The sequence below is a fragment of the Balaenoptera borealis genome (genome assembly GCF_965194805.1).
Source record: "Balaenoptera borealis genome assembly, chromosome: 1".
NCBI lineage: Eukaryota > Metazoa > Chordata > Mammalia > Artiodactyla > Balaenopteridae > Balaenoptera > Balaenoptera borealis.
The window spans coordinates 36,651,020-36,939,377 of NC_138860.1; the positions used below are offsets into that span (position 1 = coordinate 36,651,020).

Here is a 288,358-nt window from a genome sequence, read left to right on the forward strand (position 1 = left end):
GTCCATCCATGTTGTTGAAAATGGCATTATTTCATGCTTTTTTTATGTCTGAGTAGTATTCCATTGTATACATATACAGTATCTTTATCCATTCATCTGTCAATGGATATTTCAGTTGCTAACATGTCCTGGCTATTGTGAATAGTGCTGCTACGAACATAGTGGTGCATGTATCTTTTTGATTTATTGTTTTATCCAGATATATGCGCAGGAGTGGGATTGCTGGATCATAGGATAACTCTATTTCTAGTTTTTTGAGGAACCTCCATACTGTCTTCCATAGTGGCTGAACCAATTTACATTCCCACCCACAGTGTAGGAGGGTTCCCTTTTCTCCACACCCTCTCCAGCATTTGTTATTTGTAGACTTTTTAATGGTGGCCATTCTGACTGGTGTGTGGTAGTACCTCATTGGAGTTTTGATTTGCATTTCTCTGATAATTAGCAATGTTGAGCATCTTTTCATGTGCTTCCTGGTCAACTTTATGTCTTCTTTGAAGAAATGTCTATTTAGGTCTTCTGCCCATTTTTCGATTGTGTTGTTTGTTTGGTTTTTTTGTTATTGAGTTGTATGAGCTGTTTGTATATATTGGAAATTAAGCCCTTGTTGGTCACATCATTTGCAAATATTTTCTCCCAGTCTGTAGGTTGTCTTTTTGTTTTGTTTATGGTTTCCTTTGTTGTGCAAAAGCTTGTAATTTTGATTAGGTCCCATTTGTTTATTTTTGTTTTTATTTATATTGCCTTGGGAGACTGGCCTAAGAAAACATTAGTACAATTTATGTCAGAGAATGTTTTGCCTATGTTCTCCTCTAGGAGTTTTAGGTGTCATGTCTTATGGTTAAGTCATTAAGCAATTTTTGAGTTTATTTTTGTGTATGGTGTGAGGGTGTGTTCTAACTTCATTGATTTAAATGCAGCTGTCCAACTTTCCCAAAACCACTTGCAGAAGAGACTGCCTTCTCTCCATTGTATATTTTTGTCTCGTTTGTTGAAAATTAATTGACTGTAGATATGTGGATTTATTTCTGGGCTCTCTGTTCTGTTCTGTTGATCCATATGTCTGTTTTTGTGTTAATACCATGCTGTTTTGATTACTATAACTTTGTAGTATTGTCTGAAGTATGGGAGGGTTATGCCCGCAGCTTTGTTCTTTTTCCTCATGATTGCTTTGGAAATTCTGGGTCTTTTATGGTTCCATATAAATTTTAGGATTATTTGTTCTAGTTCTGTGAAAAATGTCATGGGTAATATGATAGGGATCATATTAAATCTGTAGATTGCTTTGGCTAGTATGAGCATTTTAACAATAGTAATTCTTCCAGTCCAAGAGCATGGGATATCTTTCCATTTCTTTGAATCATCTTCAGTTTCCTTTATTAATGTTTTATAGTTCTCAGCATATAAGTCTTTCACCTCCTTGGTCAGGTTCATTCCTCAGTATTTTATTTTATATGTTGATGTGATTTTAAAAGGGACTGCTTTTTACATTCCCTTTCTGATATTTCATTGTTAGTGTAAAGAATGCAACTGATTTCTGTATGTTAATCTTGTATCCTGCTACCTTGCTGAATTGTTTATCAGTTCTAGTAGTTTTTGTGTGGAGTCTTTAGGATTTTCTATATGTAGTATCATGTCATCTTCATATAATGACAATTTTACCTCTTTCCTTCCAATTTGGATAAATTTTATTCCTTTTTCTTGTCTGATTGCTGTGGCTAAATCTTCCAATACTGTGTTGAATAAAAGTGGTGAGAGTGGGCATCCTTGTCTTGTTCCAGATTTGGGCAGCAAGCCTTTCAGCTTTTCATCATTAAGTATTATATTAGTTGTGGCTTTGTCATAAATAGCTTTTATTATATTAAGATATGTTCCCTCTATACCCACTTTGGTAAGAGTTTTTATCATGAATCGATGTTGAATTTTACTAAATGCTTTTTCTGCATCAACTGAGATGATCATGTGTATTTTGTCTTTTCTTTTGTTGATGTGGTGTATCACATTGATTGATTTGCATATGTTGAACCATCCTTGCGACCCTGGGATGAATCCAACTTGGTTGTGGTGTATCATCCTTTTTATGTGTTGTTGGATTCAGTTTGCTAATATTTTGTTGAGAATTTTTACATCTATAATCATCAAAGATATTGACCTGTAGTTTTCTTTTTTGGTAGCGTCTTTGTCTGGTTTTGGTATCAGGGTGATGGTGGCTTCATAGAATGTCTTTGGAAGTATTCCCTTCTCTTCGATCTTCTGGAAGAGTTTGAGAGGATTGATATAAGTTCTTCTTTGTATGTTTGGTAGAATTTTCCTGTGAAGCATTTGGTCCTGGACTTTTGTTTGTAAGCAGTTGTTGCTTTTTTTTTTTTTTTACAGATTCTATTTCACTTCTAGTGATCGGCCTGTTCAAATTACCTATTTCTTCTTGATTCCGTTTTGGTGGGCTGTATATTTCTAGAAACTTGTCCATTTCTTCTAGGTTGTCAAATTAGTTGGCATATAGTTCATAGTATTCTCTTATGGTTTTTCGTATTTCTGTGGTATCAGTTGTTATTTCTCCTATTTCATTTCTTATTTTGTTTATTTGGGTCTTCTCTTTTTTTCTTGGTGAGCCTGGCCAGAGGTTTGTGGATTTCGTTTACCCTTTCAAAGAACCAGCTCTTTGTTGGTGTTTTGCTATTTTTTTTAATCTCTATTTTATTTATTTATTTTCTGATCTTTATTATTTCCTTCCTTCTGCTGATTTTATGTTTTGTTTGTTCTTCTTTTTCTAATACTTTTAGGTGGTGGATTAGATTGTTTATTTGAGATTTTTCTTGTTTTTTGAGGAAGGCCTGTATTGCTATGAACTTCCCTCTAGGAACTTCTTTTGCTACATTCCATAGATTCTGTATGGTTGTGTTTTCATTCTCATTTGTCTCCAGGTATTATTTAATTTCCTCTTTGATTTCATCATTGACCCATTTGTTTTTTAGTAGAATGTTATTTAGTCTCCATGTAATCATTTTTTTTTCTCGTTTCTTTTTCTGTGGTTGATTTCTAGTTTCATGCCACTGTGCTCAGAAAATGGGCTTGAAATAATTTCTAGATTCTTAAATTTGTTGAGGCTTGTTTTGCGCCCTAGTATGTGGTCAATCCTAGAGAATGTTCCATATGCACTTGGAAAGACTGGGTATTCTGGGTTTTTTGGTCTTAAAATTTTTCTGGTCTTAAAATTATCAATTAAGTGTAACAGTTTATTATATCATTTAGGATCTCTGTTGCCATATTGATTTTCGGTCTAGAAGATCCACCCATTGATGTGAGTGGGGTGATAAAGTCTCCCATTATTATTGTATTCCTATCAATTTTTCCCTTTATGTCTGTTAGTATTTGTTTTATGTATTTGGGTGCTCCTATACTGGGTGTGCATACACTGACGAGTATCCTCTTCTTGCATTGTTCATTTTATCATTATATAGTGCCCTTCTTTATCTTTCCTTATGGCCTTTGTTTTAAAGTCTATTTTGTCTGATATGCATAATGTGATCCCCACTTTCTTGTCATTTCTGTTTGCATAAAATATCTTTTTTCATCCCATCACTTTCAATCTATGTGTGTCCTTTGTTATGGTGGGCCCTGCCCTTCCCTCCGCTTGCACTCATTAACAGTGAGGTTTCAATGCCTGCAGAACACCCACTCTGAACACACCAAGAGTCAGGTTGTTATGCGGACCCTGCCCTTCCCTGCATGTGACCCTTAACAATGGCACTTCACTTCTATGGCAGGCCTGGGTTTCTTCTGTATACACCCCCAGGTTATGGCCATACCACACTTCAGCCCCTTCAGACTGTCTCTGCACAGCCAACCTCAGTCCTCCCCCTGGCTCTGTCCTCTAAAGCCAAGTTTCATCACCCAGGTCCCATGCGAACCGGTGGATGCACATCTCAGGCTGGGGAGTGCAGCGTGGTGGCATGGACCATCTGTGCAGGTTTCTCTCTGTTCTGCCTGCAGCAAACTGGTTGGTGCCCTCTCCTCCAAGTGTTTGAAGCTCCCTTTCTGTCCCAGCCAATCTCCCCACCAGTGAGGGGGCTTCCCAGGGTGCAGGAACATTTCCTCTTTCAAAGCTCCCTCCCAGGGTTGCCCTTTTTTTTCTTTCATTCTACATAGTTACATGGAGATATTTTTTGCACTTTTAAGTGTCTGAGATTTTCTTCCAGCATTTTAAGTAGGTATTCTGTGAGAATTGTTCCAAATGTAGATGTATTTGATGTATTTGAGGGAGGAGGTGAGCTCCACGTCCTTCTATTCCACCATCTTGATTGGAGCCCCTTATTTGTTATAACTTAAAACTACTTTAATGTTATATTAATAATGACTAATCCAGAAGCCTTGTAATTTTTAAGCTGTCTGTTTTAATAAATCTTCTTAAAATTTTTTTGGATTTAATAAATCCAGTTCAGGTGCTGGGAGTATAAGCCATGCAGCAAAAACTTGAAGGATCAAATTAATTGGAACATTTTTCTACCTGGCACACTCTTCTGGAGCATTCAACAAACTCTTCAAAAAATTTTAGACAGAAACTAGTAAGCAACAAAGATTTTTTGATTAGTTGAGAGAGCACATGTACAAAATTTAGATCTATTCCAGGAAAATGAAAGGTTATATAATAAGTTGTACAGAGATCTTCCCTCAGGTGAAAGCAATTGTGCCACAAGAAGAAACTGTCTTCAATGCAAAACATCCATCTGAAAATATATGATGTCATAAAATCGATTTCTGAGACAATATTACATGGAATTAATACATGGTCTGTGTATTGCCTCAAATTCTAGGGTGCTAAAGGCCAGGACAATTTCTCCTCAAACAATCTCATTGTTTGAGGAGAGTTTAGATTATTCACTTGAGGCTAAGTGCTTTCAGGGGTAAACAGATTGCACACAAATTTAGAATCTGCTTATCTGCTGGATGATCTATAAGACTTCAAAGGTAAAGTAGCTTCTTGCACCAAATTCCTGTTTCAAGTTCCTAATGAGAATCAGGAGAGCCATAATTTATGAACCTAATTGTCAGCTTACTTCCCTTCTCCTCTACTATTGATTTTATCCCATTTTTATGCCACTCTTGCTTCCTTTTGGTTTGACATCACTATTTTATTCAGGCCTTTTCCCTTCCTCTGTTCAGAATATACCTAACTGGTTAGAGCCACAGGCAAGTATATTTTATTTCTCTCTGAGAAGAGATGAGAGAAAAGTTTGCTTTTATCATTAAAAGGTATCTGCTTTCTGTTGCATTTCTCTTCAGAGATGTCCTTTCTTCTGAAAAATATTCAATGAATATTTAGATATCAGTAATCTGAGCTAAGGTAAGTGGGCAGTAGACATACAAGAGGACACTTGGATTTCTGTCCCCTTTGCTAGATTATTGATATTTCCTCATACCTTCCCTGTTTTAATGTAAAATAATGTGCATTGACAGGCTCTTGCTTTGATATAGGTGACAACAGAGTAATGTCCCCCACGTCCTTTTGTCAGACTGTCTAGCTCCTCTACCTTCTAGCAGCTATGAATCCAAAACATGGGGGAAATTTCTGGCCCAATGAGAAATAATCACAGAATCTGTTCATTTTAAGTTCAGAGAGGAAAATTGTTCTTTGATACAGCCAAAATACATTTTACTGAAGTTTTTAAAGAAATTCACTTTCAACTTGTAAATATTAAGTCTGTAAAGGCATCTATCTGTTTCCCTGACCAGGATATTTTTAGCATATAAAAGAGATACCACCACCAAACAAAAAATCCTCAGATTTTGGAAAATCATGAAGTGCACTGCTTTAAGCCATTTAACACCTTCTACCTTCTGTCTCTGAATGAAATGAATTGGAATTTCATCTTTTGTGCCAGAATGTGTGTCTGCAAAGCTGGGAAGAGGAGATATGTTTCCCACCACTTATAATGTGAGGTACTACCCTAGGTTACAGTCACAAGTTTGGGAGCAGATTCTACAACGGCCAATAAGAAGGGCAATTTCTTAGTAAAAACAAAGTGGTGACTTTGATCACAGGGGCAAAGGGGAAGACAAAACATACCAACTAGAATGGTAGTGTGGGCCTACCCAGCCCTAGGTATCTCCTTGGTTCTCTTAGGATTCCTTTGAGTCTAAAGCCAACCAGGAAAGTAGTTTTCAGATGGGCCATGAGGTTCAAGTTGTCTATAAATACTTGAAGTTAACTTAATGAATGCTGAAGGTAATATCACATAGATGTAATTAGTAATTCACTTTCACATTTTAATCATCTTCAAATAGCTTCGTTTTTATATCAAATGAGTTGTTTCCTTAAGTTTATATTAAAGCTTATTTATCTTTGTCAAACATTGGATTTCTATTTAAAATTCTACTTAAAGAAAAGCGTTTCACTACTACAGAAAAAAATAAGTATTGCTCCAAAAAATAGAAAAATATAGTGGTCTTGGAGGATTCAGTGACAGGCCTAAATATTGAATCACTCTCCGCAGTATTCTTGAGGAAACTGCTATATAACAAATATTGTGCTGTGACAGTGCTGGTTCATCGTGACGCCTCCCCCACCAAGAGAAATATTAATCTCCAAGATTAACACGGTTAGCTCTTTCATGGGGTAGGTACCCCGAAGTGTTTGCTGGGGCAGGCATACTGTAAACAACCGACTGGTCCATATTTGGTTGTAGTCTGTCTATTGTAGTCAGTTTCCTAAGCAGGGACTGGAACTGCATTATCCAGCTCCAGAGTCAGTAGCCCTGAGTGGCTGCTGAGGATGTCAAAAGTGGATCATGCTACGTAAGATGAGCTTGAGTGCACACTACACACCAGATTCAATGCCTTAGTGCAAAGAAATGTACAATCCGTGGATACTGGATTAAGTAAAAATATTAAAACTAATTTTCCTGCTTCTTTTCCTTTTTTTGATGTGGCTTCTAGAAAATTCAAAATTACCTGTGTGACTCGCATTATATTTCTATGGACAACGCTGGACTTGAATAATAGGTTTTAGAAAGCTGCCTGTTGTTACAAAAAAAAGTGTGATGTGAGTTTCAGTTATTTAGGAGACTCTAACCAGAACACATGATTTCCTTGACAGTGAGGGGCAAATGAGGCATTACTTAACTTGAACACTCTTGGAATCATTACCTTTTTAAAGGTTTCATCTCAGAGCCACATTTTAAATTGCAGTATTAGGAAGACATGTGTTTCTCTCTAGTCTTTCTCATTGGCCCTAAATTAAGGGAATATTTACTAAGTATATGCGACTGCTCTATTTCTTGTTTTGGAGGTTATCATAAATACAACACAAGGATAGAAAAAGGTTTCTGGAGTGAGACTGGTTGAGCATTTGAAATTGCTTAAAAAGGGTTCTTTGTTTCCTAGTTCAGTGACTCTTACTACTATAAATGCAGTTTTTTTAATTGTCCATTTTCTAACTGAGCTCCTGGAATTTAATTTATGTACTTAATTATGTTCATCTCTGATGCTATCTTTTTACCTTACCTTGTAGGGAAACAGAGGTTAGTGCTGCATCCACCACCTACCAGAATAAATCACCCACTCCAGCAGAGCAGACACACTAAATGGTTTCCATAAATCCGTGTATCTGTTTATCTTTTGATTCTGTTAAAATGTTAAGATCTACAGTAAATTTGTACAGCTACTATGAAAAACAATATGGAGGTTCCTCAAAAAATTAAAAATAGATCCACCTTATGATCCAGCAGTTCCATCTGGGTATATATTTGAAGGAAACGAAACCACCATGTGGAAGAGATAACTGCACCTCCCTGTGTGCTGCAGCATTATTTACAATCACCAAGACAAGGAAACAAACTAAGTGTCCATTGATGGGTGAATGGACAAAGATGTGGTTTATATAAACAGTGCAATACTATTCAGCCATGAAAAATAAGGAAATCCTGCCATTTTTGACAACACTAATGGACCTTGAGGGCATTATGCTAAGTGAATAAGTCACACAGAAAGAGACAAATATTGTATGGTCTCACTTATATGTGGAATCCGAAAATCCACATTCATAGAAAAAGAAAGCAGATTTTTGGTTGCAAGAGGTGGGGGTTGGGAGGTGGTGGAGGAATTGGGTGAAAGGAGTGAAAAGGTACAAAATTCCAGATATAAGATAAACAAGTACTAGGATATAATGTACAGCATGGTGACTATAATTAGTAATGCTGTATTGTATACAGTTGACACTCTGTATCCAACGGCTCTGCATCAGCATCCTTGGATACAGAGGGCCAGTGTTGTTATGCCATATTATATAAGAGACTTGAGCATTTGGATTTTTAATTGCAGGGGAAGGAGGTGGGGATTGGGAACCAATCCTCCTCGGATATCTGACTGCATTGGCAATTTGCTAAGGGAGTAGGTCTTAAATGTTCTGATCACAAGGAAGAAAAAAAAATTTTTGGTGACTACGTGAGGTAATAGATGTTAAAAAAATTTATCATTTCACAATGTATACATTATCAAATTATGCTATACACCTTAAACTTATTCAGTGTTATACAGGCATAACTTGTTGTCTTGTTCTTCACTTTGTTGCACTTTGCAGATATTGCATTTTTTACAAATTGAAGGTTTGTGGCAACCCTGAATCGAGCAAGTCTATTGGTGCCATTGTTCCAACAGCATTTGTTCATTTCAGGTCTCTTTGTCACATTTTGGTAATTCTTGCAATAATTCAAACTTTTAAAATTATTATTCTATTTGTTATGGTGATCTGTGTTCACTTATCCTTGATGTCACTACTATGACTCACTGAAGGCTCAGGTGATGTTCAGCATTTTAGCAATAAAGTAATTTTTAATTAAGCTATGTAGATTGTTTTTTAGACATAATGCTTTTGCATTCTTAATGGACTACAGGATAGTGTAAACAGAACTTTTATATGCACTGGAAAAACCAAATAATTCATTTGACTCACCTTATTGAGATAAATCGCTTTAATGCAGTGTTCTAGAACCAAACCCACAATGTCTCCGAGGTATGCCTGTATGTCAATTATGTCTCAGTGAAACCAGAAGGAAAAAAATGATCTACAAAAGTTATTCTCTGTTTTCTGTCACTCTCATGTATGCAAATGTTAAGTAACAATACTAACATTTTACTGTGGCTTAAATGTAGTCATCATCCTTTATGCTTCTCTGAAACATGTAGGAATTTGGAATTGAACATCTTGCTTATTTTCCTTTAAATAACACTTGTATTTATAGGGCAGGTCAACACAGTATCCCTGGTAGTATTAAAGTGAGAAAATGTGGTTTTTAAATAAAATCTCCAGACTCAGAGAAATATAATTCAAAATGAAATTAATTAATTAAAATTCATTTGTAAAGAAAGTGATTTTGAAATCTTTTCTATTCAAAGATTAAAGCCAACTCTTAAGATGCATTCCTCAACAACCACAAAATGTGTTTATATATTGTTTATTATAAGAAGCTTTACAAATGTATGTACACTACTTCAGCCCTTAGGCATTAAAAACAAGAACACTGAATATTGGGAATTTGAACAAGCTTGACTTCCTTCACTAAGAATATCACTGGAAAATACCCTTACAGTTTAGTAGGTTAAAATACTATTTTAAAAAATGTGTAACGTCTTGGTGATTTAGAGAAGCTATGCAGTCTATGTCTGGCATTTGTTCTTCACCCCTTTTAATAACAATTAGCCAGTCTAAAAAATCAAGAAGAATTAAGCATCAGTTGCATGCTTCTGTACAAAGTTAGAGGGCTCTAACACCCATAGCAGGAATGCCAGCCTGGGGAAAGTGAACACTGTGGGCTTGTAGTTTTCTTAAAAAGAATTCCACTCTTTAAGAGAGTTAGAGTCTGCTCTAAATTCTGGCTATAGGTGGTTTTCTCTCCCCACTTGAATCTTTACTCAAGTTGCATCAGAATCTGAGTCTTTGAGGGCTCCTCACCTCATCTGTAAAGGGCAGAGTAAAAATGAAGCCCCTTATTTCAGAAAAGCGAACTTAACTTTGTGGATTTGCTGTAGGTCATGCAAAGGGACGGAAAGAAGAAAGAGCTCAGTAGCTCTTGACGCTCAGGTGGGACAGATCTTAGCCCTCTTCTCTGTCCTCACATCAGGCAGCGCCTCCTTCAAAAGAGCCAGCGGCCAAAGAGGACGGACTGCTGCTCTAACTCAAATTTACATTTTTACATGTTTTGCTTCACACTTTTTTAGTTACAGCACAAATTGGACCAAAGAAACGTTGCCTCGAGAAGGATATGAATGAGGAATCAAGGGTGGACCAGAGTAAATATTGCTTTACTCCCTAAGGACATGTTTGTAAAGCCCTGTAAGTGGTCTTTCTCTTTGTAATCTCGGGCAAGTCACCTTAGGAAGATAATTCTGAACAGAATAAATTCAGGAGTTCTGAAATAAATATAGAGTAGAAGTTTTGCTGTACCCACTTTCACATGCTTTTCAAGAATGCAGCACTTGCTTAGAAACAAGGGGTGGCTGTAAGTACTTATTTTTTAGAAACCCTCAAGGAGGTATTTTTCAACCAGAGATTATTATGCTTACCAAAATTATTTGACTTTCGTGGTAGTTTCCACTTCAAATTTAGTTTTTCCAATTTAATGTATTTATATGTGAGATTGAAATATGTGTGCAAATATAAATTATGTTCTCTTTGTCAAATATTAATTTGTCAATTACTTAAATATATGGGGAAACCATTTTTTCTCTAGAAATGTTTGTTTAAATGAGAGAGGGAAAAGTGTATTTGAATTTAAAGCTTTCTTAAAACTGCAAGAATGTATCCCCAGTGAAATGAGAAGTCTCATGTCTGTATTGTTCATTTTTTGAGAATTGGTCGTTCAAATGTATTAAAAAAATAAAATGTCATTATGGAGAAATTTCATTTGTGATAATGCATTTATTTCCAGTGTATTTTATCTCAAATAGGAGTACGCTTCTAATCGGGGCCCACCTTCTGTAAGAATTCCCCTCCAACAATCACCACTCCTGCCCCTCCCATCTCAGAGCCTTAACTTAAACACATCCAGGCTTCTCCCCTCCCCAGCGGTCACATGCCTCCCCTACTCAAAGGTGCTCAGTCCTACCTCCGTTACCCACAGCATAAAGTCCATTTCATGAAGATACTTGAAAGCTTTCTACAGTTAATTCCCAACTTTTCTTCCCAAGCCTTCTCTTTCTGCAACACTTCAGAAAACCTGCTCTCAGTCAAGCCAGACCATCCGTCCTGTGCTCTCTGCTGTATTCCTGGTTCACTATTGGCTGAAGCGCCTCTGGTCTTGTCTGATCCTGGGCATCTTCCAGGGCCCAGCTCACAGAGCCCATTCTGTGCAGCACTTCCTGATTTCTGCCCAGCTCTCAGTCTTTGTTATTTCCTGGCCTTGAGTTAACCACGTTCAAGTATCTATACCCGCGTGTGGGAGAAGACATATCTTCCACATCACGTTAGTGCATGGGTGTGGCTGAGTAATTAAAAACCCAAGTCCCAACCATGAAAGCATCACATGTTTCTGAACCATGGCTGCACACTGGAATCCCCTGGGGACTTTTACTGATGCCTGGGTCCCACGCCCCAGAGATTTGTCATGTTGTTGACCTGGGGTGCGGCCTGGCCATCAGGCTTCTGTAAAGCTTCCTAACTGATTCTAATATTCAGCTAAGCGTGAGAACCTCTGCATTAGTGGTTCTCAAGGCTGAGAGTCCACTTCTACATGTGAACTTATAAAGACAAGTGCTTATTTTTACAAAAGAAAATTGTGGTTTTGTAATTCAGCCTATTAAAGAAGTCAGAAAATGACTAAGACTTGAATTAAAATCTTGTTGCCTGGCTAAGCAAAGGAAGCTATCTGTAGTTTAAAAAAAAAAAAAAAAAGAAGCAATCTTTGTAATACCATCACTGAGTGAAAGTTAGGGTTGCCTATAAAGAAAGAAAACATTTTGTCAAATGTCATCTGCCTATAACTTGAGACTACTGTATTTTTTTAATTGTCATAAAATATACAGGGAGAGCTTTTAAGGTGAAAATCAAAGTCTTCTGTAAGAATGCTAAAGAGACCTGAGATAGGCAGGAAGTTGAATTTTCATTGTTAAAGTACATTCTAGGGTTTAAGGAAAATAGGCAACTCTGGTGCTGCATTCTAAAAGTCAGTAGTGCCTGACAGCTAGCATTTTAACGAAAAATGAACTTTTATGCATATTTTTTAAGACTTGCATATTTGTACTCACGGGCAACATTTAACATAAAGAGTCTACTGACTTCCAGAAATGATACAAAATTGATCTTTACACAAAGATGTGTAAGCTGCATTGCTTTCATCATTTCCAGGCTCATCTGGAAAAGGTTACCCTAGAATGAAGTGGTCAGCCTTTATAATCTTAGCACTGCTGCCCTCCTGTGGACTGTTAGGGCATTTGACAGTCCCTTTCTTAGTTGTTCAAACTTTGTCATTCCTCAGACGTTTCAGTCATTGCTGTGATATCTAGAAGTCATTTTCAATTATATTTTAATTAACTAACCCTTTTCTACTTACCTTCTAGGAAATTAACTTTTTAAAAACGGCTAACCTCTGTCCTTTATGGCATACAAATGGGAGAAGCATGATATAGGGGTCTGCAGTCAATAAACTATTTTCCTTCCCTCTGACTTACATACAAGCAAAAGGTGACCAAATTGCTTTAAGTATGGATCACATTAAGAAAGCTACCCACCCTGATTCTTCACTTGCTAGCCGGAGAAAATCTGTATGGGGTGGTAAATAGGTGGTAAAACTTAGGGAAGCAGGACCCATGCCTGACAAAGCCTTCTCTGCCTAAGTGGAAAGCATGGTCTCGAAAACCAGACTCAAGATGTCTCCAAAAGAAACATTCTGCTTAGCAATTTATTAGCAAAAACCACCTTGGAATGCTAATTTTAGGTTAAGAGCTGTCAACCTCCAGATGCATAAAGAAAAATAATCCTGCTGAGTGGTCCTTCAGTTACAAGTAGGGGACATGCATTTTGCTTCTCATGACACATCCATGAGCACTGTTTAAAATCAAGCATTCATGGGAACACCAGAAACTACTTTTATGGAAAAGATATCCCAAGTCATTGTTTTTGTGTTTTCATGTTAAACTCAATCATCTAGCACTTTCTTCTTTGGGGACTGGAATCACAGCAACCTGCTGGCAGAATCCATGAGTTATTTGTTTTATTTGGAATACATAGGCTGGAGCTAGGGACACAGTAGGTGAATCAAAAGTTGTTCAGTTTGTTACAGTTGACCCAAAGCTGTTATGCCCATAGGTCTATTGTAGCTACCTCAGCAGAAAGGTGAATAAAACAATTCAGAGTCTTAACTGGTCCCGCTACCGCATCCTGGGGATTAGAACATGAATTCTCCAGTCAACAGCCTGAAACATCACTGCAGCTGCAGTGAAAGGGTGCATTCCATTCACGGGGAAGTTTTCCCAACAGATGCTTCACCTGTCCCACCTCCACCCGATTGGGCAGGGCAGCCAGCTGGGGGAGGACAGGCAGGAGGTGGACTTAGAAAGGCTTCCCAGGTGGTTGAGATGCCACCACTTATGGAGAACCACTGGCGTGAAATGAAAGTCCTGCAAGTAGGTCAGAGCTGGCGTTGCATCTCCTGTGCAAAAAGGTCAATCAAGGAGACACAGCCCTCCTACCTAAAGAGTCCCCAAGTTTAATCCCCTGTGAAGTCAAATGTGGCTCATCTCTGAATACCTTTACAGAACTGGTTCACTCTGTCTACAAAGGTTGATAGAAACGAAGAACCAAAAGTAGCAATACTCCTGAATCTCTTATAACGCAGCTGAATTCATCAGTGCTTCTCCCTCTAAGGGCCATGTGAGTACAGGCTCAGTTATGCCAATGTTTCTGAGGGAACACTGACTGCAGAGGCTCCAGGGCTGCAGCCCACTGGGAACCGAGATCAGTTTCCTATTCAATAAGTAGCATCTCTTCTGTAATCTTTTTTCTCATTTTATTTCTTGGCTCATAGAATTTTATTCTTTTCTTCATAGGCTACATTTTTAATATCTGTCTGCTGTAACAGACGTCAAATTCTTTATGAAGTAGGCAAGATCTGCACAGCAAATTAACTTTTCAGGACCCCACTTCTCATCATCATACAATTAGGAATGAAAAATAAAAGATAGAAAACAAAGATATGATAAATTGAATATAGTAAAACATTTACTAAGGTCAGGACACATGAACAGAAAGATAATTCAACAGCAACCAATTTATAGTTTATAGAACTACCGTATTTCAGCAAACTGAGGACATCAGATAAATTTTAGTGATTTGCTTCTAAAAATCCATTTACTGATCTATTATCCATGCATAAAGTATTGTAGTTGTAGTTAAAGAAGCTAGTAAGAAAGGGCATAACCTTCCTCCCCCTCTCTCTGCCCATCCATCTTCCAGGAAGCCGCAGGCTGTTGCTGACCAGACTTGGCATGAGGCCTCGAGGCTGCTGCTTTTCCCCCTACATCATAACCGATTTCAAATGGTGCTAGACAAAAACAGACTCTGAACACCAGGAGAAACCGATCAGCCTGTGTAAGAGATGGGTCCAGTGGTGCTGGATGGGGTGGGGCACCTTGGCAGTGCAGGTGGCAAGTCTGATTTCAGCTGCTCGGCAACTGTTGCTGAATGCTCCATGGCATCTAGGAGCAGGTGGACGGTGCTGAAGTGATGAGATAGTCCTCCTGGGACACAGCCCTCCCCTTGCCTATTGCAATCAAGTACCCAACCCAGCATTGCCCAAGCATGTGCTCAAAGGCCCTACCAACAGGCTACTGCTGGTGGCTGCCGCTCCCTGTCAACAGAAAGACTATCACAACCTCTGGCTCTGCTCAAGCCTCTGAGTTTCTACTGAACACAACCTCATCCCTGCCCTGTCCCCCTCCACAACCCAACACACTCAAGAGTGTACTTTGCTTCTCAAGTTCTTCCTTTCTTGAACCGGCTCAGGTGGCAGGAGGAGGGAAGCTGATCCCACCAACGGCAGCTCCTCTGCGGTTGGCCTTTTGCTGTGCTGCAATTCTTACTCCTAAAACACTGATTTCAAATGGTGCTAGATACAAAGATGGAAAAATCTAAGCCACCATGTGAAACCAGCTTCCAGAAGAAGAGGATCTCACTGAAGAAAGAAGGGAGATGCGATCGGAAGACCCAGCCTCTGCCCCGAGCAGAGGTGTCTTCTTGCAGTTCCACTTGTGACAGGACATAATATATGGATCCATTAGAAAGGCACAGAGAAGAGTTACAAAGTGATGCTCAAAGAACATGAAAGTCAAAGCTGATAATTTACATAGACAATTGCAATTCACAACTCATGAATTCTAGGTTAGTTTATTTAATTCCATAACCAGTCCCTACCTATTATTATATATATGACAAAATAAAATAGCCAAAGCTGTTACTAAACTGGGTTAATATTTACATTAGTATTGCCCTGCTTTGTAAACTATTTCACAGTATGCAAAGCATTTTCCGATATTATCTCACGTCATCAAGAAGCAAGCACCCTTTCTACCTGTGAGGCTCTAGCCACTACACAAAGTTGGGTTTCACCTGAGCCAGGGCAACTCTTCCATGTGCCCTAGTCACGTAGATCATGGGTTCCTCCTTCCCAGCCATAGGTGAGTGGTCAGGACATTCAAATATGACCCCATTAATTGCCAGTTTTATTCTCTACTGTGACACAAAAAAATTAGTGTCCTATAATTGTATTAAGTAGGTAATCCTCTAATAAAAGAAAGGAGTTTTGTGTTGTGTTGTTTTCAAATTTTGCCTGAAAATTAGGTTTGCAAATGGTGTTCAAATTAAATTTCCCATCTCCTAATTGCACCATCTCTTTTGGTTGTTTGAAGCTAAGAAAATATGTCTGTATTTCCTCTGATACCATAACCAAGAAAAAGAAGAGACATAAAATCTGTATCTCTCAGGCTCCCTACCAATTCTTCAGGACTCTAGATGAACCCTTATATTTTTATGCCTCCTAGAAATAGCATCATGTGCTGCTCTAGGGAAGAGAAGGAAATAAAATTTGAACACCAAGTTGTGCTCTTGAATTCTCACAACAGTCTTGTGAAGTAGGTATTATTCCCTTTCTTGCAGGAGAAGAAACTGATCCTCAGTGTGGTTCAAACACTTGTCCACAGTCCCATGACTAGTGAATGGTGTCGATTCCAGGTGTGACTCCAGAGTCTGTGCTCCTACCCCTCTACCCATTGCTGCCTGCTTTGTAGTTTGACTATCGTCTCATTCGGTTCTTGAACTTAATTATGAGCAAAATTGAGGGTGAGGGTAGTCCTAGGCAATATTTCTGCATAGATGGGGGGGTATTACTGACTGTACATGTTAAACTTGGTTGGAGACAAGAGCACGCCTTTGGTTCTGCAAGGAGCCAGTGCTTCGATACTTGCTTTGTTCTCCAGCACCCTGGTGCCTCTGTGGTCTCCACTGCACGGCTGTGGGAGGGGAAGACGCTGGGGATGAACTGCCCTGCAGTTCCTGTGCTGGACGCCTGAGAGATCCTGATAGCAGCACTAGGCTCTGCAGCCCGTGGGATGAGATAACAATTCTTTAGCCATGAATGACCTTTGTTGTAAGATGCAGGGTAATCTTTTTCAAAGCTGTGCTCTGTATCTGCTTGATTCTGAGGTTGTATGGGGTTTCCTCAAAGTGGTCAATTCTGTGGAACAATCAGAAGTATACAGGCCATTCAGTATACACTCCAGTCTGAATCTTAAAAACAAATGTAAATTGAACTGTACACCTCATCCCGAATTCTGCTGCTTTTCTGTAAGAAAATCATGTGGAAAACCTCCAGAACTCTTCAGTGGCATGGTGCAAATAAACACAGATGCGCAGCTCAGATTAACAGTTAAAAATCCTTGTAATGAAGGGTGAGTTGTGAGCACTATCTGTGGAATGTGAGTTCCAGAACAGCAGTGCCAACCTCCCACCCAGTCTTAGATATGCAAACCAGAATATAGATATCTGTACTTCGGTAAGTAAGCAATAGGACTTCTGGGTCGAGATGGTAGTTTGAGCAGAGGCATATGACCAAGGAATATAAAAAAGAAGGAGTAATCCGTACCTGTATAATAAACTAGGGGAGGGCACCATGGTCCTGTTGCAGGTAGTACATGAGAAACCTAGCAAGATATTCACTGGATAAAAAGAATCAGACTGCCAAATAAGTTAAAGGAAAAATGCTTGTTGAACCATGCAAACATCTTTAACTGAGATCCGGGGATATAGATGATTAGAGGATCCTGGGGCAGGGTTTAGAAGGGTAATCTTAAATGTTGCAGCAGCTTTAGGAAAGGTAAGTGTTAAAGTGCACACAGTGTGGAGACCTTAACGGAGTTCTTGCCCTTGACTTTTCCCTGGGCTGGGGAAACATGCTAGAAACCATTCCCTCAACTTAAAGGGAGCAATTAAAGAATGTGTACTAATTTGCAGCTGTTGCCACAATAAAGTCAAAGGAAAAACGACATCTATATTAAATCTTCCTGTGAAAATTGTCCCTAGTCCTCAGCCCCATCCTATTCAACCCAAGCTATTGTGCCTATGATCCAGCAAGTGTAAACTAAGGTAAATCAATATTTGTCTCTTCTCATTTTGTCTGAGCCTGGGAGATTTTAAAGCTTTCCATACAATCTCATCATCAATCCCTTCTCACCTCCCATTTGAATAAGCCTAAAGCTCTCTCTGTGGTGAGCAAACAAAGCATCACTAAACATAAAGGAAGATACTGCAACTGAAAATAAAAGAGACCAATCTGAGAAATCAGAGACAGTATTCTTCTACAAATCAATGTACTGCAATAAACAAGGGAATAACAAGTCCAAAACATGATATTAGAAATCTCTCATATGTTTTTGTAACAGAATTCATAAAACAATGAGGCATTTGTAAGATATAATGACTTGATATCAAGAAATTTTACATATGAATAAAACATAAGAGAGTCTGAAAACAGCAATAATCAATAGATTATTGAATCCAGAAAAAAACCCCAAAGAGATCATGAGAAAACCGGATTAAATTCTCCAGAATTAACCATGGACAAAACTGTAAATTATATATACACACATGCACTCACATGTGTACACAGATCTAGATATGAGAAAAATAAAAGAAAGAAAGAAGAGGTGAAGCATTAATTAGCAAATAATGAAGATAGTTTCCCAGACTAGGAAGAAAAAGACTACATTGTTTGAATCTTTAAAGCTTACTAAACAAATGCAAGTTTGATGATAAGAGGCCCTGCCCTGCATGGAGAAAATTTATGAAATTCAGATATTAAAAAATATTGTAACTATGCAGAGATTTTAAAAAAATACAGAAAAAGAAGAAATTCATATTGGTATCAAATGTCTTTTTCATATACTAAATAACAGAAATTAGTGTTTTGAGAGAAAATATTATGGCATAAAATTTGTGTACTCATGCAAGCTACCATTTATCTATAAGGCACAGATAAATAGTCTTATGTGAGCAAGAATCCAAAACATACACCAATTAGATATACTTCCTAAAAAAATAGAATAATTCTTACAAACCCATGGGGAATTTTTAAAGAAGAAATCAAAGAAATAGTAATGAGGCACCAAACTAGTTAAATAGTGTTTTTTAATATGGATCTGAAACTAGATATAATGGCAGGACTAATTCTTGAAAGAGAACTCATGGACCATGAAAAGAAGAATAATAAACTTGACATAAAATAATAGATTTTGTCACTACAACTAGGAAGTTGGGATGAAGTAAAGAAAAAAACTATACTTAACTTGTAATACATAGGGGATAAGTAGAAAACACATATTCTTGACATGATAAAGAGAAAATGGTATTCCATACTAGTATAAAATCGAAAAATGCAACTTCAAAATCACAAGGGCAATCAAAACAGCAAAACCACTTGGTTCATGTAACAAAAGAGGGATGAGAAAAGGAAGAGCAAAGAAGCTTTCTATCTCTCTTGCTGGAAACAGCATCAGCAGAGCAAGAATGGAGCTAGTCTTGTACAGTGTTGAGTTCCAGCCCTTGGAATTATTAAATAAATAAAAGGGAAAGAACACTACAAGCAAGATCAAACACATCAGTTACAACAGTACATGTGAACAGCTTAAATTCCCCTTTTGAAGGACAATGCTTTCTAAATACAGTCAATGAAAGCTTCAAACTACATAATATTTGAAGACACATTCCTAAAATAAAATGACACAGAAAAATTCTGTTATAATAACATCAAAAAGAATAACATTTTTAGACATATATTTGACCAAGGAGACAGAGACATACACTGAAAACTATAAATTGTTGCTGAAAGAAATTAAAGATCTAAATAAATAGAAAAACATCCATATTCAGGGATTGGAAGATGTGATATTCTTAAGATGAATATACTGCCCAAAGTGATATACAGATTTGATTCAATCCCTATCAAAATCCCAACAGTACTTTTTGAGGGACAGAAAAAACATCCTAAAATTCATTTGGAATTTCAAGGGACCCAGAATAGTCAAACAATCTTGAAAAGAACAAAGCTGGAGGACTCACACTTCCTGATTTCAAACTTACTACAAAGCTACTGTCATTAAAACACGGTGTTACTAGCATAAGGTTAGACATACTGAACAAGGGAATAGAGTGATAGCCTAAAAATAAACCTGTATATTTATGGTCAATTGATTTTCAACAAGAGTGCCAAGACCATTCACTCGAGAATGAACAGTCATTCAACAAATGGTCACGGGAAAACTGGATATCCACATGCAAGAGAATAAAATTAGACCTTTACCTTATACCATATACAAAAATTAACTCAAAATGGATCACAGACATGAATTTAAGATCTAAAATTATAAAATTCTTAGAGGAAAACTATAGGGGCAAATCTTCCCAATCTTGGATTTGGCAATGGTTTCTTAAATATGACACCAAAAGCATAAGCAACAAAAGAAGACATAGATAAATTGGGCTTACTAAAATTAAAAATCTTTGTGCATCAAAACACTGTCTAGTCTGTTTGGGCTGCTATGACAATATATCACAAACTAAACAGCTTATAAACAACAGAACTTTACTTCTTATTCATTTAGAGGCTAAAACTCTGAGATCAGGGTATCAGCATGATCAGTGAGGTTCTTCTTCCAGGTTGCACATGTCTTGTCATGTCCTCACATGGTAGAGGAACTAGGAGCTCTGTGTGGTCTCTTTTATAAGAGTACTAATCCCATTCATGAGGGCTCCATCCTCATGTCCTAATAACCTTCCAAAGACCCCATCTACTAATGCCATCACTGTTGTAGGTTAGGATTTCAACATATGAATTTTGGGAAGATAAAAACACTGAAACCATAGAAGACACCATCAAGAGAGTGGAAAGACAATCTACAGAATGAGAAAAAAAATTTGCAAATCATGTATCTGACAAAGGTTATATATCCAGAATATATAAAGAACTCTGTAATCCAACAATAAAAAGACAAACAATCCAATTTTGAAATGGGCAAAAAACTTGAATAGACACTTCTCCAGAGAAGATATACAAATGGGCAATAAACACATGAAAAGATACTAAACAGCATTAGTCATTTGGGAAATGCAAACAAACCCACTTCACACTTCCTAGGATGGCTTTGATAATAATTTGTTTTAAACTGAAAATAAAAAGTGTTAGTGAGAATGTGGAGAAATTGGAACACTTACACATTGCTGGTTGGAACATAAAATGGTGCAAGCACTGTGGAAATTGTAAGATATCTATACTATGAACTATTTTGCATCAATGAAAAAGACTTCATTAGATCCTGTATTCAGTGACCATGATGTGATATTAATTGAGAAAACAATTTGCAGAGCGTCATGTAGAGTTTGTTCTCAATTTAGAAAAAATAATGACAATTTTGGAGGAGATGCTCTATATGTATATGTCTGTTTGAATGCTCTTGAAAAAGTGGGGTTATTGAGACAGGGTGAGACTGACAAAACTACATGCTATTCTAAGCAAATACATATATTGTAAAATTTTGTTGTCACATTACTGAAAAGAAATAAACTTAAATAAGCGAATAACCAAGGAGCAGATGCTAACCTGGACAAATGAAACATAGATTGCTTTGACAAAAGGATGACAAACTTTTTCTGTGAAGAGCCAGATAGTAAATATTTTCAGCTTTGTGGGCCTTAAAATCTGTGTTGTAACTACTCACCTCTGTAGTTGCAGTGGGACAGCAGCCCTAGACAATACATGAATGAATCTGTGGTTGAGTTCCAATAATACTCAATTTACAAATACAGGCTGCAGCATACATGGGGCCCATGGGACTTAGTTTGCCATCCCCTGGATAGATGAAGGGATTGTCAACATTATTTTTCCTCAATTCCTGTGTTGATCAAAATCAGAGAAGTTTTACAAAGAAGTAAAAAGATAAATTTTAAAATAATAATAATAGTTGAAAACTTCATATTGGGTAAGCAAAGGTACAAAAAATAAGACATTAATGGATGAGGCTGCTTTGGTACATGTGTGTTGAATTTTGTACCTTACAGAGAATGCAAACTCTTTCTAGGAACCATTTATAAGAGTTGATAGCATATCACTCCACAGGGTGTACCTCAATAAATTTGAACATAGGAGAAAGTTAAACAGCTATATACTCTTATTATAATAAAAATAACCCTAGGAATTAATGACAAAAGAATAAATAAAAATTCAAGTTGTGGTAAACAATCCACCTTAAAATGCAGGTGACACAGGTTAAATCTCTGGTCAGGGAACTAAGATCCCACATGCTGCGGGGCAACTAAACCCGCACGCCACAACTGCAGAGCTCACACGCCTCAACTAGAGAGCCTTCATGCCACAAACTACAGAGCCCACGTGCCCTGGAGCTTGCGCGCCACAAATGGAGAGAGAAAACCCACATGCCACAACTAGAGAGAAGCCCACCACAAAGAAGAGCCCATGCGCCACAACAAAAGATCCTGCATGCCTTAACGAAGATCCTGCGTGCTGCCCCTAAGACCTGACACAGCCAAAAATAAAGTAAATGAATAATAAATAAATCTTAAAAGAAAAGAAATTAATAACTAGAAAATAGAAACAACAGAAACGATAAGTAAATCTAAGAGTAGGTTCTCTAAAGTGGTCAATTAAACAGAATTTAGCCAGTTGTAATTTCACAAAATAACAAATCTACAAATACCCATGAATTAGAAAGAAGATATCACTATAGATGTTGAAGAGATTCAATACTTTTTAAAAATAGAATATCCTCTGTATCCTAATGAAATTGAAAACATCCATGAAATATGTCATTTTGTAGGAAAAATACAATTTATCAGATGGTACGTAAAAACAGGTAAATCAGATGATTTATCCATCTCTGTGAGTCTCTTTTTTCAATCCTTTCTGATATATAGTTAGGACTGGAATTGCTGGGTAATATGGTAATTCTATGTTTAATTTTTGAGGAATCACCAAACTGTTTTCCACAGTGGCTTTTATATCCTATCAATGTTCAAGGGTTCCATTTTCTCTACATTCTCACCAACATTTTATTTTCCATTAAAAAATTATTATTATAGCCATCCTACATGGTGCGAAGTGGGCCTGATTTGCATTTCCCTAACTAATGATGTTTAGTATCTTTTTATGTTTTTTTTAAAATAGATCTTTATTGGAGTATAATTGCTTCACAGTACTGTGTTAGTTTCTGTTGCACAACAAAGCGAATCAGCCATATGCATACACATGTCCCCATATCCCCTCCCTCTTGAGCCTCCCTCCCATCCTCCCTATCCCACCCCTCTAGGTCATCGCAAAGCACCGAGCCGATTTCCCTGTGCTATGCTGCTGCTTCCCCCCAGCCAACTATTTTACATTCCGTAGTGTATATATGTTGATGCTACTCTCACTTCGCCCCAGCTTCGCCCTCCCACCCCATGCCCTCAAGTCCATTTTCTATGTCTACCTTTTTATTCCTGCCCTGCAACTTCCTTGGATAATGTCTATTCAAGACTTTTGCCCAAGGCTTCCCTGGTGGCGCAGTGGTTGAGAATTTGCCAGCTGATACAGGGGACATGGGTTCGAGCCCTGGTCTGGGAAGATCCCACATGCCACGGAACAACTAGGCCCATGAGCCACAACTACTGAGCATGCGCGTCTGGAGCCTGTGCTCCGCAACAAGAGAAGTCACGATAGTGAGAGGCCCGCACACCGCGATGAAGAGTGGCCTCCACTTGCCACAACTGGAGAAAGCCCTCACACAGAAACGAAGACCCAACACAGCCAAAAATAAATAAATAAATAAAAATTTAAAAAAAAGACTAAATCTCAATTTGCTGTAAAATTACAATTAAAAAAAAAATTTTTGTCTTTTTGCTACTGAGTTGCAGGAGTTCTTTCCAGATTCTGTATATTAAACCCTGACCAGATATTTAATTTGCAAATATTTTCTCCCATCCAGTGGGTTGTCTTCTCACTCTCTTGATAGTGTCATTCATGTTGACTGGGACTATAGTCATCTAAAGGTTTGACAGGATTGGAGGATCAACTTCCAAGAAGGCTCACTCACATGGTTATTAGCAGGAGACTTCAGTTCCTCATCTCATGGACCTCTCCTAAGGGCAGCTGGCTTCTTCTAGAATGAGCAATCTGAAAGACAGAGGAAGACTTCATAGTGCCTTTTCTGACCTGGTTTCCAAAGTTGCTCACTATCCCTTATGCTTTTATTTTATTCATTAGAATCACATCACTAAGCCCAGCCTGTACTAAAAGGAGAGGAATTAGGCTCCACCACTTGAAGGGAGATGCATCAAAGAATTTGTGGGGATATTTAAAACCACCACAAAGAAAAGTGCCTTCAAAAATATATTTCTGGTTCATTTCCTAATATAAATGTTAAAATCTTAAATCAAATGTTAGATAAATATAATATAAAAAGAATCATGCAAAGTGAACAAGTAGGACTATTCCAGAAATGGTTCAAAACTAGAAATCCATAAATTTATTTCATAATAGTATAGAAAAATATATTGTTCCTTTCATATAAATATACTATATGATACCCTCCCCCAAAAAAACAACATAACAAAAGGAAAAGATAAAAATGACACCATCCTAGCCCTTGATTCTCCCATCCCTGACATTACTTAATGGGCTCTCCAATGCCTCAGCATGCTTCTCCACAGTGTATAAGATGCTTACAAGGAAAGGAATCTCATAACTCCTCTTGAACAACAGTTTAGATTCAGATTCATGGCTACACAAATTTCTAATGCCCAGGGGAGCTAAGTGGGCTCCAATAAAAGAACTTCACAGAGATGGGAAATCAGGTCAGGAAAAATTACAACATAATCACTACTGGGTCTTAAAATACATGAAAAAATATTCACTGGTTTTGGGCTTCCCTGGTAGCGCAGTGGTTAAGAATCCACCTGCCAATGCAGGGGACACGGGTTCGAGCCCTGGTCCGGGAAGATCCCACATGCTGCAGAGCAACTAAGCCTGTGCACCGTAACTACTGAGCCTGTGCTCTAGAGCCCATGAGCCACAACTACTGAGCCTGCATGCCACAACTACTGAAGCCCGCGTGCCTAGAGCCCATGCTCCACAACAAGAGAAGCCACTGCAATGAGAAGCCCGTGCACCGCAATGAACTGTAGCCCCTGGTCGCCGCAACTAGAGAAAGCCCAGGCACAGCAACGAAGACCCAATGCAGCCAAAAATAAATAAATAAATAAATAAAATTTAAAAAAATATTCACTGGTTTTTATAGCCATACAGAGGCTGGAACTTGCTTCACATTTTTACTCCAAGGCTCTAGCTTAGTCATAGTGAGCACATTAAGAGCAGCGTTAATTAGGTCAAAAGTCAGAGGATACCCATGACCCTGTGCACCTAAGGCCACTTTTAAATGTGTGATAGGAGACGGGCAGAAGGAAACACACATGTAGTAGAGGGATTATTCTTTCCTTACTCAAGTGGTTCTCAAAATGTTTGTTTGCAGAAATTTTGAAGATTAAATATTTGTTGGCACACTTAAAACATTTTACAAGACAGCCAATAAAAAACAAGTTAATACTAAGTAAAATTCAATCACTACCTAAATATAAAAGTGACTCACTGTGTCTACAAAAATATTCACTGTCATTGCTGTACTCACATTGTTCCCATCATTTTTATATGTCACTGTTTCAGGAAGTGCTGATATATCTGTTAAGATTATATTAAGCTGTAAAAGACAGGGAAAAAAATAACGGGAGTTTAAACAAGATAGCAGTTGACTTCTCTGTCAGGTTAAGAATCATGGTCGGCCCAGGGCTCAAACGGTGGCTCCATTATCCGCAGAAACTTGGGATCCTTCCATTAGAGAATCCATCTCAACTCATGGTCCAAACTCCATTCAGCAGAGGAAGAATGGAGGAAGGGAACACTTATCCCTGTACAGACACTTTCTAGACACTCCACTTACATCTCTCTAGCCAGAATATGGTCACATGGCAGTAAGGGAAGCTGAGAAATGAAGCCTTTAGGAAGGTGGCCAATGGCCCAGTTAAAAATACAGGGTCCTGTTACTAATGAAGAAGAGGAAACTGGATACTGGAGATTCCAGCAGTCTCTGCTACAAAAGGGTACTGCCCTGATCATGTCTTAGGTAATCAAGAGGCAAAGTTCTTAGCTGTTCCAGTAACTGCCTCACTGTTATATGACATTGCATTACACCCCTTACCTTTCACTTTATCAACTTTAGCCCTCCTGTACATTGGAACACATGAAGAGCTTGGCTGAGTACCTTTTGTGACATTTCTCACAGTAATAGTACTGAGATACTTAATACATGAAAAATATATAATGAAATGTTCCAAATTTGGGGGCCTGCTCTAAATGATTTTATGACACAGTGAATAAGTACCCCTGTCTTTTACATTTAAAGTGTTAAGATGGTTAGCTATTTCCTCTGGCTCTCACTTAGTGAGTCTTCAGGGTAAAGACACCGCTCTTTACTTCAACAAATATTTTTGAGCACCCCAAGCTTAACAGTCTTTAGGCTAGGTGTGGGAGAGTGCACATATTTCAATAAGGCGTCTTCTCTGTCATCAAGGAGCTTATAATTCCCTGGATGGAAGTACACACGAATAAAATAACTCTGTGAAGTTCCCTAAAGACAAGTACAAAAATGTCCCATGATGAGTAAGAAAAATACTGCATTAAGTTGTGAGGAGACCAGGAACGAATATAAATTAAAGAGGTAAGAATTTAAGCTTCTCCTTAGAAATAAAGGACTAATTTGCAGATGGAGATGATCCTTCTTCTTCGAGGTCTCCCGTGCGTAGTAATTTGTAACATCCTCCTGCTATTATGTGTAGAGTATAATCATTTTTCATTCTTCACTTCTAGGTGTTGAATGATTGGTTCCCCTTCTGCTGCTTGTCTCCTCTCAGGCAATGATGTCATTTGGGATAAGGAGGCACCTATCTGTGAGTCATTAAATTTTTTCCCATAATTCCCTCCACATGATCCTGATTTGTTTCCAGAGTTGCAAAGAAAATCTCTAATCCTTCTTGCACGGAGTAGTCTCTAAGATATTTGAAAATTGGAGTCATGTGCTGCGTGGTCCTCCTAGATTTTCTTTACTTTAGGAGGAAATTTATCTGAAACTGTGGGCTTAAACTCAGGCAAAATTGCCCTACTTTCCTACTCTGATAGTAAACTCTTTCCAGTATAAAGATCCTTCTCCTTAGTGACTAAACTTAAAAGACATTAGAGAAAATTAAATCTGTCTGTGCTACTTCTTAAAATAACATTACAATCACAGGAAGTATATGTCTCCCTTCCTCATTATTCTTCTCTGAACAATGAAGAATTTCCCCAAGCCTCTGGTCATTCCACACTTTTCTTCATCCTTCATATTCTTATTTGGGCTTCTGAGGGCTCCTTCCCTTAGCTGCATTTGTTGTTAACTAGTAGACAGTCCCTCTTGTCCTTTTATTTTTTATTGAAGTATATTAATTTACAATGTTACTACTTTCGGGTGTACAACATAGTGATTCTATTTTATACATTATTTTTATAATTTATAAATTATATACATTATGAAACAATCAACATGATGTCTAGTTATCATCTGTCACCATACAAATTTATTACAATATTATGGACTATATTCCCTATGCTGTACATTATATCACTGTGACTTCTTTTATTACTGAAAGTTTGTACCTCCTAATCCCCTTCACCTATTTTGCTCATCCCCTCCACCCTCTCCCCTCTGGCAACCCTGAGGTTTCTCTGTATCTATGAGTCTGTTTCTGTTTTGTTTTGTTTTTTAGATTCCACACATAAGTGAAATCATATGGTATGTGTCTTTCTCTGACTAACATTTCACTTAGCATTATCCCTTTTAGGTCCATCCATTTGTCACAAATGGCAAGATTTCATTTTTTTATGGCTGAGTAATATTCCATTGTGTACCTATAACACTTCCTCTTTATCCATTCATCTATTGATGGACACTTAAGTCACTTCCATATCTTGGCTAATGTAAATAATGCTGCAATGAACGTAGGGTGCATATATCTTTTCTAGTGTTCTTAGTTTTTTCCAGTAAATATCTATAAGTAGAATTCCTGGATCATATGGTAGTTGTATTTTTTTATGTTTTGAAGATCAGCCATACTATTTTCCACAGTAGCTACACCAATTTACATTCCCACCAACAGTGAATGAGGTATCCTTTTTCTCCACATTCTCACCAACCATATTTTTTGTCTTTTTGATAATAGCCATTCTGACAAGTGTGAAGTATATCTTGTAGTGGTTTTGATTTGCATTTCCCTGATGATTAGTGATGTTGACCATTTTTTCATGTTGGCTGTTTATCTTCTTTGGAAGAATGTTCAAGTTCTCTGCCCATTTTTAAATCAGATTGTTTGTTCTTTTGATATTAAGTTGTATGCATTCTTTATATAGTCCGGATATTAAGCCCTTATTGGATATATATGATTTGCAAATATCTTCTTGCATTCAGTAGGTTGCCTTTTCATTTTGTTGCTGGTTTCCTTCACTGCATAAAAGCTTTTTTAGTTTGATGTAGTACCATTTGTTGACTGCTGTTTCTGTTGCCTTTGCCTGAGGAGATATCAAAAAAAATATTGCTAAGACTGATGTCAAAGAGCATAGTGCTTGAATTTTATTCTAGGAGGTTTGTGATTTCAGTTCTTACCTTTATGTCTTTAATCCATTTTGAGCTTTTTTTTTAATATGTTGTAAAAATGTTGTCTAGTTTCATTCTTTTACATGTGGCTGTCCAGTTTCCCTGGCACCACTTATTGAAGAGGCTGTATTTTCCCCATTGTATATTCTTGTCTCCTCTGTTGTAGATTAGTTTACCATATAAGTGTGGTATTGTTTGTGGGCTCTCTATTCTGTTCCACTGATCAATGTGTCTGTTTTTGTGCCAGTGCCCTACTGCTTTGATGACTATAGCTTTGTAGTATGGTTTGCAATCAGGGAGTGTGATACCTCCAGCTTTGTCCTTCTCTTTCAGAATGTTTTGTTTTTTGGGGGGTCCTTTGTGGTTCCATACCAATTTTAGGATTATTTGTTCTCACTCTGTGAAAAACGCCATGGGAATTGTATTAAATCTGTATATTGCTTTGGGTAATAGGAACATTTTAACAATATTCATTTTTCCAATACATGAGCACATTATATCTTTCCATTTATTCGTGTCATCTTCAATTTCTTTCATCAGTGTCTTGTAGCTTTTTGAGTACAGGTCTTTCATCTCCCTTGGTTAAGTTTATTTCTAAGTATTTCATTCTTTTTGATGCAATTGTAAATGGGATTGTTCTCTTAAATTCTTTTTCTGATAGTTCGTTAATTAGCATATAGAAATGCAATGGATTTCTTTATATTAAATTTGTATCATGCAACTTCACTGAATTCATTTACTAGTTCTAATAGTTTTTAGTGGATTCCTTACAGTTTATTGTATCTTGTGATCTGCAAATAGTAACAGTTTACTTCTTCCTTTCCAATATGGATGCCTCTTATTTCTTTTTCTTTTTTAATTGCTGTGGTTACAACCTCCAATTCTACGTTGACTGAAAGTGAGGAGAGGAGGTATCCTTGTCTCTTTCCTGATCTTAGAGGAAAAGCTTTCAGGTTTTCATCATTGAGTATGATGTTAAATGTGGGTTTGTCACATAGGCCTTTACTATGTAGCAGTACGTTTCCTCTATACTCACTTTACTGAGAGTTTTTAATCATAAATTGGTATTGAATTTTGTCAAAAGATTTTTCTGCATATTGAGATGATCATATGAGTTTTCTCCTTTTTCTTGTTAATGTGGTATATGGCTGGGATTAACCAAGATGGCGGAGTAGGACGTGCTCTCACTCCCTCTTGCGAGAGCACCAGAATCACAACTGGCTGTTGGACAATCATCAACAGGAAGACACTGGACTTCACCAAGGAGGATACCCCACGTCAAGGACAGAGGAGAAGCCACAGTGAGACGGTAGGAGGGGCACAATCAGAGTGAAATCAAATCCCATAACTGCTAGGTGGGTGACTCACAGACTGGTGAACACTTATGCCACAGAAGTCCACCTACTGGAGTGAAGGTTCTGAGCCCCACGTCAGGCTTCCCAACCTGGGGGTCTGGCAACGGGAGGAGGAATTCATAGAGAATCACACTTTGAAGCCTAGTAGGAATTGATTGCAGGACTTTGACAGGACTGGGGGAAACACAGGCCCCATTCTTGGAGGGCGCACATGGAATAGTGTGCACATCGGGACCCGGGGGAAGGAGCAGTGACCCTGGGGGAGACTGAACCAGACCTACCTGCTAGTGTTGGAGGGTCTCCTGCAGAGGCAGGGGCTGGCTCTATTTCACCGTGGGGACAAGGACACTGGCAGTGGAGGTTCTGGGAAGTACTCCTTGGCGTGAGCCTTCCCGGAGTCTGGCATTAGCCCCACTGAAGAGCCCAGGTAGGCTCCAGTGTTGGGTTGCCTCAGGCAAAACAACCAACAGGGAGGGAACCCAGCCCCACCCATCAACAGTCAAGTGGATTAAAGTTTTATGGAGCTCTGACCGCCACAGCAACAGTCAGCTCTACCCACCACCAGAGCCTCCCATCAAGCCTCTTAGATAGCCTCAACCACCAGAGGGCAGACAGCAGAAGCAAGAATAACTACAATCCTGCAGCCAGTGGAACAAAAACCACATTTACAGAAAGAGAGACAAGATTAAAAGGCAGAGGGCTATATACCAGATGAAGGAACAAGAAAAAACCCCAGAAAAACAACTAAATGAAGTGGAGATAGGCAACCTTCCAGAAAAAGAATTCAGAATAATGATAGTGAAGATGATCCAGGACCTCAGAATAAGAATGGAGGCAAAGATTGAGAAGATGCAAAAAATGATTAACAAAGACCTAGAAGAATTAAAGAACAAACAAACAGAGATGACCAATAAAATAACTGAAATGAAAACTACACTGGAAGGAATCAATAGCAGAATAACTGAGGCAGAAGAACGGAGAAGTGACCTGGAACACAGAATGGTGGAATTCACTGCTGCAGAACAGAATAAAGAAAAAAGAATGAAAAGAAATGAAGACAGCCTAAGAGACCACTGGGACAACATTAAATGCAGCAACATTCAAATTATAGGGGTCCCAGAAGGAGAAGAGAGAGAGAAAGGACCAGAGAAAATATTTGAAGAGATTATAGTTGAAAACTTCCCTAACATGGGAAAGGAAATAGCCACCCAAGTCCAGGAAGCACAGAGAGTCCTGTACAGGATAAACCCAAGGAGAAACATGCCGAGACACATAGTAATCAAAGTGGCAAAAATTAGATAAAGAAAAATTATTGAAAGCAACAAGGGAAAAACGACAAATAACATACAAGGGAACTCCCATAAGGTTAACAGGTCATTTCTGAGCAGAAACTCTACAAGCCAGAAGGGAGTGGCATAATATACTTAAAGTGATGAAAGGGAAGAACCTACAACCAAGATAACTCTACCCGGCAAGGATCTCATTTAGATTTGATGGAGAAATCAAAAGCTGTACAGACAAGCAAAAGCTAAGAGAATTCAGCACCACCAAACCAGCACTATAACAAAAGCTAAAGGAACTTCTCTAAGTGGGAAACACAAGAGAAGAAAAGGACCTACAAAAACAAACAGAAAACAATTAAGAAAATGGGAATAGGAACATACATATCAATAATTACCTAAACGTGAATGGATTAAATGCTCCAACCAAAAGACACAGGCTTGCTGAATGAATACAAAAACAAGACCCATATATATGCTGTCGACAAGAGACCCACTTTAGACCTAGGGACACATACAGACTGAAAGTGAGGGGATGGAAAATGATAGTCCATGCAAATGGAAATCAAAAGAAAGCTGGAGTAGCTATACTCATATCAGATAAAATAGACTTTAAAATAAAGAATGTTACAAGAGACAAGGAAGGACACTACATAATGATCAAGGGATCAATCCAAGAAGAAGATATAACAATTATAAATATATATGCACCCAACATAGGAGCACCTCAATACATAAGGCAACTGCTAACAGCTATAAAAGAGGAAATTGACAGTAACACAATCATAGTGGGGGACTTTAACACCTCACTTACACCAATGGACAGATCATCCAAAATGAAAATGAATAAGGAAACAGAAGCTTTAAATGACACAATAGATCAGATAGATTTAATTGATATTTATAGGACATTCTATCCAAAAACAGCAGATTACACATTCTTCTCAAGTGCGCACGGAACATTCTCCAGGATAGATCACATCTTGGGTCACAAATCAAGCCTCAGTAAATTTAAGAAAATTGAAATCATATCAAGCATCTTTTCTGACCACAACACTATGCGATTAGAAATCAATTACAGGGAAAAAAATGTAAAAAATACAAACACATGGAGGCTAAACAATACGTTACTAAATAACCAAGAGATCACTGAAGAAATCAAAGAGGCAATCAAAAAATACCTAGAGACAAATGACAATGAAAACACGATGACCCAAAACCTATGGGATGCAGCAAAAGCAGTTCTAAGAGGGAAGTTTATAGCTATACAAGCCTACCTAAAGAAACAAGAAAAATCTCAAGTAAACAATCTAACCTAACACATAAAGAAACTAGAGAAAGAAGAACAAACAAAACCCAAAGTTAGCAGAAGGAAAGAAATCATAAAGATCAGAGTGGAAATAAATGAAATAGAAACAAAGAAAACAATAGCAAAGATCCATAAAACTAAAAGCTGGTTCTTTGAGAAGATAAACAAAATTGATAAGCCATTAGCCAGACTCATCAAGAAAAAGAGAGAGAAGACTCAAATCAATAAAATCAGAAATGAAAAAGGAGAAGTTACAACAGACACTGCAGAAATACAAAGCATCCTAAGAGACTACTACAAGCAACTTTATGCCAATAAAATGGACAACCTGGAAGAAATGGACAAATTCTTAGAAAAGTATAACCTTCCAAGATTGAACCAGGAAGAAACAGAAAATATGAACAGACCAATCACAACTAATGAAATTGAAACTGTGATTAAAAATCTTCCAACAAACAAAAGTCCAGGACCAGATGGCTTCACAGGTGAATTCTATCAAACATTTAGAGAAGAGCTAACAACTATCCTTCTCAAACTCTTCCAAAAAATTGCAGAGGAAGGAACACTCCCAAACTCATTCTATGAGGCCACCATCACCCTGATACCAAAACCAGACAAAGACACTACAAAAAAAGAAAATTACAGACCAATATCACTGATGAATATAGATGCAAAAATCTTCAACAAAATACTAGCAAACAGAATCCAACAACACATTAAAACGATCATACACCACGATCAAGTGGGGTTTACCCCAGGGATGCAAGGATTCTTCAATATACACAAATCAATCAATGTGATACACCATATTAACAAATTGAAGAATAAAAACCATATGATCTGGGCTTCCCTGGTGGCGCAGTGGTTGAGAATCTGCCTGCCAATGCAGGGGACACGGGTTCGAACCCTGGTCTGGGAAGATCCCACATGCCGCGGAGCCACTAGGCCCGTGAGCCACAATTGCTGAGCCTGCGCGTCTGGAGCCTGTGCTCCGCAACGAGAGAGGCCGCGATAGTGAGAGGCCCGCGCACCGCGATGAAGAGTGGCTCCCACTTGCCACAACTAGAGAAAGCCCTCGCACAGAAACGAAGACCCAACACAGCCAAAAGTAAATAAATAAATAATTCTTTTAAAAAAAAAAAAAAAAACAAAAAAAACAAAAAACAAAACAAACAAAAAAAAAAACCATATGATCATCTCAATAGATGCAGAAAAAGCTTTTGACAAAATTCAACACCCATTTGTGATAAAAACTCTCCAGAAAGTGGCCATAGAGGGAAACTACCTCAACATAATAAAGGACATATATGACAAACCCACAGCAAACATCATTCTCAACAGTGAAAAACTGAAAGCATTTCCTCTAAGATCAGGAACGAGACAAGGATGTCCACTGTCACCACTATTATTCAACATAGTTTTGGAAGTCCTAGACACAGCAATCAGAGAAGAAAAAGAAATAAAAGGAATACAAATTGGAAAAGAAGAAGTAAAATTGTCACTGTTTGCAGATGACATGTTACTATACATAGAGAATCCTAAAACTGCCACCAGAAAACTGCTAGAGCTAATTTATGAATATGGTAAAGTTGCAGGTACAAAATTAATGCACAGAAATCTCTTGCATTCCTATACACTAATGATGAAAAATCTGAAAGAGAAATTATGGAAACACTCCCATTTACCATTGCAACAAAAAGAATAAAATACCTAGGAATAAACCTACCTAGGGAGACAAAAGACCTGTATGCAGAAAACTATAAGACAGTGATGAAAGAAATTAAAGATGATATCAACAGATGGAGAGATATACCATGTTCTTGGATTGGAAGAATCAACATTGTGAAAATGACTCTACTACCCAAAGCAATCTACAGATTCAATGCAATCCCTATCAAATTACCAATGGCATTTTTTATGGAACTAGAACAAATCATCTTAAAATTTGTATGGAGACACAAAAGACCCCGAATAGCCAAAGCAGTCTTGAGGGAAAAAAACGGAGCTGGAGGAATCAGACTCCCTGACTTCATACTATACTACAAAGCTACAGTAATCAAGACAATATGGTACTGGCACAAAAACAGAAACATAAATCAATGGAACAAGATAGAAATCCCAGAGATAAACCCATGCACCTATGGTCAACCAATCTATGACAAAGGAGGCAAAGATATACAATGGAGAAAAGACAGTCTCTTCAATAAGTGGTGCTGGGAAAACTGGATAGCTACATGTAAAAGAATGAAATTAGAATACTCCCTAACACCATACACAAAAATAAACTCAAAATGGATTAGAGACCTAAATGTAAGAATGGACACTATAAAACTCTTAGAGGAAAACATAGGAAGAACACTCTTTGACATAACTCACAGCAAGATCTTTTTTGATCCACTCCCTAGAGTAATGGAAATAAAAACAAAAATAAACAAATGGGACCTAATGAAACTTCAAAGCTTTTGTACAGCAAAGGAAACCATAAACAAGATGAAAAGACAACCCTCAGAATGGGAGAAAATATTTGCAAATGAATCAACGGACAAAGGATTACTCTCCAAAATATATAAACAGCTTATTCAGCTCAATATTAAAGAAAGAAACAACCCAATCCAAAAATGGGCAGAAGACCTAAATAGACATTTCTCCAAAGAAGACATACAGACGGCCACAAAGCACATGAAAGGATGCTCAACATCACTAATTATTAGAGAAATGCAAATCAAAACTACAATGAGGTATCACCTCTCACCAGTTAGAATGGGCATCATCAGAAAATCTACAAACAACAAATGCTGGAGAGGGTGTGGAGAAAAGGGAACCCTCTTGCACTGTTGGTGGGAATGTAAATTGACACAGCCACTATGGAGAACAGTATGGAGGTTCCTTAAAAAACTAAAAATAGAATTACCATATGACCCAGCAATCCCACTACTAGGCATATACCCAGAGAAAACCGTAATTCTAAAAGACACATGCACCTGAATGTTCATTGCAGCATGATTTACAATAGCCAGGTCATGGAAGCAACTTAATGCCCATCAACAGACGAATGGATAAAGAAGTTGTGGTACATATATACAATGGAATATTACTCAGCCTTAAAAAGGAACGAAATTGAGTCATTTATTGAGACGTGGATGGATCTAGAGACTGTCATACAGAGTGAAGTAAGTCAGAAAGAGAAAAACAAATATTGTATATTAACGCATGTATGTGGAACCTAGAAAAATGGTACAGATGAGCAGGTTTGCAGGGCAGAAGTTGAGTCACAGATGTAGATAACAGACATATGGACACCAAGGGGGGAAAACTGCGGTGGGGTGGGGATGGTGGTGTGCTGAATTGGGCGATTGGGATTGACATGTATACACTGATGTGTATAAAATTGATGACTAATAAGAACCTGCAGTATAAAAAAACAAACAAAACAAGTAATACTAAACTTTCATTGGGTTATTTGTTTGGAAATATGTTAATATAAATGTTTCAGACATTACATGAAATTTCTAAAAATCTTATATGTTCTGATATAACGTTATAAGTCATAATCCTAGTTATTACTTTAAAATGTATATCTCAAAAATAACTAATTTTCTTGTCAACTGCATTATTATGAACTTTCATCAAATCTTTAACTATGGTCATTTTTAAGTCTTTTGTCATTTACAGACAGTTCTGGGTGTACTCTGATGCTTTTGCAAATATGTTCCTATAAAAGGGTTTCATCTTCAAGAAATTCATGGAAAAGACTCTGACAAGTACAGGTTTCTGGTAACTGACTGTACTGCTGAACTGAATGAATAAGCATTTTCAGAACTCTAATGAAAAATTGACGAACTCATAAAAGTGCTAACAAAACATCAAGATAAAAAAAAAATTAATTAAATGGGACTGAGTGAACTGATGAGGATGAGTATAATTTTTGTGACTTTCTCTTTGAATTAAAAAAAAAATCCCACAAGGACTCAGAGGCAAAGAATATACAAATCAGTTTTCACTGCAAAGTAAAGGAGCTGTTACAGTGGAGGATTACTGGACTGAATGTCAATATTATGACATAGTATGAGTGTGTTTCATGTGTGCTAATTGCAATCATTGTTGCTTTTGTTGTGGTCATCCATGTACAATGCTTGGTGTCAGTCTATTTATCTCTTGTAAAAATAAAATACAGTGTGTGTGTGTGGAAAAAAAATGTGGTATATGATGTTGATTGATTTGCAGATCTAGAACTATCCCTGAATCCCTGAAATAAGGTCCACTTGATCATGGTGTGTGATTCTTTTAATGTATTGTTGGATTTGATTTGCTAATATTTAGTTGAGGATTTTTGCAGACTAGATTTTCAATTGGATATTTTAAAGTTAACCTCCAGAACTTTAAGAAACATGGAAGAATGACTCACTGCAATTTCATAAAGTATTAATTAAGATTGTGAAGAAATCAGTGTCACACAGAGCTGATGGCAGTAAAAGTGGGCACAAACTACTGGAAGGCTAATAAACAATATTTACAAAAGCCTTAATGCAAATACCCTTTGATGTGGCAATTCCATTTTTCAGAATTTATCCCAAGAGAAAAACCATGAGATTATCCTATGATTTTCGTTCAAAGACACTTAATGCAACAGTATTTAGGATGGCAAAAAATCTGAAAATTCTAAATGTTCAGTATGGTTTGTAAATAGCTAATGGAAGAAATGAGGTTTATTAAAAATGGCTATGATGAGCTTTTAAGGGAGATATAACATGTACCATGAGGTATTAGAGATTGAGATGCCTCGTCTTAGTGGAAAGAGATAGTATATCTAAATATTTACATGCCACCAAATATGATTTCCTAGAAAATATATCCATAGACATACATGCATGTGCACACACACATATTTGAAAAAATACACATTGAATTGTTAAGAATAGTTATTTTGGGATCACTATCATTTTCCTCTTTTTGTTCGTCCATATTTTTAAAATTTTCTAACATAAGTGTTAATTGTGTTTACAAGTACAAAAAGAAAATAATGCTGACATTAAAGATTAAAAAAAATGAAGGAGAAGTCATAAAAGGTGCTGCTCTTATCTACCAGAGATTTAAAATTGTCTGAAAAAAAATCAAATTAGGAAGGTATTATCAGTTTACTATAAAAAAAATGTCTAGGTCTGGCAACTTTTGTAAGCAGTTATCTTCAAAGAAAATTGTTTCCACCTCTGTTATATTTATAGGTCAATAAACATTTAATTGAGTCAATATTAGTTACATATTTTCTTTTTTTGCATTTTATTTTTTATATACAGCAGGTTCTTATTACTTACCTTTTTAATATATATTAGTGTACATATGTCAATCCCAAAATCCCAATTCATACCACCACCACCCCACCCCACCGCCACTTTCCCCGCTGATGTCCATGAGTTTGTTCTCCACATCTGTGTCTCTATTTCTGCCTTGCAAACCGGTTCATCTGTAAAAATTTTCTAGATTCCACATATATGCATTAATATTCGATATTTGTTTTTCTCTTTCTGACTTACTTCACTCTATATGAAAGTCTCTAGGTCCATCCACATCTCTACAAATGACCCAATTTCGTTCCTTTTCATGGCTGAGTAATATTCCATTGTATATATGTACCACAACTTCTTTATCCATTCGTCTGTCAGTGGGCATTTAGGTTGCTTCCATGAGCTGGATATTGTAAGCAGTGCTGCAAGGAACATTGGGGTGCATTTGTCTTTTTGAATTAGGGTTTGATCTGGCTATATGCCCAGTAGTGGGATTGCTGTGTCATATGGTAATTCTATTTTTAGTTTTTAAAGGAACCTCCATACTGTTCTCCATAGTGGCTGTACCAATTTACATTCCCAACAACTGTGCAAGAGGATTCCCTTTTCTTCACACCCTCTCCAGCATTTGATGTTTGTAGATTTTGTGATGATGCCCATTCTAACTGGTGTGAGGTGATACCTCATTGTAGTTTTGATTTGCATTTCTCAAATACTTAGTGATGTTGAGCAGCTTTTCATGTGCTTCTTGGCCATCTGTGTGTCTTCTTTGGAGAAATGTCTATTTAGGTCTTCTGCCCATTTTTGGATTGGGTTGTTTTTTTTTAATATTTTGCTGCATGTGCAGTTTATATATTGAGGAGATTAATCCTTTGTCAGTTGTTTCATCTGCAAATATTTTCTCCCATTCTGAGGGTTGTCTTTTCATCTTGTTTATAGTTTCCTTTGCTTTGCAAAAGCTTTTAAGTTTCATTAGGTCCCATTTGTTTATGTTAGTTTTTATTTCCATTACTCTAGGAGGTGGATCAAAAAAGATCTTGCCATGATTTATGTCAAAGTGTGTTCTTCCTATGTTTTCCTCTAAGAGTTTTATAGTGTCCAGTCTTACATTTAGGTCTCTAATCCATTTTGAGTTTATTATTGCGTATGGTGTTAGGGAGTGTTCTAATTTCATTCTTTTACATGTAGCTGTCCAGCTTTCCCAGGACCATTTATTAAACAGACTGTCTTTATTGTATATCCTTGCCTCCTTTGTCATAGATTAGCTGACCATAGGTGCGTGGGTTTATCTCCGGGTTTTACATCCTGTTCCATTGATCTATATTTCTGTTTTTGTGCCAGAACCATATTTTCTTCATTACTGTAGCTTTGTAGTATAGTCTGAAGTCAGGGAGTCTGATTCTTCCAGCTCCGTTTTTTCTCTCAAGACCGCTTTGGCTATTCGGGGTCTTTTGTGTCTCCATACAAATTTTAAGATTTTTTGTTTTAGTTCTTTAAAACATGCCATTGGTAATTTGATAGGGATTGCATTGAATCTGTAGATTCCTTTGGTTAGTACAGTCATTTTCACAATATTGATTTTTGCAGTCCTAGAACATGGTATATCTCTCCATCTGTTTGTGTCATCATTGATTTCTTTCATCAGTGTCCTATAGTTTTCTGAGTACAAGCCTTTTATGTCCTCAGGTAGATTTATTCCTGGGTATTTTATTCTTTTTGTTGCAATGGTAAATGGGAGTGCTTCCTTAATTTCCCTTTCAGATTTTTCATCATTAGTGTATAGGAATGCAAGAGATTTCTGTGCATTAATTTTGTAACCTGCAACTTTACCAACTTCATTGATTAGCACTAGTAGTTTTCTGGTGGCATCTTTAGGATTCTCTATGTATAGTATGTCATCTGCAAACAGTGACAGTTTTACTTCTATTGTTCCAATTTGTATTCCTTTTTTTTCTTTTTCTTCTCTGATTGCCATGGCCAGGACTTCCAAAACTATGTTGAATAATAGTGGTGAGAGTGGACATCCTTGTCTTCTTCTTGATCTTAGAGGAAGTGTTTTCAGTTTTTCACCATTGAGAACGATGTTTCCTCTGAGTTTGTCGTATATGGCCCTTATTATATGAGGTAGGTTCCCTCTATGCCCACTTTCTGTAGAGTTTTTATCATAAATGGGGGTTGAATTTTTCATTTATTTCTGATCTGATCTTTATGATTTCTTTCCTTCTGCTAACTTTGGAGTTTTTTTTGTTCTTCTTTCTCTAATTGCTCTAGGTGTAAGGATAGGTTGTTTATTTGAGATGTTTCTTGTTTCCTAAGGTAGGCTTGTATAGCTATAAACTTCCCTCTTACAACTGCTTTTGCTGCATCCCATAGGTTTTGTGTTGTTGTGTTTTCATTGTCATTTGTTTCTAGGTATTTTTTGATTTCCTATTTGATTTCTTCATTGATCTCTTGGTTATTAAGTAGTGTGTTGTTTAGCATCCATGTGTTTGTATTTCGTACAGATTTTTTTCCTCTAATTGATATCTAGTCTTGTAGCATTGTGGTCAGAAAAGATACTTGATACGATTTCAATTTTCTTAAATTTACCAAGGCTTGATCTGTGACCCAAGATGTGATCTATCCTGGAGAATGTTCCGTGCGCAATTGAGAAGAAAGTGTAATCTGCTGGTTTTGGATGGAATGTCCTATAAATATCAATTAAATCTATCTGGTCTAGTGTGTCATTTATAGCTTGTGTTTCCTTATTAATTTTCTGTCTGGATGATCTGTCCATTGGTGTTAGTGAGGTGTTAAAGTCCCCTACTATTATTGTATTACTGGCTATTTCCTCTTTTAGAGCTGTTAGCAGTTGCCTTATGTATTGAGGTGCTCCTATGTTGGGTGCATATATATTTATAATTGTTCTATCTTCTTCTTGGATTGATCCCTTCATCATTATGTAGTGTCCTTCCTTGTCTCTTGTAACATTCTTTATTTTAAAGTGTGTTTTATCTGATATGAGTATTGCTACTCCAGCTTTCTTTTGATTCCCATTTGCATGGAATATCTTTTCCCATCCCCTCACTTTCAGTGTGTATGTGTCCCTAGGTCTGAAGTGTGTCTCTTGTAGACAGCATATATATGGATCTTGTTTTTGTATCCATTCAGTGAGCCTGTGTCTTTTGGTTGGAGCATTTAATCCATTCACGTTTAGGTAATTATCGATATGTATGTTCCTATGACCATTTACTTAATTGTTTTGTGTTTGTTTTTGTAGGTCCTTTTCTTCTCTTGTGTTTCCCACTTAGAGAAGTTCCTTTAGCATTTGTTATAGTGCTGGTTTGGTGGTGCTGAATTCTCTTAGCTTTTGCTTGTCTGTACAGCTTTTGATTTCTCCATCGAATCTGAATTGAGATCCTTGCCGGGTAGAGAAATCTTGGTTGTAGGTTGTTCCCTTTAATCACTTTAAATAAGCCATGTCACTCCCTTCTGGCTTGTAGAGTTTCTGCTGAGAAATGACCTGTTAACCTATGGGAGTTCCCTTGTATGTTATTTGTCATTTTTCCCTTGCTGTTTTAAGTAATTTTTCTTTGGCTTTAATTTTTGCCACTTTGATTACTATGTGTCTCAGTGTGTTTCTCCTTGGGTTTATCCTGTATGGGACTCTCTGTGCTTCCTGGACTTGGGTGGCTATTTCCTTTCCCATGTTAGGGAAGTTTTCAACTATACTCTCTTCAAATATTTTCTCGGGACCTTTCTCTCTCTCTTCTCCTTCTGGGACCCCTATAATTTGAATGTTGTTGCGTTTACTGTTGTCCCAGAAGTCTCTTAGGCTGTCTTCATTTCTTTTCATTCTTTTTTCTTTATTCTGTTCTGCAGCAGTGAATTCCACCATTCTGTGTTCCAGGTCACTTCTCCGTTCTTCTGCCTCAGTTATTCTGCTATTGATTCCTTCTAGTGTAGTTTTCATTTCAGTTATTGTATTGTTCATCTCTGTTTGTCCGTTCTTTAGTTCTTCTTGATCTTTGTTATACATTTCTTGCATCTTCTCGCTCTTTGCCTCCATTCTTTTTCCAAAGTCCTGTATCATCTTCACTATCATTATCCTGAATTCTTTTTCAGGAAGGTTGCCTATCTCCACTTCATTTAGTTGTTCTTCTGGGGTTTTATCTTGTTCCTTCATCTGGTACATAGCCAGCCTTTTCATCTGGTCTATCTTTCTGTGAATGTAGCCTTTGTTCCACAGGCTGCAGGATAGTAGTTCTTCTTGCTTCTGCTGTCTGCCCTCTGGTGGATGAGGTTATCTAAGAGGCTTGTGCAAGTTTCCTGATGGGAGGGACTGGTGGTGGGCAGAGCTGGCTGTTGCTCTGGTGGGCAGAGCTCAGTAAAACTTTAATCTGCTTTTCTGCTGATGAATGGGGCTCGGTTCCCTCCCCATTGGTTGTTTGCCCTGAGGCGACCCAACACTGGAGTCTACCCTGGTTCTTTGGTGGGGCTAATGGAGGACGCTGGGAGGTCTCACTCCAAGGAGTACTTCCCGGAACTTCTGTTGCCAGTGTCCTTGTCCTCACAGTGAGACACAGCCACCCCCCGCCTCTGCAGGAGACCCTCCAACACTAGCAGGTAGGTCTGCATCAGTCTCCTATGGAGTCACTGCTCCTTGCCCTGGGTCCCAATGTGCACACTACTTTGTGTGTGCCCTCCAAGAGTGGAGTCTCTGTTTCCCCCAGTCCTGTCAAAGTCCTGAAATAAAATCTCACTAGCTTTCAAAGTCTGATTCTCTAGGAATTACTCCTCCCATTGCCGGACCCCCAGGTTGGTAAGCCTGACCTGTCACTCAGAACCTTCACTCCAGTGGGTGGACTTCTGTGGTATAAGTGTTCTCCAGTTTGTGAATCACCCACCCAGCAGTTATGGGATTTGATTTTATTGTGATTGTGCCCATCCTACTGTCTCACTGTGGCTTCTCTTTTGTCTTTGGATGAGGGGTATCTTTTTTGGTGAGATCCAGTGTCTCCCTGTTGATGATTGTTCAGCAGTTAGTTGTGCTTCCAGTGCTCTCAAAAGAGGGAGTGAGAGCACGTCCTTCTATTCCATCATCTTGAACCAGTCTCTGCATGTGTCTTTTTGAATTATGGTTTTCTCTGGGTATATGCCCAGTAGTGGGATTGCTGGGTCAAATGGTAATTCTATTTTTAGTTTTTTAAGGAACCTACATTCTGTTCTCCATAATGGCTATATCAATTTACTTTCCCACCAACAGTGCCAGAGGGTTCCCTTTTCTCCCCACCCTCTCCAGAATTTGTTGTTTGTAGATTTTCTCATGATTCCCATTCTGACTGGTGTGAGGTGATACCTCATTGCAGTTTTGATTTGCATTTCTGTAATAATGAGTGATGTTGAGCAGCTTTTCATGTGCCTTTTGTCCATCTGTATGTCTTCTTTGGAGAAATGTCTATTTAGGTATCCTGTCCATTTTTTGATTGGGTTTTTTGTTTTTTTAATATTGAGCTGCATGAGTTGTTTATATACTTGGGGGATTAATCATTTGTCCGTTGATTCATCTGCAGCTATTTCCTTCATTCTGAGGGTTGTCTTTTTGTCTTTTTTATAGTTTCCTTTGTTGTGCAAAAGTTTTTAACTTTCATTAAGTCCTATTTGTTTATTTTTGGTTTTAATGCCTTTACTCTATGAGGTGAGTCAAAAAAGATCTTGCTGTGATTTATGTCAAAGAGTGTTCTTCCTATGTTTTCCTCTAAGAGTTTTATAGTGTCTGGTCTTACATTTAGGTCTTTAATCCATTTTGAGTGTATTTTTGTGTATTGTGTTAGGGAGTGTTCTAATTTCATTCTTTAACATGTAGCTGTCCAGTTTTCCCAGCACCATTTATTAAACAGACTGTCTTTTCTCCATTGTATATCCTTGCCTCCTTTGTCATAGATTAGTTGACCGTATGTGTGTGGGCATATCTCTGAGTTTCTATCCTGTTGCATTGATCTATATTTCTGTTTTTGTGCCAGTACCATACTGTCTTGATTACTCTAGCTTTGTAGTATAGTCTGAAGTCAGGGAGTCTAATTCCTCCAGCTCCGTTTTTTTCCCTGAAGATTGCTTTGGCTATTCGGGGTCTTTTGTATCTTGATACAAATTTTAAGATTTTTTATTTTAGTTCTGTATAAAACGCCATTGGTAATTTGATAGGGGTTTCATTGAATCTGTAGATTGCTCTGGGTAGTATAGTCATTTTCACAATATTGATTCTTCCAGTCCAACAACATGGTATATCTCTCCATCTGTTTGTGTCATCTTTGATTTCTTTCATCATTGTCTTATAGTTTTCTGAGTACAAGTCTTTTACCTCCTTAGGTAGATTTATTCCTAGGTATTTTATTCTTTTTGTTGCAATGGTAAATGAGAGTATTTCCTTAATTCCTCTTTTTGATGTTTCGTTGTTAATGTATAAGAATGCTAGAGATTTTTGTGCATTAATTTTGTATCCTGCAACTTTACAAATTCATTGATTAGCTCTAGTAATTTTCTGGTGGCATCTTTAGGATTATCTATGTATAGCATCATGTCATCTGCAAACAGTGACAGTTTTACTTCTTCTGTTCCAATTTGTATTGCTTTTATTTTTTTTCTTTTCTGATTGCCTTGGTAAGACTTCCAAAACTATGTTGAACAATAGTGGTGAGAGTGGACATCCTTGTGTTGTTCCTGATCTTAGAGGAAATGCTTTCAGTTTTTCACCATTGAGAATGATGTTTGTTTTGGGTTTGTCTTATATGGCCTTCATTATGTTGAGGTAGGTTCCTTCTATTTCCACTTTCTGGAGAGTTTTTATCATAATAGGGTGTTGAATTTTGTCAAAAGCTTTTTCTGCATCTATTGAGATGATCATACGCTTTTTATCCTTCAGTTTGTTAATATGGTGTATCACATTCATTCATTTGTGTATATTGAAGAATCCTTGCATACCTGGGATAAATCCCACTTGCTCATGGTGAATGATCCTTTTAATGTGTTGTTGGATTCTGCTTGCTAGTACTTTGTTGAGGTATTTGCATCTATATTCATCAGTGATATTAGTCTGTAATTTTCTCTTTTTTTTGTAGTATCTTTGTCTGGTTTTGGTTTCGGGGTGATGGTGGCCTCACAGAATGAGTTTGGGAGTATTCCTTCCTCTGCATTTTTTTGGAATAGTTTGAGAAAGATGGGTGTTAACTCTTCTCTAAATATTTGATAGAATTCACCCTGTGAAGCCATCTGGTCCTGGACTTTTGTTTGTTGGAAGATTTTTAAACCCAGTTTCAATTTCATTACTTGTGAATGGTCAGTTCATATTTTCTATTCCTTCCTGGTTCATTCTTGGAAGGTTATACTTTTCTAAGAATTTGTCCATTTCTTCCAGGTTGTCCATTTTATTGGCATAGAGTTGCTTGTAGAAGTCTCTTATGATGTTTTGTATTTCTGCAGTGTCCGTTGTAACTTCTCCTTTTTCATTTCTGATTTTATTGATTTGAGTTTTCTCTCTCTTTTTCTTGATGAGTCTGGCCAAAGGTTTATCAATTTTGTTTATCTTCTCAAATAACCCGCTTTTAATTTCATTGATCTTTGCTATTGTTTTCTTTGTTTCTATTTCATTTATTTCTGCTCTGATATTTATGATTTCTTTTCTTCTACTAACTTTCGGTTGTGTTTGTTCTTCTTTCTCTAGTTTCTTGAGGTGTAAGGGTAGATTGTTTATTTGAGATTTTTCTTATTTCTTGAAGTAGGATTGTATTCCTATAAACTTCGCTCTTAGAACTGTTTTTGCTACATCCCATAAGTTTTGGATCGTCGTGTTTTCATTGTCATTTGTCTCTAGGTATTTTTTGATTTCCTCTTCGATTTCTTCAGTGATCTCTTGGTTATTTAGTAATGTATTATTTAGCTTCCATGTATTTGGGTTTTTTTATGTTTTTTCCATGCAATTTATTTCTAATCTCATAATGTTGTGGTGAGAAAAGATGCTTGATATGATTTCAATTTTCGTAAATTTACTGAGGCTTGATTTGTGACCCAAGATGTGATCTATCCTGGAGAATGTTCCGTGCACACTTGAGAAGTGAGTGTAATCTGCTGGTTTTGGATGGAATGTCCTATAAATATCAATTAAATCTATCTGGTCAGTTGTGTCATTTAAAGCTTGTGTTTCCTGATTAATTTTCTTTCTGGATGATCTGTCCATTGGTGTAAGTGTGGTGTTAAAATCTCCCACGATTTTTGTTTACTTTCGATTTCCTCTTTTATAGCTGTTAGCATTTGCCTTATGTATTGTGGAGCTCCTATGTTGTGTGAATATATATTTATAATTGTTCTATCTTCTTCTTGGATTGATCCCTTGATCATTATGTAGTGTCCTTCCTTGTCTCTTGTAACATTCTTTATTTTAAAGTGTGTTTTATCTGATATGAGTATTGCTACTCCAGCTTTCTTTTGATTCCCATTTGCATGGAATATCTTTTTCCATCCCCTCACTTTCAGTGTGTATGTGTCCCTATGTCTGAAGTGGGTTTCTTGTAGACAGCATATAGATGGGTCTTGTTCTTGTATCCATTCAATGAGCCTGTGTCTTTTGGTTGGAGCATATAATCCATTCACGTTTGAGGTAATTTTTGATATGTATGTTCCTATTACCATTTTCTTAATTGTTTTGGGTTTGTTTTTGTAGGTTCTTTTCTTCTCTTGTGTTTCCCACTTAGAGAAGTTCCTTTGCATTTTTTGTAGAGCTGGTTGCATGGTGCTGCATTGTCTTAGCTTTTGCTTGTATGTAAAACTTTTGATTTCTCTGTCGAATCTGAATGAGACCCTTGGCGGGTAGAGTAATCTTGGTTTTAGGTTCTTCCCTTTCTGCACTTTAAATATATCATACCACTCCCTTCTGTCTTGTAGAGGTTCTGCTGAGAAATCAGATGTTAACCTTTTGGGAGTTCCCTTGTATTTTATTTGTCATTTTTCTCTTGTTGCTTTTAATAATTTTTCTTTGTCTTTAATTTTTGTGAATTTGATTGCTATGTGTCTCAGCATGTTTCTCCTTGGGATCCTGCTTGGGACTCTCTGCACTTCCTGGACTTGGGTGGCTATTTCCTTTCCCATGTTATGGAAGTTTTTGACTATAATCTCTTCAAATATTCTCTCGGGTCCTTGCTCTCTCTTCTCCTTCTGGGACCCCTGTTATGTGAATGTTGTTGCGTTTAATATTGTCCCAGAGTTCTCTTAGGCTGTCTTCATTTTTTTTCATTCTTTTTCTTTTTCTGTTCTGCAGCAGTGAATTCCACCATTCTGTCTTCCAGGTCACTTATCCATACTTCTGCTTCAGTTATTCTGGTATTGATTCCTTCTCATACATTTTTCATTTCAGTTATTGTATTGTTCATCTCTGTTTGTTTTTTCTTTAATTCTTCTAGGTCTTTGTTAAACACTTCTTGCATCTTCTCGATCTTTGACTCCATTCATTTTCCGAGGTCCTGGATCATCTCCACTCTCATTATTCTGAATTGTTTTTCTGGAAGATTGCCTATCTCCAGTTCATTTAGTTGTTCTTCTGGGGTTTTATCTTTTCCTTCATCTGGTACATAGCCCTCTGCATTTTCATTTTGTCTATCTTTCTGTGAATGTGGTTTTGGTTCCACAGGCTGCAGAATTGTAGTTCTTCTTGCTTCAGCTGTCTGCCGTCTGTTGGATGAGGTTATCTAAGAGGCTTGTGCAAGCTTCCTGTTGGGAGGGACTGGTGGTTGGTAGAGCTGGGTGTTGCTCTGTTGGGCAGAGCTCAGTAAAACTTTAATCCACTTGTCTGCTGTTGGGTGGGGCTAAGTTCCCTTCCTGTTGGTTGTTTGGCCTGAGGGGACCCAGCACTGGAGCCTACAGGCTCTCTGGTCAGGCTAATTGCAGACTCTGGGAGGGCTCATGACCAGGTGTACTTCCCAGAACTTCTGCTGCCCGTGTCCTTGTCCCTGCAGTGAGTCACAGCCACCCCCCCCGTCTCTGCAGGAGATGCTCCACCACTAGTAGGTAGGTCTGGTTCAGTCTCCTATGGGGTCACTGCTCCTTCCCCCTGGGTCCTGATGAGCATACTACTCTGTGTGTGCCCTCCAAGAGTGGATTCTCTGTTTCCCCTAGTCCTGTCAAAGTCCTGCAATCAAATCCCACTAGCATTCAAAGTCTGATTCTCTGGGGATTCCTCCTCCTGTTGCCGGACCCCCAAGTTGTGAAGCCTTACGTGGGGCTCAGAAACTTCACTGCAGTCACCGGACTTCTGTGGTATAATTGTTCTCCAGTTTGTGAGTCACCAACCCAGTGGTTATGGGATTTGATTTTATTGTGATTATGCCCCTCCTACCATCTCATTTTGCCTTCTCCTTTGTCTTTGGATGCGGGGTATCTTTTTTGGTGAGTTCCAGTGTCTTCCTGTCGATAATTGTTCAGCAGTTATTTGTGATTCCAGTGCTTTCACAAGAGGGAGTGACTTCATATCCTTCTACTCTGCCATCTTGAACCCATCTCCTTGGTTGCATATGTTCAGGTGAACATACATGTAGTAAGTTATACCAATATTTAAATTTATTATGTTATGATAGAAAAGTTTTCATTATAATTTTATTACCCCTGATTCTGATTATTTCATTTCTCATGGCTTCTCTTTTAAATTTTTTTCTGTTTTCTTGATGAGTAGTGCCAGAGGTAGTATATTTATCCTGCTGTTAGTAAATAATCAATAGAAAAATATAGTCCAGCAGTAATAATAATCTATGGTAAAATCTCAGAGATCATCCACTTAAAATCACAAACATGTAAACCATAGTAATACATAGATATTTTTACACAAAATAATTATTATGTACAGAACCCAATCACACACAACTAAGTTTCAAGTATGTAAACAACATGTCTTATTACTATCAAATATTACAAGAACAGTATTTTAATTAGCTGTATTTTAGGAAGTCTTTGATTCTTTTTATTTGTTATTTAAATTCATAGTAAAATCATTCATAGTTAAAAAAATAATTCTAGAAAAGGCAAAACTATGGAGACGATAAAAACATCAGTGATTGCCAGGGGTTGGGTAGGAGGTGGGATTAATATGCAGAGCACTGAGAAATTTTAGGGAAATGAAAGTACTCTGCATGATACCATAATGATGGGTACATGTCATTATATATTTGTGAAAACCCATAAAATTTGCAAACCAAGAGTGAACCCTCATGTAAACTATAACTGAGTGATTATGATGTGTCATTGCAGGTTCATCAATTATAACAAATGTAACTCCCTGGTAAGGGATATTGATAATTGGGGAGACTATGCTTTTATAGGGGCAGCAGGTATATGAGGAATCTCTGAACATTCCCTTCAATTTTGCTCTGAGCCTACACTGCTCTAAAAAACTTATCTTAAAAAAATTTTTAAATTAAGCTATTGTTTACCACTCTCTCTTTTATCCCAGGTATATCTTTCTTTGTGGTTTGATGAATTTCTTTGTGGTATCCTTAAATTTCCTCTCTATCTTTTGTGTATTTACTATAGGTGTTTGTTTTGTGGTTACCATGAAGCTTATGTATAACAACTTATATCTGTAACAGTTTATTTTAAGCTGATAACAACTTAAGTTTGATCCCATTGTTAAACTCAGCATTTTTACTCTCTCCTCCCACAATTTATGTTTTTGATGGCACATTTTACATCTTCTTATCTTGAGTATTCTTTGAGTAATTGTTGTAATCATAGTTGTTTTTACTAATTTTATCTCTTAAACTTCATACAAGATTTGTAAGTGATTAACTCACTACCTTTACTATTTACCTTTCCCATGAGATTTATCCTTTCATGCATGTTCTTATTACTAATTAGCTCCCTTTCTTTCAGCTTGAAGAAGTCCTTTCAACATTTCTTGTAAGACTGATCTGGTGGCTTTTGCTTGTCTGGGAAACTTTCTCTCTCCTTCATTTCTGAGTGATAACATTACTGGGTAGAATATTATTGGTTGGAAGTTTTTTCCTTTCATCACTTGAATATATTGTGCCATCCCCTTTTGGTCTGCAAAGTTTCTGCTGAAAAACCTGCTGCTGGTCTTATGGAGTTCTCTTATATGTAATAAGTCCCCACCCTCCAGGTGTGTTAATATTCTCTCATCTTTAAATTTTGACATTTAATTACAATGTGTATTGGTGTGGGTGTCTTTGGGTTCCTCTTATTTGGAACTCTCTGAGCTCCATGGATCTGGATGTCTGTTTCCTTCCCCAGGTTAAGGAAGTTTTCAGGCATTATACTTTCTAATAATATTTCTGTCCCTTTCTCTCTTTCTTCTCCTTCTGGGAGCCCTATGATGTGAATGTTATTCTGCTTGATATGGTCCCATTGGTCCCTTAAGCTATTGTTGTAATCATAGTTATTTTTACTAATTTTATCTCTTAAACTTCATACAAGATTTATGAGCAATTAACTCACTACCTTTACTATATGTTTACCTTTCCAATGACATTTATCCTTTCATGTGTGTTCTTGTTACTAATTAGCTCCCTTTCTTTCAGCTTGAAGAAGTCCTATTAACATTTCTTGTAAGACTAAAAGAAAAGCATTTTAGAATGCTTTTTTCTTTTTGTTGCACTGTTTTAGTGAGTTCCACTGCCCTGTGTTCCAACACACTGATTCTTTCTTTGCTTCATCTAGTCTGTGGTTGAGTCCTTCTATTGTAGTTTTCAGATCAGTTATTCTATTCTTTAGCTCTGTGGCTTCTATTTTGTACTTTCTTGTATTTTCCATCTCTTTGTTGGTGTTCTCAATAGGTTCATCCATTCTTCTCCCCAGTTTGGTGAGCATCTTTATGACCATTACTTTGAATTCTTTATCAGGTAAACAACTTACCTCAATTTCATTATTTCCTGAGGTTTCCTCTTGTTCTTTCATTTGAATGCATTCCACTGTTTCTTCATTTTGTTTGACTCTCGGTTTTGATTCTTTACAGCAGATGAAACAACCACCTCTCTCAGTATTGAAGGAGTAGTTTCATGTTGGAAATAAACTTTGTTCAACTCTGCCTCAGCTCCTCATTGTCTCTCAAACCTCTGTGCTTGGCCAGAATATCTATTGTATTTTGAATAGTTCTCAGTAGTTAAGGATGTACCAAGACATGCCAGTGACCCAAAGGGAAGGATCTCAGCACCTAGATTCAGGCTGACTGGAAGCCAGACTGTCAGGCATCAGCTTTTAAGAGTATGCAAATACATACAGTCCTATGGTACCACAAGCATAAGTTCCACTGTTCACCAGTGCCAGGCCAACTGGAGGTGTCCCCTGAGTAGCTGTCACAGAAATTGGTGCTCCAGATGAATGTATAAACTCTGTTCTGGGTGATACCAGCAAGCTGAAGCAAGGCAGAAGGGGAGCACCAAGATGATGTATACTGCCTATATTCCCTGAGAGCAGCTCCATAGGCCACTAGATGTGTGCCGAACCTGAAGACTGTTCCTCAGACCAGAGCTCCAGGACAGGCACAGAGGGCTTCTTCACAGGAAGTCTGGGGAGAGTGCCCCAATCCACTGTCTGTGCAGTGCCTTGGGAGTAGTAGCCTGCCAGAACCGTCTCTCCAGTTGCCACAGTGCTGTGGGACCCAGGATGCAAGACCCCCAGCCATCAGAGCCAGGTCTTCAAGGGGCATCCCCTGGGAAGCAGCCACAAAAACTGGGCCTCTAGACAAAAAGCACGGCACCAGTCACACATAAAGCTTCCCTCCAGGAGACACTGGTGCACTGGAGCGTGGCAGAAGGTGACCCTAAAGCTAGTGTCCACCCTCTAAATTCTCTGGAAAGGATTACAATAAGCCCCAAGATCCTGCCTAATCAGAAGCCCACCCCTCGGGCTGCAGTCAGGATGATCAGTTAAAAAACCTTCACAGAAAAACCAAGCTCCTGAGCCTGTTTCCTCTTGCCATGCCCAGGGGATGGTAGCTGTTTAAAACTCTCTCTCCATTGGTTACAGTCATGTGATACCTACAAGTGTAAGTCCCACTGGTCCCCAGAGCCAGGTGATGTAGAAGTGGCCCCTGGCAGCAGTCTAAAAAATTGGGGCACCAGAGAGTGGTATAAGACCCTTTCTGGGTGACACCAATTTTTAAAGAATCATGGGAACAGGAATACAAGATCCCCTGGTATCCAGAGCCATGGATGAAGAGGTGTCCACTAGGAAGAAGCCACAAAAAGTTGGGGCACTAGACACATGCAGAAGTTCCCCTCCAGGAGACAACAGTGCTCTGAAGCATGACAATAGAGGAGTGTGAAGATGGCATGCACCAGTCTATGTCCCCAAGTGTTTGAGCAGGCTCCAAATGTGTGTTAAATAAGATGCTTCCCCCTCAGGCCAAGGCTTTAATCTAAGCAGATGAGCCTCTTTCACTTTATGTCTGAGCACTACTGGCTGCCTCTGAGCTGGGCCCTGGGGTGGGCAAGTCTGAGCAGGAGCCCTTTAAGAGTGGTCTCTCAGATCGCTATCATCTTGTGGGTCTTGGGAAGTGATCCCATTGGTTTTCAAGGCCAGATGTTTAGGGGTTTCTCTCTCAAGTGTACGTCCCCAAAGTTCGAATGTCTGGTGTGGGGTCTGAAACCCTTGCTCTTCAGGGAGAATCTCTGGATTCAGAGTTCCCTCCTAGTTGTGGGACATCATGGTGGGATAGGGTTTATGGCGAGATAGTTTCCCAGGTTCTGCTACCCACCTTGATGTCATTTACATCTTGTTTGGACAATGTGCAGTTCTCACTCAGCCAGGCTTTCAAACGTTTTAAGAGGAAATTGTTCCATACGTAGCTGTAGATTCAAGTGTGTCCATGGGAAGAGGTGAGTTCAGGACTTTGTATGTTTCCATCTTGAAATAGAACCTACTTCTTATTCATTTTTAATACATTGTATATCGTTCAGATTGAGGCTCAAATGTGTTCTGATGCCCTGAGAACACACCAATTGGGCTGTGAATGGAGGCAGCCAAAATCTGAGTCACAATATGCTCTACACAATATATTCTCTAAGTCTATACCTTTTACTTTTATGGGATTTTGTTCTTGATGGTTTCTCTTGTCTTCTTATGCTGAAATGGCTGGCTTAGCAGTGGAATGGGAAGAATCCAGGCTGGCAGATAGGGACCAAGCAGAGGCTTATAGTTCTGGAGGAGGAGTTGGGAGAAAAGATGAAGGGGGATGGGTGACTAACTGTACTGTAAGCTAGGTGAGGGGTCTGTTGGATGACACTTGGGCAAAGGTATTCCTTGTTGAAGCCAGAAAGGATAGCTTTCTAGGAAGCGTAAGAGTGCAACAGTCCACCAGCACTCACAGCCCTGTACTGGATGGCCAGTCCTGGAAAGCAAAGGAACATTCTGCTTGTAGTCTTAGGAATGTTTTAGTAGAAAAAACACAGACAAGGTGTTGAAGAAACGTTTATTCTACTCACAGCTCTGCCCTGTGGCCTTAGTTTGCTTACCAGTAAAACGTGGGTACTGAACTAGCACATCTTTTAAAATCCACACTCTCTTCAGTAGGATTTTTAAGCTCCCTGGCAAGCACAGGATATAGCAGAAGATATTTCCTCCTAACCGACAGGTACTTTGCTGTTTTTTCCTCAGTATGTCAACCACCTCCAGAAATCCTGCATGGTAAGCATGCCCCAAGCCACAAGGATGACTTTTCCGCTGGGCAGGAAGTGTTCTACAGCTGTGAGCCCATATATGATCTCAGAGGGGCTTGTTTCCCTGCCCTGTACACCCGAGGGAGACTGGAGCCTGGCAGCTCCCAGATGTGCAGGTGCCTATATTCTTATCTGGTCTGAGGATCAATTTCTTTGTCCCTCACATGGACATCTAACTCCTGTGATTTTTTTCCTAGTGAAATCATGTGCTGACTTCCTGAACCCACTCCCTAATGGACATGTGCTCTTTCCACTTAATTTCCAACTTGCGATAAAAGCATCCTTTTTTGTGATGAGGGACTGAGGGACCCTAGAAGAGAGACCAGGGACTCTGTGATGGATAGTGACTCCCTTGGTTTCAGGGGTTAATCCACAAAGGGAAGCTGACCTATGGAATAGAAGTACCCAGAGAGACTAACTGCTGGGCAGTTTTGAAATAAGTGCCACGACTCGGGAGCACCACTATCAAGGAGATGAAGAAAATGGCATATGTAATTCAGTGTCAAATACAAACATAAATATAGACAGTGATCTTGAATTCATGGTTAGAACTTGAAGTAAATGGGTAAATAGTTGTTTGGAGGCAGGAAAATGTAACTTTCTAGGGAAATCTGCTAGTAAAAGGCTTGACATATAAGACAAAAATTGTTGGCAATGTGATAGATCAGGCAAAGGTTGTTTCAGGAAAGTAAAAACCAATCAAGAGTGGAATTTGTAATACTGTATGGATAAGAATTAATTCAATCATATATCTTTGCATCTGTAATATCTTGGTCTTTGGGATCATAATGGCCAATGTTATTGTTTCAGGAAGTATTATTAATGGTTCATGTGGATCTAGTACTCTCAGTAGAATGCACTGTCTGTGGGAGGTAACAAGACTGGGTAATATAGTAGTTACTTTAAACAATTTCCAAGGAATCTTTGATGTTTACAAAGTCTGCCACCCAATAATGATGAGCAGATTTCATAAGGACCATAGGATCTAACAATAATCTGGGCATTTCAGTGGCAGAGACCTCTGTGAGCCTCTTCTGGCCATTACAGCTCTGGTGGCAAGAAGAACAATGTCGGTTCTATTTCCAGATGTTCCCTGCTTTGATTCCCCAAGTCAGGAGCCGATCTTGCTCAGGACCTACTAATTAGGATAAGAGGAATGTCAGAGGACTGTCAGTGAGAAATGCTGAATGGGTCTAGGGCACTGGGGAGAGTCCAGCTCTGTGTTCAGGGACTTCTGAGGTGACACTGGGCTATGATGTCTGTTTGACTATTAAGTGTACAAGTTCTGATTGCTTTGTCTGTCACAGGACACCGCGATACTTTAGAATAATTTGGCTTCTGAATTTCTGCCAGCTACTGAATGCAAATCCTTAATGAAATGAGACTTCTGGCTTGTTCTGAACCTAAGGAACAAATGGTATTTAGGCTGAAGTGAAAAAGCTGAGCATCTATCAATGAAGAGATGAAGGGAGAAATGGGAATTGCTCACCTATTTGCTACCCTTTTTTCCCTTAGGTTCTGATTAAAAGACAGCTCTGCTAGTCATTGTGTCTTAGTTGGAATGAAAACCCCTTGAAGAGCAGTATTACTGTGTGTGAACGTGAGTACAAATAATTCTGCAGCCTGGATATATCCCCTTATTTTTTTCCTAGTGTGTTTCACCTCAATGAATCACCTGTTGTCTGGATCTTTATTTAACTAAATTACTGGTAAAATACTTCTTTGTTGTAAGAATTTTTACAAGGTCTGGCAGGACTTATACATCATGTGTTCACGTTACTAATCTGTAAGTAATTAGTTTAATGTTGGTGTTGAATTTTGTGGGGAATATGTGGGGAGAAAGTAGATGACATAAAAGTATGCCAAAATTTATTTATTCATTTACTTTTTAAGTTTCACCACTGAGGACTAACCTCTCTTAAATTTGTATGTGCTTTTATCCCTCACATAGGTGAACTATTTTTTCAGCCTCTCATTTAGTCCATAGTATTTACGAGGAAGGCTTCCCATGTGCCAGGACTTTCCATGTAAGGGGGGTGCTAAATAGGAAAGCCTTATCCCTGCTCTCATGGAGTTCATTTTCTATTTGGGGTGGCAGACAATAAACAGGAAAATAAGTCAGTAAACAAATTAAAAATAGAATATATAAAATAGTATGTTAAAAAGTGATGTGCCATGGGACTTCCCAGGTGGCGCAGTGGTTAACAATCCACCTGCCAATGCAGGGGACACGGGTTCGAGCCCTGGTCCGGGAAGATCCCATGTGCTGTGGAGCAACTAAGCCCGTGTGCCACAACTACTGAGCCTGCGCTCTAGAGCCTACAAGTCACAACTACTGAGCCCGCAAGCCGCAACTACTGAAGCCCACGCGCCTAGAGCCCTTCCTCTGCAACAAGAGAAGCCACTGCAATGAGAAGCCCGTGCACCACATCGAAGAGTAGCCCCCACTCACCACAACTAGAGAAAGCCTGCATGCAGCAACAAAGACCCAACACAGCCAAAAAAACAAAAAGGGATGTGCTATAGAGAACAAAAACAGATTTATATGATAAATTAGTATGGTTCAGGGAGGTGAGTCAATATTTGAAATGTTGAGCTGAAGTGCCTTAAATTTCCAAACGACCTGTTTAAACAAAACATACCAAAGACTCAGAAATTAATAAATAGGTAAAAATATTTTATATACCAAGACATTACTGATGTATCCTACTCTGTTTACTAAAACAAGGCAAGATTTTTTAAATCCCTTCTTGATGATTAGAAAATGTTTTGTTTTGGATTTCATTAAAGTACTTTGCTCGAAATCTATTTGGACATCTTATGGGATTATGATGGAACTTTTAAGAACACTGGATACATATAAAATTCATATATACAACAAACAACCTTCCTGAAACACAAAAAGCTGAAAATAAGTTAGGTAAGCTTTAGAGAAACATAAACACACAGTTAAGAGTCCAGATACGAGGAGTCAATCATTGTTTGATGCACTGAGGCCCTCATCTGGAGACATTCCCTATGGAAAAGAAGTACAGTGGACCAACTGTATCTACAGGTCCTGCATCCATGGATTTAATCAACTGAGGATTCAACTAACTTTTTTTACTGAAAAGTAAAACTTGACTTTCCCCCATGCTAGCAACTATTTACATGGTATTTACATTGTATTAGCTATTATAAGTAATCTAGAGATGACTTAAAGTATACAGGAGGGGGTACTTAGGTTATATGCAAATACTATGTTAAGCCATTTTATATAAGGGACTTGAGCATCCATGGACTTTGGAATCCATGAGGATTCTGGAACCAATCCCATGTGGATACTGAGGGCAACTTTATCTTACAAATGTGACCTCCCCCTCCAAGACAGAGAGATGACCTTCAGCCTCACTGGGGACAGCACCACCCACTGCACAAGTGACAGTAAAGGGACGGGGTTTGGAGCAGCGCCGCCCCTCACTGTGAACTTTCTGGTCCAACTGGTCAGTGCACATTTCCCCATGATCCAGAAGGATCAGTGTATCTAGATGAAACCTCCATGTTTCTATAGTGACAATCGTTTTTGCTTGTGATATAGCTCTGTTATGAATGTCAGAGGCAGAATTACCTGCAAGATGAATAACAGATGTTTTAGATGTGCTACAATCTGTCCCAGTTGGTGGTATTCTGATGACCCTTCCCTCTGGAGTGAGGAGTATGGGATGGTGAGGAGAGGTGGGAGTAGAGAGAATAAGTAAAGGCCAGATTTTATAGGGAATATTTTCAAAGCACTGAAAACAAATGCCAAAGAAATACTCTGTTATGCCATCTCTACTGAGTTGTCCTTATACTAGATAGATGGGTGCGCAGAGCAAAAAGCACACGTTGATGTCAGTAATTTACTTCAGAACTGATGATGTTACTGAGTATAGGAGATGGCAGAGTAGGAAGACCCTGAGCTTACCTCCTCTCACGGGACATCAAAATTATAACTATTTACAGAGAAACTAATTGATGAGGATGACCAGAACCTACTAGAAAAGAGCTTCTACAACTAAAGATATAAAGAAGGAATCACAACAAGATGGCTAGGAGGGGCAGAGTCAAGGTAAATCGAAGACCCATACCCCTGGGTGGTGACTCCCACAAATGGAAGAGTAACTACAATTACACAGGTTCTCTCCAAGGAGTGAGGGGTCTGAGCCCCACATTGGGCTCCCCAGCCTGGGGGTCCTGTGCCAGGAGAGTGAGCACCCAGAATGTTTGGCTTTGAAGGCCACTGGGACTCTAGGAAATAGAGACTCCACTCTTAAAGGGTGCACACAAAATCTCACATGCTCCAGGACCCAGAGCAGAAGCAGTAATTTGAAAGGAGCCTGGGTGACCCATGTACTGATCTTGGAGAGTCTCCCAGAGAGGTAGGAAGCAACTGGAGCTCATCCTGAGGACAAAGACATTGGCGGCAGCCATTTTGGGGAGCTCCTTCTATCATGTGGATATTGGTGCTGGCAAGTGCCATTTTGGAATCCCCCCATTAGCTTTTTAGCCTCAGGACCCAGGCCTGCATCTACCCACCAGCCTGTAGGTACCAGTACTGAGCACAGCTCTACCCACCAGCAGGCTGCCTTAAGACCTCCTATATCCAAAGATACCCCTGGACACAGCCCTGTATGGCAGAGGGCCCAAGACCTAGCACCACACAGGGTGTAGTCACTAGACTTGGGACTCCCAGGGTCCTTGTGGCCAGAGACCCTAGGACCCAGCTTCACCCACCAGTGGGTGGACACCAGCCCTATAACAACTGTAGGTCCACAGCCTGCCATGTCAGGACACAGCCTACCCATCAACAGGCTGGCACCAGTCCCAGGAACCACTGGGCTCCAGGCCCACCCACCAGCAGGCCAGCATCAGCTCTGAAACACTTTGAGCCTCTCAGCCATCCTCAGTGGATCTGGCTCCACTCACCAGCTAGTCAACACAAGCTTCAGGACAACCCAGACCCCAAAGGCAGCTGTGTCAGGACCTGGCCCCACCTACCAGCAGTTCGACACCAGCTCTGGGACCACAGTCAGAGACCATAGATCCCAGTTCTGCACACCAGTAGGCTGGCACTAACCCCAGGACCTGGTTTCATCTACGGGACCTACTGGTGGGCAGGTACCAGTTCCAGGATCTCCTGGGCCCCACCCCCACCCACCAGACACTGGTCCCAGGACCACCACAGCCCACAGCCTGCTTTGTAAGGACCCAGCCAATGTACCAGCAGGCTAGCAACAGTCCCAAAACTGCCCAGGCTCTAGCTCAGCCCAGCAGCAGGCCAACTCCAGCTCAGGGACACTATGTGACCCTCAGGCAATGTCCCTGGATTCTAGCCCTATGCACCAGCGAGCTATAACAAGCTTCAGGATTCCCAGAGTGCTCTAGCCAGAGTCCCCAGGAAATGGGTCCACTCACCAGTGAGCCAGCACTAGTCCTGGGAACCCATGGGCCCTGGACCCACCCATCATCATGGCATCAGCAGTTATGAGACACCTTAGTCATTTTAACCAGCCACCCCAGGATCCAGCCCCACTCACCAGTGGGCCAGCACTAGCTTTCAGACACCACAGGACCTGCAGCCAGCCATGTCAGGAATCAGTCCCACCCACCAGAAGCCCAACACTAGATCCAGGAACCCCAACCCTGCAACCACCCACCCTGGAACCCAGCCAACTCTGCCAGTTCTACCAGTGAGCCAGCACTAGACCTGGGACCCACTGCAAAGCCAGCCAAATCATAACCTAGCCCCACAAACCAGTGGCTAACAGCCTCCACACATGGCAGGGCCTGGCAACAAACTGAACTGGGGGCCAGCCATGACTACCAGGCCACCCACAGTAGTCAGTCCACCACAAAAGAAGGACTCATGCAACTCACATAAGGGGCGGCCCTAGAGCATATACGCTCTGGTGACCAGAGGGGAGTGTGCTACAGGAACACATAGGATGTCTCCAATAAAAGGCCACTTCTCCAATATCAGGAAACTTAAACAACCTACCAGATACATAGAAATAAAGACAGCAAATTAGGCAAAAATGAGGCTAGAGAGGCATGTGTCCCACACAAAGAAACAAGATAAAACCCCAGGAAAAGAACTAAATGAAGTGGAGATAGGCGATCTACCCAAGAAAGAGTTCAAAGTAATGACTGTAACAATGATCAAAGAACTCCAGAGAAGAATGGATAAATAGCACAAGAAGTTAGATGCTTTTAACAAAGAGGTATAAAATAGGAAGAACCAGACATGAAAAACACAATAACTGAAATGAAAATTACACTAGAAGGAATCAATAGTAGATTAAATGATACAGAGGAATGGACCAGTGAAATGAAAGACAGACTAGTGGAAATCACTAATGCTGAACAGAAAAAAGGAAGAAGAGTAAAAAGAAATGAGGACAGTTTAGGACACCTCTGGGACAACATAAAACATACTAATATTCACTTATAGAGGTCCCAAAAAGAGAAGAGAGAGAGAAAGGGGCAGTAAACATATTTGAACTCATAATAGCTGAAAACTTCCCTAACCTGAGAACAGAAATAGACATCCAAATCCAGGGAGCATAGGGAGTCCGAAGCAGGACTGACCCAAAGAAGACCACACCAAGAAGCACTGTAATTAAAATGGCAAAAATTAGAGATAAAGAGAGATTAAAAACAGCAAGTAAAAAGCAACAAGTTGAGTGCAAGGAACTCCCATAAGACTATCAGCTGGCTTTTCAGCAGAAACTCTGCAGGCCAGAAGGGAGAGTCATGATATATTTAGAGTGATGAAAGGGAAAAACCTACAACCAGGAATACTCAACCTGGGAAGGGTTTCATTGAGATTTGATGGAGAGATCAAAAGTTTTACAGATAAGTTAAAGCTTTAGTACCAACAAACCTGGTTTACAAAAATATTAAAAAGACTTCTCCAAGTGAAAAGGAAGAGGTCACAACTAGAAACATGAAAATTATGAAAGGAAAAAGCTCATTGGTAAAGGCGAATATACAGTAAGGGAAATAAATTAACCACATACAAAACTAGTAGGAAAGTTAAAAGACAAAAAGGAGTAAAATTATCTGTATCTACAATAATCAGTTAAGGGCTACACAAAACAAGTAGATGTAAAATACAAGGTCAAAACCAGTAATGATAAGAGGAGGAAAATACAAATGCAAGGTTGTTAAAATGCATCAGCAACTTTAAATAATCATGTAAATATATACAGATTGCTATATATAAATCATATGGTAACCACAAACCAAAAATAGATACACACACAAAAAAGAGAAAGGAATCCAAACATAACACCAAAGACAGTCATCAAATCACAAGAGAAGAGAGCAAAGAAAAAGGAATGAAAAAGAACTACAATAACAACCCCAAAACAATTAATAAAATGGTAATAAGTACATACCTATCCATAACTACTTTAAATGTAAATGGCTTAAATGCTCCAGTCAAATGTTATAGACTGGTTGAATGGATACAAAAACAAGACCCATATATATGTTGCCTACAAAAGACTCACTTCAGATCTAAAGATTCACAGAGACTGAAAGTTAGGATATGGAAAAATGTATTCCATCCAAATGGAAATCAAAAGAAAGTCAGGGTAGTAATGCTTATATCAGACAAAATAGACTTTAAAACAAAGAGATAAAGAAGGACTTTACATAAAGATCAAGGGGTCAATCTAAGAAGATATAACAACTGTAAATATATATGCATCCAACGTAGATTTAGGAGCACCTAAATACATAAAGCAAATATTAACAGACATAAAAGGAGAAATCAACAGCAACACAATAATAATAGGGGATTTTAACACCCCGCTTACATCAATGGACAGATCATCCAGACAGAAAATCAATAAGGAAACACTGGTCTAAGTGATCCATTATACCAGGTGGACTTAATAATATATACAGAATATTCCATCCAAAAAGCAGAATACACATTCTTTTCAAGTGCACATGGAACAGTCTCCAGGATAGATCACATGCTAGACTGCAAAACAAACCATGGTAAATTTAAGAAAAGTGAAATCAAATCAAGCATCATTTCCAACAATAATGCTATGAGACCGGAAATCAACTACAACAGAAAAACTGCAAAAACACAAACAAAAGGAGGCTAAACAATATGCCACTAAACAACCAATGGATCACTGAAGAAATCAAAGAAGAAATTTAAAAAATATTTGGGGACAAATGAAAATAAAAACACAACAATCTAAAATTTGTGGGACACAGCAAAAGTAGTTGTAGGAGGGAAGTATAGTAATATGAACTTACCTCAGGAAGCAAGAAAAATTTCAAATAAGCAACCTAATCTTACACCTAAATAGCAAGAAAAAGAACAGAACAAAACCCAAAGTTAGGAGAAGGAAAGAAATCATAAAGATCAGAGGAGAAATAAATGAAAGAAAAACTAAAAAGACAACAGAAAACATCAATGAAACAAAGAGCTGGTTCTCTGAAAAGATAAACAAAATTGATAAACCTTTAGCAAGACTCATCAAGAAAAAAAGGGAGAGGGCCCAAATCAATAAAATCAGAAATGAAAAAGGAGAAGTTAGAACTGACATCACAGAAATACAAAGGATAATAAGAGACTACTACAAACAACTACATGCCAATAAAGTGGACAACCTAGAAGAAATGGACAAATTCCTAGAAATGTACAATCTCCCAAGACTGAACCTTGAAGAAATAGAAAATATGAACAGACTAATTACCAGTGATGAAATTGAATCAGTAATTTAAATTAAAAAACTCCCAACAAACAAAGGCCAGGACCAGATGGCTTCACATGTAAATTCTACCAAACGTTTAACTGTGCTGTCTCCAAAACTAACAGCATAGTATTGCTTGACAGCTAAATAAATTCAACTCCAGAAATAATGTAAAAACTAAGAGACAACTTTATTGGAATCTCTCAAAGAGGCTCAAAGAAAGATTACACTATGTGATGCTCATAAAAATGTCCTAAAATCCACTTTACCCATTTATGTCCCCCAGGGTTCCATTCCTTAAAGCAACTGCTTTCCTAAAACCTATTTTCTCTCTCTTCCACTCAGACTCTCTCTCAAAAGCACCAGCTAAAGTTGGCTTATCTGTCTTCTACTACGCCCTTACCATCTGAATCTTCTAGTTCATCAAACTCTCCATGACATTTCTAAGGTAAATTGTGTTTCTTCTCTACAGCTCAACAAAACACAACACTGAAAGGGGTGCAGGGAAGTGCAGAAAATATCTTAGAATGTGGGGTTGGGAGAAAGGATGCAAATATATGTTTATGCTGGCACATAAATATCGGGAAACTGTTTAACCTCACTAAAACTGAAAGAACTGCAAAAGAAAAGAACAAGGTACCATTTCTTTGCCCATTAACTTGTCAACAACAAAAGGTTCTTATGTGACCCCCAATAAAAAGCAAAATGTGATGAAACTGATATCCTCATATGTTGAAGGTACAATTATAATTGTAAAAACCCTACGAAAAACAAGTATGCAATGTATGTAGACAGTAACACAAATACTCATGCCAATTAGCCCTCCTAGAAATCCGATCTAATGAAATAATGTAAAATACAAAAATATTTCGTGCATTTTTATCAAGGATTTCATTACAACTAAAACTTGAAACAGCTTAACTCTACAATAGAAATCTTGGACTACACTATGATACATTCACTAGAAAAGTTTATGTTACTTTGCCTCTGTCATAATATTCATTCCTATTGTATAACTATGTAAACTTTAAATGCATGGAAAAATTTACCGGAAAGGAATGTACCACAACATTTCAGGGTAGTAGGATTATGGATGATACTTTTCTTTTGCTCTGTTTTATAAATCTTCTGCTGTAGTTATATTATTTTTATGACAAACAATATTACATTAAAAAGAAAAAAACAGACTTCTCTGAGTACACAAAATGAGATTGTGTGAGTAAAACCAATGGCTTTTTATATCATAAAAAGCTTTTTATATCAGAAAATACTAAGACTATGTACTGAAAAAACATCAGGATGAATTATAACTGACTGAGAGTTCCTGTTTGATCATATTGTGTGCCAGACTGACTTTTTTTGTGGCTTTTGCTTCCTTTTAGACACAAGTGATAATCTCATAGCTGGTAAGTTTTATGAAGAGTTTCAAGGAAACCTAGCATCATTAACAGTAAGTGTCCACTTATAATAAATGAAATGTAAAAAGAGAGACCAAAATATCCTAGACTGCAATTTTAATTAGAAAGAAAAGAATAATGAACTCAGGCCATAGTGTAGCAAAACTAGTATCCTTATATGCATGTAGGGTGAGTGTCCTTTATCAAAGTTTCTATACTATCTTTGAACCATTATAAAAAAGAATCGTTCTTCCTATTTTAATGTGTCTGGAGAAGACAACTTGCTCTTTGGTTTATAACCTAGGAATAGTCTTCAGGATGGTAGTCATGCCCATTTGCACAAATTGAAAGCCACAAAGACCAATTTTCTAAGCCCATTTCTGTGATCTGCCTATGTGAGAGGAATAGTTTTGTGGTAGAATTTCAAGAGAGTCAGTAGAGTCTGCTGCATAGAGTAACTCGCGCCTTGTGCCTCACACAAGAGATGTGTGCAGGGTCATGGCGAGCTGAGCAGAGGTGCTCCAGTGCTTGTTCTCACCCACTTGTTGAAAGGCTGCTGTTGGACAAAGGTCACAAACTGCTCTCTCACAGCTTATCTGTAACCCTGTGGTAATAAGACTAATATGCTAGATTAAACCGGGAGCAGAGGGGAGTTCTTAAAGATAAGTCTGTGCGGGGTGTTTTTAGTAGCAGAATTTGCAGTTACATTTTTTTTTAAACATCTTTATTGGAGTATAATTGCTTTACAATGGTGTGTTATGAAGTTACATTTAAAAAATTCATTGGCAATCTCTAGTGGGACTAGATATTAAGATAGAGTTTAAAACCTGCAGGTTAGGGACTTCCCTGGTGGCACAGTGGTTGAGAGTCCGCCTGCCAGTGCAGGGAATGTGGGTTCAAGCCCTGGTCCAGGAAGATCCCACATGCTGCAGAGCAACTAAGCCCGTGCGCCACAACTACTGGGCCTGTGCTCTGGAGCCCTTGGGCCACAACTGCTGAGCCTGTGTGCTGCAACTGCTGAGGCCCATGCGCCTGGAGCCCATGCTCTGCAGCAAGAGAGGCCACTGCAATGAGAGGCCCATGCACTGCGATGGGGACTGGCCCCTGCTTGCTGAAACTAGAGGGAGCCTACACGCAACGACATAGACCCAATGCAGCCAAAACAAAAACAAAAACAAAAACAAAAATACTCCTGCAGGTTAAAATATAAGCCATGACCCCTAAAACTCCTATAAGAGTACATCGGCAAAACATTCTCTGACATAAATCGCACTAATGTTTTCTTAGGCCAGCTCCTAAGGCAATGGAAATAAAAGCCAAAATAAACAAATGGGACCTAATCAAACTTATAAGCTTTTGTACAGCAAAGGAAACCATAAACAAAACAAAAAGACAACCTATAGACTAGGAGAAAATATTTGCAAATGATGCGACCAACAAGGGCTTAATTTCCAAAATATACAAACAGCTCATACAACTCAACATCAAAAAAGCAAACAACTCAATCGAAAAATGGGCAGAAGACCTAAATAGACATTTCTCCAAAGAAGACATACAGATAGCCAATAGGCACATGAAAAGATCCTCAAGCATTGCTAATTATTAGAGAAATGCAAATCAAAACTCCAGTGAGGTACCACCTCACACCAGTCAGAATGGCCATCATTAAAAAGTCTACAAATAACAAATGCTGGAGAGAGTGTGGAGAAAAGGGAACCCTCCTACACTGTTAATGGGAATGTATATTGGTGCAGCCACTATGGAGAACACTATGGAGGTTCCTCAAAAAACTAAAAATAGAGTTACTATATGATCCAACCATCCCACTCCTGGGCATATACCCAGATGAAACTATAATTCAAAAAGATACACGCACCCCCTATGTTCATAGCAGCACTATTTACAATAGCCAAGACATGGAAACAACCTAAATGTCATCAACAGATGAATGGATAAAGAAGATGTGGTATACATATACAATGGAATATTACTCAGCCATAAAAAAGAATAATGCCATTTGCAGCAACATGGATGCAACTAGAGATTATCATACTAAGTAAGTCAGAAAGAAAAAGATAAATACTATATGATATCACTTATATCACTTAAAATATGACATAAATGAACTTATCTACGAACCAGAAACAGAGTCACAGACATAGAGAACAGACTTGTGTTTGCCAAGGCGGAGTGGGGGTGGAGGAATGTTGGATTGGGAGTTTGGGACTAGCAGACACAAACTATTATATAGAGAATGGATAAACAACAAGGTCCTACTGTGTAGCACAGGGAACTCTATTCAATATCCTGTAATAAACCATAACAGAAAAGAATAAGAAAAAAATATATATATATGTGTGTGTGTGTGTATGTATGTATATGTGTGTGTGTGTATATATATATATATATATATATATATATATATATATATATATATATATATATATATATAACTGAATCCCTTTGCTGTACACCAGAAAGAAATACAACATTATAAATCAACTATACTCCAATTAAGAAAAAAACCATTTGGAGCCACAGAGGAGAGCGCAGCAACAGGGGTGCGGAGGGCAAAGCGGAGAGATTCCCGCACAGAGGCTCAGCGCCGAGCAGCACTCACCAGCCCGAGAGGCTTGTCTGCTCACCTGCCAGGGCAGGTGGGGGCTGGGAGCTGAGGCTCGGGCTTCGGTCGGATCGCAGGGAGAGGACTGGGGTCAGCGGCGTGAACACAGCCTGAAGGGGTTAGTGCACCACAGCTGGCTGGGAGGGAGACCAGGAAAAAGTCTGCAGCTGCTGAAGAGGCAAGAGACTTTATCTTGCTTCTTTGTTTCGCGGCGCGCAAGGAGAGGGGATTCAGAGCGCCGCCTAAATGAAATTCAGAGACAGGCGCGAGCCACGGGGATCAGCGTGGGCCCCAGAGACAGTCGTGAGACACTAAGGCTGCTGCTGCTGCCACCAAGAAGCCTGTGTGCGAGCACAAGTCACTCTCCACACCGCCCCTCCCGGGAGCCTGTGCAGCCCGCCACTGCCAGGGTCCCGGGATCCAGGGACAACTTCCCCGGGAGAACGCACAGCACGCCTCAGGCTGGTGCAACGTCACGCTGGCCTCTGTCGCTGCAGGGTCACCCCGCCTCCTACGTACTGCTCCCTCCCCCCAGCCTGAGTGAGCTAGAGCCCCCGAAGCAGCTGCTCCTTTAACCCCGTTCTGTCTGGGCGGGGAACAGAAGCCCTCAGGCGACCTACACGCAGAGGCGGGTCCAAATCCAAAGCTGAACCCCGGGAACTGTGCGAACAAAGAAGAGAAAGGGAAATCTCTCCCAACAGCCTCAGAAGCAATGGATTAAAACTCCACAAACAACTTGATGTGCCTGCATCTGTTGAATACCTGAATAGACAACGAATCATCCCAAATTCAGGAGGTGGACTTTGGGAGCAGGATATATTAATTTTTCCCCTTTTCCTTTTTTTGTGAGAAGTATATGTATATGCTTCTGGGTGAGATTTTGTCTGTATAGCTTTGCTTTATAATAGCTTTATTTTACTTCACTATATTATATCCTCTTTCTTTCGTTCTTTCTATACTTTCTCCCTTTTACTCTGAGCTGTGTGGATGAAAGACTCTTGGTGCTCCAGCCAGGCATCAGGGCCATGCCTCTGAGGTGGGAGAGCCAACTTCAGGACACTGGTCCATAAGAGACCTCCCAGCTCCATGTAATACCAAACGGCAAAAATCTCTCAGAGATCTATATCTCAACATCAAGACCCAGCTTCACTCAACGACCAGCAAGCTACAGTGCTGGACACCCTATGCCAAACAACTAGCAAGACAGGAACACAGCCCCATCCATTAGCAAAGAGGCTGCCTAAAATCATAATAAGGCCACAGACACCCCAAAATACATCACCAGATGTGGACGTGCCCACCAGAAAGACAAGATCCAGCCTCATCCACCAGAACTCAGGCACTAGTTCCCTCCACCAGGAAGCCTACACAACCCACTGAACCAACCTTACCCACTGGGGACAGATACCAAAAACAACGGGAGCTACGAACCTGCAGCCTGTGAAAAGGAGACCACAAACACAGTAAGATAAGCAAAATGAGACGACAGAAAAACACACAGCAGATGAAGGAGCAGGGTCAAAACACACCAGACCTAACAAATGAAGAGGAAATAGGTAGTCTACCTGAAAAAGAATTCAGAATAATGATAGTAAGGATGATCCAAAATCTTGGAAATAGAATAGACAAAATGCAAGAAACATTTAACAAGAACGTAGAAGAACTAAAGAGGAACCAAGCAATGATGAAAAACACAATAAATGAAATTAAAAATACTCTAGATGGGATCAATAGCAGAATAACTGAGGCAGAAGAACGGATAAGTGACCTGGAAGATAAAATGGTGGAAATAACTACTGCAGAGCAGGATAAAGAAAAAAGAATGAAAAGAACTGAGGACAGTCTCAGAGACCTCTGGGACAACATTAAACGCACCAACATTCAAATTATAGGGGTCCCAGAAGAAGAAGAGAAAAAGAAAGGGACTGAGAAAATATTTAAAGAGATTATAGTTGAAAACTTCCCTAATATGGGAAAGGAAATAGTTAATCAAGTCCTGGAAGCACAGAGAGTCCTATACAGGATAAACCCAAGGAGAAACATGCCAAGACACATATTAATCAAACTGTTAAAAATTAAATATAAAGAAAACATATTAAAAGCAGCAAGGGCAAAACAACAAATAACACACAAGGGAATCCCCATAAGGTTAACATCTGATCTTTCAGCAGAAACTCTGCAAGCCAGAAGGGAGTGGCAGGATATACTTAAAGTCATGAAGGAGAAAAACCTACAGCCAAGATTACTCTATCCAGCAAGGATCTCATTCAGATGTGATGGAGAAATTAAAACCTTTACAGACAAGCAAAAGCTGAGAGAGTTCAGCACCACCAAACCAGCTTTACAACAAATGCTAAAGGAACTTCTCTAGGCAAGAAACACAAGAGAAGGAAAACACCTACAATAACAAACCCAAAACATTTAAGAAAATGGGAATAGGAACATACATATCGATAATTACCTTGAATGTAAATGGATTAAATGCTCCCACCAAAAGACACAGGCTGGCTGAATGGATACAAAAACAAGACCCATATATATGCTGTCTACAAGAGACCCACTTCAGACCTAGAGACACATACAGACTGAAAGTGAGGGGATGGAAAAAGATATTCCATGCAAATGGAAATCAAAAGAAAGCTGGAGTAGCAATTCTCATATCAGACAAAATAGACTTTAAAATAAAGACTATTACAAGAGACAAAGAAGGACACTATATAATGATCAAGGGATCGATCCAAGAGGAAGGTATAACAATTGTAAATATTTATGCACCCAACATAGGAGCACCTCAATACATAAGGCAAATACTAACAGCCATAAAAGGGGAAATCGACAGCAACACAATCATAGTAGGGGACTTTAACACCCCACTTTCACCAATGGACAGATCATCCAAAATGAAAATAAATAAGGAAACACAAGCTTTAAATGATACATTAAACAAGATGGACTTAATTGATATTTATAGGACATTCCACCCAAAAACAACAGAATACACATTTTTCTCAAGTGCTCATGGAACATTCTCCAGGATAGATCATATCTTGGGTCACAAATCAAGCCTTGGTAAATTTAAGAAAATTGAAATCGTATCAAGTATCTTTTCCAACCACAACGCTATGAGACTAGATATCAATTACAGGAAAAGATCTGTAAAAAATACAAACAAATGGAGGCTACACAATACACTACTTAATAACGAAGTGATCACTGAAGAAATCAAAGGGGAAATCAAAAAATACCTAGAAACAAATGTCAATGGAGACACGACGACCCAAAACCTATGGGACGCAGCAAAAGCAGTGCTAAGAGGGATAAACCCAAGGAGATTGTATTGTATAGCAATACAAGCGTACCTCAAGAAACAGGAAACATCTCGAATAAACAACCTAACCTTGCACCTAAAGCAATTAGAGAAAGAAGAACAAAAAAAACCCCAAAGCTAGCAGAAGGAAAGAAATCATAAAGATCAGGTCAGAAATAAATGAAAAAGAAATGAAGGAAACAATAGCAAAAATCAATGAAACTAAAAGCTGGTTCTTTGAAAAGATAAACAAAATTGATAAACCATTAGCTAGACTCATCAAGAGAAAAAGGGAGAAGACTCAAATCAATAGAATTAGAAATGAAAAAGGAGAAGTAACCACTGACACTGAAGAAATACAAAAGATCATGAGAGATTACTACAAGCAACTCTATGCCAATAAAATGGACAACCTGGAAGAAATGGACAGATTCTTAGAAATGCACAACCTGCCGAGACTGAACCAGGAAGAAATAGAAAATATGAACAGACCAATCACAAGCACTGAAATTGAAACTGTGATTAAAAACCTTCCAACAAACAAAAGCCCAGGACCAGATGGCTTCACAGGTGAATTCTATCAAACATTTAGAGAAGAGCTAACACCTATCCTTCTCAAACTCTTCCAAAATATTGCAGAGGGAGGAACACTCCCCAACTCATTCTACGAGGCCACCATCACCCTGATACCAAAACCAGACAAAGATGTCACAAAGAAAGAAAACTACAGGCCAATATCACTGATGAACATAGATGCAAAAATCCTCAACAAAATACTAGCAAACAGAATCCAACAGCACATTAAAAGGATCATACACCATGATCAAGTGGGGTTTATCCCAGGAATGCAAGGATTCTTCAATATACGCAAATCAATCAATGTGATACACCATATTAACAAATTGAAGGAGAAAAACCATATGATCATCTCAATAGATGCAGAGAAAGCTTTTGACAAAATTCAACACCCATTTATGATAAAAGCCCTGCAGAAAGTAGGCATAGAGGGAACTTTCCTCAACATAATAAAGGCCATATATGACAAACCGACAGCCAACATTGTCCTCAATGGTGAAAAACTGAAACCATTTCCACTAAGATCAGGAACAAGACAAGTTTACCCACTCTCACCACTATTATTCAGCATAGTTTTGGAAGTGTTAGCCAAAGCAATTAGAGAAGACAAAGAAATAAAAGGAATCCAAATCGGAAAAGAAGAGGTAAAGCTGTCACTGTTTGCAGATGACATGATACTATACATAGAGAATCCTGAAGATGTTACCAGAAAACTCCTAGAGCTAATCAATGAATTTGGTAAAGTAGCAGGATACAAAATTAATGCACAGAAATCTCTTGCATTTCTATACACTAATGACGAAAAATCTGAAAGTGAAATTAAGAAAACACTCCCGTTTACCATTGCAACAAAAAGAATAAAATATCTAGGAATAAACCTACCTAAGGAGACAAAAGACCTGTATGCAGAAAATTATAAGACACTGATGAAAGAAATTAAAGATGATACAAAGAGATGAAGAGATATACCATGTACTTGGATTGGAAGAATCAACATTGTGAAAATGACTCTACTACCCAAAGCAATCTACAGATTCAATGCAATCCCTATCAAACTACCACTGGCATTTTTCATAGAACTAGAACAAAAAATTTCACAATTTGTATGGAAACACAAAAGACCCCGAATAGCCAAAGCAATCTTGAGAACGAAAAATGGAGCTGGGGGAATCAGGCTCCCTGACTTCAGACTATATTACAAAGCTACAGTAATCAAGACAGTTTGGTACTGGCACAAAAACAGAAATATAGATCAATGGAACAGGATAGAAAGCCCAGAGATAAACCCACGCACATATGGTCACCTTATCTTTGATAAAAGGAGGCAAGCATATACAGTGGAGAAAAGACAGCCTCTTCAATAAGTGGTGCTGGGAAAATTGGACAGATACATGTAAAAGTATGAAATTAGAACACTCCCTGACACCATGCACAAAAATAAACTCAAAATGGATTAAAGACCTAAGTGTAAGGCCAGACACTATCAAACTCTTAGAGGAAAACATAGGCAGAACACTCTATGACATACATCACAGCAAGATTCTTTTTGACCCAGCTCCTAGAGAAATGGAAATAAGAACACAAATAAACAAATGGGACCTAATGAAACTTAAAAGCTTTTGCACAGCAAAGGAAACCATAAACAAGACCAAAAGACAACCATCAGAATGGGAGAAAATATTTGCCAATGAAGCAACTGACAAAGGATTAATCTCCAAGATTTACAAGCAGCTCATGCAGCTCAATAACAAAAAAACGAACAACCCAATCCAAAAATGGGCAGAAGACCTAAATAGACATTTCTCCAAAGAAGATATACAGATTGCCAACGGACACATGAAAGAATGCTCAGCATCATTAATCATTAGAGAAATGCAAATCAAAACTACAATGAGATATCATCTCACACCGGTCAGAATGGCCATCATCAAAAAATCTAGAAACAATAAATGCTGGAGAGGGTGTGGAGGAAAGGGAACCCTCTTGCACTGTTGGTGGGAATGTAAATTGATACAGCCACTATGGAGAACAGTATGGAGGTTCCTTAAAAAACGAAAAATAGAACTACCATACGACCCAGCAATCCCACTACTGGGCATATACCCTGAGAAAACCATAGTTCAAAAAGAGTCATGTACCAAAATGTTCATTGCAGCTCTATTTACAATAGCCAGGACATGGAAGCAACCTAAATGTCCATCGACAGATGAATGGATAAAGAAGATGTGGCACATATATACAATGGAATATTACTCAGCCATAAAAAGAAATGAAATGGAGGTATTTGTAATGAGGTGGATGGAGTTAGAGTCTGTCATACAGAGTGAAGTAAGTCAGAAAGAGAAAAACAAATACACTATGCTAACACATATATATGGAATCTAAGGGGAAAAAAAAAAAAAGGCCATGAAGAACCTAGTGGCAAGATGGGAATAAAGACACAGACCTACTAGAGAATGGACTTGAGGATATGGGGAGGGAGAGGGGTGAGATGTGACAGGGTGAGAGAGTGTCATGGACATATATACACTACCAAATGTAAAATAGATAGCTAGTGGGAAGCAGCCGCATAGCACAGGGAGATCAGCTCGGTGCTTTGTGACCACCTAGAGGGGTGGGATGGGGAGGGTGGGAGGGAGGGAGATGCAAGAGGGAAGGGATATGGGAACATATGTATGTGTATAACTGATTCATTTTGTTATAAAGCAGAAACTAACACACCATTGTAAAGCAATTATACTTCAATAAAGATGTTTAAAAAAAAAAGAAAAAAAAAAAAAAAGAAAAAAATCCTGCGGGTTATATTTTCCATGCATTCAGTTACCTCTTTTGCTGCCTAGGCATGTTCTTTGTTATGATCTTCTTTATTTTGCCCATCATTGTTTCCTGTTGCATAATTCTAAAGCACAAAAAAAAAGGGTAAGTACAGCCATAATCTCCGAGAAAATGTTTAAAACTGTACTTGCCTCTTCTTGTGAGCCAAAGAGAGGTAAGAGAAAGCCTCAAAACAAAAACAAAAACAAAAACCTACATAAACAGACACAGTCATTCTTATAAAGAAGACCTTTGACACACATTGTGGATAGAGAAGTATTTACATTAAAATAAATATGTATGACATTAAGAATACTTTTTTAAAAAAAGTTTAGAATTTTAAGGACTCGAGTTTTACAAAAGAAAAAGGACGTGTAAGGGATTTTTCCAAAGGTGTTGACGAGAACGTTGGTATCTCAGTCTTACTGAGACACTTCAGTCTCTGACCTCTGTACAAAGACCCGATCAGGGCACTAGAAGTTAGATCGTGTGTCTCACTGACATATATACCCAGGCTGCCAGTGTGAAATAGTTGATGTTTTGCTTTGGGTATTAAATAAATAATAAACCTTTTATAAACACCATTTACTAAATAAACATTTTCACTGGGAAGAGAACATATATAAGCTTTTGTACTAGTTGATTTAATTATAACGAAATCAGTGAGGTCAAAGTCAATGAGATCAATTTTATAAGCTTGATGGGCAAACTCTATAACCATGAGAAAGTTTTTAACTTCAAATTAACAGTTTTCTATAGCAAACATGCTCAGCACATGCAGTCTCCTAGGGAAGCTTTACAGAAATTGAAGTTTTGATATTTCACAGAGGATGCCAATATAAACTTTTAATAAGGAATATCACAGCAGGACTTCTTACAAACAATCTAGTCAGGAACTCAATTTCAAGATAGAATAATTAGTAGAGATTTAAATTTAAGTTAAATCTTTATCCTTCCTTGTGGTGGCTCCCAAGCTGTAAGCTTATTCAGCTTTCTGCTTTCCGGAGAACTGCTTGTCTCTTTCTTGGTATGCACTCCTGACGCTGCGGTATTGAGCGTAAAAAAGGAAAATGGCTTGTGGCCAGTTTCTTTCCAGGTGCCTGCTCTGGATCTAAGAGCCCCTGGTTGTTCCCCAGAAGAAGGACGTGCTGCCCTGAGGGGGAAGTCTGTATCTCCAAAGAACGGCCCATAAGGCATGCTGACGCATAGATAGTGGTGCATAGATAGTGGTGCATAGATAGTGGTGCATAGATAATGGCGCATAGATAGTGGCGCATAGATAGTGGCGACAGAATTATGTGGAAATACAAGGTTTACTGATTTGTTGCCTAGTGTTCGTTCCGTGCTGAACCTATATATACATTCATGCTCTTTGAATAAACTTGCCTTGCAACCATCAGTTGTCTTGGCCCTTCTGACCCCATACTGGTGCTTTTCAGTTCCTTACCCCTCACCGCCAGGAACTTCTAGCTTTCTGCAGCCGGTCTGCGGCACTTCCTAACTAACATCCTCTATATTCTGGCTTGATATGTAAATATACTTTGCTGTTCTTCACTACAAAAAGAAAGTGAAAGTAGCCCGATGCTTTACATTAGCAAAAGTCCTTGTGCCAATAAGCTTTTCCCCTTAAAGTTCCTCATTTAATACCACTATAATTAATGAGATTTTAAAAATTTTAGGCTTTAGAAAAACTAAGGCTGAATTAAAGTAGTTGAGACTTTTAACTTTCTATTTCTGTACCAGTCTGAAGTTAATACAATCTAGGGCAAATGATTCTCTCTTTCTCTTAGAGATAAATGATCCTCTCACCTCCTCCCTTCCAACTACTTCATTCCTCATCCCTATACCTTACTCATCAACTGGAGGGTCAAATTCCCAAGTCTAACTATTGATTTGTTTCACCCAGGTAACTTAAGATCATATGCTCATATTAGTCATCCACAAGCATAAATAAGATTCAATAACCATTTCATAAAAAAACATTTCTTTAGAAATCATTATCTTGTCTAATCTAAACAATCTTAGATCACACACCATTTCTTCGTGTATTCCATCTCTTAAAACCTGCCTGCTGTTTTTCTTCCACGTTCCATAAATGTGTAATGTCCATGGCAGGAGCATTCTCTCTCTGACCAATGGCAAACCAGATGGTGGCAGGGGAAAAGATCATGGTCCTCTTTAATCTTAAAGGTCAGGGAGCAAACCTCCCAAACACGTAAGCAACTCATAATAAAACCTATTGTGTGTAATTTATCAAAATTTCAAAACATTTTAAAAACGTGTATTTTTTGCTTGATTCACTTCTTGGAATAACAAGCTACTCACAATGAAACCTATTAGGTGTAATTTATGAAAATTTCAAAACATTTTAAAAACTTTTATTTTTGGCCTGATTCACACCTTGGGATAACAAAATGCCATTTATTTTCATCTTAGAAATAATGTATAACTATAATTAGAAAAGGAAGTTCTAAGCTTAAGTAATCAGAATGCAGAAGTCCCTTCTCTGCCTGGAAGGAATTTGCATTCTAGTGGAGGAAGAGACGATGATAAACCAGACACTCAATGAATTACAGGGGATAAAGGCTATGATTTTCTTTGCCCATTTCTGAATCTGATATTGTGTCACTGAAATTCCGTATCCGGAACTGTATAGTACAAAGCTGAAATAATTCCTTTTTTTCTTTCAATATTCCTTTTTTTCTTCCCTCTATTTTATTGGATTTGTATTAGCTTTCTGGTAGATTGAACCAGTGTCTTTCTGGAGAACAGTATGCAATCTTTCCTCTTTCACTCTATTCTGAGTTATTAGCCTATAAGAAAATTACAGTATTTCTATAAGGGTATCTGTCCATATTAAGGTTTTGTGAAAACTTTCCTGTTTGTTTGCACAGACTTGCAAATTCTTTGTGATTTAACCTCACTGGCTTGACATTTCACTAGTGAAAAAAATACTATTATCAGCACATTTGATATTTTACTGTGTATTTACTACATCAATAATTTGTGACAAATGTTAAACAAGATAAGTCATGCACTGATCACTGAGAAACAATATTGTTAGACTGCTCCACAGAGCCCATTTATCCCTGCCTCTCTGTTTCTGTCTCTAATCCACTCCCGTTTCTATACAAAAAACCTTCTTGTCCACAGTCAGATAAAGCCTTAAGTTTTCATTAGTATTATGCGTAGTTCAAAACTATTAAGGCCGCTCTCTGGAAAGGCTTGCTGCATTACCCTGTATTCACATTAGCCACCATCAACCACCTGCACAGCCATTCTTTGAACACATACTCACTAAGATTGTACCCTCTCACGCCCCATGTACCACTCAGCATCCAAGACCACTTTCAGGCCATTACTCACCTAACCACCTAGTCACTGCTCCTTGGACGCCCATCCAGCGTGGCTGCCCAGCCCTCTAGGCTTCCTCATGCATGAATCTCAAGTTGCCCTTCCTCATCCTGTGGACACTTTGCTCCTGACTCACAGTCTCCTCTTTGTCTCAAGTGGTGCCATCATCTAACCTCCATGAGAGGGTAAAGAGGACCTGAATAATGAGGAAGTACTGGGAAGTGGTGGAGTGACTGAACTCTTTGTGCTTCCATTCTTAAATCCCTAATACCAACCTAGACTTGAAATCTAAAGGTAATGGTATTGTATGATTCATCATTTCATTTATGTAAAGTGAAGTGCTTATTAAATGACCCACAAAGAGGCAAAGGAGCATATCCAGTAAGACCCTGGGCTTTGCAATGGGTAAGACCTGTGTTCACACTCACTTACTACTATGAGATCCTCAACAAGATACTTTTCCTGTCTAAACTGTACTTTCCTTCCCTGTAAAATAGGGAAAATAAGAGTTTCTACCTCACTTAACACAGTGCCTCACTTATGATGAATGCCAGAAAATTTTAATGATTGTTATATATGCATGATTATTATTACTGACATTTAAAAGTCATTAAATACTTCTATTTACTGTCAGTTCTCATATACCTTCATGACAACTACCGCTGCTCTCCTAACTGTGGGTATTAATTGTACAGAAAACAGAACTTATATCTTCACTACAGGGGAAGAAGGAAGTCTTGCATAAGATTGCAGTGCAAAGACATTCACATTGTGAAGCCTAAATGTCACAATGTTGTGGTGAACAGTATTCAGTAATCAAAATTACTTTGGGAATGGTGAAATGTGTTGTTTTAAGGCATGGGCCCTTGTCTAATAGGCAATTTAGATTCTTCTGACATGATGGATAGGATGGTTTTATTATTATTTCCTAATAAGTTTTTACTTAGTCTTGAAAGTTGGGATTTAGTTATGTTTTTCCTTTTAGATACCTTGCAAATATTTCAAAAACTTGAGGCAAATTATGCTCTAAATTTCAAAATTAAAGCAACTAGTTTCTTTCAATACTGAAACATATAACTGAGATACTTTCCCTATTTTTTCCCCATTGCCAATTAGCAATAATACAGATGAAAAATCTAAAAAAGTGATTATCCATTTATATTCCCAAGAAGGCAATGGTGTTCATCCTCAAAATCTGCACACAAATCAAGAAAATAGCAAGTACCTAATACACATACTGAATTAAAATTTTTTTCAACAACTCAAATGTTGAAAGTGGAAAAAGAATTTGAGTATGGTACTTCACTAGTTGGATCACTGGTACAAAAGAAGTTGGAATGTACTTCAGGAGGTGGAAACACCTTTGTTGTTGTTGTTGTTTTTGGATTATTGTTGCTTCTAGTGATTTGGGGTGATGACTCTGTCAGGGCTGTGCACAGGCACTGTCTTTTTCAAAGCAAAGACTAAGGCTTCTCCCAGAAGAAGGAATTGAGCCCCAAGACTGCAACATAGAAACCTTGCCTATTTTCCAGCCTGTGTGTCTTGCCCAGTGGAGTTCAGACTCAAGACTGCAATATCATCTCTAACCTGAATCCCCAGCCTTCTGTTCTGCCCCGAAGATTTCAGACTTGTCTGCCCAACAACCTCATGAGCCAATTGCTTAAAATAAATCTCTCTCTCTATATGTAGATATCCTATTGCTTCTGTTTTCTCTGGAGAACCCTAATAGAGTTGCCATTGGTCAAAATAAATAAATAAAGTAGTCTTACCCAAGCTGTTGTATAATAAACGTGTAGCTGTTTGCATAAGGTTTGGGGTGAAAAGGAAAATTATGCTACAGCCAAAAGTGGCACACGACCTAGACTGAATAGTAGAAGTCACTGAAGCAAACATAACTGTTTCGTAAATAGTTATACTGGAACACAGGCACACCCATTCCTTACATAATGTCTATGGCTCTTTCATATTACAACAGCACACTTGAGTGCATGCCACAGAGACCCAGAGACTGCATGGCACACAAAGCCAAATATTTACTACTGGCCCATTAAAGGACGAGTTTGCTGACCCCTGAACTACATCAGACTGTGAGGATTTTCTCACAGGCTGGTCCCCCTTTAAGTTTTGCTTTCCACCCTTTTCTCAGGCCTCTCTCCCATTAGACACTCAACCCTTCAAATCTTTACTGCAATCTCAGGGTGCCTCATTTCAACTCAGGGTTTTCTTGCAAATTCAAAACTTCAGTTTTTCGTACAAAGTCATTCACCTGGTCCTTGCTTACTCTGGCTATGTCCAGGAGTCCTAAAATTTCCTATCCATAATATCCTTAGGGCATTTTCAGAAACACCACCACCAAAAGCACTAGAAAGTTATTAGGCCATTCCTGTAGAAGCAGAAGCAAAATCATCACATTTTTTAGAAAATTTCTTTTGTTTCTGACCTATCTCTTTCCCTTATCAATGTGCATTAATCTAAATCTGGCATTTTATATCTACATACATGTCAGAAGTTACAAATTTAATAGCGAACAGTGGAAGGGGCCACAGGAAAAGGTAAGGAAGTGGGAGAGGCATTTTATAGTTAATTAAGTTATATGCAATTCAAATTTTTCTAAACAAAAATATACAGGATAAGGTCAATTTTCTCCTAAATAGAAATGAATTTGCAAAGCCCTATGTTTATTATCTGGCTTCTACTTACTTTGCTTCTGTCAAACAGCTTGTTTTTCATGACTGTTAATGGAAGCAAATGAAATGTGCATTGCTTTTTAAAAATTCAGAATTGGTAATTTATTTTTTGAAGCTTTAATGATCATCTAGCCTGATGCTTCTCCAATGGGCATTTGCATATGCCCTGGGGATACTTGGCTGGTATATCAATAGGATATAGAAGTCATGAGATAAAAATAGCAAGGCTTCCTAGGAGAACATTTTTCCTAATGTTATTCCAATAGTTCAAATGGAAAATAGCATTATATTAACACAAATACATATGTAAGAGAACAGAAGACAAATAAGGCAGGATATTTTAAGATGAATGAGACAGAGAATATTGTACTTTCAGGGATGCTTTAAGGCCTCCAAGGCTCATGGGTGATGCATACTTTTTCTTTGCTATTGGGGTACTGGGATGGAAAAGTTGTGAAAAAACTGTTCCATAGCCAGCCATGTTGCCTCCAAATATAAACAGCAGACACAATGGTTGTTTTTTCAAGAGTTCATTTAAAACATAGTCCATAAGAGTGCTTAAAATATCATTTTATTTGGTCTCATTCCTGCCAGGTTACCTGTCTAAAACACGTTTCACCTTTCTTCCCATCTAAGGTGCATTAACCTAGCTCAGAATTCACTCACCCAACAAGCTCTCCCAAACAACTCCAATCCAAAGTGATGTTTTTCTTTGGAACTCCAGCACTTCCTTTCTATACTGTTTTAAAATAATCTAGTTTCTTTAAAAGTAATGTGTGTTCACTATTGAAAACATATAAAACACAGAAAAATATAAAGAATATTAAAATTGCCTATAAGAGCCTCCACCCAGTGGTTAGTGTTTTTAAGTTTCTTTCATAATATTTTACATTTGCAAGGTTATACCTTGAGATTATATTGATGGTATACTATTTTTTTTCACCAAATGACAACCATTTCTCCCATCATTTCCCCCAAGCTTTATCTAAACACATCCCATAGTATTAGACATTTCATGTCTTGTTTTTTACCTATTAACTCTATTACAGTCATTCACTTGCTCATGCATTCATTCTTGTAACACTCAGTAGTCAACTATAATGTACAAAACTTTGTGCTTACATGTTTTCTTTCCCATACTAAATTAACTTATGGATAATGACCACTTTTTAAATTGTCCCCATATTTCTGAGTATAGATTTAATCAAATGAGAAGTATACAGTAAGTATTTGAGAATGAGCTTACCAAAATTTCATTTATCCTCAACTTTTTGGAAACATTCTTTTACATCAAGGTGCATCTCAAATTGTGCATGTTGACTACTGACCACCTTTTAATAAAAAGGTAGGAAGTCCTTAAAGAATTGTCTCAAATGTTTCCTTTTAAGCTTGCAATTTAAAAAAAAAATACATTTATTTATTTATTTTTGGCTGCGTTGGGTCTTTGTTGCTGCATGCGGGCTTTCTCTAGTTGCGGTGAGCGGGGGCTACTATTTGTTGTGGTGCGCGGGCTTCTCATTGTGGTGGCTTCTCTTGCTGCGGAGCACAGGCTCTAGGCATGCAGGCTTCAGTAGTTGTGGCACGTGGGCTCAGTTGTTGTGGCTCGCAGGCTCTAAAGCACAGGCTCAGTAGTTGTGGCGCACGGGCTTAGTTGCTCCGTGGCATGTGGGATCTTCCTAGACCAGAGATGGAACCCACGTCTCCTGCTAAGAATCCGGGAAGCAGATTCTTAACCACTGTGCCACCAGGGAAGTCCCTAAGCTTGCAATTTTGATCACTGTCTATCAAAGGATCAAGGTTAATCATTTGTGGCAACATATGGTAGACAAGGAGTCAAAGTCTGTACCAAACTTAACACCTGTGCACCCAGGCCAGGTGCAGGAGCAGAGAGGGCAATAAAATTAATGAAGTAGACTCCAAAGAAACCGCTGTGTTTTGAAGGCCATGACAATCTTCAAAGATTATGCAGGTAACACATGATGTTGGGAAATCTTGTGAGGTAGAAGGAGAACAACGATGAGGAATCAGTAGTAACTGGGGGTGTCAGGTAAACTGACAGGCCTCATCAGGGATTTGTCCACTGGTGGAAGGACAGTGTTCCTGGCCTTATGAAACAGGAGAGGCTTCAGCATGGCCAAGGGAACATTCTGATATCTTGTATTATACAATAACTTCTTTCAATCCTGACTATGAGTAGGGGAGGAGGACGTGCTATCTGAAGCTGACCCTCCTCCAAACTACCAGCTCTTGTTTATTTCCTCTAACAAAATCATCGTTCAGAAAAAAGAGACTCAGGAAATATTTTTTGTATTAAGAGGGGCCTGTATGTGTTCTGGAATGGGGCTCTTTTTATTTAGTTGCTCAACTCTGAGAACAAAAGGAGCAATGTGAAAAGGTCAAGTTACTCATTACCCTCTCTTATCTACTCAGTGTCTCAATTTATGCCATACTTTCTTGTGCCCAAAATAGCAACCACCACAGAAGGCAATAAGCACTTCCTTTGAACTTGTAATTTATGTGTAATGCTTGCGTCATGATTATCAGCATATAAATTCTGGGTAGTCCAGTTGTCGACCATGCTGTCATCTAAATAAAAATATTTTGTTATTTCAGTGTCCTTCCTTGACAAAGTACTATAAAGCTAGAGAACACCTCAAATTAAAATGTTGATTGGAAAAGAGCCAATTCATTTCAACAGAATAAGATCTGAGACTCATAAAATCTTTTAAGTGACTTCACAGAGATGCAGACATGTGCACTTGAAGATGCTGAAGCTCTCCCAGTACCTAGTGAAGCACCCTCTTCTTAGCTTGGATTACGGTCACCCCCTCACTCTCCTCTCTTTTGCTGAAAGCACACATTACCTAGTCAGGGGAAAACTACACTTAGGATTTATAAGTAGTCTCAATTACTTAAAGAAAGAAATGTCACCCAGGATTTCTGTTTACATTTTTGTTATTTTTCTTTCTTATTATCAAATGTATATAATATGGAATAGGCTCATTGAGGAGAATTTGGAAAATGCAGGAGGAAGATATGAAAAACTGATCAGTCACATAAAAATATATTACCTAGTGATAATCACTGTTAATATTTCAATTCATTTTCTGCTAATCTTTCTTCAAGTATATTTCTTTATACACACAGATAGCTTTCTTTTTTAAATACCTTCTTTTGCTTTTATAGAGCAGAACCAAATCCTTATAGATAGACTGCGGTAAAATGTATGCTATACCAGTTTTCACTTTCTCTAGAAAAAAATTAATTTCTGTTTAGTAAAAAGGCATTAAATGATTACAGAGAGAGGGGTCAAGGGAAATATCTGGAACAAAATAAGGAAATTAATATTTCCTAACCTCTAGTTCAAAAGTACTTTGTACTATGTTCTATATAAAAAACACTAAAATTTAAATAAAAGAATAATTTTTATTACAAAAGTAGCTAGATTATTTTTTATGGATTCAGAATAAACTAAATTCACTAAGAAAGCATGACTTTTAAGAATTTATCAAATTAATAAACATGTATTGATACTTTCTAAATAAGTGGCCCTGGAGTCTCAACTGGTCCACATCTTTATAGATCAAAAATTTATTTGGGGCACTTCCCTGGTAGTCCAGTGGTAAAGAATCCACCTTACAATGCAGGGGATGCAGGTTCAATCCCTGTTAAGGGAACTAAGATCCCACATGCTGCAGGGCAACTAAGCCTATGCCCAACAACTACTGAGCTCATGCACCTCAACTAGAGAGCCTGCATGCCATAAACTACAGAGCCCATGGGCCCTGGAGACTGCGCACCACAACTAGAGAAGAGAAAACCTGCACGCCACAGCTAGTGAAAAGCCCACATACCACAACTAACACCTGACGCAGCCAAAATAAATAAAATTAAATAAATAAATAAATAAATAATAAATAAATCTTTAAAAAATTTGTTATGATATTATGAGCCTTGCTAATGATCTCTAGAAAACATCAGGATATTTCTGAATATTTAATAATAGATTCGCATATGACTACTGCTAACTTCTGTGTAATTATGGGTTTTAATAGTTGCTTTTAGAGTGTATTCTGCCATATATACTTTGATAAATATAAAGAGTGAGCTGGACATCAACCTGAATTTCAATTTAAAATTACTCAATACAGAAAAACAAAAAAACAGCATAAGCAAAGTCAACTGACAAACTGTGACAAAAAAATTGCAACTTCTATCACAAATGAAGGGTAACTGGCTTCTTTAGAGAGTTAAAAATTCAAAGACCAACCCTCCCCCAACTTCCCAAAGTATGGGTAAAGGACATACACCCAGGTCACCCAAAAAAGAAAAGCAAATAGTCCACAGATATATGAAAAGATGCTCAATGGCTTTGCTTAGTTGAACCTCTATTATTATTTGCATTATTTCTTGGGTTTCTGGAGAAGAAACTTTTAAAGGAAAAGACCCCGAATAGCCAAAGCAATCTTGAGAAAGAAAAACGGAGCTGGAGGAATCAGGTTCCCTAACTTCAGACTATACTACAAAGCTACAATAATCAAGGCAGTATGGTACTGGCACAAAAACAGAAATATAGCTCAGTGGAACAGGATAGAAAGCCCAGAGATAAACTGATGCACTTATGGTCACCTAATCCATGACAAAGGAGGCAAGAATATACAATGGGGAAAAGACAGTCTCTTCAATAAGTGGTGCTGGGAAAACTGAAAAGCTACTTGTAAAAGAATCAAATCAGAACACTCCCTAACACCATACACAAAAATAAACTCAAAATGGATTAAAGATCTAAATGTAAGACTGGACACTATAAAACTCTTAGAGGAAAACATAGGCAGAACACCCTTTGACATAAATCAGAGCAAGATTTTTTTTTTGACCCACCCCCTAGCGTAATGAAAATAAAAACAAAAATAAACAAATGGGACCAGTTAAACTTAAAAGCTTTTGCACAGCAAAGAAAACCATAAACAAGACGAAAAGACAACCCTCAGAATGGGAAAAAATACTTGCAAATGAAGCAACTTACAAGGGATTAATCTCCAAAACATACAAACAGCTCATGCAACTCAATATCAAAAAAACAAACAACCCAATCAAAAACTGGGCAGGAGACCTAAACAGACATTTCTCCAAAGAAGACATACAGATGGCCAAGAGGTACATGAAAAGATGCTCAACATCACTAATTATTAGAGAAATGCAAATCAAAACTACAATGAGCTATCACCTCACACCCATCAGAGTGGCCATCATCAGAAAATCTACAAACAATAAATGCTGGAGAGGGTGTGGAGAAAAGGGAACTCGCTTGCACTGTTGGTGGGAATGTAAATTGAAACAGCCACTATGGAGAACAGTATGGAGGTTCCTTATAAAACTAAAAATAGAATTACCATATGACCCAGCAATCCCACTACTGGGCATATACCTTGAGAAAACCAAAATTCAAAAAGAGTCATGTACCACAATGTTCACTGCAGCACTATTTACAATAGCCAGGACATGGAAGCAACCTAAATGCCCATCGGCAGATGAATAGATAAAGAGGATGTGGTAAATATATACAATAGAATATTACTCAGCCATAAAAAGGAACAAAACTGGGTCATTTGTAGAGACATGGGTGGACCTAGAGTCTGTCATACAGAGTGAAGGAAGTCAGAAACAGAAAAACAAATATCATGTATTAACACATATATGTGGAATCTAGAAAAATGGTACAGATGAACCTATTTGCAGGGCAGGAATAGAAATGCAGTCGTAGAGAACGGACGTGTGGACACAGTTGGTGGAAGAGAGGATGGGATGAATTGGGAGATTGGGATTGACACATATACACTACCATGTGTAAAACAGACAGCTAGTGGGAACGTGCTGTATAGTGCAGGGAGCTCAGCTCGGTGCTCTGGGGTGATCTAGATGGGTGGGATGGGGCGGGGTGGGAGGGAGGCCCAAGGGGGAGGCGATATATGTATACATATAGCTGATTCACTTCGTTGTACAGCAGAAACTAACACAACATTGTAAAGCAACTATACCCCAATTAAAAAAAAAAAAAGGAAGTAGAAATTAAATGCTTGGAAATAGGTCTTTCTTAGAATTAAAATTCTCCATCACAAGAAAAAATGTGTTTTTTTTCCGGTAATGGAGTTGGTAGGTCACTGAGCAATATGATTAACAAATATCTGATGCCTGTGACTTTTTAATTACAAGAAATCTGTGAGATTTTTTTCTATCACATCAGTTATCTATGGGAAATAGTGTATATATTAATGATGTCTAAAACATTATATAGCCTAACTTGTATTATTGAGCAATTCTTTTCACCCCTGGCCTTACATTTTTCAGCTGAAAAGCAGGGACTGGAACAACTGGTCTCCAAAGCTATTCCTAGTGCTAACATTCCAATTTTGTTTTGTTTTGTTTGACTTTCTGTACAGTTAAGTGTGAGATGTAAGTTAGTTTAAGTCTGTGATGTTTAAATGTACTGTCTCCACCATTATAATGAAAGGAATAAAAAATTTTATCTTTGCAAATGTACTTATGGAATATGGTTTGTAATATATTTACTTTTTAAAGTCTTGAAAAGCCAGGAGGAAACAAAATGAATATGTGATCCTTATGAGAAATGCCCTCCTTTCTGTACCTGACTGGGTTCAGAATACCTGTGTTGGATGTGGCACCACAGTAATGCTCTTGAGGTTAACAGCCAAGTAAGAAGGTCAATTTGCTGGCAGGTGCCCACCAGGTGCAAGTAGAGGTGGCAGAGCTCCCAGGACCAGCATCAAAAAGGTGGCTTAACTATCCTCTGTTTAGCCATTCTCTTTCAGGTTTTCACAAATAACTAACCTGTAAAGCAGCATGACAGGGGAAAGCCTCTTCTGAGAGCATTCACAGGCCCCTTCATGCTGCTGCCCTCACCTCTGAAAAGCAAAATGTAAATATACCAATTTAGGAGGCAAAGGATCATCTAACATTGTTTTATTTAATGAAGTCTCCCTTGGGTTAATGACATCCACAGACACCTCCCTCCACCTTACCGCCATTCCTAAAGCTTACAGGAGAGCTACTACATAGCTCAAAACCTGGTCTGCAGTCATATTCTCCATTCTCTCCCTATTTTCCTGTTGGCAGTTTTACAAAATCTTTAGGGGGAGTTGGAGGAACCACTAGGGTTTAAGCCCCTACTTCACTCAAAGCCTCGACTCTTGAGTTCTATTCCTCTCAGCACCTTAGGAAGTTCACGGTCAATACTCTCCATTTGAACTCAGTCACTAAAATGATCTCAAGGCTAAGGGTTAGACAGTAGATCCACTTCATAGGTTAGCTTGCCATGCCTGATTTAGGAAAGTTTTCTTGGCATACAGTTGTAGGTCATTCCTTTCAGAGACAAATTCTGCTTTCTCCCAGTGCCTAACATTACTAAAATCAAAATTTCTCAGAACTTTTCCAGCATTTGGTACATCCATGCTGGGGAGGATTGGCAGAGACACGTTAAATGCACTTGACAGCAATGCCCATTTATTTCATTCAGTATTTAATGGGTATTTGTTATGCACCTGGTATAGGTCTAGAACTGTTTCAGCACTGGAGATACAGCAAGAAAACTATCTCTGCCCCATGGAGCTAGTCCAGAAGAATAGGGAATAAGGCTCAAAACCTTTCAAATGGAGCCTCAGTTGGGTCGAATCAAAGTAAGTTAAAGAAATCTATGTGAAAGTCTTCAATTATATTAAGAATGGCTTGATAAAGCACAGGTATAGAAATTTCACTGATTGAAATAAAATTCCAGTAAAGCCCCAGTTCTTGAATCTAATCTAGCATTTGTAACTAGGAAACCAAACGCTAGTCATATTTTTTTCCCTTTTAAATGTTCTCATGAGAAATAAAAACTTACTTCCAAGACTAGAAATAGATGGGAGAGATTTTTTCAACTTTATTCAGATATAACTGACATATAACATCATGTACCAATAGTTACAGAGAACATAAATAGATCCGTTTTAAGTGCCAACATTGAACCACAGAACATTTCTGTTATATCACTGTTTTACAACTATAAGAAATAACAGAAATGATAAGTCTCCCTCATTGAGTTTTCTATTCACTGTCTCCTTAATTGTACCTCCTTTAATTGTCATCATGGAGTGTCTGGATTTCATAATCCAAGACACTAAGGTGTTTATTTTATACATCACCTCCACACTTAGTCTCTTGTATGCTAGATACAAGAATCCAAACATTGTGTCGGTCTGGGAGGAAACGGAAATTCCATAGTTTGTTGAACCCAGAAAATCTTTAGTACATCTCAGATATAAAGTTGTTTAAATATATATAAAGTTCTATAATTACAGAAGATGCATTTGAGATTTACATGAAGAGCTTCCATTTCCTTACCATCCTCTCATACCTTAACCCTATGTGATACAGGTTCTATTCCCACCATTCTATGAACAAAAGAGCAGGTAATATACAAGCTGGCTTTTTATTTTTATTTTTATTTATTTAAACACTATTTTATTTATTTATGGCTGTGTTGGGTCTTCGTTTCTGTGCGAGGGCTTTCTCTAGTTGTGGCAAGTGGGGGCCACTCTTCATCGCGGTGCGCGGGGCCTCTCATTATCGCAGCCTCTCCAGAGGCGCAGGCTCAGTAATTGTGGCTCACGGGCCTAGTTGCTCCGCGGCATGTGGGATCCTCCCAGACCAGGGCTTGAACCCGTGTCCCCTGCATTGGCAGGCAGATTCTCAACCACTGCGCCACCAGGGAAGCCCCAAGCTGGCTTGTTAAAAAAATGTTTCTTTACCTGATTCCAAATGTAACAAAGGTCAATACAGAAAAAAAAAAAAAAGCACACAAAAATGAAATATAGATAAGATAACTGTTAGTTAATTTTGACTTATTTCCAACTAATCTGTTTTTAAGTGTATCAATATACTATTTTAATAAAAGTAATGACAAAAGGCACACACCGATTTGGAGTTTGCTTTTTCTACTTACGAATATACCATAGTTTCTCATATTTTTTTTACACTGCTTGCTGCATAGAAATTCATTCCATAAAGCTGCCTATCAAAAACTCTTATACTTCTGCTAGACATTTAAGAGTTTATATTTTGTCCAAAATTATACATCTTTGCTCACAGCTCTGATGATATCTTTGGGATAAACTCTAAATGAAACTAGTGGTTTAAAAGTCATGTCCATTTAAAATTGTAACGCATGAAAAAGTCATGTAAACTAAAACTTTGAGGGTGCTGCCCCCCACCCCACCCTGTCCCCAATATGTTTACACACTGGTTGATGTGTTTATTCTTTGCCAGCTAATACGAAGAGAATGTCAGCTCCTTTGTTTGCTGTGTAATACCGATCATGTTACTTTTCTTTCCTTTTACTAGTCATACAGGTTTACTCACAACTCTACAAATAAATCTTACTCATTCTTAATTTTCCAGCATTGAGAGATTGGTTCACCAGAAAAGTTGTCACTCATCAATTCCTACCCATCCCAACTCTAACGACATTCATTGCTTCCAGAAATATGGCACTTAATGCACCCTTGTCCTTACCCTTTTCATGCATGTATATGTCATCTTCAAGAAAACATTTAGTCGTTCGAAGGCAAGGCCGTAGAGTTGAGGCCCAACATGCTAATGGCCCGGTGTTGTTTAATAATTTACCTTCCCAGGGGTGCTCTCCTGGGAATACAGGTGACACTAATTGACTTTAGCAGTTGGGAGAGCAACAGCCAAACCTTCCATGTTTTTGAAATCTATCAAGCCATGAGAGGCTTCAGTAGCAGAGGCTCAACCACGGAAATCTCAACTATTGTCCCGAATTATGCCTGACTAATGCCAAAGACTGAGCAAGGGCCCAGGTATCCGGACAGTCTGGAGTGCCCCAGGTCCAGACTGGAGTCCTGAGGGGTGTCTGCCCAACAGTGACCCACTGCCTGGGCTCTAGGTTTCTATCTTCAGCTCGATGCGTTTTATTCTTTAATCTAGCGTTCCGGAAAACTGACAATGCTGACCTCGCCAACCCTTGCTTCCTTTCCACCCTTCCTGCATAGGGTGGTAACAGTCTTTACGAACAGGCGGTGAACAAGCCGTTTCTCGCAAACCGCAGCTGTGCTTCCGTGTAGGTCTGCGGAAGGAGGAGCCAGCTACAGCCAGGGTCCAAGAGTGAGGCGTAAAGCGGCCCGCGCACAGGGACTGTTAGACCCTGGCAAGCGCCACGCCCCGCCTCTCCAGGCCTAAGGGCCACCCCCAACACCGAGGCCCCGCCTTACAGCCCGCCTATTGGCTCGGCAGGCCCCGTCCAAAGAGTCACTTCCGCCCTGGGCACGGCCCAGGCCATGCCCAGCTGCGTGACCGCGGTTGACGGTTTGTGAGTGTGCGGATTCTTATCTCTGGTAACTGGACTCAGGAAGATCTCTGCTGAGCTGTTTCAGGTTTCTCGCTGATCTCCCGAAAATGACGGCGTCTTGCTCCTGTCGCAAGGCACCCCGCTACCGCTGCGAGAGTCCCTTTTCTTCTAGGTGCTTCTTTGGGATTCTTTTGGTGGCGCTACTGCTCCTGCTTCCCATATCTTCCGGTAGGAGCCTGGAGAGGGTGTCCGCACAGGCGGCGAACTGGAGCGGGTGAGGGGGGGGCAGGCCGGGTCGGGGGGCAGGCCCACTGGAGCCGAGGGTCGGGGGAGCTTTGCTTGGTGGCTCGGGGCGGAGGCGCGGGGCTGAGTCCACCCGGGGTCGTAAGGAGTTAGGGTAGAAGGCGTGGCCAGAGTGTCCCCGGCTCGTACCGTGAGGGGACCCCGGGGGGTGGGGAACACGTAGTGACCGCGGGGGGTGGGGAGCACGTAGTGGCCGCAGAGAAGTCTTGCTTGGTGGCGTGGCTGGAGTTTACCCGGGGCCAAGCTGGGTCTCTAGCAAAAGCTTGCAGGGTGTTTCCGGGACTGATCAAGTCGATAAGGGAGCGCCAACCCGGGGCTGGTGGTGACGGCTTGCTCTTGAGTTGCCCGGGTGCCTGGGGATGTTGCTAGGCTGGTGCTGTGCTCGTGGGGAGAGTTTGCCCTGTGTTCCCTGGGCGGGATGATGCCTTGTGCCCTGCTGGGCGTGGTTAGGGGAGCCCAGGCCAGGTGTACGCAAATGTGTGCTTTGAGGAAATGGCCAGCGCAGCCGAGCCGAGTGTGGGACAGGGAAGCTTACTACTTGCTTTAAGTGGGCCTGCGGAGCAGATGTTGTGCCTGTAGCACTCCGGTGAGAGCAGGCTCTGGGAGCCTGGGGTTTAGAGGGTTTGGAAGCGGACAAGGTGCTTTTTGTAAATAAAGTTAACAGGAAACTTGGTACTGGAGATCATATTGATATTGATTTGCAGGTTCTTCTTCTTCTTTTTTTTTTTTTTTTTTTTTTTTTTGCAAAAAAGTTATCTTCCTGTTCTCATCCAATAGACAGTATTCAGTTCTATTACCGAATGGCTTTTTGGCATTGCTTTCCTTCTTTCTGAAGGTTGGGTCATGTTTGAGGGGATATCCGAAGCAACCTAAAAAACACTGGTAGCCAAATCTACCGAAAAATGAGTATCCTAAGAAATGAACCAGAAATGGTGGTAATCTGGTTTTCTCCTATAGCTCATAAACTAAACCTGAAGGCCCAACCACTAAGTTTGTTTCATGTTTCACAGAAAGCACTTTGAAGTACATATATTCTAAAAAAGGCATGCTTATTGTATAAAACTTAGGACAACCATTTTTAATACTTTGGTAGATTTCCTTTTGTCTTTATATGTACATATGTTTTCATGCCCAAGTTAATTTTAGGATCCTATTACATATATGGTTTCATTAGCAGCATTCATTCAACAAATACTTGCCTTCTATATGCCAGGTCCTGTACTGGTCCTGAGGATGCACTGGTGAGCAATAACACACCATTCCTATTTTCATGATCGTTATTTCACTATTTGTCTGTCTGCCTACACACCTGAGTATATGCAGGGACTGTGTGTTGCTCACTGTTATACCCCCAGTGCCAGGCACACATCAGGAAATCAAATATTTGCTACAATTTATTGGGAGTGGTAGACAGTAGCCAAAACATAATACTAATGAATATGTTATAACCCAAGAGAAGTACCCAGGAGGAAAGGAGCATGATTCTCTGACAGCGTTTAACAAATGACTGGTGGAAGGGAAGACTTTTCTGCTCATCAAACAGGCCAAACTCTGCCACTTTGCCTTCTGTACTTGCTGTTCCCTTGGCCTTGGGACATTCTCCTGCCTCTAGCATAGTTGGCTCCTTCTTATTCTTCAAATTCACTTGTGATATTACCTTCTCAGAGGGACCTTCTCTGATCCACGATTTCCAGTAGACACACATGTTCCAGCTCAATTCCCCCCCTAACTGGTAGTCACTCTCCCAAACTGTTTTCTGTTCTCTCCTCATTAGAATGCAGAGATCCTGGCTGTCTTGTCACACTTGTGGTTCCAAGTGCCCAATTTTTTGCCTAAGTGTCAACACTCTTGTATAACTCTCAAGTACCAGAAAATTAAAGGTAACATTCTGCTGGGGCTCAGAGCCCAGGAAAAACTTCTCTTGCTTCCAGGAGGAAGCAAGAGAGCCATGCTTAGGATGGCCTTTCTTTGGTGCCTAAAACAGCTAAGTCAGGAGCAGCTGGGGGTCAATCTATCTTCTCCTGATAGTAGACTCCTCAGGTCTCACCATACTCGTCTTGCTTATTACGGATCATTTTAAGAGTTTATTTCTGTGCCGGAGAGGTGTGGGGAATGGAACAGCAGTGCTAACAAGAAATTAAAAGGAATTTTTTAAAAGAATAATAATGTTTACAATAGGCTTAAAGCTAGAAGTTGAAGGATATGATGAGAACTATTTAAAATAGAGGAAAATAGAGGGACTTCCCTGGTGGTGCAATGGTTAAGAATCTGGGACATGGGTTCAATCCCTGGTCTGGGAAGATCCCACATGCCACAGAGCAACTAAGCCCGTGAGCCACAACTACTGAGCCCGTGTGCCACAACTACTGAAGTGCGTGCACCTAGAGCCTGTGCTCCTCAGCAAGAGAAGCCACCGCAATGAGAAGCCCACACACTGCAATGAAGAGTAGCTTCTGCTCGCTGCAACTAGAGAAAGGCTGTGCGCAGCAACGAAGACCCAGTGCAACCAAAAATAAACGAAAATAAAATAAAATTTTAAAAAATAAAATAGAGGAAAATAGATAAATAAAATGAATAGGACGTATTGTGGAAGGTAACAAAACTAGAAATGGAGGAAAAACAAGGTGACGTTTAAGGCTGAAAGGTAAAATCAGTATAGGTGGGAAACATAGATGAGGTACAAATGAGAACTTACTATACTGGGCAGGGAAAGTATGTGGATAAAATAAATATTTCACTGAAGCAGCTCATGAGGAGAAGGTTTTGTAAGTGGGCAGTGTGTGCTTGGGAGGCTTGCCATCTCAGAGGTAGTTGCCAAATGGTAGGGGATCACAGAAGGGACCAGTCTCATTCCTCCAGAATGGGTCTGCTTTTTGGAACAAAACCTACAATTTCCTTTTATGGGTGGTCTCTTCTGCCTGTTTTAGGTCTTTTCTTTGTTCCTAATGAAAGAAGCCAAGATCAATAAGTGTTTACACAGTAGTTTCTTAGTTTCTTACTCTACATATTACAGTGCAGGGAGAACAGTCTTTATCTGGTCAGTTGCTAGGTTACATATACTGGGAGATATGAGACAAAAGAAATTAGGTGGTCAAATATTTCTCCAGTGCATAATGCTTTAAGATGATTATTTTCAATATTAGATTCATTATACTATATTCTTTACCATTGGTTTGTTTGACAGCAGTGGTTCTTTGAGAACCAAAGTTTTTTGAATAGCAGCTATGAGGGACATACTGTGTGAGGTGTTGTGGCCACATGGATGGCTGGAGTCCACTGGTGAGCTTAGAGATCCATGCAGAGGAGAGTCCAAGAGAAGGAGACTGGTCACTGCCTCCCCAGGAGAAGCAGAAAGTACTTCCCAGAGGAGATGTTGAGTGGATTAAGTCAAGGAAGACAAGAGTTGAACAGGAGTTGCTCCTGAGCAGGAGGAAGGGTGTTCAGAGCAGAGGGAGCATTGTGAGCAAAGGCTCAGAGATGTGGCACGGCTCAGGGCAGTCATGGACTGCCTAGTTACCCTGTGTGGCAGCAGTAGAGCAAAGGAGGCAAGAGGAAGGCAGCGGTGTAGATCACAGAGTGAATCATTGTGAAAAGAACAGGATAGGTAGCAATGAACAACCATCATAATAAAAATCACCTGTTGTTTTTGGGCACCTTGACTTGACTTAGCAGAATGCAAATCTAAACTAGGGTTGCTTTAATTTCCCTAGGCTCAGTATAAGACCATTTCTTGAGGACTAAATTGCAGACAGAGTGTATTGGTGTAACCATGCAAGGGTTCCAGGTTAGAGACAGTGATGGGAAATGGTGTTGGCAGTAGAACTAGGCTGCCTGGCTTCACTCCTGGGTCTGGTACTTTCTGGGAATGTATTCTTAAGCAAGTTACTTCATGGCTCAGATTGCTCATCTTAAAGAGGGTGAAATAGTACCTAACTCATAGGATGTTTATGAAAAGTAAGTTAGTTAAAAAGGACTTAAAATATAGTTGGTACAGGTAGTGCTTAAATGTGCTATTTCCAAAATAATTAATATCATCTCTTTTGTTGTTAGAAACAAGTTCTGGGATCTTTCATACCATACTTTAGGAAAAAAATGTAACCCACAGTATTTGGAGTTCTCCTTTGAGAATATTAAAATGCCATTTCTAGTCATAGCAGTAGTGGAGAATGGGTTCAAATAAATAAACCACAAATATTTTGACTTAAAAAAAAACTCTGATAAAGGGAAACATCTGTAACTAAACCAATGGAAAAAATTTGAGGAAAGGCATACAAAAGCAAAGAAAAATGATGATTTGCAGATATCTCTGGAACAGGTTGGCTGAACAGTACAAAGAGTTTGAATTTTGATCCAAGAGTTTATGGAACTGATAACAGTGCTCCTTCAGCTCTGGCACTAGGAACTAGAAATGCAGTGAAGAATGAGACATGGTCCTTACGGTTACAGTCTCCTAGGGAGTGTAAACAATGAACAATCACAGTATGAAAATTGCTACGAAAGAAGTAAATTGGGGCTCATGAGGACACTTAACTGAATTTTTTGGGTGAGAGATGTTAAGAGCCTCCAGGAAGAAGTGGAATCTGAGATAAAACTGAAGGATGAGTGGGTGGGAGGAATGGCAGGGTCTCTGGTCAAAGCTGAAGTAATATGATGCATGGAGGTCTAGAGCGCTACAGTAAGTTGAGTAATTTAATGGGCACTACTAGTGGAATTGAATGTGGCTTAGAAGAGTGTGCAAGAGTGAGCAGATATTAAAGCTCTGTTAGCCATGTCATGGAGCCTTAGACATTATCATGAGGGAAACAGGGAGCCATTGAAACGTATCTGACTTGGAAGGGCCTTGGTCCTAGTATCATATCAGTATTACTCTGGTGGCAATGTGAAAATGAACCGAATGAAAGGTGGCAAGACCAGTAAGGAGACCTATTCAGAAACTCTTGTAGCAATCCAGATAAGAAATGATAGTGGCTTGAATTAGAAGTAAAGGTGGAAACAGAGCGAGGGAACAGGCATTTCAGTTGTGGAAACCACGTATCTTGTTTGCTGGCTTCATTATGTTATTTGAGATAGGGTGACACATTCCAAGTGGAGCTGTGGGGAGGAAATTGAACACATAGACTTGGCACCCCAGCTAAGATCTAGGATGGAGAGAGGGATTTGGGAGGCAGCTCTCATCAGTTGTAATGATGTCATGAGAGTATACATTCTGACCCAGGGGGATTTGCAGAATGAAAATAAGGAGAGCTTGTAGAATAACCCATGAGGAACGTCACATTATGCAATCAGACAGAGAAGGAAGAGCAGCCAGAGGACAGGCTGAAAACCACGCTGGTTTGCTACCTGGAAACCAAGGAAAAGAGCCTTTTAGGTACAAAAGAGCAAAGAGAGAATGATCAATAGCTCCAGATGTTATAGACAGGGTAATTAAAATTACTGAGGGAGAGAGTGTCAGGATGAATTTACTTAGAAGGAGGCTACTTAATTACTTCGAACATGATTTATGTGATTTTTTTATAGGCCTAGAAATGAGTGGAACGTGAGAAATAAAATTGACAGGTATAGATATTAGAGCCTCCATTTTGAGGAAGCAAAGAAAATTTAAAAATAGGTTCTGTAGAGTGAGAAAAGGGGAAGATTCGTCAGGTTTCACTGAGGTTCCGGTTTGGGTCCATGATTTTCTAAAGGTACCACCTGGGCAGGGGTGTGGGTGTGTGCTTACGTCAGAGAGTTATTTTTAATTTTTGCAAGCAGGTAGAGAGTGCTTGCATAATTTTTGTAAGTGTAGAGAAGGTGAACAGTTTTCTTGATCCATATTAGAGACTATTTCACCTTCCTGAATCTCATCTGGAAAATGGGAATTTTCTGAATGCAGCCTATCATATGATATAATGGCATCTGATATTAAAGTATAGCATTGCAGCCTAATAATAATTACATTGTAAACTCTCTAGAAAAAAACTCAGTCCAGATACTATTTTTCTGATGCTGGGAATGTTTAGTTTGAAAATCCTCATAGGAAAAAAGAATTCAGTATTCTGAGCAAGAGAAGAAGATATTTGATTATAAAACAAGTGTTATATTGGACCCAGTTATTACAGTATATAAAGCTTGTAATCAACTAATTTCCAAAGCAAATGTTCTAAACTGCACATTGTTGAAGGCATGTATTTCGTGATGCATGTTATTGGGAAGAAATACTTCAAGTTAGTTGAATAGATTGAACCATCCAGTTGACATTTCTTTTTCATACACAGCACTGTATGTGAGAGTCATATTAGGAATTCTCTCTTCTTTTTATGCCTTCAAGATAGTTACTGAGGGCTTCCCTGGTGGTGCAGTGGTTAAGAATCCGCCTGCCATTGCAGGGGACGTGGGTTCGAGCCCTGGTCCAGGAAGATCCCACGTGCCGTGGAGCAACTAAGCCCCTGCGCCACAACTACTGAACCTGCGCTCTAGAGCCCATGAACCACAGCTACTGAGCCCACGTGCCACAACTACTGAAGCCAGCACACTTAGAGCCTGTGGTCTGCAACAAGAGAAGCGACCGCAATGAGAAGCCTGTGCACTGCAACAAAGAGTAGCCCCCACTCACTGCAACTAGAGAAAGCCTGCGCGCAGCCATGAAGACCCAAAACAGCCAAAAATAAAAATAATAAATAAAGTAAATAAATTTATTAAAAAAAAAGACAGTTACTGAATTTGAATGCATAAAACAGAGAACACTTGTATAATTTAATCACATGCATGCTGTTACTTGATTTCTTTCTTGGTGCTTCCAGGATATTCTAGAATAATATGTGTTTTTATCTAAAATGGAATTATATAGCATTTCTAGCCCATTTTTTTCCTAATGTAAAATGAGAATGTATGGCTCAGGGTATTCAGTAAATTTAATGTTATTAATAAAATTCAACTCTTTACTAATCTTCTTAAAAATGCTTTTAATAACTATGGCTTTTTGTTTGTTTTTTGCTTTTGCCTTGTTTTGGGCAGTTGACTGAGGAGCATTCAGGTAACAAGATCAGCATAGTGGAAATGTTCAAAACATTTGCTAAATGCTGAAACAATTTCAGCACATGATGTAAATGAAATTTTGGACAGTGTATTGAGACAGGAGTTTAGAATTTAGAATAAGATGTAAAATATTTCACTTGTTTAGATTTCTCTCTTGACCAGTCTCAATCTGAAGACCAAGATCCAGGGAGTGAGAAAGAAAAAGTTCCTCAGGGACCAGAATAAGTCTCTCTCCTTTCTCCTTAGGTTCTTCTTATTTTTTATTTTTTTAACAACTTTATTAGAGTATAATTGCTTTACAATGGTGTGTTACTTTCTGCTTTATAACAAAGTGAATCAGCTGTACATATACATATATCCCCATATCTCCTCCCTCTTGCGTCTCTCTCCCACCCTCCCTATCCCACCCCTATAGATGGTCACAAAGCACCGAGCTAATCTCCCTGTGCTATGCGGCTGCTTCCCACTAGCTATCTATTTTACATTTGGTAGTGTATATATGTCCATGCCACTCTCTCACTTCGTCCCAGCTTACCCTTCCCCCTCCCCGTGTCCTCAAAGCCATTCTCTACATCTGCGTCTTTATTCCTGTCCTGCCCCTAGGTTCTTCAGAACCATTTTTTTCCTCTAGATTCCATATATATGTGTTAGCATACGGTATTTGTTTTTCTCTTTCTGACTTACTTCACTCTGTATGACAGTCTCTAGGTCCATCCAGCTCAGTACAAGTAACTCAATTTTGTTTCTTTTTATGGCTGAGTAATATTCCATTGTATATATGTGCCACATCTTTTTTATCCATTCATCTGTCAATGGGCACTTAGGTTGCTTCCATGTCCTGGCTATTGTAAATAGTGCTGCAATGAACATGTGGTATATGACTCTTTTTGAATTATGGTTTTCTCAGGGTATATGCCCAGTAGTGGGATTGCTGGGTTGTATGGTAGTTCTATTTTTAGTTTTTTAAGGAACCTCCATACTGTTCTCCATAGTGGCTGTATCAATTTACATTCCCACCAACAGTGCAAGAGGGTTCCCTTTTCTCCACACCCTCTCCAGCATTTATTGTTTGTAGATTTTTTGTTGATGGCCATTCTGACTGGTGTGAGGTGTAGTTTTGATTTGCATTTCTCTAATGATTAGTGACGTTGAGCATCCTTTCATGTGTTTGTTGGCAATCTGTATATCTTCTTTGGGGAAATGTGTATTTAGGTCTTCTGCCCATTTTTGGATTGGGTTGTTTGTTTTTTTTATATTGAGCTGCATGAGCTGCTTGTAAATTTTGTAGATTAATCCTTTGTCAGTTGCTTCATTTGCAAATATTTTCTCCCATTCTTAGGGTTGTCTTTTCGTCTTCTTTATGGTTTCCTTTGCTGTGGAAAAGCTTTTAAGTTTAATTAGGTCCCATTTGTTTATTTTTGTTTTTATTTCCTTACTCTAGGGGGTGGGTCAGAAAGGATCTTGCTGTGATTTATGTCATAGAGTGTTCTGCCTATGTTTTCCTCTAAGAGTTTGATAGTGTGTGGCCTTACATTTAGGTCTTTAATCCATTTTGTGTTTATTTTTGTGTATGGTGTTAGCGAGTGATCTAATTTCATTCTTTTCCATGTAGTGGTCCAGTTTTCCCAGCACGACTTATTGAAGAGGGTGTCTTTCCTCCATTGTTTAGTCTTGCCTCCTTTATCAAAGATAAGGTGACCATATGTGCATGGGTTTATCTCTGGGCTTTCTATCCTGTTCCATTGATCTATATTTCTGTTTTTGTGCCAGTACCATACTGTCTTGATTACTGTAGCTTTGTAGTATAGTCTGAAGTCAGGGAGACTGATTCCTCCGGCTCCATTTTTCGTTCTCAAGATTGCTTTGGCTATTCGGGGTCTTTTGTGTTTCCATACAAATTGTGAATTTTTTTGTTCTAGTTCTGTGAAAAATGCCAGTGGTAGTTTGATAGGGATTGCATTAAATCTGTAGATTGCTTTGGGTAGTAGAGTCATTTTCACAATGTTGATTCTTCCAATCCAAGAACATGGTATATCTCTCCATCTGTTTGTATCATCTTTAATTTCTTTCATCAGTATCTTATAATTTTCTGCATACAGGTCTTTTATCTCCTTAGTTAGGTTTATTCCTAGATATTTTATTCTTTTTGTTGGAATGGTAAATGGGAGTGTTTTCTTAATTTCACTTTCAGATTTTTCATCATTAGTGTATAGGAATGCCAGAGATTTCTGTGCATTAATTTTATATCCTGCAACTTTACCAAATTCATTGATTAGCTCTAGTACTTTTCTGGTCGCATCTTTAGGATTCTCTGTGTTTAGTATCATGTCATCTGCAAACAGTGACAGCTTTACTTCTTCTTTTTCAATTTGGATTCCTTTTATTTCTTTTTCTTCTCTGATTGCTGTGGCTAAAACTTCCAAAACTATGTTGAATAATAGTGGTGAGAGTGGGCATCCTTGTCTTGTTCCTGATCTTAGTGGAAATGGTTTCAGTATTTCGCTATTGAGGATGATGTTGACTGTGGGTTTGTCTTATATGGCCTTTATTATGTTGAGGAAAGTTCTGTCTATGCTTACTTTCTGCAGGGTTTTTATCATAAATGGGTGCTGAATTTTGTCGAAAGCTTTCTTTGCATCGTTTGAGATGATCATATGGTTTTTCTCCTTCAATTTGTTAATATGGTGTATCACGTTGATTGATTTGCATATATTGAAGAATCTTTGCATTCCTGGAATAAACTCCACTTGATCATGGTGTATGATCCTTTTAATGTGCTGTTGGATTCTGTTTGCTAGTATTTTGTTGAGGATTTTTGCATCTATGTTCATCAGTGATATTGGCCTGTAGTTTTCTTTCTTTGTGACATCTTTGTCTGATTTTGGTATCAGGGTGATGGTGGCCTCATAGAATGAGTTTGGGAGTGTTCCTCCTGCTGCTATATTTTGGAAGAGTTTGAGAAGGATAGGTGTTAGCTCTTCTCTAAATGTTTGATAGAATTCACCTGTGAAGCCATGTGGTCCTGGGCTTTTGTTTGTTGGAAGGTTTTTAATCACAGTTTGAATTTCAGTGCTTGTGATTGGTCTGTTCATATTTTCGATTTCTTCCTGGTTTAGTCTCAGCAGGTTGTGCATTTCTAAGAATTTGTGCATTTCTTCCAGGTGGTCCATTTTATTGGCATAGAGTTGTTTGTAGTAATCTCTCATGATTCTTTGTATTTCTCCAGTGTCAGTTGTTACTTCTCCTTTTTCATTTCTAATTCTATTGATTTGAGTCTTCTCCCTTTTTTTCTTGATGAGTATGTCTAATGGTTTATCAATTTTTTTTATCTTCTCAAAGAACCAGCTTTTAGTTTTATTGATCTTTGCTATTGTTTCCTTCATTTCTTTTTCATCTATTTCTGATCTGATCTTTATGATTTCTTTCCTTCTGCTAACTTTGGGGTTTTTATGTTCTTCTTTCTCTAATTGCTTTAGGTGTAAGGTGAGGTTGTTTATTTGAGATGTTTCTTGTTTCTTGAGGTCGGATTGTATTGCTATAAACTTCTCTCAGCTCTGCTTTTGCTGCATCCCATAGGTTTTGGGTCGTCGTGTTTTCATTGTGATTTTTTTCTAAGTATTTTTTGATTTCCTCTTTGATTTCTTCAGTGATCTCTTGGTTAGTTAGTAGTATATTGTTTAGCCACCATGTGTTTGTATTTTTTACAGATTTTTTTACTGTAATTGATATCTAGTCTCATAGCATTGTGGTCAGAAAAGATACTTGATACGATTTCAATTTTCTTAAATTTACCAAGGCTTGATTTGTGACCCAAGATATGATGTATCCTGGAGAATGTTCCAGGAGCACTTGAGAAGAAAGTGTATTTTGTTGTTTTTGGATGGAATGTCCAATAAATATCAACGAAGTCCATCTTGTTTAATGTATCATTTAAAGCTTGTGTTTCCTTATTTATTTTCATTTTGGATGCTCTGTCCATTGGTAAAGTGGGATGTTAAAGTCCCCTACTATGATTGTGTTACTCTCGATTTCCCCATTTACGGCTGTTAGCATTTGCCTTATATACTGAGGTGCTCCTCTGTTGGGTGCATAAATATTTACAATTGTTATATCTTCTTGGATTGATCCCTTGATCATTATGTAGTGTCCGTCCTTGTCTCTTATAACATTCTTTATTTTAAAGTCTATTTTGTCTGACATGAGAATTGCTACTCCAGCTTTCTTTGGATATCCATTTGCATGGAATATCTTTTTCCATCCCCTCACTTTCAGTCTGTATGTGTCCCTAGGTCTGAAGTGGGTCTCTTGTAGACAGCATGTATATGGGTCTTGTTTTTGTATCCATTCAGCGAGCCTGTGTCTTTTGGTTGGAGCATTTAATCCATTCACATTTAGGTAATTATCGATATGTATGTTCCTATTACCATTTTCTTAATTGTTTTCATTTGTTATTGTAGTTCTTTGCCTTCTCTTGTGTTTCCTGCCTAGAGAAGTTCCTTTAGCATTTGTTGTAAAGCTGATTTGGTGGTGCTGAATTCTCGTAGCTTTTGCTTGTCTGTAAAGGTTTTAATTTCTCCATTGAACCTGAATGAGATCCTTGCTGGACTGAATAATCTTGGTTGTAGGTTCTTCCCTTTAATCACTTTAAATATGTCCTGCCACTCCCTTCTGGCTTGTAGAGTTTCTGCTGAAAGATCAGCTTTTACCCTTATGGGGATTCCTTGTATGTTATTTGTTGTTTTTCACTTGCTGCTTTTAATATTTTTTCCTTGTATGTAACTTTTGATAGTTTGATTAATATGTGTCTTGGCATCTTTCTCCTTGGATTTATCATGTATGCGACTCTCTGCGCTTCCTGGACTTGATTGACCATTTCCTTTCCTACATTAGGGAAGTTTTCAACTATAATCTCTTCAAATATTTTCTCAGTCCCTTTCTTTCTCTCTTCTTCTTCTGGGACCCCTATAATTCAAATGTTTGTGCGTTTAATGTTGTCCCAGAGGTCTCTGAGACTGTCCTCAACTCTTTTCATTCTTTTTTCTTTATTCTGCTCTGTAGTAGTTATTTCCACTATTTTATCTTCCAGGTCAATTACCCGTTCTTCTGCCTCAGTTATTCAGCTAATGTTTCCTTCTAGAGAATTTTTAATTTCATTTATTGTGTTGTTCATCATTGTCTGTTTGCTCTTTAGTTCTTCTAGGTCCTTGTTAAACGTTTCTTGTATTTTCTCCATTCTATTTCCAAGATTTTGGATCATCTTTACTATCATTACTCTGAATTCTTTTCCAGGTAGACTGCGTATTTCCTCTTCATTTGTTTGGTCTGATGGGTCTTTACCTTGCTCCTTCATCTGCTGTGTTTCTCTGTTTTCTCATTTTGCTTAACTTACTGTGTTTTGGGTCTCCTTTTCACAGGCTGCAGGTTCGTAGTTCCCATTGTTTTTGGTGTCTGACCCCAGTGGGTGAGGTTGGTTCAGTGGGTTGTGTAGGCTTCCTGGTGGAGGGGACTAGTGCCTGTGTTTTGGTTGATGAGGCTGGATCTTGTCTTTCTGGTGGGCAGGACCGCATCCAGTGGTGTGTTTTGGGGTGTCTGTTGCCTTATTATTATTTTAGGCAGCCTCTGTGCTAATGGGTGGGGTTGTGTTGCTGTCTTGCTAGTTGTTTGGCATATGGTGTCCAGCACTGTAGCTTGCTGGTGATTGAGTGGAGCTGGGTCTTAGGGTTGAGGTGGACATCTCTGGGAGAGCTTTCACTGTTTGATATTACGTGGCACTGGGAGGTCTCTGGTAGACCAATGTCCTGAACTCGGCTCTCCCACCGTAGAGGCACAGGCCTGACACCTGGCCGGAACACCAAGACCCTGTCAGCCACACGGCTCAGAAGAAAAGGGACAAAATAAATAAATAAATAAATAAAATAAAATAAAGTTATTAAAATAAAAAAAAATTTATTAAAAATTTAAAAAATTTTAAAGTAATAAAAGAAAGAAAAAAAAGAGAAAGAAAGAAAGAAGAGAGCAACCAAACCAAAAAACTAATCCACCAATGATAACAAGTGCTATAAACTATACTAAAAAAAAAAAAAAAAAATGGACAAACACAACCCTAGGATAAATTGTAAAAGCAAAGCTATATAGACAAAATCACACAAAGAAGCATACACATACACACTCAGAAAAAGATAAAAAGGAGGAAAAAATATATATATTTTTTTATAAAAAAAGGGAAGAGAGCAACCAAATGTATAAACAAATCTACCAATGATAATAAACCCTAAATACTAAACTAAGATAAACATGAAACCAGAAACAAATCAGATGCAGAAAGCAAACCCCAAGTCTACAGTTGCTCCCAAAGTCCACCGCCTTAATTTTGGTATGATTCGTTGTCTATTCAGGTATTTCAGAGATACAGGGTACATCAAGTTGATTGTGGAGATTTAATCTGCTGTTCCTGAGGCTGCTGGGAGAAATGTCCCTTTCTCTTCTTTGTTCAAACCGCTCGTGGGGTTCAGCTTTGGATTTGGCCCCGCCTCTGCATGTAGGTCGCCTGAGGGCATCTGTTCTTTGCTCAGCCAGGACGGGGTTAAAGTAGCAGCTGATTCGGGGGCTCTTGCTCGCTCAGGCTGGTGTGGGGAGAGGAAGGGGTATGGAATGTGGGGCAAGACTGTGGCGGTAGAGGCCAGCGTGACATGGCAACAGCCTGAGGTGTGCCGTGTGTTCTCCCCGGGAAGTTGTCCCTGGATCTCAGGACCCTGGCAGTGGTGGGCTGCACAGGCTCCCAGGAGGGGAGGTGTGGATAGTGACCTGTGCTTGCACACAGGCTTCCTGGTGGTGGCAGCAGCAGCCTTAGCATTTCATGCCCCTCTCTGCTCTCTGCACTGATAACCGTAGCTCACACTCATCACCTCCTTAGGTTCTTAACTTTATAAGAGAGGCCTCTGAATTCCTTTAGTCCTTTAGGACTTAATATGTCTCCCTCACATTATTTTACATAATTTTTCTAACAGATTTGTTAGATTATCAAAGTGCCCAGATAGTTAAAAGCAAGAGGACTTGCTGAGGTAGAAATGACATTATTCTAGGGAGTAAAAAACTCCTTCCCTCAACACCCCCCAAAAAAATCCCAGAAGTAAAAAATTCTAAAAGCATAGCAATATAATAGCTTTACTGTTGGGATATATTGGATAAACAACCCAAACAGCTACCTCAGGGAGCTTCTGAGGAATGAGCAATCCATTGATCTGTGAAGGAAAGTTAAATTTTATTTAAAGTAATGTCAAAGACAGCAAGTTGTTTTTTCATGTAATGCTTTTCAGATAGTACATTTTGATATTTACATGGTGTCTATTCATCACTTTTAAAATGCTCAATTCACTAATAGGAAACAAATGAAACGAAGTATTATTTTTTGAAATACTTCGGTCCATAATTATTTTGATTTATGAATCCCACAAGGCACATTTTATATTCATCTCTTACCATAGCATGTCTTGAGTATCAACTGAGTATAGAGTGTAGTAGAAAAAGAAGGCATATGATCCCTGCCCTCTAGGACCTTGCCTTCTGAGAGGAAACAGCCTGAAATGACAAGTGATCATATGCTTGTGTTTCAAACTATGGAAGAGTAATCTGAGCAGAGTGCTGTATACTGTAGGAGACTTCTTAGAGGAGAGGTGAGTTTTGAAATGAATTTAGAAAAAAATGGGGAAGGATACATACCTAAAATGTATTTATATTTCAAAACTAAAAACATTGATGCTATCTCTTCAATTTACTGTTGAATAAAAATTCATCTTATTCCCTAACAAACCAAAAGCTAATAGGTTGTTATTTAATGTAAGTGAGGCACATACTCCACTACTACCACCAGTTGGGTAAAAGCATGGCACAGTCTTTTAAAATCTTGCTAAGAACCTTTCCATTTATTCTGTACTACCTACCTGATACCAGGCCATAGTCCCTGGCTGGTGAATGAGATAAAATATTTTTATGCTCTTATTCTCTTATACCTAGATGCCTGTGGTGAGCCACCAAGGTTTGAAACTATGCAGCTCCAGGATGTTCCTAAACCCAGTTATAACCCTGGGGACAGGATAGATTATGAGTGTCGCCCAGGTTACCAGCCCAAGCATCCTTCTCTTCCCACCTCTGCTGTTTGTCAGGCTGATAATATGTGGTCACTTCTCCAGGAGGCCTGTACAAGTAAGTAAACAAAACTTTTTTTTTTTAATTCAAAAAACTTTTTTATTGCTCTAGAGATTTTTCACACATTTTAGGGTTCATATTTTACAACTGAAATGATGGTTTTCTCATGTGAGTGTAGGTTTTAGATAGCAGTGCATTCAGGCTTTGAAAAATCTCCAGGGAACCTTTATTTTCACAATTGGTTGCCTGGGTAAATGTGAATCTTCTTGGATGTTATAATAGTTAAAGAAAGAAAATAATAAAAGATAATAATATTCCCATGAATTCAAGTGAGCAATGTAGAATTTTGAATTTGATTCAAATCGGTTTTGATACTGGTATAAAACAACGAATTTGAAATTTTCCTTTTAGGAAAACAGTGTCCTAACCTAGGGGATCCCACAAATGGCCAAGTACAGTACCCAAATGGAAGTATTCTGTTTGGCTCACAGGTTCACTATGTTTGTAATGATGGGTAAGTAGGATGCTCCTTAGAGGAAATAATGTTATATGTTACTAAATCCGTTTTCATTTTGCCTCTCTTCTTAAGCATTCCCACAAAGTTGATTTCATTTTGCTTTCTGTGTGACAAGTCATACTGTAGCCAAATAACTCTTGGGCTTTTTATGGAGACTGAAAAGATGTGTAACTAGTAGAAAGAAATTTAAATTGAAGGGAAGTAAAATTGTATAATACTTAGTATATGTATTAATAAACCTCTCATAAGCATTAAAAATGTGTTAATCATGGTGACTTTATCCTTGACAACACAATGCACCCTATTTAAAATGCCCAATTCTCAGAGGTGAAATAGGTTTATGGAACTGGGAGGTAGAGTTGCCAACTGGAGATATTCTTATATCAAAGTAATCTGTAAGATGTCACGAGACCAAAAGTGACCTGGTAAGCTTAGACAATAATATTGATCAAGATCTCTTAGTTGGAAAACCTTATTTTTGAAACTACTACAAAGGAGTGAAGCATCTCAAAAAGAGGTACTGAGGATTTAATAATAGCCTTTGTTTTACAGGGCTCTTTTAATAGCATATGTTAGGGATACTGAGCATTTATAAAAAATGTGAATTTAAAAGGTAAATGTAATATGCTATGGAAACACAACTGGTTTTTTAATATTGTCTACGTATCCTGGTAGTTTACTGAGTTTATTTATTAGTTCTTACATTGTGTGTGTGTGTGTGTGTGTGTGTGTGTGTGTGTATGTGTGTAATCTTTAGGGTTTTTTGTGTAGAAGATCATATCCTCTGCAAACTGTGATAATTTTACTTCTTTCTTTCCAAGTTAGAAATATATTTCTTTTTCTTGCTTAATTACTCTGACTAGAACTTCTAGTACCATGTTGAATAAAAGTGGTAAAAGCAGTTGTTCATGCCTGTTCTGATCTTAGAGGAAAACTTCCAGATTTTCACCATTGAGCATGATGTTTGCTGTTGGATTTTCATGTATGGAGTTTATTATCTTAAGGCAGTTTCCTTCTGTTTCTAGTTTGTTAAGTATTTTTATTATGAAAAGTATTGAATTTTATCAAATGCTTTTTCTGCCTCAATTGAGGTGACCATGTGCTTTTTTTTTCCTTTCATTCTTTTGATGTTGCATATTACGTTGATTGATTTTTATGTGTTGAGCCATCTCTTGCATTCTAGGAATAATTCCCACTTGGTCATGATGTTTAATCCTTTTAAAATGCTGCTAAATTGTTTGCTAGTATTGTGTTGAGGTTGTTTGCATCAGTGTTCTTAAGGGATAGTGGTCTCTAGCTTTCTTTTCTTGTAGTACCTTTATTGAATTTTGCCATCATGGTAATGTTTGTCTCATAGAATGAGTTTGGAAGACTTCCCTCCTTTTCAGTTTTTTGGAAAAGTTTGAGAAGGATTGGTATTACTCCTTTAAATGTTGGGTAGAAATCACCAGTGAAACCATCAGATCCAGGATTTTTCTTAATTGGGAGAATTTTGATTACTGATTCAATCTCCTTACTAGTTACAGATCTATTCAGATTATCTGTTTTTGTGATTAAGTCTTGGTAGGTTTTTGTGTTTCTAGGAATTTGTCCATTATATCTAGTTTATCGATTTGTGGCATAAAATTGTTCATAGTACTCTCCTCATAGTTTTTATTTCTGTCAAATCTATAGTGATGTTCCTGCTTTCATTTCTGATTTTAGTAATTCGAGTCTAATCTCTTTGTTTTAGTCAATCTAAGGGTTTGTCAATTTTGTCACGTTTTTTGAAGAACCAACTTTTAGTTTCATTGATATTCTCTCTTGTTTTGCTCTTTTTGTTGTTGTTGTTTATCTCTGTTCTAATCTTTATTATTTGCTTCCTTCTGCTAACTTTGGGTTTGTCTTTTTCTGGTTCCTTAAACTGTAAGCTTAGTTTGTTTTTTCAGAGCTATCGTTTCTTAATGTAAACATTTATAGCTATAAATTTCCCCCTTAGCACTGCTTTTGCTGAATCCCATAAGTTTTAGTATGTTATGTTTTCATTTCCATTCATGTCAAAGTACGTTCTAATTGCCCTGATTTCTTCTTTGAGCCATTGGTTGTTTAAAAGCATATTGTTTAATTTTCACAATTTTTTGAATTTTCCAGTTTTCCTTTTGATGTTGATTTTTAAATTCATCCTATTGTGGTCAGAGAATATACTTTTTATGATATCTGTCTTTTAAAATCTGTTTATTAACATTAATTTGTGGCATAAAACAATTATATTATTAATTATTTATTAAATAATTAATTATGTTTTGAGTAACATTAATTTGTTTTCTAATTTGTCACCTAACATATGGTCTATCCTGGAAAATGTCCCACATGCTCTTGAAAAGACTGTGTATTCTGTTGTTGTTGGGTAGAGTGCTTTGTATATATCTGTGAGATCAGGTTGTTTTACTGTGCTGTTGAAGTCCTCTGTTTCCTTATTTATCTTCTGTCTAGTTGTTCTATCCATTATTGTGAGTGAGGTATTGCAGTCTCCAACTATTATGCAGAAATGAATATTATGTAGAAATGCATATTTCTCCCTTCAATTCTGTCATTCTTTGCTTCATATATTTTGATAGCCTGTCATTAGGTGCATAAATGTTTATCACTGTTATATCTTTAGTACTGAATCCTTATTAATATAAAATTTCCTTTTTTGTTCCTTGTAACCTTTTTCATTTAAAGTCTATTTTGTCAGATTTTAGTATAGCTACTCTACTGTCTTTTGGTTACTATTTGTGTGAAATATCTTTTTCCAGCCTTTCATTTTCACCCCATTTGTGTCTTTGAATGTCAAGTGAGTCTCTTGTAGACAACATATAGTTGGACCATGTGTTTTTATCCATTCTGCCAATCTCTGTCTTTTGATTGGAGAGTTTATTCCGTCTACACTTAATATAATTATTGACGAGGAGGGATTTATATCTATCATTGTGCTACTTGTTTTCTATATGCTTTATAGCTTTTTTCTAGTCCCTCATTTCCTGCATTACTGTTTTCTTTTGTGTGTAGTTGATTTTTGTAGTGAAATGTTTAAATTCCTTTCTCATTTCCTTTTGTGTATATTCTATAGTTATATTGTTTGTGGTTACCATGGGAATTATTATACATTTAACATTGTACATGGGAATTCCCTGGCGGTCCAGTGGTTAGGACTCTGCGCTTCTACTGTAGGGGGCACGGGTTCAGTCCCTGGTTGGGGAACTAAGATCCCACAAGCCTCACAGGGAGGCCAAAAAAAACAAAACAAAACCAACAAACAAAATTGTACAGTTATAACACTCCAGTTTAAATTTATACCAGCTTAAATTCAATAAATTACAAAAACAGTCCTTTACAGCTCCATCCTCATGCCTTTTGGTTGTTGATATCATACTACCCTCTACACAAATAATTGCATACTAGCTTCTACTTTAATAATTTATTTATTTATTTTAAAATTTAGTCTTTTAAATCACATATAGAAAACAAAAATTGTAGTTGCAAACCACTGTTTCAGTAATGCTAGCTTTTATCATTGCCTTTGTATTTACTTTTACTGAGATATTTATTTATACATAGGGCTTTGAGTCCCTTCATTCCTTTTTCATTACTCCCTTGAGTATTTCTTCTTGAGAAGCATAGTGGTCACAGACTTGCTAAGCTTTTAATTCTGGGATTCTGGGAATGTCTTAATTTCTCCCTCACTTTTGACGCTCAGTTTTGCTGGGATAGAGGATTTTTGGTTGACAGTTTTTTTGTTTTTGTTTTTTTTCTTTTAGCACTTTGACTATATCAATCCACGGTCTTCTGGTCTCTGAGTTTCTAATGACAAATCTTAATTAGTATCCCTTGTATGTGATGATTCACTTCTGTCATGCAGCTTTCAGCATTCTTTGCCTTTTGGAAGTCTGATTATCATGTATCTTAGTAAGATGAATACAAAGAGACCCGCACTTAGAATTTTGAGCTTTTGGCATATTTGTTTCTTTTATCAAATTTGGGAAGTTTTCAGCCATTATTTCTTCAAGTATTCTATCTGTCCCTTTCGCTCTATCTTCTCTTTCTAAGAGTCCAACAGTGTATATGTTGGTCTGCTTGTTGGTGTCCCACAGATCCCTTAGGCTTTGTTCACTTTTCTTCAATCTTTTTTCTTTCTGTTTCTTAGAGTCAATAATTTCCATTACCCTATCTCAATTTCACTAATTCTTTTTTCTTCTCAAATATGCCTTTCATTCTTCCAGTGACTTTTTCATTTCCATTAATGTACTTTTCAACTCCAGCATTTACTTTTGGATTCTTTTTAGATTTTCTAGCTCCTACTGATATTTCCATTTTGTTCACATATTGTTCTCTTGACTTTCTACATTTTTTCCTTTAGTTCTTTGTGCATCTTTATCCAGTTATTTCTTTCAAATTTTACTGAGGCTCCAGGGTTGGGCTTAGGTAGGGGGCAACCCTGTGGGCAGAAGAAGAGCCAGTGGAGAGGATGTATCTGACCTTCTTGGGGCACAGTTTGATGGTTTGGCCACACTTCTTCTTGTGGCAGTTGACAGCACTGGTGTGCAGGTGAGCATAACACTTGCAGCAGATCATTTTGTCACAGTTGTACTTCTGGGAAAGCTGGCAGTGGGAAGACTTGATGATACCACCCTGCAGGTGAAGCACCAAGTGTAGAGTGGATTCTTTCTGGATATTATAGTCTGAGAGAGTACGGCCAACCTCAGCTGTTTGTCTGCAAAATTCAGACTCTGTTGGTGAGGCAGGATGTCCTCAGTGTCTTTGATTTGGCTTTGACATTCTCAATGGTGACACTGAGCTTGACCTCAAGAGTGACGGTCTTGCCCATCAGGGTCTTCACAAAGATCTGCATCTCTGTGTCTGCTGTTTGGCTGCTTCATTGAAGAAAAATGGGGTGGCAGAACTGGCATCCATTAATTTCCATTGAGAGTGCCTTCACAAGACCTTTATTTTAAAGTCTTTGTTTGCTAGATTTGTCATGAGGTCTCCTTCAGAAAAAAATTCTGTTCATGTATTTTTCCACTGTATGAGCCATACTTTTCCTTTCCCGTTTCTTTGTATGTCTTACAACTTTTTTGTTGAATCAATATTTGAATCTAATAATGTGTTAACTCTGGAAATCAGATTCTGCCCCCTACCTAGAGCTTACTGTTTTATGGGTTTTTTTGTTTTGGTTTGGTTTTTTGATTGTTGTATGGTGTCTCTGTGCTGAGGAGCAGCCTGACATATAAACTTGAAGGTCGTCTCAGTTTTTTCCTGAGCCTTTCTCTTGGCAGGCGGAATCATTTTCTAATTTTTTTCCACATAGCAGTTATTTTTGAATGTCCTAGTGTTTAATGTCTGGCTCCTGTTAGTGGAAAAAAGTAAAAGTGAAGGAGAGGGGCAAAGGATGCTGGATTTTAAATCCCTTGGATATCATTTGTCCAGTGTTGAAGGAGCTTGAAAAAGTTGGGGGAGGTGTGACAACAAAGGCTGCCCACCTCTTTTTCTGCTTCTCTGTGATCAGAAGCAGCAGTGATAAGAGCACAAATCCCTGATACTTGGAGGGCAGATTCCTTTTTGCCCACCCTAGCTGCCACAGGCTACTTATAAGCTGCTCTAGCAACACGTGTACAGATGCCAGCTGGGGTGGGGGGATAGGTAGCTGCCACTGTGCTAAGAGCTAAAATTGACTGAAATCAAGCTAATTTACCTAAGTCTTCTCCTGGTAATTGCAAGCCATGAACAGATTCTAGACTTCCAAAATAGTGATATCAGGCAGATTCTGTCAGTGTCGTCATGAAGGTGGGGAGACAGATTCCTGTTGCCACTTATTTTGCCATCATCCCAGAATCCTCTCCTAACGCATTATAATCTAGAATCAATGAATTAGCCTTTGGGGAAAAGTCCTCTGGAAGGGGGAAAGGCAGTTACACTGAGTATTTTTTAACTTGATCAAGTAAAAATAGCGGAATATCCAGTGAATGTTCCACTGGAACATATAGAAGAGGCTATTAGGCACCAAACATTTAAGATGTAGAGTCAAGGAAGTTGTAGCCCTCTTTGAGAAACACAGTATATATAGAAAGGCATCAGAGTAAAATAGTAAATGAAAAGTACCAAATAGATAGAATCATTCATGATCATTACAATGAGAGTCCAGAAGGAGAAGAGTGTATTATGAATTTAAATCATTGGAGAATATTTCATCGTGTAGTATTCCTGAACTACTACTAGAAAGGTACAGGCATACCTTGGAGATATCACAGGTTCATTTGCAGACCACTGCAATAAAGCAAATCAAATGAGTTTTTTACATACATTTCTACTATACTGTAGTCTGCTAAGTGTGCAATAGAATTATGTCTAAAAAAAATGTGTATACCTTAATTTAAAAATACTATATTACCAAAAATTGCTAACCATAATCTGAGCCTCAGAGTCATAGTAGTAACATTAAAGACATTGATCACAGATCACCATAACAAGTATAATAATAGTAATAAAGTTTGAAATATGTGAAATTTACCAAAATGTGACACAGAGACATGAAGTGAGCAAACATTTTTGGGAAAATGGCACAAATAGACTTGTTTGATGCAGGGTTGCCATACACCTTCAATTTGTTAAAAACTCAATAAAGTGAAGAGCAGTAAGATGAGGTATGCGTGTATTCTGAATATTAATAAAGAATCTAAAGAATGTTAAAAAAAGCTACAACTTACCTAGTACTCACTACATGCCAGATGCTAACTCATCCAATCCTCAAAACAGTCCCATGAGGTATGTACTGTTACCCCCCTTTTCATAGATGAGGACACTGAGCAAGAGAACCTTGCGTAAGGGGCTTGCCCAAGCTCAAATAAGTCAGTCTTAGAGCTGGAACTTGAATCCAGGCAGGCAAGCTCTAGGCCCTGATCTCTCTGCTCAGTCCTTACTGAGCAGAATGGTGTGAGCAAAAGGGTAGAGAAGTGAACGTGTGATGCATTTGCCAGAGATAGCAGAGGGGCTACACTGACAACATGACAGAGTAATTTAGACATTTTGCTGTGGGCCAATGTGTGCTCACATGCAGAAACTCTATTTAATTAAGTTGCATATTTAGTTAGCACTTACATTATATTTTGTTTAAGGAACTTCTCCTTCAAATTACTATAGTGCAGGAAAACAACCATATAAAATTGTTTTCATTATTATGTCCATCTTGTAACTACTAAGGAACATAGTAACTTTTCTTTTCTCATTTAGTTATTTCTTAATTGGACCAAGTATTCTATACTGTGAGATTTCTGGAAGTACTGTGAACTGGAGTGATAATCCTCCAATATGTGAAAGTAAGTGTATTCTCTCTTTAGAATATAGAGCAGCAGTTCTCAAACTTTGGGCCTCAGGACCCCTTTATGCTTTTAAATTAACATAGACACCAATGGACTTTTCTTTATGTGGGTTATGTCTATTGCTATTATTATATTGGAATTAAAACTGAACAGTTTTTAAAATAGTTATTATTCATTTTTAAGAAGAGTAAGCACAATACCTGTTAGTATATACAACATACTTTTATGAAAAATCAAAAATTTCCGAAACAAATAGTGGCATTGTTTTACAATTTTGCAAATTTCTTCCATATCTGGCTTAAAGGAAGACATCTGGATTCAGTCTCTTGCAAAATCACACAATTTATATAGCCTCTGGAAAATTTCACCATACACTTGTAAGGATGAAAGTGAAAAATGACGATAATACTTGGTATTAATGTGAAGAACTGATTTAGTGAATAGATATATTTATAAATTATGAAGTGTTTCTCAACCAGCACTGAGTTCTGTTTTTAATCATAATTATATTATACCATTAAATTGTCATCATCTCTTATGATGAGAACAAAACTTAGTATGGCCTTGCAGATAAATAAATGTGTTTCATATAGATTTTTAATGTCGTTATTTAAGAAAATTAGTTTTATTTTAAATAATTCACTTCTAAATTAATAGTTTGAATTTAGGATAATACTCTTTCTCATAGAAACCTTCTAAATGGATATTGGGTTCACAACTAGCTTGTAGAAATCATATGTTAATGAATTTATTGAAGGCAATTCATAGACCTTTACTGATTGGTGTTTAATCTTTTACCTTTCCTTTTGCCTTTTATGTCTTCTTTTTTTTCCCTTTCTAAGAAATTTTGTGTAAACCACCTGAAAAAATTCTAAATGGAAAATACACAAATAGCCACAAGGATGTATTTGAATACAATGAAGTAGTAACTTATAGTTGTGATGCTTCAAATGGAACAGATCCATATTCACTTGTTGGAGAGAGCAAGCTTGTTTGTATTGGAAATGACAAATGGAGTCGTGACCCTCCTCAATGTAAAGGTAATAATATTTCCATTTATTTCCTTCTTAATGTGTAAATACTGTAGAAACGCTTTGTAAATTGTTTTATATACAAGTAAAAACAGCCATATGTGCTTGATCCTCCTGTTAAATTGGTTTCTAATTTAATTTAATATCGGTCAAATCAAGTAAAAAATACTTCTACTTGTAGAGCTTCCCCCCTCTCACCCCACAGGTTCTTGGCATTCCAATTTATATATTGTGAACTACTGTGTATATGCATGAGTTAGGACTTTTTTCCATGAAAAGCATCAAAAAATTCAACACACACTTTCTTAAACATAAGAAAGTGTTATCTTGTATTACAAGAAGTCTGACAGTTTTGGCTACAGGAAATCATAGTGTACATTGTAAAAGATTAATTGTCTTACAGATATGATTTATAAACTCTGGGCAAATCTTACTTAAAAACAATGTTTAAGGCATTAGAGCATGATCAAAAGCAGGGAGACACTGGAGGGATTTTTTCTCTTGAAAGAAAGGGTCCACTGAATAATGGCAAAATATTTACTCTTCTCAAGTGAACATGGAACATTCTCTAATACCATATTCTAGGCAATAAGATAATTTTTAACAAATTTCACATAATTGAAATCATTCAGAGTACATTATCTGATTAAACTGAGATGAATGTAGAAATCAAAACATAAATCTAGAATATCCCCAAATATTTGAAAATTATGCAGACACTTACAACTAATAAATGAATCAAAGACAAAGTATTAACAAGGGAAATTAGAAAGTGCTTCGAATATAATAAAAATGAAACACAGCATATCAAAATATCAGAACTTGTGGGATACAGCAAAAGCATTGCTTAGAAGGATATTTAAACCATGAAATACTTATATTGGAAAAAGAAAAGTCTCAAATCAATAATTGAACTTCTACCATAAGGAACTAAAAAAAAAGAGCAACTTAAACCCCAATAGGAAATAATAAAGACAGAGAAAAAAAACCAATGAAATTGAAAAGAGAAATAACATAGAGAGAATCAAATCAACATCTGCTTCTTGGAGAAGATTGATAAAATGGATAAACCTATAGGTAGTTTGACAGGAAAACAGAAGATACAAATTACCAGTATCAAGAGTGAAAAAGAGGGCTTCCCTGGTGGTGCAGTGGTTGAGAATCTGCCTGCTAATGCAGGGGACACGGGTTCGAGCCCTGGTCTGGGAAGATCCCACATGCTGCAGAGCAGCTAGGCCCGTGAGCCACAACTACTGAGCCTGCGCGTCTGGAGCCTGTGCTCCACAACAAGAGAGGCAGCGATAGTGAGAGGCCCATGCACCGCGATGAAGAGTGGCCCCCGCTTGCCACAACTACAGAAAGCCCTCACACAGAAACGAAGGCCCAACACAGCCAAAAAAAAAAAAAAGAGTGAAAAAAAGGAGATCACTAAATATACTGCAGACATTTAAAGAACAGTAAGGGAATAAAACAAACAGCTTTATGCCTGTAAATTTGACAACTTAAATCTTCTTGCATGTAGATTTTGTCTTTCCTTTTGTTATTGTGGTGTATCACATTGATTGATTTCCATATGTTGAACCATCCTTGTGCAGAAGGAAATTTTGTCAAATGCATAAATAGCATTTGACAAAATTCAACATCCATTCATGATAAAAACCCTCATGAAGGTGGGTATAGCAGGAACATTATCTCAACATAATAAAGGTGATTTATGACAAACCCACAGCTAACATAATACTCAAAGGTGAGAAGCTGAAAGCCTTCCTGAAATTCAGGAACAAGACAAGGATGCCCACTCTCACGACTTCTATTCAACATAGTATTGGAAGTCAGAAAAGAAAAAGAAATAAAAGCTATCCAAAATAAAAAGGAATAAGTAAAACTGTCACTATTTACAGATGACATAATTCTCTATATAGAGAATGCACTCTATACAAAAACTATTGGAACTAATATATGAATTCATCAAGGTAGGAGGATACACGATGAATATACAGAAATCTGTTGTGTTTCTTTACCCTAATAATGAAAGTTCAGGAAAAGTAAGTTAAAAAAACAATTCCATTTAAAATTGCGTCTAAAAACAAACAAAAAAACCCTAGGGATAGACTTAACCAATGAAGTGAAAGACCTATACACTGAAAACTATAAAACATTGGTAAAGGAATCTGAACGTGATTCAAAGAAATGGAAAAATATACTGTGCCCTTGGATTGGAAGAATTACTATTGTTAAAATGGCCATACTACCCAAAGCAATCTACAGATTTAATGCAATCCCTATAAAAATACCTGTGACATTGCTCACAGAACTAGAACAAATAATCCTAAAATTTATATGGAACCATAAAAGACCCAGAATTGCCAAAGCAATACTGAGAAAAAAGAAGAAAGCTGAAGGTATAACCCTTCTTTGACTTTAGACTATACTACAAAGGTACAGTAATCAAAGCAGCATGGTATTGGCACAAAAACAGACATGTAGATCAATGGAGTAGAGCACATACTCCATTGTAGTTCAATGGAACAGAGTAGAGAACCCAGAAATAAACCCATGCACCTATGGTCAATTAATCTACAACAAAGGAGGCAAGAATATACAATGGAGAAAAGACAGTCTCTTCAACAAATGGTCCTATGAAAGCTGGACAGCTGCATGTAATACAATGAAATTAGAACATTCCCTCACACCATATACAAAAATAAACTCAAATTGTGTAAAGGCCTAAATGTAAGACATGACACCATAAAACATAGGCAAAACACTCTGACAAAAGTTGTAGCAATATTTTCTTAGGTCAGTGTCCCAAGGCAAAAGAAACAAAAGCAAAAATAAACAAATGGGACCTAATCAAACTTAAAAGCTTTTGCACAGCAAAGGAAACCATCAAAAAACCAAAAGACAACCTACAGAATGAGAGAAAATATTTGCAAATGATGCAAATGACAAGAGGTTAATATCCAGAGTACACAAAGAGCTCATACAACTCAATATTAAAAAAAATGAACAACACAATCAAAAAATGGGCAGAAGACCTACATAGATGTTTCTCTAAAGAAGACATACAGATTGCCTACGTGTATATGAAAAGATGCTCAACATCACTAATTATTAGAGAAATGCAAATCACAACCACAAGGTGTTGCCACTGGTCAGAATGGCTGTCATCAAAAAGTCTATAAATAATAAACGTTGGAGAGGGTGTGGAGAAAAGGGCACCCTCTTGCACTGTTGGTGGGAATGTAAAGTGATGCAGCCAGTAAAGAAGACAGTCTGGAGGTTACTTTAAAAACTAAAAATAGAGCTATGATCCAGTAATCACACTCCTGGGTGTATGTCTGGAAAAAGTGAAAACTCTAATTCAAAAAGGTACATGCACTCCCAGTGTTCATAGCAACACTATTTACAATAGCCAAGACATAGAAGTAACCCATGTGCCCATCAACAGGTGATTGGATTAAGAAGATGTTTTGTGTGTGTGTCTGTGTGTGTCTGTGTGTCTGTATGTGTGTGTATTGGCATATTACTTAGCGTTAAAAAAGAATAAAATAGTTACATTGTAGCAACATGGATGGACTTAGAGAATATTATGCTTAGTGAAGTAAGTAAGTCAGAAAGACAAATACTATATGATATCAGCTGTATGTGGAGTCAAAAAAATAATACAAATGATTCTATATACAAAACAGAAACAGACTCACAGATGTAGAAAACAAACTTATGATTACCAAAGGAAAAAGGGAGGGGGGCAACAAATTAGGGGCATGGGATTAACAGATACAAACTACTATACGTAAAATAAAAAAGCAACAAATATTTGCTATATAGCACAAGGAATTATATCTAATATCTTGTAATAAACTGTAATGGAATATAATCTAAAGAAAAACCAAACAACAAATCACTATGCTGTACACCTGAAACTAACACAATATTGTAAATCACCTATACTTCAATAAAAAATTATAAAAAACCTTCTCATGAAGCGTACTGCAGGCCCCATGTCCTCACTGGGGAATTATACCAAACGTTTAAGGAATAAATAGTATTAACCCTACACAAAGTTTTCAAGAAAACTAAAGAGATAGGAATACTTCTTAACTCATTTCATGAGGACAGCACTGCTCTGATACCAAAAACAGACAGAAACATTGCAAGAAAATTACAGACAATATCCAAAATGGGCATAGAACTAAAACTTCTTAACAAAATATTAAGAAATCAAATCCTCGCCTATAAAAAAATAAGAATACATCATAATTAAGTAGGATTTATTCCATGAATGCATGGATGATTCAAATTTAAAAATTAATCAGTGCAATTTACCATATCAAGAAACTTTGAAGAAGAAAAAAAAAAAACACTCTTGCATTCCTATACACTAACAACAAAAGATCAGAAAGAGAAATTAAGGAAACAATCCCATTCACAAATGCAACAAAAAGAATAAAATAACTAGGAATAAACCTACCTAAGGAGGTAAAAGACCTGTACTCAGAAAACTATAAGACACTGATGAAAGAAATCAAAGATGACACAGATGGAGAGATACACCATGTTCTTGGATTGGAAGAATCAAATTGTGAAAATTACTATACTACCCAAAGCCATCTACAGATTCAATGCAATCCCTATCAAATTACCAATGACATTTTTTACAGAACTAGAACAAAAAATCTTAAAATTTGTATGGAGACACAAAAGTCCCCGAATAGCCAAAGCAATCTTGAGGGAAAAAAATGGACCTGGAGGAATCAGACTCCCTGACTTCAGACTATACTACAAAGCTACAGTAATCAAGACAATATGGTACTGGCAAAAAACCCAGAAATATAGATCAATGGAACAGGATAAAAAGCCCTGAGATAAACTCACACATCTATGGTCAACTAATCTATGACAAAGGAGGCAAGGATATAAAATGGAGAAAAGACAGTCTCTTCAATAAGTTGTGCTAGGAAAACTGGCCACCTACATGTAAAAGAATGAAATTAGAGCACTCCCTAACACGTACACAAAATAAACTCAAAATGGATTAAAGACCTAAATGTATGACCAGGCACTATAAAACTCTTAGAGGAAAACATAGGAAGAACACTCTTTGACATAAATCATAGCAAGATCTTTTTTGACCACCTCCTAGGGAAATGGAAATAAAACCAAAAATAAACAAATGGGACCTAATGAAACTTAAAAGCTTTTTGCACAGCAAAGGAAACTATAAACAGATGAAAAGACAACCCTCAGAATAGGAGAAAGTATTTGCAAATGAATCAACGGACAAAGGGTTAAGCTCCAAAATATATACACAGCTCATGCAGCTCAATATTAAAAAAACAAACAACCCAATCAAAAAATGGGCAGAAGACCTAAATAGACATTTCTCCAGAGAGGACATACAGATGGCCAAGAAGCATATGAAAAGATGCTCAACATTACTAATTATTAGAGAAATGCAAATCAAAACTACAATGAGATATCACCTCACACCAGTTAGAATGGGCATCATCAGAAAATCTACAAACAACAAATGCTGGAGAGGGTGTGGAGAAAAGGGAACCCTCTTGCACTGTTGGTGGGAATGTAAATTGATACAGCCACTATGGAGAACAGTATGGAGGTTCCTTAAAAAGCTAAAAATAGAATTACCATATGACCCAGCAATCCCACTACTGGACATGTACCCAGAGAAAACCATAATTCAAAAAGACGCATGCACCCCAATGTTCATTGCAGCACTATTTACAATAGCCAGGTCATGGAAGCAACCTAAATGCCCATCGATAGACGAATGGATAAAGAAGTTGTGGTACATATATACAATGGAATATTACTCAGCCATAAAAAGGAATGAAATTGAGTTACTTGTAGTGAGCTGGATGGACCTAGAGTCTGTCATACAGAGTGGAGTAAGTCAGAAAGAGACAAACAAATATCATATATTAACGCATATATGTGGAATCTAGAAAAATGGTACAGATGAACTGGTTTGCAAGGCAGAAATAGAGACAGATGTAGAGAACAAAAGTATGGACCCAAAAGGGGGAAAGTGGGGGGGAGGCGGGCGGTGTGGTGTGATGAATTGGGAGATTGGGATTGACATGTGTACACTAATATGTATAAAATAGTAAGTAATAAGAACCTGCTGTATAAAAAATATATATATAATTTAAAAAAACGAGAGAGAACTAATGAGAGCTTAGAGTATGCTGCATATCCTCCCTTATTTGAGCCCAGAGCCATTTGCTTAGACAAACCTTCCCTTGAATATATTGGACAATTCTGTCTCCACTTCTCATTAGCTCTGTAAGTTGTTTAACTTCTTTGAATGTCAGTTTCTGCTGCAAATAGAATGCCTAATGTAATGTTTATTTTAAAGATTACATCGTCTATCATGTGCCAAAAAAACAAAAATAAAATAAAACCACACATGATCACCTTAATAGATGTAAAAAAAAAAGAGTGTATGACAGAATTTATCATCTTTTCATTATAAAACTCAGCAAATAAGGATATAAGGGAACTACCTGAAGCTGACAAAAGGTACCTATAAAAATTCCCCAGCTAACATTATACTTAATAGTAAAAGAATAGTTTATTTTTACTTAAAATGGAACAAGACAAGGATGTCTACTGTTAACCATGCTGTTCGGCATTGTATTGGAGTTCCTAGACTGTACAATAAGGCATACATATTGGAGAGTAAAAAATAAAATAGACTTCATTCACTTATGATGATTGTTTTTGTAGAAAACTTGAATGGCTGAAGTTTTAGCAAGGTTGCAAGATACAAGATCAACATACAGAAATCAACTGTATATCTATATACTACTAAAACACCATTAGAAATTGAAATTTTTCAAGTACTGTTTATACCAGCTCCAAAACATGAAATACTTGCATATAAATCTAGCCACGTATGTGAAATATTTAAATGGTAAAAACAACTAAACACTTATAAAAGAAATTAAAGAAAACCTTAATAAATAGAGAAAATTCAGTGGTCATGGATTGGAAGACACAATATAATAAAGATGTCAGTAATTGATCTGTAAATTCAGCACAATCCCATAAAATCCCAGCAGAACTTGACAAATAGGTTCTACAATTTATTTAGAAAGATAAAAGAACTAGAATAGTCAATATAAATTTGAAAAAAAAATTATAGACGTTTCATTCTACCTGATGTCAAGACTTCTTATAAACCATGCTCTAAGGAATATAATCAAGACAGTGTGGTATTGGTGAAAGGATAGCCATGTAGAGCAGTGGAACAGAATAGTGTCCAGAAATAGACCCTTTCAAATATGTGCACTTGATTTCATCACAGATATACAAACAATTCATTGGAAAAATGGTAAAATTACAGGCTCAATTTGATATACATTATGCACAGAAAGAAGAAAGCACCTCAACCTATGTTAGCACCATAGACAAACATTTACTCACAATGAACCAAAGACTTAAATGTAAAACCTAAAACCTAAAACCATAAGGCTTTTACTAGAAAACGTAGAAAATATTTCTGCCTTAGCCAAAGATTTCTTAAATCAATGCTAAAAGCATGATCCTTCTTCTTTAAAGAAAAAATATTAATTGGACTTATTAAAAACTCAAAACTTCTGCTTCAATTACACTGTTCAAAGAATGAATAAAATGAGCCACAGACTGGGAGAAAATGTTTGCAAAATACATATCTGCTAATGGACTTGTATACAATATATAAATAACTCTCAAAACACAATAAGAAAAGAACCCAATTTTTTTTTAGATGGGCAACATATTTGAATAGATCTATTTCACCAAAGAAGACATATGTATGCCAAAAAAGTACATGAAAAGTTGCTTGATATCATTAGTATTACAGAATGGAATTTAATACCATAGTGAGGTATCACTAAACAGCTATTAGAATGGCTGAAATTAAAAAAAAAAAAACCTAAAAACTAACAATACCATTAACTGGCAACTATATGGAGCAATTGGAGCTCTAATACATTGCTCGTAAGAATGCAAAGTGGTATGAACATTATGGAACACAGTTTGGCAATTCCTTATAAGGTTAAATATACATTTACCATACAACTCAGCAACATAAATAAAAAGGTATGTTTATATAGAAAGCTGCATGAGAATATTCACAGCAGCATTAGTCATAATCGTTCCACACTGGAATTAGTCCACATGTCCTTCATCTGGTAATGGATGAACAGCCTATACCACATCCATACAATAGAGTAATACTCTGCAATAAAAAGAAATGAACTCCTGAATCATGCAACAGCAGGAATGAATCTCAAATGCATTATGCTAAGTGAAATAAGCCATACTCAGAGGCTGTGATCCCATTATGACATTCTGGAAAAGCAATGTTATAGGAACAGAAAACAGATTAGTGGTTGGCTGGTTGGATAAGGTGGTCGAGAGGTGGGGAGGGTTGATTACAAAGTGGCATGAGGAAGTATTTGGAGATAATGGAACTTTTGTTATTGTGCAGGTAATTACATGATTATTTGAATTGATCAAAACTAATACAGCTGTACACTTAAAAGGGTGAGATTTACTGTATGTACTTTGTTATCTAGTAAACCTAACTTAGAAGAAAATCATTAGGTACAATTAAGAGCATATTGGCCCAACAGTGAAAAATATCAGTGACAGAGCAATAGAAATCCACCATGATTTGAAAAGAAAGATTAAAATAAGAAACAGAGAGAAAGACCTTTGGGAGAAAAAGCAAAGAGTCAAACATACATGTAACTGGAGTTTCAGAAGAGAGGAGAGAGAAAAATGTAGAAAATCATTTCAGTAAATACTGGCCAAAAATTATCTAAATTTGATCCAAAACAACAACCCCACAGGTCTGGGAAATTCACTGACCCTAGCAGAATAAATTTCAAAAATTTACCAAGAAACCCCCACTAAACTAAACACAACATGGTAAAACTACTGAGAACAAAAGAAAAAGTAGCCAGTGAGAGGGAAAAACAAAAAACAAAACACAAACATATTACATCCTCCCTCTCCTCACCCAAAGTAAGAATGACATGACAGCTGACTTTTGTTAAGGAACTGTTGAAACTACAAGGCAATAATTTCTGCTAATGTGCTGAAAGAAAAAACAGCCTAGAATTCTCTGTCAAAGAGAAATCTTTCAGAACTGAAGGTGAAATAAAAACAGTTTCAGATAAACAAAAGCTAAGAGAATTTGTCATTAGCCAACCTGGACTATAAGAATTGATAAGGAAGTTCTCCTGGCTGAAGAGAAATAATACCTGATGGAAATTCAGACCCAAAAGAAAGGAGAAAGGACACTCTTCTGGTTTAAAAGGCAGTGTATTATCTGGCCCTCATCTATTACTCAGATTTAATCTCATAAGATATTCTCTTGAACTCACTGCCCAGCCCAGTGTTTCTTGATTTTGTTTTTTCCTAAATTCTGCCAAACCCATTAGGATCTAGGATCCTGAATCCTAGAGGGTCAGGATGAGTATTTTACTTTTTAAGAAGTAGAGTAGAATGGGAAATATCAGAGTACACTGGTCTGAGGGCTAAGTAGTAATTTTTAACGTTATCTCAGGCCTGCTTGTTTATATACTGGTTTACAATGTAAAATGTATTTCTTTTTTTTTTTAATTTTTAAAAATTTTTTATTTATATATATATATATATATTTTTTTTTTTTTGGCTGTGTTTCTGTGCGAGGGCTTTCTCTAGTTGCGGCAAGCGGGGGCCACTCTTCATCGCGGTGCGCGGGCCTCTCACTGTCGCGGCCTCTCTTGTTGCAGAGCACAAGCTCCAGACGCGCAGGCTCAGTAGTTGTGGCTCACGGGCCTAGTTGCTCCGCGGCATGTGGGATCTTCCCAGACCAGGGCCCGAACCTGTGTCCCCTGCATTGGCAGGCAGATTCTCAACCTCTGTGCCACCAGGGAAGCCCAAAATGTATTTCTTGATCTCTGGGTTACAGTCCAGAATGTTTGGAAAACACTGCCCTAACTCCACTGGCCTTTGTACTTCTTGAACATCCCAGTTCCTGTGTGTTGTTGTCACCTGAGAACATTCTTTTTCATATCTTGGCATGGCTAGCTTCTTTTCAACTTTTAAATTTGAGCTCAAATATTACCTTCTAAGAAAAGTTTTTGCTGCCTTTCTAAAAGAGCAGGGTACCGCAGTTAGTGTCAGCATGATCTTAAAAAAATCCTAGAGCTAAAGAGCATTGAAAGTTTCTTTTGAACTTACCCTGAATTTGTGTCTGGTACTCAGACCTTTCTCAAAACTTGTCAATAATGGAAAGAAAATGTAGGAAAGCAAATAAACTATAATGACAGCCTGTTTTAGGTGGGAAAAGGTTATTAGATTTCTCCAGATCTGTTCACCTGGAATTCAAATGCACAAAGTCTTTTTTTTTTTTTTTTCAATAAACATCTTTTCATTCCTCTTTCTTTCCACTGGAAATTATTACTTTGCACTAGTTTTTCTGGTCCTATGTGAAAGCAGCTTTCCATTAATTCTGGAATTTCTCCGTTTTTCAGTGGTCAAATGTGTATATCCATATGTTGAAAATGGAGTGATAGTCTCAGGACTTCGACCAAAATTTTACTACAAAGCGACGATTGTATATAGATGCAACGAGGGTTTTAAGCTTAATGGCAGCAACAAAATTGTCTGTAGTGCGAACAGTACTTGGGAGCCTGAGATACCAACATGTATTAAAGGTATAAATATTGTCGTTTTCCTTTGTTTTTTTTTTCTTTAAATATCATTGACATTAAATATCAATGATAGAGAATAATAAAAAAGAAACAATTTTCGTATTTAACTGTCTTGTATTCATTTCTATGATAGTTGTACGACTTCACATTCACAAAGAAATCTGCTGTTGCAATTTTGGATGTCTTTATAGGGTCTTAGCATTTCATGTACATCACACACATATATAAATTTCTCTTGTTTGGCATTTTTTACATGTAAAAATGAATAGCAATCGTTTTTCAGAGTAAATTGAAGCATAGAAAGTTTTACCTAAATAAGAGTGAAAGGCATAATTCATATTAATGAAAAGAAAATAATAATGCCCAAGTTTTTTATTCAGTCTACATTATTTTGTTTTCCAGAGTCAACTACTCCTAGTACCCAGCCTCCAATTTCCAGTGCCTCAGGTTTAGTAACTACCTGCATATATTTTTTCAAAAGTCTTTTAAATTCCTGGTGAAAATGCCAGCAGTAACTCCCAAGTGTTTGATCCAATCTACATTTTTTTTGTTTTCCAGTGTCAACTCCTCCCAGTTCCCAACCTCCAATTCCCAGTGTCTCAGGTCTAGTAACTTCCTGCTTATATATTTCAAAATCGTTTACATTCCTTGTGATTTTTTTCAAAATCTTTTAAATTCCTATGATTTACACTCATCAATTTTAGGAATGAAAGGAAGAAGACCATATTAACAGCCATTTTAGTTGTTACGTTTAGTGACTTTAAAATTATTTGCAGTAGTCTGCAGATGTAAGCAGGTGGCAAGTTAAGTAAACTTTAAACATGTTTACTTACATGTAAAATGATTAAAAGATGGTTTTTTTGGTGGATGATTTAAAACCTTCCTTACTGAGTGATAGTAAATTTAAAATGGGATCCATTTAAAGCACTTAGCACAGTGCCTGGTATCTAGAAAGCTCTTAAAGGTAGCTTGTATGCATTACAGCATAACTCAAATTAATATTAATGCAGAGGAAGGTCCATGGCATCTGTTTTTTAACATGTATGTTTTCTGTGTCATCGACATTGATAATTTATTCATTTTAAAAGTGATCTGTTGACACCTTTACAGGGTATCTTCTGGGTCTAGGACTATGTTTCTTTTCCCAGACCGTGACCAGTTTGGTTCTGCAGGGACTACTGATTAGCTGCTCTGCCTAAGACTTGAGAGACTATTTTGATATGGTGGAAGGAATTATCTTCCTGATTTCAGGGCTGCTATCTCTGGCTTCTTCTCTTTGGTTGCAGCAGAAGCAAGAGACAAGAGGAAGAGAGGAAGAGCATTAGCCTGGGCAGACTTCACTCAGGGTCCCAGTGTGGCTCTGCTCACTAAAGTAACATCATTTCTATAGGTTCCAGTGTCCCATTGTTTAATGACTCAAACAAATGTCATCTACTGGCTTTTAATTTGTTTACTTCCTATTGTCCTAATATTTTAAGGACTGAGGGTAATTTTTCATGTTAACATGGTAATTAGAACACCTTTTTATAATTCCTGTAAACCTGGTATCCAGTAATCTCCTTGAGTACCTTGGTGAGGGCTGTGAAGTTTTGGGGGGGGAAAAGATGTTTTTTTTGGTGGATGATATTGACCCATCCTTGTTTACTCACATGGTCCTATTGGGACTATGCACTGTGGTATACTATGTTTGTTGATAGGCTCTTTTGAAAGAATTGACCATAAGCATTTTATAAAGGATTTATAAAACACTGATACAGTTTAGTGTTTGAAGAAGAGAGAATTGTGAGGACAAATTTATAAAGAAGGTAAACTACAGGGAGTTTTTTTTAAATATCAAAAATCCAAATTCCTCATGAGACTGTCAATCATTTTTTATCATCAGTTAGAGAGTATGAAAAGGATCATTAGTGACATATAATGGTGATAAGGTAGATCTGATTATGCAAATATGAAAAAATGTGGGCAAAATACTAAGTGGAAAAGAAAAGGATACAAATTATGTAATAGGATACTATGTGGATGGTATTTTTTTAAAGATTCATATCTTTATTCTGAACACATATTTTTATGGTTTATTATTAGTTAACTTCTAGGATTTCCATTATATAATACAAAGCCATAGTGAACATCCCATAGTGAACATTCTTATGGATACATTCGTATGTACTTGTGTAAATATATATTTTAGGTTAACTTCACAGAAGCAGAATTGCAAATTTTAGGAAGTATGTGTATTTTTCATTTTGAGAAATAATTCAATTTGAGAAATAATCTTTTTAAAAAATCAAAAGTAAATCCATAATTTTGTATTGATAAGTCTGGAGAATTGAATCAAATTTCTTTTTCCAGATTCCAAGCCTACTCATCCAACTACGACTCTGGGATCAAGTCATCCAGGTTCAGCAGTTCTTTATTCTACATATATTGCTTAGAACTTTTTAGGGTGATGAGTGAAAAATGATGTCACATATTAATTTGCATTTATTTAATTATCAGTGAAGCTGAGCTTTTTTCATCTACAGTTATTTATTCATGTCCTTTTTTCATTTTTCTATTTGGTTTCTAAAATATTTCTTGTTGATTTGTCAGAACTCATCAAAGCCTGTTTAAAATGAACTTTTTTTTCTAGGTTCTTTTTTTTTTTTGCCTTATATTTACTAGTCAGTTTTCTTTTAAAATTTTATATTATTGGGTATATATATTGCTTTTTATAACTTTTAATTACATAAATAGTATATGAATATGAATTTGTAAAATTTCAAACATTATGAAAGCATACAGAGTAAAAGATTACTTCTCCTCCTCTTTCTCTAGTCCATTTCCTGAATCATCACTTAATAGTTTAGGGTATCTTTTATTATTTATTTATTTATATTTATGGCTGTGTTGGGTCTTCGTTTCTGTGCGAGGGCTTTCTCCAGTTGCGGCAAGTGGGGGCCACTCTTCATCGCGGTGCGCGGGCCTCTCACTGTCGCGGCCTCTCTTGTTGCAGAGCACAGGCTCCAGACGAGAGCACAGGCTCCAGACGTGCAGGCTCAGCAATTGTGGCTCACGGGCCTAGTTGCTCCGCGGCATGTGGGATCTTCCCAGACCAGGGCTCGAACCCGTGTCCCCTGCATTGGCAGGCAGATTCTCAACCACTGCGCCACCAGGGAAGCCTAGGGTATCTTTTTATTTCTGTACATCAACATCTTTATATGTGTACTTATACATATTTTGGCATTTTTTTTTTTGTAACCAAAAATGGCATTAGGCTGCTCATATTTTTCTGAAACTTTCACTTTTTCCATTTAATGTCTTGAATTGGGGTTGTTTTTAGATTTACTCCCATCCTTTTTAATGATGACTTTAATATATACCATATTTGACTATTCTCCTATTTTCTCATTTACATGTGCATTTTACATTGATAGGTAGCTAGCTGGGCGTACTGATCTTTTCCCTAATGGCTATGACTCTGTATCCTTCTTATAAAAGCTTCAGGACTTCCCCATGCTGAAATTATATGAACATCTTAACCATACATCCTGATTGCATTATTTGCATTACATCGTTGTTTTATCTGAAATTCATTGTGGTATGTGGAATGAGATTAGGTTCATCTCCATTCCACCCACCCCATCTAATGGCTAAGTAGAACTATTTGTTGAATAAGTTGTCTTCTCTACAGCTGTTTTGAAGTGCCAATTTTTATCATACATTAAGTAAAGTCATAGGTGTTCTAGTCTTCTCTCTGTTCCCTTGATCTCTGTCCATTCCTGTGCCCCCACTAAGTCGATTTTTTGATGGCGGTACTATGATATGTTTTAATATCTGGCAGAAGACATCCTTTTCAGAAATGTTCAGACTATTTTCTATGTTAATTTTTCTAGATAAAATTTTTTTTTGACTATTTCAGCCATTTTAAGTGTACATTTCAGTGGCATTAAGTACATCACTACTAGCTATCATCACAACTCTTTCATCATCTCAAAATGAAAGATTATATCCATTTAATAATAACCCTCCATTCTCCCTCCCCTCAGCCCTGGTAACCAATATTCTACTTTCTATCTCTATGGATTTGACTATTCTAGGTCAAGAAGTAGTATCACTTCTGACTTATTTCACTTAGCATGATGTTTTCAAGGTTTGTCCCTCTTGTAACATGTAGCAGAACTGTATTCCCTTTTATGGCTGAATAATATTGCATTATTTGTATATACCATATTTTGTTTATCCATTCACTTGTTGATAGCCACTTGGGTTGTTTCCACCTTTTGGCTATTCTGAATAACACATTGGCTTATATGGTAATTCTGTGTTTCCCTTTTTGAGGAACAAACTTAGTGTCTTCCTCAGTGGCTGCACCATTTTACATTCTAACCAGTGATACACATAGGTTCTAATTTCTCCACATCTTTGTCAACACTTATTTTTCTGTTTTTTGATAATAGCCATCCTTATACATGTAAAGTAGTATCTCATTGTGGTTTTCTTTTTTTTTAATTTCCCTAATGATTAGTAATTGATCATCTTTTCATGTGCTTATTGGTCTCTTATAGATCTTCTTTGGAGAAATGTCTGCTCAAGTCCGTTGCCTATTTTTGAATTGGTTTTTTGTTGTTGTTGAGTTTTAGGAGTTCATTATGTATTTTGGATATTAATCTCTTATCAGATACATTATTTGAAGATGTTTTCTCCCATTCTGTGTATTGCCTTTTCACTCTGTTGGTAGTGTCATTTGAAGCACAAAGGTTTTTAATTTTGGTAAAGTCCAATTTATCTATTTGTTCTTTTGTTGCCTGTGTTTTTGGTGTGACATCCAAGAAATCATTGCCAGATCCAATATCATGAAGATTGTCCTCTATGTTTTCTTCTAAGCATCTTACAGTTTTAGCTCTTAAGTTTAGTTCTATGATCCTTTTTGAATTAATTTTTGTATATGATGTAAGTGTCCAGCTTCACTATTTTGCATGTGGATATCAGTTTTCCAAGAACCATTTGTTGAAGAGATTGTCCTTTCCCCATTTTTCCCCATTGAATGTTCTTAGCACCCTGTTGACAGTCATTTAACTATATAAGCAAGGGTTTATTTCTGGGCTTTCTACTCTATTCCATTAGTCTGTGTGTTTGTTTCTATGCCAGTACCACTCTGTTTTGATTATTGTAGCTTTTTAGTATGTTTTGGAACCAGGAAGTATGAGCCCTCTCAACTTTGCTCTTATTTTTCAAGATTTTTCTTGGCTATTGCTAGTCCCTTGATTCTATATGAATTATAGGTTTGATTTTTCTATTTCTGCAAAATGGATTCTCAAGATGGTGATGGGGTTGCATTTAATATGTAGATTGCTTTGTGTAGTGTTAACATCTTAATAATATTAAGTCTTCCAATCCATGAACACAGGATGTCTTTCCATTTATTTATGTCTTTAATTTCTTTTCAGCAATGTTTTGTAGTTTTCACTGTATGAATGTTGCACTTCCTTGGTTAGTTTATTCCCAAGTATTTTATTCTTTTTGATACTATTGTAAATGGAATTGTTTCCTTAATTTCCTTTTTGGATTGTTCATTGCTCATGTATAGAAATGCAACTGATTCTTGTTTGTTGATTTTGTAACCTGCAGCCAACTTTGCTGAATTCTTTTATTCTATCAGGTGTGTGTGTGTGTGTGTTTATGTGTGTGTGTGTGTGTGTATGTGTGTGTAATGTTTAGAGTTGTCCTTTTATAAGATCATGTCATCTGGAACAGAGATCATTTATTTCTTCTTACCCAATTTGGACGCTTTTTATTTCTTTTACTTGCCTAATTGCTCTGTCTAGAACTTCCAGTGTTATGTTGAATAGAAATGGCAAATGCAGGCATCCTGGGTTGTTTCTTATCTTAAGGGAAAAACTTACAGTTTTTCACCATTGAATATGATGTTAGCTCTGAATTTTTTATAAATGGTCTTTATTATGTTAAAGTTTCCTTCTATTACAAATCAGATTCTAAATTGTTTTTAAGCCCTCCTGTACCTTTTAGTTTTTTTGTTCTGTTGAGATATAACTGACATAGGGCACTGTATAAAGTTTACATTTTACATCATAATGATTTGGCTTGCATACATCATGAAATGATTACCACAGTAAGTTCAGTGAACATCTGTCATCTTATATAATACAAAATTGAGGAAATAGAAAAAAAAATTTTTCCTTGTGATGAGAACTCGTAGAGTTTACTCTCTTAACAACTTTCTTACATAACATACAACAGTGTTATATTTATCATGTTGTACATTACATCCCTAGTACTTATTTATCTTATAACTAGAAGATTGCACCTTTTGACTGCCTTCATGCAATTCCCCTTTCCTCCCACCCTCTGACTCTCTTAACCACAAATCTGATCTCTTTCTATGAGTTTGTTTGTTTGTTTTTGAAGTATAATTGATCTACAGCACTATGTTAGTTCCTGGTATACAACATAATTAATATTTTCATACATTTCAAAATGATCACCATGGTAAGTCTAGTTACCATCTGTCACCATACAAAGATATTACATAACTATTGACTATATTCCCCATACCTTACATTTCATACCCATGACTCATTTATTCAGTAACTGAAAGTTTTTACCTCCTAATCTCCCTCATCTATTTCTCTCCTCCCTGTACCTCGAATCCTCTCCTCCTGGCAGCCACCTGTTTGTTCTATGTATGACTCTCTTTCTGTTTAGTTATGTTTATTTGTTTTGTTAGATTCCACATATGAGTGAAATCATATAATATTTGTCTTTCTCTGTCTGACTTGCTTCACTTAGCATAATACCCTCTAGGTCTATCCATGTTGTCGCAGTTGGCAAGATTTCATTCTTTTTTTATTCCATTGTATGTGTGAATGTGTGTGTGTATATATATATATTTATGGATAAAGAAGATGTAGTGCGTGTGTACAGGAGGGCTTAAAACCAACTTAGGATCCAATTTGTAATAGAAGGAAACTTTAACAAAGTAACATTCATCTATGGATGGGCACTTAGTTTGCTTCCATATCTTGGCTATTGTAAATAATGTGCCAGTGAACATAGGGGTGCATATGCTTTTCGAATAAGTGTTTTCATTTTCTTAGGGTAAATACCCAGTGTTGGCTTGTATGGTAGTTCCATTTTTAATTTTTTGAGGAATCTCCATACTGTTTTCAATAGTGGCTGCACCAATTTACATTCCCACTACCAGTACACGGGGGTTCCCTTTTCTCTACATCCCTACTGGTATTTGTTATTTGTTGTCTTTTTGATGATAGCCATTCTGACAGGTGTGAGGTGATATATCATTGTGCTTTTGATTTGTACTTCCTGATGAGTAGTGATGTTGAGCATCTTTCATGTGCCTGTTGGCAATCTGTATGACTTCTTTGGAAAAATGTCTATTCAGGTCTTCTACCTATTTTTAAACTGGGTTCTTTGTTTTTTTTTGATGTTGAGTTGTATGTGTTCTTTGTATATTTTGGATATTAACCCCTTGTCAGATATATTGTTTGCAAATATCTTCTCCTATTCATAGGTAGCCTTTCTTTTTGTTGATAGTTTTCTTTGCTGTGTAAAAGTTTTTTAGCTTGATGTAGTCCCATTTGGTTTTTTTACTTTTGTTTCCCTTGCCTGAGGAGACATCCAAAAAAATATTGCTAAGGCTAAAGTAAAAAAAGGGTATTTGCTATGTTTTCTTCTACAAGTTTTATGGTTTCAGGTCTTAAATTTAAATCTTTAATCCATTTTGAGTTTATTTTTGTATATTTTGTGAGCAAGTAGTTCAGTTTGATTCTTTTTCATGTTGCTGTACAATTTTCCCAACACCATTTATTGAAGAGGCTGTCTCTTCCCCATTATGTTTTCTTGTCTCCTTTGTTGTAGATAATTTTCCATATAGGTGTGGGTTTACTTCTGTGCTCTCTCTTCTGTTCCATTGTTCTATGTGTCTGTTTTTGTGCTAGGACCATACTGTTTTGATTATTTTAGCTTTGTAGCATAGTTTTAAGTCAGGATGTGTGATACCTCTAGCTTTGTTATTCTTTCTTAAGATTGTTTTGGCTATTCGGGGTCTTTTTGTTTCCATACAAATTTTAGAATTATTTTTTCTGGTATTTTGATAGGGATTGCATTGGATATGTAGATTACCTTGGGGTGTATGGTCATTTTAACAATATTAATTCTTCCAGTCCAAGCACAGTATATCTTTCCATCTGTGTTGTCTTCAATTTCTTTCATCAGTGTCTTATAGTTTTCTGAATATAGGTCTTTTACCTACTTATTTCTTGGTATTTTGTTCTTTTTGATTTGATTGTAAATGGGATTGTTCTCTCTTTTTTTTTTTTTTCTTTTCTTTTTTTTTAATAATCAGTAGGATGTTACCACAGGATAATGGTTCTTTTTTTTTTTTTTTGGTTTATTTATTTATTTATTTTTGGCTGTGTTGGGTCTTCGTTTCTGTGCGAGGGCTTTCTCTAGTTGCGGCAAGTGGGGGCTACTCTTCATCGCGGTGCACGGGCCTCTCACTATCGTGGCCTCTCTTGTTGTGGAGCACAGGCTCCAGACGTGCAGGCTCAGTAGTTGTGGCTCACGGGCCTAGTTGCTCCGCGGCATGTGGGATCTTCCCAGACCAGGGCTCAAACCCGTGTCCCCTGCATTAGCAGGCAGATTCTCAACCACTGCGCCACCAGGGAAGCCCAGGGATTGTTTTCTTAATTTTAGTTTTAAGTATAATCACATTGAATCCATAGGATAATTCTGACAACGCACTAATGATTAATTTGTTTGCTGTACCACAGAATATTGTCCCAGGAAATGTTACTGGACAGGAAGAAGAATGCTTTGATACTGAATATAAATTTATAATATTTTGATACTACTTTTAATGAGAAACGTTAATATAGTTTACATAAGGAAAATGAAATTATAAGGGTTTTTGTACAAAGTCAAAAAAAATCAAAACCTATGAATTTAGAGGACTTTAAGCTTTATTGTTTTTTCTCCTTCTTTTTTTTACTTCCATTTTTTTCTTTTTTTCTAGGATATCCCAGTCCCAGTGATGAAACACCACCTAAAGATGCTGAGAGTTTAGGTATTATTTTGGTTGTTAATAACCCTGCATCATGAGGCCCTAGTTTTCAACATGGAAATATTACCGTTATCTGTAGTTAGAAAAGAGACAACATGTCACAAATTGGTGATAATTGTTCAATGTGTAATTGTAAAATTGTACATTTTAAGTAATTTTAAAGGTGAAGATACCATGACAAATATAAGGTACTATGTATAGGTACATGTGGGTAATACAGTTTTTAAGAGGTTCCCCAATTTAGGCTTCCTAGCATGATAAGTTTACTTTCTTAAATAATACAGTTATATGTAGTTTAATATATATAAAACATAGCTTGTTTTCCATGTGATAGTGTTACTATGTAATGGCAATTTTTAGATAAATTTTCCTTCTACTGGTACCTTGTATGTACAAGCCTTAAAGTACTACTAGTTGGGTTAGTTTTTCTATATCAAGCTGGGGTAGCACACTTAATGTTGGCTCACATAGTTCACACATATGTGTTAAAGAACTTGATGAAGTATAGTTGTGACAGTTAAATGAAATATAAAGATTTACTGATAAGGAAATGAAGAAAAATAGCTATTACTTTACTTTAGACTAGTAAGGTTAATCTTTTTATAAAATGTACTTTAGGCTTGTTATGTTTTCCCTCTGAAAACTGGTCAAATTGCCACTGTGTCAAGTGGATCCAGTACCATCTCAAGATGCTTACACTTGATAATATTTATGAAATAAAAAGAACAGAGCTGAACATGACATTTTATGCTATGAGTTATAGATAATAAAAGTAATGGCAGTTTAGAAGCAGAGGTACTACTGACAAACATTTCTAAGAATTAAGATTTGGTAGTATTATTTATTGCTCTCTGGATAGTCAAAAATGCATGTTTACGTTTCTGTGCATAGGTTTTATCCATGTGCCCTGGTGTTCCCTTTACATTCTTAGAGCAAATCTCCTTGTAGTCTTAATCTGGGGGGAAAGGGGAATAGGAGCTGTGATGATACAATGATGTATTGTTTGTGAAGACTCTGCAAATAACGTCTATATGATAGATTAATAGCACTCTATTTATGACTTATTCTACAGACCCACTTAGGGAAAAAATATATATGTTAAATTTCTAACAAAATCATAAGTAATAAAAGACTGAATGTTGAACTAAACGAACTATAGTGGGCTACTACATTTCTAAAGTGATTTTCCTCTAAACTAGTAAATTCTAATTGTCTTAGTTACCTTTACTAAATAACCTGGTGTGGTATAGCTACAGCATACAACAATGAAAAGTGAAGTTCCTGTTAGGAGTTTCACAAGGTGTGTCCTAACCCTGGAATGTGATTAGAAGGGTTCTGTGATGAAAATAACCTGGAAGCACTAGCAGTCATGCTAAAACTAGATTGATAATTTTTTCTTTGTAGTTATAGATGATCTGATCAAATTAAAATGCAGCTGCTACCTGGAGACCCCTAGGTACTTATCTCCCAAACTGTTTTCATTTTTTCTCAGGTGCAGGAATCATTGTTGCAATTGTCATTGGTGCACGTACGTATCCCAAACTTTGATACCAATTAAATCAAGACATTACTCTGAAGAAGTGCAATCATTTTTTAAAAGATTTTTCAATTTCTGTGGCTTTATACCTTGAAATTAAGTAAAACAGGAAAAACCTGACCTTTTAGATAATACACTACCTTGTATTAGTGTTTGTCTATTCCTTTGTATTCTACATGTCCAGTTACTAACAAACCTTAAATAATACAAGTTGTTTCAAGATCATTGCTCATATGAGTTTGCATCCCAAATATGCTTTGGGTAATTTTCTCAATTAATCAAGGACTCTTCTCTGACTTACTCTGTACTGTTTAATGCGAAGAACTGGATTGATACTGAAGAGTCCAGAGGGAATGTAAATGTATATGTGCTTAAATAAGATAACATTTTCTAGCCATGGAAATCTGACCATCATTTATTTCTTCTGCTAGATTTTGAATCTTGGCAATGATTTTTCACAGTTACATATCATTTGTTTCCTGATTTCTTGTAGTTTTTGGCGTTGGAGTAGTTGTCTGCGGCATCTGCTTCTGTTTTTGCAAAAAGAAGAAAGGGTAAATTAAACCATGTTTTTTAATTTATTGGTCCTTCTCACAGTTGACATAGTTTTGTGCAGTTTTTGTTTGTAGTCTGTATTGCATGTTGTTTTTTCAAAAAATGCACCTGCATGAGTGTGTTGTCTGAATTACATTTCTTTACTAAAAATGTTTTCAGCTGCTTTCAATATCATTGCAACAAGAGTAATCTGTGCAGGTTGCTTCAGCTAATTATGATGTAAGAAAAATTTCTGTGGGATTTGAGGTTTAAGTGCTGTAGTAAATCATGGACTGTTTTGGGGCTTTCTCTATCCTAGGTGTACCCAACTTCCTAGATTGGACTAATGGCCAAGATTAAATATTATAAAATGGTTCACTGTGGAGACTTTGACAGCTGTAGCCACTGTAATTTTTATGGTGAAAGTTTTCAGTTGTCTGTATAACTTAGGTAGTAGTAAGAAGCTACATAGATGGCTCATTCAGATACCCAGTTTGCTTTCTTTTAGATTTGTTATTTATACAAGTTAAACTGGGGAATTTTAAGCAACACTATTTGATTTCCCTCTTATGTTCTCTTAATTTACTAGGTCGCGGTAAAACTGATTGGGTTAAACTAAAAGTTGCTGAGAGGGTAAGATTTATAAGGCACTTTATGAACTCTGTCTTTTTATCTATAAAAATGAAATAAGGGGGGGACTTAAAATTGAAAAAAAAGGTACAAATACATATCTTCTAAGGAGAATAGAGTTTTTAAACATCATCTTAAATTTTAATGAAATAATTTAAAATCTAATGAAAGACTTAGAATAAAACTGGAGCATAGAGCAAGATTAGGTGCTTTGATATTTCTGACTTTTAGTGATTTTTTTCCCCCTATTACTTTGGAAATAGCTTTGAAATCAAACTAATAATTAAAAACAATTGGTATTCATGGCTTTATGATATATATTCCTTTTATATTAATCACTGGGTTTGGACTACATAATAAAAGTACATTCGTCACTCATAAAGAGCTAAAACTTTTTTTATATTTCTTGGTTATCTTTTAAAAATATCCACAGTGCCTTCATTTGAATCTTAAATCTTATATTTGTAGAACACATAGTATGCATATTTGATTTCTCTATCAGCAGTATATTTTTTAAATTACATGTATACAGCAATCTGAGAAGGAAGTACTATCAGTGAAATATTTGACAAGTCTAAAAGGTTTATCTAGAAATAACCTCTAAAGAAGCAAAACAAAATAGCTTTCTGCTCCTCACTCTCCTTCTTTGTTTAAAACATCACTACACCAAAATAAGGTTCCCTAACAAGTATTAACCAAAAACTCTCTCTAGCTACCAGTTAATGAGTCTTTTAAAGCCAAACAATTATCTGAGCATCGTATCCCCCAGCTTAAAGTTTCAGTAGCGTTAGAGATCTGAGATCCCATTTCTAATGCGTTCCCAAGTGATGATGCTGCTGGGCCTGGACTACACTTTGAGAAACCAGGGTGTAGACCATTCCTGATGTGCCCGTGCTCTTTAACTTGAAGAAACACCATCAAGCTTATTGGGAAGTGTTTTACCTGTTTAAGATTATTGGATTTTTTAAAGACTCCTCATTTATGTGTATGCGTCTTTAAAAGAATGTGAAGTAATACCTAGCTTTAGTTTGCCTTTCTTTTAAAAAGGTAAATATTTTTATTATATTCTTTGCATTGTTTAATGTCCATATTTTCCCCCCCAAATTGCTTTTGTTGCTTTAGAAACTCCTTTACAAGACTGTAAAGTATATGCAGTTGCTTCTCTATTCCTAGGGATAACTCTGGAAGCAGGATACCAGGCACAATAATCCAGAATTGCTGTTAATGGGAGTTCCCTGGTGGTCCAGTGGATAGGACTCAGCACTTTCACTGCTGTGGGCTGGAGTTCAATCCCTGGTTGGGGAACTAAGAACCTGCAAGCCTCGTGGCGTGGCCAAAACTAAAATAAAAAAACACACATTTGCTGTTAAAACTTGATACAAAATGGATTTGATATAAACTTGTGTTTATGATAATTTGGGAACACAATTACCCTGCTACAATATTTATACCAAAGCATGAAAATAGTATAAGTAGTCATCTTTAAGACCATTAAATTATGATGAAATATGGCCACAGGGTTAAAGTACTCTGTTATAGATTCCTGTTTCTTAGCTCTCAACTAAGAATAGAATAGGATCCCAGTTGGTCTGATGGGCTCCATCTACACCCTCCTTCCTTTTCCCTTGCAGTCTCCTTTCTTAACTAACTCTTCAGCCAAACTTTCCAGCCTTGGAATCCATAGCCCTTGCCTCTCCTTTGTTATTGCTTGAGTCCTGTCTTGCATGTCCTGACTGTGTGGTTCCAAAAAACAGATACCTTTTGTTTACATTAATGTTTTCAATTATTTGTTGTGAATATTTTTTTCATAAATGCATGATTTTCTCTACTCGGGTTAAATCATCACTGGATAAGTGAGAGTTTTTTAAGTTCATTAGAATTATTGCAATAATTTATGTATTTTAGTAACAGTGACTGAATACTTTTTCTTTTTTTCCATTAAGGATATTTATTATTTGTTGTAATTTTAAAATATTTTCATGTTATATTAATAATGACTGATCCAGTAACTGTAATTTTTAAGCTGTCTGCTTAAATTAATATTACTGAAGCTTTTTTGGATATAATATAAATGGTGAATCCAGTTCAGGTGGTGGGGAGTACAATGACATGGGTAAAAACTTGAATGGTCAAATTAACTTGAACATTTTTCTACCTGGTTCTCAAATTCTTGAGCATTGAACAAAGGCTTTAAAAAATTTTAAACAAAAACTAGTAAATAACAAAGATGTTGTAACAGTTGAGAGAGCATATTTAAAAAATTTAGAGCCATCCTAGAAAAATGGGAAGTCATGTAATAAGTTTTACAGAGATCTTCCCTCAGGTGAAAACAATTGTGCCACAGGAAGAAACTGTCCTCGATGCAAAAGATCCATCTGAAACTGTATGATGTCATAAAATCGATTTCTGAGACAGTATTACATGGAATTAATACATGCTCTGTGTATTGCCTCAAAATCTAAGGTGCTAGAGACCAGGACCATTTCTCCTCATATAATCTTATTCTGTGAAAGAGAGTTTACATTATTCACTTCAGGCGAAGAGGTTTCAGAGGTAAACAGATTGCACACAAATTTAGAATCTGTTTATCTGCTGGATGATCTGTAAGACTTCAAAGGTAAAGTAGCTTCTTGCACCAAATTCCTGTTTCAAGTTCCTAATGAGAATCAGGAGAGCCATAATTTATGAACCTAATTGTCAGCTTTACTTCCCTTCTCCTCTATCATTGATTTTATCCCATTTTTATGCCACTCTTGCTTCCTTTTGGTTTGACGTCACTATTTTATTCATCCCTGTTCCCTTCCTTTGTTCAGCACACCCTAACTGGTGAGAGCCACAGACAAGTAAATTTTATTTCTCTCTGAGAAAAGATGAGAGAAAGGTTTGCTTTTATCATTAAAACGTATCTGCTTTCTGTTGCGTTTCTTTTTAGAGATGTCCTTTCTTCTGAAAAATATTCAATGAATATTTAGATATTGATAAACTGAACTAAGATAAGTGGGCAGTAGACATCCAAAAGAACATTTGAATTCCTGTTCCCTTTGCTAGATTATTGATGTTTTCTCCTACCTTCCCTGTTTTAATGTAAAAGAACGTGCATTGACAGGCTCTTGCTTTGATATAGGCGCCAACAGAGTAACGTCCCTCTTGTCCTTTCATCAGACTGTCTAGCTGCTCTACCTTCTAGCAGCTATGAATCCAAAGCTGGGGCAATTTTTTAGCCCAATGGGAAATAATCACAGAATGTGTTCATTTTAAGTTCATTTTGGTTTTTCGACAGAAACCAAAATACATTTCACTTAATTTTGTAAAGAAATTCAATTTCCACTTGCAAATATTAATTCTTTAAAGGCATTTATCTGTTTCCCTTGGCCAGGATATTTTTAACATATAAAAGAGAAACCACCACCAACAAAAAATCCTCAGATTTTGGAAAATTATGAAATGCATTGCCTTAAGTCATTTAACCCCCTCTACCTTCTGTCTCTGAATGAAATGAATTGGAAGTTCCTCCTTTTGTGCCAGAATGTGTGTCTGCATGGCCAGGAAAAGAGGAGTTATGTTTCCCACCACTTATAATGTGAGGCGCTACCCTAGGTTACAGTCATGAGTTTGGGAGCAGATTCTACAATGGCCAATAAGAAGGGCAATTTCTTAGTTAAAGCAAAGTGGTGACTTTGATCACAGGGGCAAAGGGGAAGACAAAACATACCAACTAGAATGGCACTGTGGGCCTACCCAGCCCTATGTATCTGCTTGGTTCTCTTAGGATTCCTTTGAGGCTAAAGCCAACCAGGAAAGTAGTTTTCAGATGGGCCGTGAGCTTCAAGTTGTCTGTAAACGCTTGAAGTTAACTTAATGAACGCTGAAGGTAGTATGACATAACTGTAATTAGTACAATAATTCACTTTCACATTTTAATCATCTTCAAATAGCTTTGTTGTTATATCAAATTAATGTTTCTTTAAGTTTACATTAATGCAGGGACTTCCCTGGTGGTCCAGTAGTTAGGACTCCGCACTTCCATTGCAGGGGGCATGGGTTCAGTCCCTCGTCGGGTAACCAAGGTCCCGAAACCTGAGGGGTGTTGCTGAAAAAAAAAAAGAAAAATTTTATATTAATGCTTATTTATCCTTCTCATATATTGGATTTCTATTTAAAATTCTACTTAAAGAAAAACATTTCACTACTACAGAAAAAAAAAAAAAAAGTACTGACCTCAAAAACTAGTAAAATATAGTGGTCTTAGAGGATTCAGGATAGGCCTAAGTATTGAATCACTCTCCAGAATAGTCCTGAGGAAACTGCTATATAACAAGTATTGTGCTGTGACAGTGCTGGTTCATCGTGAAGCCTCCCCCACCAAGAGAAATATGAAAGTCTCCAGAATTAACACGGTTAGCTCTTTCATGGGGCAGGCATACTGTAAACAACCGACTGGTCCCCATTTGGTTGTAGTCTGTCTACTGTAGTCAGTTTCCTAAGCAGGGACTGGAACTGCGTTTTCCAGCTCCAGAGTCAGTAGCCCTGAGTGGCTGCCGAGGACGTCAAAAGTGGCTCATCCTACTTAAGGTGAGCTTCAGTGCACACTACACACCAGATTCAAAGACTTAGTGCAAAGAAATGTACAATCCGTGGATATCAGGTTAAGTAAAATATGTTAAAACTAAGTTTCCTGCTTATCCTTTTTTTGATGTGGCTTCTAGAAAATTCAAAATTACCTGTGTGACTCGCATTATGTTTCTTTGGAAAACACTGGACTTGAATAGCAGAGTTTAGAAAGATGTCTGTTGTTACCAAAAAAAAAAAAAGTGTTATGTGAGTTTTAGTTACTTAGGAGACTCTCCAACCAGAACACATGATTTTCCTTGACTGTGAGGGGTAAATGAGGCATTACTCACTGATCTTGAACGCTGCTGGAATCATTAGCTGTTTAAAGGTTTCATCTCAGAGTTAGATTTTAAATTGCAATATTAGGAAAATGTGTGTTTCTCTGTAGTCTTCCCCATTAGCCCTAAATTAAGATAAGGGAATATTTACTAAATATATGCAACTGCTCTATTTCTTGTCTTGGAGGGAATCAAAACTATAATACAGCAATAGAAGAAGGGTTTCTAGAGTGAGACTGGCTGAACATTGGAATTATTTTAAAAGAATCATTTAATTCCTAGTTCAGTGACTCTTACTAGTATATAGTTTTTTTTTTTTATTTGTCCATGTTCTAAATGGGCTTCTGGAATTTAATTTATGTACTTAATTATGTTCACCTCTGACCCTATTTTCTTACCTTGCTTCGTAGGAAAGAAGGTATTGCTACATACAGTGCTTACCAGGATAAGGCAACCACTCCAGCAGAGTAGATGAACTAAATGGTTTCCACAAACCCATGTATCATTCAGCCATGAAAATGAAGGAAATCCTGCCATTTGAGACAATACAGATGGACCTTGAGGGCATTATGCTGGGTGAATAAGTCATATAAAGAAAGACAAGTACTGTATGATCTCACTTATATGTGTAATCCAAATAATCAAGCTTATAGAAAAAGAAATCAGATTTGCCTTCATCAGAGGTGGTGGGCTGGGGGTGGTGGTTGAGTAAAGGTGGTCAGAAAATATAAACTTCCAATTATAAGATAAAAAGGTACTGGGATGTAATGTACAGCGTAGTGACTACAGTTAGTAACACTGTATTGTATATTGGCAAGTTGCTAAGAAAGTGGATCTTAAAACTTCTAATCACACGGAAGAAAAAAATTTTTTTGTAGGTTCGTGAAGTGATGGATGTTAACTAAATTTACCGTGTAATCATTTTGCGATATATACATGATCAAATCATGCTGTACACCTTAAACTTATGCAGTGTTATATGTCAGTTATATCTCAATACTGAAAGAAAAAAAATCTATAAAAATTATTTGCTAGTTTCTTACATTGTCAGGAATGGAACTGTTAAGCCATAGTGCTAACATTTTAATGTGGCTTAAGTATAGTCACCATCCTTTAATGCTTCTTTGAAATGTGTATGAATTTGTGTTTGAATATCTTGCTTGTTTTTCCTTAAATAACGCTTGTATTTATAGGGCAAGTCAACACAGTATCCCCACTAGTGTTAAGGTGGGGAAATAGTTTTTCTATAAAATCTCCAAACTCAGAGAAATATAATTCAAAATGACATTACATTTCATTTGTAAAGAAAGTGATTTTGAAATCTTTTCTGTTCAAAGATGATTGCCAACTCTTAAGATTCATTCTTCAACAGTCCCAAAATATGCATTATATATTGTTTATTATAAAAGTTTGATTTCCTTAACTAAGAATATTACCGGAAAATACTCTTACAGTTAATAGGTTAAAATACTATTTTTAAAAATTTGTAACCTCTTGGTGATTTAGAGACGCTATAAAGTTTATTTCTGGCATTTGTTCTTCGCCCCTTTTAATAACAATAAACCAGTCTAAGAAATCCAGAAGAATTCAGCATCAGTTGCATGCTTCTGTACAAAGTTAGAGGGCTCTAACACCCATAGCAGGAATGCCAGCTCAGGACAAAGTGAACACTGTGGGCTTGTAGTTTTCTTAAAAAGAATTCCACTCTTTAAGAGAATTAGAATCCACTCTAAATTCTGTTTTTCTCTCCCCACCTGAATAAAGAGGTGTCTTACTTTAAACATGTCATCTGAATGTAGGCAGTTTTGTAGGGAATAAATTCATCAGATAACCTCAAGTTGCATCAGAATCTGAGTCTCACCTCATCTGCAAAGGGCAGAGTAAAAATGAAGCCCCATATTTCAGAAAAGCAAACTTAACTCTGTGGATTTGCTGTAGGTCATGCAAAGGGACAGGAAGAGGAAACAGCAAAGGTAGCTGTTGACGCTCAGGTGGGACAGATCCCAGCCCTCTTCTCTGTCCTCACACCAGGCAGCGCCTCCTTCAAATGAGCCAGCGGCCAAAGAGGAGGGACTGTCTCTCTAACTCCAATTATATTTTTACATGTTTTGTTTCACACTTTTATAGTTAGTAGCACAAATTGGGCCAAAGAAACGTTGCCTTAGAAATATATGAATAAAGAATCAAGAGTGAACCAGAGTAAATATTGTTTTACTCCCTAAGGACATATTTGTAAGGCCATGTAAGTGGTCCTTCCCTTTGTAGTCTCTGATGAGGCACTTTAGGAAGATAAATTTGAGGAGAATAAATTCAGGAATTCTGAGATAAATATAGAGTTGAAGTTTTGCTGTACCCTTTTCCACATAATTTTCGAGAATCTAGCACTTGCTTAGAAGCAAGGGGGTGGCTCTAGTACATATTTTTAAAACCCTCAAAGTGTTTTCAACCAAAGATTATTATGCTTACCAAAATAAATTGACTTTCATAGTATAGTTTCCACTTCAAAATTAGTTTTTCTAATTTAATATATTTATATGTAAGATTGAAATATGTGTGTACATATAAATTATGTTCTGTTTGTCAAATAATTTGTCAATTAAATATATGGGGATACCATTTTTCTCTAGAAATGTTTACCTAAATGAGAGAGGGAAAAGTGTATTTGAATTTAAAGGTTTCTTAAAACTGCATTTTGAGAATTGGACCTTCAGATCTATTAAAAAAATAAAATGTCATTATGGAGAAGTTTCATTTGTGATAATGCATTTATTTCCAGTGTGTTTTATCTCAAATCGGAGTACGCTTCTAATCGGGGCCCACCTTCTGTAAGCATTCCCCTCCAACAATCACCACTCCTGCCCCTCCCATCTCAGAGCCTTAACTTAAACATGCCCAGGCTTCTCCCCTCCGCAGCGGTCACGTGCCTCCCCTGCTCAAAGGTGCTCAGTCCTACCTCTGTTACCCACAGCATAAAGTCCATTTCATGATAGATACTTGAAAGCTTTCTACAGTTAATTCCCAACTTTTCTTCCCAAGCCTTCTCTTTCTGCAACACTTCAGATAACCTGCTCTCAGTCAAGCCAGACCATCCGTCCTGTGCTCTCTGCTGTATTCCTGGTTCACTATTGGCTGAAGCGCCTCTGGTCTTGTCTGATCCTGGGCATCTTCCAGGGCCCAGCTCACAGAGCCCATTCTGTGCAGAACTTCCTGATTTCTGCCCAGCTCTCAGCCTTCATTATTTCCTGGCCTTGAGTTCACCACATTCAAGTATCTGTATCCATGTGTGTGGGAGAAGACATATCTTCCACATCACTTTAATGCGTGGGTGTGGCTAATGAAAAACCCAAGTCCCAACCATGAAAGCATCACATGTTTCTGAACCATGGCTGCACACTGGAATCCCCTGGAGACTTTTACTGATGCCTGGGTCCCACGCCCCCAAAATTTGTCATGTCATTGACCTGGGGTGTGGCCTGGGCAAGTAATTCTAATATGCAGCTAAGTGTGAGAACCTCTGCATTAGTGGTCCTCCAGTCTCAGAGTCCACTTCTACACATGAACTTATAAAGACATAAGGTGAATGCTTACACTTACAGAATAAAATCATGGTTTTGTAATTCAGCCTATAAAGAAATCAGAAAATATCTAAAACTTGAATTAAGGTCTTATTGCCTGCCTCACCAAAAGAGGCTATCTGTGGTTTAAAAACAAAACAAAAACAAACAAAAAGCAATCTTTCTAATATCAACACTGGATGAAAATTAGTTTGACTATAACTAAAGAATGCATTTTATCAAATTTTGTCTTCTAACTTGAGACTATAGTATATTTTTTAAATTGGCATAAAATAAACAGGGAGAGCTTTTAAGGTGACTAACAATAAAAGTCCTCCACAAGAATTCTGAAGACAGCTGAGGTAGGCAGGAGTTTAAATTGTTCAAGAATGTTCTAGGTTTAAGGAAAATAGGCAACTCTGGTATTCTAAAACTTAGTAATTTTTGACGATATTGTAACCAAGAATGAATATTTTTGCATATTAAACATTTTATATATTTGTACTCAAGAGTAGGATTTAACATAGTCTATTGACTTTCAGAAACAATGCAAAATAGAGAGAGCGTACACATATTTTTTTTGTCTTCTAAGCTGCATTGCTTTCGTCATTTCCAGGCTCATCCATCCAGAAAAGGTTACCCTAGAATGAAGTGGTTCACCTTTATAGTATTAGCACTGCTGCCCTCCTGTGGCCTGTTAGGGCATTTGACCATGCCTTTCTTAGTTTTTCAAACTTTGTTATTACTCAGAGATTTTAGTCATTGCTGAGTCCCAGAAACCGTTTTTAATTTCATTTTAATTAACTAGCTCTTTTCTGCTTGCCTTCTAGGAAATTAACTTTTGAAAAAGCGCTAACCTCTGTCCTTTATGGCATACATATGGAGGAGCATAATATTGCGGTCTGCGGTCAGTAACTATTTTTCCTTCCCTCCGGCTTAAATACCAGCAGAAAGTGACCAAAATTGCCTTAAGTATGCATCACATTGAGAAAGCTACCCACCCTGATTCCTGACTTATCAGCCCAAGAAAACTTGTTTGGGATAGTAAAACTCATATTTGCCAGGCAGTCACTTAAGTTTCTATCGTTCACCACCTTTACGTAGCTTTTAGAAGCAACTATGGTACGTACGTATGACACAATGGCAGGCCTTGTGCAAAACTAGCAGAAAGAATCAGGGCACCTGGCATCCTGGTGCTTAGGGTTTGTGGCATCGTTGAGAATTCTGGAGACTACTATCATTTATATGAGCACTATTCATGGTGTTCAGGAAAATGACTGGTCTTCTGATCACTCACTGCCACCTGAAAAGGATCCAAGGCAAAATATTCCTTTCAATCTGTCTTTGACGTGGACTCAATTATTGGAGAATCCTAGGGTAGGATCCCATACAACCACGCTTCTCAAATTTTTGTGTGCAGGTGAATCACACGATGATCTTGCTAAAATGCAGATTCTTGAAGCAGTAGGCCTCGCGTGGGGCCCGAGGTTCTGCATTTGTATGTGTTCCACATACTGCTGTTTGTGGAGGCTGTATAATGGCCTCCAGAGATACTGGAGTCATAATACAAGTATCACCCTACTTTTTAAAATCCACTTTATGCCACTTAGTGCTTTTACAAAAGACCTGCATTGGTACCTGCTTCCATTAATCAAAAGAAATCCGAAGAGGATTTTTGCTTTTATGAAAAAAAAAGTGAAGGAAGCCCTCGCACAGAAGCGAAGACCCAACACAGCCAAAATAAATAAATAAATAATAATTAAAAAAAAAAAAAAGTGAAAAGCGAAAATATCGTTCAGCATTTATTTTGCAGCGAGCTGTTATACAGGCAGCCCACACAGGAGGTGAGAGTGGCACCCCCAAGCTCCTTCCTGGGAACTAGACTCAGCATCTCAGCATCAAGTTGCCATAGGTCTAAAAGTATCTGTGCTTTATCTCCATTTATTTTGTGCATCCCTTTGCAAGGTATGCCCTTAGGCATTTGCTTCAATGCTTTATGCCAAATCTGCTTATGAAAGCTTGCATAGGAACACTCTACTTTCAGATACCAGGGGAAAGCAGTACCTGGAACCTGTGAATGTGGCTTTGTATGCAAAGGGTCTTTCTTTGCAGATGAGATTTTGGGCGGGGAGATTATCCCCCCCAGGTGGGGCCCTGAGTGTAATCATATTTAATCCTCAGGAGAAGAAGGCAGAGGAAGCCTTGACTACAGCAGAAGGCAATGTGACCACTGATGCAGCATGCTATGGTGTTGGCTTTGAGGGTGGAAGAAGGGGCCACAAGCCAAAGAATGCAGCTATGGAAGCTGGAAAAGGCAAGGAAACTGATTCTCAGACAGCACATCTGGAGGGAGCATGGCCCTGCCTATAACCTGATTTCAGATTCTGACCTCCAGAACTAAAAGAATACAGGTGTGTTGTTTTAGACAAGTTATTGTGTAAATGTTTGTGTCCCACCAAAAAGTCCTACCTTAAAATCCTAACCCGAAGGTGACCGTATTAGGAGGTGGGGCCACTGCGAAGTGATTAGGTCATGAAGGTGGAGACTTCATGAATGGGATTAGTGTCCTGATAAAAAGAGACCCCAAATCCCTTCACCCCCCTGCCCCAGGAAGTTACATGGCACTGTCTACAAACCAGAAAGCTGGCTCTCACCAGGCACTGAATCTGCCAGCACCTTGATCTTGGCCTTCCCAGCCTCCAAACCATGAGAAGTAAATCTGTTGTTTATAAGCTGCCTTGTCTGTAGTGTTTTGTTATAGCAGCCCGAAGAGACTAAGACACCAAGTTTGTTGTAACTTGTGAAAGTGGCCACAGGAAACTAATACACCGACGCCACGAGTCCTCAGGTCACATTTTGTGTAGAAGCAAGACCCAGAGGGGGAGCTCTCAACCCTGACTGCGCAGTAGAATCCCCTGGGAAACTTTCAAAAAACACATGTCCAGACCCCATTTCTACAGCAGTATAACCAGAACCTGTAGGGGTGGGATCTGAAAATCACTATTCTAATGGCTCCTTGGGTGAATGTAATCAGAAGGTGGGTGGAGCTGTATCACATTAGAATAAACACAAAACATCGCTTTCCTTGTGTTCAAGGAAAACTCTTAAACTGCCCTAAAATGTAGACACACCAGTCTGCTAGGCAATTCCATGAAACTATACACCAGCTTCTCAAAGCGCAGGGCTGTGCCAACATCTTACATGAAGACTTACCAGGTTGGAGATTTAACACGTTGTTTACCCTAAGCTGGTAAAAGACTTGACTTGTCTCATAGTTATTAAGATTCACCAGCACTTAGTTCCACAGGTGGGAATTCTTTGCCAGTACAACTTGCATGAGGCTGGAGGTGCCTTCAGTCCAACTCGCTCTCCACTGACACGCTTACAGTAAATGGGTGGCAAAACTCAGGGAAGCGAGCTCCATGCCTGACAAAGCATTTTCTATATCTGGGTGGAAAGCATGGCCTCAAAAACCAGACTCAAGATGTCTCCAAAAGAAACATTCTGCTTAGCAATTTATAAAGAAAGACCACCCTGGAATGCCAACTTTAGGTAAAGACCTGTCAGCCTCCAGAAGAATAAAGCAAAATAATCCTAAATGAGGGGCATGTTAATTACTTGGGGTGTGCATTGTGCATCTCATAACCCAGCCATAAGCACTATTTAAGTATTCATGGGAGCACCAGAAAGTACTTTTATGTAAAAGATGTCTCAAGTCATTGTTTTTGTGCTTTGATGCTAAACTCCATCTTTTGGCACTTTCTTATTTGGGGACTGGAATCACAGCAACCTGCTGGCAGAATCCATGAGTTACTTGTTTTATTTGGAACACATAGGCTGGAGCTAGGGACACAGTAGGTGAATCAAAAGTTGTTCAGTTTGTTACAACTGACCCAAAGCTGTTATGCCCATAGGTCTATTGTAGCTACCTCAGCAAAGAAGTGAATAAAACAATTCAGGGTCTTAACTGTTCCCACCACCACATCCTGGGGATTAGAACATGAATTCTCCAGTCAACAGCCTGAAACATCACTGCAGCTGCAGTGAAAGGGTGCATTCCATTCACGGGGAAGTTTTCCCAACAGATGCTTCACCTGTCCCACCTCCACCCGATTGGGCAGGGCAGCCAGCTGGGGGAGGACGGGCAGGAGGTGGACTTAGAAAGGCTTCCCAGGTGGTTGAGATGCCACCACTTATGGAGAACCACTGGCGTGAAACAAAAGTCCTGCAGGTAGGTCAGGTCTGGCCTTGCATCTCCTGTGCAAAATGGTCAATCAAGGGGACACAGCCCTCCTACCTGAAGAATCCCCAAGTTTAATCCCCTGTGAAATCAAGCCTGGCTCATCCCTGAATACCTTTACAGAACTGGTTCACTCTGTCTTCAAGAGTTGATTGATAGAAACTAAGAACCAAAAGTAACAACACTCCTGAATCTCTTTTAACGCAGCTGAATTCATCAGTGCTCCTCCAAGGGCCATGTGAGTACAGGCTCAGTTATGCCAATATTTCTGAGGGAACACTGACTGCAGAGGCTCCAGGGCTGCAGCCCACTGGGAACCGAGGTCAGTTTCCCGTTCAATAAGCAGCATCCTTCAGCCCAGGTCTGCAACATGTCTCTCTTCTGTAATCCTTTTTTCTCATTTTATTTCTTGGCTCATAGAATTTCATTCCTGTCTTCATAGGCTACATTTTTAATATGTTTGCTGTAACCGACTTCAAATTCTTTACGAAATAGGTAAGATCTGCACAGCAAATTAACTTTTCAGGACCCCACTTATCATCATCATACAATTATGAATGGAAAATAATCTATGAAAAATGAAGACATGATAAATTGTATACAGTAAAGCATTTATTAAGGTCAGGATGCATGACAGAAAGATAATTTAACAGCAACCAATTTATAGTTTACATCACTACCACATTTCAGCAAATGGAGGACATTAGGTAAATTATAGTGATTTGTTTTTAAAAATCCATTAACTGATCTATTATCCGTGCATAAAGTATTGTAGATATAGTTAAAGAAGCTAGTAGGAAAAAGCATAACCTTCCTCCCCCTCTCTCTGCCCATCCATCTTCCAGGAAGCCACAGGCTGTTGCTGACCAGACTTGGCATGAGGCCTCGAGGCTGCTGCTTTTCCCCCTACATCATAACCGATTTCAAATGGTGCTAGACAAAAACAGACTCTGAACACCAGGAGAAATCGGTCAGCCTGTGTAAGAGATGGGTCCAGTGGTGCTGGGTGGGGTCCGGCACCTTGACAGTGCAGGTGGCAAGTTTGATTTCAGCTGCTCGGCAACTGTTGCTGAATGCTCCATGGCATCTAGGAGCAGGTGAACAGTGCTGAAGTGATGAGATAGTCCTCCTGGGACACAGCCCTCCCCTTGCCTATTGCAATCAAGTACCCAACCCAGCATTGCCCAAGCATGTGCTCAAAGGCCCTACCAACAGGCTACTGCTGGTGGCTGCCGCTCCCTGTCAACAGAAAGACTATCACAACCTCTGGCTCTGCTCAAGCCTCTGAGTTTCTACTGAACACAACCTCATCCCTGCCCTGTCCCCCTCCGCAGCCCAACACACTCAAGAGTGTACTTTGCTTCTCAAGTTCTTCCTTTCTTGAACTGGCTCAGGTGGCAGGAGGAGGGGAGCTGATCCCACCAACAGCAGCTCCTCTGCGGTTGGCCTTTTGCTGTGCTGCAATTCTTACTCCTAAAACACTGATTTCAAATGGTGCTAGATACAAAGATGGAAAAATCTAAGCCACCATGTGAAACCAGCTTCCAGAAGAAGAGGATCTCACTGAAGAAAGAAGGGAGATGCGATCGGAAGACCCAGCCTCTGCCCCGAGCAGAGGTGTCTTCTTGCAGTTCCACTTGTGACAGGACATAATATATGGATCCATTAGAAAGGCACAGAGAAGAGTTACAAAGTGATGCTCAAAGAACATGAAAGTCAAAGTTGATAAATTACATAGACAATCGCAATTCACAACTCATGATTTCTAGGTTATTTAATTCCATAACCAGTCCCTACCTATTATTATATATATGACAAAATAAAATAGCCAAAGCTGTTACTAAACTGGGTTAATATTTACATTAGTATTGCCCTGCTTTGTAAACTATTTCACAGTATGCAAAGCATTTTCCGATATTATCTCATGTCATCAGGAAACAAGCACCCTTTCTGCCTGTGAGGCTCTAGCCACTACACAAAGGTGGGTTTCACCTGAGCCAGGGCAACTCTTCCATGTACCCTAGTCAGGAAGATCATGGGCTCCTCCTTCCCAGCCATAGGTGAGTGGTCAGGACATTCAAATATGACCCCGTTAATTGCCAATCTTATTTATTCTCTACTGTGACACAAAAAGATCAGTGTCTTATAATTGTACTAAGTAGATAATCCTCTAATAAAAGAATGGAGTTTTGTGTTGTTTTCAAATTCTGCCTGAAAATTAGGTTTGCAAATGGTGTTCAAATTAGATTTCCCATCTCCTAATGGCACCATCTTTTTTGGTTGTTTGAAGCTAAGAAAATATGTCTGTATTTCCTCTGATACCATAACCAAGAGAAAGAAGAATCTGTATCTCTCAGGTTCCCTACCAATTCTTCAGGACTCTAGATAAACCCTTATATTTTTTATTGCCTCCTGGAAATAACACCATGTGTTGCTCTAGGGAAGAGAAGGAAATAAAATTTGAACACCAAGTTGTGCTCTTGAATTCTCACAACAGTCTTGTGAAGTAGGTATTATTCCCTTTCTTGCAGGAGAAGAAACTGATCCTCAATGTGGTTCAAAAACTTGTCCACAGTCCCATGACTAGTGAATGGTGTCGATTCCAGGTGTGACTCCAGAGTCTGTGCTCCTACCCCTCTACCCATTGCTGCCTGCTTTGTAGTTTGACTATCGTCTCATTCTGTTCTTGAACTTAATTATGAGCAAGACTGAGGGTTAGCGAAGTCCTAGGCAATATTTCTGCATAGATGGGGGGGTATTACTGACTGTACATGTTAAACTTGGGTGGAGATGAGAGCACACCTGGTTCTGCAAGGAGCCGGTGCTTCAATACTTGCTTTGTTCTCCAGCACCCTGGTGCCTCTGTGGTCTCCACTGCACGGCTGTGGGAGGGGAAGACGCTGGGGATGAACTGCCCTGCAGTTCCTGTGCTGGACGCCTGAGCAATCCTGACAGCAGGCAGCACTAGGCTCTGCAGCCCGTGGGGCTCTGCGGGGCCTCGGCCACAGACGGGAGAGCCAGGGCTGGGGATCAGCGCTGCCTGCAAGGGCTCTAAGTAAGGACACCTGCAGTCAACAGCGGAGGGAAGGTCGGTGTGCAGGGGGGCGGGGGGTGAATCTAAGGCTTTAAGGTCACCACTGAGCGTTAATGATAGTCATTCCAGTAGAATATGAACCCTATAAAACATGGGGTTTGGAGACCTACATTTGCTAATTCTCAGCTTTGCCGCTCTGTACTTCAGCCAAACTCTTCTTCCTTTGTAACTTCCAACTGCCACTCTCCACAAACCCCTTCCTAAGGTGTCGTCACAGGAGTCCTTTGGTGATCCAGACTGCCTCTTTCTCCACCAGAAGGCCTCTGCACAGGCTGTTCCTTCTTTCTGGAACACTCTGCATCTACTCTCCCATAACTACCAACCCTCAATCACTGCCCTCCCCGCCAAGTAAGCCTGGTGGTCTGAAGTCCTCCTTCAGGTCTCGGCTGGGCCACCCCGTCCGCAGGAAAGCTCCCCAGTCTAGCCTGGCTTTGGGTTAAGCTCCCCTCTCACACCATCAAGCTCTTGTCCTTCAGAACACATTCAGGTCATCTAGTCATGAGGGTGATTAATCCATGTCTCTCCTGCTACCCAGGAAGCGTCAGCTCTGAGTGCAGAGGAGGGGATGCACACAGCAGAGGAGCAACTGTCACCGAGGGAACTAAGGGACATGAACCTGAGTGTGGGCTCCAACTCTTGAGTTCTAAAATACTCTCAGTGTTCTGGAAGAAGAGACAAGAAATCATTAGCAATGCATTGCTGTAAACACTCTAAGAGTAGAGGGCGTAAAAGTCATCTTAGTAGCCAAACCTTTCACCCTTCCAATCCCGCCAGATAAAAGGGTCTGCTGAGGTCTCAGACCTCCCAACAGAACCAGGCTTCTCTCTTGAAGTCAGCCGAGCAATGAACGACTCACTTACCTGAAACCAGCTGCTGATTTTGTCCCCTAGTTGCATGTAGCCAGGTGATTTCATGTGGCTGGAAGCAGCTTGCTCTCCCTGGCACCCAACCTGAGGGCCTCCTTGATCTGGAAGAAGGCAGCCTGGTAAAACCCCAGCCTGCTAAGGGCTCTGTCGTCAAAGGCGGGACGCTGGATCCTCCCACCTCAGCCTAGCGGCCCCACGCAAGCTGACCAGTGGAGAAGGGCTTAGAGGGCTGCCGGGAAGGAGAATCAGCCCCTGAAGAGCGGGTATGTCAGCCCTGGGAGGTGCCACAGCGCAGGAAGAGGGTTTGGGGGCCACAATGCCGCACCAGTCCAGTCTGTGCCCACATTCTATTTGGAGGTTTTTCCACCCCCTCATGCCTACGAAACTCCTCTGCCTGGGCAGGGACCCGAGGGTGGAGGAAAGGTCACCATACAGTGAATCAGAACACAGTGGCTTTAATTCCTGCTCAGCCAAGCTCTGAGAACTGGGGCCTGCACTTTCCTGGAATAGGCCTCGGAATGTCCATCCGAAAAGAGAGGGGCTGGTGCAGACTGGTCACTGCACATTCAAATGTGCGGAGGGGTCAGGCAGGAAACTTAAGACAGAGAAGCAGAGACAGTGTGCAGCAGAAGTATGGGGACCTGGAGGGGCCGTGTTTAGTCTAAAGGCATGCAGAATCAGATACAGCCGAAAAAAAAAAAAAAAGAAACAAAAACTCTGCACAGGCCAAACAAAAACACCTGAGTGTTAAATACAGTTCATGGGCCGTTGCTTAAAGAATAGTCTGGAGATTGCAAAGAGAGCTTCTACTGCATTCTATAAATGATGCCGTGTCATTTAAAGTCCTAAAAATCCTATGCCCAGCACGGTGTCCAAAAAATAATACGGGAGGAAAACAGGAAGGAGAGGAATCCTTGTTTATGAAATCCGTAAGCAAACCCACGGAACAAACAGATATTTGCCTCCAGGAACCGAATGCTGCTGGCTTGTTCTGCGCTACCACAGCGTGTTCAAATCCAGAACGCTTGGGAAGGTTCCTGCGAGGCAGCAGCTTCTCCCTCCCTCCCAACCCAGCTGGGTGCTGAGTCACAGCTACTTACATGACTGACGCAAGTTCCAGCCAGGGTGGGGGAGGAGCGCCGGAAGTGGAGCCCAGATCATCCATCTTCCTGCTGCTGGGAATGCTGGTTTCAGGGCTCCTGGCAGTGAGGAAGAGTCATGTTGGTGAGAGAGGGGGCCTAGAAAAGGCCCTTTTGAAAAAGGGGAACAGTCTGCCCTTGAGTTAGTCCCAGACCATTGTACGTCTGAACAGAGAGGCCCAGCCCAGCTTCCTGTCACTCTCGGCTCTAGCCCTGGCCCAGTGTCCTGGACATTTTGTCTTAAGCTGTCAGGGTGGGACCTGTTGCCAACTAGCTGTGGTTAATGAATCAGAGGAAAGGGTGATAAAATGAAAGGTATATATACAGGGGGCCGTGGAGGAGGGGAACGTGGAGCTGGCTCTCTCTCTCTTCCTCTCTCTCTCTGGCAGCTTGGCCCCCAGGAGGGCTCAGCATCCAGGAACCACCACACTTCACAGGCCCTAGATCCCAAGGTGGGGATGACATACTCCAGACCCACTAAACCCCCCCAGATGACCCCTGAGGTAAAAAAATCACCACGTTCTCAGCTTGTGTGGGCCCAGCATCAGCAGTTCTGGTTTCTCTTGGGGCAGGGGTATGGAGGCCTAGGTTCCCAGGCCTCTGTCCCTTCCTCAACACCACTTGGGTCTGGAAATCGCCCAACCTCCCAGACTCAGGACAGGGCATGGAGGCCCTAATCGGGATGACTGGCTGGCCGGGAGGATGCACATGGCTATCCTGCCCTGGGGATGCCATGGGGCCTGGGGGGTAGCAGGAGACAGTGGGCAGCAAAGGGGAGGAGGAGGGGTGGCGTGAAGACGGGATCAAGGACGCCTCCCTGTTTCCCAGAGAGTGACTTAGGCTGGGCAGAGGATGGGCACAACCCTGAACTGCTTTCAGGGAAGCTGGTGCTTTCCACAAGAGGAAAAGCGAGTGTGCCTTTGGTCTATTACACACACGCAATGTCCACCAGAGTTCACAGGTCCAAGCCAACGCAGATCCAAAGAAAAACCACCAACAGTGCTCCCTTGTCACTCCCAAATCATCTACTTGACCCAGTGAAGATGGACTCAGACGTGAAACTTCAGGCTCAGGTGAAATCTAACTCCGGAGGTCGGGCGAGAGACACCCAGAGCCCGGCTTCCCCACCTCCCAAGGAGGAGCTGGGTCACCCCCTCCTGCAGCCACCAGGAGTAACTAGTAGGCACAGTATGCCGCCAGGAGCCCCATTCAGAGGACCGCATGCCTGCCTGCTGGGTGAAGCACGTTTCTGTCCCCAGGAACCTTTCCAGAGGCCTGCCCAGCCTCTGCAGTACTGCCCCCACTCCTCCTGGAAGGAGAGCAGAGCATCTCCCCAAGTCAGACATCCTCCCAGGAGCACAGTCCCGGCAGGCACCAGGAAGCCCGGGGCGTACCCACTAACCTCCGAGTGGCGGTTCTACCCAGTACCTGGGCACACACCTGGCGGAGCACTTGGACCGGGTCATGCCCATGACCTGGTTCCACTTCCCTAGGTGGGGGGTGGGAGGCTGGGCAGACAGAGGGTAGGTCTGGAGTCCAAAGCCAGCTTGGAGCACCTTTCTCTCCTGCTTCCCCTGCAGCTGGCCCGGCTGGTGGCTGTACCTTCACGGCTATGCCAGCCTCATTCTGTTATCAGGACCTCTGTCTGCCAGTCTCAGGACCTGGAACAGTGCGTAGTGGGAGGAGGCAGGAAGAGGAGGGAGGGGAGGGAGGAGGAGGAGGGAGGGAGGAGGAGGAGGGAGGGAGGAGGAGGAGGAGGAGGAGGGGGAAGGGAGGGAGGGGGAGGAGGTACTTTCACAGTCCAGTGCATTCCCATCAGATCGGAGAGGGGAACACGTACAACTTCCCCTTTTCAAGAGCTCCGCTGCCCCCACTTTCGTTTCGGTTCCTTCCCCTCTGGACTGGGGATGGCACGGCTGGTGGGCTGGGCAGGGGCGGGCACCCAGGTGCCCAGCCAACTGGGCTCTTGCCTGGCTCCATCTCGGGCCTGGCAGGCTCCCTCGCCCATTACCCGGCATGCCCTTCTCCTTGTCAGGGAGGCCGCGCCCTCTTGTTTTCAAAGTTTTATAACAGTATTGTTTGTTGTCCAGCAGATTAAATTCTTTTGGAGGCGGGTTGGCGGGGGCAGGGGGGGGGAGGTTAGGGAGAGGGAGGAGGGAAAAGAGAGAGGGAGAGAAAACACAAATAACTGCTATTAGGGCCAAAAGATTAAATGAGTTCCTTTCTGAACGCAGAGTTCACCTGTCTTGGAGAGAGGCCAGTGGCCAGGAGCCCATGTTCCCTTCCTCTCTGTCCCTGTCGCTCTCTTCTCTCTGCCCCCTCCTCACCTAGCAAGGTGACATGTGGTCTCAGACTTTCCAGGCCACTACTCAGGGTTCAAGCTGAAAAGAAGAAACAGCTAACAGGGCTGGGGGGGATTCATGCCTGAGCAACTCCCACCCCAGATAGGAAGCACGACATGGGGCCGAGCTGGTCCTGGCAAGGAGACCCTGGATTCTCATCTCCTCAGGGCTTTGGATGACCTTCTCCAGGACCAGACGGGGAGCTGCCCCATTTCAGAAACGGTTCATCTCTGCAGTGAGCCTGTGCTGTGTTCACATGTGAAATAAAAGTGATACATTCTATGATGTTAGAGACACGGGAAGAACTGGACCCCAAGGAAATGGTAACACTAACGCATGGACAAAAATTCCCATATACCTAAGGAGTGAGTGAGGGTGAGAAACAGAAAAGAAGGGAGATAGAAAGCTGATATAAAATAAGCATGATCTTACAAAGAGGGGGAACCAGTGAAAGGTTCCTGACCTGTCAGGCCTTTCGATGCTAAATCTGCAGGCAGTAACAATACAAAAGGATATATGATTCTCCATATTTAATACAACCCTCATTTAGACGTTAACTGGTTGACTTTGGACTTTGGTCACCTCTAAGTAGTATGCTCACTTCAACACACACCCGTGCCTTTAGAACAGCAGGCAATGCTGGTGGTCCCAGAGCTGTGGACCTGCCCTGCGATATTCCTCTTCCATCTCCTGTCTTTCTCCAACGACTATGCATGGCCCTGCCTCATGCACCCCTCTCTCTCTTTCACACACGCACGCGCGCGCGCGCGCGCGCGCGCGCGCGCTCCTTCACATCTCTGATGCCTATCAAAGATCCCTAGGGCTAGGAGGAATTGGCGGGGGCGGAGGGGTGATACAAATCAGGATTAGAGCAGCTCAGGGCTCTTTCCTGCCAGGGATAAGGGGAAATGTGCCTTTCTCCCTTTTTTATTTTCAAATATTATCAGTCCTATACGGTCAGTGGCAGGAGCTCTCTCTGCAAGGAGAAACAATGCTCATGTGTCCGTCCCTCCCCACCCCCCGACCCCGCCCCAGGCTCAGGCGTGCCTCAGAGGCAGAAAGGAAAGATGAAGCCTGCAACGGATCCTGATACCCACACTCATGCTGTTCTGGGGTGGCCTCAGAGTTCACAGACTCAGGCCCAAAGGCCCCTGTCCAGGACCTCCAGCTTCCCCCTCTCAGATAAAGAAGCCTCATCTTTCCTTGGGAACCCTCAGCAAAGGGGATGCCACAGTCCTTCCCAAAGTCTAGCCTAAGCCACCCTCCCTGCTACAGGTTCAGCCATCCTCTTTCCCAACCTCCAGGCAAACAGGGTCTGATATGACAAATCTTCACACGTAAAGTTACTGAAGCCTGCATCCACCAAAACAATCCCCCGGTAGCTTCCCCATCACGGGGTTTCTCTACAAGCCGAGGCTGCATTCAGGGGATACAAATGGACAAACGTCCAATCCCAATCCTTCTTCAAGGAACACCCCGGGATAAAGCCTAAGCCACCGTAGCTAAATGTGTTGTAAATAAACACTTCTTTCCCCCTCAAAGAGGTTCTGGCCTATTTGAATGAAGATCACACACAGAGGGCCACATGGCCAAGAAGATGCGCAGCTCTCACTCTGCCTCAGCACCCTTCTAAAGGGTGAGGGTTGTGCTCAGTATTCAGAAAACACTGCCACCAAGAATTCTCTGACCACCTTCTCCTCCGTGGGAAAGGGCTACTTGGTCAAGTCAATAGTGATTCAAACAATCAGAGCTGAAGCCAGCGTTTCCAGTATCTTACTTTACCATTGTACATCAGCCAATTCTTCCAGCAGGTGCTGTACACTAAGTAGCTAACAAACAGGTAACGTACACACAGTGTGCATCCCGGGCAAAGCTCCGTGTGTACCTTATAAATCCGATGGTAAAATCTCAAAGACCCCACAGTGAGGCCTCATTTCTAAGAGAGCTACTTAGCAGAAGCATGACCATAGGCACAAGCATGAAGTGCCATAGACGTGTCAGAACTGTCTGAAGCACTGCATATTCCAGAAGCTTCCAAATGTAAGAAACCTCACCAGAAACACATGATGCATGCTTGGCTTCCCAGCCAAGGAGTGCAAGCCAGTCTTCACAAGAGCGCCAAGAAGTTGAAAGAACAGAGAACGGGAGAACCCAGATATTCTGAGGTTTCCTGCCCCTTCAATATATAGAGAAGGGATCAAGACCTAGAGAGATCAAGTCAACTGCCCAAGACCCACCCCGATCCCTGCCCCGCTCCATGGGTCCCACAACTAGAACCCAAGGAAATGACAACCAGAGTCAGGGGGCCTGGGTGGGTGTCCAAAATTAAGCGTATACAAGCAGTTAGACCCTGGCAGGATTCTCTCTGGTTCAGTGTCATCAACTACAGGGCTAATACCACCCACTTGCCCTCACAGGGCTGTGTGAGGCCAAAAGAGCTCGCAAACGTGAAAAGAACTGTGAAACATCGCACGGCGCATGTGAGACAATGGTTACTAGTCAATTCCTCTCCTGCCTGCATCCTAGCCCAAATCCCTCTTCCCACCACCCTCGTGGGAGCTGGGGAGGCTGGGCTCAGAGTTACAAATCCCAGGTAAGTGTCCTGCAGAGTGGCAAGCAGACGGCATCTTGGAGAAATGTAGCTATTTGTAAAGCTCTGCATTCTGTCTAGCGGGTTGCACGATGTGTGCCTCCGCCTCAGGGCTCCTACCCACGCAGCCCAGGAAACATGGTGGACGTCAGGGACTCAGGCTGTCATGGAGAAGTGAGGCCAGGACCCGGCCACTCCTGGCCACAGCCTGGCTTTGCACAAAAGCCCGGAAGGGCCTGGGACCCTGGGCTTTGCTGTATGTGTTTCATTTTTGCTGTCTTTTAAAGAGTGACTCAAGACTAAAAAGCCAAAATGGAACTGGTAGCTCTGAGATACTTCTGTTTTTGTTTTCTTTTGTCTTGTCTTTTTATCGTTTTGTTTTTGTTTTTTTAAATAGAAGGGCTTAAACAACCACATGAGAAAAGAAAGCTAAATATAAAGGGAAACTTCCTGACAGCAAAGGGGCACAGACCTTGAGGATAAGTCTCAGGGAATGCACAGGACACAAGGGCCCTGCAGTCCCATTTTCTCTCCAGGATTTAGGGCCAGAAAGGATGGCACATCTTTCCTGGGGCACGGCATGTCAAGTCACCCCCTGCAGCACAGCAAGCCCCCAGCAGCTCCCACATGGCCCATCTCCAGACAAGCCTCTTGGTGGGAGCCAGAGTCCACGTCCTTGGTCACCTGGAGGGTGCTCATCAGCCACCTTCATGCAATCTTCACCCTTCGCACTTGCTTTTGGGGGGCTTTCGAAAACTGTCTCCACCCACCCGCCCTAATTCATGCCGACAGTGTCCCTTCAGAAAACACGATTACAGCTGCTCTCAGACGGGTCTTCAAGGTCCCACCCCTCTCTTGTGATGCAGATCCTGAGTTTCGGGCTAAGAAATACCTCCATGAACATCCAGGGAGCCCCCATATGGGAGTTGGCAGGAACCTCCAAAAAGATTCTGATTCAACCCTCTCATTTTACAGATAATGAAACTGAGGCCCAAAGAGGTGAAGGGGGTGAGTGAGTTTTTACCAAGGGAGCCAGAACCCAGGCCTGGTGACTCGTCTACAGGCTCCCTGGGCCCCCACAACCATACACCACCAAGACCCACACGGCCCCCTGCCAGCAGGTGGCAGTCTCCATGGTCAGGGTGGGCCAGGCGGCAAGAACCATGGCACCAAAGAGGGAGAATCTCGTGGCCCGACTCACCCTGGGCCCAGCAGACACTGCACTCCTACCATGTAAACAAGTCCTGAGCCCTGAAGTTGCACACAGGAAATGTCTCCTCCCCCGTCCCCAGCCACCGACCTCTCAAGACACAGAGCTCGTCCAAGCATCTGATACAAGGGGACTCCCCTCCCTTAGCCTCTGCCTGTCACTTCCCTACTGCGAAATCTCGCAACCACGTGTTCTGGCAGGAGAGGCTCAGCTGAAGTCTGCCTCCTGCAGACATATGTTTTACCAGTGACTCGGCAAAGACTGAACCCGAGTGTCCCCCTGTGCTGCGTGGACCAGAGGTGGCCATGGTGACCAGGCTGAGGTGGAGATGCCAGCTGGCGCCTGGTGAGGGTGGGAGATGGAAGGTCAGGAGCAGCCACGGCTAATGGAAAAAACCCTAGTCTGCTGGTGACGAAACTACAGACTACTGCCACCTTGATTCCTGACTCACTCCAAGTTCCTGTGAGCTCTGTGGACCTTGGATGGATTTTCCCAGCTGTTAGGAAAAGAGAGGGGTTAGTCTGTGTATCAGTTCTCTTTGGAGGCTCAATCAATACGGCTTCCCCAGGTGGCCGAGGTCCTTCTGTCTCTCAAATTCCCTCCTTGACCAACATCTGGATGCCTCTTCTTATGTAGGAGTGTCCTTCTTTTCCATATATGTCTACTTTATTTTTAAATTCTATTTATTATTATTAATGATCTCTCCCCACGCTAGAATATACACCCAACAAGAGCAGAAACTTGGTTTCGTTGAATTCTGCATCCCTAGCACCTAGCTGAGTGCCTGGCATATATACAGCAGAGGCTGAAGACATATTTGTAGAAGGAATGTATTTGCCTGCCTATCCACGGATACCAAAGGGTATCTGCCCCTGCCCTGCCTCCCTCAAAAGGGATGTAATGCAGTCATCCCTGTGACAGCAGAGTCCCCTGGGTATCTGGCCTTTCACTCTGGGTCACATCATTTGCCTATCCTCTGAAGGTCTTAGCTCCCAAAAATGTCTGGCTTCAGCCTAAGGGGGTGAAGAAAAAGTACAGGCTTTGGACTCAGAAGTGCCTGAGTTTAAATCTCAGTAGTGCCACCTACCAAGTGTGTGACCTTGGTTAAGTCACTTAACAATCACAGTGTCTTTAACCATAAAAGGGAAGTAACACCTACTGCATATGGTTGTTCTGAGCATGAAATCAAATAAGCAAAAGGAGGCCCTAACAAAGGTCAGTTTCCCTTTCCCTGGCCTGCATGCTGAGACCAAGAACTCTGATGCCTATCTCTGGGCTCCATGCACACACGTGTTCACTCAGGCCACAGCAGGCAGCCCTGGCTGAATGCTGGACACCTCCTCCAACCCCCTCCTGGCCTTGATCTTGTGGTCAGACGCTGTACAACCACCTCCCCGCATGGCCCTCTCCATCCTTGTCCCCCTGCTCCTCCCCTGCCCAGGCTCCACACTGTTGCATCAGGCTCCGCAAAGGCCCGGGGCCTGGAGGCGTTCTCTGGCCTTACCAGCCCACGAGCAGCTCCTGTGGAAGGAGCTACCAAGGAACCAAACCCAGTCTCTGCTTTCCTCACAGACACTCCAAGTCCCAGAAAAGCAACGCAAGATGCGGGCCTCCCACAGACAGCCGGCTAGTGGAAAAGGCACTCTCTCTCGCATATTTCAGAGGGAGGCAACGTGTCCAAAAAAGTGACCAGCATGAGGTACAGATCCTCTCTAAAGCTGCAGCTGCAGCCTCGGGGGCACTCGTGCCAGGGGATAGAGCTAAGATATGCATTAAACAATTCACAGCCCTGACCACACCAGGATTCAATGGAATAGGAAGGTGCTGACCAATCGCATCCTCTGGCAGGGCCCCTCCCCCATGCCTCCTGACCAAGCCACACCACCACGGCTCCAGTGCCACCAGCTCTGTTAACCGCTGCCGGACCCCAGCTGGAAAGGCCACGCTGCCTCCTGGCTCCCAGACTGCAGGGATTCAAAGGTCGAGAAAGAAGTGCCGGCTACGCCTGGCACCCCTCTCAGGGGATGCCAACTATTCTGCCAGCCTGGCTTCTGACACATAACGTTCCATGTCATGTCTGGAGAAGCCAGGCTGGTGAACAGGAAGGAGAGAACTAGATGAGGGACAAAAGTAGGAGAATCAGCAGGCGAGCACCAACCCCAATTCTGGGAACACCAGAGGCCACAGAGGCTACTACATCTCAAGGAGCAAAACCAACTTCCCCACCCTGGTGATATCAATCTAGCCGAGGGCAGGGCTGTGAATGGAGGCAGCGGTCACCTGGAGCCAGGCCCGGGGACGCACTGCACACAGGACAGCGAAGGCTCCCGAGCATGGCCAGCAGCTCCATCTGGCTCCAGCCTGACAGCCAGTGCTGGCCAGACTCTAGCTGACACATCTTGAGGGACTTGGCCAGCTCCTCTTCATCTCCCCAGCTGCACCAAGGCTGATCTGTCTGCTTTATTCATGTTCCAGGTCCAACACCCCTAGCCATCCCTCCCTTCGTTACTGCTGGAGGGGCTGAGACTTGTCAAATTCCTTGAAGGAAGAGACATCGGACTCTTCCAAACAGCCCTGGATTCCTCACTCAGCGAGGATCTCAGGCTGCTCACAGCCAACTCAGAGACTCATCTCAGATGGGAAGAGGAGAAGATGAAACACTGGGAAGCAGGGTACATCAGACTTCCCTGGGTAGGGGTGGGCGGGGGGAGTGGGGAGGAAACAACAGCCACATCCACGAGGCAACGGCAGAGAGCTGGCATCCCGCAGGTGCCCCCTGACATTAGCCGAGAGCGTCATAAAATTACCCAGCACCATCCCTTTTATCTTTAGACCCCAGACAATCTGTCAGCTCATTCCAACCGGGCCTATTGGCCCAGAATGTGGCAGGAATCTACTTGATAGGAGAAAGATTTCCTGGTAATGTGGCAAGTGCCTCCAGTCTGCCTTCTAAACCATCTCTGTAATGTGACGGACCTCCCCAGTTCTGCAGGCCCTCATCGTTTTTAATCACGATCGCTATTATTGTGACCAGCAACAGGTGACACAGAGAAAAAAACATTTCTACGTCAAACTGCCTGGAGATCTTTGCAATGGTTTACTGAGCCAGGATTTTTCTTAAAGTAAAGGCAATGAGGGCCTAGAGGAAAAAAGTTATTCACTCAAAAAAACAAAACAAAACAAAACAAAACAAGAAAAACCCAAAGTAGGGGGAAAGAGCCCCAAAGTCCACTGCCCAGCCCACAGTCTATAAGCTCCAGACCACAGCCCTAGACTAAGCGAGGCTAAAGGTGTCCAGACGACACAGGAAGAGAAGGCCCAGTTCCCAGGCGGGCTCCAGCCCCTCTGAGGGATCAGCACTCAGAATCTCATGCTATTCGTAGGGGGTCAGGGAGAGCGGCTGGTCAGTTACTGCGGGAGGCCCAGCTGTTTTGCCAACTACCACACCCAGCCATCTCCCACATGGCCAGTGCCTGATCGCTTAGGCTGGCTGCCCTGCCCCCGAGCCTTCGCTGGTTACTAACCCCATTCACAGAAAAGCCAGGAGGAGGAGAATAGAAAGAAGGGAGCAATTGTCTGGGAGATTCTGAATGGAGAAGTTTGAGGCTTCTCCACTGAGTAAGGGAAACGCCCTTGTGGGAAGAGCAGGGGGTGGGGGAGGGCCCGGAACGGGTGGCCCACACCTGACTTACCTGGGAGGCAGGGAAGGAGGGCGTTGAATCCTATCTTCCTTGCTGCACCTGGTTTCCAATAAGCAGCCTGGTAATGGTTCACCGACAAGACTGGGATGGCGTCACATCCATCAGCACTTGTGGTCACAGAACCACACAAACTGGGGGCTCAACAGCACCTCTGAAAGGGAGGAGGCAAAGACCCAGCCCACTCTGCCCTGTACCTCCCAGCATGACACGCTCATGCTCTTTCACCACCAGCTCCTCTGAGGACAGCTGGCCCCTTGTGCCGGTCAAGTCAGACTTCTGGAAGCCCCAAACGAGGGTGAGGGCGGGGAGCAGACAAGCTCCCGGATGCCCATAGCTGGGTCTGCCTCATATATCCCAAAGAAAATCAAAGGACGAGGGAGGGCTGGAGGAAGGCAGGAAAGGCAGCAGGTTCAAAAGAAGGAAGAGAGAGGTCAAAAGACATCCTCGGGCAAAGCAAGGCAAACCGGAAACCAGGAAGACACACCGGAGGCCACACTGTGCTTTCAGCCACATCATGTGCCCAGCCTCTCCTCCAAACCCAGGATCCAGGATCCTTCAAGAAGCACCAGCCCCTCCTGGCCCTCAGCCTACATCAGCGCCCTCCTCCACAAGATTTTGAATCTACTAGCATCTGAAATAGGGGGAAGGAGAGAAAGCTTGGCAGCCCTGAACCAGACACAGACACGTATACACAGATACACATATGCACGCGTGTGTGTGCATGCACACGCACACACACACACCCTCCCCAGTATAAAAGGCCCCATGGAGATGGCTCACACTCTCCAGGTTCTGGTTCTCTGATAGAAGCGCTCCTCTCCCACAGGGGAGGGCAGACACGTCTGATAAGAATTGCTTAGCACAACGCTATATATAGTCTAGGTTCCTAGCGGCCTAGAGATCTGGAGCTAGAACTTGGCAGAGAACCATGCTAGATGCTGGCAAGGCCCACCCCCCTCCCCCAGCTCCTCCAGCCAGCCAACTGAGAGCCTCACCTCCCTGCTGGGGGCAGTGAGCACAGGCAGGGCCCTTCCATTCAGCCCATGAACACCCTGCTCTGAGGGCCCCGGCCTTTTGGCTCTGTGTTAGGGAGAATCCACTTCTCCTGAATGTGAGGGGGATGTGCAGGGGCTGAACACTGAGTTCTAGCCTCTCTGCAGCTCTCCAGCAGCATGAGGAAATCGATCCAGTCCTCTCTTCTGGAGGACCAAGGGCGGCAGTGTGCAGGAAAGAATGGAGAAGGCACAGCAGCTGGCTAGGTTCAATAAACATCTATCCACTTCCGACGTTTGAAGAGATAAAAGAATGCAAAAAAATACTTACTGCAGAAAGCCAGGCTGCCAGGCAGCTCCTTTTTTTGTTCCAAATAAATGCAAATGGGCACACACTTATCCCACAGGATGACAACTGTCTTCTGCACACCAGCACAACCATCAGCTGAGTCTCCAGGAGTTTGTCACCTACTCATGGAGCTGTACTCCTCTGAGTCCTCTGTGGGGAAGAAGCGAAAGGTGGGCTCAGTTCCCAGGGCCAACCAAGCAATGCACATGCAGGCCCCAATCCGGGTCCCTTCTGGGCCCCCAGACATGGCCCTCCGCTGCGGCTCACCATCCACTGACAGAAGAAACACCACGCCGGGCCCAGCATCCTGGAGAAAGGCCAGTCCCAGAGGGCACACAGTCTCATCAAGGAGGGCCCATCCATCACATCTTTCTGAAAACAAACCTGAAGGACAACAGTTCCCTGAAGTACAGAACCTGGGCTCTCATCACATGCACAGCTTCTGGACAAAGAGACACAAAGGATCCGACACCCACATATATACAATTTTTTTAGGTCAAGTTGCTCTCTACTCAGGCTGAAAAAGATATGACGCAAAGGGGCCGGGGCTGCCTTTGCGCTTGGGTGGGGTCGGCCAACTCCCACCCTTCGCCCGTCGCACAGTCCGCTGTGACCTGGGCCGGGTCTCCCTGTCCCCTCTGGCTCCCAAGGCCCCAGAGCCACTCTTTCCAGATCCCAAAAAAGTCGCGCAGGGAAGTCCTTGGGGAGAGGAGGTGCGCGGCGACAAATGTCAGTACTGGCATCATCCATCCGCAGGAAAGCGTGAGGCTGAAAAGCGGCACACGAGGAAAGGAGGCAGAGAGCCCCAGGCCAGGCTGTCCCTCCATCCCCTCCCACAAGTTGTTTGCTCCTCCACCCCCAGACACTGGCCGAAAGCGGCGGAGGAGAGAAGGGAGGCCAGATGCTGGGGATAACGGTTTGGCTGAGATTCAGTGGCAATGGAGGCCCATGTTCTCTCTTGCTCCGAAGAAGGCATGGCGGGGCGGGGCCGGGCGGGCGGGGCGGGGCAGGGGGTGTCACGCGCACAAAGCGCAATGCTGCAGATTCAAGAAAAGCCTAGAACCCTGAGCCGCCATGATGACGCACACACAGACGCAAAGGTCAAGGACTTCAGGCCCACTACTGCGCCTAAGAAGGAAATGAGGAAGATGAAGGGGAGCAGATAAGGCTTTGATTTGGGATAATAAGGAAAGGAGAGGCTGAAGTGGGCTGCCCAAGAGCCGGTCTTCAGCTCAAGGCCTGTGATGTGGATCCACCATCTTCACGTGATGCCAGCAGAGGGAACCTACGACTCCAAATCCCCATAACGGGCACTAGGACTGCCAGGCCCACCCCTGCCCCCTAGAAGGGACCTGCCCTCCATCCAAGGCAATAAGCCACAACTGAGAAATCCCAAAGGGTTTTCTGAACCTGGGAAGATGTCTCTTGTTGGAGACCGGTGAGAGGAATTCAAGAAGTGATCCTGTTTGCCAAGCTCATCTAATAAAACATAAACAGCTGATTTTCTTTTCAGATTCTAAAATTCAAGGGTCTACAGGGTCCTACTGAGTTATCCGACGTCGCCCCCGTGCCTGGCAGTGGTCTTTCGTGTGCCAAGCCCTTCCTGAAAATGACCCCAGCCCAGGGTCAGCGCTGAGCCCCGACAAACTGTTTTTGCTGCTTTCATGTTGACAGAACGTCCTGGCCACTCGGCTGAGTGCTCCATCTCCCAGCTCCCGACACACTGAGTCATCATCCGAAGAGGAAAAAAACAACAAAGCAGCCGTCACCAGGGTCCCCGCTGCCGTCGGCTGACGACTCACGGGCTGTCGTCACTCTCTGCTCTGCAGCCCCGGAACTGGTGACAGGGGGCTTCGGGGTGCCCAACTCCCCTCCCACGGGATGCAACAGCATCAGGAAACAGGCAGCCACTGCTGCGTTCGGAAAGAAGGGAAACTAACCTGGCATCAAAAGGATCCCAGGAAGGCTCACTGTTTAACCCTCACTCCGCCACCACCAACGCTCATGGCGTTTCCATGGTGTTTTCCTGATGCCGAAGTTCCTAATGCAATAGAGGGTATTTACTCCAGGTGGGGGAAAGGCACTACCTCACAGGCTTCAGGTGCATACTGCCTGGTTACCTCCTCCCCTGCCCCTGCTTATGATACCACTGAACGCACATAAGCTTCCTTCTCCCCCAGTTCTTCTCGAGCCACCTGCTGTGGTCCTTTCTTAAGTCCCCACTAGACAACTGGGCAGGGGGAATGGAGCTGCATCACTTTCTCTTGGGAACCTATTTGCTTGGCAATATATCAGGCATTTCTGTGTAGTAGGTATAGAGGCTCCATCTCACTGACCGAGGAGGACACTAAGACTTAGAAAAATCAAGTAACTTGTCTAAAACCACCCACCTAAGATGAGGCAGAGTCAAGATGCAAACCTAGGTCTGCCCAAGCGCCATGTCTCTGCTTCTATGGTCTCCACTGATCTCTGGATTCCGGAGCTTATCCTGCTCTGAAGATGCTACAACCTATCCCACCTCTGCCTCCTCTTTCGAGGGGAAGGAGACCAGGAAAACTGAGGTTTGTTAGCCCATCAATTTCAGCTACAAAAAACTCCCCATTGTCTTGGGTGAACCTAGCCTCAAAGAAAGAGGAGAAAGTTAATGAGGCAGCAGGGAGGGTGGCATGGAAGAGCCAAGTGACCCAGACCTTGGGCGCAGGAAGATGAGCCACCCAAACTCTCACAGAACATCAGGGACTTACAAAACTCCTTAAATAGACACATTTTGGGGATCTACCTCGTAAGCGGCATTTTGCAGACACTGACGGCTGAGAAAAGAAAAATGCAAAGGCTTTCACAGACCAGGGTTCTAATCACGATCAGAACACTTACCGGCCATGGGACACTCCTCGCAGGGTTGCGGTGAGAAATAAATGAAATAACCGTCGTGAACCAGATGGATGTGGTACCTGGCAAACAGAAAGCACCACACAGGTACATGTTTCCCTTCTCTTCCCGAGCTTCCTGGGGCTCACAATCTAATAGGTGACAGACATAAGACTTATACACGAAGAACCACAGCACATCTACAGTAGCACAAAAGAGGCATGAAGCGTATGGGAGTCTGGCCGGATGGGAGGAGGACTGCTTCTTGTGCAGGTAATCAGGAGAGGTCCACGGAAGACGGTGGGACTGCCGCAGGTGGGTGCAGTGGAGAGGAGGCGTGGAGAATATCACTAGTGATAACAGAGAGATAGGAAAAGCAAGAAAAAGTAAGTCGCCTGGTTTTTCTGGAATACGTGGTCCACGTAGGGAAACTCAGAGAGGTGAGACCGAGTTTAGGAAAGCTAAGACAAGACTAGTTACAGACAGCCTCCAGCATCCTGCTAAAGGGAAGGAATCTCCTTCTGGAAACGATGAGAAACCATTTTAAATTTCTGAGCAAGAAAGACAAGATGGCCACTGCACGCAGAAGGGCCTGGAGAGGAGAGGGACGGGCAGCAGGGAGCCTCACTGGAGGACGACAGCTGGAACCATGGCACTGGCAGGGGGCGTGCGGAGGAACAGAGAGGAAAAAACGGGAAAAAGGCAGGGCCATCCAAACAAATCCTCAAAGCTGCCATGGACCCCACCCCCTGTCCCCACGGGGAGACTGCCAGAGACAGAACCTATTTGGGGAACACAAACCACAGGTCCGACACGTCTGAGATGAGCTGCCGTATCTCTGCCTCCACCCTCCCGCCCCAAACTCGGCTTTTCCCCGGACTGCTCTAAGCCTCAGGCCGATGAAGGCATGGGAGACCCAGGCCTTCAGTGAGCAATGCCCACGCTCTGGCAAAGCCAGGGCTGTGTCCGAGGGTGGGACTGGGCGGTCCTGCCCCTGGGGCCACCTTCACTGCGGCAGCCACCGCTGTGCCCGCCTCTGCTGCGCTTCTGCCCCCCCCGCACCCCCCTCGCCGCCGCCGCCTCCGTCATAGCCCCCGCCCCCCGCCCACTCTGCGGAACTGGCACAGCAGGACCAGAAAAACCAACGCCACCATGTCGGAGACCAGCAGAAATGCCTCCAAAATGGCAGCCTTATGATAAAAAGGAGTCCAAAAATATTATCAACCCACCCAGGGAAAGGGAAGCCAGAGACAAGGGGAGGGAACTGTCAACCACCTCCCAACTGCCCCCCTCCCCCGCAAAACCCTTACTCTCACAATTGTCACATCTTTCCCTTCAGAAACTTCCTCTCAAAAAGCAGAAAGCATAAGAGAGAAAGAAGGGCATCATCCCATCCTCCTGAGAGGTCCTGGGGGCCATAGGTGACATAGGGCATTCAGAAGGACATTCTGCGTTTCATATCCCAAGATGGGGGTCAGCAGTCCATTTCTGTCTTCAAACCCAGCCCCTATCGCTGACTGGACAAGAGCTAGCCCTCCAAGGGAGTGAAGTCTTTCACAGCTCACCCACCAGACCCTCCCCAGCTCCGTGGGCCCTGGGGAGCCAGGAGATAGGGTTGCAAGAAAGGGCCGAGAAGGCACAGCCGTGCCCTCCGTTATGTAATAAGAAGGGCGGTGCTGTCCTAGGCCAGAGACCCAGAGCGCATTGCGTTCCCAGATGCGCAGTCATGGGCGGGGGCCACTGCGCAAGGTGCAGGGCTTGGAAACCCCCTCCCCACAGACATGGGGCCTGCAACAAGGACCAGACGGGGAGCTGGGACCCTGATTTTTCCAAGTCCTCCTCCCCCAACCAGAGGCGAGCAGCCTGCTGCCCTAGTTTTGCTCTTACTCTCTTCACTCCCCAGGATGACAAACCCTTCTAACCTGGGACCTCCAAGCCTCTTGTGGCCCCGTGGCTTTCCGGAAATCCCACCAAATACGCAGTTTCTGAGCAGCGTCCTGGGGTCCGCTCCCGTCCTCACCTTTCCAAGCACCGGGGAGAGGCAGCTTCCAGAAGGCAGGTCCTTCCCATAATGGGCTCAGCTCTGGACAGTCTGGGACGTCAATGCAAATCTCGTGTCCCCGGGGAGGAGCCCGGAGTCAGCAGGAAGCCCAGGGTGGCGGCAACAGCAGCAGCAGCTCTGCCCTACCTTGCCCATGCGTTTCCAGGGGAGCCAAGATTTATTTTGCCGCAACGCTGAGGTGTGGCTGATCGGAAAATTCCCACTAAAGAACAAGTCTTTTCTTCCAGTTTGGTCAACCCTCTGCGTGCCCATCTCCCCAACCCCTGCCCCTCCAAAACAAAAGTTTGGGGAGCCCTCAGCTCCTCTTCCTTATAGTGCATAAAGTTAAAAAGGCACAGGAAGAGGCTTTAACTGGTCAGTCAGAAGCAGGCACAGACACAGGAGCATACGCACACCCCTAAACAGATTTTAGAAAGCTGCTGGGCTTCTCCCCCCTCCCCTTTAAGCAAGTGAAATGCAAATTCAGATTTGATACCCTTCCCTCAGCCAATCAAAAACAGGTTTTCACCTGCCATTGGTCCACCCACCAATCAGAGGAAGTGTCTGGAGTGAGAGCCCTCCCCTGGCCAATGGAAGGCCAGCTCAGTCACTTAGTTAATGATGCAGCAGTACAAGGAAGGCCATCACATGTGAACTGGAAGGGTGCCAACATGGAGACACAGAGAGCACAAGGTAAACAACTTTCCAAAGCCAAAAGGATGACATTTAATCTCTAAATGCTAGCTTCCCTTCTCAGCTCATCGTCAACCCCTCTCAGCTGACCCTACAGATCCTGGGACCCTCACTACCTGTCCCCCCAGAGCCCCTAACAAGATCCAAGAGTGACTGCGTCACCATTCCCCACTTTCCCCAACTACGCAGTGACAAACCTACCAGCTTTACCCCACTTCTCGCAGCCCACGCCCCATCCTGCCCACCTGCTCCCCAACAGCCCCAGATTCCCAGGGCCGAATGTTTCAACAAGGCAACCCCTAGAAAGCTGCCCCTCTCGCCTTCCTCTCAACACTTCTCCTCCTCACTCCGTACCTTCTACCTGAGAACCATACGGACGGACACTGATACCCAAACAACTTGGAAAACCAGCCTGTCTGTTTGTCTGCCCGATAGAAGGAAATGGGGGCAAAGGCTGGGAGGTCAGGTGGGACACCAGGGACGACTTGCTCCTCTTTCCTCTACCTCGGTCAGGCTTGAGCAGCTGACACTAAGGGAAAAGAAATTAAAGTGGAAAAAACCCCTCCCTCAGAAAAAAAAAAAATAGCAAAAAGCAAGAAAGAAGGTGAGAAAGACAGAGCACCCACATACGCAGAGACATCGCCCCCGATCCCAGCAAATACGTACGTGGGGGAAGACGGGGGTTACGCCATCAAGTCCTGAAGCCCATCGGACCACCCATCGTCGCCTGCGCAGACCCAAATCTCGGTTGGCCGTAAGGTGCCGCAGTCCCGAATGTTCCAGAAACTGGTCCCATTAAACCTTCCACCATCGCCCCGAAACCTCTTGCTCCCACCCCTGCCCCCCACCGCCACCCTACCTCCTCCCCGCGGGAACCGCCCGTGCCACCTTGCGTGTCATCTCCTTAGCCTAGGCTACCCAGAGGCCTCCGGCCCCTGACAGATTTCTGAACGCTTGGCAAGTGAGCTGGCAGAACCTGGTGCCCGGTGTTGCTATGACTTGTTTCTTGATTTCTCTCTCTCTCTCTGCTGCAGCACGGCTGTTGCTAGCAGACCTATCGACGGAGCGCTCGCGCTCTCTCTCTCTCTCTCCCTCTCTCTCTCCCCTCTCTCCTCTCTCTCTCTCTCTCTGAGCTCTGTGACGCAGATCTAAATTCTCCAGTCTGCTCCTTGTGTTGCAAGAGCAGAACTGCAGCTTTTCCCCTGGAGAGCCAGAGGGCAGTGCCAAGGCTGGTCAAACAAGGCAAAAAAAAGTTGGGCCTACACTCTGCTTTCCTGGCCACACTTCTCAGCCCCTCTTTTACCCCAGACCTCACTGCTCTGGGGCATAGAGGGCCTGGTCCCTACAGGCTCAGGCCTTCCCTGAGGGCTCCCCAGCCATAAGACTAGCTTAACTCTTTGAGTGACAGCGCCCAGAACCCAGACAGGGCTGTCCCACACTAAATGTGGCGTCATCTTTTCTTGAACCATATGAGCTTCTCCTGGACCCGAGAATATAATGGCCCCCACCCTGAGACCACCGTCCTATTAACTCTTTCTGCCACAGACAAGTCCAGAATTACAGCTGTAGCTGATTTTTGTTGTTTTCTGCTTTTTTGGCCACAAACCAGGATCTTTTTTCTTCCTGGAATTTCCTAAGGACAAAAAGCATAATTAAAACATTGCCTGCTTACCCCATGAGTTAGATCCTTCTATTGGGGCAGGAATTGGAGAAACCAAATTGAATGGCAGCCTGAAGAATCTAGAGTAAAACCAGTCCGGATCTCCACTCTTCCTGGGCTCAGAATTTTAGGGCCTGTGTAGATAGGTCCAATCACTTCTCAAAAGGCACTTGGGCTACTCAGTCCCAGAGATTCAGGTTGCTGAGTCATTTGTTCCCAAGAAGATCCTCTGACAACATGAAAAGCAGCAAAACAGAGCAGCAGCCAAGCCTGGACCTGCAGTGGCCAATGACTGGCTTCTTCTCTCCAGGGCAGGTGGCCAAGTGAGTTGAGCACCCATAAGCCCACCCTGCACTGCCCCTGCCATGGTAACACATGGGCATTCACACCTGGAAACTCTCACAGGGAGGGGGGGTTTCCTACCAATGCTCTGGAGACTGACTGGGATTGTTTTTGGATACTGACAGGTCTCCACTGCAGCAAAGCACATAGCTCCCAACATTTTCCTGCCCCCAGACCCAAAAAAAGTTCCAGAACAACTCAGATGCTAACTCACTGGACCCCATATACCTAGACAGACTCAGGAAGTCTTGGGTTCCCACAACGCCACATCCAAAGAATGCAGACCCGCAAAGGTTTCTGGCGACCAGTTGTACCACAAGAGCCTAGCCCTGATCGGAAGTGAGAGATGTACTTAGGTCCTGGGGCAGCTGACTCAAAGTATATCACATCGAGATCACTGCAACTTCAAGATGGCTTGAGAATGAGAGGCCAGGCAGCAACCTTATCCTGTACCCCAACTCCCAAGCAGCCTTCTTCAAGCAACTACTCTGGGCCAAGGTTTCATCCAGCAGAACGAAGACCACTTGGAAGACAACCATGGTACTCCATGGCTTTAAAAGAAGTCCAGAGCATCTGTGCCAAGCTCTCAGCAGGGGAGAAAGTGCTTCAAATTCACACCTTCTGGGCTCCAGGGTAGAGCATGCCAATAAAGAAGTCACCTACTGGTCTGATGACCAAAGGAATGTGGCCTTGATGGCACCAACGCAAGTCCCCCGGAATGGTCCTCTGCCTACTTAAATACCATTTGCCGTAGTTTCCTTTTCCATGGAAGAAAAACATGCCTAAGTTCATGTCAGGACATTCCTGATTTATCCAAGACGCCCAGGATCAAATAAACAAAGGGCTTTGAGCTCTGCCAGGGAGCCTCCTGCTTCAGGAGGGAGAACTAGAAGGAAGTAGGGCTCAGCACAGAGTTGGCCCATCACCCCGTGAACTTGGTGAATGACGTGGCTGCTCAATGCCATGGCGATGGAGATGTCACGGGTGGGTGGAAGTGAGAGAGAAGAGGCAAATAAGTCACGAGAGACGGAGCAAGAGCAAGTTAGGGTCAAGAGGGCCATATGCAGCCACAGAACCTACAGATGGAGGCTGACTGTGGTTCAACCACAGCACAACGGAGCTTGAGCCCATGCAAAGGAAGGTCCCCATCTCAGGGCTCAGCAGGAACCAACTCTGACTTGCAAAGCATTATGGCAGCACTATGTTTGGGAGGCTCTGTTTCATTTCATTTTTCATCTAAGTCTTTTCTCTTTCTTCCCATGACCCTGTTACTCTCCTTACAATTTACTAAGGTTGAAACTGTCGTTTTAGGTGCCCCTGCCCAACTCTAGGTCTGCCTTCTATTAACCTGATTCTGCATGGCACCCAGAACAGAAAAACCCACGTGGGATGACCAGGAAGCAGAAATGGATTCAGTTCCAAAAACATGGGAGGATGTTTACTCAGCAAGCACGCTCAAGCCTACAAGGAAGCAGTTTTACAGGGTGCTGCATGCGATGTTTGATTTCAGGGGGTAAAGATAACTTTGGAGTGAGGGGAAGGTGCTGGCTCCTTCCGTCCACCCTGTGAGGTCTGGGGAGGCTGGGCCAGGGCACACTTGAAAAGGCAGGGCTTCAACTCAAGCCCAGCAGGTCACTGCCTTGCTCTGGCTTCTCTGCAGCTCCAGGCCTCAGGAACTAAACACACTCTCCAGACATTGCGAGCTCTCTGTGGCCTCTGACTGATCTGGGTCAAAACCTCGAAATGTCAAAGAGGAAGAATTTTTTTCTTTAAAGGGGATGAGCTGGACTTTTACCCAGCCCTTGCCCTGGGTTTGGAACGCAAGCACTGTGTAATTGCCACAAACTCCAGTTCGGTGGGCATCAGCCAAGAGTGCAGGCTTAGTGCAGGCCTCTCTGTCCTCCCATTTCCTCATTAGGGCCTCCTGAACAGGGGCTGGATCTTTCATCAGGAAAGAAGTCATTTCTCTCAAGACAGGGAGCTCTGTGCAGGGGACTGATCCCAAACTCTACACGAGTATCAAGGGCTCGAGTGGGTGTTCTAGATAAATCAGGCAGCGGTCTGGTCTCAGGCAGCGCTGACAGGTTCGGGTCCACCGGGAGGTGTTTCTGTTTACCGCCTGGAAGGGAGCAGACAAAGGGCACTCAGTAACCCCAGGAGGTAAATCACCAATTAAGTACCTACTAGATGCTAAGGCCACATTCAGCACAGGAGAAGTACGAGACACAGGCCATCACCTCAAGACATACAGGTTCTGTTAGAGGACCCTACAAGCATTCCCAAATTGGCATTTCTGACGTTTCCAAAGTCTGCTCTTTAAAAGTTGGAACTCATTTTTTCACTGAAACAATATTAAATGTACTGGTTGGGTTCCCAGGTTAGCCCACAAAAGCCTATTTTACCCACTTCAGGAAGAGACAAACCCCAATGCCTTGGGGGACTCGGCAGGTAGCAAAGGATGCAAGCCACGGGCAGGGAGTGTGTCAGGAGCAGGGACAAGCCCCTCCCCCACTCTGCCCACTTGGGGCCATCTGGGAGTAGAGACCCAGATCGTCCAATTTTTCAGGAGAAGGCAAAAATCTACATTTACTACATTAAACTCTTGATTTTTAAACATTGTTCCCCAATTTTTAAAGTCCAAACATACCTGCAGAGTTTCCATTGTGTTTTCTCTGTGGTAATGTGTCCAAAATATGCTATAGGAGCAGGCACTGCCCAAGTGAGGATTTAAATAAAATAAAGAAACAAAGAAGAAGAAAACCGAAAAGATTCACCTCACAGATGCTGCTATTGGAGGAAAAGAATGGCACAGAAGGAAATAAGGGAAATCCTACCCTTCAGGTCAGCGGTTGTCAACCAGCCCCATGTTGAGGGCTGCAGGTGGAGGGGTACATCAGAATTATTTTTAACTATGAATGATACCATTAGAGTGCTAGTATTTGTGCCCCATCCTGACCCACCAGAAGGACAAAAGAATCATTCCAATACACAAGCCCTTTCTCCCAGATGAGAGGTGCTGCTCTGGGCATCCTCAAAGGCTCTATTTGGGGCTTTGTTGATAAGATTGGAAAGGATTATCGTAATCCAGCTGCCCATCCAAGGCATAGGGCCCTCCATAAACAACACTAAGACCAAGGCACTGCCCAGCCTCTACTTCGTTCAGTAACCCCCCCGGCCCACCTCTGGAGGACTCAGACAATGGAACATAACTGAGATGACATCACTCTCAAGGTAGCTAATTACCCGCCTTAAGTCTTCGCTCTGCCTCTGGAGCCCACGGTACGAGCCTGCTTCCCCAAAGGCTTTCAGATATTTTAGGATAACCATTACAACAACAAGTCTTTAGGCTAAACAAGGAGGTACAAAAAGGGAAACGAAATAGGGGTGGGGGTGGAGGCAGAAGGGATGGTGAGGGAGAAGCCGGAGAGAAAGAGCCTTAAAATAGCTGGTCAAAAGTTAACAAGCCAAAGGAAAAGAGGAAGAGACCTATGTATTATGTATTCATGAGAAAGGAGGCACTTGTGGCAGAAAAACAGCTGAGTGACACAGGACATGCAAAAGGAAGGGTCCATAGTCCAGACATAAAAGAAAATGTCAAGATGAGCCAGGGGATTAGACAGTTCCCAAGGCCAGCCACCAGGCTGTGCCAATGACCCAGGACAAATTGGTTAAAACCTGGAATTGGGAGAAGAAAACTGTATACAACTCAGTTTATAAGTATGGAATATTCTTTTGCCCATTTTTTGGGAGGAGAGGGGCTCTTTTTCTTATGTGTCTGTTGGATTCTTTACGTATTCTGGATACAAATCCACTTGCCAGTTGTAGGTATTACATGTATCCTTTCCACTCTGCTTGCCTTTTCTCTCTTTTATTGATGTCTTTTGATGATGAGAAGTTCCTCATTTTAATGTCACCCAACTTATCAATCTTTTCCTTTATTTTTGGTGCTCTTGGTGTCTTCTTTAAAAAAGTGTATGGCTACCTCAAGGTTATGAAGATACTCTATGTGACCTTGTAAATGAAGTTTTATTTTGTCTTAACTTTCACATTGAGATTGATGATCTCTCTGGAATTTATTTTTGTGTATGACGTGAGGTAGTGGTCAAGATTATTTCTTTCCTTGTGGACATCCAACTGACCCAGCACTGTTTTTTATTAAAATGACCGTTCATTCCCTACTGCCCAGCAGTGTCCCCTTTGTCATAAATCAGGTGTCCAGATATACAGGGGTCTATAACTAGGCTCTTTGTTCCATTCCTTTGGTCAGAAATAAGATAGACAAATAGATCTACTCTTATAGTATGGAGCACCAATCTTAAATCAGGTGATTTTTAACGTGAGGATATGTCTACAAGTAAAGTTTAAGAAAATATAAATCGAAGAACTAATTTTGCAACGTTCAATGTGGACAGACATAGTCTGAGCCCAGCCTGGGCCTCTCAGAAAGAGTAGGATGAAAAGAAACAGGCACAGAAAAAGCATCCCAAGCTAAGGAAGGGGGCAGCAAGAAGAAAGGGACAGAGGAAGAAATTAATCTTTTTTTTGTAGACAATAACATGGTGATCAAGAGAAGAGACTCACACTGTTCAAGAGATAACTGGCAGCCAAATCCCAACTTATATACTCTTTAGCTGTGTGATCTTGAGCAAGTTAACTCAGCCTTTCTGAGCCTCGGTTTCCTAATCTGCAAAACAGGGGAAATCTTCCTCATTGAGCTCTGCAGATTACATAGATTAACCTGATGTATGTCACTTACATCACATTATTACAGAGCCTAGCCATCTAAGTATTCAAAAATATTGGGTGCTATCCTCATCATGGTTAGTGATACCTCAGAGACCAGCCAGACTGTGGGAACAATCTTGCCATTCAACAAACATTTCATGAGTACATACTACTAAACAAGGATAATACAGATAGTGGTGAAAAACGCAGACTCTAAAGTGAGACAGGTTTGAATGTGCATCCTAATACAGCCTCTACTAGTTATACAGACTTGAACAACTTATTTGACCTTCCTAAGTTCCTATTTTCAGCTTCATCCATACTTCCTAGGGGTTTTCTTGGTGAGGATGGTATGAGATACAGGAGCGTTCAGCACAATGCCCAACACAGAGTTAATGTTCAACTGGTACCAGTATCACTATGATGATGATGGTGATGATGGACAGTGATGATTTTGTGGTTGGTACCATACCAGGCACTGGAAGAAAAGGCCTGGTAACACCTCAAGAGACCTATAGTACCTGGCAATCTCAGTCTTTCAACCAAGTACTAATCAGGCACAACCACACCTCGCTTCATACTGACAAGACCAAGTAGACAAGGTGGAGTATGCTGAGGTGATAGGCTGATGACAGAGGAGGGGCTTCGAGGAAAAAGGTTGAGAGCCAAGTAAAAGCCAAATTGCTGGGACAGTTAACTACCTGGTAAGGAAATTCTAATCTCAGGGAACCTTAAGAAGAAATAAAACCACACAATCTATAAATATATGTAATTAGAAAAAGTCTGAAAATGTGCCAAGTCGAGGCGGGGGGGGTGTCAGAAATGGTACTTGTAGATTAGACGTCTGATGTTATCCATGGGGAAAAGGTTCCTGAAAGAACCGTGCCGTTAATAGCTTCGATCAACAATAATGACCATGATGTGGTCCGTCTAACAGCCTTAAAGACCGCATCTTGTCAGTCTCCAGAAACAGCTACCCCAGAACCACTGAGGAGTTTTTCCCATCAAATTCCCAACCCAAAGGGCCATGGCACTTCTGCCCAGGTTGCTGAGCTGAAGTGAAACAAGGCCCCAGCAGTGAAAACAAACACTCCAAGGACACAATGCAGCACCACGTGCCAAGTGAAAATCCGAGAGACAAGGGCTAGGGACAGCCTGTGCTGGAGGGGAGGTCCTGGCAGAGGTGAGGTGCAGATGCAGACACAGAATGCCGCCACGGGCGGGGAGCTGGAACCAGGCAGCAGACAGTAAGTGGCCTGCCAGATGCTGGCCCTGAGAACACAGGACTCCCCTGACTACAGGGTGAAAGAAGATGAGTGAGGGCCAAGTCAGCTCCTTAACAAGCAGAAGTGAGCCCCAGCACCGACAGAGCCTCCCGCGTGGAATACACCAAGGGCAGTGTAGTGACAGGGCATGTTTGTTTAGGGGGCAGGTCAGGCCTAGGGTGGCAGATATTGTGACCAGTATGCCCTATTCATAAGTAGATGCTTTCTTCTGGGCAGACTGAGTCAGTCTGCCTCTCAGGCCAAAAATCCAGGCTCCAAAGTGTCCTGCCCAAGCTGGCTCCCACCACCTCCTGGGAAAATGGGTAAGGCCAAAATGTCTGCCTTACCCTAGGCCACTGATCATTAAATCTAAGCTACTGCCCCAGAGGGCTCATGGCTCAGCCTCAGGCAAAACCCAGGCTGGCAATGGGATGAGCACCTACTATTCTGACAATGGGCTGGGGCTCAGTAAACATGGTCATTCCACTAGCCAAAGCCCCTGAACCAGGGGCTTCTAGGGTTGCCCGAAATGCAGGGGGCAAAGTCTTCTTGGGACTCAGGGAGTAACCCAACGCAACTCTTGGCTGGCTGTTCTTGAAATCCTGGCCGTCAACGGATGGAAATAATTTCCAGAGAGATGGAGTGTGGCCGGGCCACGTGAGTTGGACTGAAGGGAGCTCTACCCCATCCCTACACGGCGGACCCTGCCGTCTGTGCCACCGGCCAGATGCAACTTGGGAAATGAGGGGTCTTGGCCAGATGCCCTCCAGGCACAGGCTAGGACCCTTAGATGTTACTGCTGCTCCTGGGGTTCTTGATCAAAGAGGGAAGTGCTAGGCAAGAGCAGACATATCTAGGGTATGGAGAACCTAGGCAACTGACGTTTCACGGGTCTGTACTGACCTCTGCATGACCACATGAGTGCCATGTGTCTCAAAAATGGAGTTTCTTTCCTGCCCCGGAACCAACTATTGCTTCACTCAGCTGAGTCAGAACTAGAGAGCAGTTGTCACAAACACAAGTAGGATGGGGGTTCCCCAAACAACTCTGACTTGCGCTTTAATTTCCATACTGCCTTCTCCCCCACACAGGGGTCATGCCCATGCACATGACCTTGCCCACAGCCTGAGAAGGACAGGAAAGACCTCGGAGCCATCGTGCACACCAGGGCACAGGTCTGGACTTTCAGCGAAGTGCCGGCCTTGTCAGGAGAGCTGGAGCGGGGACAAGGCTCTCATCTGACGGGTGGGCGAGGGGTTGAGGCAGTCTAAAACATAATATTTAATGTCATATTTGGGGGTGATATCGGGGATGCGTTTTCCATTATTTTCATAATATTAAGCCTTAACAAAAGTAAGGTCCCACAAAATTTTTGATGATGTGAGTACATCCTATGCATACAGAGAGCTCAAGAGTAGGGAGGGGCTGATGACCAGAACCGTGGGATAAAGGGCAGTCCTGTGAGTGTTTTATTTACAGAGGGAAGGTGATGGAACAACACATGAAGGTTCAGCTCTCTGAAGGCCTCTGGGCCTGGCGGGCAGCCGTTATTCTCAGGTTAGGATCTGGTTCAGGCCTGGAAGGTCAGTGTTCTTGCCCCAGAAGCAGAGAAACAGTAACAGCCTTAAAACACAAAGGATGATGCTGAGAAGCTTCTCCCAGTGCCATTTAATGTGGAGTGAGAGGAGCAGCCAACCACCGTCCAACACCCTCCCTCTAAAATCTCCAAAGTCCTCAGGGCCTAGGGGGAGCACTGAGAAGGCAGGTGAGTCCTACACATTTGTTATTCCAAAAAAAACATGCCTGGGGCTGACTATGTGTCAGGCTTGGTGCTAGGCCCTCTTCTGGGAACTCTGCCCATGGAAGCAAGGGCTTCCCTGATTGCCAGAGCCTGGAGAACTAGGACAGTAGGAGGACAGTTGGCTCCTTAATCCCACTCTGGCCCCCCAAAACAAGGTAGGTCTTGGCCCCTGGACATCACTCTGTGCCCTTCTGCAGTGACAGAGCTAAAGGGGTGGGGGGACACCCGCAGGCTGACTGTGCTGACAACACAGTCAAGAAGCTTCTGGGGAAGCTGACACAAAAAAGGACCACTGGTGCTTCCGAGAGCCCAGAGTCGCCAGAGGGTTAGAGGACACCGGATGCAAGGAGCTGGGATGCTCAGATAAGCCTGGGGGCTCCCCATCCACTTCCCCAGCAAGGCCAGTTCCTAACAGCCAACGGAATACCCCTGCTGACCTCCCAGTCCCAGTGAGGTCACCAGGAGAGCAGTAACCGCCATTCCTGCCCTGGACCCAAGAGAGCTGCCCAACCCCATCCAAATGGCTGGGATGACCCACCAGATGGAGACTTAGAAACCTGGTGTTGCAAGGCACCCTACAGGTCATCCGGCCTCAGCCTTCACCAGTACAAGAAGACTGGCCTTGGGCTGGAGGCCAACGTACGGGACCTTGGGTGGGTTACTTCATTTCTCAGGCTAAGTTTTCTCATCTATAAAGTAGGGCTAATAAGCTACTCATACCCCTGCCCAGTGTTGTAGGAGATTAAGTGAGTCCATACAAGTAAAGCACTGGGTCACACTGCCTGGTACACAACAAGCATTCAGGAAGTGGCAACTATTACGGCTTTTTATTATTAGCATCCCTGCATCGTGGCCATTCAGCTTACCTGTAAACACCAAGAGCGCCGCTGAAGGGGCTCACTACCTCAGAGGGCCACCCATCTTTCCTCCTTTGAGTGCTTCGCAGCTCAAAGGGAGGGACAATGACCCAGCTCCCTGCATCAACATCGGCCTCCCTGTCACTGCCACAGAGTAAGCCCGACACCCACATCACGTCACAGTCCTTTCAATACACAAAACTCTGCCCAGCAAACTTGTTCTGCTGAAATCTTCCCCTCTCTGGGGTATATATGCCCATGCTTTAACCATTCCTCACATGCCAGCAGCCCTCCTCTGCACTCGTTCTACTTTGACATTTCCCTTCTCATTGGCATCAAGAACTGAACAACCCTCCAAAAGTGGCCCGAGCAGGAGGGACAGCAGACTGACCTCCAGCAGAACCTTCTTCCCACAGGAGCTCTCCCTCCCTCCCTCCTGCTTTCTCCACCAGTACAGCTGGCCCACCCCTCCACTCCCACCCTCACCCCCTACACTCTTTTTAAACCTTGCTGTGGTACCTTCCTTGGGAATCTCTCAGTCGTGATCTTAGGAATATATCAACAAACCTTTGCTAAATTATTTCTACATGAAAAACACTCAGCCAGATGCTTTCACATATATTATGTCCACTAATCTGCTCAATTTTCCTTAGCTGGGAATAGAACCCTGTTCTCTGACCCCAGAGCTCCCTGCCCCTGTCCTGAGTGCTCCCTGGCTGGATCCTTTCCACCTGACCAAGCTCCTTCAATGAGAAGGCGTGCTGACACTGCTGATGTGGGCTAGGACCAGAGACCCACGGTCTCTACTAGACGAAGCATTGGATCTACCTTTATTCTCCAGTCTTTCCCAGGCAGGAGAGATGGCCATGATTGTCCTCCCTTCTCCAAATGCCAACAGCATGTGTAACCCTGTGTTACAGTCCAGAGCCTCATAATGCACTGTCATGTCTTGTCACGTGTGCTCATCTGTGCCTCCCACTAGAGTCTGAACTTTTCAAAGGCCTGTGCCAGGTTTAGAATTCTCTTTCATTCTCTCCAATCGAAACTCCCAGAGGCACCCAATCTATGCTTGTTGACTGGCTGATCAGGCTCCCTGTCAACATCACCACCCTAAGTCCCTGACAAACACACCGGAAACGGGTTCACTTGGTCTGCGCCCCTTCCCTGCACACGCTGGTCCTGTGAGGCTCCTGCTGCTCTCTCCTTCCCGTGATCTAGGCTTGTCAAACATGAATTTACTCCTCTTACTCCAGCTTCTGGAAAGGCTCCCCAAGCAAATGTCAAAGGGACACCCGACCTGTGCTTTCACAAACACCCTCTGGCCGGAGGATGCTAAGGGTGGCTTGCTCTGGGCTGAAATCAGTGCAGTGTCAACTCTGGACCTTGGGATCAGTCATGAGGTTTTCTTTTCGGTGTGGCCCCATGTGATGCCAAGGACGGAGGAGATAGAATCCAGCTGTCCTCATCTCAGAGGTGGGAAGGCACTGTCAAACCCACCCCCTCCCAGAGAATCAAAGACCAGAGACTCTAACAGCTCCCCGTGGCTACTCACTGTAGACCTGAGCAGAACGCCATCCTCACCAGATACAGGAACAAATGAAGAGAAAGGAGCAAAGGAGGGCCATCGCAGCCCTCAGAGGTAGGCAGAAAGATCTCAAGAGCCTCACCTACCTTCAGGCGCCCCCTGGGGTGGGCTGGAATTCCTACTATCATTATGAACACTAACCAACCAAAGAAAAGGGGAGCAACGCCCTCTGCCTTGATGCCCAGCTCCAGGCATCTCACAAATACTGGTGGGCTTCAGGGTCCTCTGCGACATAGAAGTGGTGACTGCACAGAGAAGGCCTAAAGTCCTCGGGAGGCCATTCTAGGCAGCAGCTCTAGTTAGTTAACGCGTTCCTACCAAGTATCTCTGCTTCTCCTAAATACTTCCAATAACTATGATAACGCCAGGCACACAGTGTTCGTGGATGAGGCTACTGAATCCAGGACAGGAGGAGAAAGAGAATCAAAATTAAATATAAGATATGGTTCATAACCAAAGGAGTTCCTAAAATAGATTCCAGAGCTAACATGATTTGGGAACAGTTATAAAACAGTCTGACTGCAAGGAAGCTTCTTGTGGACCTGGACTGCCTCTCACAGCTCTTCACACCACCACGGATGGCACACCCACTTCCAGTAACCGTCTGCTGGCCGAACGAACAAGTGAACGCAAGAGTGGAAACACAGTACAACTTCTTCGGGGCCTACTTCTAGATACCTGAAATATCAGTGTTTACCTCTCATTTTCTAAATCATAAAATGCCCAGATACTAACTGACCACTGTGTACCTTTAGGCTACACCCAAAGTTACTACATCACCTTCATGCAAGAAAGAGATAAAGGGGCCTCAGCGGGTCACTTCCAACGTTAACCTCCCTCTCACTCCTACCCCAACTCTTACCCTCCTGTCTCCTTTCACTCTCTCACACACAGAACCAAGTAACAAGTTTAAAAATGGCAGGAACCCTTTGTGAATAAACTTTGTTCTTCGGCTGAGACGACAAAGCCAAGCTACACCGTGGAATGCATCCCTCCTCCCGCTGATTGGTAACCTGCTCAGGCCCAAGCTGGAAGCCGGCCAGGGGACCTCTAGGACATGGCCATCTCCCCGCTGCCTGCAGGACTGCGACCTGCTCTCCCACAGCCCTGACCCCCACTGACCCCAGCTTTGGGGGATGAGGGGTAGGAGACGTAGAGCCTCCATTTGGCTTAGAGCCCTTATCAAGGGTCTGGCCTCCTCTCAAGGTTGCTCTGGGGCCTGGGTCCTCATTCCCACCAGACATGAGTGCTCCCCGTCCCCCTTCGAGAGAGCCTTCAAATAAGGCTAAGCCCCCAAACCAGGACGTCCCTTCCCTCTTACCTGTCCAAACAGCATCCGCCTCATCATGAACGTGGACCTCAATATCCACTAATCGCTCACCACGCATCAGGCCTAGTGCCGGCCCCATGCGTGTACCACAGCTCCGTCGGTCCTCACGACAGCGCTTGGAAGCTGGGATGACCATCACCTCCACTTTACAGGTTAGGGGCTGAGGAGCCTGTGCAGGGGATGCAGCCAGTACCAGACTCCCAACCACTGTGCTAGGCAAGCTAGTGACATCCTCCTCTTAGGAGACTTCCTCCGAACTCTGTCCTTCCCTGATGAACTCCTCCCCATTTTCATGCTTGACAACTCCAGGGACAAAGGTGGGACCAACCACATTTCCTTAAAAAAAAAAAAAAAAAAAAAAAAGGCACGTGAACATGTACCTTTTTCTGTAAGTAGTTTTAAGTTTTTACTATCGACTCATTTAAGTGAGGTGTAATGTACGTATAACTCCTTCTTGTGCACAAACAAGTTTTATGACAAATTATGCCATTTTTATCCCCCCTCGAAGCCTTGTGAAGTATACACAGTTATTCCCATTTTACAGATGGGCAAATGAGAAAAGTGAGGGGAGCTGGCCAAGATCATCCAGCCAGTAACGGAGAGGCAGAGCAAAATACTGACCCTAGGTCTTCCCAACGATAAGCCCCAAGTTCTAGGTGCCCATCGCATGAGCATCAGGACCGACCGCAGGGGCTCTGATTCAGGGAAACTCAAATTTACTGGCTGTGTGACCCAGGGCAAGTTAATTAACCTCCTCTTGTCTCAGTTTCTTCATCCAAAAAACAGTGCTAATAACAACTGTGACATGTGGTTACCTCAGGATTAAATGAGATAATGTATGCGGAGTGCTCAGCGCAATGGCCAACACGTAGTAAACGCTCATTAAATGGCAGGGACTGTCACTGCACTCCACTGCCCAGGCAGGCCTGCAGTGTCCCCTGGCTTCCCAGGTGGCTGTTACAGCAGAGACCAGATACAACACCTTATGCAGCAGGTGCTTATTAACACAGGTTGGCTACAAGCAACTTCCTTACACAAGCCAGCACCTCATAAGAGTGTGGCCCAGTTTCAAGGGCACAGGTCGCAAGGATAAGCCAGTGTCCTCAATGGCCAAGACCTGTGCCTTCCCGCCGGCCAGGCTGGGACCCAGCCCTGCCATGGTGGCTCTGAACAGCATCATCTGCCCTGATGGACCTGTTCTGGGACCAGCAAGCAGGCAGACACAGGCTCCCACCACAGGACCAAATAGTCACTGCCTGGTCCAGACCCCCAGAGCACTCGGCCCTCCCTGGTGAATCCTCCGCAGTCTGCCTGCATCTCCATCCTGGGCTCCAGGTCCTGCTCCTGGGATTGGGAAACATGCCTGTCCTTGGTTAGAAGAACAAATAAAAGCACATGGCCTATTTCCAGCAACCTCACTGTTTCTCACTTTAAGATTAAAACAATAAACACCGATATCCAGAGGCTGGAGAGTGAGGGGGAAGCAAGTGGCATCGGAGCTGGGGCACAAGGACTTGTGCAGCACGGGCTGCCGTAACCTGGCAACCTGCGCAAGGTGTGTCAGAGAGAGGAGGCTGCAAATAGACAAGCACCAGGGCTGGAACAGTCAGGGCTGGATGGAGAAGGTCACAACAGGCTGGCCTGGTTCCTCGTGGCGCCGGGGGCCAGGGGGGCAGGGGAGCAGATAGCATGCCGCCAGCCCACATGGCTTGTGACTCTCAGCCGTGTGTCCCCAGCACCTCCTAACTGGTCGCCCTGCTAGCTCCAGGCTCTCTCTTCTCCAGTGTAGTCTAGATTCTTCTACCAGGATCTTCCCTGAAATCCTGGACCTGCATGTCCCTCTCCTGCTCTGAAACCTTCCACAGTTCCCCAGTGCCTTGCCGGGGCTTTCTCCTAGCGTTCCAGGCCCCCTCGCATCTGGTCCCAATCCATCCCTCCAACCTGTTCTCACATTCTCCCATTCTGCACCCTCTGATCCTGCTTAATTGCCCTTCCATAGGCCTCCCTCCTGTATGCCTCCACATATGCTGAGTCTGCCCTTCACCTTGGCCCAAATCCAGAGGTCACTGTTCTCTTAACACATGTTTGCTGAATGCCTACCATGTGCCAGGCACTGGGTGCTCTAGGCACTGAGACTACAGGAACTCGTAAGACATGTCCTGCCCACAGTGAGCTCGTGGTCACAGAGCTAAGCAAACAAGCCCACCACCACTTCACAAACTGGTGAGTAAACTAGGATTAACAGACATAGAGCACTTACTGTGAGCCAGACTCTATTTTAAGCTCATTTATAGGCTCATTTAATCCCTTCAATAACTCCATGAGGTACGTGCAGTTATTACCAGTCCCATATCATGGATGAGGAAACTGAAGCAAAGCAAAGGTCAAGTAAAACTTACTCAAAATCACCCTCCCCCTCACAGAGAGGCTGGTGTGGGCTCTGAGGCCCAGCAGGGCAGTCAGAGGTGACCGGAGCCATGGGTAGAGCCAAATGCAGGGATGGCCAAAGCCATGGCCCCCTCTCTCTACTTCCCAAAGATACCTTGGAAATGGGTACTTCCCACATGGAAAAGAGATGCATGGAGGGATAAAACATCACTCAAGGTTGCCCTCCCTCATCCTAGGAAGAAAGCAGAAAGCAGGAAGGGATGTTATGCATGAGCAATAGCCAATGGTCACAGCATGAGGTGATGAGAAGCCCAAATCCACGGCAAATCCACTCAACATCTACATTTACCCCAGGCCACTAAGTGGGGAAACTTGACCCCAGATCTGCTGGGGGCTCAGTGACTCCAGAGTCCTGCCTCTGGCACAAGCTGGGGAGGGGGGTCTCTGGGGTCTGTCGAATGACCTCTTCTTTCAGTGGCCTTGCGTGGCCAGGAGGACTCCATGTGCCCCTGCCAGCCAGGCTGCCTCTGTGCCAGGTAAGCCTTCACCACCACATGGGAGGGCTGGAGCGGGGAAGGTGGCACAACTCTGAGGCACAGGGCTCTGGGGCTGCAGCCCTGAGACCAGGGTGCCTCTACCTGGTGCCGCTCCTCCTGCCCACTGGGGCTGTGTGAGCGGGTGGGAGTGTCAGGCACGGGTTATGACTGGGGAGGGGGAAAGAGATATGTTGCCCCTTCAGGGCAACCCAGGTGGCCCTTCCTCCTCCTCCTCTTCTTTCACGGCAGAAATCTCACCCTGGGAGTCCCTGTGCCCCGTGCAGGCCACCAGAGCAGCCTCCATCCTGCTGCAGTCCCACCCAGGTTGTGGTTCCACCTCTGACCAATCAGCAGGGACCCTCTGCCTCCTCCTCTTCTCCCAGCAACTCTGGAGGGGGCAGGGGCTCTTCCTGAAACTGGCTGGAGTGTCAGCTCCATGAGAACAGGGACTTCTGTCTGCTTTGTAAACTGCTAAATCCCTGGAGCCTAGAATAGTGCCTGCAATATAGCAGGCACTCAATAAATATTACTTGTGGAAGGCATGCATTACCATCACCCACCTTATAAATAAGAAATATGCATATATATATATACATACATGCAAATGTGTATGCAAATATATGATGTGTGCATACACAAATATGCAAATGTCATACACACATAAATTTTTTGAAGCCACCACTAGGCAGTATTGGGGATCCCAATGATTAAAAGAGTTAATAAATGCAACAGGAACCTGGAGGGGGCAGGATTCACTGGAGGCAAAGAGGCTCCATGGAGGAGGCAGAAGCTAAAGGGGGCTCTGAAGAATCCAAAACTTCCAATAAACATGGAGGAGCAAAGGCAACCCAAGGGGCAAGGAATGATGTGCAGAAAAGCATGGAAACAGAACCAGTCAGGCTCAGCGACAGGACACCAGCAAATCACGCAGCGTGACGGGGAGCAGAGGAGGAGGGCTGCTGGCAGGGACTGAGCACCAAGTGGGCCGGGCCTCAGGGCACTGACCTGTAAAACCAAGGGTCTCAGTCCCTCTCGGCACACGCCTACAGCTAGGACGTAACCTGGGACATTTGAGCCTCCGCAGCAGAGATCTCCCTCCTGCTGGAGAAGCTGCAGAGCTTTTTCTGCTGGAAGTCATGAGTTGTTTGTTGATTTTTTTCCTGCTTGGCTTGTTTTGACACGAGGAAGAGGCTAATCCTCCTGGCAAACTTGGGTAATACAACAGGGCAGTCCCCTCCCTGAAGCAGCGGAGGCAGTCAGCTCCAACAGGGAGAAACCGGATCTCGGAGTCTGACTGGTCAGCAGCTGACCTCTCTGCTCTGACCTCTGGTGGCTCCTACACATCCCACAGGGGCCATCTTCCCTGAGGAGCACAGGCTCGGGAGGCACACGGGTTCAATTTAGACCTCCACCTGTTACTAGCTGAGTGATTTCAGGAAAGAGACCATGCCTCTCTGTGACTCAGTTTCCTCATCTGTCAAACATAGCAATTATCCCACAGAGTCACTATAAGGTTTAAATGAGCTAATACATAGAAAACAGAACCACATCTGGACACAGTAAATTTAGCTATCATTATTATTTTATTGTTTCCCACTTTCCCTAAAACCCATGTCAGGCCAGACTAGGCTGGGTGCTAAGGGAACCTGCTATGGGGCTGGAGTAAGCAGTGGTGCCACAGATAATGCAGGCCAAGCGTGCAGAGATCCAAAAACCTCCTTTAGGGTCCTGGTTTCCCTTTCAGCAACTCAGAGCTGGAGGCAGGTAGGGAGATGCTTCGTGCTTCCCAGCTCTGCCAGGAAAACTCTGGTACTCAGAAACAGGTAAGGACTCTGGCCTCTCCTGCCTCACGCCCTCTGCCTCGGCTCCTGCACTGGGGGCGGGGGGCGGGGGTGGCATCTGACTGGTACCCTGTACAGAGGATATGTGTTCCCACACACTTGGATCCTTCATTTATCTCCTATGGGAATGCTCTAGGCATTTTCCTTGAGATAAATAGCTTCCAGGGATCCTGGATTTGGGGGAGTTAGCTGGATATTACCTTTAAAAACCATTTCTAAATATTTCCTTGAGATCTGGGGCAACCTTTTGGGTGTACATAAGAATTTACCAAACTGCTTTTTCAGAGGGGGCTCTGTATGAGAGTACAGGCTTTTGCCTGGTCCCAGGGAAGAGTAGTGGCCGCTCAGCATTTGTGTGGAACTGCTGAAGAGTGAGATGGTGGCAGATGTGGCATCTACTTTCTCAGTCTTCAGCTCAACATCTCCCCAGGTTCTGCGGAAAGGAAAGCCTTTAAGACTCAGGTTAAGTCTAGCCACAGTTCAGGCTCAAGTCTTACTTTTTAGATCTCAACCTTTTTGTCTTTACATCTGAGCATCTAGTATCAGGCACGGCTGTCAGCTGGAGCTTAGTGAACAGTAGTTACACTGAATGGAGGCTCTGATTTTCTAGTACACAACTCAGAAACAGCTACACTCATATTTGAGCCAGGTGTATCTGTCACATGCAACCAATTCTTTACAACTACCAGTGTCCATGATGAAATCTTCTATTATACTTACAGGGTAACGGGGTTGTCCTGGGGATTAGTGTCCAGTAATTGTAAGTGTGACTGCTAAGTTACGCTAGATGTAGTGTTTAGATGTAGATTACTCAAGCTTCCCAATGGCTATCTCTTAATTAACTTTAAAAGGGAGGAAAGGGTAGAAGTGCCAACCACATTTCCCACTTTTCCCCACATATCCTCTGCCTCATCGATCTGGCTTCCTTGTTGTCCCCATGCATGCCCCCATTCTTTCCATCAAGCTCTTTTCCTCATTGCTTATCTACTTGGCATGCCCTTCTCGCTCCTCTTTATTGCACAGAGCCCAAGTCCAAGGCCACACTCAAGTTCAAGACTTCCATGAAGCCTAAGAACGCTCTGTGCTTCATGCATCTTCCTCTGCTGCTGCTTCACCTGCTGCTCATCCTGGTGCCTTACCTAGTGCCCAGCATTTAATAGCTCTGGCTATTTCACATGTGTTCCCCCTATCTCATGTTCTGGCCTGTACCTCCACCACCACGCTACAGAAATTTCCTTCCGAGGCCAACAATGACATCAGACAGAGCCGAGTTCATCTTGGCTCCATCACTATTTGCCAGCTCTAATGTTCCTTCCTCAGACCCCATCCTTCTTGACTCGGACGGTGCTCAGCAGCCCCTTCTTAAAACCTCTCTCCTGTTTTAAAGTACATGGCCCTTCCCTGAGACCACCTTTCCTGCATCTTTCATTGCTCTGCTCCCACCTGTACTGAGCCCAGGCCCCTGCTCCCATCTCGGCCCCGGTGCCCTGGGAGTACCTTCTCACCGCTGGCCTCATCCCTCACCTCACCTTTAGTCCTGAGTCATCTTGGAACACCTGTTGGACAGCCCACCTGGGTAGCCCACTGTCAGCTCACATTCAACATAACTAAAATTCATTCAACAATTATTTGTTGAGCACATACTAAGGCCAGGATCTACTCCATTCATTGGTAAGCAAACCATATAAAAGTTCTTGCCCCAAGTGTCCATCAACAGATGAATGGATAAATGAAATGTGGTATATCCATACAATGGGATATTATTCAGCCTTTAAAAGGAAGGAAATTCTGACACATGCTGTAGCACGGATAAACCTAAAGACATTATGTTAAGTGAAATAAGCCAGTCACAAAAAGGCAAATACTGTATGATTCCACTTTATAAGGTGCCTAGAGTAGCAGAAAGTAGATGGGTGTTTGCCAGGGGTTGGGGGGAGGGGGAATAGAAAGTTACTATTTAACGGGTACAGTTTCAATTTTGCAAGATGAAAAGAATTCTGATGGTGGTGATGGTTGCACAAGAATATGAATGTACTTAATACCAATGAACTGTACACTTAAAAATGGTTACAATGGTAAATTTTATATGTATTTTCCACAATAAAAAAAATAGAAAAAAAAAGTCCTTGCTCTCTGTGTACTTTTCTGTATGTTATGCTTCAATAACAATGAAAAAACCTCTGTCTTCCTGGAACTTACATTCTAGACTTGAGATCGCAATCATCATCCAGCCAGCTTCCTTCCCACTTTCCCATCACTGGAACTGCCATTCGCCCAAGCTCTGTACTGTAGTCACTTGATTCCTCCTTCTCCCCCCATATCCAAGGACTCTCCATCTTTCTTCTTTAGGGCTTTCACCATGGTCCTTCTTCCTTCCACCTCTTAATTTTTGATGGAAAACATGAGGAAGCAGGAAACACTCTGCAGTGCCTGGTTCCAAGGCTGGCTCTCCCCCTGGCTCTGAGTAATCTCACACTTCAGCTTTAATTTCCTCGTCCGTTAAATGAAGAGTTTGACAAGACATTCATGACAGCTCCTTCTGGCTCCAGCACAGGCTGGTCTCTGGGTCACCCCACCCGGCCCGGCCTGAGGTCTGATGTATTCCTCACAGGCCCTCAGTGGCCTGAGAAGAAAGGCCTCATTCAGGAGGAAATGGCTCCCTGCAATAAATACCTGCCGACCGGGAAATGGCTCCCTGCAAGCGCTCCTTGGCTCTCTTTCCTGCCTGCCTGAACTTTTACTGCTTGCAACCTTGTGACTCTGGATTACCTGACTTTGGAGACTGCCAGCCCTGCACTGCTGCTGGGACCTCTTCTGACCCGACAGCCTGTAACTGGGACAGCCTTGCCTGCTGACACTGGACCCTGTTCTGCTTCCACAAACTGGGCTACCCTGTGGCTATACAACCAGGATGCTGCTAGCTGGATTCTGAATTCTCCCTGGGCCATGGCCATGGCCCCTACTCATGTGCCTGTCTTGGCCCTGGGCCCTCCCTGCAGCGTCCTCTGAATGTACCCCTTCCGCTAAGCAGGGTTTACAACCTGTCTGAGATTGAGTCATTCACTCCACAAATGTCCACTATGATGTCTACTTGTGACATCATCACGAGATACATCAGTGAAGAGATCCATCAGGATGGAAAACAACTGTTTCTCATACCAACATATCCCACTGCCAGAACAAACTTCCCTACTCAATGAAGACATCATCCAACTCACCACTGTCAAATCCTTTCACTCAACAGGTATTTACTGAGCACTTGTTATGTGCCAGGCACTATGCCAGGCATTCTAATAAAACACCGATTTTAGGAAATGCAATTTTCTATGCAATACAATTGATTACAGAGCATGAGTTTTGCAGCCAAAATCCCAGTTATGTGACCTTCAGTAATTACAAAACCTCTCTGAGCCTCAGTTTCCTCACTTGAAAATGGGTCTAATAAGAGTGACAACTGGGGCTTCCCTGGTGGCGCAGTGGTTGAGAATCTGCCTCCAATGCAGGGGACACGGGTTCGAGCCCTGGTCTGGGAAGATCCCACATGCCGCGGAGCAACTAGGCCCGTGAGCCACAATTGCTGAGCCTGCGCGTCTGGAGCCTGTGCTCCGCAACAAGAAAGGCCGCGATAGTGAGAGGCCCGCGCACCGCGATGAAGAGTGGCCCCCACTTGCCACAAGTAGAGAAAGCCCTCGCACAGAAACGAAGACCCAACACAGCCATAAAAATAAATAAATAAATAAATAAAAGACTTTCTCTAAAAAAAAAAAAAAAAGAGTGACAACTGATAAGCATGTATGAGGAATAAGTGAGATTGTCCATGTAAAAGCTTAGAACAGTATATGGAGGACAGCAAGCACTTGGATATGAACAATTTTTATTTTTATGTGATCTCAAAGGTGCCAACACCTACATACACCAAGAACTTCAAGAGTCCCTGTCCCACTCTACACAGCTAATACCGCAATAGTGCCTTTGTAGACAAGTACTGAAAGAATGCAGCCCCAACTTCAATATCACTAACAAAGAACAAAAGATCCCCATGCAAAGTATTACATATAATCCTACTGCTTTCATGTGGATTAACCTCGGGGATATCACTAAAGGTATGGACATCAAAAGCTATGGAAGGGAGAAAATATGTGCAATGCATATATTCAACAATGTATGAACAGCTTCCTGCAAACCGATAAGAAAAAGAGAGGCAATTCAATAGAAAAACGAGTAAAAGACCTGAACAGGCACTTCACAAAAGAGCATACCCAAATGGTCAATATCATGGAAGGGCAAATTCAGACCACAGTACAATATTACTTCATACCCACTAGAATGAGTACAATGAAGAAAGAAGATAATGCCAAATACAGGCAAGGGCATGGAGCAACCAGAACTTCCCTACTTTGCTAGCGGAAGTATAACTGGTATCACTGTTTAGCACTATCTGCTAAAACTATGATCTAGCAGTTCCACTCCTAGGTACATACCCAACAGAAACACACACATAAATTATGCATACATACACTCAGACATATGTGTGTATGTGCATACATTCATTCACCAAAAGATATATTCAAACATATTCATAGTAGCACTGTTTGAAACAGCCAAACTCTGCACACAGCCCAAACATGCATCAACCATACAATAAATAATAGACTGTGTTCTATTAATAAAACGGAATACTATACAGCCACAAGACCAGGAAACTACAACGGCACACTGCAAGGATGAACATCACAGATAAAATGACAAGTGAAAGAGGGCAAATACAAGAGAGAACATACTGTGTGATTCCATACATATAAAGCTGAAAAGCAGGCAAAACTAATCTGTAATTTTAGCAGTCAAAATAGTGGTTACCCTCAGAAGCACGGTCAGCAGCTGGAAAGAAGCACAAGGCATATTCTGGAACGGGGTGTGGTACATTCTGCTCCTTTGCTTGACGTGGGTGCTGGTTACAGGCTGGGGGCACTTTGTGCCTAATACTTAGGATACGCTCACTTTTCTGTATGTGTGTTACATGTCAATTAAAAATTTCCTTAAAAAATAGCTAATGAGAAAAAAAAATTAAGAACAATGGACTTTTATCCAAATGGGGGGTCACCCCAACACCAACAGATTTCAGTGCCTGCCATCTCTGCTCATGAAATCTAAAAGATACATATACGTTTCTGATCACTTTCCTATTGCCTTTTAATAAATTACAGAAATGTTACTCTACAACACTTCAAAACCATACTAAATAAACACGTTTTCAAAACTCCAAATTAATTTGTCAAGTTTCATGTTCTGAGACTGAGTTTGAAAATGCATTTGGGTTTTTTAGATGCATATTGAAATATGGAGTAATTTTTATGAGAAACAAGATTTTTTAATGAGACAGAAGTGGTGGAGGCCAGGGTTGACAGAGTGAAGACCAAGACGACTGAGGATTTTGATTTTGAGACTGATTTTGGAGCTGGGCTCCAAATCAGCAACCCAGGGCGTACGTGTCCAGTGGCTGCCAGAGCACTGAGGTAGCTCTGGGCCCAGGAGCCAGGAAGTCCACACAGAAGCCAGAGACTCAAAGCCATGCTCAGGACCTAGAGCAAGATGGCAACTAAGTTGAAAGGACACTCAGGGACTGAGGCCAAAGAAGGCTGGTAGGTGACGATAAGCCACTGAAGAGGTTATGAGGAGAATGAAGTGCACGCCCTGACCCAGTGCAGGAAACAGTGGCTGGGTGTGGGCAGCCCTGGGTACATAAGGAAGTGACCTCAGCCCATCATGGAATAAAAGGATGTGACCCTGGGTGTGCTCAGACCTGCAGCTGGGATGAGCAAGCTGGGCTTACCCGGAGGTTCTTTCTCTACTGGGTGTGACTCTCTAAATATACACACAGTCATCCGTTCAATCCATTTCAAATGTTTACCATCGTTGAACAGGACTTCAGAGGCTTTTGGTTTCAACTGTCCTGGCTGCTGGCTCAGACAGCAATAATCTAGAACATGTTTCCGGAGCCCACAATCATCATCCTAGTCCTTCATATGAGGATAAGGGAAGCAGTGAATGTGAACTCCAAGAACACCAGGATTTATCAGATAATCCATCCCCCAAGTGACTTCTATGAACAAAAGGAGACAGAAAACTCAAAACAAACAAAAAAACAACAACCAAAAGCAGGTGACTCCAACATCATTGGTATTTAGTCCACTAAGTAGCATTACTTTCCTCACTGTTTCGCTTGAGCCCGTCCAAAAATATGCTGGTCTCCCTTGAACTCATGGAAACTGAGGGACTGTGTCAGGGGCAGGGGAACAACACTGAGAAGTGACTGGGGCAAGGATGTCAAATGCACTCAGGAGAGCATCTGTACATCTCCCTGGTTGCTTGGCCTTACCTTGGCTTCTGCCCTTCCCATCTCCTCTGCCACTTCTTCCCCCACATCATACCTTCACTCTCTGGGGTCACAACTAAAGAGTCCAGGCAGTGAAGTCACATGGGAAGAACCCTGAGGCTTGTCCTGAAATGTAAAAAGCCAGCATATCCACCCACAGCTGCCCTCCCTGCATCATGTAGAGTGAGCTAAGGTCCTCACGTTGGGGGATGTCTCACTTCCCCGTTCTGGCCTTAAGGCAGCCTTGCCAGCTACAGGAGGATGGTGCTGGCAGATGAGCCATCACTGGGTTGCTGAGGTATCTGGCAACAGATTGGATGTTTTATCTGGGAAGCAACATCATGTTCTCCAGGGCAATGAGTATGTGTTTCCTGCATTTAAGAGAACTTTAGCAAGTGGAACTTGGTTCTGCAAGGCAGAGAGTGAAGGAGAGCGATAGAAGAGTGAAGGAAAACAGCTCCAGGATAGACTCCTATCACTCACACGTGATGTCTGCATGGAATGGCTTCCCTGGTGTGCTTGAAGTTCATCTCAGAGCTCGTGCAAGCGCACCAAGGGTACAGCTGCACCAAGCCTCCCAGATGACCACCTGGAGCACGTGGGTGCTTAACGGTGGGATTCTATGGGAAACTGGGCCATTATGCGGTTTAAGCGACTCCCTGGAAACAACCTCCTGAACACAATTGTTAGAGGGCACTGTACATGCTGAGGAGAGAGGGAGATGGGGGGCAAAGGGGGAAGGCAATGTCTACACAGCTCCTGGTCTCAAGTCATTTCCAATGGAAGCAGGGATCTGGATGAAATGACCTCTTCGGGCCATTTCTACAAGACCGTCCCCCTACACCAGGGTTTTTCAACCTCGGCCCTATCAACGTTTTGGACTGGATAATTCTTTGTTGTGGGGAGGGCTGCCCTGTACATTATACAGTACTTCGCTGTATCTCTGGCCTCTACCCACTAGACACCAATACCACCCCTCCTGCTCCTCAGCCGTGACAACCAAAAATGCCTCCGGACACTGCCAAATGTCCCCTGGAGGCAAAACTGCCCCTGGTTGAGAACCGCTGCCTTATACTAACAAATCATGTCACAAAGACAAGACCCCAGCCCTGGCCAAAGTGTAATGGTCCGCCTTGGAAAGGGCTGAGCAAACGTAGCCTGCTCATTATTTCTTAGGACGTTAAGGCAACAGAGGCACCGCCAGGCAAGCCACCACTGTCAGATCTGAGACAGGGGAGGAGGAGGCCCAGAAGGGGAAGATGCTCTGTCACCAGCAGACCTCCACTCCCCAACTCCACAAAACCCACCTCCTCCCAGATATGGTCCACAACACGGCAGAAGACTGAGCCAAGCAAAGAGAGCCCAAAGCATCAAAGAGCATCAAAGCCCACCCACAGCCACTCCACATCGTAATTCACTCTGGGTCATGTACTTGACTGAGCTTCCGGGAGGAAGGAACATCTCAGTCCCTCACAACCTTGTTCAACTAACCATCCCAGCTCTTTCCTTACCTCCACTCAACAACCCCGACCGAAAAGTGTCCTAAGATGCCAGATATCCTATGAAAAATTGACCGAAGCTCAGGTCCTGCTCTCCAGGGCCTTGGGAATGAAGGCTGGCAACACTGGCCAAGAGGCCTAGAAGAACGTGTAGGCCAAGGCAAAGGTACTGGAGTGGGACTTCCAGACACATGAGGGAGGGACGGATGTAAGACCAGTCCCAAGGGGGGGTGGGGGTGGACCCAAGTCTCGCACAGGCAGAGCCTGGGATCCTGCAGGATGGCAGACAAGTTGCCGGGCCTTAGAAATGGAAAGATCCCCCCGTGTAACCACAGACTTGCCCAAGCACAGACTACATTGGCTGCGTTGCTGACTATAAAATCTAGTCCACTTGGGGCTGGGTTTGGCTCACTACAGGCCGGCCACCCACCAGCTACAGTTTTGCTAAATTTAGTGCTGTTCCCAGTCACCCAAAGGACTCTGCACTTCGTGTCCATTTCAGGTTCACCCGGGGACAGGCAGAGAGGAGCGAGACTTGTCGAGAAGCGATGTGCCCTCATGTGACCCTCTCCCTTCCCCAGTGAAGTCAGGGGCCCAGGGGAGCAGAAGACGTGAGAAACCACGGTCGGAGGTCTCCAGGGCTCTGAAAGCAGTCTCTGCCCCAAGGCGGCACTCAGAGGGGGAAGGGGGCACTGATGCCAAGCGACCAGTCTTCCCTCTGCCCACTCCAGCCCACCCAGGCTTCACTCTTGGGGAGTCCCAGATGCTGTGGGGTGACAGGGGTCCTGCTCCCTCAGACAAGAAGCTGGAGTTACTCCCTATGGAATGGTGGGTGATACAGGCCTGGGGGAAGGCCCCTCTGCCTTGAGTATAAAAATGTATTCAATCAGGGTTTCCCTGGTGGCGCAGTGGTTGAGAATCCGCCTGCCAATGCAGGGGACACGGGTTCGAGCCCTGGTCTGGGAAGATCCCACATGCCGCGGAGCAACTAGGCCCATGAGCCACAATTACTGAGCCTGCGCGTCTGGAGCCTGTGCTCCGCAACGGGAGAGGCCGCCATAGTGAGAGGCCCGCGCACCGCGATGAAGAGTGGACTCCGCTTGCCGCAACTAGAGAAAGCCCTTGCACAGAAACGAAGACCCAACACAGCCATAAATAAATAAATAAATAAAATAAAAATTAAATAAAAAATTAAAAAAAAATGTATTCAATCAAATACTCACAGGCCCTAAAACTCAGAGGTTAAGATAGTGGTTTCTAAACCTGGCACATTGCAATCACCTGGGAAACTTCAAAAACTACTCATACCAGAGTTCCCCACCCCCTCGCCCCCGACACTGTGATGTAACTGGTCTGCATGTAATGTAATTGGTTGGGGCTTTGGAAATTTTACAAGATTCCCTGGTCATTTCAATGTTCAGACAAGTTTGGGAACCAGCGGGTTAAGAGCATGGCCTGTGCTTTCAGGTTGCCTCAGGTGGACTTCTGACCCAACCACAACCTTGCTATGTGACCGTGGGCAAGTCATTTAACCTTTCTATGCCTCAGTTTCATCAACTGTAAAATGCACATAATAATATGTAACAGTGATATCAGAGCATTGCTGGGAAGACTTAATAAGACCATCCACGTAAAGCACACAGAACAGTGGTATGCAGTAAGCGCTCAATAAAAGTCAGGAGTCATTATTGTTGTTATAATGATAAACAGGAGTAAAAAGAGGGAACCTGAGATCCGTCTCTACTTTATTGAAGGAGTAAGAGTCTCTAGGACTGAAACTGGGACTATTTCAAGAAGCGGGAGGGGAGGAAGAGGCTCCACCGACCTGCACTTAGAGGAGGACCACGCACTCTCCTGGCCTCTGTTCACACTGTTCCTCCCACCTTCAACGACCTCCCCTCTCCCCATCCTGCTAAATCCCACCACTCAGGCCCAGCTCTCACGACCCCATAGCTCTCTCCCTTCCCAGGCCTCCCACAGAACGTCCCCCCATGCCTATTACTTTGGAACTTTATAATTTGCTACTGTGAACAGCTACCAGCCAAGTAAGTATGTGTCTGTGGGACAAATGAATGCTTTGATATATACTAGTCGGGTCTCCTCAAAAAGACAATGAGCGATTTGGGGGAGGCCCCAAGTCTCATGTTTCTGTGTGCCCCTATGGCACCCAGCACCGTACTGGACACACAGCTCTTTGTTAATAGGCATCTCTGGGATGGAAACACACACTGAGCCAGCAGAGCTAACTGCACATCGGCAAGGAGCCAGGCTCAGTGCCCAGAAGAAGCAGCACCAGCACCCAAGGCCCATGGAATTCTGGGCTTTCCACTCCATCACTACAAGGACAGACCACCACCCTGTCCCATAACCAGAGACAGTACCCACCCACTCCCAGGGACTGTGTGTGTAAGTGCCGACAGCGAAAGGAGTGTTGGGCAAACAACTCTGCTTCCCTGGGACTCCTGCTGTTCCCAAGCCTCCATGAGTGAGGCCACACGTATGGTCACTCCTGCAAGGAAGCCACCGACCCCCATGATTCCCTCAACCCAACAACAGCCTGGCAAAGCCCAGCTCTGCCCACAGAGAAGTCCAGAGCAGCTGGCCACCCAACAGGCTGTAAGCCTCTTACAGATTAAAGGTCCTAATTTAAACCTCTATTTGAGGTACCACAAGTGGGTCAGCGCTCTGCAGGCCGGTCAGCACAGTTGATGGAACAAGTAACTACGATCCGAGAAAGGCTCCTCTCCTCTGTGGGAAAGATGGAGCCAGAGAATTACCGAGCTAAGTGGTCATTCTGAGGGGGGAGCTGGCTCACTTCAGCCTACCAGGAATCCACCTCCCAGATAGTGTGAACTCTAACCTCCCCACCCAACGCCCCTGAGAAACAGAGAACGACGGGGCAATGTAGTAAGTCAGGATGGCCTTCCTCTCCCTGCCCTTGGTATGGAAATAGCTAATCAAGTCAAGAAGCCAGAGAAGAGGCATGGGGCTGGAGATGCTGCACTCCAGGGGGTCACACCTGGTGACTTGGGAGGGGAGGCGACCTCTGTTCCCACCCCGGTGAGGTCTGCCTGGCCTCTCTCCCCAGCTCGCCACAGCAGGAAACACCAGGCACAGGGAAGTGGGGGCAGGAGTGGGTAAGCAGCCGCAGACAAACCTCAGATCATGCTGTGACAGCCTGACTCTGCTGCTCTTAAAAAAAAAAGTCTCCACAGAGATGGCCTCTGGGGAAGCGGCTGGAACCCGTTCTCTACACTAAGAGCAAAGAAACCCTTCAAGTGCTTGTTTCTCAAACTTTCTGGACCCTAACCCACAGTAAGAAAGAAAGTTTACAAGGTGGCCTGGCACTTACATACATGTGCACTTGTGTGTATACAGATACATATATCTGTAGATAGATATATATATATATATATATGACTGAGACTTTCATGAAATCATACTCATCTTTACTACACACTATGCAATCTAATATTTTCTGTTACAGTCTTTTTTTTTTCCACATTGGTCCCAACCCACTAAATTGATTTCACCACCCGTTAAGGTGTCTGGTCTTGCAGTCTGAACACCTCTCTGGGGAAAACAGGAGGGGTTCTTCTTTTCGAAAGAACTTTTAAAACTCTGTCACAGACTAACCTTCCCACAAAGCAAAATCCCATGAGTGGGGAACGTCAGCAGAGGGGTGGAAGAGCCTGCACAGCAACCACCAAGTCCTCTCCCCGCCATATGCTTCGGACAATGCGACTCCCAAGACCCCCGAGTCTGTCCCCTGCTACACTCGGGTGCAGGAGCGCAAGCGCTCTCCCCTCCCACTCCAGCGGTGCCTTCCGGTGCCGGCCAGCGACTAACCCAGCCTGGCACAGGGCCAGTGTTCAATCAACATTGTCCCCTGGGACAAAGCATGGCCTCACCACCCCTCAACCTCACCCCTCCATGAATGAACTTACCTATGACACACAAAGGAAGAAATGGCAACACTGTGCCGCCCATACTGGGTTTTTTAACTCTCCAGACAGCCTATCTGTACAGCAGATACACTACAAACTCCTAGAGGACAGAAAGTTTGGTTTTTTAATTTATTTTTTAACTGAAGGTATACAGATACTCTATAGGAATTTTTATGACAACAGAAACAAAAACCATATAATTTTAAAATAAGCCCAGTCCTCAGCCCAGTCTTTCTGCTTTTCCAAGGGGCCCATGAAATCTTGCCACATTCCTCCTCCAGGCAGCCTTCCCTGATGGGTCAGGATTGCTAAGGAGTTCTCTGAACCCAATACCTTGGTGATATAAAACTCTAATAACTCCCTTCCACTCTCCCTGTTCCCAGAAATGCAACACGCTGCCTCTCTGTGTCTGTAATTACTGCTTGGCTGGGTATCTGAGCTGGAAAACATGTAACAGAAAAAAACTAGCATAAGCATTCCATACTCTGAATTAGTAAGTTTAATTTTTTTTTTTAATCTTAAAAAAAAATTATTTATTTATTTTTTGGCCGCACCATGCAGCAGCATATGGGATCTTAGTTCCCAGACCGGGGATCAAACCCATGCGCCCTGCATTGGAATCATAGAGTCTTAACCACTGGACCGCCAAAGAAGTCCCTGAATTAGTAAGTTTTAAAGGTAATTTTTTTCTATCTTCTCTCAGGTAAATTTTTTCATCCCCTGCTCAGTGGAGCAAACATTGGATCTCTCCATATCAGTACACAGAGCCCGCCAACCGCCACCCGGCTCCAATTCCCCACTGCTTCCTTAAGCTCATCAGGGCCACTATTGTGGCTGTCACTTACCAATGTCCTTAAAACCCAGAATGCCTACATGGTATATACTCATCTGCGTCAATTCCCAAAGAATCCAGGAAAAAAAAGTGTCTTATCCGTGTTTAAAGAGCTCAATAAGCACTGACGGCTCCCCAGCCTATGGCAGGGTTTTATACCTTGGGATTTGTGAGTCCTCTGATGGTATATGTCAAATCATGTGCTGTCATGATTTTTTTTTTCTTAGAGCAAGAGACTACAGTTTCCGTGCAATTCCTAATAAGAACTGGCACAAAAAGAGGTTAAGAACCACCGAAATCAAATTCTTGGAAAAAGCTGGTCCAGGTGCCCTGCCCTGAGGCTGGCCCTCCCAGAACACAGCCCCTCTCCTGCCACACACACCCACTCAGGCCACATGGCCACCTCCTCCCAACAAGACATTTCCTCCTTCGTCCCTGGGGGTGAAGCCCCATTCCTTCAACACCCAGCTATTAACAAATACACATTTACTGAGTACCCGATAGGGAGGCAGCACTGTGCTAGGCTCTGAGGATTCAGCCACGAACAGATGGATGAAATCTCCTTGCTCATGTTCCTCACCACCCCTCCAATTCCCACTTCTGGCTAATAGAACACTTTCTCACACTCCATCCGTGTCCCTTTTATGCTTTGTCTTGTATTTAGCATGGGTGTCTATCTCCCTCATTAAGCATTAGCTCCCTGAGGACAGAGACCAGGTCTCATTCACACTGCACATTCCTTCCTTTCCTGTGCCCACCCCACTTCATCCAGAAACACAGAGCCTTTTCCACAGGAGGCCCTGTACAAACGTGTGGCAAGAAGAGAAGCTGACGGGTTGGCAGGTGGTCTAAGTAGCAAAGGCCAGCCCACTGGAGACAAGCCTTGTTCATCGATGCCGGGTCCAGGGCACGCGGGAGATGATCTCTAGTGCAGCAGAAAGTAACCAGGGCCTCTGTTCCCAGCCGGAGCTGCAGTTCTCAATCCAGCTGCTCATCTTTTAAATCGCACTTCTGGTCACAGCAGTTGGAAAAACAACTCCACGTGCACATATCCAGCTGACATACCTCCTAGACTGTCAAAATGGAAGGAAAGCGTACTTGCACAAGCATTTTCCATATATAGGTGAATGGATGGAAGACGTGGCACAATGCTTCAAAGGCATACCACCTCTCTCTCTAAGAAGATAACTGGCACTATTCACCATAGCCCAGACATGGAAACAACCTAAATGTCCTCGACAGATGAATGGAAAATGAAGATGTGGTACATATGTACAATGGAATACTACTCAGCCATAAAAAAGAAGGAAATAATGCCATTTGCAGCAACATGGATGCAACTAGAGATTATCATACTAAGGGAAGTTAAGTCAGAAAGAGAAAGACAAATACCATACGATATTACTTATATGTGGAATCTAAAATATGACGCAAATGAACCTATCTCTAAAAGAGAAACAGACTCACAGACATAGAGAACAGACTTATGGTCGCCAAGGGGGAGGTGGGGTGTGGGAGGGATGGACTGGGAGTTTGGGGTTAGCAGATGCAAACTATTACATATAGAATGGATAAACAACAAGGTCTACTGTATAGCACAGGGAAGTATATTCAATATCCTGAGATGAACCATAATGGAAAAGAATATAAAAAAGAATGTATGTATAACTGAATCACTTTGCTGTACAGCAGAAATTAACACAACACTGTAAATCAACTATACTTCAATTAAAAAAAAAAAAGAAGAAGAAGACAGCCAGCTACCCTAGCTACCTTGGCCATCTCTTCCAGCAATCCCTGCTATGCTCACCTCCAGAGCAGCTTCTGAGCACAACCACCTACCTCCTAACTCACAACACGCTGGTGCCACCACCTTTGCATCCTGGGTCCAGGTAGGAGACACAAAACACCAAAGGGTGGACAAGGGCAGCCCAGTTGTCTGTGTACTTGAGTACGGTTTACATGTGCCCAGTCAAGCAACTTTAAGGATATCCTCTTCAATACAATAAATGACTCCTTTGCAATGAGAGGGTGGGATCTGCAAAGCACTGGACCACACTGCCATGATCATCTCATGGTGGAAGCCCTGAAAGAGTGGCTCAACTTAAACAGAAATTGTATTTCTTTTAAACTGGAAAACAAGGTTCCAAAATTTGCTGACTTCTTCTGTAATGAGTGCCTATCAGGAGAATGCCGATTAATGACTATTTTTTAAACAAACAAATAAATATTTAATCTGTCCCTTTAAGGTAAAGTGACATTTTAATCTGTCCCTTTAAGGTAAAGTGACATTTTAAAAATGCGTAAGAAAGCCTTTACTTTTTGAAAGAGACTTACGTCACGGAAAGAGCATTTCAAAAACTGGTATTTGGAAATCATTTCCACCATTCCATGATGATATTACCAAATTTGACGGAAAGGCGTTGTTTCTAAAACCTTGTACCTGTGAACACCCATAAGACAGGATACACCAACTTGTTTTCAAATCTCTCAATGAAGTGAACGAAATACAGTATTTCAGGAGTCTTAAATCCATTTAAATTATAAGTTGAACCCATAATAACATCTTTATAGAGAGGACTCTTTCAAAACACCGTGACTTGAACCAGACCTTCAAACTGCCATATTGCAAAATATGACCCATGATATTCTGAAATAATAAAATACACTCAATTGCATGGTTCTTACTAAAAAAGAATCATTCTCAATAATACGTTTCATTTAATTCCTCAGAAACATCAATCCACCTCTTATATGTGCCAGGCGCTGTTCCATGCTCTGGAAATATAGCAGGGAACACAGACAAAAACCCCTGCCCTCATGGAGCTCACATTCCAGTGGGGAGAGAGAGAGAAAATCTATGAAGTAACAGAAGTGCACGGTTATGTTAAACGGTGATGGTGCTATGGAGAAAAAACATTGCAGGGAAGAGACGCAGGAAGTGCTAGCAAGCGTGTGTGGGTAGGCAGGGCACTGAGAAGGTGGTATCTGAGCACAGACCCAAAGGAAGCGAGAGTCAGCTACGGGGCTCCCTGGGGAAAAGTATGCCAAACAGAGGGAATAGGAGGTGTAAAGGCCCTAACACAGGAAATGCCTGGTTTATCTGAGGAACAGCACGGAGGCCAGTGTGGCTGGAGCAGAGTGAAAGAAGGGAAGAGTAGTAGGAGGGAAGGACACAGAAACCAAGTGGGGCCAGACTAGGTAGGCCTGCAGTCCCAATAAGGCAGCCACTAGGCACATGAGGCTGCGGAGCACATGAAATGTAGCTGGTCCAAACTGACATGTGCTATGGGTGTGACGTAGTACAAAAAGAACAACGAAATACACATCAAAAATGAAAACAGTTTTGACATACTGGGTTAGATTATTAAAATTAATTTCACCTACTTCCTTTTCCTTTTAAATTTAGCTACCAGAAATTGTTAAATTACACATGTGGCGCTCCTGTGTAATTCATTATATTTCTATTGGACAGTGTTCATAAGCTGCAGGGTCTTTGCAGACCACTCCAACCATGGCTTTCACTGAGTGCCGAAAGAAGCCACAGCAGGGTTTTGAGCATGGCAGGCATCCCCTTATGTCTCGTGGGATCCTTCTGACTACGGTGAGGACTACAGCCTGTAAGGGGCAAAGGAGAAGCAGGTGAGAGATGATGGTGGCTTGGACCGTGGTGATGGCAGTGGAAGCAGTTCTGACTGGTCATAGTCTACGTATATTTTGCAGGTAGAGTCAACAAGATTTTCTGATGGACTGAATGAAGGACATAAAAGAGAGAAGTGAAGCATGACCATAGGCATTTTGTATGAGTAACGGGAAGGTTGGCATTCTCATAACCAAGATGGGAGACTGCAGGAAGAATATATTTGCATGGAAAAATCAGAAGTTCAGTTTTGGGCATGTTAAGTATGAAATGTCTATTAACATTCAAGTTGAAATGTTAAGTAGGCAGATAGACACATAGGACTGTACTTCAGGACCTTGAGCTGGGCTTGAGAAAAATAATTGGGGGTCATCAGCATGTAGATTTTTTTTTAACTTTTCATTATGGAAAATTTCAAACATAAACAAAACTAGAGAGAACAGCAGAATAAACCCCCAGGTACCCACCACCCAGCTTCAACCAATATCAACTCATGGTCAGTCTTGTTTATCTCGTGGGATTACTCTGAAGTAAATTCTAGACAACATCCATACAGGTGGTACGTAAAGTCATGAGTTGGGAGAGGATCACGAAGAGAAAGAAGATGGACAGCAGGTGCCCCGGGCCTTCTAACATTTAGAAGTCAGGGAGACGAGATGCTGAGAAGGGACGGCCAATGAGACGGGTGGAAAACCAGAAATATATGCCCTGGAAGTCAAGTGAAGAACGAGCTTCAAGAAAAAGGGTATGACCAGCTGTGTCAATACTGCTGAAGCTACTTCGATGAAGACCAGGAAGGGGCCACTAGACTTAGTAACATGGAGGTCACCGCTGGCCTTGGCAAGACCGCTGCTGTCCAGAGTGGTTGGGACTAGCTTGACTGGAGGGATCTGACAGAGGAAGTGAAGGGAGCAAGGACTGGAAACTCTTTGGGGCAGAGAAACAGGCAGTAGCTAGAAGAGGTGAGGTCAAAGAAGGCCTTTTTTAAGATGAGAAAAACAGCAGCATATGGAAATGATCCAGGAGAGAGGGGGGAAATGGTGATGCAAGAAGGAGAGGGAGGTGCTGGAGCGATGTCTTGAATACGTCTCAGGTTGAAATTTAGTGCAAAGAAGAGGGGCTCCCACAGGACCGTAAGTAGTTCAGACAGAAATACAATATATCCAGCCATTTTTAACTTTCTGTGTTTTATAATGTATATAATGTATTAGCACAGCGATGCTGTATACATACAGGCGCACACACACACGCGCAAGGAAACTTGTTCAAAAGTTTTAGCCAACACCGGTGCATAATCAAAATAATTAAAGATTACTTAATTAGAAGAAAATAAAAACATAACACCAAACTCTAAACTATGTAGCCTTCAGTAACAGGACATGTATATCATGGCATATTCATATATTCTGTATTATTATTTTAACTATAGAATAAAAGACCTAGGAAAGGTGAAAGAATACTAGTCTTTGTATCTGGGAATATACTCATTTTTATTAACTAAGATTTTTTGTTAAAAGGCTCAGACACTATAATCCAGGAACTGCAATATAGCTGCATTTGAACTGGAAAAATACAATAAGAATCATGGACCACTCTCAAAATCAAGTCACAGTGTCCAAATAAGTCTGATTATTTATTCACAGAGAAATGCAAATCAGTGAAATGTCTTATTAACAAGACAGGCCTGAATTGTACCATTAGATTCTGCTACTGAGGTGGCACAGTCACCCAATACCGTACTGCTTGGCAAAAAAACAGCAGGTCGAGAAATCAGGCCTAATTAGGCAGGTAGCCTAATCATTATGGGCAAAAGCCCCAAAGCAACCGGAAGTCCACAAAGACACAGAAACATCCGACCTGCTCAAAGAACATACCAGCACCGTGGCATGCGCTGAGCTCTTTAACAGTTCTGAGCACCTTCCAGATGTTTTTACTCAACCCCTGTACAATCCGCCAGTTAAGCAAGCTCTCCACGTGAACTCGCCTAGTTATAAAGGCTCAAGCCCAAGAGTGTCACATGGACACACGCAAAGTCAGTTGGTGACACTGCTAGAATCCATGGGCATGGCTATGAAACAGGGACCTGCCACAGAAACCACACTTGGCTTCTCCATCAGTACTGGGGACACCACTTATCAACCACATGAAAGGACAGCATGAGAACATGAATACCAAGCCCTAGGACGTGGCAAATGTGTCAGCACAGAAGTGATGGTCATGGTCACCCAACTTGGCTGGGATGAACATGGGGTGGGGGACAACAAGCAGACCCACAACAGCTCTCACGTGGTCAGACTGTAAGCTCCTTGAGAGCAGGGCCCAGCCTGTCTTTTCACAGCAGTATGCCCGGTGCCCGGTACAGTGCCTGACACACAGGAGGCTCCCGAGAAATATTTATTGAAGGAAGGTAAAAACTAGTTACATTAAACCACAAAGATGAGGAATAATGAAGAATGCTCAAAAATCACCAAATGGTTCAACAAAACTCAGGAAAGCTTTTGATGGCAGCTGACTGGAGATAGAGCAGGGGCAGCTAAGTAAATCTAAAAGGCAGAATTGCAAAGCATCATTCTTTTCAGAATGAGCATAATCTTTATTAACAGAGACGTTGAGATCAATCATGAACTAAATGAAACATGTGGATCTTGTTTGGAAGCTGATTCAAACAAAACCAAGTATTTTAAAAAAAAATGGCAACAAGCAAGGGAAACGTAACTGAATGGATGATTGGTGACATTAAGAATAACGGTGCTTTTGCAGGGGGTGATACTACTACTGGGGTTATGTTTTTTAAAATGTATTACGTTTTTAGAGATTCATCATGAAGTATTTATGGATGAAATATGATGTCTGGGATCTGCTGTAAAATAATCCAAGAAGGGAGTAAGGAATAAGGTCGATGAATGTACAAATGAAACAAAAGGGGCCATGTGTTGATTACAAGATAAAACTGAGTGACGGGAACACTGAAGTTTCTTATACTCTCTCTACCGTCATAGATATGTGAAAATTTCCATACTAAGAATTTTAGAAAGGAGAATAACCATAATCTCAAACTTCAGTTAATTTCCTTGTGTCTGCCCCAGTGCGGGGAAATGTGGTATTCTGGGTCATACCTGGACATGGTCATTTCGGAGGAGACCTGCAGGACAGAGCTGACAGTCACTGTCATCATCTTCACCTGGGACTCACCTGCTTCAGCTCTGCTTCCACCCTGGGCCTGAGACGCCTCCAGGCTTCCTCTCATGCTGGTTTCTACTCTCCCGACTCAATCTTACCTTCCCTGCCACTGGCTGGTTCTTCTTTCTTCCCCAGCCCCTGGCTTTATCCAGTGATGTGGGGCTGGTTACCCACCTCCTTGTACCAGGTCATTCTCCTCCTTTCTCACTGTCCTAAGGCCAACGGTATCTCTCATTCCCACACGGTCAACCCGTCTACATCCTTTCTCCTTAACAGCACTCGCAAACCAGTCCGTCCAGGTATGTCCATCCTTGCCCACATTTGTCACACACGCTGCCGTGAGCTCCTCTCTTGCTCCACTTACCTCCTCAGATCCCTCCTGCACATTTCCAGGACACACACCAAACAGGGATGGGTCAGCCAATTAAACGTGTGTGTGCCTGCCATGTGCCGAGCACAGGACCCCACACCGGGGCCACAGCAGTGAACACGACACACACAGATGTGCTCACCTGAAGCTTATGATCTAGCACAGGTTCTATTAAAATTGGTTCAACTGCCCATACACCTTCCAGACCACACTATGAATCCTTTCTTTACCTCTGTATCCTCCAAGCTTCACACAATGCCCAACCCAGAACAGATCCTTAATAAATCTGTAGTAAATGAATGTTTCTCCAAGTCAGTGCACTTGTCTAAACATTCGTGTAAACCCGTGTAGTCTGGGGCCACCCTAAACTGAAAGGTATTTAGAGAGGATTTCTGATGAAGACCTTTTTACTTTTTTCTTTGATGAGAACAGTCAGAGGCCCGGCCTCTGGGGAAAATGTGTGTAGGGGAGGTCAGAAGTAAGGCTCCTAGAGCCAGGCTTACCATTACCAGCTAAAAGCAGCTCTGGGTGTGCTTAGCTTCTGTCTCCTTTGCTATTCTGGGTCGTCTGCTCCCTCCTCTCACTGCCAGCCTCCTCCCTTCCAGCTGCAATGGGAATAAACCTCAGTTACCAACCCCCTGCCCCACTCCTGCACGGCTCTGAGCACGCGGTTTCCTCTTGCTACCAAAGTGTCTCACTTCCTACCTCAGCCCTGAGCAGAAGTGACCCAACTGCTCTGCTGCTACTGTTTTATAAAAGCAAGAACTTGAAATTCATCCTGTTCCTAGCCAGGAGTTTCACCGAGACTCCAGCATGAGGCCCGCGTCAAAAAAGGTGGAGAGCAGGACACAAGGGGACTCTGTAAGGTTGGCTGCAAGAATCCTGAGTACTGATTCCAGCCTCAAGCCAACACAGACACACACCCCACAAACCCCAGGCTGCGGGGCCTTATTCCGACAGTGGATGAGTGCCAAGTTCAGGCAGACAAACCAGGCTGGGTTGCAGGCTCTCTCTGCAGATGCATCTCCAGGGCCTTGGAACTAAAGGGCATAGTGAGGCCAGAAGTGACAAGGCAAAGGTATCAAGGGAAATATGCTGCAGGACTTGGCAGAACCAATGAGCCTCTCCTTCTCCTCACCAGACACTGGGTTTGGGTTGGTCCATTCTCCTCTGCATAGGCCTGGGAAATGAGAGGAAGGGTAGCTTGTCACACCAAGGCCACAAGCCTTCCCTGATGAGGAATGTAGGTCTCCAGGCTCAAAGAAGTATATGCGTGAGGGACGGGGGGGACAAGCACCCTCCAGGCTTCAGGAAAACAGATGAAAATGAAAGGGGTTTCCCAGATCCAGGACCACTATCTTTGGGCTGACTCTAAGAATCTACCATCTCAATTGCCACATCATCCTGTCACAGGATCACAAAGGAAGGACCAAGGCAGAATCTTCAAGAACCCTAGGAATCCGGCCATGGTAAGCATCCCCAGTGGTGATCCAAGCACTTTTCTGGTGGTCTAGGACAGAGATTAGCAATTTTTTTCTTGAAGGGCAAGACAGTAAAGACTTTAGCCTTGTAGTCATACAGTCTCTGTTGCAACTACCCAACTATACCAATGTAGCATGAAAGCAGCCATAGACGTAAACAGTGGGCATGTCTGTGTTCCAATAAAACTTTATTTACAAAAGCAGGCATCAATCAGCCCATGGGCTGTAGTTTGCCAACTCCTGGCCACTGGGAAAACCAGCTCTTCTAGCATTCCCAAGCTCCCAAGAGGAACAGGGGTCACCCTCTACTTGGAGGGCTCCTGCCCACTCTGGAGACAGGGGCCTGCTCTAGGGACCAGGCCTCCATTCCTCCTACTCCCTCCCACAAGACTCCAAAGAAATCTGGGCTGCTGGTTTCAAAAGCCTCGCCTGCATCAGAAACCTGGGCAAAAGCGGAAAAAACTTTGGAAATCATATCTGAAGGCTTTAGAGCTGGAAGAAACTAGACCCTAAGGCCTGGAAAAGGAAGTGACTTGCCCAAGATCAGGTAGTTGGCAAAGGTCTCCTGACTCTGTCCAGTGCTCTTATTCCTCTAGAGTGATGACTGGAAAGGAACCAGAACAAACAGCCTTGCTGGTGGAGGCTAAGGACCTATAGCACATCCCAGGGCCTCTCAGTAATTTATAAGTGAATGGTATAGCAAAGGTCAAGGAGAGAGCTTGGAGAGGTAAATGTATATATCTATCTTTCCAGGACATATCCTCCTGGACATAGGTACTAGCAAGAAGGAAACTTAAACAGAAACCTGAACTTCAAAATGGGGTGTGGTTTGGTAGAAGACGTGGGCGTGCATTAGCAGAAACTGGTCCAGCAGTCTAGGCGGGCGCTGGGATAATAAACAAGTACAAGGCATACAGCCTCACCCAATTCTAGGCCGATGCCCCAGGCCCTGGGATCTCTCTCTACACTACCTTCTCAACAACCTCATACCTTCAAGGCTTCATAATACAATGTCCTCCAAACCTCTTCCCAGAACTGACTTCCATGGCAAATTTTATTTGCCTGAGCATAACCATTTCCATCCAGACACTCTGCCACTGTCTTGGGCAATGTGTCTAAAAGCAAATCAAACATGACTCCCCCAAATAAGTATGAACCCTGATTTTTCTATTTCTGTCAATCATTAAGGCTCAAAACGTCAGTGCCTTCTCTTCCCCATGTCCTGTCCCCAAGCCAAAGGGGCTCTCTGAACTACCTCTTCCTCCGCATTCTCATATGCTCCACCCTAATCCATCACCTCCAGTCTGGAATATTGCCAATCTCCTGCCTGGAGTCCCAGATTCTAGGCTTGTAACAATGCCAGCTGATCTTCCCCCATATACCCATCCTCCTCTCATCTACCATGATCTCTTCAAGGTCAAAGCCCAGTCCTACTTACTTGTGTCTTCCCAGCTCCCAGAACCTTACCTAACATGGTAGGCACCCAAAAAGTGCTGAATGAATGAGTTCTAACTTTCCTCAGGACCCACGACCACACCAGAAACCTCAGGGCCTTCCTATTTCCTACCACCACTGCAAGCCCAGACTGCCAGGTTCTGCAGGCCTTCCATCATCTCACCCACCCTTCCCACCCCAGGTCCTACCATCCCAGAAACAAGCTCCATCCAGCTAATCAATGCCTGACCCTCCTCGTGTGCCAGTCATTCCTGTATCCACATCTCTGCCCACGCTCTGCTCACCCTGCCCTGCAATGACGTCCATGCCCTTCCCCCTCCATCCAGTCCAACTCCTACGCAACTGCCAATTACTGAGCTCTGGGAGAGAAAGGGGATGCAGGAAGGCGGAAGATGACAAAAAATGGGGAAGGGGGGTGCCTGATATGAACACGCTGGGGTCTCTGATCCCTAGAGCCATCACCCTCCCAATAGGTTGCAGACAATTAGAGAAGGAAGAGGCGGGAGGAGGAGCCAGATTTTTCCACTGAACGAAAGGCATGATTTTCATCACTGCTTCTGTTGCCCTGGTAACCAGGGACAGCCCAGTGGAGAGTACAGTAAAAGAACACCATGTTTATCTTTGCTGTCTGATCCACTTTCCTGTACACCCTTCCCTGACCATCCTCTAGCCCTTAGGCCTGCTCCAAATTTCTTAGAATGCCACCGCTATCCCATCCTTCTAGCCACTCTTGCCCAAAACCTCAAAGGCAGAGTTAATTTCTCACTCTCTTTATCCAACCCTATGTACCATGTATTCTTCCACTGGAACATTCTGGGGGTCATCTCACCACACCCATCTGCCACGCCAGGGGACCTCAAGAACAAAAGACTGGCCTCAGAGCACAAGAATGGCATCCACTCCACCAGAAGGTGTACTGGGCAAGAACATGAGGAAGGCTGCCCAGCCAACCCCTCTTTCTCAGCCCCAGACAGCTGGGGTAGAGTGGGCCCCTGCTCTCCCATTTCCCCCTCCTGCAGTCGGGGTCAGGAGAAGGAGCCAGGTTGAAGATGACGGCGTAGAAGCGTCCACAGATCCTGACTTCCGCACGGACACAGTGTCTGTGTGACCTGAGAGTGGAGACACAGCACTCGCCCTGGGAGATTATATAAGCGTTATATAACATGGTGGCACCAATGAGCACATAGACGCAGTTGTCGAGTGCCAGGGACAGGCCGAGAGAACCAAACCCAAGGGGCCGGAGGTACAGCCCTCTCGCCACCAATGCCAAAGCAACGCCAGCCAGGCCCTGGCTGCCCCAGCCCTGTCTCTACCTGCTCCTTCCACCCCAGAGGACACAGAGGGAGACTTGCCTGGCTCTGCATTCTTCTTCCCACGCTGGGCAGCAGGGAGGGGCCGCAGCACCATCACCACCCTGGCCCAAGGCAGCCTCTGTCCAGCTGCCCTCCTCACAGGGGAGCAGCAAGGGGGCCAAGGGCAGGGGAGGGGTGTGGGCCAGCAGCCCCCTCCTCTCTGTCCTTGCACCAGAATGTGTTTGTTTGGGGAACCAGTGCTGCAGCGGCTCCAGGATTGGCTGGGCTAGCCTTCCCTCTGCTCTGTCATTTGCCGTTCCTCTAAAAAACAAAACAAACCGAAAGGGAAAGAAAAAAAAAAATTAAGCACATTTGGCAAATGCCGAATCCCACATTTTGGTCTATGGCTACGAACAAAGCTGGAAGGAGGGGGTCCTAAGGACATCACCCTCTTTCCCTACCGCTCCCCCCTCCCACCGTATCCTGGCCAACCCAGCACCTATGAACTTAGTCTGCAGGCCTGGAGACTCCCTTTCACCTCCGGACACCGCCCCTCCACCCCCCAGGCCTTCTCCCAGCCCCTATCTCTGCAACTGTCTCTGCTGCTGAAGCTTCTGCAATTCGACGGCAGCCCCCACCCCCAACCTCTGCAGAGCGCTCAATGCAAGCGGCTCCCAGATATGCACGAGAGAGCCAGGCGGCAGGCCTGGGGCAGTTCAACAAACTCCCCCACCCGCACCTCCACACCCACTTTATTAATTTGGCGGCGGTGGGGGGGGCCTGAACAGAGACATTGCCCAGTGGCATCTCCGGCTGCGCCTGCCTCGCCCGAGCTAAGCCTCTGGCCTTCCCGCCTCCTCCTCCACGCGCACCTCCGCGCCCCCTGAAGAAGGGGGGAGAAAGAAATACGCATTAATATCACGAGCCTCCGCGCACCACCGCTCGCCCCCTCAACCACCTGTCTCTGCGCTCTCCTCCCCCACTGCTTTCCTCAACTCCGGGCACCCCCTCTGCAGCAGAGGGGCACCACGCCCACTGCGGAGCTGAGAAACGGAAGGTGAGGAGCGGGCAGGGGCTCCTCCCGAGCCGGGCCCAGGGGGCTGCTCATCCACCTCCCCCGCCCTGCTGGCCACGGCCCCAGAGCCCAGGGACCGGCCCGGGCTGCTCCCGGCCCGGATCCGCTCCCACCCACGCGGCGAGGGCAGCTGCGCGGGAAGGCCGCGCCGCAGCGGGGGTGGGGGACGACCCGAGCCCGGCGGGCCCGGGGCATCGTCCCCAGGGGGCCCACCCCTGCATGGGGCTCTCGGAGACTTCCCGCAGGCCCGGCCGCGGCGCCCCCCTCAACACACACACACACACACACACCCGCCTGGAGCCCCGCTCTTACCTCCGGCGTCCGCATCTCTCCCAGGGGACCGCACAACCTCCTCGGCGCCCCCTGACCGCCCCGCGGGAGGCGCGAGATGCGCAGCCGCTGCGGACTCCGGCTCTGCCGTGGCCGCTTCCCGGGTGTGTGAGCTCAGCCCGCCCGCGCGCCCGCGCTTCCCACGCTCGGCGCCCGGCGCCGCGCCACCCAGCGGCCGCGGCCGGCACCGCACGCTGACGTCCGGGAAGATCTGCCGCAGCACCGCCGACTGGTTTGGAAATTCCCAGAATTTGACCGTGGGTTTGCAGTGGGGCGGGGGACCCCGCAGGCCGTTCTGACCTCCGGCCTTAGGGCGGAAAGGCTCCCACCCACCCCATCTCTGAAGGAGATTCCAGAGTCTTTGCATAAGTCCCTGAGTTTCCCCTCTGCTTCTCTGACCTTGCCTCCCTTATTTCTCTCAGGGCAGTGGAGACTGGTGAGGGTGGTGACTACTCATAAAATGGAGGTGGGGGGATCAGGGGTGGGCAAAGGGAGGGAAGCCCTGTGAGCTAGCATTTCAGTGTCTCCTTGGGCCTGTCTAGAGATCCGAGGTGTGCACCGGACAGTTCTTGAAAGAGATAAAAAAATAAAAAATAAAAAAAAACGACAGATGCCTCAACCCACCTGTAAATTCTAATTCGGGAGATCTGGAGTACTGTTTTTTAACATTTTCTCAGCTCTAGATCCTTCAGAGAATTGAAAGAGAGCTGGGCCCCTCTCCAGAAAAGTGCACATTCATGCATAAACATAATTTTGCACGGTCAGGGAATTCTCAGACTTCTCAAAGCTTCGTGGACCCCAGCTTAAGGACTCCCTCTCTGCCATACCCAAGATAGCAAGAGATGGAGCTGGTGATTCCCTGTGCCCGCTGCCATCTTTGCTCCTGCTGTTTCTTCCTTCAGGAATACCTACTCCTACCGCAGTCCCACATTTATGCCTATAGAAATTCCACCTCTCCTTTAAGACCAGCTTGAATACCACTTCCTCCCTGGTTTTCCCATTCAGAAGTGACCTCGGTCTTCTGAGAGCATGTTCTTTATGCCATTTATGGCTATTAACACTATTCATGTGGACCTGTAGTTATTTTTGTTGTTGGTTGTCTTATCGCTGCTTCTAGATTATAAACTCTTTTAAGAAGAGTTTCCGCTCTGCAACTACGAAGGTGGCTTACGTGGTATGCCCTTGACAAATAGCTCTTAAATAATCAAAGGGAAGCTGGGATGAGGGAACAGGAGGCCCACTGGAGACCCAGGAAGATGCATGCCTTTGCTCCAGAGGAACCGGAGCCCCTCATACTAGATGCTTCACCATCAACATACATCGACACCTTGGCACCTGGCAAGCAGAATTCTCAAGTTGGCAGGATCATTTCATCCATTTCTTCTCCTCTGGGCAAGACAAACATAATTTAGAGGTCCCTAGGTGAAATTGGGTTACAAGCTCATACAGGATACCCCTGACAAATAGCAGATATTCTACCCCAAGTGTCCCCTTGTTGAATAAGGGACATCACCACCCACCAGTTGCACATGCCAGAAACAAGCTAGTGTTATCCTTGACTCCGCCCCCTCCCTTCCTTTCCTCCATACACATTCCCCATCAATCACCATGTCCTAAATCTATTTCAGAGATCGCCCTTCTCTCCATCCCCATGGCCCCATCCCAAGCTCAGACCACCATTATTTCTTGCTTGAATTTCTGCATCTGTCTCCATCCTAGCTGGCCTACCTGCCTCCAGTCTCACCAGGCTCTGATCCAGTCTCCACATCCCAGCCAGAAGGATCTTCCAAAAATATCAACCACTTCTCTGCTGAAAATGTGTAGGCAGCTCTGCATTTACTAAGAATGAGGTCCCAACTCCTTCACCCAGCTCTCTCAGCCTCCAAGCTCTGGCCCTCAGCTAACCCTCTGGCCTCCTCTCTTGCCACTTCCCTCTCACCCTTTGTGCTTCACTTGTACCAAACAACAAGCTCTTTCCCACCGTGAGGTGAGAAACCCCTTCCCTGATTTGTGAGGCTATACCCTACTCATTCTTCTGGTTTCCCTTCTGTCTCTGTCTCCACGTGTGTCACCTTGCCCTTCCCCAGCTGTTACATTCATCACAGAGATTGTTCCTCACTTAGATGATGTCCACTTACCCCGCCACACTAGGAGCGCTGCAGTAGTATCCTCAGTGCCAGGCAAGATACCTGATAGGAACACAAATGTTTACTGCTTACCAGAGGAATGAAAGCTTTGAACATGACACACACAGGGACTCTGGGACAGATACTGTGGTGCTGCAGGATCTGAAAGTCAGACGTGCTGGGGCCAGGCCCACTGCTTGTGAATAATAGCACCACTCACTGTTCTCTAGTGAATTCCAATCTTTCGGGGTCTTCGATTTCCTCAACTGAAAAATGGGGATAATAATACTCAGGGTGCTCTGAGGGTTGCCAGAGGTATATGGTATATGCGGAAGCACTTTGTAATTTTGAAGTTCTCTCTATATAATAATAGTATTAACTTCGCTTAATCTTCACAATAACATTTTGAGGAAGGTGGCTGACATTTCCTATTTTGCATATGAGGAAACTGAAGGTGGACAATGGAAGCAATTTGCCTAAGGTCACCTAGCTAGTTACCGGGGAACAGAAGCTTGTCACTGGGTTCCAAGCCCAGGCTCTGTCCATCACATTACCACTGCCCCTCCATTCCATCCCCAAGAGGGAACGTTTGTACATGTTGACATCCAGAGGCTCATGCAGCTAACAAATGTCACCACTTACTATTTCTGAAGGGGTTTTTTTGGGGGGGGAGGGGGGATAGCAGGGTGGGGGGTGGAATGTTATGGGTTGTTGGTAGAAAGTAGATTATATAACAACAGGTGTCTGGCAGGGGAATTGGGTTCAGGAGCAGTTGACCTTGGAGCTGACCCTATACTCCCCATCTCTGCCCCTTCTCCCACCCTAGAAGGGTGGCCTCAGCTGACATTTCCCTTTTACCACATAGTCGGACCCCTGCAGGCCCCATAGTTCCCAGAAGCTGGAGATCTTCTCTTGCCTCCATATTTCCAATTCTGTCTGTCAGCATATATTTACTGAGCTCATTTAAATGTTTTGTCACTACCTGTGGAGTCCTAGCCAAATGATTTACCCTCTCTGAGCCACAGTTTCCCTATTTTGTAAAATGGGATTGCTAGTGGTCTGTTACACAGCTGTTGTGAGGATTGTAATAACAAGGTAACCTAACCGCTGCTGGTGGGCTGAAGCTGGTGAAGACTCTGTGTCTGCTCATCTTCATTCGAGGGCACCAGAGTGTGTGTTTGGTAACCAGGGTGGGGAGGACAGAGGCCAGCGGAGGGGCTGGAAAAGAGAGGAAAGGAGTATGAAGGCCACAGTCCTCCCAGGAACACGGAGAGAGCTGTGGGGCTTGGAGTCTATTTGAACTGCTCAAGAATGACTTGTGAGTTTCTGGGCCCTATGAGTTTGCATGACACAGTCAGCCACAGCGATGAGAGGCTTTTCCCAGCTCTTGGTGGGCAGGAGGCATGGACTACTGAGAGCCAGACCAGGAGGAGGAGAGCAGAGCAGCCATTCTTTGGTGACCACAGCTGTGAAGGCTCGTATGAGGCTCCTTTTTTTGGGAATTCCCAGAAATAACTTGAGGGCACTATAAGAATGTCGACGAAGTCATCAAATATGATGTTACAGACATAAAGAATGGAGGTGGTGCCTGGCACATAGTAGGGACTCCATGTGTGTAGGTTCCCTAAGAAGTACACACGTCAGCATCAGGGCATAGTCTCCGTGCTCCAGAGTCTTCTGATAACGCTGCGTTTGCCCTAAGCATGTTTGTTTCTCACTGTATCCAGTGCCCCAGGGAACACGCAGTGGATCTGCCCTTCACAGATCCGTGTGTGTGGTTATGGGGGTTTTTCTCTTTAAAGATTAAATCGTTTTTTTCCCCTTTCTGTTCAACAAAGACAACAGCCTTTTGGTTTTTGATAAACGTTCCCTTCCTACTAGCAGGTGGATTTGCCCCGGGCACTAAGCGCTGTGCTTTTGAAACACACACATGCCCAGCTGTTTGAATCTGCTATGCACTCCAGTCTTTCTTACTTCTCTTATCTCCTGCCCCCTGGGGGCTTGAGTTTTCTCTGCCTTGCAGGCTGATAACGTGTGGAAGGAGGAGAACAGTTTTAATTAACAGACTAATTAAGTGGTACAAGCCTTTAAATGCTGATTATAGGAAAGTCGTTCCCCACCCCCCAAGTGATTGATTTATTTATTGCTCTTGTGCTGCATTATGGCAAAATAGTCAGCTTCTAATTATTTGTCGGTTGGTTCAACAGTTCTTTTCCTTCTCTCCCTTTTCGCATTTCCCCTTGCTAATGGTGGGCACAGGTAGAATGGGAGACCTCAAACCAGGTGATAAGCAGCTCTGAACAGATATAAGTGTTGGGATGCTGGTGCCACCCCCATCTTGACAGTGAGAGCTAGAATGGGAGTAGGAGGTAGGAGGAAAAAGAAGGCAAGAAAATCCTAGCCATACTTGTAGGTTTACCTCCCCATGACCCCTCCCTCATGACCCCTCCCCCTCATAGGCCATAACTCACACACATGTCAGTTGCATTCAAAAACAGTGCAGTATGGAGTTTTAGAGAATGCTCTGAAATCCGACTGCCTGGGTTCAAACCTTGGCTCTCCCACTGGCTGGCTATGTGGTCTAGGCAAGTCGCTTAACCTCACTGTGTCTCAGCCTCCTCGTTTATAAAGTGGGAAGATAATCGTTCCTCCCTAGGATTGTCACAAGGATTAAAGGAAACAAGCCAGGTAAAGCACTTAGCCCACTACCTAGCGCGTGCTAAGCCCGCATACGTGAGCTATGATCACCACTCCTGCTGCCTGAAATTATTCAAATTACCTGCTACACAGAAGGAATTTGATAAATGTTTGTAGAGTAAATGAATGACTATATCATAATTTTCAAATAGATTGTGAGTCCTTGAAGTTCAAAAGGGTGAAGAAAAGAGGAAATTGTCCATTAAATAGTAATAAGAAGCTACCTTTAGTTTAGAGTGCTGATCACAGGTTGGGCTCTGAGCTAATTGCTGTCTGTACATTCTCTCATTTAATCCTTATGTAACCTGATTTTTACCAGCCTTCTTAGAACATGTTTTCCTTAAACAGCCCGAGTCCCCGTACCAAATTCTGTGGGATGTCCCTGTTCTCCCCAAGATTTCCAAGGATTCTTGGGGGATGGGCTGACATTTTCATGTTCCCTTTTTCTTATGAATTCCTGCTCCAGCTGAATTCAAGGTCATTTTCCTGCCTCGTGACAGTGCATCCTCTCGTCCTATTATTCTCATAGCAAGTTAAACTCTTTCCTTCCTTCTGTCCTTAAAGCTCCCAGAACACAGGGTCATTTTGTGTGGAAGACTTTTACTGAAGGTCAAAGGCAAGATAGGACAGTTATAGCACCACTTAGAGCAAGCAATAGCTGGGAATCACCACAGTAAAGCTCCTCACCTCCCCTACCCACCCTGCCACCCTGCCCTCCCTCCTGGCTGTTTTGCTACCCAGAACCCTGCCTGCAGCCATTTTTCCTTCCTGAGAGCCCTCTCCTCCATTTCTCTACTGTTCCCCACCTTTCCCTGAAAATATCAGCTTTCTATAACTTTATCACACGAAGAAATTTAGCTCTTTGAACAAATGTCTCCAATCTGGGCTATTTTCAATCTGGGGTCAAAGGAGGAGCTAAGGGGATGGGTGTGTATAGAGTTGCTCAGCTGGTTTTCTCAGCCGCAAAAGTTTACCCCAGCGTTCTCCCCAACAAATGAGCCGAGCGCCTCTGAGGCGAATCCTGCCTCACTTAGAATGAAGAAATACGGCAGTAATATTTTTACATAAAAATGTTTTCTTCCTGTTAAACTTGTGGTCGTGCTATGAGGTAGATATGATTAAACCCCATTTTTTTTTTTTTTTTTCCAGATGAGAAGCCTAGGAATGAAAGAGTTTTAAAAAAAAAAAAAAAAAAAAATACCCACTCAAAGTCACATACCTTGGATCAGGGCTGGACTCCCAGGTCAGGCCTATCTGATTCTAAAGCCAGGGAGGTGGACCACGACACCGTGTGGTCACTTAATGGAGCTCAAGCCGGTCTGAAGTGGTTCTACTCCTAGGGCAAAGCTTTCTCAAGAAATCTTTCTGTGAGGGAGGCCCTGTGGGTCATGGGAAGGTGAATTGATTGACTGGAGGCCAAAAACATGAAAACAGATTTAGAGCTAGAAATAGCTACATATCTATAGGTTCATGTATGAGACCCAAGAGGAGTTGCTGCTATTAATCACCGCCAAATGATTACTATGATTGCTTCAATTTGTTGATGCTGCAGTTGCTGAATTTTGCTGTGCTTTATTCAACCTTGGGTAGGGGCTCTCACTCCAGGAAGATAAGGGAGATTTTCTTTTGCTTGTGGAGTGCTGACTTCATATGTAAAACATCACGTTGGTAGCCCATTCTTGTCTGAGAAGTCTGGCAAGTAGCTGAGGCTCTTACAAAGAGTTCAATAAATAGCTTTGAAATGAATGAAAGAATGGCTCTTCACTAACTTTAATTTGTCAGTTCTCTTCCCAAGGCAGAAGGGGTGAGTTAGGCAGAACCAGAGGAAGGAACATCCCTCCCAGCTGGGCAGCAGGCTGGGACACCAAAATTGTAACGTTGCAGGAACATCGCTGGAAGTGGGGTGAGGTTACAAAATGGATTGATCGGAACTCTTCCCAGAAAGAGTAATGAATGTAGTTAGAATTCTCTAACAAGCCACTGCAGTGGGGGGGCGTACAGATTTTACCACATAGGAGAAATGTGACCCTGGCTTTCTCATCCCCAAAATGGGGATTTGGTGTTTATCACAAGGGATTTTCCCCCCAATTAAGTGTGATAATGGAAAAATTCTAGCTTTTATCCTTACTTATTCTTCAGTCTATTATAATCTGGTTTCTACCCTACCACACTCCACTGACTGCTTTCACCAAGGTTACCAATCACCCCTTTGTTGAAAATTCCATTTCTCTACCACTTGGTAGCATTTGACACTGTATAAGAGACCTTCCTCCATGAAATAGTCTCTTCCCTGGTTCCTTATGATGCCAGTCTCAAAGTTTTCATGTCTCCTTGACCACCCTTCTAAGCCTCCATTTGAGACATCTGTATCAGTTATCTGTTGCTACATAACAAATTACCCCCAAATTTAGCAGCTTAAAACAGCATTGATTATCTTACAGAGCTTCTTAGGGTCAGGAATTTGGGAGCAGTTTTGCTGAGTTGTTCTGGCTCAGGATTTCTCATGAGATTGCAGTCTCATTCATTCATTCTTTCATTCATGAAGATTCTCTTCCAACCTCTTCCAAGCTCCCTCCCATGGCTATGGGCAGGAAGTTTCAGTTCTTCACACACAGACCTCTGCGCAGGGCTGCTCGTGACATGGAGATGGCTTCCCCAGAGTGAGTGATCCAAGAAGAATAAGCACATGTGGCCAAGGTCTCAGGAGTGTCATACCATCACTTGTCACACAGACCAATACTAGTACAATGTCGGGGAGGACCACACACCAGTATGAAGATGAGGAGGCAGCACTGGGGGCCATCCTGGAGGCTGTCTACCATGGCAGCCCTCTTGGCTGACCCTAAAAAGTCAGTGCTCCCCAGGGTTCTATCCTCACACCCCCCTCTTCTCAGTCTCCACACACACCCTTGACACCATGGTGCTCTCCTTCAATTACTATCTAGATTTTAAAGTCACCTAAGTCTGCATCTCTAGCCAAGTTCCCTCTCAGAAACTTCAGCTTGTACACTACTTATTGGATCCCAAAGGCACTTCTGAGTCCACAGATCTATACTGAACTCATGCTCGCCCCACGAGCCTGTTTCTCCTCCTGTGTTTCCATCTTGAGGATGACAACACGGTCCACTCTGTTGCCAAAAGAGAAACAGAAAATCATTCTTCACTGCCCTTTTCCCTATCTCTCATATCCAATTGCTGCATTCTTTGTTTTTCATTATTTTCCCCATCTTTTTGCTTTGAAAAATGTCAAACCTCTAGAAAAGTTAAGAGTAAAATGATCCCCTATTTACTAGATTACTTCATATAGGTTCACAATTGTTAATATTTCATGCCACATTTGCTTTCTCTCCCCTCCTCCTCTCTCCATAGATATATATTTTTTCATAATAATATTAAGATGCTATTTGCCCTATCACTCTTATTCTCTCACAGATGTGCTGTGTGTGTGTGTGTGTGTGTGTGTGTGTGTGTGTGTGTATAAAGTTTCCACGTAAATAAGGTGGATTTGAAAGTAAGTTGCAGGGAAAAGAATCTGAAAAAGAGTGTATATATGTATATGTATAACTAAATCACTTTGCTGTACAACTGAAACTAACACATCTTTATAAATCAACTATATGCCAATAAAAATTAAAAATTAAACTAAAAAAAATAAAGTGTAGATAATAAAAGAAAGTTGCAGATATTATGACACTTCATCCCTAAAGAGTTCTGTGTGCATCTCCTAAGAATAAGGACATTCATTTCCCTACATAACCACGATGCCAATATTACACCTAAGATTACATCCTCCCATTCTGTCTGCAGTTTAGCCACTTTCCTTCAGGCCACATGTTTCCCTTATCTCCACTAGCGCAGTCACCTCCTAACTAGTTCCTCCTTTGATCCATGCCCCATACTTCTGCCAAAGTGACCTTTCTAAAATGCAAATCTGATTGAGTCACTTCCCTTCTTCAGACTTGTCAATAGTTCCACATTACCTTCAAAATAAAGAATAGACCTCACATGGCATATAAAGCTTTCATCATCTAGATTCATTTAGAGCAGTACTGCCCAGTAGAAATATGAGTTACATAAGTAACTTTAAATTTACATTTTAAAAGTAGCCACATTTAAAAAAGTTAAAAAAAACAGGTGAAATGAATTTTAAAAATGCATTTTATTTAATCCAATATATTCAAAATCTTATCATAGCAACATAAACCCAATATAAAAAATTATTAATGAGATGTCTTACTTTTTTTTCTAAGTCCTCAAAATCCGGCCTCTATTTCATACTTTGATTCAGATGCTAAATTTTCAAGGGTTAAAGTGAAATGTATTCCTACAAAAATAACAAGATTATATTTAACCAAAGAAAACTATATTGTTCCAGTCTTAAAATTTGAATTAATTAAAATTAAATAAAGTGGAAATTTCTGTTCCTCATTCACATTGGCCACATCTCAAGTGCTCAGTAGTCACATAGGCTAGTGGCTCCTGAAAGAGTGAATTCTAAAGCAGCAGTGTGGTCCAGGATCTCCTGGGGTTCCCCAAGACATTCCCGAGGGGTAACTAAGGTCAAAATTATTTTCATAATAATATTAAATGTTATTTGCCCTCTTTCGCTTTCATTCTCCCGCAAGTGTAGTACAGTGGAGTGTTCCAGAGGCCACAAGACATGTAATATGACAACAGATTGAATAAAGAAACATATGAGAGCATCAGCAGTTTTCTATTAAGCCAGATATTGAAGAAATTTACCAAAATGTGAAACAATGCCTCACTTCTCCCTAATTGTTTTTGTTTTGGAAAATATAATTATTTTTCATTAAAATGGGTGACTTATACACTCACTTAAAGAGGTAATTATTATTTTTAAATGAGTTAATGAATAATTTGAAATGGTCTCAGTTTTACTTTCTGATACAGTAATTATTGACAGATATAATTCTCAAAATCAAAAGTCTTTGAAATTCTAGATTACACCTCTCGATGGTGTAAGAGCGCTTTGAGAACAACTGGTCTTGAGCAGGCCTAACTCTCCAGCCTCATGGCTAGTGATTTCCTCTCCTCCCTCCTATTTCTTGCACAAATGTCCAGTTCCAGACAAGATGAAGCAGACACACTTCTCCCTATTCCTCTGGCTAAATACTTCTAAAAACACTGAACATCATATATAAAATAAAAATCTGAAAGGTAAAGAGAAGAAGGTTAGGGACCTCAGGACTCAAGGAGTGACATGTCATCAAGGTAGTATCAGCAGAGACCTAGTGGGGGGATGCTGAACTTCCACTCTGGTCCAGCAATAATGAGGCACCCACCACTCCACAAGTGTCAACAGTTGAATGGGGATCCTGGACTTTTACCCCCACCTGGTGGTAACCAGGAGGTACCCCCGCCCAGTGCAGTATGAAAGGGGCCCTGCTGAAACAGATCCAGAGTTTCATAACACAATACCCGAAGTGTCCAGGATACAATTTAAAATCATCTGTAGTGCCAAGAACCAGGAAAATCTCAAATTGAATGAGAAAAAATAATTAGCAGATTCCAACACTGAGATGACAGAGATGTTGGAATTATCTGACAAGGATTTAAAAACAACCATTATAAACATGCTTCAATGAGCAATCATAATATGCTTAAAATAAAGGAACAAATAGAAAGTCTCAGTATAGAAATAAAAGATACAAAGAAGAATCATATCCTTTGCTTGGGCCTTAAAAGAACCACTCACATTTCTGGAATGACCAGTCTCACTTTGTGCCTGGGCCAAGGTGCCTACCTCTCCCTGGAACTTCCATATCTCCTCTTCTCCTTTGTAAATCCTGCTTGTCCCTCAGGGTCAGCTGAGTTGTCACCTCCTCTGGGTAGCCTTGCATGACTTCCATGCCCTTCCTCCTCAAGGCTCCCTACACCACAGCACTCACACTCAACGCTAATTATTCTGTCATCTGTCCCTCCACACCCACCCAATGTAAAGGCTTGACAGAGGGACTGTGTCTTATCCCAGGCCTGGCATAGTACCTGGCTTAAAATAAGCACTCAAAAAAATTTTGTTGAATAAATGAATAAATTAATGAATAAATGGAAACTCTGCAGTGGCCCTCTCTCTTCTATTGCGTAAATCTAAACTCTGTGGTCTGGCATTAAACACCTTACACAAACTGTGATACATATCTTTTTGGTACCCTCATTCCCTCCATATACCCTACTTTTCTGCCACACTGGAAAACACAGTGTTTTGAAAGTACTTTTTACATATCTGTATCCCTATCTCCACATACACATATGTATGTACTTCTGTCAGCCTCAAATATCCTCACCCATTTTTTTTTTTTAATTTATTTTTTGGCTGCGTTGGGTCTTCGTTGCTGTGCACGGACTTTCTCTAGTTGCGGCGAGCGGGGGCTACTCTTCGTTGTGGTGCGCGGACTTCTCATCGCGGTGGCTTCTCTTGTTGCGGAGCACGGGCTCTAGGCACGTGGGCTTCAGTAGTTGTGGCACGTGGGCTCAGTAGTTGTGGCTTGCGGGCTTAGTTGCTCTGCAGCATGTGGGATCTTCCCAGACCAGGGCTCGAACCTGTGTCCCATGCATTGGCAGGCAGATCCTTAACCACTGCGCCACCAGGGAAGTCCTCCTCACCCATTTTTGCCATCAAATTCTTATCCATTTTTACAACCCTAGTCAGATATCACATCTCCATGACCCAGCCCCTGATCTCCCCTGCTAGAAGGGGTCCTGCCCACCTCTGGATATTTGGCACCTCATTTAGTCTCTTTTTGTGTTATTTCTCACTTTCTGCCTTGCATTTGTTTTTGTTTGTTTGTTTGTTTGTTTGTTTGAATGCACTTGTAGTATTCTCCCCAAGATTTAAAAATCTGTGGGTTTGGGACTTCCCTGGCAATCCAGTGATTAAGACTCTCCTCTTCCACCGAGGTGTGGGTTTGATCGCTGGTGGGGAACTAGGATCCCATGTGCGGCACAGCCAAAAAAAAAAAAATCTGTGGGTTCAAGTGAACTCATATTTTGTTCATCTTTGCCTCTGCCACTGAGCCCTTAGCACAGTCCCCTGTTATTCTCTGAGTTTCCATTTCTTTTTCTGAGATCATGGTACCTACTTCATAGGATTTAACTTAATTTTTGATACAGCATCTCAATTTTGATACAGTCAGTACTCAATAAGTGTTAGCCATTATGATGATGATGATGATGATGATGATGATGATGATGATGATGATGATGATAATTTGAAGGAATAAATGATGGAGCAAGTCCTATTGGCTCTACCTTGAAAACATCTTTTGTATTCCACTTCATCTCCCCACTTCCACTATTATCGCCCTGCTCCCAGCCATGACCATTCCTCTTGATACCATCACTATAGTCTACTTGGTCTCCCTGCTTCCCCTCTCTTGCCTGTCTACCTCTATTCTCTACTTAGCAGCCAGCACAATCCCTTTAAATAAATCAGATCATCTTACTTCTCTGCTCAAAATGCTCCAATGATTTTCCCCATCTGGTAATAAAGCCCAAACTCCTGAGGTCTCAAAGGCCTGATGCGATCTGGCCTGTCACCACTCTTCCCCCCACTCCCTCTGACGCAGCCTCAGCCGCCTTCTCGTCCTCCTTCACCTACAGCTTCTTGCACTTGCCAGAGTTTGCATCACAGGCGCCTGCACTTGCCCTTCCCTCTGCATGGCCTGATCTCTCCCCCACTTCATTCTAGTGAACTGTGTTCTCAATTCTTACCTCCTGGAGGGTAACAACCACATGTAGATACCAACTGTTACTCTCAATCTATTTTATGCTTTCCATAGCTCTTAATACAACCTGAAAACATATGGATAGATTCGCTTAGATAAATGTGTTTGTTTCTCCTGCACTGGAATTGTAAGCTCCCTGAGGATTTGTTCACTGCTCTGTCCCCAGCCTCTAGAATGGTATCTGGCACATGGTAAGTGTTCAGAAGACTTGCTGAATGATTGAATGCTGGCTGTGGGCTTCTTGGGTGAGGGCTGTAGGGATAGAAGCAGCATCCTGTTGCATTAAATTGCTCAACTGCTACTGGGTTTACGTGAAGAGGAAAGGCAGGATTGTTCCACTTAGAGGAGATGATGGGGGAGGGGGTGGGGGCAGACCTTTCACAGACAGGAGCACAGTAGCATAACCCCATGGAAGTGGAATTTCCTAACCAAAAAACATTTGCCTGTTTGCTCTGTTTTCTGTAACTTTTGCTAAATACTTTATACATTTTTAATGCTAAAAAGCTGTGTCTCCTCTAGCATTCCTCACCCCAGTATGAATGTGTTTACTCCACATAGTATATCCTTCCATCCTCTGGCTGCCTAGGTCAGTAAATAAAATCGATGTACTATAATTTGTAAGTAACACTGTTGAAACTCTGATCCCTATGGAGGCTGTAATCTGCCCTTCCCACCCTGTCCCCACTCCCAGCCCACCCCCGTAGCAGCATTTGTGTGTATTCGTGCTGGAAAATTAAATGTTTAAAAGGTTTAAATTTTAAAGGTGTTTGCTATATATAACTGTTCTGCATTATTATAAAGCATTTTCAGGAAAAAAAAAAAGGGCCACTCTGTCACCGACCTTTTTATCCAGGCTTAGGGGACCCTCCTCTTTATCCATTAAATGAAAATCTAGCAGAAAATACATCTAGGTATGCTTTTCCATAATGAACTATGTAATAGTCCAGGGTCAATTCTCCAGGGCTGACTTCAGGCACAGCAGAGTGAACTAAGGTCCCGGGACCTGCTTGGCTGCCCAGGCCTGGGAGAGCACCCATTGATGAAATGCTCCAGAGGTGAAGCCCCAGACCTATCCTGACACTGTCTTCTCCAGCTTCAGGACATCCAACTGGAGGAAGCCTGAGGTCCCAGCAGAAGAGTGGGAAAAGCTTTGGATTCAGGACACCTGAATTCTAAATGATTTGGGCCAGGGCCTTAGTTTGTCTTTAACTGTACCATAGGGAGTCGAGTTAAAAGTATCTTTCAAGTATCCTCCAGCAGCGACTGTCTGTATTTAAATGAGCTTCAGGTGTGGGACTGTCTGGATTAGGCTGCTTAAGGGCAGGGCAGCAGTGGAGAGAAACCCAACATGGAGGCAGTTGAACTGAAGCTGAGCGGTAGGAGCCCAGCATGGCCAGCAGGTGGAGCCATTGCCACACCAGGATGCTCAAACCAAAGTTGGGAAAGTTTGATTTTCTAGAAAGCAATGAGTCCTTCAGGGCAAGCTGTCCAGCATCAAAAAGAACCAGTCGCCACCCCACCCTACCCCCTAAAGACACACATACACACACACACACACACACACACACACACACACACACACACACACACACACACACACACACAACCCTCGCTTCCTCCCAAAGCCTACACACTCTGACAAACTCGGGGCAATATACTATTACAGGTTGCTGGGCCTGAGGCTGAAGGCGTTTCAAAGACCCAGCTGCCTTTTCTCCTCCTCCCTTGTTTCCTGGGAGTCTGTACCCTGTACCACCAGCCTGACCTGGCCAGACTCTCCTCCCGTCCCTCTCACGGCCGGATGTGTGACCAGACAGAGGCCAACCTGACTTCTCCTTCTGATTACCATCTTCCCTTTCTCCAACCCGCAGCCATCACCTTCTAGGGAAACCTCAAGATTTCCTCCCTTTGCCTCCCCTGAGTCCTGGGGAGGAACCTCTGGTTAGAGCAGTTGGAGAAAAGAAAGGGGGAAATGGGTGTAGGGCTGCTGAGGGAAAAGGTCTGGTTTTGGCCAGATAAGAATCGAAGGATCCTTTGTTTGGCCCCAACTGCTGCCACCACTGTTGACACACTTAGGAGTGTTTCCTGAAGCTCCTGATTGTCCAACAGCTCTCCCTCCCCCACTTCCTATGGTAGGGGCTGGGGGTGGGGCGTCTGGGCTCTGGGGGTAGGGGGGCTTACAGATGGTTTTGCAGTTAGGCTGCTGTCTTAATGCAGAGGTGGAAAGCATCCCATCCAGGAGTTGGCAGCCAGATCTCTAGAGAGAAGTTCCCATACTGTCCTTCACTGTTCTGTGAAGGTGCATATAGAGGGTGCACAGGCCCTGGCTCCTTCTCTTTGTTTGGCATCTTTTGCATATGGTGATCAAAATGTGCCTCTATCTCAGAAAGGTGTTCATGAAGGGTACAGCTCCTAAGTCCTCAGCACCCTCCATCCTGAAGGCCCCGCTGCATTCTGCCTGCTTTTCTTTCCACGACTAGAAACATCAGCTTCCCTGAGAGCATCCCTGTCTCCCCCCAGAGAGGGGAGTAGTTAGTAGGCTTAGACAACAAGCAGCATCCTGTTGGTACCTGTGTCCCCTGAGCTGGTCCCACCTCTTCCCTGGCTAGCCCCTCCCTACCGGGTCCCTGCGTAGTCTGGCCAGGTCTCATGGGGAGACCGCTGCTCTGGTCTTCAGGCACACCCGGCTGGGACAGAACCACAGAACAGATATGTTTCAGTATCACTTTAATTACAGTATTTACACACACCATTTTTTATTCAGAAAAAAAAAAAATCCACCCCATCTTCCTATCTCTGGAAAGTTCTATTTCCAACCGTCATTGAAACCAGGATCCCTTTTCACCCCTCTGGAAAAAAACAGAAACAAAAACAGGACCTGGGTCACTCACAGAAAAGGTGGCTGGTGGTGAGGGTCCTCTGGAGATGTGCTGGGGCCCTGACCACATGGTTTGCAGAGCAGTAAAAGGATTAAGGGTTGGGAAGGCAGAGACAGAAAGGAAGTCTGCTGGGAGGCTGAGGCCACAGCTCAACCCAGGAGTCAGGGAGAGGAGGGAGGAAGCCGTTGAGACAGAGGTTAAGGTCAGAACCTAGCCTCAGCGCAAGAGTCTTCCTCAGAAGCACACAGGTCAAGAGGCACGGCTCAGAGATCTGGTCCCACGGTCCTGTCCACTCTGAGCCACAGGGAGAAACAGCACCCCAAGCAGAAGCTCTGCGTGGCCCCGCAGAGATGAGGGCCAAGCTATGTGCCCTCACCCATTTGTGCCCATGTGTGTGCCCATTTATGAACATGTGTGTCCATGCACCCCAAACACACAGACACAGGACATTGTTCTAAAACTTGGGGGGGGGGAGGGGGGCGGGGCCTGTGGAGCTCAGGGAACTTGGAGAGCAAGAGGGGAGCTGGTGACGGAATCCACAGTGCCTTAGAGGGGGAATGAGGGAGATGGTTTAAGACAACATGATTTTCTGTCTATATCATTACAAAGGAGCAGGTGAAAGGGGTTGCTTTTGGTTTCCCTAAAGTAAAGAAAGAAAATATAACGAAGAAAGAGTAAAAGGCAAAGTCTCCTGGGAGGAAATTACAGCCCAGAAAAGCCTGTGCTTTCCCCTGGGAGTTCCTATAATGAGGCAGAGAGGAGGGGGAGGGAAGGGGACCCTGTGTGGAAGCTGCAAGACCATCAACCCCCCGAGGGAGTTTCTCTGCACCTTGGCTTTCCCTATCACACCTTTACGCAGAGCAGCCCAGAAGCTGGGTGCAGGGAGCTGAATGTGGAAAGGGCAGGAGCTACCTGTCTCTCCCCAAGGCGGCGAGAACCCCTTGGCCTGGAACAGGGCAGGGTCCCAGGAACGGCCTCCGAGGGGGTGTGCAGTGGGAAAGGGTGGAGAGTGAGGGAGGCTCCTCCAGCAGGGAGACAGCACGTGCTCAGGTGCAGGGAGGGGCTCCTTCCCCAGACTTTGCCCAGTCTCGCCCCGCCCGCTCGCCCCCGTCACAGTTCGGTGTCAGCCACCACGTGTTGTCTCGCTGAATGGCCGTTTCTGGAGGTGGCCTGGCCGGTGCCGTTCTCCTGAGCCCCTTGATTCACACTGGCCTTTCCCTGAGCCTCAGGGGAGGCCCCAGGGCCTGAGCTATAGCCCTGGCCTCCACCGTTCTCCGTGTAATAAGGGTCTTCGCCCTAGATGGTGTATAAATAAAGGAGCATTATCTCGTAAGCAGGGCAGCAGGAAGGGGGATGGGAGGAAGAGGAAGGAAGTAGGAGGGGAAGATGGAGGTTGCAGCTGCATGTGCAGACTCCTGTCTTCCTGAAGAGCGATCAGGGTTCCAGCTCCTAGAGGAGAAAGGACAGAGGAGAGGCACCACACCGTGCCACGGCAGTTCAAGAGCCAGCTCCCGCCAGAAACTAGGCAGTCCCCAGGGTGCAATAACCTCCCCAGAGGAATTAAAGGGCCAGAGGCCAAAAGTCAAACCCTGGCCTTGTCCTCTCTCATGCAGAACACGTCAAGAGTACATTTTCCTTCCATGTGTCCCCTTATGAGCCACTTGGTGCCCGTGGGCTTTTAACATGCTTGCAAATAAGTGGCTGATTTAGCAGCCTGTTCTGGTTTGTACCCAGCTAAACTATCCCAGGGAAAATAATAAATAGATGACACGAACCACCTGCTACCACAGGGACCAGAGCCCCAGTCAGTGCCCCCTCCCCAATCTGCTATATATTGTTTTGACTTGTCCATGGATACAGTAATGTGCATACACGCATATTCCCGTGTGAGGGCACAGAAGTGCCTTTTCTGGTATTTCTCCTCCCCCACCATGACATTTATGGACCTCCCCAGGAGACCTAGCTTCCCATTTTCTTTGTCCTGGACCCTAGAACTGACCAGCCTTTCTCCTGTGGGGCTCCAACTGCGGCGGTTCATCAGGAAATAGCCCGTGGTGCCCAAGACAGCCAGCAGGATCCCCGAGGTGACCAGTGCAATCAAGGTCTTTCGGGAATAGCTCTGGTGGCTCCCGACATCTTGTTCAGTGAAGCCTTGGATGCCCAGCTTGAAGAGAAGAGACAGAAAAGAGAGCCTGTCATTTGTGGAACATGGGTTCTAGACAAGGGGCCCAGTCCATGCTAGACCCTGTATGTGACTCAACAGTGAATAAACCCAAGAAGACATGGACCTCAGGGATTTTCTAAACAGGACTTAAGACTGGAATCTCTTAATTAGGCTGCACTGTAAAATTTTGTTTCAAACATAGAAGGGAAAGGACTATTGGAGAAGGGTGGAGAGGTAGGAAGGGCAGGTCTGGAGAAGATAATTACTTTCTCCCCTGCTCCAGTGAATTCCCCTGGGACCCCTCATCTCAGAGAGCTTACCTCTTTCAGGTCAGACTGGTGCTTTTTCAGAAGTTGGAGCTTGCTGGAAAGTTCTAGAATTAGAAACAGAGGTTGTTGGATCTAGAAGCTGGAACAGCTCATTCTGTACTATTCTAGAAGATGCTCTGATGGTGAGGGTATATCTCAGGAGGGTCTTTCCCAAAGTCAGCATAGCCCTGCTCCCTAGCACGTGTGCTCTCTGAGTGAAGATGCCTGATTTCTACCCAGGATTCCTCTAACCTCAGCCCCTCTCCCTCCCTAGACTTCAAGACAGATGTGCCCCTTACCTGTTCTGTTGGCCAAGACCAGCAGCAGGCAGTGAGGCCTCACCTCAGACTGGGCCAGGAGCAAGGAGCACACCCCCGCCCTGGCCTCAGCCTGCTCCTTCCCACATAGGACTCGGGTCAGTTCCTCTCCATTGTCCTTCTTAAACTCCTCCTGGGACGACAGAGAAAAATGGTGAGAAGGAGATGAGGTTACTAGTATACTCTGAACTGCATCCGGAGTCTCAGGCAATAATTCTGATTAAAGTCACACTATTACCCTGAAAACAAGAAGAATCCTTTTTTTCTAAAATTCCAACTGAAGAAAAAAATCTTGCAAACTTCTTATGTGCAAAAACACAATAAGATAAAAACTCCAAAATCTTCCAGGACCAAAAGGTGGTCTTAGGTGGCACTGCAAGATGCCAGAGAATGAATTTAGGAAACATCATCTTACTGAAGGATTGCCCATGTAAACATATACTATTCAAATTAAATTCAAAAGAAATTACCAATAACAGAAAATATTAATAATGCAATACTAATGAAGAGAAAATCCTCTGTTTCAAGGTTACAATAGCCCCAAATATTGAAGGAAAAGCTAAGGGAGGTGAGGAATAGAGAACAAATTTATGACTATAGACGCAATGGGATCCTGGGTCCCTTCCCTCTTACTCTCCAAGGGGTCTCACAAAGAGCACGGCTCAAACTCAAGTGGTGTTCTTGTCTAGTCTTCCATTCCCCTTTCCCATTAGAAACATGGAACCCAGTTTTACATGAGAGTGACAGATTGCTCCAGGTTGCTGACATAGGACTCAGGCACTCAGACTCAGAAGACAAACTCTGATTATTTTTCAACAGTTGAGTCCCAGAAAAGGGATGAATTGGAATCACTGACTGTGTCCCTCCAGCACCCTGTGCTCAGACCTCCAGGATTTATTCCAATAGCCTTCTAAAGGGAGTGGCCTCCCCTGCACAGAAAAGGAATTAAAACCAAGACTTTCTCCTCTGTCCAGATGGCAGATGGCAGGGGAGGAAATGCCTGAACGGCTCTGACAGCTTTCCTGTTAGGGGAAAACTGCTGGGGCGTGTGAGGGGCATCAGAACTGAGCCTCCGTGGAGAAGAAAGCTTCCTGTTTGTGGAGCAGGACTGTTCCTTAGGGCAAGGCCAGAGGGCCCTCCCAGCTTGGAAAGCAGCCTGGGTATTTTCCTACTGCTATGGCCCAAGGCAGGAAAACCCAGGCTCCTTTGCTCCTGCACAAGACAAGGTCAAGATTGGCCTCACGTCCAGCTTTCTCCTGCCAGCTGGAATTCAAGGCTTTGGGGAGGCCAGAGAGCAGGGCTACCTAACCTCCAGATCACAGAGAGAAGAATCCAACGGTAGCCTCAGAAGGTCCCCAAGAGCCAAGGTTACAGAGAAATGAATTCTCAGGCCACGGCTGCTTCTCCCTCAGGAAAAGGATAGATGATGCAGGTGTCCAAGGAAGTCCTTGGATAGAGGCTCTTCACAACAGCATTTGCTGTGGGGAGTCTGGGCACCACATTTGATGTGATCAGCAGTCTTCTTCCTCTCTGGGCTCATGTCCCTTTGGAGAGCCTTACCTTGCCTCTCCGTGAGCACCTCACCCTCCCCAGCACCGCGCCTTCTGGATGAGGAGGAGGGAAACTCCTGCCTGGATGATTCTGGGCTTCTGAAGTGTCTCTGGTTGAAATGTGTCTCGTTACTGAGAGAGGCAGAGGGACAGGGCTCCTGCATAATCTAAACAAGCCGAACAAGGCGGCACCTCCTCAGTCTGCTGAGTCCTAGGAAGCTATTCCTCAACCAGATTCAGCTGTTCTGACAGTGATCAGGATCCGAATATGAGACACTGTGTGAAACCCTCTGCGCGTGTGTCAGGTATGGGGGCGGGGGGTCGGGGGGGACAGGTGTGGCAATGAATTCCACATGGTCAGAGCTCTCACTGTATATGCATGGCCATTAAGATAAACGATGCTTCCTATGTCTCAGGCCTTACTTTAAGTGCTTTATGCATGGTGACTCATTTAGGCCTCACACAACCCTACGAGATGGATACTATTATTCTCCCCATTTTATAGATGAAGAAACTGAGGCACAAAGAGACTAAGAGGTAACAGAGCTAGTTACATGGTAAGAACCCTAAGAAAGGCACAGACAACTGCTATGGACATTCAAAGGAGGGTGAGCATACATCTGGTGTGGGGTTATCAGAAGCATCCTGAAATAGGTCTTGAAGAATGGGTAGCATGTATGCAGGAGAAGCTGGCAGGAAAGGGCCTTGGGAGTGGGGGTAGCACTACGAGGAAGCCCAGGAGTGTGTGAGCCTGCGACCTTCACAACCCTGGTTGCAATGAAGAACATGGCTTTCCCCCTTGGATTCCCATCCTTCAAGACTCAATTCCATCTCACCTCCTCAGTGAAGCCAGTCCTATCTTCCATTAGACTGGGTATCAGCCCCTGTTCTGCTGTTAACTAGATTCTTTGCAAGTCATGCAACTCATCTGAGTGTCAGGCTCCTCAGCTGAAGACTCAGTAGGGGTGGTGACTGAAGAGCTGCTGTATGAAGAGTGCCTGGCAAGGTGCTTGGAACCAAATGGGCACTGGATAAATGGCAGCTGTTACTATTACTATTAATAATAGCAATACCTCATAGACTATACTGTCCACACTTCGATGTTTAATCACATTCTGCCTTACTGCTACTGTCATTTCTCTGTGACTAGACTATAAGACTTCTTAGTGGGGGGAGTGGGTGTACATTACATAATTTTGAACCCGGACTGCATGAAGCATAACACTAAACAAACAAGAACTCAGTGAATTGTTGTTCGTCTTAACATCCCAAGTGGTTTGGCTTCTACACAGGGTCCCTCCACCCCTTGTTTAGTTTCTTGGACTCAGTTCAAGGGAATTGAGTGGCCAGCCTCCCTCCCACTCTGGAATCCAACAGCATCAGTGAATTGTGTTTGGGCCTGGAGAGGAGCAGGTGGATCCTGAACAAAGCACAATGCTCCTCCGGATGCTTGAAATAAACATCCTCCCCCAAGGGAGGCTGTGGGCAGACATCATGGGAGAGTGGGCAGGAGGAAGCCACAGCCTCACCATTTTGCTCATGAGAATCAGATTGGTGGACCCCTAACTACATCTGCTTGCACATGTTACTTTGTAAAAATAATAATCATAATAAAACCACCTAACCTTTCTAGAGTAGCATTCTCAAACTTTGCAAAGACTCTTAACATGTTAAAGAAGCACATTAAGTATTGGAGCTGGGAGAGAGAGGGACAGGTATTTTTCTAAATGAACGTTAAGATATTTCCCAATGTTAAGATTCTAGGCTAAATCGCCTCTCTCTCTGTCCCTCCCACCCTCTCTTTCAATAAATTTATTGACTGTGGTGTGAGTTTGACAATGCAGCTAAAACACCTATTTTCATATAGAGACTGGAGTAATTAAAGGACCTGTTACAAGTCACACAAGTGGGCAGCTGACCAAAAGTTAGGCTGTCCCAGATCTCAGGCTCTTTCCAGAAGACACACTGTCTTCATCAGTCCTCCGTCTGTAAGTTATTTTTTCTGCATGGAAACTGACCTTTAGTGTTGGGGCAGAGGGCAAGGAAGGCGAGGGCTGGGGATATTATCTGGAGGCCGGAGGCAGCCTGCCTCCAATGAAGTAAATGTGACAGAACAAGGGTGATGTGAGCTAGCGGAGAAAATACAACTTCTGCATATAAACATATGTGTTTCTGAAGAAAGGTAGTTCTGAAAAACAAACTGGAGGGCAAAGGACTTGAATAGAGATTTCTCCAAAGAAGATATACAAATGGTTAGTGAGCACATGAAAGGATGCTCAACATCATTAATTGTTAGGAAATGCCAATCAAACACACGTCATGCCCATTAAGATGGCTACTATCAAAAAAGCAGAAAATAAAAAGTATTGGTGAGCATGTGGAGAAACTGGAACTCTTGTGCCCTGTTGCTGGGAAAATAAAATGGTGTAGCTATTGTGGAAAACAGTATGGTGATTCCTCAATATTTTAAAAATAGAGCTACCATATGATTCAGCAATTCCATTTCTGGGTATATACCCAAAAGAAATGAAATAAGAGTGTTGAAGAGATATTTGAACAGAGCAGCATTATTAACAATAATAATGTTATTGCTCATAGCAGCATTATTACCAATAGCCAAAAGGTGGAAGCAACCCAAGTGTCCATAGGTGAATGAATGGATAAACAAAATGGGGTATGAACATACAATGGAATATTACTCAGCCTTAAAAAAGAAGAAAATTCTGACACATGCTACCACATGGATGAACCTTGAGGACATTAGGCTAAGTGATATAAGGCAGTCACAATAAGATAAATACTATATGATTTTACTCATATGAGGTACCTAGAGCAGTCAAATTCATAGAGACAGAAAGTAGAATCATGGTTTCCAGGGGCTGGGAGCAAGGGGGACTGGGGAGTTGTTTAATGGGTGGAGAGTTTCAGTTCTGGAAGATGAAAAGAGTTCTGAAGATTGATTGTACAACAATCTGAATGTACTTAACACTACTGAACTGTACACTTAAAATGGTAAATTTTTATATTATGTGTATTTTACCACCATTAAAATGATTCCTTGGTAGATTCCCCTGGACCAATAGCTATAGCATAAGAGAATAAAGTAATCTCACAGTTTGGAAATTATGTGGGAAACCACAACCACAAAAACTAAATTAACCTGATATTGCAGCGGAGAGAATGAAAGTCAGATATAGGGTGGCACGTTCTGCTAATGAAGATTCTGAGATGTGTTAACAGGTGCTTGACAAGAGTGTGGGATTACCTTCCCCCCCTCTGGCTGAAATAGGTGATTTCTGCCTAGAGGTGACGGATGAGGAGCAAAAGGAGAGTAGTTGGGATAGAAATGTCTACAGAATGCATGTACAGAAGACAGGCCTAAATAATCCCCATAGCAAGAGCTAACAGGTTGGATACTCACTATGTACCAGTGCAAAATGAGTGTCTGCATAGCTGAGAATAATGCATGCATACTTCTGTTATGGGAATATACTAGATGGAAGAGCATGACAACATTACATAAGTACTCAAGGATGTGATGTTAGAGGAACCCACGTCTTTCATGATTCTCATTAGGCCTGAGTTTCCCTCGATTAGAACCAGTGTGGTAAGGCTCTCTGACACCAAAGGTACAAATGCAACCTAAGGAAAATTAGAAGACACTACACCACTTTGGAACAGATTGATTATCAGACAAGCATGCAGTAGGACTCAAGGAAAAGGAATCTGGGACACAATCAGGAGCTGTGGCCAAAAATTCTGGAACAAGGATTGCTGACTGAGGAAAATTACCTTGGGAGGCAATGCTCCTTGGGGGTTGGGGAAGAGGAACCCTCAGGAAGACAGGGGTATCAACAGTGGTGGAAGAAAAAGGAAAACAATAGCACTACACAGGTGCTGCCATAGAGTTGATTCATCATGGGCAGTGCAGAAGCCTTCTTTAGGATATTGGAGGAATTGCTATCTTTTCACATCCCTACTTGCAGATCCTCTCCAAATTGAGTAGAGTGCAGACCTTAGCTGTGGCACAGAATAGAGTAGACAGTAAAGACCTCAGAGAGAAAGAGACTGCAGCACAGAAAGAGGAGTTATTTCTGGAGTAGCACTAAGTTTCTGGCACTTGTCTTGTACAATGACCCTCGTTAAATGTGAACTTTGAAGAGCAGCGAACAGACATTTAGAATGAATCCTCTGCAGTTAGCTCTAAATCATTCGTACAAAGAATTAGCATTCTGGCACAGACCACTGTGATGCACAAGAAAATAAGTGCTCAACCAAGATGATACAAAAAGAAAGAGAGAGAGAAGATGGTCATTTTTCTTGGCTATAATTAGCAAAGTGTTGGGCAAAAATTTTTTTTAAATGACTAGAGTTGAAAATCAGCGTCAGAAACACACAGAATGTTACTTGTACATTGTATATTCATGCTTAACTATTTTGCAGATTGCACTTAGTTATTCCATTGTGTGAACCTATGTCTTCAAAATTTGTGTTGTTTTTTAAAATTGTAAGTTAAATAATTTTCTTAGGTATTATTTTAAAAGACCTGTGAGTCACAATGACCCAACTGATAATCATGAATACGATACCAATAGTCAGAGTGGACAAAATAAGTAACTTAATGCCCTCCATAGACTACAGTATTTGCTCAGGCTCTTTCCAATCTATGAATGTCACACATCATATATATGGTTCCCTTAAATGGATTCCCACCTTGTAAGAAAACGTTTTTTTTTTTTCTATGAGTAAATACCATTCTTCCTGTCTTCTTATCCTTCATCCAGGAAATTGTTACTGTCAGGAAATTGGATTTACTAAAACAAAGCAAGGAGGTCTGCTATCATCATTAAAAATTAACACCATGCTGTACAGTTTACCAATGCAATAAGACATGAAACTGAAAGAAGAGGCATAACTACTAAAAAGAAGGAGAAAAGCAACATATTATGAGAAATAACACAATAGCTTATGTTAAAAATGAAAAATAATCAGCTAAAAAGCTCCTGGAATTAATAAACAAGTTAAAGAAAATGACTAGACCCAAGATATTAAAAACTCAATGAACTTTCCAATATACCAGAAAAATCAATTGGAATATATCATGGAAAATCTATATTATAAATAAACCTTAAGAAATCCATAAAACCTAAGGAAAAAACATTTTAAAAACTAAAAAAAGAAGATACTGAACAATACCAAAGAAAACCAGAAAAAAATAGAGGGATTTTAGAGCAGTTCCAATTAAAATTTTAATGGTTTTGTGGTTTTTTTTGAATCTTGAATAGGTGTTTCTAAAGTTTTTCTAAAAGAATAGATGAAAAATGCCTTACATTTTTATAGTGTAATAAGCAAAAACCTGCTTGGCTGGATATTAAAAGTGCTGTAATATAAAAGTATAATCATTTAAAAATTTAAAACAGGCAAAAAAAAAAAAGACAGACTAAACAAATAAAATCTCTCTGAAGAATATGCCCTAGGATATATAAAAACTTAATACAAACTAAAGGAAGCATTCCAATCAATAAAGGAGAGGATCATGCAATAAATAATGCTAGGGGAAATGGTTATATGGAGAATGCAGCATTTACAGCAAAAAAATTCTTTGTATATTAAAGAGTTATATGAAAATGATAATAAATAAATTGATATTTTAGGTGACTAGTTTATATTTCATGAAGAACTTTCTTAATATAAAAGCAAACTTAAATATGACTATATATATACTTATATATATATATATATGTATATATATATATATATATAAGTATATATATATAAAATGTACAATAGAGGAGGGAAAACGTAAATTTAAATAAAATTGTCTTTGCCTTCTTTGTCCACCAGATGGGGCCTCTCATTCCTTAAATCCAAAGCTCAGTATTCAAAGTAGCCTGTCCATGCTAAACTGCCCCCACCCCCTCCCAAGTCAGTTAGTCCAAGACTTGCCTTCAGGACATTCAGAAGGAATTTTGGGAAGAGAGGGGCGGGTAAGGAATTGGGGGCTTTGACTTACACAGCTGGAGGTCTCATTTAGCTCCAGGCAGATACCTTGGGTCAATTTCACTTCTTTGACTCTGGAACATTTTATTTCTCCCTGTATTAAAACAAAAACGAAGTAAATAAGCCAGCATCTTTGCCCCTCATTTCTTCCCCACCTCTTTTCTGGTTTGATTTCTGTGAGATACTTTTTAAAGAGGCTTTAAAGAAAGGAAATTTAAACATTTTGTTAGGAGACTAGAAATTTATGTCATGTTCTTCTTTTACCTCACTTCCTAACCCGTCAGATAATCAAAACTTTTGTTACTAGCCTGGGCTTGCAGGCAAGCAGCTATTTGTGACCTTGGTAAACATTAGCTTGGATGGCGCAGAAATGGAAGAGGGGAGGATCTTTTCCCCTTTGAGCTGTTTTCCCTCCAGTGAATTACACACTTGCAGGGAAACAGATCATGAGGTGACCAGGCAGATCCTGGTGACACTCATTTTCCTCCTGGTCCCTTAGGACTTTCTATTCTGGCTCCTTTAAAAACAGAAATCAGGCAGGTCCCCCATGCCTGCCCCCAGACTCCATGCCCTCACATTTTCTACTCTTCCTGCTGAAAGCTGTTGATAGCCACAGGCCCCAAGGCTGAGAAAGGCAGGTTGAGCTCAACATCCCTGGTCTGCCTAGTTCCTCACTGCCTCTCTACTCCTGGCATACCACCAAACCCTCTTGCATACAGGAAATGGTATTTGCCTTAAACATTTTGGGAAAAGCAGCGCCATTAAGTAGAAGATGGTTTCCAAATATGTCCAAAGGCGAGTGGTACCCTAGTCAAAGATTAGACCAAGAGGTACTGGAAAGAACCATAGAGAATTAGATGGATTTCTGAGAATCCTCTTTACTCTTTACTTCCTAGAAATATAGTACCCACGGCACAGATCAGCCTTGCTACCCAACTCTACCCCTCTCCTCCCTTTTCTATCCCTTCCAGCAATATTTATGCTGCACATTTTTCATGCTAACTCCTATATGACCCAAATTCATTGGTTGGGATAAGCAGAGGTTAAGGGGAAGAGAGAGCTTGCATACATATGAAGTGAGGGGGCAATCTGTCATTTTCGGCCTGATTCACCCACCTTGATGGTACTTGGGATAGGAGAAAATGATGTATAGGGGTTAGTAGGAGATGTCACAGGGCTGGTACTATTGTATGGGGAATCTGAAATATTTCCAGGTAACATGCTGGGCTGCAAGGTCATCTCTGAAGTTGTAAAGTTGATGGGGGTAGAAGACACTGTGGTGGCTAAAGAGGTCTGTGACTGGACAGAAGAGTTCATGGTTCCAGGGACTGGGGTGATTCCAGAGGTAGATGTGAAATTGACTGTAGGCTCTGGAATTGACCAAAACAGAAGTGTGAATATATGCACATTGGCATAAACACACACACACACACATACACAAACACATCTCAGTTCATTGACATAGGCACAGACTTCAACCCAGAAAAGGGAATTTGGGGAGTTAAGAGTTACTTCATGTCTTAACCCTTACCAACTCATTTCCAGCCAGCTGTTGGAACCATAGCTATAATCATAGAATGTATTAGAGATGCCCTCAGGACTCTGAAACTGAACTGGAAACTGGTCCACCCTAGAGATGTCAAAGACCCCCAATTTGAGCCTGTACACAGTCTGCTTCACTTAGAAGAGATCAGAGATCTCTACAGAGTCCTCATCAGATCCTTATTTTATCACTAAGCTGAACTCAAACAGTACAAGGAGCATTACAAATCAGGATCAGCAGCCAAGGCGCTGACTTGAGAAAGCTGTCACTACAGGAAGAACTGTCTAGCACTTACTTCAGTGTACCCTAAGCACGATACTCAAGCCACTATTAAAAGTGGCTTGTATGTTTCCATCTGTGGTGGGAAATAGAGGGTGGGGGTATTTGCAAATATCCTAATACTTTACCCAAGTGCCAGCAGCGTCCTTCTGGGGCCTGAGACAAACACTCTTTACCTGAGATGGCTGCTGTGCTCCCATTGCTGTCCTGAGAGACAGCGTAGAGGCTGATGTTTCCAAAAGTACTTGATACTGTGCTTTCCTGGTTGGGTATAGTTGTAGGGACAGTTGAAGATATTCCTGGGGTAGATGACTTTGTGGCAGTAGTAGTCAAGCTCTCTGTATTTGTGAACCCAGAGGCTACAGAGAAACAAAGAAGAAATATCAGAACCCAAATCATCCTGGAGCCTCATGGCATCACCTGATTCAATTTCTTGACTTTAGGTAGAATCCATCTAGAACATCCCCTGCCACCCCTGGCAACAGAGCAGAACAAGAATATCCTCCTGGACATGTGACTAATTTCTCATTAGATTTTTCCTAAGGAAAGAGAGAAGGAAAAGTTTGCATGCACTAAGCATCTAGTATAGTATTATTTATAGGAGGGAAAAGTTGCAAGCAACTAAATGAATTACAATAGGATAGATGTTATATGCACTTAACATACCATAATCATTGCAAATAAAAAAATGCAACAACTATAGCAGCATGAGAATATGAGGCAATGCTCATAACATGCTAAGTAAAATATTAAAATTTCAAATTACACCTGAATAAATATTGCCAAGATCTAAAATGTGGGAAAAGATGTGCCTCTATTTCCTTTTTAATGTATCCTTCTCTTCAGCCAATGTATTAACTCTTGGAATAATCACCAGATTGACACTGTCTCTATGTAATCCTTTAAAAATATTCTATCATCCCTAGATTCCCCCATTCCCCAAATCCTTTCATTCTTTCCTTTTATTGAGGAACTGCAGCTAGCAACCCCAAGATTTCTTTCGGGAAGCTCCGACCTAGGAATCTAGCTGATGGACTAGAGAGCATAAGGCTTGGTTTCTCAACAAACGTCCTGGGAACAGAGAGCTTAGTCCTGGCTCTGTCAATAACTCGGTAATTTAATGTGTGTGTGTCTCAGTTTACTAATTTTTAAAGTGAGGGTCTTTCCTTACAGGGATTATTGGGAAAATCAATGAGATAACAAATGTTACGTTGCTATAGTATAACGTTCCTGGAACTAGTTATTCTCTGAAAATTTTCCTGCAGGTTCTTACCCTTCCATGTTTCCTGTGGTACCCAGCAGTACCACCCTTAGACCCAGGAAGGAGAAGCTACCTGTCTGGACCCTGCACTTTAGAGCCTACACTCTGTTCCTCTTCCTGCCCTCCCTGTCCCCAAGCTACGAGGAATCCATGGGGCCAACAGAGGTGTACCCTCTCTTCTGGATCACGTGTTGGGACCAGAAGTCCTAGAACTTCTTGCCCCAATGGATCTTTGCTCACTTGAGGACCTGCATGGGCCTCTTCTCTCAGTCCATCCCTCCAAGGGTGAACTGCAGCACCAGGGTGTGTGCCTCCAAGGCCCAAGGGTGGCCAATGGGTGGCTGTTTGCAGGGAGAAGGGTTAGAGCTTAAGATCTAACCCCACCTTGTAGGTGGGGTGTCCCTTGTCTTCATGCAAGATCCCTTACAGTATGGACCAGAGCCATGAGTAAGAAGAAGAGAAGAGGGTAGGCAAGGGCCAAGGACCACCTCTTCCTGCTAAGCCACATTGTGGCATTGAACTCTGAGGCTCTGAGAGTCCTAAATTCAAATCTGGCCTTCCAGGTGGCCATGAAGGTAAGTTTTTCAAGGTAAGAGGATAGAAGATATTTTATTTACCATATGGTTGGCCTGATTTATAACTTTGAAGTATTTAAACATATAATATGTGGGCCTCCATTGTATTCTTAGCTTGAGCCCTGTAAATATTAGGGGTAGACTTGGTATTCAGAGCTCATACCCGGCAGTAGCATCCTCAAGGAAAGGCAACTGAGGGTCCCAGGCCACCCTAAAGCTTGTCTCTAACTTTTCTGATTGAAATCTAGGCCTGTATTTTACAGAAGTTTCTGGGTAATTAGCAGCGCAAAATGACACCTCTTCTTTTCCTCAGCATCAAGGTGGAAGTTAGGCATTAGTTTCAAGGCAATGAACCTGAGGCCAAAAGTTTCCCCTAAAGGTGGTGGCAAGTCTCACTCTCCCTCATCTGCCTCTCTTTCCAGCCTGCTGCAGGTAGGCTGATACTCATGGTGAGTACAAAACTCATATCTCAAAATTATAGGGCAAGTGAGCAGGAGGAACAAGTGATATTACTATCTCTGTTTTAGAGATAAGAACCTGGATCACCAGGGTTTTGGCCAAGAGGGAAGGCCATCATTCATGCAGGGCAAGGAGCAATGGGGCCACTGAGGTTTAGCTGACTCTTGAGTAGAAGTAGCAAGAGGGTCAGGGGGTCCAAACTACTAAGGATCGGATGCATCTTCCATATTTTGGAGAGAAAAGTATGGGCTCCTGTCTGGCTGGGATAGGGGGCAGTAGCGGGTGGGGAGTGGATTTATCAAAATAAAATAGATGGGGAAGCAGATCCAGTCTTCTTTTGTCCTTAAATAAGTCCCTCTCAGCAATCTGACCCTAAGGTATGAGTTCAGTGCAGGGGGCAGGTGGTGGGAACATTTGGACACTGAACTGAAGGACCAGCCTCTCAAGGTACCATTCCAAGGCAACACTGGAACTCCCCCTTGATATCACTCTTCCTGCCCACCCTTTTTTCTTCTTCCCACCAATACATCAATTCTTGGGAATCCCATCTGGCCCAACCTGGCCCAGCCCTCTTCTCTCCCCAGAGAAAGCTGGGCCTGGCTGAGGTGATGTCATGCTTTTGAACCCCCTCTCCCAGGGCCTCCTTCACCCAGACAAACAGTTTTGAACTTTTCCAGATGTGAAGAGAGACCTGCTGCTAGCTCTGAGGACAGACATGCCTGTTCCAGATGAGTGAAGCAATCCTGGACCCAGGCCAGCTACTGAGCCACTAGGGTCAGGCTCCCGGCTGCGGCTGCCCCCTCCCACCCACCCCTCAGCCAAGAACTGAGGAACAGGTTGCAGGATCTGTCTGGAAATGGAAAGGGAACCCCAATCTCAGATTTATGTCCCTGAGCCCAGGGTGAGTGGGGAAGCCTCTGAGACCCTAGAGAAACAGGACAAAGAGGGAAGGCAGAAAGGCAAGGCTGAGCAATGGGGTACATATGAGCTGGTGTAGGGCAAGGGGACACCTTGGCAGAGCCCTGGGGGCCAATCCTGACCTACACTGCAGCACAGAGGCTGTCAGTAGAGACTGGAGTCTCTTGTTTTCACAGTCTCTAGGGCTCCCTTTCTCGTGCTCCCTTGAAGAGATGGGTCTTGGAGGAATGACATTTACAAGAATCAAGACTGACCACAGATTTGTTCTTATCCTATATTCCCCCCCACACCGATGGCATTAAACCATCCAATTCTGATCTTTCTTTATCTGAGCTTCTTATCCCTGACTCTGTATGGAAGTCATAGCAGCCTACCAGCCAGATCCAAGAGACAATCGATGAAACCTCTACCCCATTCCACTCTAGACTGGAAGAACAGCCCTTACCCGCAACCCAACAGAGCACTATACTACAATTTAAATTTGAATGAAAGGCTATCTTCTGTTGTTTACTTCTCACTCCATCTTTATTAACTGTGTCTCCCTAAGTACCCTATTTGCCCCTACCTACCCTACTTGATCTCAACCCATGAACCTGGGACAAAAGGAGACAAGGTATCAGGAAGTTAGCAAGATGAGGATTCCAAGAAGCCAAATAGAAGTCACAAAATTCATGTTGTAAAAGTCACACATTTAACTTACAGGTACTTATTTCAGAGGCAATTATTCTCGTTTTACACATAATTCTAACAAACTTGTTTATCTGATATCCTAGCTAAAGCTAAAAATTAGAAGGAGAAGCAAACAATAAGGAGAAGCAAATAATAAGGAGAAGCAACAGTTGAAAATGAATAAGCAGCAATAAATGAAAAACAGACATGAGTATCAAAAACCACACTAGTCTGGAACCATTTATGGTAGGAGTAAATGAAAATATACACCTTCATAGGCATTAACAATGCCACTGAGTTGCACCATAACCGAATTATTTTCATGATACATCTGAGTCTGAAGGTTAGAGCCCTTTTTTTCCTGATACACTAAGAAAGCAGAAACATATGTAATATGTTTTTAAAAGATTTCTACCTACAATTAGTAAATTAAAGATTCTTTTAGTCTTTAAAGGGGGTTTACAAATCCTCAGAGATCCAGAAAGTTCTGCTACCTAAATTACTAAATTCCTATACTTTAGGAGAAGGTTTTTCCCCCTATATTTGGTCTTGTTTTTCACAGACCCTCTGAGTTTTAGTTTTTGCTGGTGCTGTTTTCTTATCTCCTAGCCAGTCAGCACCGTTCTGCCCATCCTTTCAAATTCTAGCACCTGGCCCAAGAGGAGTTTCTTGGAGGAGATCCTGGGTATCTTAGATGCAGTACTAGGAAGAAGGAACAAGCTGGCCTCTGCTGGGAGCCCACAGCCTGCGTTGATGGTTGATGAGAAGACAGGAGAGTCTCAAAACAAAGAGCTCGGGCTCTGTAATTGGACCTTGTTGAAAGGCTCCTCTACCAAGTTCTAGCTGCATGGCCTCGGGAAGCTTCTTCACCTCTCTATACCTCACCTGTAAAATGGAGATAAAAATAGTCCCTACCTCCTTGTTGTTCAGAGGAATAAAGGAGATGGGGGGTGTAAAGCAGTTGCCTGTCTGGTAAATGCTCAAGAAACAGTGGTTATCTTTAGGACAGGTCCCTTTTTTCCTGCCTCTCAGAGACCTTAAGACACATATCTCCATGACTTATCTGGCACAAGATCATATATGCTGTTTCCTGAGTATAGGTCTTGTCACCTCGGTTACATCATAGGTTTCCTGAGTGTTGGAATCATCTCTCATACTTGTCTGTATTACTCAGGACACTGAGCACAATCCTCTGAGTTCACAATAAGCACTTGGGTTGAATGGCAACTGCATCAGGAGTGTTCACACTGACCACCTCTATGTAGAACCGTGTCACTCAATGCTATATTTTAAGAGGGACTTTATTTAATTAAGGGAGTGCCCATGAGAGGACAACTAGAATTAGGAAAGTTCTAGAAACCAAGTCATATGGTTGAGGGCTTAGTGCTATTTCATCTGGATCAAGGGTTGGCAAGTATAGCTGGTGGACCAAATCCAACCCATGGGCTGTGTGTTGTTTGGCCAGTGAGCTAAGAATGGCTTCTACATGTTTAAAGTGTTGTAAAATAAAACAAAGTAGAGTATGCATCAGAGGCCACATATGGACTCCAGAGCCTAAAATATTTACTATCTGGCCCTTTACAGAAAAAATTTGCTGATTTTTGATACAGAAAGGAAGAATTTGGGGAGAGAGAATAAGTACCTTTCTTCAAGATTCATTTCACTCATTCATTCATTCTTATTTTCCCGAAGCGCCACCAAACTCAGCACTGTGCAGAACACAAGCTAAGAGAAGATACCTTTCTACTTCTAGGTGTTGGTGTCACTAGAATTTAAATAAATCCCTGTCCTCAAGGAGCTTATAATCTAGTGGAGCAGACGAGAAAGGTTGTTAAGGATTGTCATGAAGAAAGATCAGATTAATTCTGTGAGAGTTTAAGGAATAGAATTGCAGTTAATAATTAGAAGCTATATAAAGGCTAATTTCACTGCAGTATAAAAAAAAGCTAATAATCATGGGATTTTTTTTTTTTTTTAAATAGAATGAACTACTCTGGGAGATAGTGAGCCACCCATCTTTCCTGGGAGCATTCAGGAAGCATCCCTGCTATGGGTCTCGGTGGGTTTGGGTCATGTTGGACTAGATCAAAGAACTGGGCTGATGCCTTCCTACACTGCAGAGGCTAAGCTGAGGTGTGAGCATAAAAAATTGTCTGTGGCCTGAGTGTTTCCAGGGGACTGAGACTCCCCTTTAATATTCAAATAGCATGTCTTGGCCGCCATCCACTTCCTGTGGAACCCCAATATCTTGAGCTTTCCCTGGGGGCCTACGTTTCTCCCAGTCACCTCTTTCTCCATTTTCCTAATTGCCACCGACCCCTGTTTCACAGCTCTGTGCCTCTTTGTCCTCAGGCTGCAGGAGTTCTCGTTCTACACTACTGCACCATGGGCTTGCCAAACACCCATTCCTTTACTCCCCCCCACCCCACCCCAGAGCACCACTAACAGTGTTACAAGGCCAGTGCATGTTTACTGAAGGTTTGAGATCATGGAGGGAGATTACAGCACAGCCCAGAAGAGACAAAGGCATAATCTTGAAACCCTAGGCTAGACATTCCTATGCTTAGCAGCTGGGCCACACCATAAGGAATTTTCCCAGCCAGGTCTTTTCCACCCTCCACTCACTACTGTTCCCTACTGCTCCGAGCACCTCCCCTCCTCTCTCTATGCTCTCCTGGCCTCTGGAGTCCTTTAGCCTTTTGTCTCTAAGGCCCATCAAATACAAAGTTCTACTTTATTTTATCATGCTCAGCAATTCAGCCTCCTGTCTGCCACTGCACATCAAAGGTTTGTCCAGGGGTCTAGGTTTTTTCACCCAAAGACTCATTAAGGCATTTTCTTAAATAATGGAGCTGGCTACCTAGAGATGCTGCTCTGCTAAGAAGGTATCAGTGGTGGGTTCTTTGGGGTTTTTTTCCTCTTAAACCAGGAGCAAACTTCCCAATGAAGCCAGAGGCTTTTTCCTTTGTATTCCAAAGGGAAGTGATTCATTTCAGTGGGCTCCAGAGTGTAGGTCCTAGGAAGTACACCCTGGTATACATCCCTATTCATTTGTATCGCATTCTCCCAAGATGCATGCGTCTTTCTCCTTAGCAAAGTCTAGGGCTCTTGGGACTAAAAATCGTAGATACTGTGTTTTTATTTCTTAGCTGAGGAAGGAAGAGAATGTTCTCATTAGGGAAGTCAAAGCCCAGAAAAATATGGAAATTCTGCCCTGGCGACTCCAAGCATTTTCTTTTGGAGGGTGTGTTTTATTCTTTTTCCACACCTTCACATTTTCAGTTCCCCACACTCGGGGCCATTTAGTGACATCCAGCAAAGTCAATGGGAGAAGGAGGCCCAGGCACCCTAAGGGTGGAACTGGGTAACCATCCAGCTCTGAAAGTAATCCCAGGCCCTCCTGCCCAGGATCTAAAGGAAATCAGGCAGTGAGACGGTAAGAAGTGGAATTTGTTGCTCCTTTTGATTTGTTTTTGTAAGACTCTGAGCCTGAGTTTATCTGTTGCAGTTTGGCACTTCTTGCTCTGAGCTTTTGGAGACAAAGACTCACAGAAGGAAGGAGATGAGAACTAGTGAATGAACAGGCCCAGGAGGTGGAGCCAAAGGGATAAGAAAAAGATGCCCAGGCTCTTTTTATCAGTCAAACAGGAATGTTGCCGAAGATTTGCATTTGCAAAGGCTATGCCAGCTGGGCTGGCCCTACAAGGGGGAGAACTGGGGACCACGGAATTAGTCAGAGGTCCCAAGGCTGCTCCTTCTTGGTCGCCATGTGGCAGAGAGTCAAAGGGTGGAGTCCTCTCCCCTCCGGAAAATATCTGATAAAATTCTTTTCCCTTTTCTTTTTTCCCCTCTTACACGTAGCCCCAGACAGGATATGGGTGTGGGGTCAGCAGACACGAAGGACCCAAAGGAAGAAGAGGAATGTGAAGGGGTGGGACTTGTTAGGGAAAGAGGAAGGACAGCCTTGGAGGGCTTGGAGGAAACAGATACCCTGGGCCTGACAAATGGGGTTCCCTGATTACCTGAAAGATTTCTCTTTCCAGCTGGTGGTGTGGCAGTGCTACCTGGTGGCCTCTCAACGCCCACCCTGACTCTGGTCACCACCCAGAGCCACCCCATCTCCAACAGAGAAAGTCCACTTTTGGTTGGCTGCTGTACCCAAGCCCAGGCCAAGTTCTCACAGGGACAGAAAAAAGACCTTCCCAGAACAAAGCTCTTTGTCAGGGTCAGTGAGGAGAAAACCAGAGAACCCTCTTCTGCCCTAAAGTTCACAGTAACAATAGCACAGAATTTCTGCAATGCTCCTTTGTTAGCATTTCAAGGTAGAGTCACTCACTCATTCCAGTCACCCCACAACATAATAGAAAATGACTCCTACTATTAAATAAAAACAAACCGTAGAAAGCTCTTGGGGAATGCATAAAGCTACACACTGGCCTTAGCAGTCTGGCAAGATTGAACATAGGGACCCAGGCCCCACTGCTCATCCCCAAAGCGGAGACACTGAAATTCTCAGCATATCTGCCCAAGGTTTTGCAGAGGTTAAATCGCTCTCCCCATCCCCACTGCTGCAGGCCAAGGCGAGACTGAGACTGGCCAGCTGAGGAAATAAGAAAAGGGTGGGCCTCACTCGGCCCAGGACCAGGTCATCATGAGCTGTGAAGCCAAAGGAGAGTGGAGCATCGGATAGGAATCTGAGCCGCTGGTCAACTCACCCCATTGTGAGGTGCAGCCAGCCCCCAGGGCAGTTCCCCATTCTAGGGCTTCAACGGACACCTTAGTGACAGTTTTTTCCCTGCCCCGAAGGGCATGTCTGGGGCTGCCAAACAGGTCAACCCAGAGCCTTACTTAGAGCTTTCTCCAGCCTGGGGTCTCTCTCCAACTGGGTGGACCCAAAGGGGGACAGCAGAGGAGACTGAGAGCAAAGAGGCCTAGCTGGCTGGCCCAGGTCCCTCTGGGGGGCCGTGGTGGGTGGCCTTTAGGATGCAATAAGAGTAGGGAATTGGGAGCCCTAGAGGCCTGGTAGCAGAATCTTGAGCCAAAGGGAGAATAACTTACAATGTTTAAATCCTTCTAAGTACAATGAGATGAGATGGAGAGAATGTTATCCCCAAATGAAAGCAATTATGAATGAATATTTATTGAGTGCCTACTAATTTTTCTTTTTAACCAAAGTGAGAGCAAGAGCTTAAGAAGTCAGGGCGGACGTGGATAAGCAAAGGAGTGTCCACCAGTCTGCTGATCTGTCCACTAGTTTTAGAACTTGGAGAAGAAGGGCAGGGGAAGAAAACTCCAAAATGTAACAAGTTTGAGTTTGTGCCAGGGTGAGGGGCTGCATGGGGAGAGGAAGGCAGGGCACAGAACAAACTCCATCTACCCCGTGCCTTCTCTCCAGTGGAATGGAGAAGAAGGTGTCAGAAGACGGAGTGTAACTTAGCTTTCCGATCTTAAATGCAAGAATATTTTCACGGACTGTTCTTCATTCCAAACTCCCCATGTCACCTAACTCAGCCTGCCTCCTGGGCCTCTGGACCTCGGACCTGGGGCCTCATCCCAGGTTGGCTTCGCTCCGGTTCCTTGAATGTCCAATTCTGGCTCCCCCTGTCCTAGTGGTCGGTGGGCACCAACGCTCTCTTCCCAGGAACCGCTCTCTTCCCAGGAACCGGCTCAGGCCGCAGCTTTCTGAATCAACCATCAGTCACGAAACTTTCCTGCTTCTCTCCTCCCCTCTCTCCTGGTTCTGGCTCCAACTCTGCACTCTGCACCTTTGGCAACGCGAAAGGACACTGGCATCTTCAAAGAGCTTTTACTTCAGAGACAACTCGATTGAGCCTCATTGACTCTGGGAAGCCTCCGGCGCGCCCTCCGGTTTACACCTGGGCTAGTTCACGCTCACAGTGTGGTCGCCTTCCCGGCGCGTCCAACCCCCACCCATTCCCAGCGGAGGCACCAGTCCCCATGGGGCTCGGTTCAAGCGGCCCCGGTCCCACCAAGCCAGGAGCAGCCGTGGGCGTGGGGGCGTGGGGTGGAGCAGGGGTCCCTTCGCTCCGCCTAACTCGGCTCTGCGCGCTCTGCCTCCGGGAGAGCGTCGACCCTCCCCGCCACCAAGTCGGCCGGGCCGGGCGCGCGGCCCATACTCACGCAGCAAACTCAGCAAGCAGAGTGCGGTCCAGCCCCGCGGCATCCCGCGCCCCGCGCGCGCGCCCCTGCGGACGAGCATCCTTCCCGCGCCGCTCCCGAAGAGATGCACAGAGCCCGAGACTCTGCTTGGCCAGGCCCGGACGCGCAGCTCCCGCCCCTCCGCCCGAACGTGGGGTGGGCGAAACTTGCTTTTTCCCCTCCCCTCCCTTTTTACTCCTGGCACGGCCAACCCCTCTCCTTGGCTGCCACTAACGTGAGCTTCCCGCTTGGTCCCAAAGGCGGAGGACGTTAGGAGGGAGGCTGGGGTTGCCGCTGTCGAGGCCAAAAAAGGTTTTGTGAGGGCCCCAGACGTCTTGTTCAACTTTATATAGAGGCCCCATCTTCTTAAAGCTCGACTTAACTTTAACCCCTTTGTGTCAACCTTGCCGGTGCCCAGGGCACGGGGCAAGTTTCCTCTGATTTTTTTTTTTCCATTTCCTTTCCTTTTTGTTTTTCTTTACGTTTTAAGCTGAGAACAATCTTGCAGATGAAATCTACCAGTAAGGACCTGAGTTTACAAGTGTGAGCATTTTGCTAATCAGGTAAAATTTAGCACCTGTCAAATCTGAGGCATTTAGTGATACTCTACCAGAGACTATGCTGTGTGTTAATGATGCAGAAAGCCTGAGCAGGACATATAAATGACAGTAATTATTCACTTTCTTTTCATTATTTTTCTTACAAGATCTATTTATTTTAATTTGGAGGGTTATTTCCTGTGACTGTCCCTATTTTCCCACATAGTTTTATCCTAACTGTCACCATCATCATAAAGACAAAGGACTCGCCCTAGCACCTGGGATGCCTTCTCTCCAGTCCTAGGGCTGAGACTCTAGGGGCTTCATCCTGCTCTCTTATCAGAAAAAAAGACTTCCCCTGGCTCCACCTTCTTCTACCTAATTGATCCTGGAGCTGTGTATTCCTCGCGAGTTGTTCTGGATGGTGGTAAACTGAATTACAGAAACTTTGAACTGGGCAGTCAGCCTAGTCAAGGACTGGATTGAAGAGATGGATACTGGAAGAAAGAGGAGCCAGGAGGAGCAGATGACGGCACCAGGAGGGGGTAAGAGAAGACACAGTCTTGGAGACTATGCCCTGAGTTCCTGAGTGGGATCACATGATTATAAATACCCAGTCCAGTCTCTTCCATGATGTCTGCTCCACAGAGCCGAAAGGGAGAGAGAGGAAAGCCCAGCACTGCTCTTTTCTGATTTACTTCTCTGCAGACCCCCTAGCATTATGAAAGTAGAAGGGTGTCCAGGTCTAAAAGCAACCCGAAACTCCCATTCTGATCATGTTGCCTAACTTTCCTTTACAGAGGAAACAAAGCCTTTCATCACATGATGAAACCAAAGGCTTCGGATGCAGATTTGGTAGAACATGGTGGTATGGTATGTATCTGTTTCAAAGTGCAAATGGTGATTCAGATATGACCACACTGTGATCTCAAGGGCCTGCAGATGGGGACAGAAAGGGTTACAATATACATTTTTAAAATCAGGCTTTTGTCCTTGGAACTCCCAATGAACAGAGAAAAAGAGTTGCCCTCCACCGACCCCCAGCTCTCTCAGCTCCGGGAGCTGGATCTGCTTTACCCCCAATGAGAGGTTGTGAACAAAATGTGGGGTTGAAAACCCCGTATGAAAACCAATTTGGCCCTCTCGGCTCTTCCTTCATTCTCAGTAAATTCTTCTGGTTACTTCAAATGCCCTTTGTCTGCCCTAGCTGGAGCAAGAACTTGTCCCTAGCACCTGAATTTCTTAACTAGCTTTGGGGGCAGAGGAGACAATGATCCTATGAAACAGAGCTTCTCAAAGCATGGTCTACACAGAATCAAGGGTAAGGTCTGGGAATCTGTGCTTTTAATAGGCACTCTCTTCTATACATGCTAAAGTTGAAGAAGCCCTGGTATAGAACAGAGACAGGTTAGGTGCAGAGTGGATTGCAGACTTCAGGGAGGGAAATAGGAGTAGGAGGCACTGGAGGCTGACAAATCACTCCCTCTGGGAAACCAGAGCTGTTCTTCTCTGGCCTACAAGACTATGGATGACACCAGAACCATGACACTAGGTGATAACTGACCACTCTTTCTATTTTCCAGGGCCACTGAGACTCATGACTCCAAGCACACATAACCTTGCCCCAGCTGCCCACAAACTCAGGTTCTGGCCATTGGACACACGTCTGCCCTGGGGCCCCAGCCTTACGTTTCCTCACAGGCCACATAGAGCTGAGCTAGCAAGCGGCTTCAAAGCTCTAGCCTTTTTTGGCTGCCCCTCAATTCTTCTGCTCCCCTGCTTCATCACATGAGCTGTTGCTGAAAGAAGATGTTAACTACACCACGCAGGGACTTCCCTGGCGGTCCAGTGGTTAAGACTTCACCTTCCAACGCAGGGGGTGCGGGTTCGATCCCTGGTTGGGGAGCTACGATCCCACATACCTCATGGCCAAAAACCTAAAACATAAAAAAGAAGCAATATGGTAACAAATTCAATGAAGACTTAAAAAAAGATGGTCCACATAAAAAAAAAAAAACTTTAGGAAAAAAAAAATAAACCTACACCGCACATTGTGTCAGATGCAGCAGAAATCTATAGAGTGAGAGGCTCTGTTGGGCCCTGATAGACTTCTAGGTCATGGCCACCCTTACCATTGAACATCCCCCACCCCAGCCCCAAAACACACACATGTCGTATCAATCCATTTAAAATAGACCCTCATCCCATGTTAAATATAACTCCTTTGATGTAAAAAGAATAAGGGAAATTATTTAAATTTTTTTTGAGTTTTATGATATATTCTTCATTTTGTTCTTGTGATTCAAGCTTTATTACATTTATATACTGATATAAGTGCTAAAGAGTTGAATTGCGGTTTACAAGTTGGCTAAGTTTACCTTTTAGAGGCATTTAATAAAACATTTGTTCATTTTGATTTTCCATTTTCATATTTTGGAACCAAGATTTTTTTCCCACATTGCTAACTTGTCTTGGGTCTTTGAAAGCTTTCAGGGTTTGGAGCCCAGTTTGGCAAAGAGAGATGCTTGGTGGTGGAGGTGTACAGATATTAGAGGGAGGCAATGAGAACCTGAGGTCAGAAGTGAGCCCTTTCTGTCCTCTTCCCACCTGCCAGTCTGTCTCCAGTGCTTCCTCTTGGCAGAACATAACCAGAAACCAGCTGACAAGGGAGCCTGGGAAATGTGGCATATAGATTCCCAGCCCTAGTGTCTTGTGGGAAATTGGCTCCATGCAGTGGAAACCTCCAGTGTGCTCTAGGCAGGCTGCAGAGGCCACAGACCAAGAAGTCTCAGACCAAATTATGGTGATCAAATCACAAAGGTTACTGAATCTATTTAAAACATACAGCTAGAACCAAGAGGAAAGAGTTGGGGTAAGTTAACCCACTTGGGATGGGTACAAGCAGGGTGAAAGGACCACACACTCTCTGAATCTTGTGTTTTACTCCAGTAGTGCAGTTTTGAGGACCAGCACTGAGGTTGAAGGGTCAGTAGGTGGAAGATGCTTGGAACCAACATATATTTGCTCTACTGGGAGATGCAAGGCCAAGTTGGTCTGGTGGCAGGTTTATGCACACAGCTCATAAGTGTTCTTCTGGGCAGCCATCCCTTTTGTCAGCGTTTATGGGGCAGAGCATACAGGGGGCAGAATGATGTCTACCAATAGGTAGACAACTTAGGGATGAGCTGGCTGTCAGCCCGAGGAGGCATGCTCTCTACACTTGGTGACTCATGACTTGATTTTTCTATTCCTTTCTACCTGTAAGTAACACTTGTGTTTGGTCCCTTCTTTTTATAATATATTCAATTTATTCTATTTCTGCGTGTCTCACAGATTACAAATTTGCTCCTATTTTTAGCACATGTGACTTCTGCCTATGTCTCACAAATCACTTGCTTACTTATCACCTATAATTAGTACATCTGATGAAATTCACCCATCCGGTCTGCTTTCCTTGTCCTCTGTAGCAGAACTGGATATTCTGACATAATAGAGCAAACACACATTATACCCTGCATTATAGAGAAGAGTATAGAAGTGTGGGGTTGGGACTGAGAGATGCAGGGTGAATAACTGTCACTAATCCAGTTTCATGTATTTTTTTATACAGAGAAACACTTGCCCAGCTCTATTTACTGCATAGTCTATCCTTTCCTTACTCATCTGGAATGCCATTTCTGCTATGTGTCAACACTTCATATATATGTGCCTGTTTCTGGGCTCCCTATTCATTGGTCACCATATGTATCCCAGGGCCTTTAGCATTGCCTCATTTACTGCAGCTTCAAATAAGTCCTGATATGGTTAGGTCAAGTGAAAACTCAAATTTTTCTCAGAAAAGTGGCCTGGCTATTCTCGGCTCTTTACTCTTCTATATAGATTAGAATTTGCTTATCAGATTCCTCCCCAAAATAACCTTTTGGATTTTGATTAAAATTTCCCTGTAGATTAATTTGGAGAGAATGGAATCTTTCATTCAGTGAAGTTGGCATAGCTCTCCATTGTTTGGTTCTTCTTTAAAGTTTATGATCTTCCCTGTAGTGGTTTTAATTCATCTTTTGTTAGATTTATTCCTAGGTAATTGACGTCCTCTAATACTGTTGTAAATAGTATCTTCTATTTAATTATTTTTGTTGCTGGTGTGTGAAATGACAGTTCATTGTTTTATATTAATCCTCTGTTGAGCTACCTTGTTAAATTCTATTATTTCTAAGTATTTGTAGATTCTTTGGGGTTTTCTATGTAAGTGATCATATCAACTACAAATAGTGATAATTTTATTTTTTCTTCTCCCTTTGAATTCCTTTTTTTTTTAAGTTAATGTACTGGCAAGAACATCTGCTACAAGAATGAAAGATGGGTGATCTTATACATTCTTGCCTCATTTCAGATTTTAAAGGGTAATGTTCTAATGTTTCCCCACTGAGGACTACATTTGCTTAATTTTTTTATATGTGCTATTTATATCATGCTAAAGAAATTCCCTTCTATTCCTAATTTATTAAAAGAGTTCTTTTTTAAATAATGAATGTATGATGTTTTAAAAATATCTACATCTATTGAAGAGAAGTATAGTTTTTCCTCTTTTAATATGGGAGTTTAGTGAATTACATTTATAGACTTTCTAACATTAAACCAACTTTGCATTAAACCCAACTTTGTCATGGCTTATTATCATTTTTATACACTGTAGAATTTAATTTGCTAATGCAGTCTTCTATTTATGGCTTTTGTTTCTATATTCATAAATGAAATGGGTTTGTATTTCTTTCTTCATCATTGTGTCATTGTCTGATTTTGGTATTGGGGTTATGAAGTCCTTAAAAAGTGAGTTGGAGAATATTTTCTTTTTTTATAGTCCCAGGAAGAGTTTTTGTAAGATTGGGATTATCACTTTTTTAAAGATTTGTTAGAACTTTCCTATGAAATCACTTGGGCCTGATATTTAGTGTGGGACCATTGAAAAATGCTATTTCCATTTTTTCTAATTGTTATAAGAGTTCTCAGTTTTAAAACATTTCCTCTTGAGTAAACTGTTATTTTCCTAGGAATTTATTTATTTACTAAAGTTTTCAAATTATTATTGATAAAATTCCTTTTATCTTGTTAATCTATACTTTAATATTTAGAGTGTATCTTCATTTTCATTCATATCATCACTTGTTTGTGAATAACTTGTTAGAAAAATTTAAATTACAAAAGTTTTCAAATTGCACAAATATATATATATATATATATATATATATATATATATATATATATATATATATATATATATATATTTCAAGTGGGGTTGGAGAGTATTCTTATGTTGGGATAACATCTCTCTCTTGCACTTGAGTAGGTGGGGCTGTTCCTAAGAGGGGAGTGAGCTTGGGCTGATCAACCAGTGCAGGCGCCCAAGATAATCTGTTGGCATCTTTCATAGGCCCCTTGGGATATCATTAAAGGCAAAAATGTAATGATGTTCAGTAAAGAGGCATAAAATGCAGTCCTTCATTTCTCCTTCCCTTCGATGTTGGCCCAGGGCTGCCATCCCAGTTTTGCTTCCTAAGAGACAGGCTTCTCAGTAAGAGAGAAGGACATGGTGTTTCATCTAGACTTGCACATAATCCACAGCTTTTCTGTGCGTTGCTATAGCTATTAAGAGCTGGTGATGTGACATGTAAGTGAGGAAAAAGCACATCACGGTGTGATGCTATTTTGTTGTGGGAAGGAAAAAAGGTCAGGGTGTGAGGGGATAACATGCATCACATACATACTCAATGATCATCTCTGGGTGGTAGAGTTAGGGGCAAATGTCACTTCATCTTTTTCACTTCTGTGTGCAGCATGGACCTTATTTTATTTTACAATACCTGTGCGTTACTTTTACAAACAAAAATAACAAATAAAGCTATTCTCATTGTGAAAAGGAAAAAGCTGCAGCGATTATTAATTATTATAGTTCTTTTCTTAAGATTTGTTAGGACCTGGGTCGTCTGAGGGAGCAGCCACATGATAGCTGAAAACTGCTTAGCTAAAAGAGTGGATATGTCAGCGATGAGGGCAACTTGGGTAAAGAATTTTTAAGCCCTGGGAAGCAGCTTTCTGAGAATGGGTCAGAAATCCATGGTCTGTGAATGTGAGTGTGTCTGTACCTCTGATATTGCCTCTGCTTATTTCCCTTCTGTCTCTTCTAGACTTTCAATAAATCTTCCTGCAAGTGCAGGCGTATCTCAGCTTCACTCATGAGTGCTACCAGACAACATTTATATTTCCATTAAAGCCAGAGTACCAAAGCGGGTCCAGGCTACCCTGGGGGTTGGGGTGTAATGGATTCAAGGAAATTCCAACATGAAGGATTTATTTGGAGTAACAAAAGTGGAGCTACTTGGCAAACTGTGCTTCCTCATTTGGAAATTCTCTCTCTGGTGCTACCTAAAGGTAGGAGCAGGGAAGAAATTTCCTTCACTAGAGGGTCCAAGAATTGCCTCAAGGGGCTGGAATCATCTTGCACCCGATACTGCACCTAGTTCATGGGCCAACAGGCTGTAAAATCCAGGAACCTATCAGTCTTTGTCTTTGGAAACCCAAATGGACAGTTTTAATGACATACATTTGATGGAGGCCAAAACAGAGAGGGTGGTTATTTTTAACCTGGGGCAGGAAAATGTGGCTGGAAAGGAAACATCTGTCCCAAACTATTGACTGTTGCACTTTATATAGAGGTCTTTTCTGTCTTGAAATCATCACATAAAGTAAGGTGGTTGGTCAGGGTCTGACTCTGGGAACATTCCTCCCTTCCCCCTTTTCCCACTGCTTATCTTCTGAGTGAGGCTTATGCCTCGAAGAGACCACCTTGGAGGCATAGGGTGGGGGAATGGGTCAAGGACTGCCCAATTCCTGTGAAGTTTTTGGACCCCTCCTAGTCTGACATCTTCATCCAAGATGGCCTACCCTTTAGGGTACAAATTTTACAGACTCCCCAGTTGGGGGGTCACTGGAGGTCTCGCGCTGGGAGAATCAGACCTCTGAGTGCCAGAACACTTTCCTTGGCAGTTCTGACTTCTGGTCTCTGAGCAGAGAAGTCGTTCTTTCTTCCAGGGCAGCAAAATCATTCCCTTTCCTTCAAGACATGGCAGCCTCCTGTGTGTCTGGCTGGGGAAGGAAAGGGGCAAGTGTGCCCACAAAGTTGCAGGGACATATTTTCGTCTCAGCAGAAGAATTTTCCATCATTTCTGAGCACACAGAGCAAGGCTGAATATACCCACAGAGCCTCAGGGTGGATTATGTGATGGGGGGCAGAGGGGCAACATGTAGTGCTCTGGTCAAGCGCTGCAAGGACCAGCAGCGCTGTTTACACAGACCGTGGGGACGTAAGTGGCTCCTCCAGGAGTGGCTGGCAGTGGAGAAGGGGAGGAGCAAGACCAAGTGTGTAGTTGGTTGAGGGGTTCCCAGCCTTTGGTCTTGGAAAACTAACCAGAATAGTGCTGCTGTGTTCTTTTCTTCTCTCCTTTCTCTGTCTCTGTCTCTCTCTCTCTCAATTCCTTCCTGTTTTCAGCCAAAGACTGGACCTGGAGAGAAACAACTGTGTTTTCCAGATCGAGTAGACACTTGCCAGGAGAAATGACAAGGGAAGAACAAGGATAAAAGAGCCTACATGAATCCACTCCTTCCCTCTGCTGGTGCAGTCCCAGCAGAGCAGTGTCAGAGCAGCAGGGCTTGGAGGGTGTGAAACAGGATTGCCAAATTGCATGAGTCTCTAAAAAGATCCATATGTCTGGGCTGCACCAAGCTTCTGAGCTCAGGGAGGGGCCGATAACATCATCTCCTGGATGGGTGTACAGTTCTCTTCCTTTGGGGAGGATTGGATGTCAGCTTGACTAGATGCTGTTAGACTCGTCATGACCCAGGTTGGGAACTCAGGGTGCAAGTGTTTGGGGTGAGGAGGAAGGGAGAGGGACAGAGAGTAGAATAAATAGGAAAGGTAAAGTTTCTAAGCTAGAGTCTGTGAAACATTTAGTAGGGAAAGAGTTTGGAAACCCCAGCATATTGATTTTTCTTTAAAATTTTTTCTCATGCCTGGAGAGTTTTGGGGGAGCCACTGTGCAGATGGATGTCAGGCCATTTGCCTGCTTTGTGGGAAGTCTAGATGCTTATTCCCATAACTCACCCTCCAGAGCCAAGGAAGAGTCACTCTCTTCCTCCTCACGTCTTTAACCTCCAAACTATAGCTTCCTTTGGGGTAAGGGGTAGCAGATGGTACACAGCTGTGGGACACATCTGGTCTTGCAGGGATCAGAGGAAGGCACAAAGGCCAGTTGGAATCCCAGTGGCTACCCGGGAGGCATGGCTCCAAACATTTGGGGTGGTACCCCGACACTCTACCCAGATCCCATCTTGGACAGACTTCATGTTTTCCCTTAGACCTCCACGCCTATTCTCCACTCTGGCTTCAACTGCATCAGACAGAGATGATTTTGTGAGAGTGGCCAGGCAGCTGCTTCCCAGATGTGTGTTTTCTCCAGAGATGACCATATCCAAACAGAAGAACTTTGAGAAGATTCGTTGGGGACAGTAAGGATGGGGCCTGGGAGATTCCACTGAGCATGTGTTGACCTAGGAGAGCTAGCCCAGCAACCGTCTGAAGACCCCAGAGTGAAGCCAGAGGATTAGAACTGGAGAAAGGGTGGGAAGGTCCTGAAGTGCTGGTGATCTTACCCTAATTTTCTTCAGTTTACTGAGGGCTTGTGAAAATGTTGTCACAGAGAGCCCACGTCTTCTGACTGGCATCTGGAAACCTTAGCCCAATCTCATAGCTCCTACAGCCTATGACCCCACCCGACACTGGTTAGGTGTTCAGACCCTAAACATCCAGGTGGACCTGAACGAATCCCTGTCCCTCTGTGGGGCTCAGTCCTGGCATCTGTAGAGTGATAGGGTTCAGTGAAGGAACTGAGGCACCTCCTGGCTCTAACTGTACCCAGAAGCTTCCCTCTAAGAGGGAGGCTGAGCCATGCCTGCCGCTGAGGGGACTGAGGGGGTGGCCTGTGTCTGAGCCGTAAGCTGCTGCCGGGTAGGGGGAGCGTGGGGGTCATTTCCTTGTGTGAGGGGCAGCCAAGGGAGAGAGGGGAAGCAGCCAGAGTGGGTGGCCAATTCCTGTCTCTGACCCTTGGGGCAGTGCCTGAAGCTCCTGCCAGGCTCCCACACCTTGGCTAAGAATAGTCCAGCTCCTTCCTGCTGGCCTTCAGGCCTCCGGAGCCCAGAGGAAAGAGAGCTGGACTATATAACCTCAGGCTGGGCTGTCCCTTCCGGCGATTCTCTCTGGAGATCAAAGGGCCGCTGGGATTGCAGTTCTAGTTTCTGACTCTACTACCTAATAATAGTGCTCTGGTGTGTGGGGACCAGACACCAGGCCACCGCTGAAGGCTGGTGGGAAGCAGGAGGTCTGGAACCTGAAAACTAACAATTCTAGGTGCAAAGGGTTGGAAGGATGTGCGCTTGGGGGCACAGAAGTTTATCAGGGGTCTTCAAGGTAAACTAAGGTTACAGTAGAGAGTGTCTTAAGTGTCTTAGAGTGACTAAGACCCTGAGGGAAAAGGCCCCCTGGTTCTGAGTGACGAGGACCAAGGTGGGCCCCAGGCACCCGCGTGGATACCCAACTCCAAAGCTGGCTGAAGCAGTTGACCTGAAGACCACACTTTGAGAAACAACCAATGACCGATGGCTTACCAGTCCAGAAAGCAGTTCCCTGCATGATGGGCTGGCCCTGTTCTGGCTCCTGAAGTAACTTCAGGACCATCACTAGGTCCCAGTGACTAGGGGGACCATATAATTTATCATCCAAACGTGAGTGTTTTTGACAGTGAAAGAAGATGTTGTTAATAACTACGCCAGGAGAGCAAGCATAATGGAAACTGTCCCTCAAAAAGCAGACATCTGGTTGCTCTAACCACCAGACATTGCTGTGTCTCCATGCTCTTCTCTCTCTAGATTTCTCAGTAAGAAGAGTTGAGATGGAATACATAAAAGAGAACTTTAGAAACTGAGGGGCCACAGAAATCTGGGGATTATGATCAAGCTTCTCTGTGTTTCACAGGTCCTGTCCTTCATAAATCATGTGGAGGTTAATTATAGCCACAGAGAAGCTGGGCTCCGAAGCTGGGAAAGAAAGGAGAACTTTCTCAGGAAGTCCATTTCTTGGCTGGGGTGGGGGGCTGCCTGGATGGAGAGATAAGCTTCACCGACAAGCCAAGAGCCGCAGCTTTGTGCTTTGGTTTTCTGCAGCTGAAACTCTGGGCTTGTAGCAAACCCCAGAAAAAAACCCTGCATCTTCTTTTACTGCAAAATAACCTCAGCTCCCAGTTGAGTGTCCATAATCTATACAACTCACTTGAACAGACAGGTCCATTTGTTGATTCATTAATGAGCATGTAAGGAACAAGTCATATGTTACATGCCAGCTTCTGTGTTAGTTTCTAGAGATGTAAAAACAGAGCAATAGTCCCACCTCCTAAGGAACTCTCAATCTAGCAGGGGAAACAGAGGGCCAAATAATTTGCAGAGTGATGGAGTAATACTGCTTTGGTAGAGAAACCTGTCCCAAGAGCCTCTTTCTCAGAATCACTGAAGACTTTCACAACCTCCCTTTAAACAGATAGCAAAATCCTTGCTAATACGATGATGAAATTTACTGAGGGGCATTTTGGAGTATTTGTTAGGAGCGCAGGTTTTGGAGCCAGTCAAACCTGGATTTGGATTCTGCCTCTGCTAACTCACAAATTATGCACTCTTCAGCAAGTTTCTCCAGGCAGATAGTAGCAGTGCCTACTTCATCAAACAGTAGGTCTAAAACTTTAACGTGTACACGAATCACCTGGGGGACATGTTAAAATGCACATTCACATTCAAGAGGTCCGGGCTGGGGCCCGAGATTCTGCATTTTTAATAAGCTCCCAGGTGATGTAGATGCTGCTGATCTGAGAACCACACTCTGAGTGGCAAGGGCATAGAATGCTAAAAGATCAAGTAAGTGCAGAGCACAGTGCTGACAAATGGTAAGTGCTCAAGAAATGTGCCCTATTACTATTCAAGTGAAATACTAAAATGTTCATTGATCTTCATTTAGATATCTCCCCATATATGACACATTATCATAATCTAAAAGAAAATTTCTCAAGTCAGGGAAACACTCCCTGTTCTATCTCTTGGGTACCACACGAGGCCAGTCCTTTACACAGTCTATGTCAGTGGGAAAATTCCAGAAGAGAGGAATGGAAGATTTAGAATTTGTTTCTAATATCATCCCCAGATCCTCCTGATGTGAAGGGTGATGGGAAATCTTGTGGAGCTGTCACATCTCTCCTGCAGAATGGATCTAACTATGGATACTGCACAGGTATCACTCTCAGACCCAATACTAACAGTAAAGAGAGAAACAAGCATGCAGATATCAAAAACATGATTAAAGTCTAGAAATCTTTATAAACTTTGGTGGTTTTAAGATATGGCCCCAAATTTGTTGACACTCCTACCATTGAGAGCAGGCTCTATGTCCCCTCCCGTTAAAGCTGAGCTAGCTTGTGACTCCTTCCACCAGTAGAGCATGATGGAACGGCTGCTGTGTGACTTCTGAGACTGGATCAGAAAGGGCCCTGCAGCTTCCTCCTGTTTCTCTGGGATGCTTGCTCTCCTGACGTGCTCCCTCTCTTGGAAGCCAGCTGCCACAAGCCACAAGGAGAGGCGCGATCTAGGCTCTCTGGTTGACAGCCTCAGTGGAGCCCCACCTGTCAGTCAGGCACCAGATCTATAAACGAAGGGGTGTCCAGACACTCCAGTCTTCCCAACTGAGGCCCCAGGCCTGGTGGAGCAGAGACAAGACCTTTGGGCTGAGCCCTGACCCACAGAATTCACGAATATAATTAAATACTTGTTTTATGCCAACGCGTTCTGGGGCAATAAATAATTTCAACTATATATATATATATATATTTTTTTTTAATTAATTTATTTTTTTGGCTGTGTTGGGTCTTCATTGCTGCACGTGGGCTTTCTCCAGTTGTGGCGAGCGGGGGCTACTCTTTGTTGCGGCACGCGGGCTTCTCATTGCGGTGGCTTCTCTTTGTTGTGGAGCACAGGCCCTAGGTGCACGGGCTTCAGTAGTTGTGACTCACGGTCTCAGTAGTTGTGGCTCGTGGGCTCTAGAGGGCAGGCTCAGTAATTGTGGCACACGGGCTTTGTGGCTCCGCGGCATGTGGGATCTTCCTGGACCAGGGCGCGAACCTGTGTCCCCTGCATTGGCAGGCGGATTCTTAACCACTGCACCACCAAGGAAGCCCTTAAACAATATTTTTATTTAGAATAAGAAAATATAGATAAGGTGTTTAAAAAAATGAAAGTTTATCTTCAACCCTTATTTACAGGTAGTAAATATTGTTTTCTATAAAGTTAATAATTCACTTGGTTTTAAAAAGTAAACATCAAGGGCTTCCCTGGTGGCGCAGTGGTTGAGAATCCTCCTGCCAATGCAGGGGACGCAGGTTCAAGCCCTGGTCTGGGAGGGTCCCACATGCCGCGGAGCAACTAGGCCCGTGAGCCACGATTACTGAGCTTGCGTGTCTGGAGCCTGTGCTCCGCAACAAGAGAGGCCGCGATAGTGAGAGGCCCGCGCACCGCGATGAAAAGTGGCCCCCGCTTGCCGCAACTAGAGAAAGCCCTCGCATAGAAACGAAGACCCAACACAGCCAAAAATAAATAAATAAATAAAGTAAATAATTAATTAAAAAAAAAAGTAAACATCAAATCTCTAACAAATTAAATTTAAATCCCATGATTAACTATTATGTCACTAGACAAGGAAGAGTAAATAGTGAAAAAAAAATCAAGCTTTGGAATCTGGATTTGAATTCCAAATTAAAAACTTGTCAGTTGTGTGGAAGACGGATAGGTTTACTTTTCTATGTCTCATATTAATAATATATTAAATATTTATATCACTTAATAATATAGTAAATGGGACAATAATAAAATGAGAAGCTAAGCAATCTGTGGTGGGGAAGACAGGAAGGTTTCTGATGAAACTGCCCCCTAAATTAATCCTTAAAATGAGTAAGAATAACTAGGTTAGATATTCTCAGACTTTAGAATTTCAAAAATTTCTGAAAAATTTTGGGGTAGATTTAGGGGGCAAAACACTTCAAAAAAAGCAATTTTCTAAAATGTGTGTGAAAATTCGAAGAGCCAGTAATAGCCAAGCCAATCTTAAAGAGAAATAAAGCTAGAGACCTTATGTTAGTCTAGATCAAGATGAATTATAAAGATACAGTAATTAAGACAGTGTGGTTTTGGAACAAGGATAGACAAACTGATGAACGGAACAGATAGAGAGTTCAGAAATACTCCCACACGCATTTGGTCTCCTGATTTATAACAAAGGTGACAACTCAGAGGTTGTGAAGAATATAGCAGCAGAATAGAGAGGTGTGAGAACCAGGAGAGTAGAGCATCACAGAACCAAGGGACGAAAGAGCTTCAGGGAGGAGGAAGAGATCAGCAACGTCAAGGACAGCAGAGGTCTATTAAACTGGAAGGTTATTTTGAATTTGACTTTTAAGCAATTGTTGAGACCAGAGTGTGAGCTCTTCTGCCAAAGTGGACAGGAACCGGATTGCGGTGGTTTGCAGAGTGAGGGGAAGTGATGGGTTAAAGAAAGGAAGTACAGGCTGCTCTTCCAAGAACACTGGTAAGAGGGGAGGCAAGGAATTCACAGCAGGTAACCGTGATAGGAATTCATTTTTTAATTTATTAAGGATAGCGGAGGCTTGAGTATGTTTATAAGCTAAGGAGATGGTGAAAGTTGAGAGGAAAAATTAAAACATACATCCCATTGAAGATATATTACATTGATAGAGGAAATTCAGTGTATTTCTGGGGAGAAAAGAAGATTAAGAGTTGAGAATAACACATGGATAAACTACATTTTATGAGTCTTTAAATGTCTCCAGAAACTATTACATTAACATTTCAGTTTAAAATAGGCCAATTCTTGGACATCCTCAGTTATATCTCAAAGGCCTTTTAGCTGCTTAAAAATATATTTTGAAATATTTCAGGCATAAAAAAGGCTATAAAGAGTAATGTAAGGAACTTGTGAGCCTCCACTCACCCTAGGAAATAGAACATTATCAATACAATTGAAGACCCCCTTTTGTACCATTTGTGTGTATGTTTATGTGTGAATGTAACTGTGAGTTTTAATACATTGCTGGCTTCTGTTTGCTAGCATTTTGCCTTGAATTTTGCACCTCTGTTTAGCAATAGGTTAATATGTTATTATTCTTTTTCTTACTGTCCTGGTATACTTTTGCTTTAAAGTTGTATTAAAAATATATAATAAGTTGGTTAGTATTGCTGCCTCTTTGTTTATTATCTGGAAGTGTTTGTACAAAATTAGAATTTTTTGCTTCTTAACTGTTCTATAGAACTCACCACTAAAATGTCTGAGTCTTGTGAGTGATACTGAGTAAGTGCGGGGGTCAATTTTTAATGATTCATTCAATTTACTTAATAGTTACAGTCGTGTGCTGATTTCCTATTTCTTCTTGAGTCAGTTTTGGTATGTAATATTTTCCTTTTCAACTGTTTTTAAACTTAAAGGGATATAATTGTTCTTATTATTCTCTTAATATTTTAAATTATCTCATATCTATAGTTATGAATGATTTTTAAATCCTAATATTATTTTCCTTCTTTCTTTTTTAAAAAATAAATCTACTCAGTTTTAAGATTTTCAAAAATACCCACTTTTGGCTTTGTGTGCAATCTGTTGTTTTTCTGTAATTTTTTAAGACTCTTAGCTCATTAATTTCCATTCTTTCTTATTTTCTAAATAAACATAAAAATCTGTAAAATTCTCACTAATAACAACTTTGCTCCTTACATATATCTTTATATATACTATTTTATTGTCCTTTGAATTTATGCATTTTCCAATTTCTACCTTGGTTTGTTTTTTGATCCATGGGATTTTCAGAAGTTTGTTTTAGAATTTTTCAAACATATTGGGTTTGTTATGTTATTTTAAAAATAATACACGTAATTCCATTTCAGTCAGACAACATAGTGTCAATGATATGACAGCTTTCCCACTTACAGAGACTTGCTTACCAGCCTAATGATACAAATTTAATTTTCATAAGTGTTCCATGTGTGCTTGAGCACAATGTGTATTTGCCAAGGGTTGGATTCAGAGTTCTATATACAGCCTTTGGAATAAGTGTGTTAATTATGTCATTCAATTCTTTTATTTCTAGCTAATTTTCTTACTGCTTGATTATTTTTGGAGGGAATTGTACTAAAATTTTCCACTGGGTAGGTGAATTTTGCTCTTTTTGTAGTTCTATCAGTTTTTGCTTTATATATTTGAAATTATATTATTAGATATAGAAAAGAATAGAATTTTTATATTTTCATGGTGAATGAAACGTTTAATCTATTTAATCTTTAGTAATGCTTTTTGTATTGAAGTGTGTTTTGCCTGATATTAATGTAGCTACATGAGCTTTCTCTTTGTATTAATATTTGCCTGAAAGATTTTTCTTCATCTTTTTACTTTTGACAGTTCTCTGTCTTTACTTTAAGATGTGCCTTCTGTAAACAGTATAAAGTTGAATTTTCTTAAGTCCATTTTAATAACCTCTGCCCTTTAATTGGTAAGTTTTCAGTCCACTTACATTTATTATGATTTATTTCTATCATCTTATTTTATGTTTTCTATTTGTACTACTTTTTCTTTTTTTTTTTTTTTTTCTCATTCTTTTAGATTGGTCGTTTTTCTTAATTCAATTTTTTTTTTTCTTGTACTAATCTTAAACTTGAATCTGCTCCTGTCTGGACTGGCTGCCCCCAGTGCCTGAAGCACAGCTCTCCTACTAGGCTCTCCCTTCACCGTCACCCCAGGGATTCTCTCGTCCTCTCCTGTGCTGGATTCCCTGTTTCCTGTGCCCCATCTCCCTCTTTCTTAGTTTACTCCCTCATTTGTAACAGACACATTCTTCACCAGCTTTCTGAGAATCGACATACTAGAGGCAAACTTTTTCATACCTTATATGTTTGAAATTATCATTATTCCACTCTCACACTTGGTTTAGCTACAAATAGAATTATTGACTGTAAACTGGTTTCCTTTATAATTTTGAAGGCACTGCTCCATTGTCATTTAGCTCCCAGCGTTGCAGTTAAGAAATTCAAAGCTATTCCAATTCCTGATCTTCGGATGTGACATGTTTTCTCCCTGGAAACTTGTAGGATATTTTCTTCGTTCCTTAGTACTCTGAGAAGCCTTAATGTACCTTTTGTGGGCTATGTTCAGCTATAATGCTGGGTTCTCAAGAAGTCCTTTCTCTCTGGAAACATGTAACATCCATTTGGGGAAAATATCTTGAATTATTTTGTTCTTTCGATGTTGGACTTTGAAACAAGTCCTCTGGCTTTATCCTTTCAATAATATTTTCCATCTCGTGTTTTTAATCTATTCTGGGTGATTTTCAACTCTTTTATTACATTTTTAATTTCTACTAGAATTTTTTTTTTTATTTCCAGAGTACTTTTTAATTTGTTTCCTAAATGTTGTTTCTTTTTTTCTTTTTTCTTTTTGTTTTTTGGCATTTTATTTTTGTTTTATGGGCATAATGTCTTCTCTTATTTCTCTGAGGATATAGGGGATTGTTCCTTTTTTATTTTTTTAAATTTTCTTCTTCCTGCATGGTCTCCATTTCCTCCAAGTTGCTTTTATTTTTTTCTTCCTGTTTGTTTATTTGCTTTTTTGTTTTGGTTTATGTAATTCATGACAGAGGCTTTCTTTGCTATCTGATATGAGTGGGGCACCAGCAAGCTGATTGTAAGCTGTGAGAGAGAGGGTTTGGTTTGTCAACTGTGGTCTCTACTGTGGGAGTGTTCTGGCTGGGATGTATCTTTGGAGAACCCAAAAGATACTGGCATCAGTAGCTTCAGACCTTCCCTCTTGTGTTTGCCAGAGGCCCCAGAAGATTTTCCATTCTCCTGCCTAGAGTGTTTAATCCTACCTACCTGCAACCTGGGAACTAGTGGGAGAAGTGAGCTGGGTGAGCATTCCAGCATTCAGTTCGTGCCCCTATTTTCAGAATGATTCACTTGTCCTGAACAAGGGCTGGTGTCTGACAGTCTAGAGACTCTTTGTTTTATCTCCTTCAGTCACCAAATCTCCAGGCATCTTGCTGTGGTTTAGAAGGGACAGTCTCTCATGGTATGGTAGGATGGGACAAGGGGGGCAGGATAAAAATTTGGGAATCTTCAAATTTGGGGTTGCTTCTATCAACCAAATTGATCTTCAACCAATCATTTCATTTTTAAAAACTTTATTTTATGTATAGTAGTTTGTATTTGTTAATCCCATACCCCTAATTTGTCCCTCTTCCCTCCCTCCCTCTCCCCTTTGGTAACCATAAGTTTGTTTTCTGTGTCTGTGAGTCTGTTTCTGATTTATATATACATTCATTTGTACTATTTTTTTAGAGTCCATATATGAGCAATATCATATAGTATTTGTCTTTCACTGACTTATTTCACTAAGCATAATATTTTCTAGGTCCATCCACATTGCTGAAATGGCAATATTTCATTCTTTTTTATGGCTGAGTAATATTCCATTGTGTATATATACATATAACACATCTTCTTAATCCAGTCATCTGTTGATGGGCACTTGGGCTGCTTCCATGTCTTGGCTACAGTAAAGAGTGCTGCTATGAACAATGGGGTGCACGTATCTTTTGAATTAGAGTTTTTGCTTTTTGTAAATATATATGCAGGAGTGGGATTGCTGGATTGTATGTTAGTTCTATTTTTGTTTTTTTAACGAAACCTCCATACTGTTTTCCATAGTGGCTACATCAATTTGCATTCCCATTAGCAGTGTACAAGAGTTCCTTTTTCTCCACATCCTCTCCAACATTTGTTATTTGTAGACTTTTTGATGATAGCCATTCTGACAGATGTGAGGTGATACCTCACTGTGGTTTTGATTTGTGTTTCTCTAATGATTAACGATGTTGAATATCTTTTCATGTGCCTGTCAACCATCTGTATGTCTTCTTTGGAAATAATGTCTATCTATTCAAGTATTCTGCCCTTTTTTGATTAGATTGCTTGCTTTTTTGATGTTGAGTTGTATGAGCTGTTTATATATTTTGGATGTAAACCCCTTGTTGGTCACATCATTTGGAAGTATGTTCTCCCAGTCTGTAGGTTGTCTTTTTGTTCTGTTGATGGTTTTCTTTGCTGTGCAAAAGTTTTTAAGTTTAATTAGGTCCCACTTGTTTATTTTTGCTTTTATTTCTTTTGCCTTGGGAGACTGACCTAAGAAAATATTACTACAATTTATGTCAAAGAGTGTTTCACCTATGTTTTATGGTGTCATGTCTTGTCTTACAGTTAGGTTTTTACACAATTTTGAGTTTATTTTTGTATATGGTGTGAGGGAATGTTCTAATTTCATTGTTTTATGTGTAGCTGTTCAGCTTTCCCATTTGTTGAAGAGACTGTCTTTTCTCCTTTGTATATTCTTGCCTCCTTTGTTGTAGATTAATTGACTATAGGTGCGTGGGTTTATTTCTGGGCTGTCTATTCTGTTGCATTGATCTATGAGTTTGTTTTTGTGCCAATACCACACTATTTTGATTACTGTAGCTTTGTAGTATAGTCTGAAGTCTGGGAGGGTTATACCTCCAGCTTTGTTCTTTTTTCTCAGGATTGCTTTGGCAATTTGGGGTCTTTTGTGTTTCCATATAAATTTTAAGATTTTTGCTCCAGTTCTGAGAAAAATATCCTGGGTATTTTGATAGGGATTGCATTAAATCTGTAGATTGCTTTGGGTAGTATGACCATTTTAATAATATTGATTCTTTCAATCCAAGAGCATGGGATAGCTTTCCATTTCTTTGAATCATCTTCAGTTTCCTTTATTAATGTTTTATGATTTTCAGCGTATACATATTTACCTCACTGGTTAAGTTTATTCCTAGGTATTTTCAATCATTTCATTTTCAACCTCTACTTTACCCTGCACTTCCTAGAGATTTTGCACACCAATTCTGAGCTTTTGGAGGCTTTGTGAAGTAAAAATTCTGTTGTTTCTCAGTTTTCCTTAAGACTGGTTTAGGACTCAGTCTTCTAAGGATCTCCTAGTCAATTACCACTTTTCCATATGTTTTCAAACTTCCAATATTTTACCATTACTGATTCTTTCCTTCAATCATTGTTTTTGTAGTTTGTTCATTAAAAATTCTCTTTGTTCTAATTTTAGTTGGGCTTCAGAAAGGTTACCAGTAAATGATGTATTCATCCTCCATATACACCCAGGAGTAGAGTACATTTTTTCTGATTCTCCTTCACCAAGAAAATAGCCTTTATGTTTCCACCAATAGTGCTTTCCAGGGGTCTCATTTCCAGTCCCACATTGAGGGGAGACTTGGCAATGTGGTGGGAACTTGATGATTGGAAAGAAACATTTCAATCCAACATGAAAAGAAATGGGAAGTTGATGTTTCCTCAACCAGAAGCTATTATGATTAAATAGTGTTTTGCTAGAAAATTCTGAGAGCTTTGTGCTGACCACTGGAACGGGGAGGGATAGGGATAACTAGAGATAAAGAAACTAGCTAGGAACAGCCACAATGGTCCATGGACCAGCTATGGCTTCCACACTCAATTTTTTTTTCTTTTAGGGAGAGAAGAGTTTATAAAGATATCAAAAATTTCAAATGTATTTTTAAAAAATTTTATTTAGGATTCCAACTTTATTTCAACATCACAGGACTGCTTTGAAGTTCTGTTTGGAAATTATCTAGAGTCATATATTTGCCAAATATCTCTAAGTAACATAAAAATATTAAGTTCTTTGTAGTTTAAAAGACCTTTCTAGATAAGAAAACTCTAAAACAGATTTGTTCATAACACTATCTAATTCTGTTTTCACTCAGTGACCTCAGGCATCCTGTGTTAAAAACCCAATTTATTCCTGAAAGTATTTTGGATATTGAAATTTCAAATAGCTTGAGCCCATATTTTATGATTTTTAAGTGAGAAAAATTTAAAAAAGCATTTCCTAAAACCCCAACCAATTTCCCCCATTTATTCCTAAAACCCTCTTAGAAATCTATATAATAATCCATGGAGGATTTCTGAAATATAAAGATAAAAGATTTAAAACAACAATTGCATTTAATGAACTCATTAGTGAGTATAGACTAATGCTCTGCAACAATGTTGTTCAATAGCCAATACGTATTACGTTGTCCTTTCTACATGCTTATGTTTTCTATTCATTCTTTTTCTCTCAAAATGCTTTTTCACTCTCAACTCTCTTTTTAGTGATTGGGTTTTTCTAGGCCTCTTTGGTTCATGTACTTGGTTCACAGGCTTTTCCACTTTCTTAAAAGGCATTTTCACTTAACAATGTGGGGAAGATGATGGCGATAACACACAAGTTTAAACAATGCAATCATCTGTGCAAGCAAGAGAGAAATGTCTTGCAGGGGAAACAGCTAAGATAGACTGCAGGGCATCCTGAGTCCTCTTGCCCAGACTTGTGTTCAAATGATGAGTTTTTACTGGCCCCAGCATGCAAATACTTTATAGAAGGTTTTCAATTAGAGTAATGTATGTAGGGTAAAAATGGTTCCAAGTCATTACAGGGAATATTTGGAGAGTGAGAATTCAGGTAATAAATGCAATATCTGTATTATGTCCTGTGTACCCACTGTCTTTTCTAAAAAAAATCCTAACAGTAAAAAGGTTTTTATAATTAAGAAAACAAATTCAAACACAATACAAAAATACACAAAAATAAAACCAATTGTATTTATTTAATTTTTCATGGTTTGCATTCTGTCTTCTGATTAGACAACAAACCTCTTTGTGGAAATGACCTCATTTTATAATTCAATCCAACAAATGATGTTGGCTACCTACATGGTGGCAGGCACTGTGCTAGGCAGAGAACTGAGTATGACACAGACGGAGCACCATGGCTGAGTGTGTAAACTTGCTCAGAAAGTGTTTGTTTCCTCCCAGTTTCCATGTGCATATTCTATGTATCTGGCACCAGGTAAATGGGTTATTTCTCCATAGCACCCTACCTCCCCAAACAAACAAAACCTTTTCCTAACCATGCCAAAGTGGCAAACAATCTGATCATTTTTACTGATAGTCCTCCAAAATGTGATTATTAAAATAAGAGCATGAATTATTAGGTCATGCCTAAAATCACTAATCATTGTGTATGATTCTTGTATATTTTAGAGAAAAATAGAAAGAAATAAAAAATACACAAGGGCAAATTAAATATCCTTCTCCTATTAAACTTCAATTTTAGTCCTAATCACTTATTCACCTAACCCCACTTTTCTTATTTTGCAAAAACAACCTTTTGCTTTCTTAGATGAAGTTTCCAGTGTTAAAAAGGGTCTGAGAAGCTCAGTTTCTCCCTTTCTCTGCTTCAGGGCTTCTGACAGATCTGGGGTCAAAAAGCCTGTAGCTATTTACTCACATTTATTAGGGTAAGGGCATTCTATTTCACTCCTTGGGTCTCTGAATAGACTGACGTATTTTAACTGGCCAGATAGACTTCCAGAGGAAATCTGGCTTTAAGCTTCCAGAAGTGACCTTCCTCTTTTCTTTTTGTGGTTAGAAGAGGAAAGAGCAGAAAGACGATGGCAAGCGCTGACAAACGCTTATATACCCAACAGGGCAAAATGTTCTCCCAGTAGTCAGGGGACCTGTAATTCACCCAGGCTGACTCCCTCCCCTCCTCGCCTTTGAGGCACCTAAGTGCAGTATTTATTGAGGAGGCAGTTTGCAGACTCCCCCAGGCCACCACTGTCTGATAGAAATGTATTGTAAGTCACATATGTAATTTAAAACTTTCTCATAGCCACATTAAAAAAATAAAAATAAGCAGGTAAATTAATTTTGATAACATACTTTATATAACACAATATACTCAATCATATAATCCATATAAAACATATTAATGAGATATTTTAGGTTTTTTTCTTCTTACTAAGTGTACTTTACACTTATAGTACACCAAATTTGGATGCTCAGTTTTTATGAGGAATAGGTGAAGTATATGATTTTATGTAATTCACAGTTGGAAAAATATATTCACATATTTAAGGTGTTCCAAACATAATTAAATTTTTCCCTTAACTGAAAAATCATTGTCCTTTAATACTTGCAGCCACGTTGACAAAACTGGTCTATCTTTTTAAAAGTAATTGTTTTGACTTCAAAGCAAAAGATATCAATTTCAGATTTATGTCTAAGTTTAGTAAATTCATTAACTCTTGTGTTAGCTCAGTATTATTAACATTAAACTCAAAATGGTATTGACAGATTGAAAAGCATCTCTTTATTAGTATTGAGTTCTTCACGTTTTTCTTGTAGTGCTGTAGTCAATTTACACCTAATTGTATCAATTACAACTATAATCGTCTTCATATTTACACATATAAGAAAACTGTAAAATCATTATTAATTAATCATCAATCATAGGATGAAAAGTTTCAATTTCAACTTAAAATCTTGTATCGCTCTAGCTAGGTCACAGATAAGCTTTTCTTTTTCTTGGAACTTCAAATTTAGCTCATTCATATGCAATGTGATATTAGTGTGAGAATGTAAATCACACTGCTGTTTTTTCTGTCTTTGATTATTGGATATTTGGCAAATATTCCTTTATTTTCAAGAAAATATTGAATTAGAGTTAACAGCACAGCAAAACTCTCACAACTCGACCAAAGAGCATTGGCAAAGAAGTCATGAGACCATTAAATTCACTGTCTTTTATTTCTTTCAACAGTTCTATTCGCTTGTAATGCTTCATTGTATTAGCATATATACACTGAATAATTTTAACAACTGTATCCATGACAATTTCATGGAGTCTGCTTCAGAAAACTGAGCACAAATATTTTAAGATGTATCATACAGTGAAACAAAGACTTAAAGGAAACATCATTTCCTTTTTAAAAATTCCAATAAACTGGGTTTTTGGCCTAACACAGGGGAAAAACTATTTGTTGTGTTAGAAACTAATTTTTTAATATCTAGCCAAAATTCTTCTTTGACATATGTAAAATATTAAAATATATATATACCATGAGTTTGATATTTTAGGCCATGAATGGACAATATTTCTTGTAAATTAAGAAATCTTTGGAGACATAACATACCCAAAGTACTAATTGGACAGTGTCTTTTATATCTTGTGACTCATTTAAAGCTAACCCTACCCTCCAAAAATTTGTTTTGCAATTTTTCAGATTTTGAATCAATTGATCTTTGATATTGTTAAAAATATCTTGTATTTTATAAGCAATAGTTTTGGTAGCTTAATTGAAGTTCTTACTTTTTGTGAAATATCTTTTTAGTATTTTCCTCTTAACTTTCTAACAAAAATTTCTCTAATTGAAATAAATAAAATTTTATGTGTATGTGTATATGAAAATCAAAGCAATTTTATATCTGATCAAAGTGACAAGTTCAGATTCTATTAAAGGTCTTAAAAATTTGGGACAACATAGATAGATCTGGAAGACATTATACTAAGTGAAATAAGTCAGTCACTGCATGATTCTACTTATATGAGATATCTAAACTAATCAAACTTGTAGAAATAGAAAATAGAATGTTGGTTGCCAGAGGGTGGGGGGAGAGGAAAATGGGGAGTTGCTGTTTAACTCATATAAATTTGCAGTTATACAAGGCAGATAAGGTGTGGAGATCTGCAGTCCAACATAATGCCTATAGCTAACAACATGGTATTGTGCACATAAAAAAGTTTGTTAAGAGGGTAGATCTTGTTAAGTGTTCTTACATACACACACACAAAGGGACACAAGGAAACTTTTGGAAGTTATAGACATGTTTATTACCCTCACTGTAGTGATGGTATCGCAGGTATGTATACATATGTCCAAACTCAACAAATTGAGTACATTAAATATGTACAGTTTTTTCGTATTTCAATTATACGTCAATAAAGCTGTAAAAGAGAAAGTGAAAATAAATTGTCTACAAAGAGGAGAAAAAGAAAAAAATCTTAGATATTTAATTCTGATTTCAGGTAAATAATTTCATCAATTCTTTTTCAAATATTAGAGGAAATGTATCTAATTCAGTATGTATTTTCTGAAAAGTCTCTTAACATTGTATACTTCATTATCTCTAAAAATTTTTGTATAACAATCTTTTTCATTTTGCTCCATGTCAGCAAATTACAATGGTCATTCATTGTGAAATTTACAATATACATTTACCAGTCTTTTTTTAGAGTTCCCATCAAAGTACCAGCTTTTGCACCTGTATGCAATTCTGCATCAGTAATCCGCCATCATTTTGAATTAAAAATCTTGCTCTTTCTTATTTTTTTAACTAGAAAAATAATTTAATTGTGTTACAATTAAAATAATAATATTTGATTTAATCACCAATTATGACTTATATAGGTATCACTGGAACTTGTGCTGTCTGTATGAAACATTCAAATAAGCACATTATAATTGTACAATGGTGTATAGAAAAAATCACTGGAACTGAAATCAGTGCATGGACCCTAACTCTGTCAGTGAAGTGTTTACATGCAATACTAGAAACAATGCATATGATGCCAGTAACGTGAGAGTAAAGTTTCATGGTGAAGGTGAAATGTTGTCCTGCCAAAATAATCAAGTTGTGTTGTTAGAAAAATATTTCACACTGCTTCAGTTTTTAAATGTAAATTATTACAATTAAGAAAAATTAAAAGTGCGATACCACAGTAACACATTTCAAGAGTTCAGTGTCCACATGTGGCTGGTGGTTACCGTACTAGATAATGCAGCCTCAGATGATCACTAACTAGACCTGGTAGGCACCTAGCTGAATCTAAAAACCCTCCATAAAGGGATTTTGATTCCATTTCCCTAAGTGAATATTTAAAAACACACATGAATAGATGTTTAAAAAATATGCTATAATTCATTGTGACTCTTCTAAATAAGGATGTAATGAAGTAATAATATACATTAAGAATTTAAAAAATCTCACCTTTCAGAAATCTAGTTTTCACATGTTCCACATTTCTGTTTATATTACATATTACATTAGATAGATCATGTAAATCATTTAACACAATGCCTGGAGCATAATAAGTTACCCATTTATTTGTTTTTTTCCCCTCTGTCATCTGATTGATGATGATTTTGAGCCCTAAGAGTTTGGTGCTCTTGCTGCTGCTGGGGGTGGGCAGGTGACCGAAGGTGATGGGTGAGAGCTGAGGCTGGGCTTCTAAGGGAGCAGTTGTCCTTGTCACCATCTTTCTCCCCAACCCTTGACCCCATCCCTTGACTGCCAAGGTCTGGAGTTTGTTCACCACATGAGGTCATCCCCCCAAGCTGGTATCTTGCTAGGCCCCCTCCTCTCTGACCACAGGGAAGGCTGGCCACTGAGTGGAGGACCTTACTCATGGATGAGCTTGGAGGAAACAGATCAAGCCCTCATTCAGCTATTGTTTTGGAAGCAAGGAAAGAGATCTCCTTTCCCCTATCTTATCCTTTGTATCCCTAGTGTCCTGTGGCGGGGATTGGGGCAGGGGGGATGGTCAAGGAAGGGGGCGGCATGGCTCCCTGATCCTATGGGTTACCAAGCCTTGAGCCCCTCTCCATGATCACAGCTGCTCCTGCCCTGGCCAGATGGGCCTGTTAAAGATTTTCATATGTTCTAGATCACTGGAGTTTAAGTGAGGCAACGTCTACAGGAAGCAAAATTAAGGACTTTCTAATCTTTTGCATTTGGGGAAGATACCTGATCCTGCCTAAAAAGATGTAAGCCTATTGTTCAACTTCTGAATACGGCACTTTCAAACATTGTCAGGATCTGTTGTCAGGAGCACTGTGAGAAAAAGGGAGTTGTAAGAGTAAAAGCTGAAAGTATTTATTGAGAGCTCACCATATCCTAAGTATCTCAACTGTCTTTATCTGCAATTTTGAGATGATGAACCTGAGACAATGAGATGATACATAACCTGCCCAAGAACATAAAGCTGGTAAAGGGTGAAGGTAGGATTCAAACCTAGCCAGTCTGATTCTGGAATTTGATATCTATATCTATATTTATATTTATATATGAAACATGCCTAGTTTTTTTTTTTATCACTTCTATTTGATACTTTCTGAACAGATCTCTTAAATATCTATACAGTGACTTACATTTTCTTATAATACTTACCCAGTATTTTTGCTTTTATTCCTGTTGTTGAATTGAATGAACTATTGAATTTTTTTCATTTAAGGTTGAATGTTGTAATGCCTCTTATTTCAGAAAGGACTCAAGATTAAAACACAGTGCAAAATAAGATAATTCACAGTAAAGTCCTGCAGTGCACAGCTGAAGGATGCAAGGAGAGTGGACAATCAGGCAATTACACTGAACTGATTGGCACATGGGCAGTAAGCTGGCTCTAAACTTTCTGGCAGCAAAAGCAAAAGCTAAACACATTAGATTGCATCGTCTTCATTTCCTGACAGAAGAATAAAATTCAGCTACAGACAACTCAAGTAGGAATTAATGTACGAGCCTTTAAAAAAAAAGGGAATTAAACAACATGGAAAATATCCAACCCTGGTTTTATGAGACAAAGAAAAGTCATTCAGATAGTTGGTTGTTACATTGTTCTTAAGTAAGAGCAGATGCCCTTACACACTAACCTGCTACTTGTGAAAGCATCTCCACAGGCTGAAAAAATGTGATGCCGCGTTTCCTTCAGGGATAGAATTACGTGATTAGAACTTGGAGACTCTCTGATGGGTGATTTAAATGCTTTGACTCTCTCCAATATCAGACACCTAAACAATTTCTGGGCATGTGCTAAATGGCTATAAATAATGACCAAATCCTCTAAACAATATAGATTTTTCTGAACTGTTTATTAAAATGAGAGCTATGAACTGTAGATACAAGATGGGAAAGAAATAAATGTGCCATTCTCTCTTGGAATGTTAAGAGCTGGACAGGCTTCTCAGACAGGCTGCCCACTTCAGGAGAGGCATGAGCCACCAAGGCTGGGGCAGGGGGATGACTAGGGCTAGTAGGCAGTTGAATGATGTGCTGGGCACTGTTCTAGATAACTCTATAGGGAGATGTTACTATTCTCTACATCCTTCAGATGAGGAAGCTGAAGGTCAGAGAAATGAAAGGCCATATATAAGCCTCCCTGACTGCTGAGTACAGTACTGAGCCAACAGACTTAAGAAGTCTAGTCCATACTACTTGGGAAAACAAGACTTCCCCTTGACAAGTGATTAAGCTGGATGTTACCACCTGTCTACACCTCTCAAAGCAAACTTCTCTATGATTCTGTACTTTTTTCTGAAGAAGTTGTCTGTTGGGTGCAACAGATAAGCAATAGTGTGAAAAAGCCACTTAAATAGCAGGGTGATTCAATTTAACCAGTTAGAGAAAACTGTATAAAATTGTTCTGTTAAATTTTGATGAATGCTTACTTATTTCTATGATTTAAAGGTAGTATAATTAATATTAATTAATGTTCCTTTTGGCAATGGCTAAACTACAAATTCAACCACTGCTTAAGACCTATTTATTTATTTATTTACTATTTATTTAAAAACTGAAGTATAGTTTTTTTTAAAAACTAGCCTTTTATTATAATTACCAAATTCTCCATTCTAATGATCATACGTTGCCTAAAATATGTAAAACCAAAGTATAATTACTTTACAATGTTGTGTTAGTTTCAGGTGTACAGCAAAGTGATTCAGTTGTGTGTGTGTATATATATATATATATATACACACACATATATATACACACACATACACACATATATATGTATATACACATATATATTCTCTTTCAAAGAGCTCTTTATTGTCAAAGACAATAAAACAAGGCCACTGGTTCAAAGGAGAAAGGCTGACCTTCCTGTTTCCTATGGCAGAGGGACATGTTCCTAATTTTCCTGGTTTTATAAAGATTAAAAAAGGAGCAGTGCTAGGTCACTGCCCCATTTGATGCCATTTAAAACTGGTACTGTATCTGCTATGAGAATCTAACTGTTTTAATGATGCTTTTTTCTGAGGCACTAGAGAAGCAGAGGCTAGCCTGAAGTCTGTGCTACATATTAAATGATGTTGAGTTGCCTGGGTGTCCTTGATGATTTCACAATGTGGAGGAAAACTTATTCTTTAATCGAGCTTTGTTCTTACACAAGACCCTTTTTAGTAGTAATAGTAGGAATAGGAAAGTGGGTGTAGATGGGAGTCAAATTAGTGGACTAAGGGACTGTAGAGATTTGAGATGATGTGAGAGTCAAAGGCGACAAGGATTTTAAGTTTTAGTAGCTCAGATGATGGTACTACCATCAGCAGAAGTAGGCGAGTTAAGAACCTGGTAGGTTTGGATGGTAGAGGGATAGGGATCACGTGTAGGAATCTATTTGAAGGTAGATGGTTGGAGCCAGTGAAGTTTCTAAAAAAACTAACAGTCATTCCACCTCCCTTGTTTGAGACCTGTGCTGTCACTCGTCCCCATTAATATTGACACAATGTCAAGGGTCCATAACTGTCTGATAAAGGTCTGAAAAGGCAAAAGGAACTGATGTTGCCATCTCACAACCTGTTACAATTTATAGAACCAGTGCCAGGTCATCCATCCACCTATTCTTTCATCCATTCAAGTTCATTCATCTATTCAACTAGCATGTGTTTCTATGAGTCAGGCACTGCAGGTACTGTGCTAGGTACTGGGGATGAAATGGTTAACAGCTCAAGGAGCTTATGATTTCACTGAAAAGACGATAAGAAAACAGGCAATAACAGCAGAGTCAGTATGCAGTGGTAGTGATAGGAGAAAGAGTGTTAAGCCAGCTCATAGGAGAAGCATCTAACTCAGCCTTAGTGAGTCAGAGAAACCCTCCTGGAAGGTTATGATGTCCAAGTGCAGAAAAATAGGGAGGAGAGAGCCAGGTGAGGTGGTAAGGTGGGAAGCCTTCCAGACGGAGCTGTGAGCAAGTCAACATTGTTGAAGCATAAAGGGTGAGATGAAGTGCGGTGAGAGTTGAGAAGGGACTAGTAAATGGGTTTGATCAGGAGGTGCCTTGTAAGTCATATTCAAGAGTTTGGACTGGATTCTAAGAGAAGTGAGGTGATATTACTGAAGGGTTTAGAATTCTCTCTCTGCCTATAGTGGGAAGGGTGGAGTGGGCTTGAAGCAGAGTTTCAAGGAGTACTTTGTTGTTTTCTGGTCACCTGAGGGTGAGAGCCCAGGGCAGCAAGCCCTTCAGTTCCCGTCTCACTGGGAGCATCTTGGGAAATCAGCACAAGCGCGGCAAGAGCTTTCACCCCAGCACCATTCCACACTCAGCTCTCTGATGCTCTCTACCTTCTGCTACCGCTTTAGTGACACTTCTCAAGGAATAATAAGAAACTATACTCCATAAGCACTTTCTTTGTACCAGTCATGATGTAAGAACTTCACAGCTTCCTTAAAACAACCCTATGAGGTAGGGATTCTTTTATCTCCATTTTACAAAAGGGGAAACTGAAGCTCAAAAATTTGTGTACCTCGCCTCTGATGGCACACATAGTACGAGACAGAGGGGGCATTTTAACCCAAGCAAACTGACTCAAGAGCCCACCCTTATGACTGCAGGGGATATGAAAATGCTAGTAGCATTCATTTCTCTAACTTGGAGGGTCTGAAAGATTGAACCACACTTTACTTTTTGGTGGGGAAATTATTAATATAACTAAGATATGCCATTTTAGCCAATTTTGAATGTACAATTCAGTGGCATAAATTACATTCATACTGTTGTGCAACCACCATCATAATCTGTTTCCAAAAACATCTGTAGCACCCCCCCAAAAAACTCGATACCCATTAAGCAATAACTTCCCCTTCTCCCTTCCCTAGCCCAAGGTAATCTCTACTTTCTGTCTCTATGAAATTTCCTGTTCTGTATATTTCATATAAATGGAATCATACAATATTTGTCCTTCTGTCTCTGGTTTATTTCACCCAGCATAAAGTCATCAATGTCTATCCATGTTGTAGCATGTAGCAGAACTTTATTCCTTTTTATGACTGAATAATATTCCCTTGTACATACATACCGCATTTTGTTGATTCGTTCATCTGTTGATGGACACTAGGTTCTTTCCACCTTTTGGCTACTGTAAATCATGCTGTAATGAACACTGGTGGCCTAGCATTTATTTAAGCCCCCACCCTCAATTCATTTGAGTAGTATATAACTAGGAGTGGAATTACTGGGTTGTATGATGATTCTATGTTTAGTTTTTTGAGGAACTGCCAAATTATTTTCCACAGCGACTGCACCATTTTACATTCCCACCAGCAATGTACAAGGGTAGAACCATAAGACTCAAAAGGCAGAAAGGATCCTGCAGTGTATTTAGTTAGTTCCCTTACTTTACAGCTGGGGAGACCTTAGTAGTTCAAAGATTAGTCACCATTTTTGATCACTGACTATAAGCCAGCCATTTTATATACATTATTCCACTTTGTCCTCTCCAAACCCCTATAAAGTGTTTATTATCTCAGTTTTATAGAGGCTAATTAACATGCTCAGCATCTCACAAATGACAAATGGTAGAGCTGAGCTTTGAACTCAATTTAGTCTTAAATTAATTCAAGATCCTACACATGGATCTTCTCTGTTGCATGGGATTATCTGGTTTCACTTCCTGGAATTGGTTCTCAGTTTACTCCATCTCTAAAATGAGTACAAGATTTTGTATGCTTGCGAAAGCTTTTAATTACTTTTGTAAATTGATCTGGAATTTACGTTTTTCACATTACCTGCGTTCACATTTTAAAAATGCAGCTTCAGGGACTTCCCTGGTGGCGCAGTGGTTAAGAATCTGCCTGCCAATGCAGGGGACACCAGTTCAAGCCCTGGTCCGGGAAGATACCACATGCCGCGGAGCAACTAAGCCCGTGCGCCACAACTACTGAGCCCACGAGCCACTACTATAGAAGCTCGCGTGCCTAGAGCCCGTGCTCTGAAACAAGAGAAGCCACCGCAATGAGAAGCCCGGACACCAATGAAGAGTAGCCCGTGCGCGCAGCAACGAAGACCCAACGTAGCCAAAAATAAATAAATAAATAAGTTTATTTAAAAAAAAATGAGGCTTCATTGTCAATGAACAATGGAACAGGCAGGAAACAAAACACTTTGTTGTTATTGTTGGGTAAATATAGCATCGGTGCTGGTTTTCCTTTTCTGGATTTTCTCCAAAGTATTTCTCTGTAAAGCTACTGCAATCTGATCCTTAAAAAACATTCTGCTAACTTGGATGCTGTTAGTAGTTGTAGAACTCGTCCGATTTTCACATCTGTCTTTTTGTTCTTCTTGGGTGTGCTTATCACCCGTCTCTTGTCTGATTTTCTTTGTTACGGATTGAACTTCCATATGCTGCTACACAGTGCCTGTAGCCTTTCTCTCCAATTATCTCTTTCCTGTGTAAGACGTTTCACTCGCCATTGTTCAGCACAGGCATATTCTGTCTTCAGCCAATGATAACAGTTCCTCCAAGAAATTTCCTTCTGCTTCTCCTCTGCTTTATAGGTGTTTGATTTCATTCATTAGTTCTGTTTACTATCCTCATTATATAAATTATTATACTGTGGCTTCCTTTTTTCTTTGCTCTCTAAGCAATTTAGTTGGCCATTTTGGGGGTCATATTACTTTTTTTTACACCTACGATTTGAAATCTGGTTATTGGTGATACTGAGAATTGGTCTGGCATGTTTCTCAGTCCACTCCTCTTATTTGGGGAATGCAAGTACACTCGGGAGAAGAAATAGCCCTTGTAGCTACTTCCCAGCACCTTCTGCAACGGGCTCTCTTTATTAATTTTCTCTTCTCTATTAGGATTCTAGATTTTCTAGCTAGATTTTCACTGCCACCGGCTCACCTGGTTGCCCCAGGCATCCTGCTGGTTGTTCTGGCTTCATAAAAATAGTAGCTTACATTTGTACACAGTTTCATATTTTATAAAGCACATTGGAATACATTATGTGACTCGAGTCAGACTTAAGTGCAGTAAGTAAACATTATAATCCCTGTTTTATAGGTGAGAAACTAAGATGTAGGAAGGCTAAGAAGTTTTCCCAAAGCCACACCAACTGAGTGGCAGAAGCAGAATGCAGACTTTATATTTTTCTTATATTGTCTTATATTTTATCAGCACTTAGATATAGTCAAATTCTTTCTGGTTCTTAGTGATCAGATTGTGACTTTAAAAAATTATAAATAAGCTAATGGAAAATAAAAAGGAAACAAAGGTGGGAAGAACCAAAGTATACATAAGATGAAGATGGACACATTTCTAAGTCTCAAGTCTGAACCACATATTTCTTCATTGATCTGCATAGAATTCATCACCAACATAGAAGTATAAGACAACACTCACTTATTGTCTCACAATTCAGGTTTTGAAAGTAGTATAGAATGGTTGGATTCCTGCTCAGGATATCACAAGGTTAAAATTAAGGTGTTGACCAGGCTGGGCTCTCATCTGGAGCTGTACACTGAACTTGTGAGTATTCTCAGAGATCTAATAGATCTTTCCTGACTCAAGTCCCAAGAATTCCCAAATATCTTTCATCACTCCCTTAAAGGTCCTTTGGCTCCCCAATCCTGAAAATTCCATTCCCACCGCTGTCCCCTGTCTCAGCGCTGGGCAGCTTGACTCAGCACCATTCACTGACTCTTCACAGTGGCCTCTGCTCCCTGGTGAACTTGAGCTTCTTCCCCAGGTCCCCAGCCAGCATCAGGCCTGGCTCCCCATTCCACTCCCCATGTAGCATCAAATGATGAATTACACCTGGGCTCAGCTCTGGACGCTACTGTGGCTTCCTCTCCATTTCCTGGGCAGATTCACATTAATGAAAGTGTCTCCTTCCCAATATCCCACCACCCACTTTGCACCTTCTAGCCATTTCTCATTTCTGATCTGATGACCACATTGAATCCCAAGCTCATCTGCTGAGCTGGGTGACAGACATCACAGGACCCAGTCAATACCACGGCCTGGAGCTTTAGACTATGATTCTCTCAAAATAATCCCATAGTCCACTTGCCCCAGGGAAGGGGTCTTTTAGAATGACACCTTTAAAATGTTATAATATTATGTGCTCAACATTTTCTCAGGTGTCTTACTGTATATAAGAATCCTGGTAATCCTATAAGTGAAGTATTATTAGACATTTTACCAATGAAGACATTGAGGCTCAGAAAGTTCAAACAATTTGCCTAAGGATACAGCACTATCAGTGACAGAAACACCTCAGTTTGCACCTCTTCCCTGCCTGTGATTACTTGTTCTTAAGGAAAGAATAACACACCTACTATCAGAATGCCATAAACACAGCGGAAGCAGTGTTGCGCTCTCACACTTGGGGTCATAGGTGCATAAATCCCTTATGCGTTTTTAAAGCTCTGATTTGGGAAACATTCTGCCACTGTGGGTGCCCTCACTTCTGCTCCTGTTCCATCAGGGCTGCTGCTGCTCACACATCCCAAGACACTGTTTCACCATGACTGAAGCAACAAAACAACTCTTATGACAGTTGCCATAAAGTGCCATATGGAAGAGTAGTGTGGTGTGTGCGTCTTGGACAACAGCCGTGTGTCTGCTTCCTGTGCGGACGCATGGGTGGGTGCATCTGGGGTGGGGATGTTTTTTGAGCAGTGTGACTGTGTGTTTGGGGGCAGATCTAGGATCTGGGCAGGCATTTTGGTTGGGCACCCCTTACTCTCGGGTATATAAGAGATCTACAGCGGAGAGGGCTTGCGGTGGGAGTGGATTCCTTTGCTCCAACCCTGGTTGGCTCAGCACTGCCATTTCATTGTTCCCCATGAAGGCTGTGCTGGCAAGTCAGTCTTGGTACCTGCCAATAACATTGTTTCCTTCTAAGGGAACCTTCCCAGCCCACGACCTCGGCCTCAAACTGAGTGAGGCTGGCCATGTTCTGCATCCACCCTCCTTTGCATGGCCGATTAGACAGGACTCTGATTCAAGGACAGTCAATCCACAGACTGACCAGTGGCTGATGAGGTGGCCTGGCATGAAGAGCTCTTCCCTATCTGAAGCAGTGGTAGTTAACAAGGCCTATGAGGTCTCATTCTTGGAAATTTGAACTGGAAATTATAGAGAGTGCCAGCCAGCCAGAGAGAGAAAACAGCAGGCACAAAAGGGGGCAGAGGGCAAGAGAGTAACCCATTAGTGGTGGCACTGGGGACTCCCAAGGCAGAAGTGGGAGACAAGATAATCCAATGCTTAGAGTTGCCAGAAGTCCCCAATGTCCTCCTGATAACTCCCTCTGATGCCCTATTTTTCTTTCTGCTTGTGTATTCCAGTGAGATTCTAATCACATTAATCATATTAGGATGATTTGGGCAGCAAGTAATAGAAAACCCAACAAATAGTGGTCTAAATAAGAAAAATAAGTTATCTCATTTAACAAGAAAATCCCAAGTGTTCCCCCCACCTTCCCATCTAAACCCCTCACCCTAGCCACCACCCAAGGTCAATTAATTTAGTGGTTCAAAAATGTCATGAAGAGCCCAGGTGTTTCCTGACTTTCTCCCCTGTCACCCCAATATGCTGCTTGTTCTTCTAGGTTAATTTCTTCCCTGTCTAGGAAGATTGTGGCAGTCCAGGTAATGACATCCGGAGACAAAAAAGAGACACACTTTTCTTGTGTCCCTTTTAAAGAGGTAGGAAAATTCTCCATCAACTCCCCAGCAATCTTCCCCCATCTCTCATTGGCCAGAATCACACCTGATGCCCATTCCCAATTCAACCACTGGGGCCGGCAGGGAGGAACACAGCCTCCCCTGACTCCCTGGCTGGCTCTATACTTTAACCCAGAAGGTGCCACCTTTCTGTTAGACAGGGGGACGGACACAGCAGTGTCTGCTCCACTTCTTACCTCGTGCACCTAACAATGAAGTTCCATTTCATGAAATGACCTGGTTGCATTTGTTTCAACTCAGAGTCAGCTAACATCCAGCGCGTCCTTAGCCAGTTGAGGGACTGGTCCACAGCAGGTACACTTAGAGAGTGTTTGGGAGTTCAGTGAGTTTGTAAGTACAGTTTTGTATGGGATCCCAAAAGTCTTCATTCTGATGCTTTTGCAAAAATGTTCCTATAAGAGGGTTTCACCTTCAAGGAATTCATGGAAAAGACTCTGACAAGTACAGGTTTCTGGTAACTGACTATACTGCTGAACTGAATGAATAAGCATTTTCAGAACTCTAATGGAAAACTGATGAATTCATAAAAGTGCTAACAAAAGATCAAGATGAAAAAGAAATTAATTACATGGGACTGAGTGAACTGATGAGGATGATTATAATTTTTGTGACTTTCTGTCTGTTTGAATAAAAAAAAAATCCCACAAGGACTCAGAGGCAAAAAATATACAAATCAATTTCCACTGCAAAGTAAAGGAGCTGTTACAGTGCAGGATTACTGGACTGAATGTCAATATTATGACATAGTATGAGTGTGTTTCGTGTTTGGTAATTGCAATCATTGTTGCTTTAGTTGTGGTCATCCATTTACAATGCTTGGCATCAGTTTATTTATCTCTTGTAAAAATAAAATACAGTGTGTGTGTGTGAAAAAAAAGTCTCCATTCTTTCCAATATTTTATGGGTATACACACACACACACACACAGTTAATAGAGACTCTGAGGAATGGACCTTCCACACTGCAGCTAACCACTGGACTTCCCAGGTCATTTCTTGCCTTCTCGGGCCTCTAAGCAGTGTGGCAGTCAGCCTTTTGGATGCAGGGCTTGCCTC

General features: G+C 41.9%; 3 protein-coding genes and 1 long non-coding RNA gene across 12 annotated transcripts; 1 reads left to right on the forward strand and 3 right to left on the reverse strand.

The window, feature by feature from the left end:
- Positions 1-85,508: 85,508 nt before the first annotated feature.
- LOC309636031 lies at positions 85,509-88,883 on the reverse strand. The gene is made up of 2 exons (XR_014249195.1): positions 88,245-88,883; positions 85,509-87,481 (listed from the first exon to the last, which is right to left on the reverse strand). It is a non-coding gene; the product is annotated as an uncharacterized lncRNA (long non-coding RNA).
- A 121-nt stretch (positions 88,884-89,004) lies between these two features.
- On the forward strand, positions 89,005-143,529 carry CD46 (CD46 molecule). 6 transcript variants are annotated; one of them, XM_082379066.1, is made up of 14 exons: positions 89,005-89,268; positions 104,371-104,559; positions 104,914-105,016; positions 112,265-112,350; positions 113,196-113,393; positions 123,920-124,102; positions 124,502-124,546; positions 124,658-124,702; positions 126,449-126,496; positions 133,131-133,181; positions 134,671-134,706; positions 135,209-135,269; positions 135,839-135,882; positions 141,179-143,529. In XM_082379066.1, the coding sequence occupies exons 1-13, from the start codon at positions 89,148-89,150 to the stop codon at positions 135,846-135,848; spliced, it is 1,176 nt and encodes a 391-aa protein (XP_082235192.1). In that variant the 5' UTR covers positions 89,005-89,147; the 3' UTR covers positions 135,849-135,882; positions 141,179-143,529. The 6 variants fall into 6 exon arrangements, with proteins under 6 accessions (XP_082235192.1, XP_082235190.1, XP_082235191.1 ...); XM_082379064.1 differs by lacking the exon at positions 135,839-135,882; XM_082379065.1 differs by lacking the exons at positions 126,449-126,496; positions 135,839-135,882.
- LOC309632071 (uncharacterized protein) lies at positions 139,751-214,352 on the reverse strand. The gene is made up of 7 exons (XM_082399215.1): positions 214,234-214,352; positions 213,598-213,729; positions 212,907-213,167; positions 169,734-174,568; positions 164,828-168,063; positions 153,623-153,721; positions 139,751-139,969 (listed from the first exon to the last, which is right to left on the reverse strand). The coding sequence occupies exons 2-4, from the start codon at positions 213,651-213,653 to the stop codon at positions 174,562-174,564; spliced, it is 324 nt and encodes a 107-aa protein (XP_082255341.1). The 5' UTR covers positions 213,654-213,729; positions 214,234-214,352; the 3' UTR covers positions 139,751-139,969; positions 153,623-153,721; positions 164,828-168,063; positions 169,734-174,561.
- Positions 214,353-229,529: 15,177 nt separating this feature from the next.
- CD34 (CD34 molecule) lies at positions 229,530-252,056 on the reverse strand. Of its 4 annotated transcripts, none has more exons than XM_082384205.1 (8): positions 251,883-252,056; positions 242,036-242,218; positions 241,154-241,407; positions 240,051-240,131; positions 232,470-232,620; positions 232,183-232,235; positions 231,698-231,862; positions 229,530-229,668 (listed from the first exon to the last, which is right to left on the reverse strand). In XM_082384205.1, the coding sequence occupies exons 1-8, from the start codon at positions 251,959-251,961 to the stop codon at positions 229,639-229,641; spliced, it is 996 nt and encodes a 331-aa protein (XP_082240331.1). In that variant the 5' UTR covers positions 251,962-252,056; the 3' UTR covers positions 229,530-229,638. The 4 variants fall into 4 exon arrangements, with proteins under 4 accessions (XP_082240331.1, XP_082240332.1, XP_082240329.1 ...); XM_082384206.1 differs by having other exon boundaries at positions 229,530-231,147; positions 251,883-252,055; XM_082384203.1 differs by having other exon boundaries at positions 229,530-230,994; positions 251,883-252,054.
- Between the last annotated feature and the right edge of the window lie 36,302 nt (positions 252,057-288,358).

What these genes read in the sequence shown, in the direction of transcription:
- CD46 (XM_082379064.1), top strand. Translation starts at nt 89,148, where the DNA reads ATGACGGCGTCTTGCTCCTGTCGCAAGGCACCCCGCTACCGCTGCGAG. An exon ending in TGACCCTCCTCAATGTAAAG is followed by an intron (nt 113,394 to 123,919) that starts GTAATAATATTT and finishes TCCGTTTTTCAG; the next exon opens with TGGTCAAATGTGTATATCCA. An exon ending in GATACCAACATGTATTAAAG is followed by an intron (nt 124,103 to 124,501) that starts GTATAAATATTG and finishes TTTGTTTTCCAG; the next exon opens with AGTCAACTACTCCTAGTACC.
- LOC309632071 (XM_082399215.1), bottom strand. Translation starts at nt 213,653, where the DNA reads ATGCCACTGGGCAATGTCTCTGTTCAGGCCCCCCCCACCGCCGCCAAA. An exon ending in ACCGCCGCCAAATTAATAAA is followed by an intron (nt 213,168 to 213,597) that starts GTGGGTGTGGAG and finishes TTTGTTTTTTAG; the next exon opens with AGGAACGGCAAATGACAGAG.
- CD34 (XM_082384203.1), bottom strand. Translation starts at nt 251,961, where the DNA reads ATGCTCGTCCGCAGGGGCGCGCGCGCGGGGCGCGGGATGCCGCGGGGC. An exon ending in TAAATGAGACCTCCAGCTGT is followed by an intron (nt 232,621 to 240,050) that starts GTAAGTCAAAGC and finishes CTGTCGTCCCAG; the next exon opens with GAGGAGTTTAAGAAGGACAA. An exon ending in GGTCTTGGCCAACAGAACAG is followed by an intron (nt 232,236 to 232,469) that starts GTAAGGGGCACA and finishes TTCTAATTCTAG; the next exon opens with AACTTTCCAGCAAGCTCCAA.